Here is a 288,358-nt window from a genome sequence, read left to right as displayed (position 1 = left end):
TACTGATTGGATAACTTTAGGAAGGACTTTTTGCAGGTTTGAGTCTATGGGTTCCAGGGAAAATAAGTGGTTTGAAGCAGTTTTTGAAGGCTTTTGAACATGGAGAGGAACTTGTAGGAGATTCCTAGCCTTCACATGTTATCTGTAACACCTGTGAATTCTATGATGCAACTCATGTTTGTCTTTTATCATTATGTCTTTTTGAGAAAAGATCTCTTTTAGTACTTTAATGTGGAATTGTTGTACATGTATGCTCATTTTTAGATGAAGTACATGGTCTTGATGCGAAAGTCCTTTTCTTGTTGACTATTTCATAACTGATAGTAGGTTGTCATGCTTTTTAGAGTGAGAGTTATTTGTAGGAGATTGTTTTCTTGAAAGGGAAACTAACCACTCATTTTTCAACACATTTCATGTACCATTTTATCACTTGAATTTATGGAGCAGTCTAGTTTTGTTAGCAGGCCTGAAGATGTAGCCCAGGAGGGGTGAACTCCGTCACCAAATTCTATTCTGTCTCTCTTCTTGTCTGACTTTATGAGTTTCATAATGATATGTTTCTTATTTAAAGTCCACATGAAAAATAACTCATTATCCTTGAAGAGACCATAGAACTTGTCTTTTCACAAGACCCATTTTTACCTGCAAAGTGTCAGAGGACGACTAGTTTTTAGGAAGGAGAAGTTCTCCTCCAATTTCAAATTAATTGGTATCAGAGTTGGTTATAACTAAGTTGCATGTATGGGAAAGAAGCTTGAAGGTATCCAAGAGCTAGAGGAGATGAACTTGTCTCTTTGAATGGAGAAAGTTGAATTGAGGAGATTGCTTGAAGTTGTTGAAGAGGAGAAGAGGCATATGTGCCTTCAGTTGTAGCATGTGCTTGATGAAAAAATTGGTGAAAGTTACACTCCAGAAGAAGCAAAGAATTCCTCCAAAGTGAAACCAATTTGTGGGCATGGTCTGAACCCTATGTGGAGAATAATGCTTGTGATTTTTGTGAGCATATCAAAGATTCTTATTATATTCCTATTGGTAAAAGTGGGTGGCTTGAGTCATCTTCAAATTCATCATCAACATCAGAACTAGAAACGATGGGTGGCTAACCCAAGGAGTTGATCAACATCTCTAGTTCAAATCCTTCAATTTATGTTAATAACACATCTTTTGCAGCCTTTGAAAAATATACTAAAGGCATTCATATGAAGTTACTAACTCGGATGGGTTATGAAGGAGGAGGCCTTAGAATCAATGCCCAAGGTATTACAAATCCAATCGAGGTAAGGAAAGACCAAGATATGAAGGATTGGGTTATGGTCATAGAGAGTTTGGAAAGTGTTCTAAACTTTTTGAGGCGAAGAAATCATTAAATGATGATATGGCACACCAAGATGGTAGTGATAATGGTAATTTGTCTCCCAAGAGAGATGAATGTTACAAAAGACTTTGCATGTCATCGTCCAATCATTATCATCAAAGTTAGAACCCAAGAGATAGGTATAAATTTCATGGGAATTTTCAAAATGTTGGTAATTTTGATTATTTGTGGGACATGTATCCTTGCACTTTTTGTAATGCAACTGACCATTGTGTGGCTGATTGTGAGCAACACAAAGTGATGGTCAAAATAATGGAACAAATTATTGGCATCATGCATGAAGAACCTCCATCAAGTTTGAATACTTCCTTGTCGATGGGCAAGTGTAAGTAATTTTGTAGCCATTGTAACAAGAATGGGCATGGGAATGAAAGGCATTGGAAACTTCATCCAAAACTTTGTCCCAAGAAGGCTAAAGAGGTTATGAAAACCAATGCAAGGAAAGAAACATGTGGAAAAGAGGACACTGGCATAGTTCCTAAGGAAGGCTTCAAAGCAAAGAAGATGCAGAAAGAGAACCCATAAGCCTAGGAGAGGCAAAGATTGGGTAGTATGTTTGTATAGTTTATTGCTTTGTAAATTCTAAATACTTGTTGTTCATTACCTATTTTGGGTATTTTGTAAAGTGAACCAAGAATAATCACTATTTGGAACAAGTATGGTTTTCATTGACACGTCATGTCATGTTGACTTGTTTATGAGTCCAATTGTTTGAAGAATTTTTGGGATGAAAAATGTTTGTCGTCCAATATGTCTACAGTTATATCATGTACTTTCCGATACAGGTGTTTCAAGATGAAGCTTGTTGTGAATGAAATATTTGATAAAGATTGTACAAGAAATGAATATGTTTTTGTGGACAACGCCAAATGTGTCATTGAATTATTGTAGCCAGAGTAATTTTATGTACAAGCACAGTTTGAGGACAGTAAAGCAAAGTTTGAATCAGTGCATGGAAATCATTGAATTGCTTATGATTTCCAAGATGGAAAGTCAAGTTTGTCTTCAACAAGGGAACTTCAAGATGAAGTTGTTTGAGCCATGAAAGATGGGTTTGGATAGAATGCTTAGATTACATTCATTGATGTTTTTTTCTTGCATGGTTTTAAGAATTGTGGCTCGGTTCTTGACAGGAAGGTGAGGAATTCACACATAGGATAGGTGGAGTACCTTGATTGGAGCTTGAAGGCACCAATTGAAAAAAAAATAGTAAGGATTGAGATTTGGGAAGTTTTGAGCTTTTTCCACATTTTGTTTTCTAGGAGAAGATAAACTTTTGGAGTCAAAAAACTTGCTGTTGGGGAGGTATGATCCAGAGATCAAAATTTTGCTCAAAATTGAAAGTGCCTAATTTTTTTCAAAACTAGCATCAATTTGTAGTGTTCTTTGTTCTAAGTCTAATGACATTTGAATCACCTAAATACGATGTCATACGAAAAACTTATGATGTTCTAATCATTTGGCTCAACAACTAAAAATTTTATTGGTGTTCTGACTGGGTAGTTTGTATTGATGATGTCAGCATGACAACTGGGCATAAGGGACCAACCACAACTTACCATGTGTCTAGATTGTACAAGGTGAGTTGGTCAATTTTTTTTGGTTCTTTTTGTTTTGGTGGCACAATGGGAGGTTGCCACATGACCCAACTGGAGGCCGCCATGTTGCACCTCCACACTGGCTAAAGTTTTTGTTAAGAGTCGGATAGCCGTGGTAGGAATCGAACCGACGACTTGCCACAACATAGACCAATTCTCTACCAACTCTCCTACATGGTGTTTCTTAACTGTATAGTTCTCTGCATCTACTTAAGGTTTAAGTGATGGTGCGTTTGGGAGAGGGGTCAGGGGGTAACCCCAACCCATGGTCATGTGCATCTCAACAAACCCTAGAAAAGGTCTCCAAGTGGGCAGAGCAGGGACCAGCCCCAGCCCCCGGTCATATACGCTCTCCACATGACCATGGTAGAGGAGCAGAGGATAGAGTGCCATGGGGACCAACCCCTAGTCACAAGGTAGACCATAGGACTGAGGTGACAAGGTAAAATAGTTAATGACGAGGGTGGATTTTAAGGCCTAGCCCCAGGTTACTTATTCAGCATGTAATTATTGATGGAGATTCGATATCTAGCATGGTGGGGGAAGGCGGTTAGCCTCAACCCTCGACCACATCACCTCCATGTGACCTCAGCCTGAAGAAAAGGTGCCAAGGCTAGCAAGGGCAGATCGTTGCCCTATCCCTCAACCATATGGCACCCATGAGGCCCTATTTTTGTGCCTACGGGATTATTGGAAAAATTAGTGAAGCAATAATTTGTACCAATGGTGAGAGAATTTTTCACCTCCCAAGTGGATAAAAGGGTGAAAATGTCACTCTCTTTGTAGGTTTAGCCAATTTGGAGGACGAATAGCAGAAGAAAGTTGGGAGAGCCATAACTTGATGAGTTTTTGGTCTTTTTGAGTGTAAGAAGAACCCATATAGGGGTTTTTGGACATTCTGAATCCAATGGAAGCCTCTATTTATTAATTGGAGCACTTTTGGAGGGAATTTTTTCAGTTTTAAGTCTATGGGTGCCAGGGACAATCAGTGGTTTGAAGTAGTTTTTAAAGGCTTTTGAGCATGGAGAGGACCTTGTAGGGGTTTTATAGCCTTCATATGTTATTTTTAGCAGCTTTGAATTCTATGATGCAACTCATTTTTATCTTTTATCATTATGTATTTTTGAGGAAAACTCTCTTTTAGTACTTCAGTGTGGAAAATTTGTACATGTATGCTCATTTTCAAATGGAGTACGTGGTTTGATGTGAAAGCCTTTTTCTTGTTGATTTTTCCATGATCGACTGTAGGTTGTCATGCTTTTTAGAGTGAGATTTATTTGTTGGAGAATGTTTTCTTGAAGGGGAAACTAGCCACTCACGTATCAACACATTTCATGTACTCTTTTATCACTGAAATCTATGGAATGGTAGGGAGTTGGATCCTATCACAAAAGACCAGCCTCTTTCCCTTAGGTACACACCCTAGTGAACCTTGGGGGACCCAAGTAACAAGGAAATCAATGAGGCTTCCTTCATCGGATGGTACAAGAAAATTTTGGAGGTCTTCAAGGCTATCGAAAGGATCCTGAAGTTGTTTCTCGATGATTATTCGTCGGAAATATGTTTTTTTATTAGTCATGAGAACACATGGATAAGACTGCATTGTGTCCATTCTCACACATTCCATTTGAGACCTCAAATGTTTATGCTAACTACTGAAGCATTTCATACAGAGGTTATCTCGTTGCCAAACATTGCGAGGGAGGTTTGTGAAGGAAAGCACATATATTTATTTGAAGGGATGGTGCCCCAGCGACTACCCGGAGAGACACCTGCAGACTCAAGGAAGTGGTTGGCTGAAGAGGATTTGCAACTTGTCATCAAGAAACTCGAGAAACAAATGAACTCTCTGAAGGAAACCATTTCCAACATCGGAGTCTCACTAGGTTCGTTCCCTACTTTTGTTGAATTTCAAGGTTAAAGACAACAGGATCTGGGGGTTACTACTCCTCTAATTGTTGCACTTTTGGTTGTAGGGCCTCATTCCTAGTCTAAACCAGAAATACCAAAGCCCCGTGGTTCAAAAGCTACAAAACCTATAGTTGGGTCTAAAAAGTAGAAAACGACCCCCACTAACCAAATTTTAGATCTCACTTTTGAAGAACCCCAACCTCAAATCGCATCGCCAATTATTGAAGAAATTCCACCCTCCACCTCAATTGTGTCACCTAGTTCACACAATCCATTGTCACACACAACTTCCACATCTGCCACCATTTCAGATACCATACCCTCTAGAACATTGTTGGGAACGAAAATGGACATGGAGGTTGACTTTGTTATCCAGTCCATCACGACAGTTACTAGCGCAGAAGTCACCCCCACATCCATGTTGTCTTTATTATTGGAGTTAGGTCCACTAATGGCTGCTAAACCAATAATTACCCATCTCCTCACCACTACCATCCATCTAGTATCATTACCCCTTCACCATTTTCCTTCAATTCCACCCCTCGTTTCCATCTGCACCATTCCACCATCGGTCAAACCATCACAGCAAGACACATCACCCCATGCATTTATAGAAGTTTGTCGCAAGTGGGAAGCCCCTACAAAGTCGGTTTCTGAAACCCTCCACCATGAACCAAGATGATATCCAGGGCCAGTCCTCAACCTAGTTGTTTAATTTTACTCAACTAGTTACACACTGAGCAGAGGCATTGCATAATGATTTGATTACTGAGCACGAACAACAACAACAACATATTATTACACTTATAGAAGAATAAGATCAGTTGCACCAAGAAAAACAACACCTTTAGGGTCAGCTAGAGAAGATCACAAAAAAATTCAAGGTAATATGGCCCTTAGTCTTTGATGTTGTGTCTAATGTCTCAGAGGACTTCTTAGCATGACCACTAGTGGAATTTTGTGACCACATCCAGAAATCATGTCACAATTTAATTTATGCCAACCGTGAGCTCAAGAATACCCTTGCTACCACATAGAGTGCGTTTCCAGACCTCGCCACAACGTATACAATTTAGATTAACAAAAAAATGGTTGATGCAATCGCCCTCAAAGAATCCATCATCAATGTTACGGAAGTAGCCCACACTCTCCTATAAAAGGTTCATGATTGTTCGTGTTGCCTAGCAAAAACGAACTATCTTGTCTACCCCCTCCGCAATCAGTTCAACCAACTATTTAATGATGTCAGGAGCACCACATACAAGAACCAGTAGAAGAAGATTCTACAAGAGGTAAACACTCTCGACACCCAAATTTAGAAGATTGAAGATGACTCGACAAAAACCAAGCAAATAATTTGGGAGATTTGAATGCTAATGTAAACACATTTAGAATGATTGTAGCATTTCAGTGATGGCATAGACACCGAGTGGAATTTATTCGTTGATGGCATGATTGGCCCAACCAATGTCTGATACTACAACTTAGTTCCTCGGCTAGGCAGCTGCACTCACAGGTACTTGTCAAGAAGCGCTTAATGCATACACACAGTTCAGACATGTGACCAATACCTTTGTCCATGTGGATGCCTCTTGTATAGTTTTGGGAGTAGTATTGGCACAACTTGGTGCAGGAGAAATTGATCATCCTATAGATTTTGCAAGTTGAAAGTTATCTAAAGAAGAAAATAATTACACCACTACAGAAAGGGAAGGATTGACCATGGTGTATGCTTTGCAGAAGTTTAGAGACTATTCGTTGGGATCACACTTTAAAATGTTTATAGAACATTCTACACTGAAGTATTTGGTTAATAAGTATTTCTTAGGAGGAAATATTTGCAAATGGTTACTGTTATTCCAGAAACATGACTTTGAAATCATTGTTAAACCAAGAAGACTGAATGCAGGACCTGATCATCTATCAAGATTGGAAACATGGGAAGAACCAGGCATAGAAGATAATCTCCTTGATGTGAATTTATTTGCAATCAGAATTGCAGATGACCATTTTGTAGACATCATTTAGTTTTTGAACACAGGAATGGCTCCTTCAGAATATACTATGAAGCAGAAGAAAGAATTAGTGGTTAAGGAAAATTATTTTTCATTAATAACATGATAGTTATATAAGATGTGACCAGATGAGATACTGCACAAATATGTTCCTGAACATGAAAGACAGATGATTCTAGTAGAAGCTCATGGTGGCACAACTAGTAGACACTATGCAGGAAAAGCTATTGCACATAAGATTTTGACAGCATGACTGTTGTGGCCTACACTACATAAAGATGCGAAGGAGTACTACAGAGCATGTGATATGTGTCAAAGAATAGGAAAACCTTCAAGAAGAGATGATATGCCATTGGTACCACAAGTTACATTGCAGGCCTTTGATAAGTGGGCTATTGATTTTGTTGGACCCATCAACCCGCCTGGAAAAAGGACTGGTGCGAGGTACATAATTATAGCAATTGATTACTTGACAAGATGGATTGAAGTAAAACGAGTAAGGGATTGTAGTGCAGAGACCGCTACGAAGTTTATTATTGAGTATATGTTGTCTATATTTGGATGTCCAAAGATTTTGATGAGTGATAAAGGTTCACATTTCCTAAACAAGACTATTGAAGCATTGACTGAGGAATTCCAAGTTTATCATCAGAAAAGTACCCCTTATCATCCTTAGGAAAATGGAACAGTAGAAGAATTTAATAAGATTTTGGAAAATGCACTTACTAAGGTATGCAATGTGAATAGAGATGATTGGGACCTTAGAATTCCAACAGTTTTATGGGCTTATAGGACCACATGTAAAAATTTGATAGGTCAAACACCATTCAGGTTAGTTTATGGGAAAGAAGTTGTGATGCCCATGGAGTACATCATCCCTAGATTGAGGATTGCAATTTTTACAGATATGGCAGACCCTAACATAATGAAGGAAAGAATTTCGTAGTTGATTGTTTTGAAGGAAGACAAATTTATAGCGAGATTTCATCAGCAGGTATAGAAAGAAAGAGAAAAGGACTAGCATGACAGACATATTAAGTAGAAGAAGTTCCAAGTAGGAGACCTTGTTCTCCTCTATGACAATGAGTTTGTAAAATTTCCAGGAAAATTCAAGATGCATTGGCTGGACCCATACATTATCAAGCATATTATAAATGGAGGCACAGTTCAATTAGAAAAGTTAAATGAAGAGTTGATTAAGGGAAGAGTAAATGACAACAATTTGGATGTACAGGGACAACCTTGTCCTTGCAACCTCGCTCTATGGAAGAAAGGAGAAGATTCTTAATGCCACATGTAGTTGAAAGTGGGCACTGGACTATAAAATATGATGTAGAGAGCTTCGACGTAGGGAGTTACTTCACTATAGTATGGATTGTGTCGAAATACATAGGAGTTGCGACGTAAGAAGGGTTGTTCACTACAATATGGGATGCGTTGAAGTTCGCCGGAAAAATATGACCGTTAAAAGGGAAAAGTTAACGTTAAAACACATGAAAAATTTGCATTTATGAGGACATATTGGCAAGATCTAGGGATAGATATGAAATTAATGAACACAATCGGAACACAATATCAACTAATGATGAGGTTAGAAACTCGAAATTGCTGTAAAAAACTGCATCTCGCCAAGATTTAACACTTTGCTGAATTGAGAATTCGAGTGTTGCTATTGTTAAGAATTTGTAGAGAATTTCCGCATGAACATCCTATCAACTGAGGAATTCATTTTATATTCAATGAGAAGGGCTTAGCTAGATTTATGGAAGCAACAACTGAAGAAATAGCTAGTATGGCCATAGCATCGTCTGAGATGCCCACAACAACATCACCCGCAACAATATCGTCACAAAAACAGAAGAGATCTCCACTGAAGAAACCAACCAAGGAACAAAGAAGATATAAAAAGCAAGATAATAAACACGTCAAACCTCAAAGATAACTTGAGAACATAAGAGACAGTGAGGAAGAAGCCGAGCAAGAAGAGTAGATGGAAACGAATGGTGAAACATTTCCATCACCTCTCCCACCATACATTCCACCAAGAAAGATTAATGATAAACCAACGAAAGACTCAAAGGATGCGAAGTTTCACACTTTCACACCCCTATTACCGAAATCAATGCCATTTGTTTGAGAAATACTTGGGAAATTTCTGCAATTGAAGTTCACATACTATGACTTCAATGATATAAAGAAGTACCCACATTTCGCACTAGACCGATGTTTGAAACAAGTAAACTACCTGAAGAGTGGTGTGACAAGGCTATAGCTGCACCAGTGGGCGAATGGATTGATGTAGTCATGATTGATGAACATGTTAAATGTGCTGCACTTCGGCAAAAGTTTGGGAAGCACAGCTTGTGTGTGATAGATGCTCGTGTTGGTGCACGATGGACGCATATGAATGGGGAAGAGGATCCCTATAGACCCAATGTTGATCTGGAGAATCACGAGACTACCATATCAAGGGCGGAACCCCACAAAATAATTTTTTGGAAAATATCGGGACCACGCCATAGTCAAAAGCATGAAGAAGAAGTTTGGACTCACAAAAGAGAAGCGAGGATATGACATAAACTCAATCAGTCACCAAGAGGTTTGCTTCGCAACACACATATTGGCTGGGAAGATCATGAGAAAGTGTTGGGCTAACGGAGTCCCTGCAGCATTAGTTTCATTAGCTACGCAGTACGCCAATGGGGTTCAGTATAACTGGGTTGAATACCTTTGCAAAGAATTTATGGACGATTTCACGAGGTCTAGGAGAAAGGTACCACATTCCATTATGAATGGTTGATATTGATAATTGAAATGGTGGCATTGAGAGAGTCGGAGGATTCGCAGTTCCCTACAGTAGTTTCAAATGTTTGTGAAGCTGCATGGTATGCCTCATTGTGGTATACCACTCAACTGTCGTGAGCAATGGAAAAAAAAAATGTTTTTCATATTATATCATATGGAATTACATATGTTAGTGAACCAACATCCTCGCCTTTTTCCGAGATTATTTGAGCAGAATAGCATTGTTGTGAAGTTTAAGGACGATTTCCACAAATTATATATATAAACTCACAGGGGAACAAAGAAGAAATGGCATTCCTTACCATGGTAAAAGAATATGATCTCTTAGCGCAAGTACAACAGTGGCCTACAAAATGGATGACTGCACTAGAAACATAGGAAGAAGACAGTTCCATAGAGGAGGACACAATGCAATATGGAGAAGCGAGCGGAACAGACAAAGACAAGGATGAACATGACTAAGAGGAAGAAGAGAAACATGACAAGGGTCATCAAGATCCTCCTGAAGGAGATGAGTAGAATAAAGAGTCAGAAAAGACAGAGATAGACCCCGTTGTTGCAGAAAAGAGGAAGGCAGGCGCCGAAGCTACCTCAAGAACCAAAAAGAAGTAGAAGGCAAATAAGATGAAGGGTATAACACCAGTGGACCTCATTGAAGGGGACTTAGATAAAATCAGGGACGAGATACTGGAAGAAACACAAAAATCATGGAGTAAGTTAGAATATCGCTATGGCAGACTTCTAATAGGTGTTAAAGAGCGGATTACAGAACTAAAAATACTAGCGCAGATAGTTAGACAACCAGCGCAGGTCATGGAGAATATTGGAGAAGAGAGGCAAATAGAGTCTACACTTGTAGCACAGTTAGCATCAATAACTGTCGGAGCCCTACAGTTTGACTCCACTGAGGTTCAACAACATGCTAAAGAATGGAGGAATGTCAACATGAACATCGTAGCAGTACCATTATAAAGATTACACAAGCTACACATAGAGATAATAGAGGAGATGAAGTTGTGCGAACAACACACCTCACAGCTAAACATTCAGGTAGAAAGGGGGCTGGCTTTGCTACAATAGAATCTCGACTAGGTGATCCAGGAAAGGGATCAAGCAGTTCAACAACAACAAAATCCCAAGGAAGTAGTCAAAGCCACATGAAGAGAAGTTTCAAACCTTGATTTCTAAGAAGAGGAGCCAGTAGAAGAAAAGGTTGCGAAGATCAACCTTGTAGTGAAAGGATACAAGCAGAAGATTGCAGATGTGAAATTTAAATATGAAATAAAGATCTATGCGCTATAGATAAAGTTGCAGCGAACCACGTTGCAGGAAGTAAGAGAACATAGGGAGACCTACATAAAGACTCCAGTGGTCGGCATCTCTGTAGCAGTGGCAGACTGTGGGAAGCTTCTAGATGAGAGCCTACAGATTTGGACTTCGCTACAGGAAGATCCAAATGTGCAGAAACTGCAGGAAGAATTTCAACAAAAGCAGCAGCAGCTAGAATATATTTGAGCAACTGCGAAGATCTTATCAATCTTGCAGAAGCTTGCTAATTTCAATGGAGAAAATCCCTCTAGAAGAAGATCGAGGAACTAAAGAAGGAAGAATAGGTTTTGATAAAGAGAACTTAGCCATGGCAAGCTAAGGCTCTCCAAATTTCACAGGCAGTAGATGAGAAGCTTTAAGAGCTTTGACAAAGGGAGACAATGATGGTGTAGAAGGCTGCCAAACATGTGATGGAAGCATTATTGGAGGAAGTGCAAAACAAAAAATGTAGGTAACAAAGATTTTTCAGTAGTTTAATAAGGCCTACAACAACATCCCAGAAAAGATTAGAGGCAAAGAAGTTGAGTGACTTGGGACAAATCACATGTGAGTGTTGGGGCCTATTGGGCTCAACCCATCTTGGCCTAGTTTTTGGCAAGGACTCTGTGTTCTATGGAGCAGAGCGTGTAGTGGAGCACGCAACAAAGTGCGAAGTGGACCATGTAGTAGAGTAGTTTGAATATGTCGTGTGTATAAGGGATTTGGGATAGGGTGAAGCCCCTTATTTTTGTAATAATGTAAAAAATCAATGGGTTTTGGGACCATAATTTCTTGTATTAGGGAGTCAATGTTATTTGGACCATGGTATTGTAATGATTTACCTTTCGATGTAATAATATATATAGGGTCAAATAATAAGAAGAAAATCATCATCTTATGATCTAGATCTTTGTTATGGTCAAATTATTGTGATCTGTAGTTAGTAGAAGAGGCGGGGCTCTGCAGCTGAGTGCGCAGAGGCCTGAGTCTGCAGCTAAGTGTGTAGAGGACCTACAACTTAGTGCGTAGGTCAAGAATTGTTTGTTGTATAAAGAATCATTATATTAGCAACAGTTCTTGTGGACATAGCCCCACATTGGAGTGAACCACGGTAATTTGGTGTTTTCATGTGTATATTTACTTACTATTTGTGTTGTGTGGCAATTTATTACAATTACACTGTATTTTCAGCACAATGATGATTTATGGATTTATATGATAGTTTAAGTGGTTAATGTAATGTGGAAAAGTGATTTATGAATGTTAATAATAAAATAAACATAAAAGACCACATATCCACGTCCCTCCAGGCTACAAAAACCTGGTTCTACATCCTACCATAGTCACTTTGGTGAGACTGTGACTTGCTTGCAAGTCATTGCCGAAAAGGCTAATGATTGAGGGTTTTGTTGGTTCACAATACAGATTGAACCTAGGTCAGCGCAAATCATAACCAACATGTTACGATCAAGCTTTTGTGTGGTATGTCTTAGTATTCTTTGGTTGTTGCCTCTCTGATATGATTCCTCTTGATACTGGATTCTAATCACCATCTAACTAAGATCGTGACACGCCTTGGGTGACACTCCTCACCCTTTTGGGTAAGGTGAAAATTTTGGAGTTGTGCTAGACTACAATGGAGCTTTTGTTGGTCCCCATGCCCAAACCCGGGTCTCAACCCTGTTGCTATTTTTATGCCAATAATACCATGTTAGAAAAAAAATATCAAGAGAGAGAGAGAGAGATTACACACAACACCAAAACACACTTTGATATCTTTATTGATCACAATAGCTACACATATATAGGACATAAAACACAGATTTCGACACATTTAGATCACGGCTGCAACTCATACATAGGAATAAACAACATATAGAGTAACGCTTGAGAACTCATAATGACAAATCATAACAACACATGGAAGTATTACTTCCAATAGTTGTAACAGGGGTCTAGTCGAGCAATTTCTCAACTCCTTAATCCTTGTTGGGGGCAAGTGACCCGCAAAGCTAGAGAAACTAGACCAGGGGCTTTATTTTTACATGTCATGTCTCAATAAAATCATTTAGGCTTTTTGTTGAGAAGATCTCAAGTCTCAATTCACGTGCACTGGTCTACAAGGAGACAAAAATTGATATGGGTGCGTGCAAGAGTTTTCATCCCTCGCTTATTCCATATTTTTCTGTAGCTTATTTCGACCAGTTGAAACACATCCCTCACACTTTGTTTCAACCATAAATTATATTTGGGATGAATTATTATGTCCTGGTTGTATGTTCTTCAAGACAAATAGCATAATTTTATGATGTATAGTTGTTTCCACCAACCTTATTGAATATCAAGCTTGGTAATTCTTTCACTTGTTGAAAACTCATGCATCCATGTCTAACTTATTGGAGCCAATAGTTATGTACAAAAACGCACATTGCAAGCACAACATCCATTATAGCAACCAATGAAGCAAACAAAATTACCATGATACGTTCTTGAGGGAGAGAATAATCTGCCATTCCATATTTGAATCTCCAACATATTTTGGAAGAACGTGACCTAGTTCCTTAGAGACAAACACTACATATATTGTAATTCCCTTGTAATTTTCATTCATTGTAACCAAGTCGCTATTATCTTCATTACACTAGTTGCTTTGAAGCTAGAGTGGAGAGTTCCATTGATAGAATTGGAGTCTCACACAGACTTACGAGGTCCATTTTCAAAGAAAGAAATTGAAAAAAAAAATTTACTAGGAGATGTTATGCATGCTAGAGATTTCCTAAATGAGAAATTCAGGGCATCATCACTTTTGAGCAATTGAATGAGAGGCATTCCCTTAGTTACAACATGAGCATGAGGAACTCATGGAATGGGATTTTTGATTACGAAGTGTCTCAAAACAACAAGTAGTTACAAAGATAGCCATTTGTAGCAACAAAGATAATATTTTATTCCAAGGTTAACCATAGTTGAAGAATCTAGAAGTGTGTTATCACAATTTTAGTTGTTAATTTTTAAAAGTGCTAACAATTTCATTGTCAGTGTCGATTTGTAAATAAAACAATGTTAAAGCACTTACAACGGAAGTGTTAGCGCCGATTTTTAATAAACACGAAAATGTTGATAATGGGGTTATCAACATTTATCAGTGGTAGAAAAATGATTAACAGGAATATGCTAATAGCGAGAGTGTCAGTGTTATCAAGTATTGGCTTATATCAAGAATATCAATGCCAAAAATAAAATTTGAATTTGAATTTTTGAAATGCGCTGACACATTCCATGTTAGCAATAAAATAATCATTATTAAAATTAAAAAAGGAAAATACGCTGATAATGGGAGTAGCAATACATTTATGTAAAAATGGCCAGTTAAAACTTTGTTTTTCTTGTATAGCATAGTAGTTTTAGGCACTATTTCTAGACAAATGGGAATGAATTTTTCAAAACTGAAAGATGTTTTTGTCCATAATGGACCCATTTAGAAAAACCTCTCTTGGTTTTCTAACAACTATCATGGTTTTGGATTTTCAAAGGGACCACTGAACCATATTTTTCAGGATTTAGTGAGGAAAAAGCTCATGGACATTTGTTGACTTGGATGCCACCTCACAAAATTCAACTTCTTGATCCTTACCTCCAGTCATGACTCCAGAAACAACATGATATTTAGATGCTTATAGGATTGAAAATTTTTATAGGCATGTATTTGAGACGTACGCTGTGATTTTTAGATTTTGTAAGTAAAACTTTGCTAGAAACTGGTTTTTATTTAGTTTGTCTTTTCTATAAAGACAGGGACTCTATAATGAAGAAGGATTGGGAATACTTTGAAGATCAAACCTGGTGTATATTATTTTAATATTAATAGAACTTGTTGTAAGAAGTATTACAACATTTCAGAGATTCATGTGTTGAAGGTTTCCAGTCAATTTCTTATGGTGTTTTTCCTCTTTCCTTGTCAAAGCTTGAATCCATTGATCTTTAGAAAATTGAAAAAAAGTTATGAAATAGAATTATCTGTAAATTCTTTATTTCAGGTTATTTAGATTTCCTATATTTTTTCAACTTAAATGTCAATTGTATAATTCACATGTTTGCTCTGTCTTTTGATGTTTACTTCTACTTTCTCCCACCATATCTCATTAATGATTTATTAAGAAATCTGCAACTATCTTGCCTCTGTTAGACTGATTTATATGGCCTATAGCTAGTTTCTTTGTATTAAAGACATCATTTCCAATGTTAGTATTTTTCATGTATCTCAACCAAAATTTATTTTTTGATAAATCTGGCCAGAAAATCCAATTGCAAAACCTTCTACTACAATGACCTAGAGTAGTTGAGTTTTAGGGAGAGATCCCTCTCCAGGTTGAAGGGCCAACTTTAAAACTCAAAGAGGTAGGTTAACTTAGAGATTTTCCCGTACCCAAGTTTCCTCTAAGAGATAACAAAGTCAAAATCTCAAATCAGATCTAGAGGATTTCCCTATTTGTTTGGAACAAATTTTTCCCAGGGAACATATTATATGTCTTCCACGTGTCAATAGATTTCTCATTGGTTGTCTAACTCAATCAATCATAATTTGTAGAGAATGTCCATATTGTAATTCACTTTTGCATTTGGAATGAGCATGATTGTGTGGAATAACCTGAGTTATTGCATCATCAACTGCGACCACTTTTATTTATAGGATCAAGGAATATGTAATTAGGAATAATTTTTCCTTCGAGGAAAGCATAGCTACCATGTTCTTCACCAAGATTCAATTTCCCACAAGAATACCTCCTAATGAAGGGAGAATCAGAATAGCATAGAACCATTGGTATTGTCTCACAACTCTCTTAGAAAAGTGATACACTATTTAGTTGGAATGATGAAATAATTGAAGGTGTTGAATGTTAACTCCAAAACGCAAGGGAATTTGACATAGGAACCAATGTTTGAAGCATATTTCAGGGTCAAAATTTTGCAACAATATCCAACATCCTTTTAGCATTTTTGAAGTCCATTAGTTGTGACATACTTTCAAGTATCATAGTTGGTCCATAATTGGTTATGGATAAACCATACAAAACCCTTTTCCAAGTTTTCCATCGTCAATTCAGTTATGGGTCATCCATAAAACCATGGATATGGATTAACTACACAAAACCCTTGTATTCTTTGGCCCTTGCACATTATAATCACTTGATTACGGATCATCCACAAACCCGTGGTTATGGGTTAACCACACAAAAAACTTCTCTTCATTGGCACTTGATGCATTGTAATTGTCATGGTTATGAGTTAACCACACAAAACATTTTTCTTCATTGGCTCATATATTTTTCATCAGGACAATTCGCTCATGAGGAATTACATTTAAAAGAACATTCTAGTGAGGGAACTTGACACAATGAGGATCATTTCTTCCTAAGAATGCGGGATTGATCCGAGTGGAGAGTGGTATCCACACATGATATTGAATGATGTAACTCAAGAAGGCACTAAAATTATTATAAATAATAAGCCTTACCATTCATCCACACATGATATTGAATGATGTAACTCAAGAAGGCACTAAAATTATTATAAATAATAAGCCTTACCATTCAAAAAGACATTTAGTGTTACAGGTTGTAGATGTGATAGTGTTTTCCTTTCCATTTAACAAAGAGTTGTGTTGCAAGAAAACCATTATCCCTATGAGTTAATTCTCACGGACTGTCATCCACAGAAGATCTATCCCTTTGGCACTAGTCGGAATGTTATATCCACATGCAAAACAACCACTTTTTCCATGTAGAGTTCCCAAGTCTTGCCAAAAAAGTTTTCACTCTATGTTGCACTACAGGGATTGTAAGTCATGATGTCCAAATACCACTTTTGGTGTAGCCTCATGCACTTTCCTCCTACAAAGCACACTTCAAAACACTTCTTTGAAAGGTCTTTCATTCACCATGGATTTTGTTCAAATCCAATGCTCAAGATGGAATTTAAGAGTTTGATTCCGAAGGTAAGATCATAGCGGTCGTCTATCCTGTAACAACTCCAAATGTAATAAAACAATATCTAAGCAAGGGTGATGTGGATTACTCTCAACAATGAGTGCTATGTAGCTTTATTTAGCTTTTCACTCTCCTCAGTGTTGTAGATAATGGAGAATATGTAAATTGGGAGAGATTCGGTTCACTAGAGCCTTAGATTATGAATTAGTTCCTACTTCTTAGGCAACTGTTCTAACTTCCCTACTTGTGTGAAAACTATATATATATTTTTATTATAAGATGAAAGGTGTAGAGTGTTTTGCTAGAGGCAGTCTCTAGGTGGAGCTCCTACTCGTGAGCTACCTAGTTTATTAATAAAGTTGATTCTTCAGTTTTTAACATGGTATCAGAGCTCTAGGGCTGGTGAGTCAAAGCTATTATGCTTTCATAGCTGAGTGAGTGCCCAAGTGACAGAAGATAGACCCCTAGTGGCTGGTGTGAAGAAAGCCTCGTATGGTGAGGAGGCAGAGCAACATGATTTTTAAAAAAATTTATTCACATTCATCATTGCTTTTCTTGAAGGAAGGAGAGTGTTGTGTGTGGAGCATGATTGTTCAGAGGTCTTTGTTTCAGTCAGATGTATACCCCAAGAAGTTTTGTACACCCCTCCACGAGGGGGGGTGCGGGGGGGACTTGTCCCCCGCGGGGGTTCGGGGGCCAAAAATAAATGTAAAATTGCCTTGTAAAAGTATAGTAATTTCTAGTCAATCTGGGCCGTTCATTAGGCGGATGATCTGACGATAGAACTTATGTTTAGTTTAGGGTTTTTTGCCCTAGAAGGCAACCCCTCTCTTTGCATGAGGGCATTGTATTTGAGGCTGTGTGATAGATGTGTATTCTGTGAGCGAGAAACAGAGGGCTGAGACTGTGAGAGAAAACAGAGGATATTACAGCGGATTTGTTGTAGGTTGTATCTCTTCATTTTTTGCTGGATAATAGAAAGGAAGGACTGGCTGTTCGGGGTGGACGTAGCCCAAACTGGGTGAACCACGTATATCTGTGTCTCTCTTGTTTTGTGCATTTTCTGTGTTTATATTTCTGCAATATTTGATGTGTTCCATTGCTCCGTAATATATAATTTTCCAACAGAGAGCACTGACCATTGCGGATTTGAGAGGGAAAAGAACGATGACTGGTCATTCCCTTACAACGATTTCGACCATCGTGCCCGATAATCGCGGATCTGGGAATCAAGATCGTGCTGATCCGTTCACTGTGACTTTTCCTGCTCGAAGGGCATTGTTAGGTGTTGCTGCGTGGCCTTCATGTGTGTTGCCAACTAGATCCATGTTGCATGAATAATCAAAACAACATTGTGCTTGCGTGAATTGTGTGCTGACCGTCGCTGTGACCGCCGTGTGAGTGTGAAGGTGACCGTCCTTTTATGGATGCCACGCCGAGGTGAAGGTTGTTGGGAAGTTTCTCGTGGATTCTAGAGACTGAGCATAAATTGACCGATCTACAGCAGCATTTCTTGAGCTTGAGGACCTGCAGGTTGAGTGTCGAGATAGGTCTGATTGTATAGAAGAAGGCCACGGTCACATGCTTCCTAGTCATCGATCTGTGCAACAGAGGTCGATGAAGCAGAAGGTGTGTTGCAACGACATCCTGCATGAAGTAACATTTGAGTGAAGGCCAATGCACTGGTGCCAGAAACATGGTCCCGGGGCACAACATTTTGGCATCAAAAATAGGGTGCAGCAGTGGGGTGGCATGGTGAGGATTGGTGGTGCCTTTATTCAACTATGATACAAGTGATATCGATTCTACAAAACATGTAATATTCCTGTTACTGCATTGGCAACCAAACATTAATCAGCTTCTGGAACAAAGGACAACCAAACAACGAATCATCGTTATGGTTCTCAGGTTTTTCTTCATTCAGATTCATGTATAAATCGAAGTCTCCATCGACACAAAATCTTGGTTGCATTTGTTCCTCTTTCATATTCGGAGGAGTCCGAGGTGATCATCTGAAGGCCATAAAAAGTCAAAGGTAAGCCTTGAGTGAATTTCGAAGGCCATTTTTTATTTCTTAAGAAAAAGGGGTTCAGGGTTGTAACATTCAGTTATATCAAGTTCTTTTAAACAAAATTGGGATTATAAACAATGGGGTTAAAACATATTTTTTGAAAAATTTTGGTTTCATTTGACTAAGGTTGGAGTCATTTTTTTTAAGAGTTTTTTTTAATAATAAAAAAAAAAAAAAACAAAGGGGATCTTTTGCAAGGGAATTTTTTTTTAAGAGAGCACCCATTTCTTTTTCTAAAATTGCTCTTTGGATCTGGAGATAGGTTAATTTTTTTATTTCTTGAGGGAGACCTGTCAAGATGAACAACCAATTAGGAGAGGCTTATCTAAACGAGAGAAATAAGCTCAATGGTTCCAATTACTCCAATTGGAAATTTAAATTGCAGAATCTGTTGGAGGGGGAAAATGCATGGGCAATTGCAAATGGTGATGAGTTGAAGTCGAGCCTAACTATAGGTGGAACAACAACAACAATCTAGGATTGGGAAAAAAGGGAGAATAAGGCAAAGGTGTCGCTAAAATTGTATGTGAAAGATTGCATTATTTCTCATATTCGAGAATGTAAATCTGTAGCAGACATCTGGACAACTCTCAAAGACTTGTACAAGATCAAAAACAAAAATTGCTTATTGTTTCTAAAGAGAAAGATTCCCTCTATTAAAATGGAGGAGAATGAATCAGTAGCAACGTTTATCTCTCGTATTAAGGAGCTTAAAAATAACTTGGGCGACATTGGTGAAACAATATTAGTCACTGATTTTGTCACAATTACCATGAATGGTATGTCTAACGACTATCAGATGTTCATTACTATGCTGAATGCAAGAGAAAAATCCCCCAAGTTTGAATAATTGACACGGATCCTAATGCAGGAGGAGGAAATGTGAATCACCCTAAAACCCTAGAGCTTAGATCTTGCCCTAATGGCAAAGAAGAAGCCCTTCAGAGGAAAGGTAAATGCAACACACAAAAGCGAAGGACCCCACAAAGAAAATCGCTTCCATCTCAAGGTAAGTCTTCAAACAGAAGTGATTCAAGACCAAAATGTTTTTATTGCGGTAAAATTTGTCATATAGCTAAAAATTGACGGAAGAAGAAGTTTGATGCAAGTCAACAGAAACACAAGAAGCATGCAAGTCATTTTCTAATGAAGAACAAAATCAGAATCTCAGACTATTTGTATATGATTCTGCATTTTCTACTGAGGATGATGAAGCAAAAAATTGGTTTTTGGACTCAGAAGCTTCCACCCACATGATAGGAAACATGCATTGGTTTGAAAATTTCAAAGAGACCAACAGCGGAGCAAACATCTATCTTGGTGATGATAAAGGGCACCAAATCAAAGGATATGGTAATGTTCATGTTATTTTTCTTGATGGAAATATTAGGAATATTCAAAATGTAATGTATGTACCCAAAATAGAAAAGAATCTGATCTCTGTTTCGATGATAACGGATCAAAATCTTATGGTAGAGTTTTTTTATATCTTATTGTGTTATTAAAGATATGCTAGATCGTATGAAGTCAATTGCATGAGTTGTTCATGTGGGAGGTATGTACAAACTGAATGTGAGAAGTGCGCCACACCAAGCATTGACATAATCAACTATGACATAGAATATTTTTGGCATCAAATATTCGGCCATATTAACTTCAATGACCTACAACTACTCCAGAAACGAGGTATGGTCAATGGTCTCCCTGTTTTAAAGAATGTTCATGTTGATTTCGAAGCATGTGCTCTTGGGAAGATGCATAGAGATGAGTTTCCTATAAATGTAGATAGAAAGAAGAGAGATCTGCTAGAGTTAGTGCACACTGATTTATGTAGGCCAATGCAGATGAGGTCATTGGGAGGTGCCTATTATTTCTTATTGTTTGTTGATTACTGTACGAGATTCACTTGGGTATATTTTCTCAAAAAAAAGAGTCATACATTTGAATACTTTAAAGAATTTAGAAGCATGATTGAGAAGCAAAGAGGAAAATTCATCAAGATTCTTTGCTTGGACCAAGGGGGATAATACAAGAAGGCTAGTTGACCATGGGATACTACAATAGTTTATAGTACCCCACACTCCTCAATAGAGTAGGGTTGCAAAGAGGAAAACCAAAACACTTGTGGAGTGTGCTCACAGCATGCTAAAAGGTAAGAATCTGTCTAATGGATTTTGGGCTGAAGCAATAAATACTGCAGTGTATTTGAAGAATAGGAGTCCAATAAAAATTCTTGATTTTAAAACTCCTTTCGAAGCTTTACTAGGATTTAAGCCTGCAGTAAGTCATTTAAGAGTTTTTGGCTCCAAAGCTTTTTCTCATGTTCCAAAGGAGGATAGGAAGAAATTGGATTCAAAGGCCATTAAATGCATTTTTGTTGGGTATTGTACAAAGTTTAAGGCTTATAAATTGTTTAATCCCTCTACTCATAAAGTCTTTGCAAGTAGAGATGTAGTATTTCATGAGCAGGTTAATGATGGAAACCATGAGAGTGCCAATGAAGAGTGGCACATGCCTTTGCTGATGGAAGAAGGGAGTGATGAAACAGGAGACAACCATGAGCAACAACAAAAAAAGGAAGTGGATGGTATAGATGTAGTTGTCAAGCCAAGTCCACCAAGGGATGATCAGAACAGGTTTGAAGCCACTCCACCACTCAGGAGATCAGGTAGGCAAACTCAGTTTCCAACAAGATATAGGGAGAATGCTTTTATAACTAGTATGTTAAATGTTGTTGAACCCTCTAGTTATAAAGAAGCTAGTCAATATAATGAATGGAGGGCAGCCATGGAAGAGGAATATGAATCAATACTTAAAAACAAAACTTGGGATCTAGTTGAATTACCTGAAGGCAAACAACCCATAGGTTGTAAATGGTTATAAAAACCTAAATTTAAAGCAGATGGGAGTATAGACAAATATAAAGATAGGTTGGTTGCAAAGGGGTACTCGCAGAAATAAGGTATTGACTATGAGGAAACCTTCGCCCCTGTAGCTAAATTAAACACAATCAAAATGTTAATTGCTTTAGCTACCAAACATCATTGGATGATAAACCAGCTAGATGTGAAATTTGCATTCATAAATGGCGAATTAAAATAAGAAGTGTATTTAGTGAAACTTGAGGGGTTTGTTAAATAGGGGGAAGAACATTTAGTCTGTAGATTGGAGAAAGCATTGTATGGACTAAAACAGGCACCCAGGTCATGGTATGACAAAATTGATTCATTTTTATTACAACATAGTTATAAAAGAAGCAAAAATGACCCTAATTTGTACAACTTGTTTGACAAAAATGGGCAAATTGCTTTGATTTCTTTATATGTAGATGATCTTATCATTACAGGAAATGCACATGAACTCATTAAAGAAATCAAAGAGAAGATGTCATAGTTTTTTGAGATGAAAGACCTTGGAGAGCTAGATTATTGTTTGGATATGGAAGTTTGGAGGGATTCTAGCCCGACTTTTCTATCACACGGTAAGTATGTCAGGAGCTTACTGAAAAAGTTCAGAATTGATCAGTGCAAAGCTACAGCAGTGCCTTTACAGTAGAATACCAAACATCAAAATTATGATGGTTCTAGAGGCAAATGCAACATTGTATAGACAACTGGTTGGGAGTCTAATCTACTTGACTACAACTAAACCGGATTTGGCTTATGCAGTCAGTGTATTGAGCCAATTCATGTCAAAGCCTCTTGAGAGTCATTGGGTTGCAACAAAAGGCGTCTTAAGGTATCTACAAGGATCCTTAGACTTTGGTAGTATCTATACTAATTCATTTGATGTTAGATTGACAGGTTTTTCAGACTTTGACTAGGCCAGAATCTAGATGACTGACTATCCATAATAGGTTATGCATTCAACATTGGGTCCAGGGTCATTGCATGGTTCAACAAAAAGCAGAACACAATATCCTTGTCTTCAACATAAGCTGAGTATCAAGCGATGTGTGAGCAACTTCTGAGGCAGTTTGGTTGAAGAGACTTCTCCATGAAGCCGGAGAAGAATAGAAGGTTGCAACAGTTGTCAAATGTGACAACCAAAGCTCTATCAAACTTGCAAATAATCTAGTATTTGATAAAAACACAAAGCACATTGATACACAATTTCATTTTTTCAGGGAGAAAGTTTAGTCAAAGGAAATCCATATTGAATATTATAATACATGTGACAATGCTACTGATATTTTCACTAAGCCTCTCGGTAGAATCAACTTTGAATTGTTTAGGGAAATGTTAGGAATACTTGTGAATCCCTTTCTCCATTAAGGGGGAGTGTTGCAGACAATGGAGAATATGTAAATTAGGAAATATTCGGTTCACTAGAGCCTTAGATTAGGAATTAGTTCCTACTTCTTAGGTAGTTTTTCTAACTTCCTTGCTTGTGTGAAAACTATATATATATTTTTATTGTAAGATGAAAGGTGTAGAGCGTTCTGCTAGACGCGGTCTCTAGGTGAAGCTCCTAACTGTGAGCTACCTAGTTTATTAATAAAGTTGATTCTTCAGTTTTTAACACTCAAAACTCACATATAGCAACAGATCTTTAAGCTAAGACTTGTGGACAATACTCCCCCGACTTCTATAAATTAAATAAATTACCTTATGTGGGCTGTTGGAATTATAGCATGGTCTCTCTAATGGCCTGGAGCGAGGAAACTAACACAAGTTCGAGATACTTCCATGCAAATATAAAGGTGTTATTTGTATGTGAGAACAAGATGAAGCTTATTCCACGTTCAAATCCTCTCACAATCATAATTTAAAGGGACTACTAGCACTGAAAAATACAACCAAATAACTATACAACATCTCTCTCAACTTATGAAATATTTGGCCTTATTTGAGGCTAGGGAATGAGTGACCATGTATAGCATGAATCTTTGTCAATTAATAAGATATATTCACAATAACATAAATTTAACCCCTTGTCATATATAGAAACTTTTCTTGCTACTGATATTGTCTCCGAACTTTACTAAATTGGGGACATTCATTCATGATAGAACTTAAACTTAATCTATTATCAATTTCAGTATTCACACAAGACTGAAATTCTACTAAATTCTAGATTACCCACCAAATTAGAATTCTTCATTGACACATACACACAAATGCAATTACCAATTTGAATGAAATTTTATTTCATTCATAAAATCCTATACATACAATTATAGAAACAATCATTCTTTTTTATGGTCTGATTTCACAGTCATTTGGCCAATTTGGATGAAATTCTATTTCATTCATAAAATCCTATACATACAATTACATAAATATTCATTCTTCTTTATGGTCTGATTTCACATTCATTTGGCCAATTTGGATGAAATTCTATTTCATTCATAAAATCCTATACATATAATTACAGAAACATTCATTCATCTTTATGGTATGATTTCACATTCATTTGGCCATCAGTTTTTCCTTTGAGCTTACAATGATTAAATACAAATTTTAGGAACAAAGTAAATTTTCATAGATCCTAAAATAGCCCCATGATTTTTCCCTAAATCTCTCATTATTTTTCTGTTCATATTACAATGATTAAATACAATTTTTAGGAACAATGTAGATTTTCCTAGTTCCTAAAATCGCTCCATGATTTTAACCCTAAATATCTCATTATTTTCAAAGGATATTTGCTTTTGCCTTATGGAAAAAATCTTACCTATCCATAGCTTTTCTAAAACTATGACTCTTGGTTGTACAGCTAGTAAAATATGTCAATTTGAAAAATGCAATTTATTTACATAGAAGAATATAAATTATTCTTGAAATTCAAGACCCCTTCTTGAAACTTTGTTACGCCAAAGAATTAATGGCTTGGAAGCTCTAATGCTTCTATATCAAGTTGGATTTTCTTCATATTATCGCGTGCTTAGTTTCATGGCAGATTTTATGTTTTCTTTCCTCCTCTCTCGGCATTCAAGCCTTCTAAATCTTAGCCCTCGTTGGATTTTCATCATATTATCACGTGCTTAGTTTCATGGTAGATTTTATGTTTTCTTTCCTCCTCTCTCGGCATTCAAACCTTCTAAATATTAACCCCCGAGATCTAGATCAAAAAGATAAGGACATTGAAGATCACCAAGATGGAAATTTTAAAATTGGAGAGCCTGTCCTCATCCTTCACATTCACAAACTCTTCAATTTGACAGAGAAACGAGGCTTTCCTAAACCATAGATACAAAGCCTTATTGCACCTATTTTTAAAAGTGAGGATAAAAAAATTCCCCTACTTATATTAGCCCCATTATAGCTAAGTTGTACAGAATTATTTTGGAAAATAATATTAGTTTTTGGCTAAAAAGCCATGAAAAAAGGGCTAAAGGCCAAGTTTGGTTTGGGAGATATCATTCAACTATGGACCACTTTGTTACTCTTATAATCATTGTAGAGGAGTTCCATAATAAAATGGATACCTTATGTTGCTTTGTTGATTTTAAAAAAACTTTCAAAGTTTTTCCTAGGATAAACTTTTGGAAGAGGTTGGAAGAGTTAAAGGTTCATTTTGAGTTGAGAGTTATTGTGACAAGGTTGTATGAGAATGTTATCGCCAAGTTTTGGACCATTGATGGATGGTTAGAAAAAATTGAATGCATAACAAAGTCAAGAAAAGGAGTCCATTATCTGCTACCCTAGCATATACAAGTTAGAAGAGTGTTTGGAGGAAGCAAGTTGTATTGGCTAAACTCTCACTGGTATATTCACCACTCTTCATCTTTATGTTGATGATATTGTTCTTTTAGCAAGGAGGCCTTCCAATCTTGGCAAGCAACTATAAAATCCAGGATTTTTCCAAGTTGGGTATGAATATTCATGCTAACAAAATAAAAGTCATGATAATTAAATTAAAAATGATCACATGATTTGTATATGAAAAGAACAAATTAGAGGAATCTCCTTCCAACAAATATCTTGGAATCAATATCCGTCACAAGTTCAACTAGAATTATATTCATGGTAACAAGATAAAAATCATGATAATTAAATAAAAAAGATCACATGTGATACTTTATATATGACAACAACAACTTCGAGGAATTGTCTTTCTACAAATATCACCCTATCACAAGCTCAACTGGAATTATAGCATTGAGAAAAGTGAAGGGTGGAAAACTTATTATGGATTTGAAAACAATTGTAAAGCATAATATCTCTGGATATGGGATAAAAAAACTCTTATTTTAGATTTTCATTACTCCTATTATATTGTTACATATAATGTTTAGGGATGCAGTTGTGGAGAATGATAGAATAGATCCAAAAGAAATTTATAACATATGAAATATCAAAATTAAACGAAAAACACCCTACATTATCCTCTTCATCAAATTAAGTATTTCCCCATTGAGAGAATGGTTGTGAATTGGTATTTGATATATAAGAAGAGGTTAGACAACATGGAAGACAATAGGGTTCCTAAAATTGCATCAAAATCTATCCAAAACTAACTATGACTCAAGTGAGGATGAAATAAGGATCCTCAATCTTGGCTAAACCATTGGGAATAAAGGAAGACAACATTTTGTAGAATAAGGGTAATATTAAAATTGTTATTGCCTCAAAATTTAAGGAAAAATTGTGGTGTGATAAGGAGTTATAGGGAAAAACAAAATTGAGATATTATAAGGAGGTGATCAACCCAAACCTCTAAAAATAAAAAATAAGAATAAGAAAATCCATATATCTCGACTAGTGGAAAAAAAGAAAATAGACATTGCAAAAAATAAGCTCCATAGTGAAAGTGGGCATTGGTTGATTCCCACAACTCCTTGGAATGAAAGAGTTTGTCACATTTGTAAGATTAAGAAGGTTGAATATTAGCACTCTCTTAGATTGTCCATCATATATTTGTATTATATTATATCTAAATTGTCCATCTTAATGCTTTTCAAATATTAAAATAAACTATTGAAAAAATCCAAGTAATACTATAGTCTCTTAACATTAAAGAAACCATTTTTAATTTGAAAAAACATTAATAATCCTCATTAACATCATACTAATATAAGTAAATTTTATTGGGAAAATCCTATAAAAAAATATAATTAAATCAATAACTTAACCAAAATCTTCGATTAAAAATCACATAAAATATATATATATTTTTTATAAACCTTACATTATAGATCACAGAAACCTAGCTACATAAATTAATAACATTATTTAAACCTAATCAACAAAACTTTTCAGTTCCCCATATTCAATGATTACAAGGTAAAGTACCCTTTTACAAATTTATCAACAATATCAAGCCTGGGAGAGAGCATGAGTGTTTGATCAATATTTGCAAACAGCCTCAACTGCCAAAGACTTGATCACATGCTCATCAAAATGGCTTTCGAATACATCTTCTGAGACAGAGATTGAGCATGCCTCATTACCTACGCATGCCTGCACCCAAAATAAGTTTTCAGACCATCAGTTAAAATCACTCACCCTCCTCAGGTTGGAGGGCAACTTACTGCATAAAAGATCAGAAAATAAAAGATGAAGTACATACATTTTCTACCAAGGAAGTTGAACTCCCTGCATCGTGCGAGCCTTTGATGAAATTTCCACAATACCCAGTTGGATTTCCAAAGCTTGCAAAGCTTATGGATGATATGTGTTGCCCTGAAGAGCACTGGAGCCGTAGCTCTGGTGAGGTCGATGAGTTAACCGTTGGGTGATCTTGAGAAACATGAGCGCAGACAATGTCCACCTGTCTTTTTCGGAGTGAAATTCCGGTAGGATCACCACCGACTTCCTCGAGCAGAACGAACACGTTATTGGTTGGTTGCAGCCACGAGCGAGGAACATGGTACCTGATTGAGATGGTCATTATTATGTTTATTGTCAGTATGAAATCTGTTGAGAATCAAAAGATACAGAACTCTGGCATACGAGTCAATATTTCTATTGAATTTGCTAATTAATAATTACAATGTTTGACTGGGTTGTCCGCAGTTAGTGACACATTTGGATGCGTCATAAGGCCCTTTGTAATCGCAAACTTCAGAGCATTCATCGGCGGGAGCCTTCAGTGTTATAATATAGCGCCCAATATGATTCCCATTTACCCATGCTTGCCCTTTGCTCAGGGTGCTGAAGTCCAGAGCCACTGCATCGTTGCCTTCTGGTGCATTAAACTCAGTCTACATGATCAAAGTAATAAGTCAACAATATGATCAACTGAAGTCAAGACTGTCTACTTCTTAACCAAAATCCCAAATGATGGCACTATCCAATATTATTAGTAGAGATTCAGCTCTATGTAGGGTTTTAGACCATCTATGTGGAGTCTCAATTTAGATTTATCTAATTTGGGATAGAGATAAAATTATACAAATATTTTTTCAAAGTTTTATATTTTAAAATGAATTTTTTTTACTAATTTAAAAATATATATATATTAACTCCATATTAAATCTTACACAATCATACATAACCAGTATATTTAGAAAATACAACAATACAAAAATACACTAAACTTAAAATACACCTCTAGATACAATAATGCAAAGACAATACGAAAACAATATATTTGAAAACCTTGTTTCCATAATAAAACATGATGGTTGGTTCATGCCAAACCAAGATTCAAATGCTCCAAAGACCTACAAATATCCCAAGGAAAAAATCAGCAAATATAATCAAATACACTGATTACCTTGTACCAGGTAAGGGCAGCTTGTTTGGGAGGATCTGCTCCTGAAATCCATTCAACTTGCTTGGCTCCAGCGTCTGAATATAGTTGTAAGTATTCCCCCTTCACACCAATCTGTGATACAAGCAAAATGATAATTTTAAATGGAAATTTTGATTAATTATTATGAATTTATAATTAGAATTATTTGGGTAATTGGGTAAAATAATTGTTATTTTTTCGAAAATATTTAATATTAAAAATTTTGATTAATTATTATAAATTTATAATAATAAAATTTGGTTAATTAAATTTATTTGAGGCAATTGGTAGAATAATTCTTATCTTTCCTATTTAAATTCAAATCCTTACTCATAATAATAAAAAATATTAGTGTAATGATTCCATACCTATCAATATTAAATCTCGCTATTCTGATTTCTTTTTATATATCAATAAAACCTATAAAATCTTGACCTAGGGTCCTTGCATAACCATATGAAATTATTACTACATGAATATTAAATAAAAAAATGACAGAAAACAAATGGATAGCATGACCTTGGTTGGCAAGAAATACCTGGTAATCCCAGGTCTGGTCAGTCAGATCCAATGGCCCATTTTTGAGTCCCAGCAATTTCACAGGACCATTTAATCCCGAAGTCCATGTATCAAAAAAAGATCCGTAATTCTGCTCACAAGAAATATTAATTCCCCGTGATTTCATAGTTAGCAGAGCAGTTCATTGATATAGCTCATTAATTCAAAAGAAAATTTTGAAGTTCCTGTTTAATATTGAGGTGATAAATATCCATCGTATATATCTATTTGCTAAGTACAGACAATTTTAAGGATTAGTAAACTTTTCTGTAAATTTTATTTATTTGGAAAATGGAGATTATAGTCTATAAAATTTAGGCCAGGCATAATTTTAACCCTCAAAATGTTCCATCTTCCGAGTTATCAGATAAATACCGCCTGTCCAACTGTGACACTGAGCAAAGCTATCTGATTCTCGCCAGCCTTCAATGTAACCGGCTTCTCATACGTAAAAGAAGAATTCGAATAGTTTCCACTCTGAGTTCCTGCGAAACATTTTATGATTGGTTTTTGGTTAATGTGAGAAAAATGCAAATGTACTATAAATTATTGCGTAAAGATTTTATCAATTTAAATATTTTTTTTGAGTAAATACACTTAACTAATTTATTTCAATATCAATTTTATATTATGTATATATTATTATTATTGTAAGGTCACGGCTAAGTTAGACACCAAATCAAATTTATTATGCTATTTATATTCTATTTTTCGGATTTCAAACCTATAATCTCTTAAGAGAAAAGACATAATCTTAACCATTAGACCACTCAAACTATAAAAAAAAAGTATGAATTATATTTTCAAACATTGAACCAATTTAAACAATAAAAAATGATAAATAAAACCATCTATCTATTAAAAAAATAAAAAACTAAATCTCTCCAACTAAAAATCTTTTTTAAATTTACACTCAAAAACAATTTAGACCTCAGAAGAATTAAACTCAACCCTTTAAACACTTCATATACTAAATGTGTGATTAAGATAAAATTAATCCCTTTAAATACTTACAATACTAAACCTGTAATTAAGATAAATCCATATGAATATAAAGATAGTAAACATATAACTCACCTACAAAATTTCCATTAGCAAACACATGGAGTGCATGTCCTCGTGTTACCACTTGCAAGATTAATTGGCTTCCATTCTTTAGAAAGGGTTCATTTTCATCGATACTGACACTGCGTGCAGCATCAAAATCCCAACAAATTTGAGAACACATGATTTTTTCAAGAGATCTTGAAAATGCAGAAGTTAACTACAGGTTCCTATGGATCTGACTAGATTGAAATTGTATCTATAACTATATATAGTTAGGGGCAGCAGATAGTATACCTGATTGTATACCATAGAAAGTCACTTTTATCCAGAACAGTGTATAGCTGCTCTAGCAAGCCCTGGGCAGAGAAATGATCTTTTCCCCAGATTCCAACATCTTCTTTGTGCCATGACCAGTTTGTAGATAAGTTTCCTGTATCTACGTTTGATGCTGCAGCAGGATGAAGAGACTGAGTGCTGACTTGCTCCATTCCCATTAAGGAAGTCTGTACACTAACCTGGAACAGTTACATAAATAGATCTGATTAGAAGCCTTGTATAATCATGTAACTTCCGTCATTGCCTCGACCATTCTGATGATATTCATCAATAAAAAAATATCATTAATCACTAACCTTTGCAGTGTTAAAGACCACATTTTTGCAGTCAGGTAAGATACTGACAGACCAAGCAGGTAGCTGATAAGTGTTTCCATTGAATTGCACCGTCACTGCATGCCTAAGGCCCTTGTTGCTGAGAAAGGCAGCACATAAACTACTACCTTTAGAATATACTGTTGCCTGCATATCCACAGTATTTGATGCCTTGAAGTCAGTCAAGTCTCAACAACTTTTAGATCAGTATTCAAAACGCCCCATTTCTGGCTAGTTATGCCCAAATCCTGCTCAACAATATAGGCAAAAGTTCTGTTCTCTCTATTAAATTTTTTATATTTTAAGGATTTTGGATGAATTCAGTGAGACTGAGAACTAAAACCCCAGGAACAGAGTTCCTCCCTTCCTGGACAAAACTACGGCTACAGAGGAACTTTTTTGTCATCATAACATTAATCAAATTTAAATAATAATAATAATAAAATCCCCAAACATGAGAATAGTTTGAGTGCCACTTATCCCGAGAAATTTTTTTGTCATCATAACATTAATCAAATTTAAATAATAATAATAAGAAAATCCCCAGACATGAGAATAGTTTGAGTGCCACTTATCCCGAGTCCTCCCAGGGATGGTAATCAATAAAATTATGCTCTAATACCATAAGAGGAATATCAATATAAATAGTCATCTTACCTCAAGGTGTTTCCCAAGTGAAGTGGTATTCACGCGCCCTCGAATCAGAGCAGGTTCACTTAGTTTTATAGCTTTGTGCAACTCTTTCAGATGCCCCCACTTCGGCTGCCTTATATACCCTGTAACAATTACATTGTACCTCATTGTTTCATAATTAAAAGGAAAAACTAGAAATTTGACCTAACAATGGTTCTAAATTCTCATTGTGGAATTAAGGTAATTGAACCAGAAAACATTCAATCAATGAAAAAGATTTTAATTATATCTATATACACTTTCACTGCGAAACAGAATTTGACACTGGGAACTCTTGCATACCATATTCGTCAATTGGTGCATCATAGTCATAAGTGGTGGCAATGAATGGACCTCCAGGTGTCCGGCCAAAGTTTGTGCCTCCATGGTACTGCAACATAAAAAGCATATGGTAAATAAGATTGTTCATTTATTCTATTGAGAGAGGCCAGGTGTTTAAGGGTTGGAATGTGTTTAAGGGTTAGGGAGATGTATGTTACTTAATAAATCTTGGGTTATCATGCAAATAAAAACATAAATATAACTGCATGAGCTTAGTAGCATAAATATTAACGCATATGGCCTTGAGCTTAATACAAAAGAAGAATAAACCCCACCATGTAATAGTTCTGAAATGTTCCTCCTCTCTGGTAAAATCGGGCTACTGCAAAAGCAACATCCTCTGTAGGCCTATGAGGGATGCTCGATCCAAATGCCGTAAACCTGTAATGAAAAGGATATTTTAACAGGGTGAACAGGAAACCCGCGCATTTCTAATACTCAAGCTCTATCCAGGCAATAGATTGCAGCTTTGTTTCGAACATAATAATGTTCCAAGTATATGTAAATTCTGTGATGTAGTGAAAATCAAAATTCGGAAGAGCCTGTAAATATGCTTTATAGTTGTCATGAGGCAAAGAAAACATTACCATCCTGCCCAATTCTCAGTCCACATCTTTGGCTTTTTAGGAGAATTAGGTTTGAAACTGTCACAGTAGTAACCATTACAGGTATTGATCTATAAAAGAAATTATTCATGTCAGGACGAGCCTTGGAATATAGTAAATTGCTGAAGAGATAGAAAAGTTATGTGGGAAGCTTCAAGCAAGAACTTCCATTGTTATGAATGCAAGAAGAGAAAACATAACAAAACTGAAAACACTCTCAACTGAATCTGAAATATCTTTTTGCTGGGCACAAACCAGAAAAACAAAAAGAAAACTCACAATCTGAAATATCTTTTTGCTGGGCACAAACCAGAAAAACAAAAAGAAAACTCACAATTGGGTCTGGAGCTTCTTTTTGCTTGCACATCACCCAAGGGAGGCCTGTATTTAATGATAATGCCATTTTTGCAGCCCATTGTATATATAACTGGCCCTTCTCTCCATAAGGTTTCTCCACGTTTCCATATTCATTCTCAATCTGCATAAACTTATGGGTCAGACCAGAAAGCCATACTTCAGACTCAACAATGAAGACAAGTATCACAAGAAGACAGGGTACCTGTGTTAAAATAATGGGTCCACCTTGCCATGCGAAGAGCTTTTCTTCCTTCATCAATTCCACTATCTTTGTAGTGAAATTTTGCATCTCATTCTTAAGAAAACAAATCAAATCTGTAATTAGTAGCCGTGACCAAAAGACTAAACACAAGCATTTAACTTGAAATTGAAGCTTTATAATCATCGATTATGAATAGTATGCAAATATATTTTTTTAAATCAAATCCAAAATAAAATCACCTTAAATGGTTCGTTGTCCGTTCTAAACCTGATACCTGGAATGGCGTGCATCCAAACAGGGAAACCTCTGCAAGATCACATCATTTCAATAAGATATAAGATTTCACAATAAGCATGAATGAAATTTTACATAAGTTTTATCTTAGTTCTCCAGATCTGTTAAGTATTCATAAAATGAAAATGAAATTGAACTTCAAATCTCTATAATACTTTAATCAATTCCAAAGTTAAAATACATACTCTGTAAAATGCAACAAGCTTCCTTTTATACAACTATTAAAATTAGAGATGATTACTTCATACTCTGTAAAATAAAACAAGCTTTGCAACTAATGAAAGTAGAAATGATTTCTTCAGGGTACAAGATGGTGGGGTCAATTTTGATATATTCCTTTACCCAGCATTTTAGGTGTAACTTGAATATTGGATATATTAATCAAAGAGAGCACATAAATTTCAGTTTTAATTGTTATTTTATTAAATAAAATAAATGCAGCAATTCATAACATAAATCGCAAATCTGAACACAAAAATAATCTATATCTACATACCCATAATTCCATTCTGCACAAGCATAAGGTCCTATGCGAAGGTGAGCATAAAGGCCTGCCTGTTGAACTGTCTTCAAAAACCTCACCAAGTCGAATCTTTCCGAAAAATAATACTGCAATAAATTGTAATCCACCATAAAATCTATTAACATTGCATGGAATAAAATGCCCAGTAAAATTTATCAATGTTGCAGGGATAAAATGCCCAGTAAAATTTATCAATGTTGGATAGATAAAATGATAAAATGTTGGGTAAAATTTTCAGCATTACATATAATATTAAAATTCTCATAACCTTAACAAACTTCAATCCAAAAAAATCTATATTTATATGGATGAAAAAACAGCTAACTTAATAATAATAATAATATATTTTAAAATAAATAAATTTTTATGGAATTAGCAATATATTTTATGCATGTTTTAATTTTATAATAATTATTTATTTTTAACAAATTTAAAATCAAAATCATTACATTAAAGCTCATTATTCTCAAAAAAAAATCTTAATATCATTACATCAAAATTCTATTTTTAAAAAAATTAAAATTATTACATTAAAACTCATCATATTACTTGCTAAAATTGAATCTAATCGGGAAAAATCTATTCATTCTTCCTAATTAACTGAACTAAAAATCTAATCATTCCTTCCAATTAACTGAAATAAATCCATTTAATTACATGCCCTAGTTTAACCTGAATTATAGAGATTAAAAAATGCAACCCCAATGTGTCATAGGTTTAAATGAATATAGCGCCATATATATAATGGAATTTTTTCATGTCAGCCTATTTTTTTCAAACACATAGATCTCCCTCAGCTATAAAACACCTTGCAAAGAAAAACACCGAATTACCTGACGCGGCTGAGGTTCATGGCCGTTCCAAAAGACATAGGTCTCAATAACATCGATTCCCCCATCCTTAGACTTGGCAATAAGATCTGGCCACATCTGTTCAGTAAATGCAATTAAATTTTAGTTTATAGTTAACCATAACAGATATATAAAAGTTCTAGGGTAAGTCAAATTGGTGTGTGAAAATGAAAGTGTGAGGTGGTTTAAAGTTTAAATTTTTCATTTATTTGTGGTGGGTAAAAGAGAGAATAGGCCTATATTTAGAAGATATAGATATAATTTTAGTAGTTGGAATTGATTTATGTGTGCAGGCATATATATAGATATAGGGGTAGTAGTGAATATATTTAGAAGATATAAATATAATGGTAGTAGTTGGAATCGATTTATACACATATTTAGAGATATAAATATAATAGTAGTAGTTAGAATCGACTTATACACACTTAGAAAATATAAATATAATGGTAGAAGTTGGAATCGACTTATACACACTTAAAAAATATAAATATAATAGTAATAATCAAAATCTGCTCATTTTATTTTTATATACAACACTAACCCAATCCGGTTTTTCTTATAGTCTATGTGGATCTTCTGTCATAGAATCATCTCTTCTTTTTTGGATGGTTATCATGAACATGTTTTGATCTATGTTACGGTCTTTTGGACCTCTTTTGTATCAGCTCAAATCTTATTTATCTGCTCAGTACAACCACATCAATATGTCCCCATCTGCTATCATCATCAGCATTATCATCAGGATCAGTCGCCGAATTTATGGCCTTTTATGTAACAGCTCATTATATTTTCTTAATATAATATACATGATGATTTTCTCTCTAAAAAATACAACACTGACCCAATTGCTAATTCTAATTCCTCAATCCCAATTGCTAATTCTAATTCCTCAATTACTGATTCCTCTAGATTAAAAAAAAGATCAATAACAAATATATCACTAAAAGAAAACCCAATACATTACAAACCTCTGGTGTGCTTCGTGGATTAAAAAAAAATCAATAACAAATATATCACTAAAAGAAAACCCAATACATTACAAACCTCTGGTGTGCTTCGTGGGTAATGTATGGATCCAGATATTAAAACCCTGCGCTGTCCATTGATCAGCAAAGCTCTGCCATCATAGCTAACGTTTGTGCTTGCATCCACCTTACATTGAAATGCAAGAAATGCCGAAAAACACAGTAAGATCAGAAACGTGAAACTTCTGCAAATCTCCATTGGATTGCTCTGTACTTGAAAATTCCGCGGAGCTCGACTCTTATAACATTGCTAGTGATTGCTCTTGTATTTAAGCATTTCACGGCGCTGATTTCATTTACAGACTGGATAGATTTTTCTGCTTTGTTTTTCATTTAGTGGATAATTCTTGGATAAGAAGAAAAATCTACCTAAATCTTGGGTTGCATGCAAACTGTAGAATCGCATGCGCACGTGGAACCTTTTAAACTAAGCACCAGTGAATATCTATTAGTGAGATTTATTGTTGACTTCAAAACTTTTGATTAAAATAGATGACTCCACAAAATCATAGTCGAGAATTCAGGGATAACCTCAGTGACTGGAGGTCAACAAACCAGAGCGCCCGCGTAGGGAACGGGAGAGATTTATCTTAACTTTAGGTCCAGCCAACTTATCCGGCAACCCATAAGTTATATCTGGTTCGCGCCAACTTATCTGGCAACCCAAAAGTTATATCAAGCTCGCGCCAACTTCGGAAAGTTCAGCCCACCAGTGAGAGATTGTCTTAACCGGTGAGAGATTTTCCGGTGGATCTGGATTGGGCTGTTTTGGTTATTTAAAGTCAGTTGTTGAGTGGATAATGAATACATTTCTATGAGTTTTATCCACTGGATTGGGCTGTTTTGGTTATTTAAAGTCAGTTGTTGAGTGGATAATGAATACATTTCTATGAGTTTTATGAGTTTTATTTAATTATGACTGATAAATGGAATCTATGCTGGGATTTTTTTTAAAAGTAAAATGGTAAGAATAAAATTTAGGGAGGTAGGTTGACAGGGAATTTAAATTTTCGGGTGTTTTAATAAAATTGAAAGGGAATTTCTTAATTGAGTTTAGTTTGGGTGGAAGAGTTGTTATTCTTTTTTTTAAATTTAATTTTTTTTGTTGATGTGTTGACACGCTTTGGAATAGAGTAACTTTGTTGAGTGAGTGTATATAGAGTACTGGCTTATTAACAACAGGATCTCTCTTTGGGGCTGAGAGAGAGGTTGACTTGACTTTCTTCCACAAATTATAGCCAATATCCAAAATAAATTGTTATAAATTATTAATTTTGGGTTAAAAATGTTTTTAGTAATGTTAATAAAATGCTAATTAGTGATTTAGGGTTGGCATAGAAGTGTTTCCTTCTACTTGATTGATTATAGTTAACAGATTGACCCGTGAGAGAATGGAAGAAGTATTTTACTCTACAGTTAGTTGAAATTAAAAGGTGACAGAAAGCAATTGACAAGTTAGCAGTCCTTCATAGTTATCCTGAAAAGAGAGATCACATTGCAATTGACAAGTTGGCATTACTTCATAGTTATCGCGAAAGGAAAATTCACATTGCAATTTACAAGTTGACATTAATTCATAGTTATCTTAAAATCTTTCAGTTGAAATTAAAAGGTGACAAATTGCAATTAACAAGTGGCATTACTTCATAGTTATGGTAAAAGAAAAGATCACATTGCAATTTACAAGTTGACATTACTTTATAGTTATCCTAAAAAAATTTAAGTGATATATTATTGATTTCATATTTTGTATAGAAGAAAAAAATGAGTTTTTATTATTTAAATTGCAATTTTAAATATTTAGATGTTCCAAACTAAATTAAGATTATAATTATAGTGATTAAAATAACAATTTTACATTAATTAATAATAAAGATTAAATTTTGAATTTAATTAAAGGAAAAAAACAACATATAAACATGATTGTTGGAATATTATTTTTCTTAACTATACCATATAAAATTTGTATTTAAATTAATCTAGATTCATAACCCAAATTTAATATTCAGACAGATAAAACTGATCTAAATTAATTTATTTTAAAAAATATTATTTCATATATATAAATAATTTTTTTATTTAATTTAATTTTATAATTTCATTTACTACAATTTTTCCCATAGGTTACTTGATACCATCAATGTTATATTAATTTACAAGTGAGTAAAATCAAATACTATTAAAATCCAAAAAAATAATTATTCATCTACATAAAAGTCTAATGAATAATGTCAGTAATGGCAATGAGAAACATAGTGGAGAATATAATTTTGCATTTTAAGTTGAGCTTTAGATTGAATAATGTTTTTACAGTTTCTATTTACAAATTAATATTTTTTCCTCAATCCAGATAATTGAATTTTTTCTTCAATTCCTCTCATGATTTTACACTTTTTCTTTAATTCCTTTCATAATATTTAAATCTCTCTTATTCCCATTGTGCCGTGACCGCCGCGCTCGTGAAAACCGGAACTTCTGCACGAATATCCTCGACAAACACACCTTAACTTTCAGATCCCAAATTCTAATCCATGGCACTTTTACATAAAACTCACTGTCATAGTTTACCGAGGTCATAATTTTGGGTAGAAAATAATAGAAATTATGATAAGATTTTTAAAAAATTTGACAAATTTTTTTTTTATTACAATTATCAAACTTCAATATTTTAAGATTTTGGGTGTTCAAAAATTATCAATAGCATAAAATCCATCACTTCAAAAACAAAATAAATATAAATATAAAATTTCATATTCAAATTCTTAATTTCTTACTTTAATTATACCATCACTTAAAATGTAAAATAAATTTAAATACAAAATTTCATATTCAAATTCTTGGTTTCTTATCCTGGATGTACTAAACCACCTGAATGATCCATTCCTCGACATTATATATCAGACTGATGGTGGGGGTTGTCGGTTGCCACGCTCCCTACCAGGTTTCGATCCCGACGTTGCGCAGCAGCATATATTTGATGTAATGTGGTTGTCCCGTTGTACATATGGTCCCGTTGTACAGACGTATATGATGTAATATGATTGTAACATGTGGCTTCTTCAGCGGGGATCCTTCCCCCCTGAAAAAAAAAAAGAAGGGTTCTCTACCCATTATATACAACACTGGCACACTTTTTATTTATATATAAAGACTATTGTGAATAAGTTGTTTTAAAGAAGAAAATTAATGTAACAAAATAAGGTAATCTTTGCATTTACGGATCTGTAGTTTTTATATTATTCTATCTTTTATATGCATTATCAAATATTACAAGAGGCACTATACATGAGAATGTCAATCATATTATCTTCAATGTAAGATACACATATTTTGGAATTTTATTAGTGGTAATTATAAGGAGTTTGACCCGGATTCGGGTGATTTCAGAGTTCATTAATGGAGATATTAATGAGCGTCGGCGCTCGGCCATGCCAGCTGCTGGCCAGCGCTAATCTCCAAGACCTCACCTGGCGCATGATGGTTCACCTCAGGTGCGAGCCGATCAGTCTGCAGGTTGACATTAATGCTCACATCCGCCAAGACAACGTAAGAGTTGGCTTTATCATGGAGGTTTCAACTTTCAATTCCATTGCCTGTGACCCGTCTCATATTCGTTGCTTGCCTCCTGCTGGATTCCCCTGCAGGATTTCGTTCTCAAAGGTTCAGTGCCAATTTCTAGTTGTTCTTCATTCTAGTTCTGGGAGGTCTGGCTCCCACTCTTTGTCCTGCTCTCTGAGCATTCCTCAGATTCCTGTTGTGCAGTTCAGCCCCCGACATTCTCCTAGAAGTTTCTGCGCTTCTGTGCTCTCCCCTTGTCGCCTAACCATGGTCAGGCATAGAATGAGAAGTCGTCATGGCGGAAACAGGGGTGGTCATGCGCGGCCTCGATCAGCTCATTCTATGGATCAGCCTTCGCCCCATGTCTCTTCGCCTTCGTCCCCATCGCCTTCTCCCCCGTCCAGCCCTGCTAGAAATCCCTTCCCGCATAATGCTTTTCAATCTACCCACTTCAAATTTCAGAGTAGCTTAAATAAGCCCATTATTACTGCTAATATTACCATAATTTTCGCCGAGGAAGAAGCTTTGGTTCGGCCTCCGGAGAGTAATGTAGCAGAGCATACTCAGGGCGCTCTTAGAGGTGCGACTAGCCTTGGTTCTAGACAGACTTCTGCAGATGAAGGTAAGGTGGAGGGGCGTGGCGTTTCGTTCGGGAAGGAGGTTAATCCTAGCGCTTCCACCAGGTGGCAACCCTCATACAGTCAATGTTTCGATGGCTTTCGCTGCCAGCTCCAGTGGCACCCATACTGAGTTGGTTCCTCCAGATGGCAGCGGAGTGGGAGATGTGGAATGTGATGGTGTTTTCTGGCATGACAATGCATGCCCTGTCATCAAGGAGCCGCTGGACCAGGACATCCCTATGTGATGCCACTTGGTCTCCTTCCTATCTGCTCAGCATTCTCCTTTTGGTCGTGGGTAAGGTTCAGTCTCTTCTGTTTTTTGGATGCTCAGGCTTTGTATCGATGGTCAGGCAAACTGGTTCCATGTCTTTGTGACTCAGAAGTTTAAGATTCTGGTTCTGCTCAGGTGGTTCGACAATCTGGTTTTAAGTCTTTTTGGCTCAATATCTCATGATCTCCCGGCTGGTTTGTATAGTTTTGCTAACTACAGGCTTGGTTTTTGTAATGTTTCAAAGAGTTTATCCTACTTCTGCTCCATGGCTTACCAATCTATGTCAGGCTTCTATGGCTGGTTTAAGCATCACTGTAATGGTCTTTTCCCAAGTTTGGGATGGCCCAGTTCTCCTGAAAGCATTCATATGCTCATGTCTGAGGCCTCTGCCTCTTTGTAACTTTATTTTCATCTTCTCTTAATAGATTTAGTCTTTACTTAGAAAAAAAAAATTATAAGGAGTTTGGATTATGGTTTAGATTTATAAGATTTTAAGTGAAGTTTTCTAATAATTAGATCATATGTTTTAATCTGGTTGGATATTGGTGGCCACCCACTTATTCCACTTGGATGTTAACATTCTTTTTTTTCAATTTCCTTAATTGCAACACAATTTATTATTTTTGGCAGTTTTTCGAGCCCTGAACTTCTAGAGCCATTTTAAGGCTCTAAACAACTTTTTTTTTTGGAAAAATGACGAATTTATATGTTGTGATAGGGGTTTGCAGAGGAAAGTTGTAGTCCTCGGATAAATCTTTCTTGCAAGGTACTGTACACGTCAAACGGAGATCGTATGCCAAAGTGACGACCCCGGGAAGTTGGTGTACCAACTAACCCCAATGATGCCCACAAATTTTTGGCGCTTCATCTCCTAGGTTAGGTTTTTGGATGTTTGGGGTTTTCCCTTGTTTCTCAATAATAAAAATGTCTGCAAGCCTCATTATAACACAATTCAAAAGTCATGTAGCCACCACATCTCTTCTCAGTTATAAGTTATCAGTGCTTGAGCTAGTTTATCTCCATTTTGCATGTAAATAGTTTCAGTACTTTGTTATTAATGAATTGAAGTTATTTTTTTTATTGTATATCTGTGTTTCTGTTTATATATGTATTTCATTTCGTTCCCGCATAAATTTGGATCATGTTTGAGCACAATTTTGTGATCTTCCAAAGGCATTGATGACAACTTCATTATTACTTTAGGTGAAATAATAGTAACTCCATATAGCCGTAAGTTAATACTAAAAAGTACAAAAACCTTAGGTGGAGTGCATTAGAACTAGTAATGCATGAGGAAAGGAGAATTAACATTCATCTCCTTAGTCATGTGTATGTTGTGTTGTCTTCCTCTTTTATGTTCTTCTTTATTTCATATTAATGGTAGGAAATGAATTAGATTGTAAATATACTTGTTTGTTGATTATTAATATGCATGGTTGATCACGCGTGCCTTAAAACATGTACCACGAAGCTTAATATATTTACTATGATATCTAAAATGCAAAGAAATGGACTTATGGACTTTGAAACATATGATAGGAAGTGTATGATGAAAGCATCTATAAATACGCGTTTGTTATGCCCATGGAAGATAGACATAATTATCTTCTCCACATATAATTATGGTAGACCAAAAATGAAAATACAAATAATCTCTTATTCAAAGTATAACCTAAGATATTGATAAGAAATCTTGAACATCAAGGAATCAAAATCAACTTAGAATCAGTCTAAATGGAGTGATGACATCTATTGATACAATCGTTATAGCATGATGGTGAAAGTAATAGGATAATGGAATCATGTTGTTGACATGCATTAATTTGTGTGTGATATTATATTTTAATTGTTTCCCTTGTGCCTCATAGTATAGATTTAGAGGCATCACTATGGACATTAAGATGAGATCATCAAATATGAAGTACTATACAATCACATAATATACTAAGCTAGCCTATGTAACCTAAGGAAGTAAAGAAGACACTAGCTATTTAGGCATGATTAGGGAAAATATAATTAATCAATATGAGATAATAATGGTACAATTCCTCGATAGTACACATCAAATGAAGTGGAAAACCTATAGCCAATGCGCATATACCTTAAAGATAGTATGTAATTACACCTAGTATGATAGTTAACCCAATATTAGAATAAGAAGATAGAAATATAAGTGTAGAGAGACAAGGATTTTAAGAAATGGAAAAAGGTTTCTAAATTATTGATCTTCAAAATTAGTGAGGTATATATGATTTATTAAGAATTCCATGACGTTACTTTATGGATGAAGGGAAAATGGTGAACTAATACATTTTATAATGACAATAACTTCTTGTAATCTTCAGAGACATAACCAACTTAAAATGATGAGATAAACATAAAAAGAGTAAAGGCTACATATTTCATAGAAGATGATTGATTACAATAAGAAGGTGAGTTGAGTTGGAAGTTCCAAGAACTAATGATGAGAATAAGGAGTGAATAGGGAATAGTAGTATATCCTAGATCATGATGGAATATTTTGAAATGGTCATGGAGAATAATCATGATAATGTAGAAAGGTTAACTTATCATTGTTGAGATATTCCTTGAATGAGTGAATCTTTGGAAAGTTGATGTTGAATCACATAAATTTCATGGATAGGAAACGTGATAAGAGCCACTGTAAGGTTTAAATTGCATATAATTTTTTATAGTGAAATTAAGACAAGCACAAAGTCTTTTCCAGATAATTACTTACAATGATAATATTACTTCTTTAACACATTCAGATCATTAAGTAGTTACACTTTAGAAAATTTCAACCACAAATACAATAGGGCAATAAAGATCACAACAAAATAAAGATTCACAAGAGACACAAAGTTTACCTTGGGAAAACCCTAAACTAGGGGAAAAACCCAACAACTCTTTCTTAGGAGAAATTGTCCAATTCAAATCAATTTGTACATAAATCAAATCTGGTCAAAGAGGTTGAATTTCAGCCCTACTGCTCTTGGTCAACTGTGGTCAAAGGGGGACGAAATTCATTCCTATAGCTCCTCAGAAATTCCCCCCTTTATGTTCCCAACATGAGTGATCCCCCTTATGTTCCCACCATTTAATTGGGAGTAAAACCGACTAGGATTAATCCACGAGGACCAAGATAAAAAATAACTCATGAGTGATCCCCCTTATGTTCCCACCATTTAATTAGGAGTAAAACCTATTAGGATTAATCCACAAGGACCAAGATAAGAAATAAATTTCATGTTCAAGGATGGACATGACTAACTAACTCATCAATTACCACCAAATTTTCCTATGCCACTACTGCCCTAATTCCATCCACCTACTAGGATTCTAATCTATCCATTATATGGGTTACATTGTGTATTATAGGAAAAGAAAAAAATATCCTAGAATATACCCCACGTCTTGTGTGTGCTTAAGAAGTGGTTGGATCTAGTTCAATTTTGGAAATTTCTGGTAAACCTTTGTCAAGTTGAAGGGGTTCCTCTTCTTTGAACAACTAGTTGTGGACATCTACAATAATATCATATAGTTGATTGAAAACTTCAACTTATTATGGATCTTCAAGTTCAATCGATTCTACAACATCTTCAAATATCAATTCTATACCATTAGTTTGGATAGCTACATCTACATTCATTGCTTCTCTATATTTTTCCTTTGGCTTCATGGATACTCCTTTGCCCCAAATTTTTATGGAAAGCTTCCTTCCATAACTATCATTATTTCCGTTAGCCATGAACTATCCAACTCTCCTTGTCTTCTGAATTTCTGCAGCTCCTTCAAGCTACCCTCACTACTACCTTTGTCACTAATCTCCCTTTGCCATGTCTCAATCCTCTTTCTCATTGTTGATATCTTATTTTTCCTTCACCATTCTAAAAGGGATAACCTCTTAAGAAATCTTACATTCCATACACTAACATTTAAGTCACTCTTGTCATGTAGTCTTCTTATATTCCATAACATACCAACACCATCCCAACCCACCCCTCATGGCATAGAGAAATTACTCATCCATGTTTACAATAGTAAATGACAACAATCCCTCCTCTGCTAACAAGATATTAATCCAAAGGGGATTTGTCACACTAATCTATGCTAATCAAACTTTTTAAATATCACCTCAACTCTAGAGAAGAACTAATGATTTTGTATAGTACCCATCCACAATGTTGTATACCGAAAATTCTCTAGTGCAGATGATCTAGTGATCAACCTATTGTATCATAACAAGATTTGAAATGGTCCACTTAATAGACTTCTTGTATTTATCCTTGTACTTTGGGGCCCCTACAAACCTCTTCAGCCACTTATATAGGCTCAAAAGGAATTTGAACCAAAATACTTCACATTAATCCTTTGAGAATCCATTATATAGGATAAATCCTGTTGTAGTGGCCACAACCACCCTCCAAAATTTTGCCTTAGCTTCATTTTGGAGCCTTAATACCAACCTTTCATAGCAGCATGTCTTGCTTCGTCAAGTACAGAAGCTTCAGTGATTTTCTTGCAGAATGACAGTTTGTCCATCAAATCTTGTTGCATTCCCCTCACAGGCTATTCCTTTGGAATTGGTCCAGCTAAAGGCTGAGCAACTCCCTCAAGAAATTGCACAATTCTGGAGAGCAACCACCCTTCCCTCCAGAAATTGCGAAATCCTGTCTAGCAACCTGTTGGGCTCCATAATTGTGCAATTCTGCCAGTCAGGCTTCATCCAGAAAATTGCACAATTCCTCCCAGCAGGACTGCTCACCCCAAGAAGTGTGAAATCCTAGGCAGCAGTCAGCTTCTCTGCCTAGAAATTGCACAAATCTCTTGGGAAGCCACCCCAGCTCCCTTCCAGAAATGCACATTTTCTCCCAACAGTTAAGAAGCCTCTTGCATGTGCAGTTGAGTTAGTCAGTTCCCTCCGGGACTGAGCAAAACTAATTTTCATGTATGGGCTGCTTCTCCCAAGGTAGCATGCAAAGGCATCCCTTGATTCAGGGATCTACTTTTAGCAGCTAGAGGTTGCATGAAAGGATCATCTCGAAAACCTCCCACCAAGTGTCACTCTTCCTAGATTTGTGGCATGCATGTCACATCTTTGATTTTATCAAAACTCATGAACCGAACACTGCAGAGCTCATTCCTAACATCAACCTTGCAACTCTGACATCCCAAATCGCATCAAGGAGTCGTCGGCACATTCGACTCAGCTATTTTGGGGAAAGCATGCTTTCAATGTCTTGTGTTGCACTTCTGGCACTTTTTTTGTTTCGCTTTGTATGAATTTTGTCTGCTTGATTTCAATGAGCGCTTGTTTTCATTTTGATACATACTAGCTTGTACTAGCACCTTGTCAGTTTTCGTTAACATCTCACTGTTGTCACATGCATGAAATTGTTTTTCACGAACGGTCGCCGATTCGGTGACTCGCCTCACCCACATGCAAATTGTTCCGTTTTCTGTATTTGTCATTCATTGTTTTCATGCAAGATCATTTGCTTATGCTTACAATCAGTATCACCATGCATTCACATTCATATTCGCTTTCAGTTGCTCGTCAGCGAGTCTGTGCAGCCTTCTCTTGGACTCTGCCTCCCCAAGATAACATTGCGCAATCCTGAGAGGGAAGGCTTTGTCTTCCTCTCAGGAAATGCTCATTTCTACCCAATAACTATCCTCCAGTCTTGCATTGTGCAATTGTGAGGGACAATGACTGCTGGCCCAGAAAATTGCGCAATGTAGCCATTGATCCTGGAACCATTGCTAGCTGAGATTGCACGTTGCACAATTCCAGAAGTCAACAGCTAGACTGGATTGTACATTGCGCAATTCTAGCAGTCAGTCAGCCTCCCAAAAACCCAGACTATGCCTTGCACAGTCTTGGCAGTCAGTCTCCCGACCTCCCAGTGGAAATTGGGCAACCTTCATGATCAGTCACACATGTATGTTCCAAGTCAGTTCTCAAGTTCATTTTGGTTTTCAACTGAAAGATTTCTTTCCATGAGTGTTGCCATGTCTCCAAGTATCACAGTTATTCATCTACCTCTCAACAGTACAGGTATAATGGTTTCCAAGAAAGCAAAGTCGAAGACACCATTCAGAGCACACTTCGGGATGTAGTCGATCAAGTGTGTATGGACTTTCCTACCCATGAAGACATCAAGTTGTTTGTAGACAAGGACATTAAGATATGATGACAACAACATCACAGTGAGCAGGATCATGAACAACAGCTGAAGGAAGCGTACTAGATGTAATGAATGCAAGAGGAAGGTTGTTGACAACACAGAGGCGGAACAAAGTTGCAAGCTCAAGCAGAGCCACTGGTGATGAAAGAAACTTTGGAGACTCAGGCTATGAGGTGATGATGCGACATGAAGATCGTGCAAAGACACAGAATGGAACAAAGAAGGAATTGCATGTGCTGAAGTAGCAACTCAAGGAATAACACGAGCTGCACAGACAAGCGAATGAGTTGCAGCAAGAACAGGAATAGCAGGGGGCGCAACATGCACTCACGGATGAAACTGCGCCTGTACAAGTTATAGGTCCATCCCAACAGCTGGCACGAAGCAGACATGGTGAGAAGTGTTGTTGATCGCATATAACAGAATTCAACAGTATGCATGTCATTGTGCGCACTCATGCGATCCAACCCATTCAACACACTCACCGAGGTAAAGACAAGAAGCAATTCTGACTAGAGCTGAACATGCAGTTGACAGTGGATGTGCATGACCACCGTCACACAATGGGAGATCATCACAGACACTACGCATCAGTGTGTTGTTGGTTTGCCCACACCCAAGAAGACCATATGCATGCTAGTAGACGAGTTGGATGGAGGTGCCATACCAATGCACCCGGATGCAACAGAGGCAAGAGTTCGCTTTAGCAACATGTCACCATGGAGCACATGAACACCATCATGGGCGACCAAGCTTGGAATCAACTCACCACCTTCACCATCACAAGCATGTCAAATAGTTGGTCTCACCACAATGGACCGAGTGTCAGTGATGTCTTGCATGGCTTGCTCAAGCCATTTTGTCTCACATGGGCACATGTGCATTGTAATGTAACGTCTTGTCAAGTGGAAGTTCAAGTGTTGATAGTTGGATGTAACAATCATAGAGTAGAGGAAGAGTCATGAGGGTAGGTGAATTGTCACAAAGGGGAATGTCAAAGGTCACCCCACCCTTTGCTATAAATAGAACCTCATAACTCATTGTAGAGGCTTTTGGTTAGCCAAGCTTCTGATAAGACTATCTTAGAGAGAGCTTGGACAGTATTGTAACGAGCCTTGGCTTCTCCACTGTGCAGAGCCAGTACATCTCTTTGGAGGAGCAGGCAATTGTGGCTGTAATGTTTTTCCATTGGAACTATGGTTGGAAATGGATGTATTGTATGACTGGAACTTACACTTTTTAATATAACAAGAACCAACACATTTCATGCATATGTTGTATTGTAATCCATGCTATCTAGTTTACTCTAAATGATATATGTATTGGTTTTCTTACGCATGCATTTATAACTATCTTTGTATGTATGTATGAATCTTTCTGAAATGTGATGTTGGTTTAACCATCACTTTCGATTGCCTGCTAACTTGCCTTCCATGTTGTGATGCATCTTCGCTCATGTGTTCCCTTCTTAACTACGTGCTATCACAGGTTTCTAAGGGGCACACTCATATCAACCCCCATGGGTTAGAACCTCTCATGCACCTTCCTTGGCTCACTACAGCTATCACACCTTTGTTACCAACAGAGTTATCTTACTTTCCTCTGTACGAAATCGCGGTCAAGGCATTATCGTACGACCCACTATTGGGACTCCTACACCAAACGATCTAAGGTCTAATTGGGACTTCTTACTAGGGAGATCCCCTTACATTTTTGCAGGTCCAGCACCGTCAACATTTTGGCACTAGAAGGAGGGCCAAATGAAAAGATGAGTCCTCGCATCTGTTTTGAATCTCTACATATCTATCATGACTAAATACCAAGTTTCTCTTCTGGAATGTATGTCTTATGGAAATGATTTCATTATCTCGAAAAAGATCTCAGATAAGATCTCGGATAACTTGTCTCATAAAACATATGATGGTGGAGGTAACGTAGTCTTGGTTAGGCACGCGATCGGTGTTGTAGGCTCATGCAAAAGGCATGGAATCTTTGAAGAATACATGACTTGCGTACTTTTCATCTACACGCTTCGAGGGCACCCAATGCACTGGTGTGCCACACTACCGGAAAAATCTGTTCATTCTCTTGCTCATCTGGTTGTAGAGATAAACCATGCTTTCAATCACTTTAACTATAAAGTGCTCAACAAAGAAATTCTGGAATTATAAAAAGCACCCGATGAATCCATTGAACAATTTTACACACACTTTCGTAATCTTGCATACCGATTCCCTGAAGATGATATTGATTGGGAATTTCTTGATGGAAGATTTGAGTATCTTCTTCACATATCCAAACCCTGTTCAACACACTTTGGTGATGGAGCTACGCAATCACAAGTAGGCACAATTGTTGTCACAAGCGACTGTCCGCCTTCACCTCATCAAACAGCTCCACCACTGCATAGTGGTGTGGGAGATCATACACACATATTTTGAATTGTCACATCCTCCCACCTCACCTGCTCTTGACATCTGCGCAGATTTGGCTTGCAAGCTTGTTGGTTGTCATGTGGATTCATTCCCTTAACCTTCCTCCCCACGTTCTGTTGATCCTCCGGATTGTACTGTCTTGTTCTCTTCCATTCTGGATTCCTCACCCATTGTGAATGAGGATCAAGCTGTAGATGGAGTTGGTGTTGTGAAGCCAACCTGCACCATCATTCATGATGAGTGTGTGCAGGAATCTAAAGAAGAACCCGCGATGAAGGATGACTCCGTTCTAGCCACACCTCATCCGCTTTATCCTGACATCCCTTTTGATTCTGTCACTGCTGATTTCCCATGTGAAAAATCATTTCTAGATGTTTCTACTTCCGATCATTCACATGACACGTCGGATGTCAGTCTGTCATTACAGTTTGGCAAGGACACATATTCCTTGGCAAATCCATCCAATCTATCATCTATCTTTCCTGAAAACACATAGGGTGAACATCTTTTCTTCCCATCTACCCCTCTGCCTAATTCATCAAATCATTAGGATGTCGACAAACATACTAAATTTTCTGATCTTGGTTGTCGTGATCTATCCACTTCCTCATCCGATCACATTGTTGATTCAATCATTGTTAATATGTCCAAGACACTGGTCTACGATGATCTATTTGTCAACGATGTTGAAACCCCACAGGTTGTCGAGGCACTTCAGCCCGAGATGATGGTTATGTCAAGCCCTCGCTATCCTGAGGTTGGTTTCACTTTTGGTAAGGAAATTGTTGAAACACTCAAGGATCCTCATCACTCTTTGCTTTTCATTGAAGATCAACCAAACACCCAGATTTCGCTTCCTCCACTCGAACTAGACGACCTCGTCACTCATGCATTGGAGGAATCTTACACAGCAAGCACACATGCACAACGTAAGCAGTCTACCTCTCTCCTGTTTTCTTGCATGTCATAGTCAAAAGAATGCATACACTCAACATTTGCATGCAGTGTGGCACAACACCATGGCAGCTCCACAGAATGCATGTCATGCACTTTCACTCATTTTTGTTTTGTGGATGCTTTCAAACTCAGAGTGTGTTTGTCTTCACTGTTACATATTTCTTGTTTGTCGGTTCGCACAGATGTCTTGTTCGCAAACCATGCATTCACCAATATGTGTCAACCAATGCGCCGATGGCTGCATTGGAAGCATTACTTCACATGAGATGGCACATGCACCGTTAGCTTAGGAGTAGGAGTAGTGTTCACTTTCAGTCTGTTAGCTTGCATGCTTGTTTTCTTAATTTCTTTGTTGGTTTGTTTGTCTGCTTGCTTGTTTGTTTACTCGCTTTGCTTTCACTTTTTCTTCTGCTTCTGCTTTGCTTTGTTGTTTGTTTGCTTGTTTTGTTTGTATTTTAGTTTCACATGAAAGCATGTATGACTCTTGAAACAATTTGGGTAAAGTACAAGAGGCCTTGTAAAACTACCACTACTTGGTTATTTTTCATCTTGCCTCTGTATGAAGAACTTGTTACTTTTAGTCCATGACACGTCGATGGAAAATACATACTGTTTGAAGTGAACCTTGGTGAAAACATAACGCTTGTGTGCTAACAACTGTCATCTACTCTAGTCAGTTGTTTTTGGGTTAACCCTTGTCAGCTTAGTCAAGCAGAGTAAGGTGAGGGGGGAAACCTTAATAGGCACGTGAGAGGTATGATAATCTACTTCTTTGTAGGAACAACCGCTTTTTCTCTCAATAAGTTGGGATCCCTCTTCTGCCTCTGAAATGAATAAGTGCCATGCACAGTTAAAATAAAAAATAAAAAGTAAAAAATGAAAATGTTTGAAAAAATGAAAATGAATAAGGTGAAAGAAGAGAAAGGCTTCCTGCACATAGATGTGATGCAAGTAACTCTGCCGGGATATTGACCAGGCTCACTGGAAGCGAATCCATGCTTGTGTTCCTATGTGACTCCGCCGGGGTACTGACCAGGCTCGCTGGCAGTAGAGCTATGCTTGTGTTCCTATGTGACTCTGCCACAGAGCCATGCTTGTGTTCCTATGTGACTATGCTGAGGTACTATCCAGGCCTGCTAGTAGCGGAGAAACACTAGAGATGAAACTAAGACTCTGACAACTATACTACTTGTGCACCAATATACCCCTCAACCCCAATCGAAACAACTGTGTTGAATTGGCTTGGAATGTGTGTCAATCGACCAAGATCTTGGTAGATGGTACATCTCTTTATCAAACAAGTGTGGAGACCAAGATGAACTAAGAACTGAATAATACTTTCAGAGGTGTTAGAATTTCTTTTCATGAACAAGGTCCATTCAGAGAGCTGGAGTTCTACCAGTGTGTCGCCAAGTGTTGTAGTGGCTACAACCACCCTCCAAAATTTTTCCTTATCTTCGTATTTGAGCCTCCCTACCAACCTTTCATAGCAACATGTCTTTCTTCGTCAAGTACACAAGCTTCAGTGATTTTCTTGCAGAATGATAGTCTTTCCATCAAAGATTGTTGCATTCCCCTCACAGGTTGTTCCTCCAGACTTAGTCCAACTGCAAGCTGAGCAACTCCCTGAAGAAATTGTGTAATTCTGGAGGGCAACCAGCCTTCCCTCCAGAAATTGCAAAATTTTGTCTGACAGCCTGCTGGGCTCCAAAATTGCGCAATTATTTCAGTCAGGCTTCATCCAAAAAATTGTGCAATTCCTCCCAGTAGGGCTGCTCAACCCAGGAATTGCAATCCTGGGCAGCACTCAACTACTCTGCCTAGAAATTGTGCAAATCTCTTGGGTAGCTAGCCTAGCTCCCTTCCAGAAATGTGCATTTTCTCCCAGCAGTTGAGTAGCCTCTTGCATGTGTAGTTGAGTTGACCGATTCCCTTCGGGACTGAGAAAAATCGATTTGTATGCATGGGTTGCTTCTCCCAAGGTAGCATGCAAAGGCATCCCTTGATTCAGGGATGTACTTTTAGCAACTGGAGGTTGCATGCAAGGATCATCTCGGAAACCTCCCACTAAGTGTCACTCTTCCTAGATTTGTGGCATACATGTCACATCTTTGATTTTATCAAAAATCAAGAACCAGACGTTGCAGAGCTCATTCCTAACATCAACCTTACAGCTCTGACATCCCACATTGCATTTAGGAGTCGTCTGCACATTCGGTCAACTATTTTGGGGAAAGCCCGCTTTTAAAGTCTTGTGTTGCATTTCTGGTGCTTTTTGTGTTTCACTTCGTATGAATTTTGTCTGCTTGATTTCAGTGAGCGCTTGTTTTCGTTTTGATACATACTAGATTGTACTAGCACTGTTTCAGTTTTTGTTAACATCTCACTACTGTCGCATGCATGAAACTATTTTTCACGAATGATCGCTGATTCAGTGACTCGCCTCACCCACATGCATGTTGTTCCATTTTCTAAATCTTCCATTCACTATTTTCATGCACGATAATTCACTTATGCTTACACTTAGTATCGCCATGCATTCACATTCACATTCGCTTTCAGTTCCCTATCGGCAAGTCTGGGCAGCCTTGCCCAGACTCTGCCTCACTAGATAGCATTGTGCAATCCTGAGAGGGAAGGCTCTGTCTTGCTCTCAGGAAATGTGCATTTTTCCCAGTAACTGTCCTCCAGTCTTGCATTGCGCAATTCTGAGGGACAATGACTGCTGGCCCAAAAAATTGCGCAATGTATTCATTGAGCCCGCAACCATTCCCAACTAAGATTGTGCATTGCGCAATTCCAGTAGTCAGTAGCCAGACTGGACTGTGCATTGCGTAGTTCCAGTAGTTATTTAGCCTCCTAGCAACCCAAACTATTGCTTGTGCAGTCTTGGCAGTCAGTCTCTTGACCTCATAACAGAAATTGCGCAACCTTCATGATCAATCACACAGGTATGTTGCAAGTTAGTTCTCAAGTTCATTTTGGTTTTCGATTGACAAATTTCTTCTCATGAGTGTTATCATGTCTCCAGGTATCGCAGGTGTTCATCTGCCTCTCAACATTACATGTACAATGGTTTCTAAGAAAGCAGAGCCAAAGACACCATTTAGAGCACACTTGGGGATGTAGTCGATCAAGTGTCTATGGACTTTCCTACCCTCAAAGACATCAAGTTTTTTGTAGACAAGGACATCAAGATATGATGACAGAAACATCACAGCGAGAAACATCATGAATAACAGTTGAAGGTAGCATACCCGATGCAACAAATGCAAGAGGAAGGTTGTTGACAACACAAAGGCGGAACAAAGTTGCAAGCTCAAACAGATCCACTGTTGATGAAATCAACTTTGGAGACTCAGGCTATGAGGTGACGACACAGCATGAATATCGCGCAAAGATAGAGAATGGAACAAATAAGGAGTTGCATGTGTTGAAGCAGCAAGTCAAGGAAGAACATGAGCTGCATAGACAAGCAAATGAGTTGCAGCAAGAATAGGAATATAAGGGAGCACATCACGCACTCAGATGAAACTGCGCCTATACAAGTTATAGGTCCATCCCAGCAGCTGGCATGGAGTAGACATGGTGAGTAGTGTTGTTGATTGCATGCAATAGAATTTAGCAGTATGCATGTCATTTTGCGCACTCATGCGATCTCACCCATTCAATACACTCATCGAGGCAAAGACAAGAAGTAATTCTGACTGAAACTGAACATGCAGTTGACAGTTGATATGCATGACCACCAACACACACTAGTAGATTAGCACGAACACTATGCATCAGTGTGTTGCCAGTTCGGCTGCACCCAAGAAGACCATGTGCATGCTAGTAGGTGAGTTGGATGGAGGTTCCATACCAATGCACCTGGATGCAATGGAGGCAAGAGTTCGCTTCAGCAATATGTCACCATGGAGCACATGCACACCATAACGGACGACCAAGCTTGTTATCAGCTCACGGCCTTCACCATCACAAGCATGTCAAATATTGGGTCACACCACAACGGATCGAGTGTCAGTGATGTCTTGCAATGCTTTGCTCAAGCCATTTTGTCCCACATGGGCACATGTGCATTTTAATATAACATATTGTCAAGTGGAATTTCAAGTGTCGATAGTTGAATGTAAAAATCATAGAGTAGATGAAGAGTCATGAGGGTAGATGAACTGTCACAAAGGGGAATGTCAAAGGTCACCCCACCCTTTGTTATAAATAGAACCTCATAACTCGTTGTAAAGGTTTTTGGTCAACCAAGCTTCTGATAAGACTATCTTAGGGAGAGCTTGGACAGTATTGTAACGAGCCTTGGCTTCTCCAACATGCAAAGCTAGTACATCTCTTTGGAGGAGCAGGCGTTGTGGCTGTAACGTTCCGTTATCAGAACTAGTGGTTGGATATGGATGTATTGTATGACTAGAACTTACACTTCTTAATATAACAAGAGCCAACATGTTTCATGCATATGTTTTATTGTATTCTATGCTATCTGGTTTACTCTAAATGATATATGTATTGGTTTGCTTACACATGCATGTATATCCATCTGCATATGTATGTATGAATATTTCCCAAATGTGTTGTTGTTTATCCATCACTTTGAATTTCTTGCTAACTTGCCTTCCATGTTTTGATGCAACTTCGCTCATGTGTTCCCTTCTTAACTACGTGCTATCACAGGTTTCCAAGGGGCACACTCATCTCAACCCCCATGTGTTAGAAGCTCTCATGCACCTTCCTTGGCTCACTGCAGTTGTCACACCCTTGCTACCAACAGAGTTATCTTACTTGCCTCTGTGCGAAATTGCAGTCAAGGCATTACCATACGACCCACTTTTTGGACTCCTACACCAAACGGTCTGAGGTCTAATTGCGACTTCTTACCCCGGATATCCCCTTACATATTGGTGGGTCCAGCACCATCAACAACTCCCTACACATCCATTATCTATTTTGTGCAACTTAGTCTCATATACTACAAAATATTTGAATAGTTTCACCCATTAGTTCTCAATATCATGATTCTAAATCCTTTTATTGATCTTACTAGATTATTTTTTTTAAGAATGGGTCTTAGCAATGGAACCATTTTTTATCAATTGATCAATGCCAAGGTTCTCATGGGTTATGAAGAAAATCACCCATTATAGTCTAGATGTGTTGGCATTTTCAATCTTCCCAAAAGGGAGGAAGGTCTGAAGTAAAGTGTATCTAAGACTTTAAATGTAAGAAGACACAAAAGGATGAATGAAATAATATATTTATTATTGATATATTAATCCCATAATTTATACTTGTGGAAACAAGATTAACTAACAAGGAACAATAACCAAATTCGCAACCATAATCAAAAACATATAAACAAATTCCATTACAAAAAAAACACACTACAAATTTTCTAACCATAAGTCATAGATAACACATACATAAAAATTTAAAATAAGTGCCTAATCTTCCTTATTCATAGTTCGATCTTACAATAGAGTTGTGGAGGAAGTGTCAGAACATTCTCTACTCAGCATGAATCAATTTCAAACAACCAAAAAGAAAAGAAAAAAGATAATTAATCAAGAGAGGAGTGAGATTATGTAACTCTTTTCCTTTAGCTTTGAAGAGCTTTTATACATCCATAGCTAGCTTAAAGTGGACCATGTAAAGTTTTGTTACAAAATAGGATAAACATGTTTGTGTCAATATAGTATTTGAGTTGGCTTATTAATTATGCTCCATAAGTCTTAGCCTTTTGTAATCAACCTATTCCACATCCCTTTTTTCCTCTAGTGCATTATTTTTCCAATCCCTATGCTCCTTTATCACACAATCATGTCCATCTAGTCTTTTGCAACAACCAAAATGAAGGGGCCAACAAGGATACATATTGTTATAAGGAAATTTAGAAGGTATTAAATAGATAATAAAACCACGAGTGTCTATGGAATGGTAATGAAGAGTAAAAAATTGTGAATTTTTCATAAGAAAATAAAAGGAATTTTTAAATTGTAATAAATCCTAAGGTGAATTTATGTGAAACTAATGAAGGGTTGCCTCTCCCAAGTGATAATCTCTCTTAATGATATCAATTAAGGGATTGAGAGACATGAATAATTATTAATGGCCACGAATAATTTAAATTCAAGGTACCAAGATAGGAAATAATGAGCTAGAGCATTTGTGATTGATGAGGGATGTCAAGTTAAAGAGGGGAAAAACTGTTAGTGTTGGAGCATAAAAAATTATTACTTCTCAGTTTACAAATTTTTCAAAAAGCAACATAAATATACTGTGTGATAGGTTGAGTCTCAAAGAATAATGAGTAAACACCTAGCAAGGTGAGTTTAAGTTCCAATGAATGGTGGTGTATTTATATTAGATGATCTAATCATTATGATGGTGAACAATGATAACTAATGAGAGGGATGAATCGCTAGGCCTTAACCCACACTTAACCGTTCATTCATGTAGGTAGATTAAGCCTGACAAAAAACTTAAATAATGATGTCCTCGTTTTTATGCTACAACTATAATGGTCACTGGAATGAGTAAGAAAAAGACATGAATTGAATTAGTACCTTGGATAATAATCAAAAGATATACAACTCAAGGAAAAGAGATGGTGAATTAATGAACATCACGATAGGAAAGGAAATTAAATATTGATTATTTAAAGCATCCCAATAAGGTTAGTAATGGATTATCATCAAATTTAAGCATATTTCACTATGAAGAAAATAATACATTCCTACAAGTTGTGTCTCTAAATCATGGGGGCTTCCTTGAAAGTTTAATGGGGCACTAGGATGAGGAAATATAACATTTTATTGATGTGTCAACTATTCCTACCTCTGTAAAATATTAATCTTCTTGTTGCAGGATAAGAAAAAATAATCAAAAGACAATCAATATCTTGAAGATATCAATAGAAGGAATTTCATGATAACATTTTGTATCATTAGCCTGATTTGATAAAATCTAGGTACTAGATGGATGTTTGGATGGTCTTCCTTACATTAGATGCGACACCTTGTAATAATTTCATATATATTCATGTACACTAGTGACTTCGATTTTGTTGATGACTGAGAATGTTCATGATGTCTTAATGTTATGCATATAATGTGTGTTATTTATGATGTTATGTTGTCCTAGAAACACTTGTGGTATTTAACATGTGATTACATTCAACTTCTATTGATGTAATGCTTTTAATGGCATGTTATGATGGCATAATTGCAACTTTGATGATGATAGGATGAGGTGATATTATTTATGATTACATTTCACGATATTATGGAATGACATAATTTCATACGGTTCTTTTAGAATAAGTTTCTTTTGTGATGGCATGTATGAGTATGTGGCGCCTTCCTATTCAAGATGTTGTGATGAAAATGATGTTACATTCTCATGATGACATGTGACAATTACAACATGGATTCTTTTATATGTGGTGATGATGTTATAATTATAACTATTGCATTAGTTACATGTTGTAAGGTTGTGATTCACATAAAATCGACCAATGAGTGAGAGGGATGATTCATTCAATGATCTTATGGGAGCCCATACTTGTGAAGGATAATATCTATAAAGTAACACAGTATGGGGCATTGGGGACAAAGTTAATGAATAAATCTATGATATTGGTTCTATTGATATACATGATGCCTCATAGTATGGTATTGTCTTTAGGCTGTCTTGCTGAAGTTTTGAAGAATGATAGAGTTGTACTTTCGGTGGAGTTGTGTAGTTGAACTTTTGTAGGTTTTAACCCCGTACAGAAATTACTTGCATACGAATTCTAAAACACAGAAAATAAACAATGCGAGAGCATAACACATAAAACACATATACACAGAGATTTTCCCCTGGATCCCAAAACCGGGACTACCAGCTTGATTTTTCATTATATTCCTTTCAATGTTACAATACATATTTATACATGCCGAAGCATCCAATACCATGGACCGAAAAACCATCACGTCCAAAACCATGGACCGAAAACCATAGGTAGGTTTGTCCAACCTAATATAGGGTCCAAAAAAAAAATTTCCCTAGGGCGCTGCCCCAGACTCCGTAGAGGGGGGCTACCCACCCCCCTCAAACCCCCCAGACAGGGGGGGCTACTGCCCCCCCTATGACCCCCCCACTGCGCAATCGATGCAACGAAGGGGGGACTCCAACCCCCCTCTAACCCCCTGGTACACTACGTAGGTTAGTCGTGGAAAGAATATAACACAACCCAACATTCTCCCACTTGTTGTTTTCTTTCCACAGGGGGCCACAACAGAGCTTAGTCATTCTTCCAGCCCTAAAATGCCCATTGTTTCTCTACACCAAGAGAACTTCTCAGAGCTCACAGATTTTGTCAATGCATCTGCAGTATTCTTTAAAGTGTCCACTTTTACCAGCAACACCTTTTTTTCTTCTATCATATCCCTCATAAAGTGATATTGAACATCAATGTGCTTTGTCTTTGAATGATAAGCAGGGTTCTTTGCCAAGAAAATTTCACTTTGGCTGTCACAGTCTATCCTTATAGCTCCATGTACTAACCCCATACTTGAACAAAATATCTACAACCAAACTGCTTCCTTGCTTGCATGAGTGGCTGCCATGTATTCTGCCTCTGTAGTTGATAGTGCCACTACAATTGTTTCTTAGTCATCCAACTGACTACACCTCCAAATAGGTTAAACACATACCCACTTGTAGATCTTCTTTGATCCAAATCTCTAGCCCAGTCTACATCAACAAAGCCATGGATATCCAAAACTCTATCCAATCATGGCCTTCCTTGGTAGCACAAACCATAATCACTAGTGCCACGAAAATACTTGAAAACCCGCTTCGTTGTTGTTCAATTCTCCTTCCATGGTTTTGACATAAACCTACTCAATACTCCCAATGCATGTGCAATGTCTGGTGTAATACAGACCATTGCATACATCAGGCTACCGACTGCACTTGCATATGGAACACGGGACATATCCTCTTGCTCTTATTGTGTGTTGGGACACTCTTCAGTAGATAACTTTACACCTACAGGAATAGGAACCTTCATCGGTTTACTATCCTGCATATTAAACCTCTGCAGTATTGTCTCGACATACTTCCTCTGGTTTAACCAGAGCTTCCTCTTTGCCTGATCTCTTTTAATTTCCATGCCCAAAATATAGTTTGCAGCACCAAGATATTTCATGTCGAATTTGGAGGACAATTGGGTCTTCAAATCCCGGATAATTTCTTTGTCATTTCCAACCAGCAACATATCATCCACATACAAGACTAGATAAATAACATGGTCACCAATTAATTTAAAATACACACAGTGATTTTCTTTGCTTCTGGTGAAGCCAAGTCCCTGTATAAATGTATCAAATTTCTGATACCACATCCTTGGTGACTGTTTTAACCCATACAGAGACTTCTTTAACTTGCATACCAGTTCTTTCTTACCCTTCACCGCAAAGCCTTCAGGTTGCTTCATGTAGATCTCCTCTTCCAGATCCCTGTGAAGAAATGTTGTCTTCACATCCATCTGTTCTATCTCAAAATCAAAAGTAGCAGTAACAGATAAAAGTAATCTAATAGAAGTTACCTTGGAAACAGGAGAAAAAATATCACCAAAATCAATTCCTGGCACCTGGGAATAACCTTTTGCTACCAACCGAGCTTTGTATTTCTCCACCTTTCCTTCTGCATTTGTCTTCTTGTTGAACACCCATTTAATGCTAATGGGTTTCCTTCCAACTGACAACTCCACCAGATCCCAGGCCTCATTTTTGTGCAAAGATGCCATTTCATCAACCATGGCTTCTTTCCAAAGTTTTCCATCCTCTGAATCTACTGCTTCCTTCACAGTTCTGGGATCATCATTAGTAATAGATAAAGAAAAATTTGAACAGAAAGCAGATGGACTATACCTTTCTAGCTACCTTCTTTCTTGAGCTAATCTTCTTACACCCGGAGTTTGTGGCTCTTCATCCTCTGATTCCTCCTTTGCTGTAGAGTCTGATTCTTCCTCCTTTACCTCAAACTCTATCTTCTCAGTTTCCTTTGGTTGGACTTCATGTGTAATAACATCTTTCACCTCTCTGATCACCACATCTCGGCTATACACAACCTTCCTTGTTACTGGGTTCCAAAGCTTATAACCCTTTAAACCATCCTTATACCCAATAAAGATGCACTTTTCAGATTTACTATATAACTTGGTTCATTTCTCCTTTGGAACATGTACATATGTATCACATCCGAATACCCTCAAATGTAAAAGAGAGGGTTTCTTACTAGTCCATACCTCTTGTGGAGTCTTATTCTCCAACGTTGATGAAGGTGATCTATTGACCAGGTAACATGCTATCTCCACCGCCTCTGCCCAGAATTCCTATCCTAACCCGACACCATTGAGCATGCTTCTTTCCCTTTCCATCAACGTCTTGTTCATTCTTTCTGCAATTCCATTTTGCTGAGGTGTATATGGAGTAGTCTCCTACCATGCTATACCACACTTCTTACAGAATTCTTCAAATTACTTGCTGCAAAACTCTCCACTGTTATCTGACCTCAACACCTTTATCTTCTTCTCTGTCTGGTTTTCCACCAAAGCCTTAAATTCTTTAAACCTGTCAAAGATTTCAGATTTGTTCTTAAGGAAATATATCCATGTATTCCTTGAGAAGTCATCTATAAATAATACATAGTACATAGACTTACCCAGTGATGGAACCTTCACAGGTCCAAACACATCATTGTGCACAAGCTCTAATATTTGTTTCGCTCTCTTACCACCAGAGGGGAAACTCACCCAATTCTGCTTCCCATATACACAATTTTCATAGAAGGTATGGTAAAGGTATGGTAGCTTCCCCTGATACATTCAACAATATTGAATCTAAGACACACAATCATATTGTGCTCTTTGCCTTCCGATCCAACTTCTTCCATTCTTCATTGGACACTCCCATTGGTTTAGTACCTGAATCTACCACGATCCACTGATATTTATCCACCAGTAGATCCTCCATATTGAGTTTCCACAACTCAAAACTCTGACCATTAAATTTCTCGATCTCTATCTTTCCACTGCTCGCCATCTTCTTTCACCACCAGAATTGATCTCACAGATCTCCCACTGAACAGGGTCTACCATAGGCCCGAGCGAAACCCCTCAGCAACAAAGGAGTCCCCTTGAAGCCAAAACAACTCTGATACCAAATGTAGGTTTTAACCCTGTATAGAAATTACCTGCATACGAATTCTAAAACATAGAAAATAAACAATGCAAGAGCATAACACATAAAACACATATACACAAAGAATTTCCCCTAGATCCCAAAACCGGGACTACCAGCTTGATTTTTCATTATATTCCTTTCAATGTTACAATACATATTTATACGTGCCGAAGCACCCAATACCATGGACCGAAAAACCATCGCATCCAAAACCATGGACCAAAAACCATAGGTAGGTTTTCCCAACCTAATATAGGGTCCAAAAAAAAAAATTCCCGGGGCGCTGCCTTGGACCCCGTAGAGGGGGGCTACCTGCCCCCCTTAAGCCCCCTAGACAAGGGGTGCTACCACCCCCCCTTGTGACCCCCCCGCTGCACAATCAGCGCAACGAAGGGGGGGCTTCACCCCCCCTCTAACCCCCCGGTTCACTACGTAGGTTAGTCGTGGAAAGAATATAACACAACCCAACAACTTCTATGTTAGGGGCTGAGTACCTAGTAGCACTTGGGGAGGAATTTTCAGTCATCCTTTCAATATGCCTTGGGTATGTAAGTTAATGTACTAGACCAAATTCCTACTTGAGTAGATGAGTCCTAGGGTGTAGGGGCTCAAATAGACCAATATGATTTAAGCCCAATGTTTAAAGTCAAGAAGAGGGCTAGAGTTGCAATTTCACTTCCTTAAAGTTATGACGTGAATTTTCAATTCCTATTGTAGTCACATGGGTGGCTCTTATATTAGTTTAGAAAATTTTGTTTATGATGAAGATACTAGAAGAAAGTAGAAATATACAAGTACCACAATTAAATTGAACTTCAGAATGTTGCTCCTTAAAGTGGGGGAGTATATAATGCATCCAAGAACATTTTACTTAAGTGTCAAGAAATTGTTCTGATATAAGGGTGTGGAAAATAGTATCATGGGGGACCCAACAATGAGCCATATGCAAGAGATAAATGAGATAAAAGTTTGGATGTATTGACATGGGTATAAGACCTTTGTAGATATATAGATATGGGATAGAATATTCAATGACATGTGGATGGGGTGGAAATTTGAATAACTTCCTTCAAAATTGTCAAATGAATGGGAGTCGTTGAAGACTAATATCATAGGAATGTCACCTATCAATAAGAATGAAGTCATTATGAAGGATCAAGGTGCTATAGGAAGAGAATACATAGTTAAACTGTGTCATAGTTTCCATAAAGAAACCATGTAATTATTCAAGGGAAACATTTTGGAGCGAAATTTGGTAAAGTGAAGCCCCTCCAAAAATTAAAATATTTAGCTAGCTTATGAGTCATGGGAAAGTTCTTACCTTTTAGAATAGTAGAAAGTGAGGAGTACAAGGGCTTTCTTGACTCCATATATGTAAACAAACTGAAGAAAGCATGGTCCACATTTTTGTGGAATGTAAATTTTGAACTTTAGGATGAAAATTTTCCCTTCCAAATTTAAATATTCATGTAGAAAAGCTAAGAAATTGAACATAGATGTATCTAACCTACTATATGAAGTATCTGTCAACCTTTCAAAAAAAACCGTTATTGGGAAGAGTATGGAATTCAATTTTGTTATTTTTAAGATGGACAACTTGGTTTGCTCAAAATAAGTCCATATTCGGATGTGGAGATGTTACAACCATAAAAGTGATAGCTCAAGAATGGAGAATGCTAACAAGGCCAACACTGTGAAGGGGTTTAGAAGTCAAGATTTAATCAATTTAGAAGTGGAAGAGAGGCATTGGTTGAAGAGTCTTCTCTAAAGCTCAAAATCAAACAATATCATCTTGGGGGCCAAACTAAATTCATTCATCAATTGGCACATAAGAATTCCAGTAGACAGATTTTAGGTATAGATTGGTAGTTATAAGCACTAATCTTATTAATGAGCTACTGAATTGACATCATTTTTTCCTATTAAACCACTTATTCTTTCTCAATTTTTGGATCATTAAACATGATCTTTGTCATTTTTAATCTCAAAAGTATATATAATTATTCTCTCTATGATTTCTTGTTTAAGGCTTGAATTAAGGAATGGTTTGTAGAGTAATCAAGTCTAGGTGTTATGTATACATATGGGTGTTTCTAATTATTTTGTGTACACAATAAAATGGACTAACTATGATTCTAAAAATGTTCTTGGCCATACGTAAACAACCATTGGAAGCATGTAATCATCAAACCACAAGTATAAAGGCACAAGGGTGTTGGCAATTTTTGTGACTGGAATGAGAACCTTGTCATTTTGAAGACCGCGGGGATCATTTTTGTTTAACAATAAAAAAATAGCTCAACCAGGGCGCATGGACATACCAATACCATGTTTCAAGGGCCAACGAGCCAAATTGTGGGGTGTATATCCAACTAAACTACCACAATTAATGGTAAATGGTTGTGGAATTTATATATCATGCATGTGGTATCATCCAACACCCCGACCAAACACATATATAGGCGGAATAGGGCTCAAATTGAAGAACCTTGTATAGTTTAGCATGTAGTACTGGTGACTATGTCATAGGCTCGCATGGCAGGCATGTAGTCACAACATTTTCTACAAAGGGTATTGATTCCCATGTGTTATGAGGACAAATCCCTCTTGCAGACAAGATGATCTCCCTAGACTTCTAAGAACCCTAGTAAAAAAAAACATAGTAATTTCTACCTTTCTCTAAGTCCTAATCATTTGAAAGAAAAAAAAATGAAAGAGGCCTCTTACCAATTTAGTGAACTAATTGATGAAGTCCCTCAAATATTTTGATTATGCGCTCTTTGATGCTTAAAAATTTCTCTCGTTGCTCCCAACAACTTCTCTGCAATGTTCTGAAAAACATCTGTAAAGATAAGGACAAAACAAGATATCAAAGCATACATGATATAATCAAAGAGATAATAAACTAATTAACTAATTATACAATGCAAACTGATCAATTATGCAACCAAAACTCATGTAAGTGATCAAGGAATCCTATAAATCAAATCAATAGATATTTAATTGAGAAAGAATAATCGCTTATATTCATAAATCTAGAGAAAATCCTTACAACCATGTAGCCCTTATGTAGCAATCCCTTTCTACAATATCCAACCATGTCCCTTGCAAGACAAGCCTTCCAACCTAATCTCAATAGCATAAACCTAGTTCCAACAGTCCTCTTTCAAACCCTAGACCTGTAATGGATTTATAGGCCAAGGATGAGAAGTTATGGATCCATTCTCCAAGGGATGAGATCCATTATTAGTGGGATAAAGGTACCACAAAGGAATGGGAGTTGCACCATGATGGGAGGGATCAAAACTGAATAGGAACTCATTCAAAGATTATTAGTTGGAATAGATGCTACACAATGCTTCGAGACTTTACTTTTTATTTTTAAGTACTTCAAGTCATGGTCACAAGTCATAATGGAAGACAGTGCATACTTCTGTGTAGATAATAATGGTCTTCCTTGTGTATGCACAGGAAATGACTAGCAAATTGTGAACATAGCCAAAATCAGGGTTTTGTACCATAGGATCTAGAAATTACACCTTCTTTGGGATAATTTAGTTTCAAAATCTGCATGGTAATGCTCCAGAACACATGTTTGGATAACGAGAAATCAAAACCGATGGTCATTTGTGTAATGTAATAAAATGACGTGTAATAGATTTCCCCCTATAGCGCAAAGTCAGAAGAAATATTTTGATGACAAAAGTGCTTTATCATGTGAAGGTTTGGATTAGAGACTACAGTCAGAGACCTGAAACAATCAGACAAATGTTACAATGCAATATATAATATCATCACTAAGGTAGGCATTCCCATACTCATAACATAAATGTCTTAAATCATAGTACGCAAATACATTTGAAGATCCATGTCAAAAGACGACATAGTATGGACGCAACCATAAATAGATCTATGTTTACAATCATGAATATTTAATAACTCCATGCAACCTAGATGGATGAAACTAGATCGAAGGTCTTGATCTCCATTTCCCGATTCATAGTATGAATCTAGCCATGCAAGTGAATGTCTTGAAGTCGAACATTGTAGAAACCACTTGATTACCGGTCAATAATGTGAACCATAAACAAGCCAGAGAGAAACCACCAATAATGAAAATGGATCTCAAGGTACTTCCAATACAATCTATGAAGTGTGAATAGATTATTTGATGTCAAACACTCATAAAATCATTCAATCGAAGGTCAATGATGAGAACCTATTATCGAAGGCAAGAAACTTTCCATTAAGGCATGAAGGCCTCAAGGAACTGAAGGTTTCTAGATCAACTTCCTAGATAATGAGTTGAAGTCGATAGGAAGTGATTTATTGCAGGAGGGGCTACAACACAAAACTTGTGTCAATTTTTGAAGAATAATAGTTTATAGTAATTCAAGGCTGACTCAGGGATGGTCAATGCAACTGAAGGCGAAGACTGGCAAAGTAATTTTCACTGAGGTTGAACTTCTCTTAAACATGTTAGGGACACGACATGATGACTTGGCAGCATTTGATTCAAGAAATAAAACCCAACCTAATTAAATATTTTCAATGAGGTATCATCAACTGAGTAACAAAATGGATTTCCCAACCCAGACATGAAACTGACAGAGTGTCATGTTCAAGAGCGACATTTTTCCTTTTACGAATATAAAACAAGGATTCTTTCTCACTTTTTCTCCCACCATTACTGAAAAGTACCCCTTTATTTTTTACAAGCTTGAGGAGGATAACATATGCTTGTGTTGTAAGCTCATCCTTCAGACGAGTCCTCCAAAGTATTTTTAATGAACCCTAAGAAGGAGTGGTTCAATCTCGTCAAGATTAACGAGTCCCATACTATTTAATTTTTATGAGTCCAGTAAAGGAGTATCTCGATGTTGTTTTCACATTTAATGAGTTTGAAAATGACATGAAAAGAAATCTCATTCAATTATTTTACCATAAAATTTTAATGAGCCCAAAGAAAGTAAAGCTTGGTGTTGTTTCAGTTTTAGGGAGTCAGAAGAAAAACGTAAGTAAACTCCACTATGATATTTTTCATAAATTTAGTCCCTCAAACCTTGTTACACAATATTTTGTCGCACTTCCTATTCACTTCTTGTTGCACATCCCTAAGTGCCAAAATGTTGACAACTATGAAGTGTACTCATTATGAAACACATTCTAAAACATCCCTCAAGAATGGAAGAAAAACTTCCTTGAGTCAATTCTAGAGAAGGTTGATTGACACCTAAATTTCAGGACCAATGATCTTTGCTCCACTACTTGCTCACGCTAATGGCAGGTTGTAGTTATTTGACCTAGCACTTCCAGCACAAGTTTTGATATGAAATCTTGTGTTGAACCTCTTCTGGCAGGTTTTTCCAAAATGGAGGAGAAGCTTCACATGCTAGAAACTTCGAGAACAATGAGCTGGATGTTGTTGGGTAGAGATATGTTTGAGCTCTCTCATTTGGAGCTCTTGATCCTACCTTTAAGGGCCTTACCCTTGAGATGTGTACCTTCCTCCCTCTTTTGTGGATCCCTAACTCCCTCTCCCTTCCTATAAATTAAATCCCCTCCATCCCCAAATGGTTGGTCATTGATTGCATGCATTCCTATGTTGAGATTGTGCCCAAATTTTGCATAAATTGATAGTTATTTTTATCTCGTTTATAAATTTTAAAAATAATTTAAAATATAATAAATAAAAATTGCTTAAAATTTTGAAATTACTCCTCACAATTAAATTCCATAATATCTGAAAATTTATGATGAAATGAATTTCAACTTACATTGATAACCTGATGCAAATATCAAAGTTATCATCACTGCATAAAACTATCATCTATCATATTTTTAACATGTCAGGGATCATAGCGAAGTTGCCTTGAAGCCACTAATGGCAGAAATTTGTGATGTAACATTACAAAACCATCATGGTTGTTGTGATCCTTACAATGCTTACATTCCACAAGCCATGAAAAGAGTCTTGCCATGCGAGGGATGGTTGTCAACTTCTAATGTAGTGAATGGAGCACCCGACTCCAATCCAACTCACAATGATTCTAGTAGCTTTCTTGATATAGTGTTTTCTACGTAGTCCTCTCTCTTATTTCTATTGTGTCGCCGCTACGGTGCTCCTGAAAACCAGAAATTCTGCACGAATATCCTCGACAACATCGCTCACACCTTAACTTTCAAATCCCAAATTATAATCCATGCCACTTTTACATAAAACTTCAGTTATGGTCTAACGAGGCCATAATTTTGGGCAGAAAGAAATAGAAATTATGGTAAGATTTTAAGAAAATTTGGCAGAATTTTTTGGAAATCTTAGTTACAGTTGTCAAGTTGCAACATTTTGGGTGCCCAAAAGTTCTTGATGGTGTTGAATCCATCATTTCAAATGTAAAATAAATGTGAATACAAAACCTAATGTTCAAATCCTTGGTTTCTTACCCTAGTTGTACGAGACCACGTGAGTGGTCCATTCCTCTAGACATTATATTTCCCCAAACATTATATACAATAATGGCCCCGCTTGTTTATATATATATATATATATATATATATATATAAAGTAGTGTGAATAAGTTGTTTTAAAGAAGAAAATTAATGTAACAAAATAAGGTGATCTTTGCATTTACAGATCTCTAGTTTTCATATTATTTTATCTTCTATATGCATTATCAAATATTATAGGAGGCACTATCCATGAGAATGTCAATCATATTATCTTCAATGCAAGATACACATGTTTTGTAATACCATTAGTGGTGATTATAAGGAGTCTCGATCACGGTTTAGACTTATAAGATATTTAGTAAAGTTTTCCAATAATTAGATGTTGGCATTATGATTCAGGTGTTGTCCTTGATGGCAAACTCATTCAGGTGGTAAATCAAGAAGGACGCAGGAAATATGTTCAGCAAGTGCGTCCCCGCAGGTATACCATACAGAACCCGCGTCCAGGGACGCAGGCCAGCCGTTCAGGAGGTGCGTCCGCCCAGTGCACACATTTCAAGGCAGAGAAAAGCACGTGGGGGTTTCTTGTGTGGTATCTAGCCGACGGTTTTTGTGTTTCTATGGTGTCGGCTCGTGGTATTGTTCCACGCTTTGGGGAGAAGCTTGCCTATATAAAGCAAAGGAGTTCATTTGGATTAAGCATCATCTTGGTTGAATATCTCTTGGTGAGATCTAGTCCAAATCTATAAGGGCGAATCTTCTAATGGACTACGATCTATATGGCGCATGATCAGATCTGTGGATCTGAGTGTTTGGGTTGGTTCTGAAGTCCTCTTATCTTCTATATCTGAAGGGACGCAGATTCAGTGAAGGGAAAGTGCGCCGGGACGCAGTACAGTAAAGGCTCAGGTGCGTCTCTGAGGCAAAGGGCGCGGCGCGACTGTGGTATTGGGTGCGTCTCTGAAGCGAAAGACGCGGCGCGATAGTGTTTCTGTGTGCGTCGGTCGCAGAAAAGCAAAGAGGAACAGTGCATCTGCACGCAGAACAGCATAAGGTACACTGCGTCCAGTCGCAGGCCACAGAAAGAAAATATGCGTCCCTGTCTTAAGATGATCTGTTGACTGTATATTTCTGTTCATAAGGTGTTCTGGGTTGTTTCTGTAATTACTGATCTGATATCTGTCGTAGACTGTATCTGTTGTATACTTGTTGATCTATTGATTCTTCATGAAAAGAAGTAGGGGGTTGTAGCTCCCTTCCAGGAGAGTCTGGAAAACGAGAGAGAGTTGTAGCTCTCTGCAGGTTGCAGCCTGCGTGCTGGTAAAGGACTGCACCAGTACAAAATCATTGTAAAAAGAATTTCTTGAAAGAAGATAGAGACATATTGCAGCAGGTGGTTTTTCTCCCGCATTGGGTTTCCACCTTACATCTTGTGTTCTTTGGTGTGACTGTCTATTTTCTTTATTCATGCTCATTGTTTTATGGTACTGATATACAAGAATATTTCAAAAGAATCAAATAAGGAAGATTTGGTAAATTGCGAGATAATACTGATTCACCCCCCCTCTCAGTATTATTTCCAACAATTGGTATCAGAGCAGGTCCTTCTGAAAAGCTTGATCGCTTGAAGGTAGATCGTTCATCATGAGAAACTACGAGAGAGAAGCATCAATCAGGCCACCCGTCTTCGATGGGACAAACTTCAATTATTGGAAGGTAAGAGTTACTGCATATCTTCAATCTCTTGGTACATAAGTTTGGAACATTGTAGAATCAGGCTATGCCTTTCCTTCAGCTACTCCTACAGATCCAGCTGAGAAAAAGCAGTATGAAACAAATGCAAAAGCAGTCAGTACTCTATTAGGAAGTATATCCCAAACAGAGTTCATGAAGGTCATGCACTTCAAATCAGCAAAAGAGATATGGGACAAAATGATCACTAGCTATGAAGGAGATGAACAGGTAAAAGAAGCTAAACTTCAAACTCTCAGGATTCAATATGAGACTCTCAAGATGTATAATGATGAAAGTGTGGCTAATTATTTTCTTCGGGTAGATGAGATTGTTAATTGTATGAAAAATTTGGGTGAAGAAATAAAAGAGACTATAGTAGTTCAAAAGATTCTAAGATCTTTATCCCCCAAGTTTGAATCTAAAGTATCTGCAGTAGAGGAAAAGGAAAATCTCCGTGTTCTCACTATGTCTCAGCTACATGGAATTCTAACTGCTTATGAAATGAGAAAGGGAGGTCCATCAGACAGAAGGGAAGCTACTTTTAAAGCATCAGGCAAAGAAGATCACTATGAAGCAAGTCATGTTCCAGAAGAAGAGGAAGAAGAATCAAATTTTGTCAGAAATCTTCAAAGGGGTTCTGGAAGGTTCAGAGGTAAGCTACCTTTCAAATGCTTTGCTTGTGGAAGAGTAGGTCATTATGCTGCAAAATGCTCTTATAAGGATAAAGGAAAGGAACCAGTTAGATGGAACAAGAAACAGAGTGCAAATAAGAAAAGCTACTACACCCACGAAGATAGTGATGGCTTATCAAACAGTGATGAAGATGAACAAGGTAACAAATACAGATTGTTAATGGCATTTGAAGATGATGATTATGAGGATGCTGTAGATGTAGATAACCTTTATGATGAAATTACTAGACTCAAGAGATGTATAGAAGAAAAGAACATGATTATTGATACTCTACAATTTCAAATTGATGAAAAGGAAAAACATCTTGAAAAATTAGAAGGTGAAATTGTTGGTCTTAGAAAAGAAATTGAGAAAACAAAAACTATCAATCTCAAGTTTGTCAAAGGATCTGAAACTTTGAATGAGATTATCAGTGTGCAGCGGTCTCCACTAAATAAGACAGGTCTGGGCTATAATGGAGAAACTTCTCAAGCATCCACTTCAAAAAGCTATCTTGATGCAGCAAGAAGAAATGAGCAAGAGCACAAGGAAGATCATCAGGTAAAGCAGGGACAAACGTCAAACAGAAACTATCAGGAGCAATCCAGCTTAAGGGTGAACAAAAGCCACAACCAGCCACAGGTAAAATCTTCCCAATTTGGTTCAAGAATAGATGAAAATAGAAATTACAATCAGTTGGCTGGTAGATTCAATAATCGCAGAAGCTTCTTCAATGGACAATGCTTTTCTTGCCATAACTTTGGTCACAAAGCAGCTCAATGTGTTGCGTATAAAACAATCATGACTAGGGAAGCTCAAAAACAAAGAAGTATGACAGGGATTACAAAAAGGACCTATAACAACTTTTCAGCTCTTGAAAATGAAGTTGAATGCTCTATTTGCAATAATTTTGGACATGAAGACTTTGAATGCAGAAGCAGGTTTCCGGAAAGAAAGGTATAAGAACAAAAAAAAGAACAAGCCTCAGGCACCAAAACATGGAAAATAAAGGAACCTCAAACAGAAAGATGTGGGATAGCATTCTATGCAGAAGGACAAGAAAATCTATGGTACATTGACAGTGGATGTTCAAAGCATATGACAGGTGATAAAGAAAAACTTGAATCTTATTCTAATTTAGAAAAGGGAAAGAAAGTCTCTTTTGGAAATGATACTCCTGCAACTATAAAAGGAAAAGGTATTGCTCCTTTAAAAGAAGATGTTAAGGCTGGAAATGTTTTGTTTGTTGATGGACTAAAGCATAATCTTCTAAGTGTAAGCCAAATGTGTGATCAAAGAACCGAGGTTATATTCAGATCAAATGGATGTCTTGTTCGTGATCTTGATACAGGTAAAACAGTTCTCAAAGGAAAAAGAACTCCAAATAATCTATACATATTTGATGAAGGACAACAACAATGCTATCTAAGCAAGGATGAAGAGCACTGGTTATGGCATCGAAGGTTGGGACATCTAAGCTTCTCACAAATAAGGAAAGCTTGCAAATATCAGGCAGTTCGCGATCTTCCAGATATCAAAATTCCTGACAACACCATATGCAGATCATGTCAGTTTGGAAAACAAACCAGAACTAACTTTCCAGAGAAAGAAGGATCAGCCAGCATGCCTCTTGAGCTAGTACATACAGATGTATGTGGACCATTCAGAAAAAGAACACCTAGAGGAGAGGAATACTTGATATTATTTATTGACGATTTCTCCAGGTTTGTTTGGTTAGGACTTATGAAGCACAAAGATGAAGCCTTCGAAAAATTCAAATCCTTCAAAGCTTTGGTTGAAAATGAATCAGGTCACAAAATTAAGTGCCTCAGATCCGACAGAGGTGGAGAATTTACTTCAAATGAATTTTTCGATTTCTGTGATGAACATGGGATAAGGAGAGAATTTTCTACAGCTAGAACTCCTCAGCAAAATGGAGTAGTGGAAAGAATGAACAGAACAATTCAGCAAATGGCTCGTGCTATGCTTGATGAATCAGGAACTCCTGCAACCTTCTGGGGTGAAGCTGCACATGCGGCAGTTATTATTCTCAACAAGACAAATGTCCGAGTGAACAGCACTCAAACTCCTCATGAGCTCTGGAGTGGTAAAACTCCTTCGGTAAAGCACTTCAAAATCTTTGGGAGCAAATGCTATATCAAGAATACTGAGGAGCAGCTTGGCAAACTTGATCCTAGAGCAGATGAAGGAATTCTTCTTGGCTACTCTCCACATAGCAAAGCATACAAATGCTACAATAAAAGACTTGGCAGAATTGTTGACAGCATTGATGTAGTGGTTGATGAGAAAGGATACATTCCTAGGCAAATACATCGTGAAGACATTGAAGAAGATGAAAGCTACCCTCAAAGACAGAATGATGAAGAAGAAGAACCGCAAGAACAATCTCAAGACGGACCTCACGAAGAAGCAGAAGAAAGAACAAGAATAGAAGAAAAGACTCCATCCAGATATGTTCAAAAGAACCATCCAGAATCTCAGATCATGGGACAAAAAGAAGCAGGTATACAAACTAGAAGAACAGTTGCAGAAGCTTCAAGTTATTTGGCATTACTCTCCTCTACTGAACCACAAAATGTGAAAGAGGCTTGCAAAGATGAATGTTGGGTGAAAGCAATGGATGAAGAACTTGAGCAAATCGAAAAGAACAACACTTGGGAGCTGGTTCCTAGACCAAAGGATAAGAATGTTATCGGAACAAAATGGGTTTTCAAAAATAAATTAAATGAAAATGGAGAAGTAATTAGAAACAAAGCCAGACTTGTTTGTAAAGGGTATGCACAGCAAGAAGGAATAGACTTTGAAGAAACTTTTGCTCCTGTTGCAAGACTTGAGGCCATTCGAATGTTTCTTGCTCTCTCAAGTTGTCAGAACTTCAAAGTATTTCAAATGGATGTGAAATCAGCCTTTCTGAATGGAGACTTGGATGAAGAAGTGTACATTGAACAGCCAGATGGTTTCATTCTTGGAAACGATCCAAATCTTGTATGCCGATTAAAAAAGGCTCTCTATGGTCTCAAACAAGCTCCAAGGGCTTGGTACTACCGGTTGGACAAATATCTTCATCAACAAGGTTTTTCAAAAGGTTCAGCAGATAGCAATCTTTATATAAAAGTTGAAAATGACAAATTACTAATACTTGTTGTGTATGTAGATGACATTATTTTTGGCAGTAATGAAGAAGCTATGAGTCAAAGCTTTGCCTCGGTCATGCAGAAAGAATTTGAGATGTCCTTGCTAGGAGAACTGACATACTTCCTTGGCTTGCAAATCCAACAAAAGAAAGGAGGAATCCTTTTATCTCAAACCAAGTATCTCAAGCAGATTTTGAAGAAATATGGCATGGAAGATGCAAAACCAGTATGTACACCCATGGTCACAGGATGTAGTCTCAGTGCAAATGATGAATCTGCAGCAGTACATCAACCAACCTACAGATCTATGATTGGAAGTCTACTATATTTGACAGGTACCCGACCAGACATCATGCATGCAGTTGGAATAGTTGGAAGATTTCAGGCAAATCCAAAGGAGACTCATCTTCAAGCAGTGAAGAGAATCTTCAAATATCTTCAAGGGACTCAAAATTATGGCCTATGGTATCCTAGAGATACAGATCTCACTCTTCATGCTTATACAGATGCAGATTGGGCCGGAAGCGTGGATGACAGGAAAAGCACAAGTGGTGGTGCATTCTTTATGGGTTCCAGACTGGTATCTTGGTTCAGCAAGAAACAGAGTTCAATTGCCTTGTCTACAGCTGAAGCGGAATATGTTGCTGCCGCATCTTGTTGCACCCAACTTCTTTGGATGATGCAGACTTTGCAGGATTATCAAATCACTTGTACACCTCCTATTCCTATCTTATGTGACAACACAAGTGCAATCAGCATCTCAAAGAATCCGGTTATGCATTCAAAAACCAAGCACATACCAATCAAGTACCATTTTCTCCGGGAACAAGTACTTGAACAGAAGGTCAAGTTGGAGTATGTTCCTTCTAAGGAACAAGTTGCTGATATTTTCACCAAACCGTTGCCCAGGGACACTTTTGAATACCTCAGGCAAAAGCTGGGGGTTGTTGATGCATCATCTCACTGTTGATCATCTTCCTATTGATGGTATAGGCTCAGGGGGAGCACATAATGCATTGTTGGCATTATGGAGAAGGAGATCTTGGAAATAGCTGCAATATGTCTCTGTCTCCTTCATGATGGATTTCTGGTTACAGATCTGGAGAAGCATGAGCATAGGGGGAGCATACCCTTTGCCCTTGATGTCAAAGGGGGAGAATGATGACGCTGAAGATTATGTGGTTGCCATCAAGTCCAAAGGGGGAGTTTGTTGGCATTATGATTCAGGTGTTGTCCTTGATGGCAAACTCATTCAGGTGGTAAATCAAGAAGGACGCAGGAAATATGTTCAGCAAGTGCGTCCCCGCAGGTATACCATACAGAACCCGCGTCCAGGGACGCAGGCCAGCCGTTCAAGAGGTGCGTCCGCCCAGTGCACACATTTCAAGGCAGAGAAAAGCACGTGGGGGTTTCTTGTGTGGTATCTAGCCGACGGTTTTTGTGTTTCTATGGTGTCGGCTCGTGGTATTGTTCCACGCTTTGGGGAGAAGCTTGCCTATATAAAGCAAAGGAGTTCATTTGGATTAAGCATCATCTTGGTTGAATATCTCTTGGTGAGATCTAGTCCAAATCTATAAGGGCGAATCTTCTAATGGACTACGATCTATATGGCGCATGATCAGATCTGTGGATCTGAGTGTTTGGGTTGGTTCTGAAGTCCTCTTATCTTCTATATCTGAAGGGACGCAGATTCAGTGAAGGGAAAGTGCGCCGGGACGCAGTACAGTAAAGGCTCAGGTGCGTCTCTGAGGCAAAGGGCGCGGCGCGACTGTGGTATTGGGTGCGTCTCTGAAGCGAAAGACGCGGCGCAATAGTGTTTCTGTGTGCGTCAGTCGCAGAAAAGCAAAGAGGAACAGTGCGTCTGCACGCAGAACAGCATAAGGTACACTGCGTCCAGTCGCAGGCCACAGAAAGAAAATATGCGTCCCTGTCTTAAGATGATCTGTTGACTGTATATTTCTGTTCATAAGGTGTTCTGGGTTGTTTCTGTAATTACTGATCTGATATCTGTCGTAGACTGTATCTGTTGTATACTTGTTGATCTATTGATTCTTCATGAAAAGAAGTAGGGGGTTGTAGCTCCCTTCCAGGAGAGTCTGGAAAACGAGAGAGAGTTGTAGCTCTCTGCAGGTTGCAGCCTGCGTGCTGGTAAAGGACTGCACCAGTACAAAATCATTGTAAAAAGAATTTCTTGAAAGAAGATAGAGACATATTGCAGCAGGTGGTTTTTCTCCCGCATTGGGTTTCCACCTTACATCTTGTGTTCTTTGGTGTGACTGTCTATTTTCTTTATTCATGCTCATTGTTTTATGGTACTGATATACAAGAATATTTCAAAAGAATCAAATAAGGAAGATTTGGTAAATTGCGAGATAATACTGATTCACCCCCCCTCTCAGTATTATTTCCAACATTAGATCACATGTTTTGATCTGGGTGGATATTGGTGGCGACCCACCTATTCGAGTCTTAAACTTCTAGAGCTATTTTAAGGACCTAAACAACGTTACTTTGGAAACAGAAAAATTTATATTTTATGACAGGGGTTTGCAGTCGAAAGTTGTAGTCCTCAGATAGATATTTCTAACAAGGTCTCGTACGCGTCAAACAAATATTGTATGCCAAATTTACGACCCCAACAAGTTGGCGTACCAACTAACCCCAACGAGACCCACAAATTTTTGGTGCTTCATCTCCTAGGTAAGTTTTTGGATGTTTGGGGTTTTCCCTTGTTTCTCAATAATAAAAATGTCTGCGAGCCTCATTGTAACACAATTCAGAAGACATGTAACCACCACATCTCTTCTCAGAGATAAGCTACCATCGCTTGAGCTAGTTTATTTCCATTTTCCGTGTAAATAGTTTTCGGTACTTTTTTATTAGTGAATTGAAGTTATTTTCTCGATGTATATATGTGTTTCTATTTAAATCTGTATTGCATTTCGTTCTCACATAAATCTGGATCATGTATGAGCACAATTTTGTGAGCTACCAAAGACATTGATGACAACCTCATGATTACTTTGGGTGAAATACTAGTAACTCCATCTAGCCACAATTCAATACTAGAAAGTACAAAAACCTTAGGTGGAGTGCATTAGAACTAGTAATGCATGAGGAAAAGAGAATTGACATTTATCTCCTTAGACATGTGTATGTTATGTTGTATTCTTCTTTTCTCCTCTTTTTATTTCATATTAATGGTATGAAATGAATTAGATTGTCCATATGTTTGTATTGTTGATTATTAATATGCATGGTTGATCATGTGTGCCTTAAAACATGTACCACGAAGCTTAATATATTAACTATGATATCCAAAATGAAAAGAAATGGACTTATGGAATTTGAAACATATGATAGGAAGTGTATGATGAAAGCATCTATAAATACATGTTGGTTATGCCCATGGAAGATAGGCATAATTATATTCTCCACATCTAATTATGGTAGAACCAAAATGAGAATATAAATAATCTCTTATTCAAAGTATAACCTAAGATATTGATAGGAAATCTTGAACATTAAGGAAGCAAAATCAACTTAAAATCAGTCTAAATGGAGTGATGACATCTATTGATACAGTCCTTATAGCATGACAATGAAAGTAATAGGATAATGGAATCATGTTGTTGACATGCATTAATGTGTGTATGATATGATATTTTAAGTGTTTCCCTTATGCATCATAGTATAGATTTAGAGGCGTCACTATGGACATTAAGATGGGACCATAAAATATGAAGTACTATACAATCATAAAATAGCCTCTGTAACCTGAGGAAGTAAAGAAGACACTAGCTATCTAGGCATGATTTAGGAAAAATATAATCAATCAATGTGAGAGAATAGTGGTACAATTCGTTGATAGTACACATCAAATGAATTCAAACCTATAGGCAATGCACATATACCTTAAAGATAGTATGTAATTACACCTAGTATGATAGTTAACCCAATATTAGAATAAGAAGATGGAAATATAAGTATAGAGAGACAAGGATTTTAAGAAATGGACAAAGGTTTCTAAATTATATGATTTATTAATAATTCCATGACGTTACTTTATGGAGGAAGGGAAAATGGTGAACTAATAAATTTTATAATGACAATAACTTCTTGCAATCCTCATAGACATAACCAACTTAAAAGGATGAAATAAAAATAAAAAGAGTAAAGGCTACATATCTCATAGAAGATGATTGATTACAATAAGAAGGTGAGTTAAGTTGGAAATTCCAAGAACTAATGATGAGAATAAGGAGTGAATAGGGAATAGTAGTATATCCTAGATCATGATGGAATATTGTGAAATGGTCATGGAGAATAATCATGATAATGTAGAAAGGTTAACTTCATTGTTGAGATATTCCTTGAATGAGTGAATCTTTGGAGAGTTAATGTTGAATAACATAAATTCCATGGATATAAAACATGATAAGAATCACTATAAGGTTTAAATTGTATATAATTCTTTATAGTGAAATTAAGACAAGCACAAAGTTTCTTCCAGATAATTACTTCCAATGATAATATTACTTCTATAACACATTCAGATCATAAAGTAATTACACTTTCAAAAATTTCAACCACAAATACAATAGGGCAATAAATATCACAATGAAATAAAGATGCACAAGAGACATAAAGTTTACCTTGGGAAAACACTAAACTAGGGGAAAACCCCAACAACCATTTCTTAGGAGAAATTGTACAATTCAAATCAATTTGTACATAAATTAAATCTGGTCAAAGAGGTTGAATTTCAGCCCTACTGCTCCTGGTCAACTGTGGTCAAAGGGGGCCGAAATTCGATCCTATTTCTCCTCAGGAATTTTTGTCAAACTGCCCTAGTTTGACCTACTGACGAACTCAGTCAAAACATAAAAATTCAACATTGTGATTCAGCCTAGAAAAATGGTCAAAGTCTAGTCAAATATTCCAGACTATTTAGCCTTCTTCCTCAATCAAATATTTTGTCAAACATAAGTAAAAAAAGTCAAAGTTAACATTGGTCTAAGCATATAAGAGTCTGATCAAACTTCATTGGTCAACTTTCTCTTCCTTCTCCTTTGCACTTGTTAACAAATCTTCTTAGAAAAGGTTGAATTGCTTGTGATGGATGGATGCCAAATGAGGAGGTATTCTTATCAATTTATATGTGTCCAATCAGGTGGGTTTTGACCAAGGGTCAAACCCCTTCAAGTGGTGGGGCTAACCTACCCGTTTTGGAGCCTACATGAATAAAATCATAATAATAATTTTTATTTTGACTTGTTGACTTTAAATACCAACCACAACTACATATTTTCAACATAAATAAAGGCAATGGTAATTGGGAAGCAAATATCATTAATTAACTAGTTTAATTGATTGAGATGAGGATTATTGGCATTTGATTGAGACTAGGGTTTTCACAAGTTACAAACAAAATCTCTCATTGTAGTCTAAATGTTTGCAATTTCAATATGCCCAAACAAGAATAAGATATTAATTGAAGTGCAACCTAGACTTTAAATGGATGTGATCTTGTATTTATTGCTAATATATTAATCCCATAAGTTATACTTGCATAAACAAGAATGAACAAAAGGGAACAACAACTAGATTCACAATCATAACCTAAAGCATATAAATAGATTACGTGATAAAGTAAACACACTACAAATGTACTAACCATGATTCACAGATAAGACACATGAAAATTTAAAGTAGGGGGCCATCTTCCCTCATTATTTCATAGTCAGATCTTACAATAATGTTACACAAAAAGTGTTAGAACATTCTCTACTCAACTCAAATTAATCTCCAACGGCCAACCAAAAAAATAGTTAACAACTAAGTAACCAACATAATATTATGTGTATGTGTGTAACTATTTCCCTTTAGCTTTGAAGAGATTTATACATTCATATCTAGCTAAAATTAATTGTGTCAAGTTTCATTACAAAATAGGATAAGGTAACGATGTTGATCCAATATCTAAGTCATCCCATTAATTACACTCCACAAGTCCTAGTTGTTTGTAGTTAACCTACTCCACATCCCTTTATTCCTTTCATGTGTCGTTTTCACTAATCTCTATACTCTAGTATCACACAATCCTATCCAATCAATATTTTGCAACTCCGAAAAATGAAGGCACCAACAAGCCCTAACCATAATCGTGGACTCACCTTCAATTCAACCCTTCTACTTTTCTATCCGTCTAACAAATGGGCCAACTTAGGGATAATTTGCAAGGATTGGCCATCAAAAACATCATATTTCTCCAATTTTGCTTGCCATTTTCTTAAAAAAATAGAAAAACCAATAATAAGAGCATAGGATTTCTCAACATTGGGGGTAGTTGATTACATATAAGCCAAGGCATGTCATTCATCCTCTATGAATGAATCCACTTGCTAAAGATAGGAGAAAACTAAATAGTGGATGAAATGTTTCTTAAGACATTATTTTCTTGTATGGATGCCTCATGGAGGGGATCCAACTTTCCATACGTAACCTCTATCTCATCATATTTGTCTTGTTACTCCAAAGGATTGACAAGAGCTATGACCTTAATGTTGAGTTGATTGATGTGCTCACTTAGCTCATCCATTGGCTTATGACATTTGGCTAACAATCCCATCTAATCTTGTAAGTGTCAAAAATTTGTTTTCTTTTATTGTGTGGTGCAATTGTGACCTAGTTGTGCTGACCTCCTCCACCAAGGGTTCAACTTGACTCAATAATTATTGTTTATGCTTGTTCCCTTAATCTTAAGGGGCAACAACTTGTTCGTGTTAGGTACATGTGTTATATTCATTGCACAACTATCCCCACACGTCGTAAAATGTGGGATACACAATAGGGGCATGAAAACCCCCCAATTTTTGGGGTTTGTAGGGAGGTGGAAGCCCCCCTGTACAAGGGTTCATGACAATGGCTCCAAAAAGAAAGGCAAGCTTTTGCATCTGTTTTGTGGTTTTTGACACACACTTTTTTCTAAAAGCGGTTTGTGGTGCATGGTGGTTTTGTTCATGGTTTTATAGTTTTGGTTTAAGAAATATTGTTGTATTATAATATAGGATAAATGGATTAGTGGTTCAATGATGTTGCAGGATATATATTGTATTGTAGTATTGTACAAAAGAATATATATTGAAAAAATATTGCTAGTTTTCCTAGTTTTTGGGGTTTCCAGGATAAAATCTCTATGTTAATGTGTGTGTGTGTGTGTGTGTCTTTTGATTTGTACTTTTTTTGTTTTAATTAAGAATATGTTTGCAAAAATTAATTGTAAAGGATTAAAACCTACATTTGGTACCAGAGTATTTTTTGCTTCAGGGGATTTCTCTGTCATTAGGGATTTGGCTAAAGTCTGTGGTAGACCCTGTTATAATGGGAGATCTACAGAAGTGATTCTTGTCATGAAAGGAAATGGTGAGCAGTTCAAATATAGATATCGAGAAATTTAATGGGCAAAGTTTTGAGATGTGGAATCTCATAACGGAATATTTGTTGGTGGAAAGAGATCAATGGATCATTGTGGATCTATGTATTATACCAACAGGGATGTTGATAGAATATTAGACCAAGTTGGATCAAAAGGAAAAGAACATAATATGATTGTATGTATCAAATTTAGTGTTATTGTTGTTTTAGGGGAAGCTACATCAAAGGTTTTCACTAGTACAAAATGAGAGATTAGTGACTACACGACTAAAATAGTTAGCCACCACAACTATTTCAAGTGAATTACTACTAAATTTGAACAATTTTAAGTGACCCAACTAAAAACGACTAACTTAAATGACTAATTTAGTCTAGGGATAAAATAAACAGTTAGATAATAAGTGACACAACTAAAAACGACTAACTTAAATGACTAATTTAGTCCAAGACTAAAATAAATGACTAGATAATAAGTGAAAAAATAAAAAATGATTAAAGTAAATGGCTACTATAGTCCAAGGATAAAAATATGACCAACTAACAAGTACAAAAAGTATATGATTTAGTCATTTATGCTAGTCATTTTTAATTGTGTCACTCCAGAAATGGAACATTGCAATTTTGATATTGAAGTGTTACATTTCACTAAATTTTGACACTGCAGATGGATTCAGAGATAAAGGGGGTCTCTGAATCCATATGCAGTGTTAAAATTTAGAGACAAAGGGGTTGCTTCCCCACATTCATGGATGACATCCACAATAAACTTGTTAGTGTGGACTGACACACCTTACTCAAGAGATTTGATCTAGGCATTTGATAGTGTAAAACTAGCCAAATACCCATCAACATTGATAACAAATTGTTTAGCTAACCCTTATTTTCCCTGCGAAAATACTAAAGAGATACTTTTCCACATTTGTGAATACATGTTAAAAAGAATTATAACCAACTTAATCACAAATTAATTATAAATTTATTGTTACATGTTATTCTGCTTTGATATAAAAGTGCATGTTTAAAAATCTCTTCAATGAAATGAATGTTTAAAAATGTAATCATAAAGGGATTATGTAAATTATATTATTCACTTAAAATAAAGGTGAAAAGCTTCTAGAAAACATACAAACATTATAAATCTTAAAAATAGCTTAAAAGATGAATTAATCTATTTTTCCATTTTCTTATTTTACAAAAGAATATTTTTTCTTTCTTATTTTCCAAGAAAAATAAAAAAAATCTCCTCAAATTCACAACTTCATACCTATTTAAAAAGCTAAAGACTCTTCAATATCTTAACACAAATCAAAGTGGTGGAGGGAAAAATCAAAGAAAAGCTAAAAAAAAGAGAGGGAGAAGTGGTATCTTGCCATACAACATTTTCAAATGCCTTTTTCTCTCACTACCATACAATTCAATTATTGGAAAACAACATCGAGTTAGAAATAAACCAAAGAGAGAGAGGGGGACATTTTACATGTTAATGTAAATAATATGCCATCAAAATTCCACACTAGTTCACAAGCGTTTGGGGAGATTTGGAGCCATTTTCTCTCTGTCTTTGGTTTCTGAACTAAAATGCGATTGAATTTGTTGGGGTTTTGGGGGTTTTGTTTCATGGTTGTCCTGTGAGTTTAGTAGTAGAGTCCAGTAGCCATGACATCAACAATTTGGTGGATATTTTGCAGCAGAATGATGGATTGGCAGATTTTTCCCTATGACTTCATGAAGCTCTGGTGCAGGAGGGTTTGAAGGGCTTGGCCCAGCTTCTAGTAGAGGGCGTAAAAGAGGATTATTTGATGAAATGCAAAACAAATATGTGGTGACTGATTGGTTTACAATGGTGAGTTTCATCCAGGCTTGCACCCATTTAGGAGCTTTGCAACAAGGCATGTGGATCCATGATTACATAACTAGAAGTGGGTTTGAATTAGATGTTTTTGTTGGAACTTCACTCATCAATATGTATGCAAAGTGCAGGAGTATATATAACGTGTTTTTGTGTTTGAAAAAATGCTTGAAAGGGATGTGGTCTCTTGGAATGCCATGATTACTGGATATGTGGTCAATGGGAATGCAAATGAAGCTTTGATGTTGCTTAGACGAATGCAACTAACATACATTAAACCTGACTCTATCACCATGGTGAACGTGCTCCCAACTTGTGCCCAATTAGAAGTTGTGCAATGGGGTAAGTGGATCCATGGTTATAATATTAGAACAAGATTTGTGTCTGATATTTTAGTGGGGACTACTCTCATAGATATGTATGCCAAATGTGGAAAAATAGAACTGGCATGCCAATTTTTTGATGAGATGTCTAAATGAGACATAGTTTCATGGAATTCAATAGTTGTTGGTTATGGCATGCATGGTTATGGTGAGCATGCCGTGGAATGTTTTTCCCAAATGCAACTGATAAGCATGAAGCCTAACCATATTATGTTTGTTGGTATTTTATCTGCATGCAGTCATGCAGGCCTTATAGATAAGGGTTGGAAATACTTTCATTGTATGGATCTAGATTACTCTATCTTGCCTAGAGTAGAGAATTATGCATGCATGGTTGACCTTCTTGGTCATGCTAGATGTCTATACAAGGTAGAGAACTTCATCAAAAACATGCCATTAGAACCTAGTGCTAGTGTGTGGGGAGCCTTGCTTGGTGCTTGTAAAATTCACTGCAATATTCAATTAGGAGAATGTGTAGCTGAATTCCTCCTTAAAATAGAGCCTGAAATGTTGGATGTTATGCATTGATGTCAAACATCTATGCCATGGTTTCTAGGTGGGATGGTGTGGAAAAAGTGAGGAAAATAATGAAATACTGAGGATTGAAAAGATATCAGGATGTAGTTATGTTGAATCAAATAAAAAGTTACATTGTTTCCTTACAGGAGACAGATCACATGCTCAAACAAATGAAATCTATGAAATGCAATAGAGTTGGGCTGGGAAGATGAAGGAGGCAGGATATGTCCCTAAAAAAACCTTTATACTCCACAATGTTGAGGATGAAGTCAAGGAAAACCTTTTGTACAATCACAGTGAAAAGTTAACCATAGCTTTTTCTCTTATCAATACAAACCTTGGAAGCACTATACAGATAACAACAAAACCTTCGTGTTTGTGATGATTGTCACAATGCAATCAAGTTCATCTCGGAGATCGTGAAGCGATAAATTATTATAAGGGATGCAAACTAGTTTCATCATTTTAAAGATAGCTTGTGTTCTTGTGGGGACTAGTAGTAATGGCTATCTATATGAGCATTACGCATGGACTTGTATGATTTCAAAATTTTAACATTTGTTTCCTACAATTTCCACTAAGTGTTAGGTATTAATTTTTCATTTCTAGCACAATGCTATGTACATTATGTAATTTGTGGTCAATAAAGAGATGGAGTAGTCACTTAACGGAGTATGACATAGTGTAATAACTTAATGGAATGAGCAAACTAGACAAAAATTAGCTTAGCATAACAACATGGATCTTGACAGAATTGAGCACAAGCAATGAAGACACAAAGTAGATGGAGGCTAGTAGAGGAAACATGGTAAACACTTAGTCATCTGAATATGCTAAAAAATACTTTGTTTCTAGCTCTTTTGATTTGAACTAAATGCCTATACCTAGTCCTAAACAAGGTATTACCTGGAAAAAAACATAGCAAATGAGTTGTTGCAAATGGGGATTATCATTTCCCCCATTAATCTTCAATAGTCTCGACTAAACCAATGTATTTCTAGGTTTTTAACAACCACCTAATGGGTGTTCAGTCCATTCCTCTTCTCACTTTCTTTAATTTTTTTCATAGCTCAATCCTATTCTTGATCAGTGAGCTTTTATGTCAATGCATCCATCCTACTCTTGAAGTGTTGTATTTTCATATTGAATAATATATACAAATCATGAGTTGTCAAGAGGTTAACCCATGACCACCTGAGGAAAAATACTTGGAGCTTGTTGTTTCATGCTGACACTCTTCAAAAGCTTCTTTTACCTGTCTTTTCTTTGCTATATTCTACAAGCGCTTATTGTGGTTGAGTCTCCCAATGTTGCAGTGACTCTATTAAGTTTATGATTTGCTGATGTCACTCCAAAATTGTAATGTTTTTTATTGCACAAGTTGTTTGAGGTATTTTTACTATTGATACTGCTTTGCATCCTCCAAGTATCTATATTTCATCCATTCATCTTCCTATTTTGATTCAGCAATTTGTATTTCAACTTTCAATTTCTATTGTTACAAACAAATAGTTTGTTTGTTGGGAAATTAGTAGTGCAAGCCCACATTTTGTATTGAAATCCTTTTCATATCTACTTTCAATTGTTGAATTTGGATTTGTGCTATGACTAAAGATGTCTCAAGTGCACTTCATGATGAAGACTCTTCTAGTTGCTTCTTCAATTGTCCAATTTCCTTACCTCAATTGTTGATTTCTTCTTGTGTTTGTTCCCATTATTCAATTCTCAACTACAACAATTCTTCAATTGTTCATTTTAACTTCCCTTATGCTGCATCCTGTCTCTAACAGTGGTTCAAAAAAAGTAGGTGTACTATCCAATTGATCTTCCACATCCTCAGTTGCATCGTTCAGCTTCAAATTTTTTTTCTCTAGATTATATTTGATAGTTTCAAATTGTATTGCTTTGTTGTGCAATAAATTATATGGTCCTCCAATTTCTTAACAGTTTCTTCTCTTGCCCAAACTGCACCCCTAAGTTTTTTCTCATATTTTTCTTATGTAACTTGGGCCAATTTCTCTTACAAAATCCCTTTAAAAAATGATTCCATACAATAGGGCTATAACCCTAAGTTACTACACCCCCTACATTGGAATATATAATTGAGATCAATTAGTCAAAGGAAAAGTGTATCTAAATTTTTATACAAATAGCCTCAATCTAGTATATGATTTATGGGATTAATAATCCTGGGAAAGGAGTTTTCAAAAATAAGAACAAGAAGGAGATGACAGTCTTTACACAGACTTACTTAAGAAGCTAAGAAGTTAAAGGAATAAGGTTTGTAACTCTAAATCATCATATTTTTGTGGTCAAATTAAAATTTAAACTCAATATTCAATCTTCAGAATTTACAATACATAATTTTCGACCTACCTAATGTCAATATTATGGCCTAAATTCAACATTATGGCTTAGTCATCAAGTGGTACTGAGTCATGGACTTCCTTTTTTAGTTGTAGTGACTCATGGGCTTCTTTTCTACTGAGAGGTGAACAATTTTAGACATTCCATTTCTATTGCATAATCACATATTACGTATCAAGTTGTCCATTGCATGGACATCCCAATGAACTGGTAGACCTACAAACAAGCTAGTTTTGTAACAGATTCATTCATTTTTACCATGCAAATAAAGGAATATATGCTCCAATTAATCTACCATGCGAATGAGGTCATATAAATAAATTATCTCCATGAAGTTCAATCTCTATGCATCTCCCAGAAAGTTAGGTCTTGATAACTTTTCCCTCTCTTATCTTGTGCCAAATATTACCCAAATTCATTCCATGTAGCTCAATTCCCATGCATGCCCAACTAGTTAGGTCTCAGGTCTTTTTGGTAAGCATAAAAAAAGGAACTATGTTCTAATGAGAATGACCTAATTAAGTGGATATGGCTTCAAGAAAGATCCCATGAATCTACAATAATAGACCAGACCATCCCAGTTCTCTCTGTATCCTAATTAGGATTCAAAATATAGGATTCCACATGTAAAAAGGAGTTTAGTTTATGCCATTTGTAACCTTAATAAACCTTACAAATTGTTGGCTTGAGGGGGCCCGAACCAGGTTCAGTGTTAATTAGCCAAAGAAATCCCTACATTACTGTCCCTTTCGGCATCAGCCTGCCGAGCATGGACCGAAGTCTCACCTGAAGCAGTATGGGGGGATACTGGAACCAAGTTTCTGCACCCTGAGATGGTTGTGATGTCGTTTGATTCCCTCTATCCCTGCCTTCGCACAGGTCGCTTCGCCTTAGGGCTTGCAAATTGAGCCCTTTATTCTGTCCTTCAATACCTCTACAAAAGGGTATGATTAATCTTCGCGTAGCCCTAGCCTGCTTCTTAGGTACTTTCGTGCTGCTATGGCAGCATGCCGTGTAGATTCCCCAATTAATCTAAGTGACTTGCTTATCTTATCAAACAATTATAGTTAACACAACGTAAATAGATATTCATAAATTTGTTCACTTATTCAATGTAATTTCATTCATTCGCAAACTACATAAGCATAATAAAGGAAATTTATACATAACATATCAAGATGCATCAACAGAACAAAGACACAGGACTTGTTGAATGTTCCCCTTTATTGATATCTTCCAAGTGTTTACAAACTCTGTTTACCCTGTGCACACAGCTGCAGGGGTCCGCGCACTCAGCTGTGGACCTCTACCCTAGGCCTCTGCACACTCAGCTGTAGAGCCTCTACCTACGCTACAACCCAAGACTTAGACTTCTTACTTTAGAGCTACGACTCTCTTACATTTTGTATCTAACTACTTAGAGCTTAGCTCTTTTTATACAATCCCATGGTCTGCAGACCATGGGCAGATCTCTTACGGCTGACTTTAATTTACAAAACTAAGGGTAGACTACCCTTTATGACACCTGATACCTTCACGCTCCACGACCACAAAATGTGGAGGATTTACAATTTTATTACAAAATTTGACTCAAACATGGGCTTTTAGCCCCAAAACTGTCCTTGGGGGATCTCACTCCCAATAGGCCCCCAACACAAATATCGTGACTCGCTCTCAAGTCACTCAGTAGGTGGGAGATCTTTGCACGCGAAGACTGTCCAGCTTGTCCTGTATGACCACTACCTTGGCCGTGCACTGAGCTGCCACCTACTTCGCATCTTCCACTGTCTTCTCGGTCACTGCTCCTACGCTGTCAGCTTGAATATTTTGTTGTGTCGCTTGCAAAGTTGCAAGCTTGCCTTCAATATTTCCCGTGACTGCATAAGCTTCCTCCAGCCAGGGCTTTAGTCTCTCCTTCAACACTACTTCCTTGTGCAGCACTGCGTCCACCTATTCCTTGATATGCTTGGCCTCCTGTAGCTTGGCTAGTCTCTGTGTCAACGAGACAGTTCACACGGTGCCCTTAACCTCGTCGTAGCACTGTTGTAGCTTGCGCACTTCTGTATCCAGCCTCTGTATATTGGGGTCCTCCTGAAAGCTTGTCAGGACCTCAAATGACTGCTCAAACAACTACGTGCAGTCTGCTACTACACTCTCCACCATCACTACTGCTTCTGTGATAGCGATTGCTTGCTATTCCTTTACTTCTCACCGTGTTGAAGGCTGGGCCCTCAACTGTAGCTCGATAATTTGTAGGTTCAACTCCAAATGAACCCATGCCATCTTAGTTCAAGTGTCGTGCACCCCTGTGGCCAACTTGCGGATGCGGACCTCGACTGGATCCTCCTCCAGAATGGCCAATTCTGGTACCGTTCGGCATGCCTCCTCAACGACCTGCATAATCCTCTTGCTCTAATTAGTCACTTTGATCTTAGTGGTGATGGAAACATTTCTCTGTAGGTCCATCTATTTGTTGTTGATCCAATGTTCACTGATTATCTGGAGGGTGCGGTGCTCATGGGCCCTCAGCTTTGCAATTAATCCATCCTACACGAGGTGGAGTGCTTCGCACGGAAGCATTGCTAGGTTCAGCCCAACTTCCTTCAGGCCGCTGATAGTGGGCCTGTCAGCCTCATTTTCGGTGGTCAGTGCTCCATCCGGCAGCACTACTGCACTGGAAGCCTTCATGCACAGCATATCGGCAGCCTCTGAAGTACCGATAGCCAAGTTGATAGACACCGTACCAACCTGCGACGTGTGGGTCTACAACTCCTGCAACCTGGTCTGGATAGCCCCTAGGATGATCTGCTATTGTTGTTCAAATTGCTACAGGGCCTCCGCGGTGACATCCCTGACTGTGTCACCGATATCATGTAAGTCACCCTCTATCAATGTGATAGGGTCCAGCGAGGTCTTGATTGCCTTTGATTTCTTCCTAGGCCCTCCCTTCTCTAGCTCTCTTAGGCGCTTAATGTGGGTGGACATCTCCTAAGGGTCCACATCATGTTGTTTTGTTTCTTCCTCTTCTGTCTCAGGCGAAGGAAACCTCGCGCATTTGTCAGAGCCACACTTTGTTCCACCTGTCTGCTTTCTTTCCTGCTTTCCTACCTACTCCGCCTGGGCCTTATCAGTGGCCTCCTTTTTCCTTTTCTTGACCAACTATGCCATTTTTAGCTTGGCCTCCTCCTTCTTCTTCTGCATGGTGGACTTTCTCCCGCCCACTGCCAAGTCCGTGGTAGTGCGCCACTCCGCCAGCATTGATCAAGCACTGCATCAATGGCATCATCTATGGCTAGATACGGCAAGTTGTACCACTTTTACGTAGGATCCTTCCACGCCCTGATGGATAGTTGATGGAAGTCCTCTTTGAATTCGACGTAGCCCTACAAATGGGCATACACCGTAGGCAAACATCATGCCTTGTGATTGATGGCCATCCTGATGTTCATCTCCATCAAGATCTAGAAGATCTTGTTGTCTTAGACTTGCAGCACGTCCTTGGTCACCCATAGCGAAGCGTACTTTGCTGCTTCAAGGAGGTCTAGTGCGACCGAAGGGAACTGGCTGTCCTTTGGTAGCCCCATGCTACAAGCACAATCAATAGCAAGAACCACGTGTAGTTGAACGTCTTGCTAAGCTCTTGTGCTTCACAGTAGTTCGCCAGGAACCCTCCACAAAGGTAGTCTGTCAGTTAAAATGGACTCCTTCAGCGCACTGTTGTGCGAGTGCAACGACAGGCATTGACACCTCATCAGCGCAACACTTCCACATCACCTTCCCTATGAGGATCTGCATGGCTACCTTCACAGCAGGGTTGCAGATGCTGGAGATAGCGTACCCACACATCTTCTTCACCAGCTTGAATTTTTCTTTCATTGACTCTGCGAGAGCCTACTCACCACCCTTTCTGCCAAAGGTCATGACTTGATTCTCACCTATATACGACAAGTGTATTATGCGGTGAATCAACCTATCTGTGATGGGTATCGGCTTCTCCAGACACAAACACCCATCATGCACCAAGCACAATAGCTACTTGATGACCAAAACTATCACCGGGGTGTCGTTATAGTGCAGCACCGAGAGTAGGTTGAGCAACCCTGCCTTTTCTACTCCCTTGAGCCACCTCCGCGGTTCCAAGGCGGTCATTCCCGTATTCATGTCAATGATGTGACACATCAGCTGCTCAATCGCTAGGTGTGGGAACTTCTCGTGGTCTGCCAAGTCCCAGTCTTCAAGCTTCAGTAGGGCCACTCGTGCCAAGCGCAGACTGTCGAAAACAATTTTGTCTAGTAGCAGAGGGGTTTGCAAGGGAGTCTTACTCTCATCAATGTCCTCTGGGACCTTGGACTTAGGCTTGCGCGAAGGGACATACTTTGACAACTATGTAATAGGGTTCGCACCCTAGGCTTCAACCTCCTCCACTTCCATTCCCACATCCTCATTATCCATCGGGATGTCTTCGATATCTTCCTCCTCTAGTTCTAGGTTTATAGCCTTGCCTTTCTCTTGTGCAGTGGGCTTTTGTGGGTTTCTCCTTGGCGATGCACGCACTAGTATGGCATGATGCTTGCCCTTCTTTTCCTTCACAGTCTCCTTAGTTTGGGTTGGCTTTGGACTCGGCGTTCTCGGTGATTTAGGGACCTCTGCCAATACTTTGGCTACTTCCAGAGTAGCTATTTCTGCCTCTCTTTCCATTTCCTGTGACGTCTCCTCTACTACTTGTTCGGTATTTATAATCTTTGGGGGTGCTGACATGATTTTATGCAAGAATTCCTGTGTTTCCATCAAAAAAGTCTCAAATACCTTAGTAGCTATCAGAAGCTCATATTTCTCATGATTCATATGTGCCTGAGAGCTCAACAACTCAATTCTCAAAATGCCAAGTGTTTCTTGTTGGACAGCCGCTTGTAATTTATAGGGCATTTTGAATTCAAATCTGACCATTCCCCCAGAAATTTGGTTGATTAATGCTGGATTGGCGGCAGATTTTCAAGGATCTGAGCCATAAATTTCATCTTAAATGTTGGTCGTCTACTCCATTTGGCTTCACTTCTGTCGTCTTTTCATGAACAGTGACTATAACGGTCACTTTCCGGCTGACTTGTGCGATTTCTCCCTAGGTAGTGTAGCTCCCTCTGCGCTGCCGCGGACCCTGTGACACTTCCTTGCTTTGCACCATCCTCCAATCGCGCAACTCCCCAACCTGAGCAGTGTAGTTTATAGTCCTGCACCTCCTTTCAACTGCTTAGAGTGCTAAGACTATGCTACCTTCATTTAGTCACATGGCTGGACCACCAGTGTATGGCTTCAAGCGACTGGCATTCACCTTTCCTGGAAAGGGTTCTCCATATAATTTGACCAGTTGTACCGCTCCTCTGTCAGTAATCTCCTTAATGACATAAGGCCCTAACCAGTGCATTCTGAACTTCCCATGCCTTTTCGCGTTGCTTTTGGACCTGTTAGTGAAAACTAGCCAAAAATATCTCTTCCTCGAGTTCATCCAACTATGCGAGCCTCTCTTCTAGAGCTCCGTGATCCATCATACCTATGAGCACTGCTATGCATAGACTAGGCACAATATATTCCATAGGCTTTACCACTTCAACACCATAAACAAGCCTAAAAGGGGTTTGTCCAGTCAACTTCTTTCATATTGTTCGATACACCCATAGTACTAGAGGTATGTGTAGGTCCCAATCACTTCGCTGATCATTGCAAACCTTGGTCAACATTTTTTCAGCACCTTGTTGAATGCATCCACTGTCCCGTTAGCCTGCGGGTGATAAGGTGTGCTTTTCTAGTGGTATACCTGAAATTCTTTTGTCAACGTGCTGATCGTCTCATTCAGGAAGTGCATACTACGACCACTCATCAAGATCTTTGGACAACCAAATTGCGTCAGTACCTGCTCAAAGAGAAACTTTGCAGCAGTCGCACCTATTCAATCCTTCACAGGCTGTGCCTCTGCCCAATGAGTCAAATACTCCGTCGCAGTGATAATGTACCTTGCTTCTGTCTTTCCTTGAGGCTGACTGGATCGCACAAAATCTATCGCCCATTTCTCAAAGGGTTGCAACATAATCTGTGGATTCAAAGGCATATCATCCCTCCACGATGGCCTACCAGTCCTTGACACACATCACATGCCTTGCAATATGCTTTTGAGTCCTGATGGAGGGTTGGCCACCACAACCCTATGCATAGAATCTTCTGCGTGATTTCTCTTCCTGCATAATGTCCTTTCGTGACGCCCCCATGAGCGTCCACGAGGAGGATGCTTCTTTCAAACTCAGGTACATACCATCATAATATCTCATTAGTCCCCATCTTGTACAAATGCCCAGCAATGACAGAGAAATCTACCGCGTGCACCACTATTCCTTCTTCTACTAGATAGTGTATCCTTCCAGTGCAACACCTGTCATTAGGAAATGTATTATATCCTCAAAATTACCATCCGCGATGTGTACTGTAAATAGTTATGCGTCAGGTAATCCCTCCTCCAAATTAGTGGGCTCTTCCCCTGTTTCGATGCGCGCCAAATGGTCTGGTCCCACGTTCAGTCGTCTAGGCTTTACAATAACTTCAAAACCATATTCCTAGAACAATAAGAGCCACCTACAGATTCTGCCCCCCAACACATGCTTATTGACCAAGTATTTTAGTGCGGAGTGATCTATATACATTTTAAAATGGCCTCCCAGCAAGTAGTGCCTAAACTTCTAGAGCGCATACAACATAGCTAACCCTTCGCGCTCGGTGGTGGAATAGTTCTTCTTCGCTTTGGATAATCTTTGGCTTGCGAATGCGATATGATGGTCCAAGCCTTCTCCACCAGCTTGTGTCAGTACTACTCCTAACGCTATACATGACACATCGATATGTACATGAAACTCTTTCTTCCAATTTGGGAAGACTAAAATCGGCGCGGTGTCCATCTTTTCTCTTAATGTATCTAATCTCTTCTTACAGTCATTGTTCTAGCAGAATGTGACATCCTTCTTCAAAAATTTCTCCATATGCACGGTTATCTGGGCATAGCCTTTGATAAACTTCTTGTAATATCCCATGTGTCCCAGGGTAGCGCACGGCTGCTTCACACTCCTCAGTGCTTCCAAGTTCAATATCACCGCTATCTTTGCGGGGTCCACCATCAGTCCCTATGTGCAAACCACATGTCCCAATAGGGTCCCAAAGGGAACACAAAACAAACACTTCTTCAGATTGAGTGCTATTTGATATCTTCGACAGCTATCCAGCATGAGGCGCAAGCTTGCTACATGGAGTTTCACCAGCCCAAACATAGTCCAATCATCAAAGTATACCTTATGCGTACCCCACCATCTTTAGGGCGTAGTGCGCAGTGCCCAGTCCAATGCCTGGAAGCGCTGCTTTTCTGGTACCTCCCTTTCAAATGCATCCAAAAATATATCTATCTCATTCAGACCATCATAAGTAGGCAGATTTCTTACCTCTGAGGACACACAGCACAGCAATCAGGTCATCATATTGCAGTTTAGTGTAGTCACTTCGTGTAACCGATTATTCCAGCGTTCTAACTCTTCATCGGAGTCCAAAGTGCAAGAACTCTCGCGATCCCATGTAATTCGTCCATCCACAATGGGATTCACCCAATCTAGATCTCGTGTCATTATCTTATACATACAGTCCAAATCGTAATCACGGACTAGTTCAGTATAGCACGATCCCTCAGCAGGATCTAGGGGTACTATTACACGTAGTGATTTCTCCTCAAATATCATCTTCTGCTTCTTTAGATTGATTACCCTGTTCATATCAGTGGCCCAGTCAATTCCCAGGAGTGCAGGATAGGGATTGTTGTCATCCACTATCTCTATTACTTCAAAATCAACCAGCGCGCTTGCTCCCTCAATATCCACAGTCACCCCCCGCAGTCATCCCATGGGGATGATCTTCTGTTGATTGGCCATCCTTAGCTGATTCGAAGACCATTGTAGTGCAGGTCTCCCCATCCGTTCCCAAGTCTGCTTCAGTAGGAAGTTCGCATCTGACCCCAGGTCCAAAATAACGCGATCCATTTCATACTCTCCTATCTGCGCGGTCAGTCTCATCTCTCGTCCTGTACTTGTTTTATTCTTGCCAATATTTCATACTACGCACAGCTCACCCAGAGTGGTTCTAGCACATCTATTGATGAGCTCTTGTAAACCCTTCACAGCCTTACTATCGCGCAGTAACTTCATGCAGGTCTCCAAGAAATTTGTGAGCATAGAGGGGTCCATCTCCTAATCAAGCTTATCCTTGCTTCCTGAAGTGGAGGCCTCAGCGAAGCTCTCCTTAAATTCCATGAAGGTTTCAGGTGCATGCTCCAAATAGAACTCAGCCTCCTTCACCGAAGCTTTGCTGACCCATGTACTATCTTCTGGTTGTTTCCCCTTGTCATCTCCTATCGTGATTCCACTCCTGAGCACTATATTTATGTTTGGATCCTCTTCGCGTGGCTCAGACCTCATTATCTACAGGTTCTGAGTCGACGGAGGCAGTAGTGCCCCTTTGTCACATATCCTAGCTATCAGCGTAGGATAGTCTTCCATTTCATGATCAAACATCGTGTAATACTTGCACGATAGACGTGTTGGGTTAGTACAATCGTAGTGACCTGGTCCTCTGTAATTGTAGCAAATCAACTGCCCTCGACTTCTGCCAGGTCCTCCTCTGCCCCGGCCTCTTCCGTGCCCCTGAAATCTTGTTCGCGCCATCCCTACACTCTGGTCTAAGGGTTGCGTTTCGACTTGAACCCTGTAGGTGGGAGTTCTATCCATAATTAATTCATAACTCCTACAATTACGCTCATCATGCCCTACCGACCTACAAAATTTGTAGAACAACTGTTGCGGTGTCTGTACAAACTTCTACAGCAAATGACAGTTATTCGTGGCATGTTTTTCTACTACCTGACAAATAGCACACCATAATGCAGGCCTCGCACTAGGTCCTGCTTGAGCTTTTGGCCTCAAAGGCATCGGTCCCCCTCCTGCAATATAGTTCGCAAAAACTGGGCAATGGTCCTTGTCATGCCCTTGGCTCTTGCATTTCAAGCACCATACCTCCTCGTGCACTTCTAGTCGAACCGTCCTATCTTGCTTTAGACTTTGCATCTCAAGGCACAAATTCTTCAATTGCACATGGATCTGTTGAACCCCAAATTTGGATCCTGCGTCGGTGTTTCATGCAGCCTCATCACGATCTCCAAGGCCTCTGCCTGAGTTGTTATCTTCTGCTACGATAATTCATCCCTTAAGTGTGGCGAGAGTGAAGCAACAAATCACTCGTGATGATCTTCGTCTGTAAATTCATGTTGGCTTCATGGATTGTACACTTCAACCTCTGATCTAGTTCCCAAGGTGTCTCACCTGGTCGCATCGCGATTTCTTTGAACCCCACAATAGACTATGCTTCAGACTTAGGCCTACTGAATTCTTTATTCAGTTTTTTCTGGATGTCTGCCACTCCAGCATTCGAGTTATCATTAGCGTACTTGATATACCAGGTTAGCACGCGATCCTACAAAGCACTAACCAATGTCGCCTTCTTTATGTTATCATTTGTAACACCCTGAGCTTCCCATACAGCTTTCACAAGGAACCAGAATTGGTCCAGGTCCTCATTCCCTAGGCATTTGAACAAAGGTGGCTTCATTGAATTCCCATGCTGAACTGTGGTGGAGGTGGAGGTGGTATGGGTGAAGTCACCGGTGATGGTGGTGAAGTTGGAGGTGGTGTGGGCGGAGGTGGTATTCACGGGAATCCTTGTCTTATTAACTAAATAACACTTTGCGGAGAAACCTTCATTATTCCCTCTTCATCACCTCGCGGAGGTGAAATCAATGGACTATACTTAGGACCCTTTTTTCCTTCGTTTCTGTAAGTTTTTCTGCTTCGTGTAGCCCCAAACATCAAGGTGGCTGCATAACCCGATTTTTGCACAATAACATTTTAATCCAAGTATTCAAATATTTCATGTACTTACCTCACGGTCCTTTGAAAAAGCATCGCTCTGCTTCACTGTAGCTGAATGAGGTGTTGACAATGAACTCAGTCACAAACCCTCCTATGACATGATCGAGCCAATGATCAACGGCACAAGCGATCTTGTCCTCAGATGCTTCCAATTTCTATACTAGCTCCAAGGTCCAAACAATAGGATCGTCAAGTTTCCACCTTCCTTGGCTGTCTTCTAGCTTCATGATCCACTCGTATAGATCAATTGGGAAGGAGAATAAAAAGATCTCGTGGATCTATGTATACATGTATCTATCCAACCACTGTTCCTTTTTCATTCATGGGTTTTTGTTCCCCTGCGACTCAAATTCATGGATCTTCCTATACAACCGGTCTTTGATCTCCTTCTTAGTTGGATTCCAATGATACGACATCACACATCTCTTAAGCATATTCTGGTCCCGGAAACGGAACCAATTGTTGGCTTAAGGGGGCCTGACCTAGGTTCAACATAAATTAGCCAAACAAATCCCTACACTACTGGCCCTTTCAGCATCAGCTCGTGGAGCATGGACCGAAGTCTCACCTGAAGTAGTATGGGGGGAATGCTGGAACCAAGTTTCCACACCCTAAGATGGTTATGATGTCATTTGATTCCCTCTATCCCTGCCTTCGCACAGGTCGCTTCGCTCTATGGCTTGCAAGTTGAGCCCTTTATTCCTTCCTTCAATACATCCGCGAAAGGGTATGATCAATTTTCGCGCATCCCTAGTCTGCTGCTCAAGTACTTTCGCGCTGCTATGGCAGCGTGCTATGCAGATTCCCTAATTAATCTAAGTGACTTGCTTATCTTATCAAACAATTATAGATAACACAGCATAAACAAATATTGGTAAATGTGTTCAATTATTCAATGTGATTGCATTCATTTGCGCACCACATAAGCATAATAAAGGAAATTTATACATAACATATCAAGATGCATCAACAGAACAAAGACACAGGAATTGTCGAATATTCCTCTTTAATGATATCTTCCAAGTGTTTACAAACTCTGTCCACCCTGCACACACAGTTGCAGGGGTCTGCGCAATCAGCTGCGGACTTCTACCCTAGGCCTTTGCACACTCAGCTTCAGAGCCTCTACCTACGCTACAACCCAAGACTTAGAATTCTTACTTTAGAGCTACCACTCTCTTACATTCTATCTCTAACTACTTAGAGCTTATTCTTTTTATACAGTCCCATGGTCTGCGGAACATGGTTAGATCTCTTACAACCGACTTTACTTTACAAAACTAAGGGCAGACTACCCTTTATGACACCTGATACCTTCGCGCTCTGCGACCACAAAATGTGGAGACTTTACAATTTTATTTAAAAATTTGACTCAAACATGAGCTTTTAGCCCCAAAACTGTCCTTGGGGGATCTCGCTCCCAACACAAATCTCTCACAAGCTTTAACTCTAAACCTTCTTCCGAGTAGCAAATAGGTTCTCAATCTGTATAACTTCAAATTTAAGTATAAAAAAATCACCCACACATATGGATATTCCCATAGACTTGGAACTTTTGTTAGCCAGTTTCATGAAGTTTATAAATGGTGTCAATGGTGTTCTTGGATACATGCATTTTCACCCTGAATTTGGAATTCAAAATAATGCATTTATTATTTGAAAACTACAACCTTCTTGAGATTGATGCTTCCTTTCACAATGTTTCCATAGACAATGGCTCTCTTGGCATGTTGACTTGAAAGATAAATAAATGTGCAATTTTTAGCATCTGGATATATATAATGAAATCTAGACATTGACAACCCTAGATATAAGGAAAAATTCAAAGATGGTACCTGACTGAGAGACATGAATTCTAAAGGTGTGCACTCTTGCAGAGTCCATGAGATATCATAAGTTTCATGGTTTAAACCATCCACTTCATTTTTGGCCTCCTTTTAGGTATGAAGTTATCATCCATAGAAATTTGCATCATCAATTGGACTTGGTATACAATGTTGGTATTGAGCTACAAATCTATTTAATTTTGAAGCTTCAAGACCATTAGATCTGGAACATGATCTCCTATTCTTGTGGATGTTGCAGAATTTTAAACCATGTTGAGGGCTTTTCTCCCACCCATTCCTTCCAAATTTGCAACTGCTTCTGTCACTGGATTGCACAGATTCCTCTGTTGAATACATTGTTGAACAGAGCCACAACATTACAGATTCAACTGAGGCTCAATCAGGCATGTCTTTAATTAGATCAAAAAATATATAACAAAGAGAATTTTGTCACAATAAAAATATCCCAAATACTAGAAATCTCTTAGTTGTGTGATCTGCACTCACAATGCATTAACACAACAACAATGCAATCGAATCAAAATAGAGGAGACATTGGGTCTCTATCTGAAATCAAGTAAAATGAAATACAATAACTTAAATTATAATTTTTTTGAACCAACAGTTTATTGAATGGAAGAAGAACGATAACTTAAACTATAATTACCATGCCCAGCCTTTCAAAGTGCATACTGCTTTTTGAAATCTATCAAGATGTGAAATTATTAATATAATTCACAGTGAAATTGCGAACTTGATATCCACTTCCACACACACACACACACACACATATATATATCATCATCATCATCATCATCATTGTTAGCGCTCAAATCTGCCTCAGGCTTAGGAAGGCAAAACTCAAGGCCACATCAAACCAAGCTCAGCCTCGTAGCTAGCCCTACGAGGACAGGAGAGGGCTCTCTCCAGTCAATCTCAATAAAATGAGCAATAGGGTGTGAGATGACTTAAAATAGGAACTGATTTTAGGCTAGTAAAGAGATAGGAAAGTTTGATTTAGATTTTTTAGTTTTTTGTTGGAGAAAAGGGAAAACCAATTTTGGGTTCGGGGATAAGGCCAGATCTTTGCAGAATTCGAGTTGGGGCGAGGTAGGCAGTAGTCTTGATGCCTTTGATCAAATGTATGGATGGATCAGAATGACAAGGAGCTGAAGAGGGCAAAGGAGAACATGGATCCTCTCCAAACTGGCGAAAACATGTAAAACTAAACAAATTTAAAGGAAGAGCATTGTGAACAATGAATTCAACCTATTTACTCATTCATTTAGTTTCAGAAGCATAAGAAGAGAATGGCATACATTTAAACATGAATAAACTTACAATATACTGAGAGATAACACCATCAAGAACTCAAAGCCACAAGAATCCCAACAGGTGCTGCAAAACCTCTTATCTTTCCTTAGCCAAAATATGAAAAATATGTACAATAGTGTGCCAAAATCTTGCCAAGAGTCCAACCCTTGCCACTGACTAAAAATTTACATCATATAGACCAATCTAACCCATTCCCTAACCTCTAGGGGTCGAGATCTTCCTTCTAGGAGTAGTTTGAACCAATTCTAAACAAGGAACTGAAATCTAGGTAGTCAAACAACTAACCCCTATATGCTAGGAAACTGATTCATTACATTAAATTTTTGCTATTTTGTGAATGAATCATCTAGAATAAGGTAAATAAGTGCCAAGTTATATCATACACATCAAATTTTGTCAAGTTGGGTCAAAAATCCCATCAAGAAGTGAAATTGGTGAAAACTGGCCGAATTCCTGAGCTAGAGGATGAAAATTTGACCAAAAACCTCTATGCGTAGCGCCCTGATCTCTATGCGTAGCGCACCTTTCAGCCTATTTTTGGGGCATTTCTGGACATCCAAATTGAGCTCATGATAGATCGTTGGAAATCCCTGGATGTCTACTTTCCAACCCAAGTGAAATTTTTAAATTTGGAGCTCATTTTCCCCTCCAAAACTTCATTCTCCCATAAGTACTTCCTGCTGGTGCAAAAGGTGGCAGCAAGGTGGTTTTCATGGTGTTTTTGGGCCTTTTGATCATCCAGAACTTGATGAAATGATTTGGAAATACTTTAGCATGCATAACTTACCATGAAAAACCCAAAAATATAAATTTTTCCTCCAGCAAGTGTCCCAATCATAAGTGAGCGCGTCGACGCGCTACTCGTATAGCTGAAAAATCTGTTTTGGGACCAAAAAATTTCGAAATGACAAAAATTTCTCTGAATTTGCTCAAATTCGGAGCGAAGACCCTCCATCATGTATCATGCCAAGCTAGCAAATCCTCGGCCAAAATCCGGAATGGATCAGGTGTTTCACGGCGCTTCAATGTCGTCCTGGTGTATGCAGTTCAGTGGTGCAATCTCTGTCTTGGTTATATGATGTGTTGTTGTCCGCCTCCATGATGTTGCAAAATCTGTGTTGGCTTAAATAAGATGAAGAATGAGGATTTGGTGCTTTTGTTTCAAACACCAAATGTGGGAGGAACTGTGGGAAATAGGGTCGTGTGAATAGTGGACTGCAAGAGAGTAGGGTTTGTGTTTTTCAACATTCATACTCTTACAACCGACCTTCAAACAACTCCAAACACTGACCAAAGATAATAGCAAGATGATTTAAACTTATAGGAGGCAAAGGAGACTAAGAGAATTTGAATTTTGAAGAGCAGTGGCAAAAAAATTTGTGTTCTGGCCCAATGCGTAGCGCTCCTTATATGCGTAGCGCCAGTGTTATTTTACAAAGGCAGGGGAAGCTATATGCGTAGCGCTCCTTATATGCGTAGCGCCATTTTGCAGGAGGCTTTTGGAGGCCTTCCTGATGTCCAAATCAGATGCAGGATAGCTAGTTGGAAAGGTATTTGAGTCTAATTTCCAAAACAATTTGAATTTTTCAATTTGGAGTTCATTTGCCTTGAAAAAAATCAAATCTCCCAAGACTGGTCAAAATGTGCCAAATGAGGCTACCTCAAGGCAGAGTGTTGTTGCAGTCAACTTTTGAATGCCTTCCTCAACTCCAAATTGAGCTCATGATAGCTCATTGGAACCTATTTTTGTCTAATTATCCTTTTACTCATCAATAAAGTTATTTGGCCAACCAAGCTAGGAGAAAAATTGATTTTCCCAAGGTCACTTCAAAGGTGCATCAATTCTCCCGAGGCGATTGTATTTTTGACATTTCTCCAAAACCATTATACCTGTGTAAAAAGTGAAGGATTTTTTGCTTCCTTGGCATGTTGTGAACAAAAACCTCTCTCATTTTTCCAAAATTCATCTTTTATTTCTCTAAAACATCATTTTAGTGAAACTTATCCCGATGTGTGAAACAAGGGATTTTGTCGAAATGAAGCGAAATGAAGGGGATAAGGAGCTTCTAAATTCTTGGGGAAATTTTTGGAAGTAGGGAGGGTTGTTAGGAAGCAGAGGAAAGTAGAATCTTAGAGATCGAGTGAGGGGAAGGGGTCCAAAAGGGAAAAACACAGTCCTAGCCTATAAAATTGCCAAGTTGTGGCAAGAAACTAGGGTTTGTGGAAAAATGAGGAATTTGGGGAATCTCAGTGATGTGAAGTGTTTAATAAGGTACATTAAAGATATGGGAAGGTGTATGAACATCTAGATACAAGTTTTGCTAATGATTTGACCATTCAATAGAAATTGCCTTCAAAACCCTAGGAGAGGGAAATGAACCTTGCCTAGGCGCAACTGAAGCATGAACAAGGTGTAACCTCACCCAATGGAACCTGATATGATGATAACAACCATATGAATGATGATAGACTCAGCTGAATAGTGACATAGACTGACATTTGGGCAAATTTGAAAGGAGTGAAAGCAAACCCTAGACCTAATGCCTAGTGACCAAATTTTGCTTGAAGACTCTTTAAAATGACAAAATTGACCTTGACACCTTAAAATCACTTTGTAAGAGCATATTTGATCACTGGAGGAAGGCTACAAAGGTTGACACTAACATTGGCTCCAATGGGGATGGTAGCTCCTTGGAGGTGCCAAGAACGACAGATCTTTGGGAGAGCAGACCAGTGCCTTCATCCATTAGGCAATGGAGTAAAAAAGTCAAGCTGAAATGCATGACTGAAAACTGAGACAAACTAACTTAACAACAAGACTGAAAATTGATTCACAAATGACGATGACTCAACTAAAAACTGACGCGATACTTAAACACAACCGACAAACTGAAAATGATGCTCAAAGGGGAGCTTATTCATCACAACCTACTCTAACTGTTTCATTCATCACCTGATCAAGTGAAATGAAACAACCAGTGCAACCAAGTAAGTATTCCATCTGTTGTTCGAATTTTCCGCAAGTGCTCACTTATGAACAACAAGAGAGAACTACTGAAAGGAAACTCCCATGATAACTTAGAAACAGATCCGTTGAATGATATGAATTCTCTATCCGCCTCCAAAAACATTGCATAAGGATCTTGAAATTCAAGCAGACTGGAACTTAGCTCATCCAATGGATTACTTCTCTTTTCCTCATACCATGAATGCAAACTTTGATCTGAGCCTTGTGACGAGACCTCTGCTGAAAATGACAAAGAAACCAGCTGCCGGATCAAGTTTGTATCAATACACGTTTCAAGCTCACATATAGTCAATGGAGAGAGACTTTGACTGCAAACCTCATCCAAAACATTAGCTATTGGATCATGAAAAACTTGAAAAGACTGCTGCAAACCATTTTCTATTGGTTCCAATGTGATTACATGATTGCCTACATGCTGCTCATTCTTCACTGAAGATGTACTATGCAAATTTCCCTTCAAAAGCTGAAATGATTCAAAACAAAATGGTATGGAATCCTCTTGCATCATTTGATCATATGTGTTAGCTTCCATATCTTCATGTGCAACTTGACAATCAATGGCATTTGGGGGCTGGAAATCTGAATATGAAAAGTCTGGAACAAAGTTTTCATCGCACTCAAGATGGTCCAAATCAAAACTTGTTGACAGCTGATTTCTGATTGCATGGAAGTTGTCTCTGATGAACTGACATGAATCAAAACAAAAAGGCAAAGATCCTTCACTTACTTCAAAATTTGCTGCACTTTCCTCGTCACTGTCATAGCTGATATGTGATGGCTGAACATTGTATTCAAGCTGCTAAAAATGAACTTCTTCCTCCCACAAACTAGATGCTTGTTTGATTGCAAGATTAGCTTCTGTTTGTAGAACATAATCATCATCATACTGATCAAACTGAGGCAAATCATCGGTATAAAACATATCATCAAGCATGCAGGTCATATCAACAGTTATTTCTTCGCCAAGGTGATCTACAAAACAATCATTATCAGATCTATGACAACTAGGATAAGAAACAAAATGTTTTGGAGCGGCCATTTGTTCTTCTTCAATCAACAAGCCATGGGCTTGAACATCATAATCATTCCTTGGGGTGATCCTTTCCATCATCTCTTCTACTACACTTACCAAAATGTCAAGCTTCACCTCTAGAGATGTTGATTCGGCCGGATCTATGTTTTTCATCTCTTCTTCTTTCAACCTTGCCCGTCGGATCAGCAGATGCGCCTCTACATTTACTGCACTGTTTTGCATCTCGTGAAGTGTTTCAATATCCCTTTCTCTCAGCTAAAACTCCATCTCCGGATCAAAGGCACCCGGATAGTGCAAGAGAGCAGATCTAGGAGTAGGCCTTATCTCAACTGGCATTGAATAATAAACTTGATTAAATCTGGCCTAAAACTGTTGTACTATCTCCCCTTGTAGTCTTTTTAGCTGGTTATACTCTTCTACAATCAAGAAAAGGTTCTGCCCGATCATCCACCTGTCGAGAAAAACTTTGACGAACTACCGGAAATCTGAGATGCTCGTATCAGACAGGGCTTTGAACCAACTCTTCACTTTAGCTTGCAAAGAAAGAGCAAAAAGCCTTATACTAACATCTTCGCTATCAACTTCAAAAAGGTCTAGAAAAGACTTAAAATTCTGCACATGTTGCTCAGCGTTGACATTCTTACTTTCACCATCGAACCTCGGCAAGTATAGATCATATTTTTTGGGAAAGCATGGAGAACAGAAGGTAAAACAAGAGGTTTATACCGATCTGGAATTTTACAAGGTGTAGGGGTATGTACAACAGGTATAGAATTAGTCTTGGTCTCTTGAGATTCATCAATTTGATGATGGTCATCACAAAATTCAGAAAAAGGATTCTGATCAAGCTCAAAGGCATGCAAATCTTTGGTATTCACAATCTTCAAAGGGAAAGAATCAACTGCAGGCCGAGGATCTCTTCTCAAATACAATATACTTTGCAAATCCTTCTTGACATTCTTGGGAAAAGAGAAGAAATAATTTATGACAAAGAACAAAATGTCTTGGATGAAATTCCAACTTGAATACCTGATCTGTCCATGTTGACCTTTCATGTTTTTGTTGGTCGGGATCATCCTCCAGTGGAGTCTTTGGATCTGATCTCGAAAATGATTTAGAGTCGCCAGGTGAATGATTTCAGCCTTGCAAGTGTCTGATCATTTTCCACCATCAACAATCAGATCTGAACTTGATACATGTACTGGGGCAATTAACAAGTTAGATGTCACGATTACAAGCTAGACCAAAGATTAACTGAAGCAGCATTTATCTACTTCCGCTAATGCAAAGCAAAAGCGTTTCGAAGGCTACCTGGCATAACTTCAGGCTCCGTCTGTAGCTTATAAAACAAATGACATCAACAAGCAAACCATTTTTGTCCCCAGTATGGTCGCCACTATGTTAGCGCTCAAATCTGCCTCAGGCTGAGGAAGGCAAAACTCAAGGCCACATCAAACCAAGCTCAGCCTCATAGCTATCCCTACGAGGACAGGAGAGGGCTCTCTCCAGTCAATCTCAATAAAATGAGCAATAGGGTGCGAGATGACTTAAAATAGGAAATGATTTTAGGCTAGTAAAGAGATAGGAAAGTTTGATTTAGATTTTTGAGTTTTTTGTTGGAGAAAAGTGAAAACCAATTTTGGGTCCGGGATAAGGCCAGATCTTTGCAGAATTCGAGTTGGGGCAAGGTAGGCAGTAGTCTTGATGCCTTTGATCAGGTGTATGGATGGATCAGAATGACAAGGAGCTGAAGAGGGCAAAGGAGAACATGGATCCTCTCCAAACTGGCGAAAACATGTAAAACTAAACAAATTTAAAGGAAGAGCACTGTGAACAATGAATTCAACCTCATTTACTCATTAATTTAGTTTCAGAAGCATAAGAAGGGAATGGCATACATTTAAACATGAATAAACTTACAATAAACTGAGAGATAACACCATCAAGACCTGAAAGCCACAAGAATCCCAACAGGTGCTGCAAAACCTCTGATCTTTCCTTAGCCAAAATATGAAAAATATGTACAATAGTGTGCCAAAATCTTCCCAAGAGTCCAACCCTTACTACTGACTGAAAATTTACATCATATAGACCAAGCTAACCCATTCCCTAACCTCTAGGTGTCGAGCTCCTCCTTCTAGGAGCAATTTGAACCAATTCTAAACAAGGAATTGAAATCTAGGTAGTCAAACAACTAACCCCTATATGTTAGGAAACTGATTCATTACATTAAATTTTTGCTATTTTGCAAATGAATCATCTAGAATAAGGTAAATAAGTGCCAAGTTACATCATACACATCAAATTTTGTCAATCTGTGTCAAAAATCCCATCAAGAAGTGAAACTGGTGAAAACTGGCCGAATTCCTGAGCTAGAGGATGAAAATTTGACCAAAAACCTCTATGCGTAGCGCCCTGATCTCTATGCGTAGCGCACCTTTTAGCCTGTTTTTGGGGCACTTCCCGACATCCAAATTGAGCTCATGATAGCTCGTTAGAAATCCCTAGATGTCTACTTTCCATCCCAAGTGGAATTTTTAAATTTGGAGCTCATTTTCCCCTCCAAAACTTCATTCTCCCAGAAGTACTTCCTGCTGGTGCAAAAGGTGGCAGCAATGTGGTTTTCATGGTGTTTTTGGGCCTTTTGATCATCCAGAACTTGATGAAATGATTCGGCAATACTTGAGCATGCATAACTTACCATGGAAAATCCAAAAATATAAAGTTTTCCTCCAGCAAGTGTCCCAATAATAAGTGAGCGCGTCGACGCGCTACTCATATAGCTAAAAAATCTGTTTTGGGACCAAAAAATTTCAAAATGACAAAAATTTCTCTGAATTTGCTCAAATTCAGAGCGAAGACCCTCCATCATGTATCATGCCCTGCCAGTGAAGCCTCGGCCAAAATCCGGAATGGATCAGGTGTTTCACGGCGCTTCAGTGTTGTCCTGGTGTATACAGTTCAGTGATGCAATCTCTGTCTTGGTTGTATGATGTGTTGTTGTCTGCCTCCATGATGTTGCAAAATCTATGTTGGATTAAATGAGATGAAGAATGAGGATTTTGTGCTTTTGTTTCAAATGCCAAATGTGGGAGGAACTGTGGGAAATAGGGTCGTGTGAATAGTGGACTGCAAGAGAGTAGGGTTTGTGTTTTTCAACATTCATACTCTTACAACCGATCTTCAAACAACTCCAAACACTGACCAAAGATAATAGCAAGATGATTTAAACTTATAGGAGGCAAAGGAGACTGAGAGAATTTGAATTTTGAAGAGCAGTGGCAAAAAATTTTGTGTTCTGGCCCAATGCGTAGCGCTACTTATATGCGTAGCGCCAGTGTTATTTTACAAAGGCAGGGGAAGCTATATGCGTAGCGCTCCTTATATGCGTAGCGCCATTTTGCAAGAGGCTTTTGGAGGCCTTCCCGATGTCCAAATCGGGTGTAGGATAGCTCGTTGGAAAGGTATTTGAGTCTAATTTCCAAACCAATTGGAATTTTTCAATTTGGAGTTCATTTTCCTTGTCAAAAGTCAAATCTCCCAAGACTGGTCAAAATGTGCCAAATGAGGCTGCCTCAAGGCAGAGTGCTGTTGCAGTCAACTTTTGAATGCCTTCCTCAACTCCAAATTGAGCTCATGATAGCTCATTGGAAATATATTTTTGTCTAGTTATCCTTTGACTCATCAAGAAAGTTATTTGGCCAACCAAGCTAGGAGAAAAAATGATTTTCCCAAGGTCACTTCAGAGGTGCATCAATTCTCCCGAGGCGATTGTATTTTTGACATTTCTCCAAAACCATTATACCTGTGTAAAACGTGAAGGAGGTTTTTCTTCCTTGGCATGTTTTGAACAAAAACCTCTCTCAGTTTTCCAAAATTCATCTTTTATTGCTCTGAAACATCATTTGAGTGAAACCTATCCCGATGTGTGAAACAAGGGATTTTGTCGAAATGAAGCGAAATGAAGGGGATAAGGGGCTTCTAAATTATTGGGGAAATTTTTGGAAGTAGGGAGGGATGTTAGGAAGCAGAGGAAAGTGGAATATTAGAGATGTAGTGAGGGTAAGGGGTCCAAAAGGGCAAAACACATGCCTAGCCTAGAAAATTGCCAAGTTGTGGCAAGAAACTAGGGTTTGTGGAAAAATGAGGAATTTGGGGAATCTCAGTGATGGGAAGTGTTTAATAAGGTACATTAATGATAGGGGAAGGTGTATGAACATCTGGATACAAGTTTTTCTAATGATTTGACCATTCAAGAGAAATTGCCTTCAAAACCCTAGGAGAGGGAAATGAACCTTGCCTAGGCGCAACTGAAGCATGAACAAGGTGTAACATGACCCAATGGAACCTGATATGATGATAACAACCATATGAATGATGATAGACTCAGCTGAATAGTGACATAGACTGACATTTGGGCAACTTTGAAAGGAGTGAAAGCAAACCCTAGACCTAATGCCTAGTGACCAAATTTTGCTTGAAGACTCTTTAAAATGACAAAATTGACCTTGACACCTTAAAATCACTTTGTAAGAGCATATTTGATCACTGGAGGAAGGCTACAAAGGCTGACACTAACAATCATCATAACCTGCTATATCAATGATTTTTTGGCTCACTTATTGGTGGGCTCCAGTATTGTAGCAATAATGCTACAACTCCTGGGGCTTCCTGTCTCTTAATTTTATCAACCCGGTAGTTCGTACAAACTTGGAAGCGACGGTGTTGTATGCACAAGTACTAGCCCTTGTCGCAGCTGTCACTTGGTCAGCTGGCACAAGTCCGCTAGGGCTTAAGCCAACTTCTATAGGCTCACAGAAGAAGCTTTATCAATGATGGACGAAAGCTAACTCAAAGGAAGGCTACGCTGCTTGACAAACTGAATCAAAAGCAATTTAAAGCATGTAAATCTATGAAACCCTAATTTAACTAGTCTATCTTCTATAATGCAAAGAATGTGGATGCAACTCCTATGAATGCTGTCATTACCTCTAACAAGTGTAAATGCATGGGTCTAAGCTACTGGCATCATGAGAAATGTGTTTTTGTGTTTTTCCTTTAGGTGTGTGGAAAGAGTGTGAACTTGGCCTAATTAGGGTTTGATTGTGCAGGTGGGATGGAGAAGGAAGGAAAGTGTGGGACAGGTTGGGGAGGCTAGGAGAGGTTCCTAAGAATCCTTAGCACCCATCCACAAAGGTCCCTCACGTTCAGAAGCTCGGCAACGAAGTGAATGGCCTCCTACAGGAAGGCTGCAGGGGATCCTACAGGATACTCTGTTTTCTACAGGATGGCTGTGCACGTCTACAGGATGGTTGGCCGTGGAGGTTTTTAGGAGTTGATGGAGTGTTGGAGTGGTGTGGGAGGCTAAGGGAGATGGAGATGGACCTAATGATGTCTTAGGAAATGGCAAGTCAGACGAAGGAAGGGTGCATGCAATGGGTTGATGTTTTGGAAGGGTGGAATCAACGAGAGTGAAGGAGATGGAGCTGTACGTGAAATGAGAGAGTTGGAGGGCACGTGAGTGAGATAGAGGGTGAATAGAACTTGCAGGTGGATGAAGAAAATGACGAAGGAAATCGCTTGAGCAAAAGCAGTGTAAATAAAACAAATGACCTGTGCATGAAAACAAGGAATTCATTAACCTATTATGCCATGAAACCTATAAATCCAAAATGGAAACCAAGCAATAAAACTAATGCGTGAGAGTGCAGTATGGATCAATGTCGAGAATGTATGAATAAATCCGTAATGAAAAACGTTCATGTGGCAACTTGCGTGGAGATGAAACGACTGCTGTTCTTTTTGGTGGCTGATCATGGTCTACACCCCAATCCCAAACAGTGAGATGGCAGTGAGCCTTTACAACCTGTTTTTGTTGGAGCTCCAAGAGATTTATTCTACCAACCTATCAAACTTGAATACTGAAAGCAAAGCATCATACCAGTCCTATCTATGCTAATGAAAACAATTAAACTAACAAGCTGGAAATCCGAATTGCATAGGAAACTAAACAAACTCAAGTGCTGGACCTAATTGTAAATGCATTACAACACTGAGGAGGTCTATGGCTCTCAGGTTGGGCCCTAACCTGAGAGCTATAGCTCCTTGAGAAAACTCAGAACTAACTCAAAAGTGGCCTTCTTTATTCATAATCTGATAACATGCCAAATTGGCTTACAAAAGAGAACGAAACTTGAGCTGTGCTCCAAAATTACAATAGTAATACGAGAGTTTCAACAACCTAACCAAGGCTAAGGCCTCTATACTTATACAAAACGATGATCCAACAAGTATCCATGATTCTAGGAGCTCGGCTGCTTAATCTAGAGTTTAACTGCTGATCCTGTAGGATGGTCATAAATGCTGTTTCCTGTAGAGCAGTTTTGAACTGTTGTTCCTGTAGAACAGCTGGCCGTGTTTTAAGCTCGGAGGGAGGATGGAGTGGGGCTCGGAGTTCTTGGTGAGGATCATGAGGAATGTCCCCCAAGACCGTGGACAACCTCTCCTTACGTCAGCAATGCCAACTCGTTGTCTCCTTGCCACCTTTTCGTTGTCTTTTGTTCCCTTTTAATGCCAAAACCTGGAATCACAATGCATTAGCTACGTAGATAAAGTGCCTATCCTTTCTCCTACAAACAACATGAATAAACTAAGAAGTGTATGCATAAACAATAAAAATGAATGGTTTGAGCAAGCAAAATAGGCCAAAAATGAGCCCAAATTGTACCAAAATTGGGGCTCATCATCACCCCCAGCTGAACCATTTGCTCATCCTTGAGCAACTTAGTCAAGATCCTCATCCTTCATGGCCTTTACTGCTCCCCTTACATCCCAAGCTTCTGTGGTGATGTCTTCATGGTTGATATGAAACCCTGCTGTATTTTCCACTTTTTCCCATTGTGCCCTTTCTTCCTTTCCTGTACCTCCTTCAGCCAATCCTAGCAACAATGGAGGGCTGAGTTTGAGGCCAATCCAGCTGGCCTGAAGTCTTTGCACTGATTTCTTGTACAGGTCCACCCTTGCAAATGCTTCCCTCATTCTGGTCGGGGTATGGTATTCCCTGATTTTCAAGCTATGTGCCAAAGCATGCCATCTACGTGCACAAGCATGGCCAGCAGTTTCTCCCAAGAGTCTGTCCATGTCTTCAAAATGGGCTATTGCTTGGGCTTGCTGGTCTATAAATCTCAAGGAAGCTGCAGGATCATTGGATAACTGTTGGCGGGCTGAGGTGAGGGCAACCGGATCTTCTAGTTCTGCCCGAATATACAGTGGTTCACTCACTTCCCGGTTCATGACCGATTTCTCTTCAGTGGCTCTCTGATCCTCATGATTCAGCCATGATGCAAAAGCCATTAGTTGCATATCGCCCAAGGCGATATTGGGATCCCAAGAGACCTCATTGGGCAGAATTAGATTGTGGATATAAAATTCTGCTAGCTTAGCTTTATCCTCTGCTGAGCTAGTGTTGCATACTTCAGTAAACTGCTGTGGGTCATGAATTTGCTCAATACCTCTTTGTGCTAGGGTGTTGATCTGGAATTGTAGCCACTGATCCTTTAAGTACAGCCCATAGGACTTTGTAGGATGTCTGCACTGCAAGGCTTCCATGGCCCAACTAGCCATGCAAGCCAATTGCGTCCCCTTTTGTTGCAGCTGCTCCTTTAAGGCTTGCACCTCAATTCTTAGCTGCTGTTCTTCTTCCTGTAGAACTGTTTTTGGTCCTTCAATATTGGTGGTCAGCTCCTTCTTGCCTTCTTGTTCAGATGTGATGCCCTTGGAGGATAGTCCTGCCTTTGCCTGGAGTTCTTGCAGCTGCAACCGTAGCTTTTGGTTTTCTTCCTGTAGAAGTGCCTGCTGGCAACTAGCCACATGTTTAGCGATAGTGAACTCACTTCTGACCTCCCTGAGCTGATCTTGTAGAGGGCCTATGTCCCCCACCCCCTTTGATTTGGCAATTTGCATCCAGGTATGGGAGCGGACTCTTTCTTTCTCCAATTCGAAGAATAGGGGTACGGTGAATTTTTGTGGGATGATCTTGCCTGCCTCCAAGAAAGTGTAATATGAATTCAGATTGGGTGAAGGACTGGGTTCAGGTATATGCTCTCTTGCTGTTTCTTGAGGGGGTTCTGCCTCATCCGCCCTGGGTGATGAAGGTCCTCCTTCTTCTTTCTGTTCGGTTTCCTGTAGTCGAGCTAAGGTGTCCTGTAGGACGTTTGCAGCTTCCTGTAGCCTGGTTTTCTCGTCCAACAGGTCCACTCGGTCTTGCCATGTGCTCTTCTTCGGGCTGCCCTTTTCATAGGTAACTGTGAATTTTGAGGGAGATTTGTCTTTGGGAGAAACAGGGGTGTCCTCAATGACAATTGGGCTGCTGGACTGCTGCTGTGGTTTTCCTGTTTTTATCCGAACACTCCTCCGTGCTTTGAAGTAGAGAGGAGGGTCCCTCTTCCTTTTTCCCTTTGGCTTAGGTGGCGTACTGAGGCCAGCTAATACAGCCGCTGCCTCTCTGGCTAAAACATCCACCTTCTGCTTCTCAGATTTTGGTTGTGCATGGCTTCCTGTAGAAGCCTGTTCTTGCACCCTTGTGCTTCCTGTAGACGCTGGTGTCGGGCTTCCTGTAGAAGCCTTGGTCTTTGCTTTTGGGCTTCCTGTAGAAGCCTTGGTCTTTGCTTTTGGGCTTCCTGTAGAAGCCTGCTTTTCCTTTCCTGTAGCGGTAGGTGTCTTCCCTTTTTCTCTTTTTTCTACGGGGGTTTGATCCTTATGTTTGCTTGCGAGTGCTGGAGAGGTAATTGGGCTGACGTGGCTTTCCCCGACTCTGTCTCTTCTGCTTTTTGACCTTATTTCTCTTGCTGACAGGATGGGGGAGTCAGCTTTTTCTTTAGCCTCTTCTTCCTCAGCCACCTCTTCCTTGTCTTCAGTGCTGGAGGAGCCACTCTCTTCGATCAGCATTTTAATGTCTCCATCTCGTGTCAGATTCCTAAATGACTCCCAGGAGAGGGGAACTTTATATGAGTGCAAGGCATCTTCCACAAGCAATTTTATTAACCCATGATGGGCTATCTGATCAGGGATGCCCTGTCTTAGTTTGGTAGCACACTCCATGAGGGACTGTAGAAGATAATAAGGGATGCTTAGTTTTTGGTCTACAGGATCGTCAATTCCGTGCCTTAACTCAGTGAGGAGCCGGAAATGATATGCATATACTATACTGAACCGGCCTTCACACGTAATATACTTCATTATTTGCAAACTGACTTCATTCCACGGTGGTGTTAGGCTCGTCCTTCTTACCCCATTTTTATCCTCTGAGAATTCTTCCTCAGGTGGGAAGAAATCCTTCTTTGCTTGCTGGCTCATCTTCCGCTCTTCTTTGTCCCACGGCAGACCCATGGGCAGCTCTGTAATCCGACTGATATGCTCTGGGGTGAGTTTGAGGCTGAGACCTCTGAAGGTTACCGTGGCCAATGTCTGTGATTTAGGCTGCAGAGCCCGCAAAAATTCCTCGGCTACTTCATCATCGTAGCCCTGTAGTTTATCACAGAAAGGCATCCATTGTGCTCTAGTGAAGAGCTCAACCACTGCCGGGTTTCTCCTTAATGCATTTGAATTAGTGGGCTCTCGCCTGATAAACCCGCCAGGCATGATGAACACAGTGGTTTATACCAGAGGTGGTGGATACACAGGAAATTCGGTCTTAAAGACAGAACATGCAATGAATTTTCAGACCACAGTTTGATTATACAGCTATCCTGTAGGAGCGATAGTATAGGCACGGCAATCCAATTCTTTATGACCACACTGTGACTAATGGCCTTGCCACCTTTAAAAAACCAATTGCGGAAGGAGTTGCAGGGTTACCTCTTTTCTGCCACTTTTTTTTACGTGAAGACTTCACCTTCCTGTAGAGCCGCGTTCCTGTAGAAACTGCTTCCTGTAGGACGGCGTTCCTGTAGAAACTGTTCCTGTAGGAGCAGTGCACAGGCTTCGGGAAGAGCTTTAGTTGGCTGGCGGTCGAGAGGTACTTTACCAGCGTTCAGGTAGCCGAGAGCTCGGCGTATCAACATGCAGAGGTAAGCAGAGGATCTACTCGAGTTTTGAAGTGAGGTTGATGGAGATACACGCTTAATCGAGCCGATTATATTTTGAATCAGCGCAGCTCGTGGCACGGGGGTGAGCTGTCCCCGCCGGACCGTTGGGTGACGTCACCCATCATCCGCCTGCACATTCGTTTGTTGCCGCATTCATTCCCACAGATCTGCCGCCGCCCTTTTCGGTTAAACTTCACTTCTCGGTTGATGGGACTGATCTTCACGTGCTTGCTGCGTGTTTCTTTCGTCGTGGCTGCCACCTCGTCCTCTGACTAACCCTTTACTAACCGACGTGGCCAATCACTGGCCTTTAGGCCGCTCAACAATTCACCTTTATGCCATGCAAAACAAATCGAAGTAATAATCATGCAGTTTGATGGAGAGAAGGATTAGAACACTTACCTGCGCGCGGCTGCACATGATTTCCAGTTTTTTTTTTTGAGCGATGGATCTACCTGCCGCCTGTGGCTGCACATTCCTGTAGGCTCGTGGTTACAGGATGTTGGCGATGGAGTGAATGGTTCTGCGTTCATGCGCCCGTGTTTGATCTCAGATGGCGGTGCTGTGAACGGTCTTCACTTGAGCAGGTTGAACTGTTACAGGATCCCCACGAGGGGTCTTGTCACCGTTCTTTCTCCTCGGGTGTATGCTGCATGCTGGCGGTTCTGGCTTCTCGATCACGATCCCAGCGCTTCTGATGTATCAACGTGGATGTGGTATGGTTCTCGGTGCTTAGTTTTTCTTTGACAGATGCTTTCTCACGAGAACTGATTACTTTGTTGTGCTGCTGCAGGGATCTTGGTTGCATGGCGACGAGGATGGTGGAGGACGATAATGGCAATGTTCAGGGGTGCCATCATTGGCATGCATGCATTCAATCCACTCCCTAGTCACTAGATCTTCATTTGAAACATATTTCGGCCATCGTAACCTTCTACAGGAAGTTTCCTGTAGAACACAGAGCTTCCTGTAGAAATTTGGCATTTTCCTGTAGAAGATCCGCGTCTTCCTGTAGGAAGACTGTCTGTTCCTGTAGAAAAACTGTATCCTCCTGTAGAAGATCCAAAGCATGATAATAATTGCACATACCTTAAAAACATTGCTGTTCTTGGAGGAGGTGTTGATGACATCCTTTGCTAGCATGATGAAGGCCCCTGGCTTGGAGTGGAGAGGCTTCTTCTCCTCCATAGAACATCTGCATGCAAACCTTTTATTGTGCTGATTGCTTTTTCCTGTTTTCTTTTTTTTTTTTTTTTTTTTTCTTTTTTTTTTTTTTTTTTTTTTGAAAGACAATAGGAGCTCCTCAATGAGGTTTTCACCCCTACTGCCTGCCTTGGGCGCCTCAGAGAGGTTTTCACCCAAGGATCTTTATTTTTCTCTCTTTTCTTTTTCGAAAGACAATAGGAGCGCCTCAATGAGGTTTTCACCCCTACTGCCTGCCTTGGGTGCCTCAGAGAGGTTTTCACCCAAGGATCTTTATTTTTCTCTCTTTTTTTTTTTCTTTTTTTTTTGTGTTTTAGATCCTTCAGGGTATGCCCAAAGCGGAGGCAGAACCCTTCTCTATGACCAAAATAGATTTCTCCATAGTGCTGATAAACTCTTGTCTTGAGAGAGGTCTTCTATAGATCTTCAATCGGTGCCCATTGACAAGCATGGGAATGGATTCCTCATCAATGGTTCGAATGAGGACAGATCCATTGTCATGGCACTGTTCCACCACATATGGTCCTAGCCATCTGGTTCTCAACTTCCCCTTGAAATCTTTGAATCTGGAATCATACAACAAAGCCCAATCTCCCGGCTGAAATTGCTTGTCATGGAGATGTTGGTCATGCCACACCTTCCTCTGAAGTTGAACCACTTCTAAGTGAAGGAGGGCCTGCATGCGGTGTTCATCCAGTCCATTCAGCTGCAATAACCTTTCTTGCTGTGCATGGCTGAGATCTAGGTCCAGCTGAGCTGCCAACCTCAAAGTGTTATACTCAAACTCAATGGACAGTAAAGCTTTCTTCCCATAGACCAGCTCATAAGGTGTGAAACCGGTGGTGGTCTTCCAAGTGGTGTTGTAAGCCCATGTGGCTTCAACTAGGCGATCTGCCCAGTCTTTTCTGCTGCTGTTCACCACTTTGGTCAAGATCCCTTCTAGAGCTCTATTGGTGACTTCCACCTGCCCATTTGCTTGAGGATGATAGGGGGTGGAAGTCCTATGCTTGATCTTGTGATGAGCTAATAGATCTTCAACCAAGTTGGAGGTGAACTGGCTCCCTTGATCGGTCACCAGCTCTCTTGGGTGGCCAAACTTGTAGAAGATGTTCTCTCTTAAGAACTCGACCACCTTTTCTTCTGTTGCTGCTTTGATTGCTTTAGTCTCTGCCCACTTTGTCAAGTAGTCAGTACACACAATGATGTAGGATCTCTGCCTCGAAGAGGGATTGATTGGGCCCACAAAGTCCATGCCCCACTTCTCAAATGGCTCGAGAGTCACTTGAGGTTGGAGAGGCATCTCATCCCTTTGGGTCGGTTTCCCCATTCTTTGGCATTGGTCACACTGGCTAACATATCTTCTGACATCTTGATGAAGTGTGGGCCAATAGTAGCCTGCCTGCAGGATCTTGAAGGCAGTTCTCTTTGATGCAAAATGTCCTCCACAAGGCCCATCATGACAGGTGAGGAGAATGTCAAAGACTTCCTCCTCCCTTACACAACGCCTTAAGATCTGATCGGGGCCAAGCTTGAACAGGTTGCCCCCAATCCATGTAAATGAGGCACTCTTTCTGATGATTTTGCTCTTCTCTTTTGAAGAGAGGTGCGGAGGGAACTGAGCTGAAACAAGGTAGTTTGCTATATCAGCAAACCATGGAGAGAGTACTGAGATAGCAAACAGATGCTCATCAGGCATCTGGTCATCCACCGTCCCATCTTCATCTGCAGACAAATCCAATCTAGACAAGAAGTCAGCAACAACATTTTCTTTTCCTGGTTTATCAACAATGGTTAGATCAAACTGCTGCAATAAAAGTAACCATCTAATAATACGAGCATTCACATCTAGTTTATTCATCAAGTATCTAATAGCAGCATGGTCAGTATGTACAAAAGTCTGGTAACCAGTAATGTAATGTCGGAACTTGTTCAGTGCATGAACCACAGCTAAGAATTCCTTCTCGGTTACAGTGTAATTCAGCTCTGCTTTGGACAAGTTTTTGCTAACGAAGTAAATGGCATATGGAAGTTTTTGCTCAACTTGTCCTAAGGCTGCACCTATGGCTTTGTTCGAGGCATCAGTGTGGATGTGGAAAGGTAGGGCCCAGTTTGGACCCCTTAGGATTGGAGCTGACACTAACTTGTCTTTTAATTCATTCAAACTCTTCTGACAATCGTCAGTCCAATTAAACTCCACATCTTTTGCCAACAAACCAAACAATGGTGAGGCTAACTTGCTGAAGTCTTTAATGAACCTCCGGTAGTATCCTGCTAATCCCAAGAAACTCCGGACATCCCTTACTTTTTGAGGAGGTGGAACCCTCTTTATGAGAGCAATTTTGTTAGGATCCACCTGCAATCCTTGAGAAGAAATGGTATGGCCTAGCACTGTCCCTTCAGTCATTAGGAATTCACATTTCTCAGGGCTAAGGGACAAGTTCATCTCGATGCACTTGGTTAGGACCTTTCCCAAGTTGGGCAATGCTTCCTGGAAGTTGGCCCCATAAGGGGTAAAGTCATCCATGTAGATTTCCACTGCATCATGGACCAACTCCGAGAAGATGCTCAAGACAGCTCTCTGAAAAGTAGCAGGAGCATTGCATAGCCCAAAGGGAAGGACTCGGTAGGCAAAGGTACCCCAAGGACAAGTGAAGGTGGTCTTATCTTGGTCTTCCGGGCTGATTTGGATTTGATTGTACCCGCTGAACCCATCCAGGAAAGAGAAGAACTTCTTTCCTGCCAATCCATCCAACACTTGATCTATGAAAGGTAGAGGGAAATGGTCCTTCTTGGTAGCTTTGTTCAGCTCCCAGTAATCTACACAGATCCTCCACTTCCCATTCTTCTTGGGAACCAACACTAGAGGGGACACCCATTCACTATCTGAGATGGGGTAAATGAATCCGGCATCCAACAGTTTTTGCAATTCTTCCTTGACAATGTCCTTAAGGGCTGGATTCATTCTCCTCTGGGGTTGCCTAACTGGTTTACAATCCTCTTTGATGTATATATGATGGGTACAGACCGAGGGGTGGACTCCTTTCATCTCCTTATAGCTCCAAGCAAAAGCATCTAAGTGGCTGGCCAATAGGCTACACAACTCCTTCTCCTGGGAAGGAGATAGAGAGGAGCTGATCTTTAACGCTCTCTCAGGGCCGAACTCCACACTTTTGAGTCTGGGAGTGACAGGGCTGGTTGTACAAAGGTCCACTAAGGTGCTAGCTTGGGCATCCTCCACCAACTTCTCTAAAGATAGTGCACTGGAAGGTGGATTCTGGATCAGGGTCTCAATTAAATCATCCTCGGTAGGAGAATTTCTTCTAGCGGTATCTAGGGTGCACAGAGGTGCAGAGTACACCTCATCTTCCTCTCCGTCCTCCAACCAGAGTGGTAAATCATGCTCTAAAGAGGGTTGGGCAGGAGGGTATAGGACTAGCTGCTTGGACATGGGACCATTCTTGATGGTCATGTTTCCTGCCCGACAACTTATGTAAGCATCTGCAGTAGCTAACCAAGGCCTTCCCAAGATGAGAGGATATCCAGTAAGCTTGGCCTTTGGTTGCAGGACCAGGAAATCTGCAGGGTATTCCCAAGAATCAATTGAGACCAAGACATCCTCCACAATCCCTTCGGGAGTCACGGTGGAGCGATCTGCTAACTGCAGTACTGTCGAGGTCTTTCTCAAGGAACCATGAAGATTGAGTTTAAGCATGGTATCCCTGGTCATCACATTGATGGCTGCCCCCAGATCAATCAAGGTGTGGGGGATAATGGTGCCATTGATGTGTACATCTACTACAGGACTTCCAGGATCTAGGTACTTTGGGCAGATGACTTGTCCTAGCATAAGGTCAGACAGTTGTCCTATGACATTGATAGTTGAGGCATCTTTCTTTCGTCTGCCTGGGTGTTTGAAACACTTCTCCTTAATCAGCTTGTTATATATTGGCACATCCTTGATGGCTTGGAGAAGTGGGATTTTTACACACAACTGTTTGAGCTCACCCAAAATCTCATCTTCTTCTGGGTTCGGTTGTGTGGTGGCTGTTAGTCTCTCAGGAAAGGGTGGAGTAGGCTTTGGTTCACTCTCCTGATGGGTTTCCTCATCCTCTGGGGGAGGAGGTTGGCGATCTGGAAGAGTCTTTCCAGATCTAAGATTGATCTCCTGGATCTCCACAGCATAGGTAGGGCATGAGGTCTCCCCAGTATATACCTGCTGAGCCTGTCTATTGTTGGGGTTCGGGTTCGGTTGAGCAGGCATCTGAGGTTGCCTTGGAGGAGCAGGAGGTAAAGGCTGAGGTTGAACTGGTGGTGGAGGCAAAATGGCAGGAGGAGTGTTGTATTGGGGCCTCCACCCCGACTGAGGAGCACTCCATTGAGGCTGCGACTGGGTATGTGAGTGATATGGGTGAGAAGTAGGTTGAGTAGGGTACTGAGGTGGATAAGACCATGGAGGAGGCATGGACCAGGAAGGATGAGCAGGGGGACCCTAGGAAGGCATGGGAGTCAAGTGGTTGGGGTTGTAATAAGCTTGAGATGCCCCTTGCATCCCCTGCTGATAAGGTCTAGATCCTTGAGGCCTCCTTTGGTTGATGAAGTAGAGAGGTTCAGTGGGGGCTTCAGTTCCTTGGTACATGGCTTTAAACCCAGGCAAGGTTGGACACTGATTTGTTGGGTGGTCCTCCTCACAAACGAAACACACTTCGACCGAATGCAATGGACATTCGTTCTTAGGGTGTCTTCTGGTGCACCTAGGACAGAAGACAGCCAAGGCTCTCTCAGCTTCCTCTTTCTTTTGCTGGATCCTGAATGTGTCCAGCTGCATGGCAATGGTATTTCTCACCTCACTCTTAAGATCTTCTAATTGGTTTGTAAGCTCATGTTTGGAGAAAGGGACACCGGTGGAGAGGAGGTTTCCTCTACCTCGTTTTCTAGCTGCCCTGGAATGATTTCGAAACACAGTCTTGATGTCCTCATAAGGCAGTTGGTAAATGTCCCCCCCAGCTAACATGTGAAGGGTGTCTAGGAGATCTTCAGGGACTCCTCGAAGTAGAACCAACTTGAGGGATTCAGGGTCAAGTGTGCATCTGGCCCGTTTATAGCTAAGTTGGAACCTCTCCTCATAGTCCTCTAAAGACTCATCATTCCCCATGGTCATTCGAAAGATCTCTCCCTTGGTTTCCTTGGACCTACAATAATCCCTATACTTGGTATTGAAGGCTTGCTGCATCTGAGCCCAAGTGGTGATGCTATTCCCAGGTAATCCCATGAACCAGCGTAGTGCTGCATCCTTAAGAGTGGAAGGGAAAAGCTTCAACTTTTGCTCATCCTCAGTATAGTCATAGGTTCGACAAAGGACAACAAACTCAAACAAGAAGGTATCAGGATCCTCAGTGGTCAGTCCATGGAAGTGAGGCAAGGCAGAGGGGCTAATGTTTTTCATTTTCATATCCCCATTGGTCTCTCGGATGGGGAAAGCTCCTTCTATTCTCTCATCTTCTCTCCTGTTATCAGCCATGGCTTCAGATGGAGTGGTTTCTAACTCTTCTTCTTCTATAGGGTCTTGGTATATCTCGGGATGTTCACCTATAGGTTCCTCTGGATCACTGTCACCAAAGAAGAGAGAAGGGTGACTTAGTGATGTGGTGGGGGTGTTTGGTAGGAATTTGCCTGATCTATCTCGGTTCCTACGAGGCATGAAAGGGAAAGGACTCTTCTCTGTTTTTAGTGCTTTTGTTTTTTCCTTGTACCTGCAAAACTGAAACAAAGTGATCTACAACTAACTAGATTACTCAAATGAAATTTGCGGAATTGGAAATATTAATCTAGGAAAGCAGGAAATACTAATCTAAGAAAGCAGGAAAGATTAATCTAGGAAAGCAGGAAATACTAATCTAAGAAAGCAGGAAAGATTAGTCTAGGAAAGCAGGAAAGTCTATGCTACTTTTGCAGAATGGAAATGAAGCAAACTACTTAGTAGAAGGTAAGAGTAGGAAAGTAGAGGAAAAGCAACAGGTGCTAATACTCTGACGCTTCCCCGGCAACGGCGCCAAAAAGAATGGTGAGCTCCAGTATTGTAGCAATAATGCTACAACTCCTGGGGCTTCCTGTCTCTTAATTTTATCAACCCGGTAGTTCGTACAAACTTGGAAGCGACGGTGTTGTATGCACAAGTACTAGCCCTTGTCGCAGCTGTCACTTGGTCAGCTGGCACAAGTCCGCTAGGGCTTAAGCCAACTTCTATAGGCTCACAGAAGAAGCTTTATCAATGATGGACGAAAGCTAACTCAAAGGAAGGCTACGCTGCTTGACAAACTGAATCAAAAGCAATTTAAAGCATGTAAATCTATGAAACCCTAATTTAACTAGTCTATCTTCTATAATGCAAAGAATGTGGATGCAACTCCTATGAATGCTGTCATTACCTCTAACAAGTGTAAATGCATGGGTCTAAGCTACTTGCATCATGAGAAATGTGTTTTTGTGTTTTTCCTTTAGGTGTGTGGAATGAGTGTGAACTTGGCCTAATTAGGGTTTGATTGTGCAGGTGGGATGGAGAAGGAAGGAAAGTGTGGGACAGGTTGGGGAGGCTAGGAGAGGTTCCTAAGGATCCTTAGCACCCATCCACAGAGGTCCCTCACGTTCAGAAGCTCGGCAACGAAGTGAATGGCCTCCTACAGGAAGGCTGCAGGGGATCCTACAGGATACTCTGTTTTCTACAGGATGGTTGTGCACGTCTACAGGATGGTTGGCCGTGGAGGTTTTTAGGAGTTGATGGAGTGTTGGAGTGGTGTGGGAGGCTAAGGGAGATGGAGATGGACCTAATGATGTCTTAGGAAATGGCAAGTCAGACGAAGGAAGGGTGCATGCAATGGGTTGATGTTTTGGAAGGGTGGAATCAACGAGAGTGAAGGAGATGGAGCTGTACGTGAAATGAGAGAGTTGGAGGGCACGTGAGTGAGATAGAGGGTGAATAGAACTTGCAGGTGGATGAAGAAAACGACGAAGGAAATCGCTTGAGCAAAAGCAGTGTAAATAAAACAAATGACCTGTGCATGAAAACAAGGAATTCATTAACCTATTATGCCATGAAACCTATAAATCCAAAATGGAAACCAAGCAATAAAACTAATGCGTGAGAGTGCAGTATGGATCAATGTCGAGAATGTATGAATAAATCCTTAATGAAAAACGTTCATGTGGCAACTTGCGTGGAGATGAAACGACTGCTGTTCTTTTTGGTGGCTGATCATGGTCTACACCCCAATCCCAAACAGTGAGATGGCAGTGAGCCTTTACAACCTGTTTTTGTTGGAGCTCCAAGAGATTTATTCTACCAACCTATCAAACTTGAATACTGAAAGCAAAGCATCATACCAGTCCTATCTATGCTAATGAAAACAATTAAACTAACAAGATGGAAATCCGAATTGCATAGGAAACTAAACAAACTCAAGTGCTGGACCTAATTGTAAATGCATTACAACACTGAGGAGGTCTATGGCTCTCAGGTTGGGCCCTAACCTGAGAGCTATAGCTCCTTGAGAAAACTCAGAACTAACTCAAAAGTGGCCTTCTTTATTCATAATCTGATAACATGCCAAATTGGCTTACAAAAGAGAACGAAACTTGAGCTGTGCTCCAAAATTACAATAGTAATACGAGAGTTTCAACAACCTAACCAAGGCTAAGGCCTCTATACTTATACAAAACGATGATCCAACAAGTATCCATGATTCTAGGAGCTTGGCTGCTTAATCTAGAGTTTAACTGCTGATCCTGTAGGATGGTCATAAATGTTGTTTCCTGTAGAGCAGTTTTGAACTGTTGTTCCTGTAGAACAGCTGGCCGTGTATTAAGCTCGGAGGGAGGATGGAGTGGGGCTCGGAGTTCTTGGTGAGGATCACGAGGAATGTCCCCCAAGACCGTGGACAACCTCTCCTTACGTCAGCAATGCCAACTCGTTGTCTCCTTGCCACCTTTTCGTTGTCTTTTGCTCCCTTTTAATGCCAAAACCTGGAATCACAATGCATTAGCTACGTAGATAAAGTGCCTATCCTTTCTCCTACAAACAACATGAATAAACTAAGAAGTGTATGCATAAACAATAAAAATGAATGGTTTGAGCAAGCAAAATAGGCCAAAAATGAGCCCAAATTGTACCAAAATTGGGGCTCATCACTTATCCTTATAGTTCTTTGTTTCTAATAGCTACAAATTCTTCGTGGATTCTTTCATTGGAAGGTTGAAGGACTTGTCTAGTATTTTTGCACCTTGTGCTGAACCTCCTTATTCTATAACACTTCTCCTTCTCTGTCCATATTGACCCTTTTTTTAGTGCAATCATCTTCTGCATACCTCAGTGTATCCTTATTTCCACATTTAACTTCTACATTCAATTCTTTGTTATATTCTTCGTTATTCGATGTTGCAGGCTCAACTGTCCTTTGGAATGCATCTTCACTATGGCCCTCTAAATCTATGAGATAAATCAATTATGGGTTTTCTTTTGGCAAGTTACCCTTTCATGCACTTGTAAGAGTGAGACAAGCTTTTTTAGCTATTTGTGCCTTGATGGTAGTTTATGTTGTTACTGCTCTTACAATTTCAAGGTCAATCACTTTGGGATGTTTTTCCTCTATCCACCTATGAATTTCTTCATCATCACCATGAATAAATTTTGCTTCCAAATGGAGTGGCATATATTGATAGGTTCTTTCCAAGCCTTGCTGATGATCCTTCAATATGGGTATTATGATCCAAACTTTCTATATTGACAGATGTTTTTTTCATCTACAGTTGAACCATCTACTTGTATAACATTTTTGGACCGTTATACAACCTGCTAGTAAATTTCTTCACTATTTTAGTTGTTTCTTTACATTTTACCTATTGCTAGAAGATTTACAAAGTATTGCTACCCAGAGGGAAAATTCAGGCTCAACTAATCTCACATCAATAAATATGGTTGTTATATCATCTGTGGCCTTCCCTAGAGTTGTTTTAATGCTTTATTTTCAGCTATCTCTCTTATATTTTATATACTTACCATTTTGAGATAATCCATGTTGTATAAGCCATAGGATAATCCAGAGGTTATTTTCATGGTTGAAATCACTTAAGATTTCAACCTTTCTTCCATATATACCTCCATGAAATGTATATTTTTTCTACTATAATAAGTACAGGGAAAAATATTATGCCATGCTTGAATTGATCATATGATGGATATATTTATCAACATGCATGGCAAGTCCCAATGTAACATGTGCTACCTCATTTATGGATAGCTAAGAAAGTGGCATGATAGATGGCCTCTTGATCGGATCATACTTGGAGATAAATGTAGTTCAACTGACACATAACAAATTTAAAACTATTGTTGGATCAACTTCCAAGATATTAGATTGTGACCAAATGGTCTTAGAAAGTGCAACCTTTAAGCAAAGGCCCATGATAAAAAAAACTTCCCTCATCTCCATATCTAAACCAGTTAACCTTGTGAATAGTTTGGGGTCGAGACAATGAATGAGATTAACATGAAAACAAATGGTCAGACTGATATATACATAATTATGAAGCTTAATGGCACTTATCCAAGGTCCATCACATGATGCTTTGTGCTCATGAACCAACAAACCCTTTAACGAGTTTAGAGTTTCATTTATGTAATACAATACCATGTATATCAGATTGGTATTCACACAAAATCTTAGTATAAGAAGACAAACATCAAATATAGAATGCCATTGATACCATAAAAAGTATTAAATCCCAAAGGATGGTGGCAAATATATACCTATTTTCTTTGTTTCAAATGGTCGATTTCATCTATAGGACCTCAACACCCAACTTGATGCAACTGTTGATTACATGTAACTGCCAGGTGTGGATGAAATGACCTAAATTCTTGAAAATTTATTAACCATGCATATTTTTTGATACTCACGCAAGAATGTTAGGAGCAGGGAGCAAGAGAAAAACGTGCAATTTTCAAAAAATTTCCAGGAGCAAATACTTTTAGAAGCACTTTTATATAATACATATTTGAATATATTTTAATACATATATATTCAAAATAAACATGCAGAATGTCAAATCGACCGCAAAGAACATGACAATATCAATGTAGCTACTGCATTAATGATGATTATAAAAGTATCAAACATTTAGTACAACACATAAGATCAATCATCTTATGTACCTATTGTTGAATTTTCTAGCTATGGTCAATATTCATAATTAAATGTTTTAGCCCTTCAAATATATGTAAGACAGTTGAACCGTCTACTTGTATAACATTATTGTTGTTGCTATTATTGTTGATGGTTCTCAAATACAAGTTCTATGAACCCTTGTGAACATATATGAAAATATAATATCCATGTCATTCTACTCATGATCTATCATGGGGAAATCCATTCCAAAAATAGCTATCATTGGCTACTTTCTTAGGGTGGTTGGTTCCATGTACACTTTTGATTTATGTGTTCCTTAGTATTTTGGCATTTGTTAATAATTATATCCTACACTGTGGTTCTACCTATATTTTTCAAGACTGCGAAAGCCTGGTATCTGTGGTTTATTCTTACAAAAATCATGCCCAACTTCTCTGAATTATTCTAGCATTCCTAATCTACCCAATTTAGATTCTTCATGTACAGGGGCATCACTGGAGATGATTACCAAAATAATATGAGCATTTAGGTGGCCTATGAATTGTGCCCTTTTGGCAGTGAAATCATATTGAAGCCAATAGAAAATGCTCAAAACGTCTTACAGCCTTTGAAACACATATTTTTTTTCCATTTAAATCATATAGACAGAGATTGCAATAGAAACTACAAGGAGGGGAAGATTCCAAACAATAAGTGGAGACATTGCTGCTATTTTGAGTTCGTATATTGTACTTCAATTGGTGAATTGTGGAAGTATTTCCCTCTAAGCATTTGTACTTTGGACTAAAACTCGTTTATTAACTAGTTAAATTTAAGACATGCCCCACTGAATAATTTTAGCATGCAAAAATAGGGGTGTTATCTAGGCAATTCAACAATGGCATGAAATCTGAAGTTGTCCATTCACCATGCCCTCTTTGTCTATGAATAGTGTACTTCATTAGGTGAAATTGGACTTCCTTTATACTGCAAAGATACGGTGCTTCAATGTTTTTATATACTTTAGTTTAGTTGGTGATATTTGGAAGTATTTTCCTCTTGCACAAAAAGCGATATTGCATGTTGTGCACAAATAAATTAGATCAGTTCCACAGTCCTCGTAATCTTCTCTAAAGATATAAAGATAGGATATGTAATCATATGTAGGTTGTGTGGATGTCTTGTCTAGTACAAATCTATGTTATCAATTTTCTATGAGTGCTTATTTTCTTTGAGTTTGGTTGTGAGCTACACTTAGGACCTTTTTCATCTTGAAGTGAACTGTAATTTGTACTCAAGGAGCTATTTGTTTTGTCCCCTTCTGAGTTTTGAATGTGAGCCAACTTGTTGGAAATATTTTCCTTTTCTGACTTGTACTACACTTAACATCTATTCATAGTTTTAGATGAAATGTTGATCAAAACATTTATCTGATTAAATTTTTGGTTGCTTCTGAGCTAGCTTTTGCTACCTAGTACCTACTATTGATATCTTTCAGTTTTCTGTCAGAACTAGATTGAATTCTCATCACTTATTTTCCAAGCTAAGACTGGGTCATAATAATTTTCATGCAAGGGGGCTCTCCATGTGCTCCATTCTCACCTGTCTCTATCTTACAACAAAAGATGAACTCATCCATAAAAGGAGTGTGAACTACTAAAAATCCTCCTTAAATCCAAATGCAGCAGAATTTATTCCCTCAACACTTAGAGATGCACCTTGCAGTGCAAACAACATAAATGTATTAAAGTTAGAAGTTGTCTTAAATAGAATTGAGTCAACAACCTCTAGCACCTCTGATGATGAGACAAGGAAATACTGGTGTTTCAGGCTTCCTGATGACATTACACCATATTTTGGACAAGATGCTTTGTAAGAGTCTAAGGGTTTTTTATCAGGATGTTTGACTAGTCATGATTATCCACGTGCTTCCAAGTCTGAGGGTGTAATGGAAAGTGTGCAACTAGATTTTGACAAGATGTGTCAAAGCGTTGATGTCAGTTTTCCCAATAGCAAGTCTAAATTTGCGTTTCCTTGGCATGCAAAAGGAGGAACCGGTAGTGGAATGACACCTCTATCTTCTTCTAGTGGATGGGAGCAACATATTATGGGTCATGATCAGCAGTTGGTGAAAAACAGAGATGGATATTTCAGTGTTGATGAGTGTGATGTTGGGTTTTTGAATGAATTGGTAGGAGAACAAGCACTTTGAGACAATAGGGATATCAATCCCATGGAGCTTCTTGCTACAAAATTTCAGCCATGTGAATTGACTGAGCTAAAGGTTGGCACACATGTCTTTGTTGTTTATGGTCAGAAACTTTATATTTGTTGAAATGCAATACTCCATTTTGAGTTGATTTCCACTTTTTCACTTGTGTATTAAGAATAAATATGGAACAAAAATTAGGGGAGTTTTAATATCTACCTATTAAAAATAATTGTTCCCTAACTATTAATACATGTAAAGCTCAAACAATTTGGTTGTAATTTTATATTAGTTTATGTACTTTTTTCCTTTTCAAGGTGATAACTTCTTTAAAATTGCAAGTTATACAATAGAAGTTGTTTGTGTTGGACCCTTTCTTGCAGCATCAAAGAAAATCCGTGAGGAGGCCCAAATTTTGACTAAATGTATTGAGCTTTCCAAGTTTGAAGTTGAATATAGGGAGGTGAGTATTTACATTTGGATGTGAGGGGGAAAGTTTGTTTCATAACTAATCATTGCACCTAAGGAATATTTACTAAGTAAATTTGTTGCATGGTTTACTTCTGACAGGTTTTGGCTCAGTTTACAGAAATGACTGCTAGATATTATGAAGAAATGCAAGTTGTGAGTTCATCTACAGAGCTTTCACATTCAAGTGATTCTTGTCACATACTAGTTTCTCATGTTAATATGAACTGTGGTGCAGATGTTGATTATTGTATTCATGGAACTGTTCTTTGATTATTATAAAAAAAAATCTGTATATTTTGATAATTATTATATATGAGTTCTGCTTATGGATGCATCCTTAACGAGTCCCGTGACTTATCTTCTTGCTTGGCATCGATCAGGGCTTAAAATAGATTGAAGTCAACTACACAAGGCCTCTGGACTGTCCTTTTTATAGGAGTCCAATAATATCTTGACATATGCTTCTGGTTTCCTGACCACCATGCCTTTGCCAAAAATATGGTTTTAGGATGTGGTTTCTCTAAAGCTTGAGCTTGTTGACTTTTGGAATATTGTGCATAAACAAGCAAGTTGTCCATACTCGAAATAGTTTCTAGACTCCATACACTTGAATGGAATGTTCTTGTTGTCTAGATATTGTACCCAGGAATAATCTAGAATCTGTAGTATGGTCATAGTTTATGTTTGTGATTTATGTTGCATCTTCCCAGGCCATAAGAAAGGTTCACATGGTATTCTTCACTTGTTCAATATTTAAGTGTGCCAGAATTGGGAATGCAAAGCTTGAAGTATTACCCATTCCAAATCTGAAGGAGAGCCTTTGAGAGGGGTTGAACCATACTATCTAGTGCTTCATAGATAGTCTGGCTCTTTCCATATTCAAGGACCCCCTTTAAAGACCCCACACCTCTCTCTGGGGTCCAAAAAACACCAAGAAGCAATTGTGTGGCAATTGTTTGATAACCCACCATTCTGAACTTTCATGTTTTTCTTTATCCATTTCACTATTTTTTTTGTTGAATTCCATATATCCATGAAACGACATATTAAATATTTTTTGTGCAAAGTCCTTAACATGTTCTAATAACATATGATGATTGGAATTTGAGAATGAGATTCACTATTTCTTAAATCTAAAGACTCCAATTTCTTTACACATGGGAAGTTTTGACCCTCATTTAAATAGTTAAGGAAAAATCTTGATGGAAAATGTTGAGGGTTAAACTTGGTGAGCACCAGTATTGCAGCAATAATGCTGCAACTCCTGGGCTGCATACTTTACTCTTATCAACCCGGTAGTTCGTAACAAACTTGGAAGCGTCGGTGCTGTATGCACAAGTACTAGTTCTTACTGCAGGTTTTCACTTGGTTAGCCGGCACAAGATCATTAGGAGCTCATCCAACTTCTATGGATTCCAAAAGAAGCTCTATATGTGATGAAAGGAGAGAAAGATTACTCTACAGATGCTACTCTAATTGCAGAAAGGAGAAATACTTAAATGTAAAGGAAACCTAGTAAACCCTAATTAACCAACTAATCCATTACCTACTCAAGGAATTAAACAACATCTAACTAAGCTATTTCTGGAAGTAAATAAGCAAAAAACATCTTTTTGGATTTTTATGTATTTTTATGTGAATTTGACATGCATGTAATTTATTGTGTGTGAATGTGGCAGCGAATAGGTGGCGTTGGAGGGTGGCTTTGGGACTTGAGAGGATGTAGGATGGTGTGGATGGGTCCTAGGAGGTCTCAAGTGGCCTTCTGGAGGCTTTTCCCACACTCGGCCTTCAAAAGAAAGCCTACAGGAAAATCTACAGGAGGACACAAGAAATCTATAGGAGGAAAACAGGGCCACTACAAGAGGAGGCCGAGAGTAGTTTTCACTGTTTTGAGGGTGTGAGAGTGGGTGGAAAAGGTGTATGAAGGTTGGAATGAGGTGTTAGGTGCCTAGGGTCTACCAAGAATCATTGGGAGAGAGGAAGATGATTGGGTTTGCTCAAGGAGAGAAGAAGAAGTTCTATGGAAAATGCAGGAAACTAAGGCAAAATTGAGGTGAGGTTTGGGCAACCTATAGGGCCTGGATCAAATGGAGGATGTGATGGATGATAAGCTGGCCTGCTGCAAGAAGAGATCTGCTACAAAGGAACTGGCAGTCAACCAATAAAATCAAACAAGCAATGAAATGAGTGCTTCTAGAAATACAGAGTTTTACATCAAACTAGTCTAAACTATGATCTATGAAAGGAAATGCTGAGAAATGCTGCAAGAAAGGAAAGCATGAAAGAAGAATATTGCAAATAAAGAAGTGAGCATGATGAACAATATCTGAAGCAAATCAAAACTGGACTATTAACCTACTAAAAAGCTGCAAACACTAGAAATCCTATGAATGAGGAAAATCTGTGTTTTTGGGGCAGCAAGAGGGTCTTTGCCTCAAATCATGGTCCCAAAGGGAGGAAGAGAGGCCAAGGAACTGTTTCTAGCCTTTTGAATCTTCTCTTTATCACTGCTTAACCTGCTATAGAAAGCACAAATGGAAGCAAACTACTAAATCATCAAAAGCAACCTATTCTTAACCATAAAAGAAATACATCTAACAGCAACCTAATCTACAAACTGAAATAAAACATACAAATACAAGTAAAGAGGAGCTTGGCTACTTGGATTGGACTCTAACCCAAGAGATTTAGCCCTCTGAGGTAACTCAGTGCTAACTCAAAAAGGATTCCATCTTTATTTCCAAAATAATAGCAAGATTACATGAAACTGTCACAAAAAAATAAGCTCGAAGTTGAGCAGAGTTTACATAATCAAAAATCCAACAAAAATACAATCCTAGTGAGGCCCTAGGCATCTCTACTTATACAAATGAAGCTACCAATAGCTTCCTTAAAATCAAGGAAGCTTGGCTCCCAAAACTCGAGATAATCATCAGTCGTCCTCCACTTGCTCGGCTGCCTTCTAGTGCATGATTCGGTTGCTTGTACTCCAAGCTGAATGAAGGAGAATTCAAAGTGAGGAGTAATAAATGAGGGGGATTCCCTCCTATAAGTCCTCTCCTTTGTCCACTTCGAGTTATTGCTGCCATTTGTCCATTGGATCCTTGACTTTGACCTCGAAACTCATCAATAATCTGCATTAAATACATGTTAGACCACATGGCACAATAACTAACTCAACTCACTCTATAAGCATAAATATAATCAGAAAATCATGTAATAAGCTAAGAGAATGGTTGGTTTGACTAGGTTAGGAGGTAAAATGAGCCCATATAATTACCCATTTATGAGGCTCATCATCACCCCCTACTGAAAGTGTTGCTCATCCTCTGAGCAACTTAGTCAATTTCCTCATCTTTTATGGCTCTAGTGGCCTCCCTAGCATCCCAGGCTTTTAATGTGGTCTATTCTTCTTTTCCATAGAATCCTGCCTTCCTGTCTATCTCCTTCCACTGCTCTTCCTCTTCTTCTTCCCTTCTGCCTTCCAACATGCCTAACAGTAGTGGGGGACTCAGTTTGAGGCCAATCCAGTTGACCTTCTACCTCTACATGGAGTGCTTGTACATTGGCACTCTTTTCAATGCCTCCTTCAGCCTCATGGGGGAATGATATTCCCTGATATGCAAACTGTGTGGTAAGGTGTTCCATCTCCTCATGCATGCATGCACACAGTCATCCCCAAGTAGCCTTTGCATATCCTCAAAATGTGCAATGGCTTGTGCCTGATTGGTGAGATATCTAGGGACAATCTGAGGGTCATTAGCAAGCAGGTTGTGTGTGCTAATGAGTTCCATAGGATCTGATGGCTCAGCTCTTATCATTAGTGGCTCGTTCTACTCCTTTACCATCAATCTTTTTATTTCTGTTGCCCTCAATTCTTCATGGTTCATCCATGAGGCCATGGCCATTAATTTTAGGTCCCCTAGCTTGGCATTGGGGTCCCACACATTCATGTCTGTGAGGGCCATGTTATGTAGGTAGAATTATGCCATCTTTGCTTTATCCTCTGAGGTGCTTTGGTCACACAAATCCATACTGCCTGTAATCTTGGAAAGGCATTGTGCCTCTTTGTGCCAATGTCTTTTTTTGGAATTGAAGCCATTAGTCCTTTAGATAGAGGTCATAGGATTTGGCTGGTGTTCTACATTGCAATGCCTTCATGGATAAGATGGCCATGCATGCCAGCTGAGTCTCTTTCACTTGCAGCTGCCTCCTTAGCGATTCATTTTTCAGTTTCAAGGTGGCTTCTTGTAATGGCTTCTTTGTCTCTGAGAGCACTCAACTCTCTGCCCATTTCCCTAAGTTTGTTTTCCATATGACCAACATCCTCAATGACAGTGGCATGAGTTCTTGTGTGAGGGACCAGAGAGAGAGTAACTCTTGGGCAATTTCCTCATCAAACCCTTGAAATTTCTCAAATAAATTCATCCAATTTTCCCTTGTGAATATGTCCACCACTTGAGGATGTGCATGGAGCCTAGTGGAGTTAGTGGGCTCCTTTCTCATAAACCATCCTGTCATACTCTCTATGCTCTTTTGAAAAAACCAAATATGGAGATGGAGACAGAGAATTTTGAGAAAAACAGAGAAACAGAGGAGACTGTGTTTTTCTTTTCTTTTTTCAAATAAGCAATTTTTTTTTTCTCTCCTAAAACTTTATTTCCTCCTCAAATTGAACCCACTTATTTCATATATTGATATTCAATAGGGGGCATGCATGAACCCTACCTCTTCAAACCGAAAATCGTGCAAAAAATTGAGTTTTCTCCGTTCAAAGCGACTCACTGCCCCTCCTGTAGAAGCCTGTTGTCCCTCTTGTAGATTTCCTGTAGGTGCTCCTGTATAAAATGCTGAGAGCAAGAATATGGGAGAGATCGATGGAGGACGATGGCTACGAGGCTGTGGGAGCACAAGGAGACTACTGTAGCTGAGTTACGAGGAGAGAATGAAGGAAAAGGTCGTGAGAATGCTCGGGGAGGAGTACTTATTACCCTTGATGGATATTTTCGGTGCTGAGTGCTAGGCTGGCAAGGTATATGTTGGCCATATTTGGACCATTGGTCCCCACCTAATTGGTCATCATGGCCTCTCCTCGTAATCATCTCTCATTATTGCATCGGAGTTCACACCTCCTCCACTACCTATCCTTGGCATCTTGTGCTGGAGTTGACTGTGCGCATGTGTGGGTGACATCTCGGATGAGTGGAGTCAACTAGATGAAGGCGGTCAAGTTAATTGGCCACCTTTCCCTCATTCAACCTCAACCATCTCATTTCTTTTGCATTACTTCTAATTACACAAATACAAATAGAGGAGCGATTTAGTTACTTATGTGTGATCTGAATGTATTTGTTGTGAGGTGTTGTGGCTCTCTCTGCTACATGCCTTTATTTTCCTTCATGCATGTTGTCTCTGCTTGCTGATGTGTTGTTGTGTGTTGTTGCGGGTTCTTCTTTTGCTGGAGCTGAGCTGCATGTGTTGTCCCTTGCTGCTGGTGTTGGACTTCTACGTGATCAGCTGCTACAGGAATTCCTACAGGAGCTCTTGTTTTGTCCATATCTCCCAAACGATAGACTGGATTGACCTAAAACTCTCTAAGCATGTTTCCATCATCATTATGCACCTCCCCATGGAAAAATTTTGGTCAATGGATGCACAGATCTCGAGAAAAACTAAAAATGGCTGAAGGTGATGGAGGTCGATTTCTTGGAAACCATGCACTGGAATTTTGCTGAAATTGTTTGGGCATGTTACCATCATCCATATGCATCTCCCCATGAAACAGTTTTTTAAATGGATGCACGAATATTGAGAAAATGCAAAAATGGCTGAAGGTGATGGAGGCCAATTTCTTGGTAACCATGCACTAGAATTTGCTGAAATTTCTTGAGCATGTTACCATCATCCATATGCATCTCCCCATGAAACAGTTTTTTAAATGGATGCACGGTTTTCAAGTTAGGGAAAAAACAAATTTCTGCTTTATGTATTTTTGTATCCTATAGTAAAACAAAGCATCCTGTAGTTTTTTTTTTTAGGACAACAAGGAAAATGAGTGGTATAAGCTCGAGAATGATGGGTGGATGGTGAAAATAGATGACGGTGATGGATTGGCATGGCCTTGGCCTTGTTGGAGCATTTGAGCGAAGTAGGAGAAAGTCAAAATTTGACTTCTTTTGACTAGGCTTGACCAATTTTCCTTTTGGTACCAACTTGTTCTTGTTGCTTGCAGATGTTGGAGAGTACATGCATGCATGGAACAAGGATTTTTATTTTTTTTCTTTTTTCTAGGCCTACTAGTCATCTCAATGAGATTTTCAACTAGTAGGTCTGCCTAGGCGCCTCAAAGGAGGTTTTCACCTAGTATCCTTTTTCTCTCTTTTTTCTTCTTTCCAACCCATTGACCGCCTCATGGAGGTTTTCAATCAATGAGCCAATCTGAGGCGCCTCCAAGGAGGTTTTCACTTTAGTTTTTTATTTTTTCTTTTATTTTTCATGTTTTTTTTTTTCCTACCCTACCCTACTTGTAAAACAAAATCACTTTCAAGTATAAGAATACTTCCAATGGAACCATGTGCACATCAAGACGATAGAAAAAATGATGTGGAGGCTTGAAATGTATGCTTTGACATGTACCTGGATTTTAGAGACCAAATGATTTGACTTTGAAAGGATCAAGCATAGTTGAGGAAGAGAGTGATGCTGCAACTTAGTGATTATCTGGAACCATATTTCAATCTAGTTGTGATGTCCTTGGTCCTTTTACTGATCTGGATCATTCTTCATGTCTTCTTCTACCATGACCTTCACATATTCCTCTTTTTGCTGATTTTTCTCTTGAATACATGGAGGATTTGATGGTAACCATGAGGGAGCTTTCTCGATCTCTGATTTTTATGTCTTCTCTTCATCAAGTGCAGCCCATGGTTCTTTGATCTTCTCTTTTGAATATTCTTCTTCTGGATGTGGTCCTTCAATGATATCAAGATAATCTCTTTTTCGCAATACTCTTCCTGAGCTATGGTGAATACCATGGAGCTCAAGAGGAGTTTTTTGGAAGTGTTGTACCTTAGCATTGTAAATGGGTTGAGCTACTTCAATGTGTGGGTTTGGAAATGGTGGTACAGGTAGTCAAGTGGGAGTGTATATTTGAGATGGATGTGGATGGGGTTGTGGTTGGTAGGTGGTGGAGGTAGAAGAGCAGGAAGAGAGATGTATTGGGGCCTCCACTCCTGATGAGATGCATTCCACTGAGGTTGTGGCTGAGCATAGGGTTGAAATGAATGGGTGGCTGTTTGGGCATGATATGGAGATGTGAAGGACCAAGGAGGAGGTGTGGACCAGGAAGGATGAGCAAGGGGGCCCCAAGAAGGTATGGATGTGACTTGGTTGGGGTTGTAGTATCCCTGAGATGTCCCTTGCATCCCCTGTTGATATGGTCTAGGTCCATGCGGCCTCCTTTGGTTTATGTAATAGATTTTTTCAGTGGCTCCCTCAACCCCTTGATGTACAACTTTAAGTTCAGGAAAGGAAGGGCACTTCTCTGTAGAATGATTTTCTTCACAGATTGAACAAACCTCTATAGAGTTCAATGGGCATTCATTCCTAGGATGCCTCCTAGTGCATCTAGGGAAAAAAATGGCCAAAGCCCTCTCTGCTTCCTCTTGTTTTCTTTTGATATGTAAGGTATCCATTTGCATGGCAAGAATCTACAACATCTCACTCTTGAAGTCTTCCAGCATGTTTCCAATTTCACCTTTAATGGATGAGTTGGAAGTAAAGGTATTGCCCCTAGCATTTTCGTTTTCAGCCATTGGCTCCAGAGGAATGTTTTCTTCTTTTTCTTCCCCTATAGGTTCTTCAAATATGTCTGGATGTTCACCTAAGGGTTCTTCTTGATTGCAGCCACCGAAGAAGAGAGAAGGTTGGCTGTGTGAAGCAGTGGGGGTGTTGGGAAAAAAATTTCCTGAGTTATCTCTATTCCTACGAGGCATGAAATGAAATATTTTTTGTTGGTTTTTGTTTCTTTTTCCCCACACTGATAGTACCTACAGAAACTGAAATTGATTGAAAAAAACAAATTGCAACTAACTGAAATGAACTTGCTGAAATGAAATTTACAAAATTGAAGAGGAAAGCAAGGAAATGCAGAACTAAAGGAAAATGAATGACTAATCTACTTTTGCTGAAATGAAATTTGCAGAATTGAAAAGGAAAACAAGGAAATGCAGAACTTGAAAGAAAAGAAATGACTAGTCTACTTTTGCTGAAATAAACTATTAGCAGAATGTTGCAACAGGAAATAGAAGAAAGCAGTAATCACATAATACTCTAACGCAAACTGGTGAGCACCAGTATTGTAGCAATAATGCTGCAACTCCTGGGCTGCCTACTTTACTCTTACCAACCCGGTAGTTCATAACAAACTTGAAAGCGTCGGTGTTGTATGCACAAGTACTAGTTCTTACTGCAAGTTGTCACTTGGTCAAGCAGCGCAAGATCATTAGGAGCTCAAGCCAACTTCTATGGATTCCAGAAGAAGCTCTATATGTGATTAAAGGAGAGAAATATTACTTTATAGATGCTACTCTAACTGCAGAAAGGAGAAAGACTGAAATGTAAAGCAAACCTAGTACACCCTAATTAACCAACTAATCCTACTTTTGCAGAAAGCACTATGGAAACCATGAAAGGAATGCCATTACCTACTCAAGGAAGTAAACAACATCTAACTAAGCTATTTCTGGAAGTAAATAAGAAAAAAACATCTTTTTTTATTTTTATGTATTTTTATGTGAATTTGACATGCATGTAATTTATTGTGCGTGAATGTGGCATCAAATAGGTGGCATTGGAGGGTGGCTTTGGGACTTGATAGGATCTAGGATGGTGTGGATGGGTCCTAGGAGGTCTCAAGTGGCCTTCTGGAGGCTTTTCCCACACTCGGCCTTCAAAAGAAAGCCTACAGGGAAATCTACATGAGGACACAGGAAATCTACAGGAGGAAAACAGGGCCACTACAAGAGGCCTATAGGAGGAGGTCGAGAGCAGTTTTCACTATTTTGAGGGTGTGAGAGTGGGTGGAAAATGTGGATGAAAGTTGGAATGAGGTGTTAGGGCACCTAGGGTCTACCAAGAATCATCGAGAGAGAGGAATATGATTGCGTTTTCTCAAGGAGAGAGGAAGAAGTTCTATGGAAAATGCAGGAAACTAAGGCAGAATTGAGGTGAGGTTTGGGTGACCTGTAGGGCATGGATCAGATGGAGGATGTGATGGCTAATAAGCTAGCCTACTGCAAGAAGAGATCTGCTGCAAAGGAACTGACAGTCAACCAATAAGATCAAACAAGCAATGAAATGAGTGCTTGTAGAAAAACAGAGTTTTGCATCAAACTAGTCTAAACTATGATCTATGAAAGGAAATGCTGAGAAATGCTACAAGAAAGGAAAGCATGAAAGAAGAATATTGCAAATAAAGAAGTGAGCATGATGAAGAATATCTGAAGCAAAGAAAAACTGGACTATTAACCTACTAAAAAGCTGCAAACATAGAAATCCTATGAACGAGGAAAATATGTGTTTTTGGGGCAGCAAGAGGGTCTTTGCCTCAAATCATGGTCCCAAAGGGAGTAAGAGAGGCCAAGGCACTATTGCTAGTCTTTTTAATATTCTCTTTATCACTACTTAACCTGCTATCGAAAACACAAATGGAAGCAAACTACTGAATCATCAAAAGAAACCTATTCTTAACCATAAAAAAAATACATCGAACAGCAACCTAATCTACAAACTGAAATAGAACATACAAATACAAGTAAAGATGAGCTTGTCTACTTGGATTGGGCCCTAACCCAATAGCTTCATCCCTCTGAGGTAATTCAGTGCTAACTCAAAAAGGATTCCATCTTTATTTCCAAAACAATAGCAAGATTACATGAAACTGCCACAAAATAAGCTCGAAGTTGAGCAGAGTTTACATAATAAAAAATCCAACAAAAATCCGACCCTAGTGAGGCCCTAGGCCTCTCTACTTATACAAATGAAGCTACCAACAACTTCCTTAAAATCAGGGAGGCTTGGCTCCCAAAACTCGAGATAATCATCAGTCATCCTCCACTTGCTCTGCTTCCTTCTAGTGCATGATTCAGTTGCTTGTACTCTGAGCTGAATGAAGGGGAATGTTATGAAACCAGCTCAAGAAAAGATAGAAAAGATAGATCAACACCTTAGAATTCAGCCTCTTCGAGGGGGCAACCTCCTTTACATTACATAAATGAACAATTCTTGGATGATTCAAATGACAAAACCTCCTTTCTATATATAGGAGTCTATGGAGTCACAATATAATCCAGCCGACCTAACAATAATAATATAAAGCCACAAAAATAACAATAGAGGGATTCTATGGGCACATTAATAACAATATGGGGGCAATGGGGGCACAATAATATAAATAAGGGGTATAACTACAATAGTAATGGGGTAATTACTAGTATTATAGGGACCCAACATGCCCCTCTCCTTCAAAAATGTGTTGTCCTCAACGCTTGAGTAGTTCTGGATACTTCAGTATAAAATTCTCATCCTCCCATGTGGAATCTTCAACGGATAAGTTCTTCCACTTGATAAGGTACTCTGAAATTGATCGATTTCGTAGCTGTCGAGTTCTTGTTTCTATAACTGCTTCTGGTTCCAATATAATTTTTCCTTCCTCGTCAAGTTCTGGCAATATTGTTTGAACTAGGAGCTTGTCGCCTATAACCTTCTTTAAGCATGAAACATGGAAAACTGGGTGCAATCGAGAAGCTACAGGAAGCTCCAATTTGTATGCCATAGTACCAATCTTTTGCAACACCTTGTACGGACCATAATACTTTGGTGATAATTTATTATCCTTCTTAGCTTGCTTGAGGGACATTTGCTTATATGGTTGTAGCCGTAGGAATACCCAATCACCTACATCAAAACTTCTTTCACTGCGATGTTGATCTGCCTGTTGTTTCATTCTATTCTGTGCCAACACGAGGTTATCCTTTAAGAGTTGGAGGACTTGTTGTTGATGTTCAATGTGATGTTCCACTGCCTGAACCTTAGAATTTTCTCTTAAATATGATGTGATGGATGGTGGTTGATACCCATAAAGTGCCATAAATGGGGTCATTTTTGTTGCTGTATGAAAGGAAGTGTTATACCACCATTCAGCCAGATGCAACCATTTGACCCATTGTGTCTGTTTATCAGATACAAAGCAACGAAGATATCCTTCCAAACATTTGTTTACTATCTCAGTTGCCCATCAGATTGAGGATGATAAGATGAGCTATGAGCTAACTGAGTACCAAGACAAGAAAATAATTGTGTCCAAAAATTTCCAGTGAAAATGGGATCTCTGTCACTTACAATAATCTTTGGGTTTCCATGTAGCTTTTGAATTGTTTCCATAAATGCAGTAGAAACTGTACTGGCTTTAAATGGATGTGATAATGCACAAAAGTGTGCATACTTGGTAAGTCTGTCAACTACCACCATGATGACACTCTTTCCCTCAGACTTGGGTAAACCTGTGATAAAATCCATTGGTACCTCCTCCCAACGTTGGCTTGGAATGGATAAAGGTTGTAATAGACCCGGTGTCTTAATTGTTTCAACTTTATTTTGTTGGCAAACCAAACATTCTGCCACAAACTTTTGAATATCTGATTTAAGGCCGTCCCAAAAAAATTCCTTCTTAACCCTGTGGTAAGTTTTTAAAAATCCTGAGTGCCCTCATAAGGGAGAAGTGTGCAATTCCATAAGAATCTTTTGTTTTAGCTGGGAATTCTTACAGAGGTATAAGCGATCTTTGTACCATAACGAATCATTTTTCCAGCTAAATGTATCAGACGTACTGGAATCTTGTTGTAGCTTTCGAATAAGTGCCCACACTTCTTCGTCATTCTTCCATTCCTCCCTTGCTTCATTTATCCAATCTGGTTGGATGATAGAAATAGCGCACAACAATGCTTCCACATCCTCATCCTTCCTTGAGAGTGCATCTGCCACCACATTTTTCTTCCCTTTTTTGTAGATGATTTCAAAGTCATAACCCAACATCTTTGTGACCCACTTTTGTTGCTCTTCAGAGGATAATCTTTGTTCTAAAAAGTATTTAAGGCTATCATGATCCGTTTTTACCTTGAAGTGTCTTCCCATTAGGTAGGGTCGCCATTTATTAAGTGCATGGAGTATTGCCAACATTTCCTTCTCATAAATAGCTTTGCTTAGAAACTTTCCCTTGATTGGACGACTTTCAAAAGCAATGGGTCTTTCATCTTGCACTAGAACAACACCAATTCCATTTCATGAAGCATCACATTGCACAATAAAGGTTTTTGTGAAGTCTGGTGTAGCTAAGACCGGTGCTTGGCACATTGCCTCTTTAAGATGTTCAAAGGCCTTTGTTGCTTCGGGAGTCCATGAAAATGCATCTTTCTTCAATAATTTTGTTAGAGGTGCTGATATTCTCCCATAATTCTTAACAAACTTGCGATAATACCCTGTCAACCCAAGAAATCCACGCAAATTCTTTATGGATGTGGGGATTTTCCATTCCTTAATGGCTTTAATTTTGGTAGGGTCTACCTTAACTCCTTCATGAGATACAATATGACCCAAATATTCCACCTCCTGGACTCCAAAGAAACATTTGGATCTTTTGGCATATAATTGTTTCTCCTCCAATAGTTGTAGCACCCTGTCAACATGTTCAACATGATCCTTCCAAGACTTGCTGTAGATAAGTATATCATCAAAAAATACTAACACAAATTTTCTAAGGAATGGTTTGAAAATTGAATTCATCAAACCTTGAAATGTTGAAGGTGCATTGGTAAGGCCAAAAGGCATGACCAAAATTTCATAATGACCCTCATGAGTTCTAAATGCCGTTTTCGGAATGTCTTCAATCTTCATTCTGATTTGATGATATCCTGAACGAAGATCCAACTTGGTGAAGTAAATTGATCCATGCAATTCATCCAGTAATTCATCAATGACAGGAATGGGGAACTTATCTTTAATAGTGAGCTTGTTGAGCTCCCTATAATCTGGACACATGCGCCATGATCCATCCTTCTTGCGCACCAATACTACTGGAGCAGAGAAAGAACTTTGACTCGGTTGAATTATACCAGCCTCTAGCATTTCTGCAACCATACGTTCAATTTCACTTTTTTGGACATAGGGATATCTGTACAGCCTGATGTTTGGAGGAACACTTCTTGGAATTAGATGAATAGCATGATCATGATCACGCATAGGTGGGAGACCTTTGGGAGTCTCAAATACCTTGGAATGATTGTCCAGGACTTTTTGGAGATCTGGAGAAATAGATGATTCTAATGTGGAAACATCTAGCGAACATAATTGTGCAATTACACCCCTTTGCTCCTTTTTTAGAAGCTTTGTCATACCATTAGAGCTGATTATCTTTCCTGGTTTCCCTGCAATACCCCTTAATTCAACTTCCTTTCCTTCCATAGAAAATTTGATGAAAAGTTCTTGAAAATTAAAAGCTATTGTACCCAAGGATTGTAGCCATTAGACTCCTAGTACAACATCAGCACCTCCCATTGGAATGGAAAGTATTGGGCTAGTCAATACATATTCTCCCATGGATAGCTTGATATTATGGCACTTTCCAGAGCAATTTATTGTTCCTCCATTTGCAATCATCACTTGACACTCTGGTGCTGGATATAGGAAGCAATTCAATTCTTTTGCTACCCTACAATGAATAAAATTGTGGGTGCTTCCTGAATCAATCAACACTATCACCTTTTTCTTCTTGATTTGTCCTTCTATCTTGATGGTTTGAGGAGTGGTAATTCCCGCCAATGCATTACAAGATATGGTCAGATTTATTTGTTCTTCATCTAGGCTTTGTTCCTGGATCATATCCTGTTCTTTTGACCTTTCTTGCTCCTTTTCTTCTTCCTCTTCACAATCTATGTAGAATAATTTCTTCTCAGCACACTTATGACCTTTAGTGTATTTGCTATCACAACTATAACAAAGCCCTTTTGCTCTTTTTTCTTCCAATTGTTGTGGTGTCGACCTTATAGGTTGTGGAAGACTAGGGGCAACTGCACTTCCGTCTTTATAGTTGTGAGTGGTATGCTTCCTGGTTGCCATAATTTTGCTTTCCATTTTTCTTGCTAACCTAAATGCCTTCTCTAATGAATCAGGTTCCCAAAGTCGAACATCATGTTGGATATTATCCTTTAAAGACCCTATGAACACATCAATCCTATGCTGCTCTGGAATATCTTTTACCCTTATGTTCAATTTTTGGAACTCCTTAATGTGCTCCATTATTGAACCCTTTTGTTTGAGACTTATCAATTGGCTAAAAAAAGTGTTGCTTTTTGTATCCTCATAATGTGCTATCAATTCTTCCGTAAAAATTGCCCAAGTGATAAACTGTTTACGAGAACAAAGCCATTGATACCATACAAATTGATTTGGTTCCAAATATAAAGTTGCCATACGTACCTTTTGTGTGTTTTGCACATTATTGAGATCGAAGAACTGCTCCATCTGTAATATCCATGTGGAGGGATCCTTGCCATCAAACTTCCTCATATCGATTTTTGGAATATGGTGGGTCTTCGATCCAACATTAGAGTCTATGGAATCATGATTAACATTTCTTTTTTTCACATCATGAGTTTCCTTTACAACCTTTTCACCATTAGTAAGTATTTCTTGTAGAAAATTTGTCAAATCTGTCTTCAAATCTGCCATGTCTGTCTTCAAATATGTCCTCAAATCTATCTTCAGATCATCCATCTTAGCTTCGATGCCCTTTATCTTAGATTCCACGCCATTTATCTTAGCATCTGTTAGCTTTTGTGAGCGTGACATTTGTTGCACTTGTTCTTGTAATTTTGATATATCATGTAGCATTTCTTCCTCTTCTTCATGAGTCATGCTAGAGCTTTCAGGTTCCTTACTTTTCTTTCCTCGGGGCATCAGTTACTGATAATAATGCTTTACTATGCCCTTTGAATTCCTTCAAACCAAGCTTATGCAAAAATAAAAAATAAAAACTACACACCTTTTTTTTTACTTTGTAGAAGCCTGATATTGAATCTGATGTATCTCTGTAATTTCGAATCATCCAGTTCTGACATTGTGACCTGTAGTAGCCTTCTATGTCCTCTTTCCAATGCCACTAGTCTGATCCAAATTGGATTCTCCAAGAAAGAGTTATGCACAATCTCCCGCAGTGACCTGGTTATAGACTAGTTCAGTAGAGCGAACTTGTATGAAGTGCCACGTGTCACCGTTTCAACCTTTGAATCTGAAACACACACACAAGAAACTACAGTCCGTCCTCTTTCTGTACCTTCTTACAAAATTTCAATCCGATGCTCAGAAAGAAAGTTATGACGATTTTCCTTAGGTCACCTGTTTTGAGTGTAATTCAGGAGTCTGTAAAAAGACCAACTTCCTGAGATCATATCGCGCGAAAAGCTCTGAAATTCGGACCCAAGGTTCAGCGTGATTTCTTCTCAAATGGGTTTTTTTTTCCACTTCTGAAACGTCACAGAAAAAAAGTTATAGCGAAAATTCCACGATGACCTGTTTGGAGCAGCGAAACCCTAGAATCCAAAGCTCTGATACCAAATGTTATGAAACCAGCTCAAGAAAAGATAGAAAAGATAGATCAACGCCTTATAATTCAGCCTCTTCGAGGGGGCAACCTCCTTTACATTACATAAATGAACAATTCTTGGATGATTCAAATGACAAAACCTCATTTCTATATATAGGAGTCTATGGAGTCACAATATAATCCAGACGACCTAACAATAATAATATAAAGCCACAAAAATAACAATAGAGGGATTCTATGGGCACATTAATAACAATATAGGGGCAATGGGAGCACAATAATATAAATAAGGGGTATAACTACAATAGTAATGGGGTAATTACTAGTATTATAGGGACCCAACAGGGAATTCGAAGTGAGGAGTAATAAATGAGGGGGATTCCCTCCTATAAGTCCTCTCCTTTTTCCACTTCGAGTTATTGCTGCCATTTTTCCATTGGATCCTTGACTTTGACCTCAAAACTCATCAATAATCTGCATTAAATACATGTTAGACCACATGGCACAATAACTAACTCAACTCACTCTATAAGCATAAATATAATCAAAAAAATCATGTAATAAGCTAAGAGAATGGTTGGTTTGACTAGGTTAGGAGGTAAAATGAGCCCATATAACTACCCATTTATGAGGCTCATCAAAACTTCATCTTTCTTTCCTCTCAAGGCTTGATGGATTTTGTTGGCTCTACTACCCACCAAAATAAAGAGAAAGTGAATGCCCCTATGAGAAGATACCTTTTGGCGAAACTTTTTGGGATCATGGAGAAAAATTAGGTTGCAACACATGTTCCACCATAGAGGATGCCCACTAAATACCACCACATGTGCACAAAACTTACAATAGTAAAATGCAGATGAAATAGCTAGATCCATGGCTTCTCAGATCCAAAAACATACCTGCCACAAGCATGGATATTAATCATAAAAAATTATGCCTTCTAGATTATGAATTTCATGAGGTCCCTCCCTTTCATGTAGATGATATTTTTCCTTCTCCCCAGAAGGACTTGGACTCAGGTTTCAAATACCTTGGTTTCATTCTATTGTTACAAGTTTGCACATTTGGTATATTAAATTATGTTGCCTATAACTTTCAAAAAAAGGTTTGGAAATTCCCTTTGTCCTTGACTTCCTAGATTTTGCAAGTAGAATTTGAAGATTATATGGTTTCATTGTTGTTTTTGGTTGAAGCATCTTTTTGTTAATCTTGATTTTATGTTGTACCCTGTTAAAATATAGCATAGACAATCTCTAAGACACAAAATTATGAAGGATTTGTAAAATAAGCTAAACATAGAAATAACAATAGAGTAAAAATGTGTTTTTATGTATTCAATTGTGTCAACATTTAAATAAAAATAATATGCATTTGTTGTACATAAGGAAATCATACTCCATAGCTTGTAAAAGTAAATTGAGTTTCTAGCTACAAGTTGTAAGATGCATGCTTGTATCAGGTGTGTATGTGCATTTCAAAATCTTTGGTTTAGTTATCTCTGTCTAATTATTGCTTCAAATATGACCATGCAGTGGACATTTGACCGTTTTATTTCTCATGGCAAGAATTCTACACAATACTTTTATGGTGCAGAGTTTGGCATTTTTGGTGGTAAGTTCTCTCATTTATTTCTTTTTATTTTCTTTCATTTTCCTCATGTCAAAGAGGAACTTATTTACTTGTTTTAAATACTCTGATTGAATGTTTCACTGAAATATCAGTATTTGTATAAAAGTTGTTATGAAGTGTATGAAGTCCTACCTCAAGTATGAGTTTGCAAATCCCAACATTTTCTACCTTTTGTTGTGGAGAATTATTGGAAGAATTTTTTAAGTGGGGCCATTGTATTTAGTGTTTTTGTGAACTTTTCCATGTGTTGTAAAGGAAGTTCTATAGTCTCATTACATTGCAAATATTGATAAGAGTTTTAATATATATTTTAATGAAAAATGTAGATGATATCACATTATTAGTATTTAAATGAATATCTATTGGTTGCAGATCGAAGACCTTGGATTCATCTTCTAGCCCTGGACTATCCAAAGAATGGAGCTTCTAGTCTTTAGCATGACTCTCGATTGGTGGATGCTATTGGTTACACAATTTTAGAGGCAAACTATCGAATGATTTGAAAGGTGGAAATACATGGGCAATGCATTGGAAGCATAGTGGGAATGTTTTGAAGTGATTAAACAATATTTCAAGTGTAAATTGTAGCCCAAGCAATATTTAGTTAGAAACTCATATTGTAATACTTGGCTTTTCATATAATAAAAATTGCGATTCAAATTATTTATGATTGCATTTGATACTTTTTTGTGTTGTTATAAACTTATGAGACTGCATGATTCACGTGTTTTCATATTAGATGAACATGAATATTATATGGTATTTTTTTAATATAGTTGCAAAATCATACTAATTCATTTGTGTTGATTAAAAATGAACACAAATAAAATGAATATAAAACTACTAAATTAGTAGTTTATATTAATTAATAATGAACACAAATAAAATGAATATACAACCACTAAATTAGTTGTTTATAATGATTATTAATGAAAGTAAATGAAATGAATATAAACTACTAAATCAATCATTTATATAATGAATATGAAACTACCAAAACAAGATAAATGACTACTACAAATGATAAATTTGTGATTACAAATGATGACTAAATTTTTCATATATACGACTATTAGTAGCTAATTTATAGTATCTTATAACACGACCAAAATTTAGTCATATTTCTGTGGTCATTAATTGGTTTTAAATGATAACTAAAATTTGCATATATATGACTATTAGTAGCTAATTTACATTATCTTATAACACGATCAACATTTTTGTCATATTTCTTTGGTCATTAATTGGTTTTCTCAGGTGATCATATAGTAATATATTTTTTTGTATATTTGGTCATTAAATGTGGTAATTAATGACTAAATCAATGACTAAATTTATGACCAAATTTATTACTAAATATACTACTAGAAAATAAAATTGAGACAACCAATTAATGACTAAGCTAAAAACGACTAAAGTTGGTCGTGTTATAAGACACTGTAAATTAGCTACTATTGGTCACAGACTGAAAAATGGTTGTTTATATGCAAATTTTAGTCATTTTTTTAGTAACTAATTAACCATTTTGTACTAGTGTTTGTGGGACAAGTTAAAGTATTTGTATCAGTATCAGTACTTGGTGAATAAACTATTCATGTGAAATAATCCATATAAATTGAAGATGAAGGATGGAGACTCAATGACATAGATTTTGAATGCCTTCAATGTTATGGCAAGTCAATTATTATATGTTGATATTAATATTTCAGATGAAGATAACTACATTAATTTGTTATTTTCTCTACCAGACTCATGTGATAGTCTAGTTGTTACTAAGGGAGTAATGCCACTACTTTAAAGTTCGATGAAATAGTCTTGTCCTTATTATTAAATGAGAAAAGACAAAAACACATGGAAAGTCGGAAGAGAGATGTCTCGTCTATAAGAGGACACCCCCAAAACATAAATCAAAATAAGTCCTCCAGTGGGAGATATAAATCTAGAGGAAGATTTAAATGTCCATGAAAATTTGTAAAAGTATGTTAGAGATGTGAAAAAGAAGGGCACTATAAGAATGGTCACAGATCTAAAATTGTTGAGAAAGGGAAGGGATCCGAAGATACTCCTTCTGTAGAAGAAAAAACCTCCTTAGATGAATGAGGATGTGTGTACCTGATGTTTACTTCGATTCTTCAAGTACACATGTAGATCATGAGGCATGGTTGGCAATTCAGGTGCATCCTTTCATATGACTCATCACAAGGAATGGTTTTGCGAATATGAAAGATTCAATGGTAGTGTTGTTTTCTCATGAGATGACTGGCAACTAGAATCATAGGAATAGGAAGATTTAACTTGCAGATCATGGGTGGAAGGATTAGAACACTCCCTATTTTTCTGCACATCCAAGGATTAGAAAAAACAAATATTTATGTAAGCAAGATGAGTGATCTAGGTGTAAAAATAGTGTTTGAAAAGGATACCTACGGGATGGTTGAAGGAGAAATAGTATTGATAAAAGGAGTTTGAATTGGAACTTTGTATAAGTTGTTGGGAAGAAATGTCAGTGATGGGTGCAACAATTTCGTTGTTCCATAGAGTGGAACAAAAGAAGAAAGCAATCTTGCAGCTTCTAGAAAAAATGATATGTTGTGGAATTAAAGGTCGAGACATATCAAAAAGAAGGGCTTTTGAATACTACGCAGTAATGGTATGGTAAAAAGTATGTCTAATTTCTCTCTGGAATTCGATTTCTATGAACATTGTTTATATGGAAAGTAGAATTAGGTAAGATTATCCTCTAGTTCTACAATGCCAAAGGGAATATTACAGTTGGTGTACAATGATGTGTTTGGACCTATGTCGGTACCATCAATAGGTAAATCTATGTACTATGTATCATATATAGATGAATTCTTGAGGAATACATGGATATATTTACTCAAGAATAAATCTTAGCTCTTTAACAAGTTCAAAGAGTTTAAGGCTCTTTTGGAAAATCAAACAAAGAAAAAAATTAAGGTGTTGAGTACAAACAATGGTGGAGAAATATGTGGTAAAGAATTAGAATAATTATGTACAAGTGTGATGTAGCGAGGTAGAGTAATACTCCTTACACACCTCAGAAAAATGGAGTTGCAAAAGGTATGAATAGGATGTTGGTGGAGAAAGAAAGCAACATGATCAATGGTGTTGAGTGAGGACAAGAATTATGGGTAGAGGTCATGGACACTACATGTTATTTGGTAAATACATCACCCTCATTAGCGTTGGATGAAAAGACTCTACATGAGGTATGGGATGTAAGAAACCTTCTCTTAAACATCTTAGTGTATTGGTTGCAATGCTTATGTACATGTTCTAAAGGATAATAGGAGTAAGTTGGACAAGAAATTTGAAAAGTGTGTCTTTATTGGAGATAAGGATGGTCTGAAATGTTATAAAATTTGGAACCAAAAAACTAAGAATGTTGCATATAATGAAGATGGGGGATTTAGAGAATTCAAAGATGTTGTCAAACAAGAATTCCTACCAAGGGAGAAAAAATCAAAAAATAAAGAGTTCGAAATGAAAGATGATGAACCAATCTCTACAAAAAAAAGGGAGTCAGAAAAATAAGAACCACATACTCTAGTATTAAGGAAATAGGTTTGGGAAATAAGGCAACTATAAAGGTATACTCCACCTTATTTATGTTCAAAATTTGCCTTGTTTATTACTAATGATGATCCCATAACTATTATGGAGGCAATAGATTTAAATGACGGAAAACTCTGGAAAAAGGCCATAGTTGAAGAAATGGAAACCTTAGACAAGAATGAGGCTTGGGATATAGTAGATTTTCCAGCTAGAAGAAATACCATTGGTAGAAATTGGGTGTTTAAAAAGAAGTTAAATGTAGAGGGAATAATGGGGAAATAAAAAACTTGATTAGTAGCAAAGGGTTATTCCCGGGTAGAGGGAATTGACTTTGGTGATATATTGTCTCTTATTTCCAAGTTAACTTCTATTAGATTTATTTTATCTGATATTTTTGCTTTCGGTTTTGAAGTAGAATAGATGGAGTGAAGAAAACATTCCTACATAGGGATATGGAAAAATAAATCTACATGAAGCAGCAAGAAGGTGTTGCTATCAAAATAAAAAAAGAGTTATTATGTAGGCTGAGAAAGTCTCTATGTGGGTTAAAGAAATCACTGAGGATGTGGTATCAAAATACTAGGAATTTGATTCACTTTTATTCAAATTAGCAGTTGTGTTATTTATTTTGTCTTTTATGTGGATGATATGTTGCTAATTGTAAATGATAGAGATATCATCAAAGAAGTGAAAACTTAATTGTCCTCCAAATTTGACATGAAGGATATCGATGCTGCAATTTTTTTCTTAGGCGTCGAAATTAGAAGAGATCAAGCAAACGTGAAACTCTAGTTAAGTCAAAAGAAGTATGTCCAGACAAAGTTGCAAAGTTTTAATATGTAGGAATGTAAACTAGTAAAGGTACCTATTCTTGTAGGTGTAAATTTATTTGCATATAAAAGTCCCAAGACATAGGAAGAGGACCAGGACATGTCCCGTGTTCCGTTGGCTAGTGAAATGGGAAGCTTGATGTATGCAATGATCTATATTATACTAAAAATTGCACATGCAGTGGGAGTATTGAGTAGGTATATGTCAAACTGGGGGAGGCAACATTGGACAACAATATAGTGTTATCAAGAATTTGCATGGCACTACTAGATATGGATTGTGTTATCGAGGAAGACCAGGATCAGATAGAGTGTTGGACATACATGGCTTTGTTAATGTAGACTGAGCTAGAGATATGGAGAGAAGAAAATCTACTGGTGGGTATGTGCTTAACCTATTTGGAGGAGCAATCAGTTGGATGAGTAAAAGACAATATGTAGTGCCCTCTTAACTATAGAAGTTGAATATATGGCAGCCACTCATGCAAGAAAGGAAGAAATATCATTACAAAGATTGTGTTTAGGTATTAGGTTTGTACAACAAGTTGGAAGGATAGATTGTGATATTCATAGTGCAATCTTCCTAGAAAAGAACCCAACTTATCATTCAATGTCAAAGCATATTGATGTTTGGTATCACTTCGTGAGAGATATGATAGAAGACCAAAATGTGTTGCTAGAAAAAGAGGATACTTTGAAGAATGTTGTAGATTCGTTAAAAAAATTGAGTACTGAGAATTTCTCTTAATGTAGAAAAATCGTGGGCATTATTTCCCTAGATTGTTGATCATGTACTCATGTGACCCCCTATGTGCAAAAAAAACAACAAGTGGGAGAATATTGCCAATTAGGGGAGTTTTGAGGTCCAAAATGGGCCTCCTAAGGAAATTATAAAACAATAGTAGAAATAATAAAATAATATTAGATTACATCAACAAATTTTAGAGGGAAAAAAGAAAAAATATTTTCAACTCATATTTTCAACTTATCTCCCTATGGGTTTACTCAAATTTCTATTGGAAACACTTGTTGGATGCAGAATTTGATTCCTCGTCCAAGGAGTACTCATGTTGCATACTTTCGATGGACCCTACTACACTAAAAATGAGAAATACATGAAAAGTGTGATTGCAATCACATTTTTTCATGTATTTCTCATTTTTCGTGTAGTAGGGTCCATCAAAACTATGAAACATGGGTACTACTTGGATGAGGAATTAAATTTTTCATTCAATGAATACTTCCGCTTGAAATTTGAGCAAAACCTTAGGGATATAAGTTGAAAATATGAGTTGAAAAAGTAGTTTTATTATTTTATTATTTTTTATCTTTTTACTTTTTTACTCCAAAAATGGTGAATCATCACCCATGGTTGACATCATCATCTTGAATCCTATTGGTTCTTATAAATTTTATTTTGGTTGTACAATTTTCTTAGGAGGCCCATTTTAGACCTCAAAATTCCCCTAATCAGCTATGTGTTATATTCTTTACACAATTATCCCCGTGAGCTATAAAAATGCACAGCAGGGGGGTAAAGAGGGGGTGGCATCACCCTATTTGGGGGTTTGCAAGAGGATGGGGGTTCAAGGCTAGTGCCCCCCCACCCCCCAAAAAAAGGGCAGCTTTTTGTGTTTGTTTTTTGCAATTTTTGACACATAATTTTTGCTAAGATTGGTTTTGTGGTGCATGGTGGGTTTTCCCATGGTTTTATAGTTTTATTTAAGGAACTATAGTTGTATTCTAATATAGGGTAAATGGAAAGGTGATTCATGGATACCACAAGATATAGATTGTATTATAATATTATACAAAATAATATATATTGAAAAAAATCTTGCTAGTTTCCCTGGTATTTTGGATTTCGAAGATAAAATATTTGTGTTAATGTGTTTGTTTTCCATTGCATATTTTTTGTTTTAAGTAAGAATGTGGAAATTAATTATACATGGTTAAAACTTATAGTTCCTATGACTCTTTTTCTCATCAGTTTAGATGCGTCAAAGAGGTATAGAAAATATTGATTTATTCCATAGGTCAATAAATTAGAACTTCTTCTAATAGGCTCATATCATTCTAGCACAACTCTAGTCACATTCCTTAGATCTGCATTCAAACAACTTCAATTTTAGCTTCAATAGATATCTGATTACTACATATCCATCACTTTAAGTTTTCAATCTCAAATCAATAGCTCTATTGCATAAAATAGATGACAAAATGCATTAATTTGATCAATTTCTCCTCTTTGAGAACCATATCCTCCTCTACCTCATGTTCCTCCCTTACTTATATTCCACTCCCCTTCATTCATTAATCTCCTATCATATTTTCCTCATTTATAATTGTAGCCTCCCTTTCTTCCTCCTCTACCAACTTTATTTATACCCACCCTTCTTATTTCTTCACTCTGTAACCCTCATGATATGAACTATTTGATAAAATATTAGTCATCACAACTAGGTTAGAATCCTAGACCCTTTGCTTCTATCTGTTATCAAGACAAGATGGATACAAGCTTACAATCCTAAGTGGTTCTTTTTAATTGATTAATAACTCTTTGGGGTAACCAGAGCATGCACTCTTCTATCATTTTTTGAGACTCCTCTGGTAAATGTTGATTTTGGAGATTATATCACCACAATCTCCTCTCTTGTACCATATTAGACATATAGGCTATGTTCAATCTGTGAGCACTTATGCTTGCCACTACCTTGAAATGTCTCTAATGCACCTTCTCCCAAAATAGAGAGGTTTGTTAGTGCATAGATATCATAGATGTGAATCAATGTCTCTCCAGCAAAATGGAATTACCATGCACTGTGTTGATAAAAAAAACTATACATCTGGAAACCTCCTCCTTGGTGTCAAATATAGACAAGTCCAACAAATTCAACAAGGTTGAATCCTATAGGAGCTTAAAGTTGAGCTTATATACGAAAGAAATGTCTCGAGATTATAACAAAAAATAATCCAAGTACACCTTGTTCTTCCTAATCCTATTAGAACATTATAGTGTTTTTCATCCATTTTGATTCTTTCAGAGTGGAAAAAGTGGAGGAATCAACTCACATGACCATTTTTTACCAGTGGGACTCTATTTGGGAAATTGGGATCTGAAACCTTCCAAGAGCAATTTGAGGCATCAAATGGTATTTTGTTGGGGATAAAACTTTTCCACTTTTGTTTGATACCTTTTTTTCTTATTCTACACATAGATACATTTCCAATAGTGCAATAATCGCCTCAATTAGAGTATATATGAAAACATTACGCCACTCAAGATTTGACATTCCTATTTTACCCACCATAACTTGAAGGATGCCATGCCACCCCCTAGTATTCATGGAAAAGGGGTTATCCACGTGATCATAATGAAGAAGATGTTAGAAGAGTCCATATTGTAATTCTAGTTAATATTTGAGGAATTCAAACGTAACCACTAGTATGATATTGGGTTGTGTTATAACTGAGCCACTAGGAGGAAAATGTGTTCAATTATTTTCCAGGGGATTTTGTTCCATAGATGAGAAAAGTAGCTAATAGGAATGCGGAGAGAGTGCACAAATAGAATTTTTGCATTGTAGTAGCCCATGGGCCACATGCCTTACTTCTTTGTATTTGCAGCCATTTTCTATTTAGAGAAAGAGAGTGGAGCCGCCTCACCTTCCAGTTGGGTTTTCCCCCAAAAGGGTTTCCCATGATATATCTTTTTTCAATTGTGTTTTGTGAGTTTTTGTTTCATTGTTCTCTATTTTCTCCATAATTATATTTTGCATTCATACATAGTAGACAATAATTTACAGATCCAGAAATCTAAAGAGAAGTAAGCCCTCATATTGTAGATTTTAGATTTTAAGTATAATTTTAACAAATATGTTGTGATGAACTGTCCAATGGAATATCCATGGTATTTTACAGATCACTTGATGTCAAGAAAAATATGTCCTATTTAAGAATTTACTATCAACCAATCTAGTGTGAAAAAATTTAATTTCCAACCTCTAGTGCACTATTCAACATGAATAAAAAAATGTCTTCTACTGTTAGACAAATCCATGGTTCAAATGATTTTATTATTACCTAAATAAATGTATGAAAAATTGAATTCAATGGGGGAAAAAACCCATGCTTTATGGCTATCGACGTGCTAGAGCAAGGATTCTCTATTTTTCTACAATTGTTTTCTTCATATTGCTTAGAAATTCCTCAAAATTATAGATCCCATCATATACACGGGGGTTGCACAACTTTGCTCTAATCTAATGAATAAATGTGATTAGGGCACATCTTCAGGAGGATATCTTGTAGCTCTTATTTTTCCATTATTGTAAAGCTTCTTCTAAATCACTCTCAAAAGGATGGATACTCCTCCAACTTAATAAGACATATATTATAGGATTATTATAATACCTTCTCTTACTAGAAGAAATATGATAAATCTGATCCAATACATCCTTTTCCATCAAGTCATATATAGGTTTAGAATACCTTGTGTTGAGAAATGGCAACAATAAATTCTAGTTTAATTTGTCCTTGAATTAAACTGTGAATTAAATTCGAATTTTATTCTCATAGCAACTTAAAATAGTTAAATTAAGTTTATTAAACTTACTTAACTTAGGAAATTTGAGTTGGAAATCATTTTGTCGTCATGTGTATGTTCTCCCTACTTTGTAGGAGTCTAGTGTGAGTTAATTGTGATTTTTAAAATAGAAGACTCAGTTTCATGAGTCAATTCAATTAAATTAGTTCTCAAACTGATTGAGAGAACTAATAGTGAGTTAACAGTTAGTGGTGACACTAATGAACTCCACCAGTGCTACTCTAGTTAACTGAATATTTACTCATCAGAAACTCATGCATGTCGATTCTGAGAAAGACCCAGTTTAGACTAGAGTGCAGAGACAATGTACTATGTGTTTTATATTTTTCTAAGCTGCACTAATAGTGCATGAAATCAGGAACTGATCCTTGAGGGATTGCGCTATTTTTAGAGGCCTTATTTCCCTTTAGATACAAGTTATCCTTCATAGGAATTACACATTGGAATAGAGACTTGGAGAACTTGTGAAAAAGCTAAGCTTTGGTCTTGATATTTCTTATGAGTTGGAGATTGAATTTTCTAAGTGCTGGGATTCTTCTAGAGAGAACAAGCATCGTAATTTCATCTTGATTTTCCGGGTTAATACAAAACAAATAGTGGGGTTTTGAGTTGTGTATTTCCCTCGATATCTATTGTTTTATGTGCCATTGGTTATCTTCCTCTTGTCGATTATTGTTTTCTCGATGTTTATGGGCTTCCGCTATAAATAATAGAAGTAGATTCTTGTCTCTTGCTTTAGAAAATTGAATTAACTTGTGAATCTACACGATTTTCTACACCTTGGTCCTTAATAGGGGCCCAAAGGCTAGATAACCTTAGCACCATCAGCTCCAAATATCATCATTTCTTTTTTCAATCTAGTGATGGCATAATAATCAAAATTCCAATCAATTCCTAATATGGCTAGATATGATTCCTTCTCATTTAGAAACTCAAATACCTCAATATCAACAATGTCATATACACCAACTAAATCCAATTATACATTCTTTAGTTGACTAATAGGGAAGATTCTGTCAGACCAGGAAGTAACTCCTCAAAATGTAATTGATTTAATCATTCAGTTTGTTCATTATTATATACAAGAGGGAGTGACTGTTCAGTTCATCTCCCGATGACTCTCCATTTCTTCTATTATTTATTTACACTAATTACAGTTGTTCACCCAATCCTATGATTAGGTGTCAAAATTGCCCCCCTTAATCTGAAGGGATGTTGGTGAGTCCAAGCATCGTTATGAATCTTTCAAGCTTTTCTCTTCCAAGCGCTTTCGTGAAGATGTCTGCAATCTGTTCATTAGTGGAACAATGACGAAGATGGATTGTTTTGGCCTCAACATGATGTCGAATCAGATGATATTTTGTATTGATGTGCTTTGTTCGATCATGGAACTTTGGGTTGTTGGCCAACTTTATTGCTGAGGTATTGTCAATCATGATTGGAGTCGATTGTACTTGTTTTACCTGCAAATCTTCAAGAATTTTCCTGAGCCACACAATTTCTTTTGTTGCCTCAGCTGATGCCACATATTTTGGCTCTATTGTGGAATCTACTGGAACTAATTGTTTGCGTGATCTCTAGGAGACAGCTCCTGATCCAAGACTCATAGCATAACCTGAAGTAGATACCCCAGTTTCTTTATCTCCATCAAAGTCTAAATCATAGTATCCAATCAGGCTGAAGTCGCCCACCTGTGTGTACTTGATTCCAAAGTCTTTAGTTCCCTTCAAGTAATTTAGAACTCTTTTTGCAGCAAACCAATGTCCCTCACAAGGATTTTGCATAAACCTGGAGAGGATTCCAACAACAAATGAAATGTCTGGTCTGGTAGTAGTTAGGTAGTTGAGACTTCCTACAAGATTCATATACTTTGTTGCATCCTCAAATTTTTTTCCTTCAATGGGTGTGAGCTTTAAGTTTTGTTCCATTGGAGTAGTAAGAGGATTGCATTCAGTCATGCCAAACCTATTCAACAGATCTCCAATGTACCTTCTTTTGAGAAAGGAATATGGACTTCGGATGTTGAGTTAATTCAATACCAAGATAGTAATGAACATAGCCCAAATCAGTCATTTCAAAACCTTTCCTCAATTCCTTCTTTATGGATGTAATGTAGCTCTCATTGTTCCCTCTCATCAAAATATCATCTACATATACCACAATATATACAACTGTATTTCCAACCTTCTTGATGAACAAAGTTGCATCATCAAGATCATAATGTTTGAAATTGAGTTTCAGAAGATGCTCAGTTAGTTTTTCATACTAGGCTTGCAGTGCTTGTTTGAGGCCATATAAGGATTTCATAATTTTTCATACTTTATGTTCATGTCCTTTCATAGCAAATCCTTCAGGCTGGGACATAAAAACATTCTCTTTTAGATCTCCATTCAAGAAGGCAATTTTTACATCCATTTGATGGACTTTCCAACCGTTCTGAGCTGCTAGGGCAAAGAGTGTCTGGATGGTAGCCCATTTTGTTGTGGGGGAAAAAGTATCCTCATAATCGACCCCTTCCTTTTGTGCAAAGCCTTTTTCCACAAGCCTAGCTTTGTGCTTGTCATGTGAGCCATCATCTTTATACTTGTTCTTGTAGACCCACTTGCAGCCAATTGGTTTGGTTCCCAATGGAGGATCAACCAGCTTCCAAGTGCCATTCTTTATCAGGGCATCATACTCCTTTTGCATGGAAGAAATGTGAATTTTTCTAATTTTTAATTTGGGGTAACTCTATCTACCCATAAATCATTATGAAGAGCTTTATGTTAGTTTTTATGGTTTTCATCAACAATTTTCTAATTATTCAAATTATATTTTTGTTTGTTGTCTATACTAGACCGTTACCTTGTGGGTAATATTTGGGAGAGAATTTTTATTTTGATTCCTTTCTAAATAATGAACTCAATTAATTTAAAGAAAGAAAAATAATAAGCATTGTAAAAAAACAAATGAATTGGGAATTTCAAACCCATTAATGATATTTTTCTCAAGTAAAGAGATACCTGATTTTAATTTACAGTCTTTAACGAGACAACATATGTCCATTTGGTGAAATAATATGTAGCAATGAAGATGTACTCATGTTGTTAAGATGACTTTGGTGTGATTTTTCCAATAATTTTAAGTCTTCATTATTCAAATGGACTATCTACTATGACTAGTTGGAAAGGAAATGCATGTTTCTTTTCTTGTTGAGTAGATGTTTGACATATTTTACACTTCTTGAGATAGTGTGAACATCTTTAAATAGTTTTGTCTAGTAAAAAGAATTTTTGGATATGATATAATATTGTCCAAGTGAATATATATCAGTATAAAAGTTTATTAACTACTGTAGTTATTGTATATATTATTCTAATTAATTTAATATCTAACTTGTGTGTGTGTGTGTGTGTGTGGAGAGAGAGAGAGAGAGAGAGAGAATTACTTATTGAATTATAGGAAATAATTCATAAAATCTAACAAATAATTTTTTAACTTGAAAAAGTATTTGTATTATATAACTTGGTTCCTAGTTCACAACAAATACATCTGGCTTTACAAAGCTAATTCATCAAAATTGTCCAATTGTTTTCTCCTTTCCAATAGGAATACATAATGTTCCTGAGGAGAATAAATATATGCATCAAAAAGAGGGGTTTTGTAGGTGAATACCTTATTACAACACATAACGTTATTAGGGAATTTTTTTAATAGAATTCATCTGCCATTAGGGAATAATAGAAGGCCTGATTTGGCCATTAATATCACCTATCTTCAACTTAGACCACTCATTAGCATACTTGTTTACTTCTCTGTTGAAGTCTCTTAGGACATGGATATATGCTTTAGATGGGATATCTTTTGTAATTTTCTTGATTATTTTCATATTTTTTCCATAAGTTTCTCCTTTAGGAGAGAGCCTTTGACCAAATGGCACAAGATTAGGAGAGAATCCCCCATAACCATAAGTGTGTCCACTTAACAATATTTGGATAACAAAAGCCCCTAGTAGATACCATATATATCTACTTGATTATTTTTCATATGACCAAGGCCTTATGAGTACCTAAACACTTTCTCCTCCTCAGAGCCATAGAGTACCCCTCTCCCTCCTACCACCCCCGAATCCAATAAATATTAAAACATAAGAATGTATCTTTATATTTTTTGAGTAAATAGTTATTCAAAAAATAATACTATTCATACTCCCAGATCTAATAATAATAATAAACTATTGAAGAAATTGTTGAAACAAGAAAATAATTTTCATGCATGAAAGTAAAAGACGGAAGTGAACAAACTTACATAAATGTGATTTGAACAATTGTTATTTCTTATAATCAACCTCTACATTAAAAATGTGGTTTTCAATTTTTTTTTATTTTCCCTGGTAAAAATACAAATCTTTCTAGCCCCTTCTTCATTGAAACAACTTGTTTTTTATACAAAATTATCAGTGACTTTTGTCAATTAAAATCCTTGAGACTATTTTGATATAATAGCATTGATAATTTAGTAAATATCATTTGGAAAATATTTTTATTATTCCTTTTGATCAATAGTATCGATATCAATATTTTCCTTTTCTTACTAAAGGAATTTTTTTGTTATATAATAAATTAGATTTTTTTATACACGTGATTGTGTTCATTTTATGAGGTTGAACAAGTATTATTCTTTATTGGTCCATGCACAAATGCCTTCATCTTGTTTTGTTCAATCCTTCCATTATTATCTCACTCTGCTTGTACTCCTTATCCTCAAGATTTTTTCTCCTACCTATAAATATGCAAATTTAAACATACGAAGTAGTTATTAGACTTTGTTAGAAATAAAAAAAAATTGTTTGTCAAGTTTTTTGAATTCTCCAAATATACTTCAGGCTTGACTTGTGGCTTGAGAAATCGTGACTCAGGGGCATCCAAGCCATTAAAATCACCTAGGGGTTGCACCCAGCCTAGGCCACTCCAACCCTTAACATGGCTAAATTTCCGACCACAGAGTTTCGAACTAGTGACCTTCACATCACATAGTGACTTAACAGTGCACCCCATCACCGTCTCTTCTATACCCCATGGGCTATCGATAATAATTTTAAAACATACTACTCAAATAATTTTATTTACAGTTAAAATGTTTTTAATCAATTTGTTTCTATGATTTATTCTATGAAAAATATGTTTGACTTAGTTTAATATCTAGAAAAAAAATAAGATATGTGCTTTGCATAAAAATCATGTTATTAGCCCCCAGGGTTAGTTCAATTGGTTGAGTACCCATCATTAAATCATCTTGGTCGTTGAGAGGTCACAGGTTCAATTCTCTCAATACTCACGAGGTTAGGATTTGTGGTTGAGCCAGTAGGAAGTGATTTCTTCAAGTGGATATGTGTGGTTCAAATATCTCGTGCAGACGTAGCAGTCACCAATCTTCGAGGTCCATGAACCACATGGAGAAAAAAATAAAATAAATAAATAAAAATTACATGTTCTTAATCTCAACATGTGGGTTATCTTTCAATGTTGGTGTTAGGTTCCTCTACCAATAGGTTTCATTTTTAATGATTGACTGTGGAAGGGCCAAATATGTTCATCCTTTCATGCTGCAAAGGTTCCATATTTTGTAGACAGATAAAGAAAATTAAAAAATGTAAAGAGGGTATGCCCTAAAAAGAAAAATCAAAGGGCAAGAAGACTGAATTGGTCGACAAAAGAAAAAGAAAATGAACCCCAAACCAAAAGACCAGGAAAGTGGCCAGTCAAAATGCCACTGCTATCTTATTTGCAAGTTCACAATGTGCAAATATTGTTGCTTATCACACTTGATGGATGGCCCAACAGTTCAATATGGACCACTCCATATTTAAATTCGTTGTTGTAGAATATAGAATGAATATATGTCCAAACAGTTCAAGCTTGGCAGATGAGTAGATAGGTAGAGAAATTAAGGAGCCCAACTGCTTAATCTGGGCCCTTGGAAGAGATAAGGGTAGATTTAGATAGGAGGGCAGTCAAAAGAAAAGAGGAACTTCAGGGTTTGCTAGTTCAAGTGCACCCAATCAAAAGGAAGAAAATATGTTAGGTGTATTAGGCTGGGTAGGCAGTTTGAGGTTGCAGAAACAAGTTTATGATCACTTTTGTCTTATCAAGGAAGACTCATCTCATATATGTTACAAAAGCCATGGAAAAGTGACTGCAGGAAAGTGGAAGCATGACTAACTCCCCCTCTTATTCCCCCAGAAATCATTTACTGACATCCCCTCAAGGACCTTGGGATCTGCCCAATGGCCCTACTTCACTTCATTTTATGAGAAATGCTAAGTTAAACTCTGAGTTTACTTAGTTGAAAGAAGCCACATTTCTTGTGTAAAAATCATCATTCCATACTCCTTTCATTTCCCTATGCCTAAGTTTTCACTCTATAAACTTAGAATTTATTCATGCAATTTCATACCATAAAGTCATATTAACATTTAACTTTATTATTTAGATCCCTCAATCATTTTCCCCACCCCTATTTTACAAAAACTATATAAAAACCCAAAAAATCTAAATATCCCTACCCATTGGCAATTATAGCCATACAATACAGTTTTCGGGGAATATTAAGTCCATCTGGGACTTTATATTAACCCTTCCGCATTCATTAAACCGTCGGGGTTTATTTAAACATCAGGTTAAATAAATAACCGCAGTGCAAACCCCCCACCACATTAACCATATGTTGACTCTCGCGCCCATATATATATCCGATTTCATTAAACCTTTGGTTAAATGAATGAATGTTCCACCGTAACCAAAGTTCTTTCGCCCCCGAAACATTATTTAACGTTTATATAATATGTGGGGCCCCTACCATAACCACCTGCCATCTGTATTACCTTATGACCGTCCGATCCCGCGCCGTAGATCTGACGACCGGCGGCGATATCGGGAGCCCTTATCCGTCGAAGGTTAGCGTCCGGGGGATGGGTGGTATTCCTGCCGTACCCCCGCCACACGTCAATCTCTCGGTGTGATCGGAGCCCCCCCTGCAAAACCACCCTGGGCCAAAGGCGATGCGGGGAAAACCGCTTACCGCCCGCCACCTGCCCCTTGACGTCATGCCCACGTCACCGATGACGTCGCGTCCACGTCAGGCCCCCACTCCTCTGCAGTACTGCCACATCATCCGCTGACATCACCGCCCTGCCACTGTGTCATGCGCCACGTCACCATACACATCAGCTGCCACGTCATCTTCCGTACCCGCTACGCGCCAAAATTACGTCAGGATGATGTCATCACTAAAAAGCGCCAAAAGCGCTAAAATGTCCAAAATTCATTAAAAAGTCGTGAAAACGACTATTTTGTTTATTTTCTATTGTTGCGCCTGCGAAGAACGTGCATGTGATTTTACGACCAATCTGCCTCCTGAAGTTGCACAGTCCATCAACTTGCAAATACGCTTTGTAGCTCAGCTCCATAGCTCGAGTCACCCCTGCTAACTATCCTCTGCGCCATAAAAACAGGTATTTACCCATTTTTTGCCCGAAAACCCTGTTTTTTCCAAAATTCGCTTTTGAAATTACCTAAAGATCTATAATTCAAATCCAAAGGTGCTTCTGCCTACCAATCACCACCTTGTATTCACAGTGTGAGCTATTGATTCAAAGCAAATCGGCAAGCGGTGCCCTCCTTTGCAAACTATCCATTAAAACGGACTTTGAGCCCATTTCCGCCGACAGATTCTCCAAATTGCCCATGCATTGAGTCCCTTTGTCAAAATCCTCTGCAAAATTTTGCTCGTTTGGCTAAAAATCATTCCCATTCCCTCTGCAGTTTGCTCACAGTGCCTATGAATCCAGCGAATTCATTCAAAAAACCTGTCTAAATTCTGCAAAATTTGCTTTTTTTACCATTAACTTTACACAGTGAGGCCATATCTATATCAAAGTCTAGTCTGCCAGCTCCCTGACAAAGCTTCAGAGGCAATTTTCACTGTTCAATTGTTACACAACTCCAAATTCCAGATTACAGACACAGAGCATTCAAGATGGCCACTCCAGCAGCCTTGAATATTACTCCTCTCAATGCACCTCACAAGGAACTTGAAGCATTACCTTTGGTTGGTGACAGAAACCACCTGCAGACCTTCTGTCAGCTGAGGAACAGTTATTTGAACAACAGTGACATTTATGGCATATGGGAATCAAATTTGCCCATATACTTCCTTCCTTCTGTCAATGTTTTCCCTGAAATAATTCGCCTCTGCTGTGAAAACTATGACCCAACACAAAGGGTAGTCAAGTCTCCATCTGGGAGCACTCTCTTCCATATAACTCCTGACTCAATCAACCAAATGCTAAACTTCAAGCAAACTCAGCTTCTGGTCCCTTTTTCTATGAAATTCCTGCTTGATGAAGGTCCCAAACTCTCCAGCTCAGAGATAGCCCGAATTGCTAAAGTATTCATGAGAGCAGACCGCCAGCCTACAGGGCCACCTCCTTTCCTCTATGTGCATTTCAATGAAGTGGGCAAATTACTAGTAGATATGATATCTTATGTGCTGGATTTCAAAACAAGTGAACATATTGATCATACTATATTGGTCTTGCTATCTTCATTTACCCCAGGACAGCCCCCTGTTGTCAAATACAACTATGCCAAATTTATTGCTAATAAGATACATGACCAACTGTTGAAACTGGATAGGGAGGGAGTCTTCAAATACTCATCTTATATCTATCATCTGTTCATGTATTATCAGCAAGACTGCTTCCAATGCCCCATCAAAAGATTGGACTCTAAAGGAGAAAAGAGGTCTGTGATTTTTTGGACCTCAGTCTTTCATGAAGTCCACAACTCCCCCTACTCTTACTGTGAGTTTATTGACCTATTTGTCTATCCAGTCTCTTGTCTCCTGATGAGAACTCCTCCTGCTAGGCTATCCTATGACATGCAGAAAATATTGCAGCTTTCAAAGAACTACAAAATAGGTGACTGGTACTTTTACCAGAATCACACTGTCATTAGGATATATCGCTGTGAGCTCTATCCCTACAGGCTACCAAGATATGTGCCAATGAGACTGTTTGCCTTGGAACATTACAAGCAACTGATCAATTCAGATTTAACTCATTTTCATAGTGCCAAGAAAAAGGCTCGCTTGAAATTCAAAGACCAACTAGGCCCCTTTGTTATGAACAAAAAAGAAGGGTAGCAAGATGCTGACCAAATATTGGGGGAGAAACTCAAGTTAAAGAGGAGTTTTTGGTGGGTCCCTTATGACCCAGATGGCTTTATCAATGCCAGAAAAATAAAATATAGGCTCTCAGCCTATGAACATTGCAAAATCCCACAGATTGAACAATTTGCTAACCAAGATGAGTGGGTGCAAGGCACACTAGTTGAAGAGTTCACTCAGGAAGAAATAATGGAGCAAAATGTCAAAGATTTGGAAAAAACTCTTGACTTGGATTCTTTTGAGTAGGTAACATTCAAACTGCCACAACAAGTTGGAGAAGGCACATCAACTGCTGCAGCTTCACAAGCTGCCCAAGAAAGGTCTACACCAGCAACAGGTACAGCAAAAGGAAAGGAGGTAATGGATGCAGAGCAAGAAACAGTGACAGAACAACCTACTACCTCAAAGGAGCAGAGTCAAGGGCAAGCCCCTCCACAACAGACTGAGGCACCACAGATTCCAGCATTACAAACTCCTCTCAATGAGGAAAGAGGCAAGAAGTGGGACAGGGAAGAGACCACACCTCCAAGTGGGTCAACACAGCAACCAGAAGCCAAAAGACAGAGAGTTGATCCTCAAGTTGAGGAGGAAATTAGTGAAGAAGTCATAGAGAGTCTGAGGAGGGGGAGAGAAACTAGCCAGCAAACACCTACTAGCTCATTCCAGCAAGAGCAAGAGAGGCAGCATGGTATGGAGGTGTCCTCCTCGAGGCAGCAAAGCAAGCAACTGCCTGGTATTAAAGGAACTTTCATGGAAATCAAGGCCCAAAATGAGTTGTTAAGAGTACAGCTGTATGATCAATTTCTCAAGACAACACCCTCCAAACAGCAGAGATTAATGGCAGCTTATGACTTTAAGGAGGAAAAGATGATTCTAAGTCATTTCAAGCCTAAGATACCACAGCCACAGACAGCTGCAGATTATATAAAGACAAACTTAGAGGTCCTCTCCAAGGACATACACCCGATGGACCAAATTGAGCTGCACAAGCAGACAGGTGAGATGGTCTATGCTACTCTAGCAGACAAGGCAATGTTGGCCCATCAACTGAAGGAATCATTGAAAAATACAAACACTAAATTGGATTTGGAGAGAATGTCTTCCTCGGCCAAAGATAACAGAATAAAGACATTAGAGGAAATCATTATGGAACTAGGGCATGATCCTAAGAAGGATGCCAAAGGCATCCAGGCCCTCATAAAGAAAAAAGAAGAAGATATTGCTGCACTCAGAAAACAATTGAGGTTACCTGCAACCATGCACCCTCAAACTGCAGAACTTGTGCAAGAGAAAGAAGGTGAAGATACAATGGATTTGCTCATGAGGATGAATCAAAGGATAATTCAAATGGAGCAAGATTTGGAGAAAGCATTGCAAGGCAAGCAGGGAGAGTCGACCTCTCAGCCACCTATAACAACTCCAACAGTCCCCACTTCCCTTCCCACACAAGCAGCAGCAATTCCTCCCGTCATTGCAGCATCAGCAATAGCTACATCAACTACAGATGCTACAGCAGCAGCAGCAACTACAGCACTAGAATCTAGCATGAGTATGGAAGAAATGATGAAAGTAGTCAAAGAGCTAGAAGTTCAGGTCACAGAGGTGAAAGAGGCCAAAGAAAAGTTGGCCAAGTTAGAGCCAAGCTATGACAAGTCCAAGATGACAGTGGCTGAGAAACAAAGGGAAATAAAAGCCTTGGACAACAAAATAAAATCCTTAGAGAAGGAGCTTACTCTAGATAAAACTCTAGCTGAAATCAAGAAATATTTGTGGGCCAAAATTGGCCAGTCAATCACTGACCAATGGCAATCAATTCAGACCATACATGAACAAATAGAATTGATAGGCTTAGCTCAATTTGAGACACAAAGGGCTAGAGCATCATTGGGAAATATGCCTGAGCAGGCCAATAGAATGATTCAATTCCTGAACACTCATACCAAAGAGCAGCTGGCAGCTCTAGATATCAGTAGCAGGACAGATACTATTCTGACAGTGAAAAAGGTGTTGACCCTGAGAAATTTTGTGCAGACTCTAGAAAGAAAGTGCCAGGAAATGCAAGCAGAAATAAATGACTTCAAACTAAAGGTTGCAGCATTACAGAGCAGAGGGTTACCCAGCCTATTGACCAGTAGTGGCAGACTGCTGACCCGTGAACAGTATACTACCAGGATAAACAACTATGTTTCCAATCAGATTACAGCATCCTCAAGTACCTCAGAAGAAACAAGGCCTCCCTCTGGACAGAGTCTTTATGACAAGTTAGAAAATCTGTTCTACATTGAACATGAGATAAATCACCTGTTTGAGGTTCAGCCCAACTTTTATAGATATACTGAAGCTGATGAAACACTGATTAAAATACAAAGACATTAGCTGCCTACAGAGGATTGGTGGTAGGCAATGCTGGAGATTCTACCCAGGTAATTTGATTTTTGTCCCATTTTGAGTCAGCTATAGGTCAGCATCTCCACATACGCAGGCCACTTGTTAGAGTGTAAAAACAGCAGAAAGAGGAAGTCATATTGAAACTACAGCTTATTAAAGACAAGACCGAGCACCGAGGACAGCAAAACAGCAAGACAGCAAACATAGGAACGCAGAATAAAGACGCAGCTCCAGCCATCTCACTCAGTCTAAAAAGTCAAAAATCTCTGATAGACTAAACTGCCAGCACACCAACATTTACTGTGCCCTTTATTTCTCTCATTTACTTCTTATGAAAAGTTGGTGATGAAAGTTATTGCAAGAAGACTTATCTACAAGATATTTTGTATCTCATTTTTGTATAAATACCTCCCCATAGAATGTATTTGGGGTTGGTGATTTTCTATCTGGACTGCGCTGTAAATTCTGAGACTATTTTAATACAAAAGTTGTTGAAGTTCACTGTTGTTGACTGTCTGGATGTGGATTTGATGTTCTGAGACCTGCTACAGAATTCCTGTGTCATTCTATGGAACAATAAGTTATTCTAAAGTGTGTTTTATGTTTTCTGTGTTTGCAAATTTCATATATGTTCCATAATCTTGGTAACAGAGAAGAAGAATAGCCCAGGATTCGTTTAAATGCACCCTGTGTTCAATCTCTGCTATTAATTATGTTTTCTTTAGAATTAGTCATAAATATGAATTCTTAGTTGCTCATGTTTGCACTGATTCTTTCACTTTGAATATTACCTAGGAATTCTTTATTGCTCCTTGATAATATTCATGCACTTTCCCTCTGCCGGCATAATGAAAGATTCTTGATTGCCTTTCATTCCCTGACTTCATTCCATCAATTTTAGATTTGAAGGTTGTTCCAAAACTGCCTATCTTTCTCTATAGCATTACCATTTACCCAAGAAACACTTTCAACAGTACACCATCATTGACTCCATCTCCCAATAGTATAGACTGTTTTGGACTTGCATCACAGCTCTGCCTGAAATCACCATCCAACAAACTTAAAACAAAACCCTGTACATCATAAATAGCCTAAAATATTTCAAAACAAAGCTAAATTACAAAGAGAGAGCCCTCTCTGGTTGGAGATTGGCTAGAATCTACAGCTAAAAGACTGGTTAGTGGTTACCTCTGCCGTATTCCCTTCAGGAGGCAGGGAACAACCTGAGTGATAACAGTTGGCATAACCATGGACGTTTATATCACATTAATCAGGTAAAATTGATAACTAGGGGTTTATAATACTTTATCAACATAACATATTTGGTGTGTGATATAGGATATTGTATAATTGATAGAAAAACTATTAAAAATTTTGACTTCAATTGTACATCAAATATGCATGTGAAAAACCCTTGCCTTTGGATTCCACATCAACATGCACACCTCAACCTTGACACCTAGGATAGATATAATCCCACATAAATATAGCATAATTGATTTGAAGTTTATGTAGCATATGATTGGAAATTGACACAGGCGAGCATATACATTTATTATAAAGCTCTAAATATCTAGGTATTTGGATACAAATCAATTGTGAACAAGATATCTAGAACCTAGAACATACGAGGGGTAACAATATTGTACCTAGGAAATCATTTTAGATCTAGATAGAATTTATAATGCATGATATCTGATATTTGAGTCATTCAAAATATTTATGATAAGTTGTCTTGTATCCAGATACATGTTTCTTGTGGTTAAGTTATCTTGCATTTACAAATTTTAAATGAGTTACAATAAACCACACTGGTTGGTTTGAAACGCGTCGACAAATGTCTCTCTTTATGTGATTTACGCCGAAGTTCTACTTATAACTATTATGGATCACAGAAGCCTCAATTCAACAATAAACAAGCTTTTGGGATCTGGATGCATGTCCATTGAAATTAAGTTATCTGATAGCCCACATATAGAGAGAATAAAAATGCCAAAGGTTAAGTTGATTCCAGATCCAGATATAAAATCCCAAGCAAAAAGGCAAGCCACCAATCCACATCAACAGTCACATCATCATAACTGACCAGTTGCATGTTACATAGAATGATGTGGTGTGAGCTAAGAAATCTTATTCTGTTGATAGACATGTGTTGATGAGAAATAATAAAAATGTAAGGAATAAGTTTCAAAAATAACATATGGTATGAGTATCTAGTAAGTTCGAATGGTGTTACAATAATTTCTTGTAGATCTAATTACAAGATGTCCATGTCTAGTATCCAAGTGACTATAATGGTAATTGTTAAGGCTTGTTCCAGATTCATACTACCTTGCTATGATGTATGAGGTATCTATACCAATTAATTCAACAAATTTCCAATCAGGTTTGGATACGAATTAAAAATCTATTTTGTTATGAATTTGATCATTCTACACAAATGAATCCAAAAATCAAATTAGATTAATTAAATAAGGGAAAAGAATCAAAACAAACTATGAAAATATATGAAAACCTTAAACAACTATCACACATGATTAAAGAAAACTTTAACCAACAAATTCAAAATAAAACTAAATATTTACAAATAGATCAAATCTGGTTTAAATGAGTAAACTTAGAAAACAAAGAAAATTTTAGAAGGGGGGGGGTGGGTTGTTGTTGTGCACACCACAATAACTAGTAATATAAAAAAATAAGAGAACAAGGCATTATAAGTAGAACTAGGTAACTCAAAGCCATAAACACTGAAACACATGACCTAAATAGGGATTATGGACAATAGAGGTGAATAATTAAGGGACTTACTAGCTTGAATTTCACCAAAGGAAACATATCAATTTGAAAACATTCCACGTAACCAAACAATAACCCATGCAAATAACAATTTGAAGCTACTTGAGAAGCGTGCAAAGGCCAATGAGCAACTTCACAATATCCTCCAAAACTACTTCAAATCAAATACTAAGACCAAATACTAGTGCTCTTAAAGCGAATGTATATATATATATATATATATATATATATATATATATATATATATATATATATATATATATAAATAAGCTAGAAATGGTTTTAGGAGGGTGAGAAATTTGGATTCCAATAAAAACCTCGATTCCCAAAACTAGTGGAATGGAAAGAAACAAATGATTAAGTGAATATAAGCCACATGTGGTAAAGTAGGTAATGGAAAGGCAGGTTGTGATAACAACCATCATATGTACATTGATTAATAAGAGCCAAAGAGAATAAATATTGCATCAACCACATTAAATACAAAGTGGAGGTGAGGTGTGAGGCAACTTGTTGTTCATAGTGGTGTACAAATCCTAAAGCATGGTACAGAGTGATGATGGTAGATCACCATGTTAATACAAATTCATTTTAATTTTTGAGTGCACATGTGGTAGGGCATGATTATACCGCATGCAAACCTTAATTTGATCCACAACCATATATTAAACATCATGCAACATCAAGCACCAAAACATAGTGAACAAAAATTGTTGAATATCAATACCATTACAACAAAATCTAGAACCCAAAAAAGTGTAAATTTCGAAGCACCAAGGTGATAGCTTTGCGTAACTAAGGAAGGATACTCCCTATCACCTCAATTCCTATCAAGCTATGGGCAAATGAATTCATGAAATATTGCATAAATGAAATAAGTAGTTTCCACAATCAACTACTTTGAGGTAGGTTATAAGGTAGAAAGGTTTAATTTGCCACATTTAACCATCCAATGGATGAAAGAACTAGTCAATACATTTATCATTTAGGTGTAAGGTAAAAAGAAATAATTTGATATAATTTAACCTTGAGTGTTTGCAGGAAATTAATGTGTGAAAACTTAATATTTGAGAGCTAAGGGTGCCACTCATAAGGAAAAATGAAGGTGTTATTATATATAGTTGAATTATAATTTCATCTTAGCAACTATTTTGTTTGATGAAGGGAAATAAAACATAGTTATAACATCAAGGAAATCAAGAAGGAGAACCTACTCACATTGCTTTACTCCTAAATGAAAAAATATTTCATTAATATGCCTTCAAATTAGAATGATAGCAAGAGGTTTCCCAAACATAATTAAAAAACAATTGAAGAGGATAAACATAATACAACAACAAAGTAGATAAAAAAAAAACCTCACTTATTTATTAATCTTCAAGGGTTTAATATACAAGGGAGCTCTATCAACCTTAAAATCCAAGCTCATACAATCTCATATCACTTCTCTCATTCAAAATCCACAATCACCCAATTACAAAATTAAGAGAGAAAGCTCTTTATATATATATAGACACACACACACTCTTTTTCACATGGAAAATACCTTTATATTCTATATGAGGAATATACATGTGCCGACCCTTGAGGGACTATTCATTCTCAACAATAAGGCTTGAAGCAATTACATCAAAATTTATCATGTCACTTGCAGGAAATGAAACTAAGTGGGGAGGATCCCATTCATTTCTCCTAACCACCCAAGATAAAACATAATATTTTCTAGATAACTTCGTGACAATTCAAACAATAAAAAAACATCAAAGGACTTAGATCTTATCCCTATAATGGGTGGCTTGTCAACTATCTATTTTCTCTCTTCTCCAATAGAGGTCAAGCAATGAAAAAACCATTGCAATAGGAAATTGAACTAAGATTAACTCGCATACACATCAAACAACCAATTTTCACAATGATCATATATGTTGAACCATTTCAACTAGTATTGATAACAATCAATACCATTAAAAAATCAAAAAAGTAATTGATATATAGTGATACCTATTCTTTTTGTTAGCAATTGGTGACTTCAACAGTTACATAAGACAAAATACTCAGAAAAGAAAAATTCTAACATAGTGCGTGCATTTGGAACAAATGAAAGAATTAATAACAAATTTTGCCCACAATCAAAGACTGCAATCAATCATATCTAGATAAACCTATATATTTAACAACGCAAAATCAAGTTGGATGGTGAAGGATGCATTGTTAAGGCACTCCATGCCATAGGTCGTCAATTCCAATCCCCCGTAGGTGTTGATTTACAAAAAAAAAACACAACGCAAAATCAACATGTTGAATGCATATTGTTCTAAATAGTTTATACTTTACTACATTTCCCCTCTAATTGAAATGAAGGAAACAACTAAAACCTCTGCATGTATATATTATTTTTAACAATCCAAATGCAAATGAAAATCCATTTGCTACTACATTCTTCTTTCTTTCACAAAAAGAGGCAACTGCAAATTTATTTTGCAATTTGAAATGTGTTTTGTGTTTGAATTTTCCATACGCACACAATGTTTATTGATTTTCACTTGCATTTTGAAATGGATTTTTGATTGATATGTGATTTTTTATACACTTGCAACATAATTGTATTTCCCCTTTTTAGGTGACACAAAATGAAAAGAGCTAATGAAGGAGAGCAAGGAGAATTAAAAAAAAAAAAAAAATCAATGAAAAAAGGTAAACATCAAGTAGCATAAACTGGTATTATTATCTGAAGGAGATCGGCGCCATGGCTAGGGTTCTTGTTGCGATTACTGTTGCCGACACTCTGCAAATCAAGAAGGGGAGCTCCCCAGGATTAGATCGAAGCCCTCACGCAATCGGGTGAATAGATCTCAGGCTATGGGCAGTGCTATGGTCTAGACCTGAAGCAAGACCTGTCTTATCTGTCGCGGATCTTTCTCTCCACAGATCAGACGTAGCTAGGTTATTCAAGTCATGGCCAATCCACAGTCTCGTTTATTTGATCAAGACTGAGATAGGCCGTATTAGAATAGGGTATGAGGGAGAGCTTTGGACGGCCATGAGCAAGTGCCCAGCGACAGTCAAGGGGGCGGCGGCAAACCTCGATAATTCATTAATTCCCACACCCTGGTGGAAGGAAGCCTGGTGCAGAGGCCAGGTCTTTCTCCACAGATCTGATATAGTTTTGTTTTGCCCGGATCTGGAAAATGGGAAAGACATGGATTTCATTGAGAAGACTATTCTCAGAATCGAAAGGACCAACAAAGCAGATCAGGAGAAGCCAGCCAGGGTTTTGACAGATGGACGGGAGCGTCTCTAGCTGGTTGAGCTCTCAAAGATGGCAGAATGTGTATCCGGGAAGCAGAGGTTGCCGAATGCAAAGATCATTCTCGATCTTTGTAAGGCCATTGGGGCAGAAGCAATCGAAGCCACTTTAGTGGGAAGGGAAGACTTCCAGACTGGATCCCAACCCCAGATCGCCAGTCCTAGCTTCGCCAGAACAGTACCCAATCGCTTTCAAATCTTCATCAGAACGCCCACGGGGAATACAACCTTGATCTGGACTTCTGCAACAGATAGTGTAATAGATCTGAAAAACAACATAGCCAATCAGATTGGTTACCCGGCTGGCAAGCAACACCTAATAACAGGGGGCAGATCGCTACAGGACTACAGAACCTTGAAGGATTACAACATCAAGCCAGGATCCACAATCATTCTCAATATGAGACTACGTGGAGGTGCAGCAACCAACAAATCAACAGAAGGAGGCAGTGGGTACAAATCAAATCACAACCCAGATCAGCACCAACAATACAGAAGCGAAGGAACATCTTACAAGCATATTTTACAAAGTGGAAAAGCTCCTCCGACAGCTCCAAAGTAGGTCGGAATAGAACCAAGTCCATACATAGTGGAGCAACTGCAGCATACACCAGAATTAACAATCGATACAGCAGAAGCAGAGAAGGTATGTGACAGCTATGAAAAGCAAGCCATCATTTTCCATTTTAATGGTTTTTGGCCCAAACCCTTGGATCTGTTTCATTGGATACTCACAAAATGGTCTCTAGACTGTGAGATCCATCTCTGCTCCAAAGGGTTTTTTATAGTTAAATTTCAGTCACCAGAAGTCAGAGAGCTCATGATTCAGGAAGGACCGTGGTTCTAGGGATCTTCAGGTCTTTTTATCACTCCATGGTTCCCAGAGTTTGATGCAAACACTTTCGTTGTTTCTAGGATGCCTGTATGGGTACGTCTTCATAATCTCCCTATCCATTTCTGGGACCAAAAGATACTTGCATGCATAGGTAACTCCATAGGCAGATTCATCAAAATGGATACACAAAGAATCGATGAAATAATTTTTACTTTCGCACGCATATGTGTGGAAGTAGACCTCAGTAAAGGATTACCGGAAAGCATAAAACTGAAACACAAAGATCGCAGCTAGTTGCAGTCATTAGACTATGAAAATACAGCTTTCAGGTGCAGAATATGTCAGCAAACTAGACACCTACAAAATGCATGTCCAGAATACAAAAAGAACAGCTACAGAAAGAAGAAAATAGGCAACCATCAAAAGGGATGGAACTTCTCCCATCCAGATCCGGAAGAGGAGGAAGATAGTGAGGAGGAAGAACCCGTCCCAAATGAAAGCAACCAAACAGAAACCCAGAAGACATCTCCACAAGAGCCTATGGAATCACAATCGGGGAAGAATTCAAATTCAATGGAAATCAGTGGAACCAAAAGGCAGCACTCATCAGACACCTTTGATTCAGACAAGGAAAATCCTTGACCTGGCGAAGAAAATCCACTTCAACTTGTTCCCATAATTCCGTCCCAAGGAGAATGGCGAAAAGTTGAGAAGAAAAAGGGGAGGAAGTCATGATCCTCCCAAATATTAGCTCTTTTGTTTCCCGTTATGGTCTTTTTCTCATAAATTTTTGTTTTCTATTTTTTGAGCTCACCAATATGAGTTGTTACAAGACTCCCTGCGTGGAGAACAACTGATAACTTTTTGACTTTTTCTAAACTCGATAGGCAACACTGCCTCCATATGCATATGCTCTAGCATCTACAAAATGTAATTTCTTTTTATTAATAAAAATTACGACTTTTTTCTAGGGAAAAAAAAAAATCAAGTAGCATAAACTTAGGACATATTTTATGATTTTGATTATTCATTCAAACACATTAAATGTTGACTAATAGTTAAAAACACATTGAATGCAAACCGATAAAAATTTAGGATTTAAAGAGCTTGAAGACTCCAAAAAACTTCCATGGAAATGTAATCAGGTTATACAGAACAAGTATTGGCAAAGCAAATAATATATACCAGCTACATGTTGACTTGATTGATAAAAAGAATAATTTACAATTACATTAAACACATTAAACAATCTTATGGCACAACATGAACAAAAACTTGTTGAATGTTAAAGAGTATATCTTACAAATTTAGAATTACCCCTAAATCTACTTATGATCATAGCGACTGTAACTGCATATTATTCTGCATGAATCAAACATCATATAGAAAGTATTACATGCTTGCAAAGAGTGTAGACTTGTACCAACATCAACAATAAAACAATTTTTGACAAGAAAAACTACATTTGCAAAGAAAGCATGATCACACGATACCTTGGAAATCACATATGGTAATCTAGAAGAGGACAAGGAAATAATGAATTGAAAGTATTTTATTGTTTCATATCATTATAAAACATTATTTGCACTTAATTTGGTTTTCTCATATATAAAATGCTTTTATTCTTGAATGATATTGAACTATTTTCAGCATTTAATTATTGGTTCACTTTAATCGATCAATGAATCTCTAATAAAAAGACTCGAAAGCTTTTATTTAGAAATATAGTTAAAGGACTATAAGGGAAGAGTAAAAGATTGGTCACTTGCAAGTCATCAGGTAAAGTATCAAAGTTATCTCAAAATGATCTCAACAAATTTATCCTTGAACGTCAAAGGTAAAGTATCAAAGTTGTGCCAATTCATAGAAAATATATTTTGTGATGACATTATATTTAACGACACTGTATATTAATATGGAACATGCAGTAGACATGTTGAAAATAGTGAATATTCATTGAGACCCATTTGACCCCATTTTCAAAATATGCAACTCTATGTTCAATTGTCAAAGCGTTTGGAGCGATAAAGGGAGAAACACTTCAATGTTCAAAAATGTTGACTTCCAATGTCTTGTACATGATCCCCTTAGATGTAGTGCATCATATAAACTACAACAAATATCACAAAAGCATGCATTTTGAGAAACAATATCATAAATCCATTTTTCCCTTGTTTAAGGGAAAACATTTCATAGTTCTTATTTCAATAAATAATGAAAATCACATTATTTAGTTCACGTACTAAAAACAAATGATATTGGAAAATCCCTCCTCATCTTTGTAAAAGAGTTAAAAAATAATATGCATATCGAAATGGTGTTTTACATCCTATAGACTTCCAAGGGAACATTATCAACATAAATACACATGGTAGAAAGAAGTATATGAGGATCCTTAGATGTTGAAAAATAGACTTTAGTAGGCAATGAATTGATGTTCTTGACTATGACAAAACACCATTATTAGAATATTCTAGAATAGTCCATAATTAGATTTCTTTTTAAAGGGCATATACTAATGAGTTGTTTTCATGAAATATATAAGAGAAGGTGATTTGTTCAAAATTGGAAATGCTCTCCTCTAGCTACCTATATAGATCTTATAGAAGGACATGATGTATCTACAACTCACCATTATGTTTAAGTTTTAAGTAGAGTAGGTCTTCATAATGTAAATTTATCATTTATTATATTTATGTTTGTTATATTTTTGTCAAAGCATGTTATTCATGCTTAGAGATTCACAAATAATTTATTATGAGTAAAAAGAAAATGTATTTGAGCCATGTCCCATTTGCACATTTGTAAGAAAAAGGAATTTGAATTTTATGTTGAGTCACTAGTCCACAATATGACCAATTCGGTCTAGTCCTCCAAAATGACTCCCATTCGACCCTCCTAGATAGCTATATATAAAATACGATTTAACCTACTTGGAGGACAATCATTCATCAACATCACATAGTATCTTTTGCACCTAACAAAGAAGAAAAAGGTTGAAGTCAAAGGAAAAAAGAAAAGGAATTCAAAGCGTAGAAGAATATTCTTTATTGACCGAATTTCATAATTACTATAGCTCACATGTATGAAGAAGCCAATTTTTTCTAAGCAACTGTAGGCCAAAATTCGGCCCCCCTGTTGTAGGACCAAAAACGTCAAAAGTTTGACAAGATTGGAACAGGTTTGACCAATGTTGACTTTGCCTCTTGGACATGATTTGGAGGAGGGTTTGACTTGGCATCTTGGTGGCAGTTTGGTCTTCGTCTTGGTCATAGATATCTCTCATTTTGATCTTATTCTATAAGATAAGGATTGTTGGGTTTTCCCTTTGTGGGTTTTTCCCTAACTACTAACCTAATTTTGGTGTCTCTTGTCTCTTTGTGATCTCTCCATTTTCTTGAAAGATTGAACATTTGTATAATTACTTGATGAAGAAGACATAAGAAGTAATAAAGAAGACAAATAATATTCACTAGTAATTATAAAGAAGAGAAATTAGGTGTTAGACTTCATCACTTTTGGTTTCTCAACATGGTACCAGAGCTATGGTGAAGATAGGAAAACTATTAAAGAAGCTCTAAGTAGACCTAAGTCTAAAATAAAAATCATATGGAACAAAAGTCTTGTGTGCAAGAAGACCTAAAAGGCCAATATCATAAATGTTGTTAAGATCAAGGAATACTCCTTGCAATAGAAAGTATCAATTATATCTCTATGGAATTCCAAGCCTCCTCATATCTAAGGACTGAACTAATTCAAGCATCCATGTGGATTGAAGGTAACAAGTCTAAAGTTTTAATATATTTGTGATAGATCCAAGGCATTTATGATGACACCAAGAAACACTAATCCATGTCCAAACTCTATAATTACTATATAAGAAAGTTTATCCTTGTCGAACCATGTGGATAGGTCTGAGTTACCTCAAAACAAAGTGATCTTCAAGGTCTAAACTATCCAAGGCATCCTGATTTTTTTATTTTTAAGCAGACAAATTTGAGACAAGTCTTGGAGATTAGTATGAATTATGGGTTTGAGGCTTATGAATAAGACCATGCCTCAAAGACTGAACACATGTATGACATTTGAATTCGTCTTCGTGACAAAACAAAAAAAACAAAAAAAAAAAACAAGCCTCTATGGGACAATGACATGATTGTGTCTCCACTTGAATCAAATCCAAAGTATACATGATTATGATCCCTATGTATAAATTCAAGTACCTATGATAGATTGAAGGTACAACCTCTCTCATCCTATAAAATAGTCATGTCCGAGAAATCCAAATTATGACAAAGTATTTCTTCTCACAAAAATAAATGCACCAGATCTGAATTGTGAAGTCTGTATCTCTGGAGAAAATATCACTTATTTATGTGAAGGAATTTACCCGTGGATCATGTGAAGGATTGTGAAACTTATGCTACTCTTTATGAATAATACAAAGGTTTATGGTACCTTCTACTATGATAAATCTAAAGACAAAAATGAAGTCAATGTTCAAACCTCTTGGAGACCATGCAAATACCTAGTTGCAAAACTCTTATGGACAGAATTAAAAGGAATTCTTGTGGACATAATTGGAGAATTGAATTAAGCTACCATGATGAGAAGTATGGGTTTGTTGTGAACATATCTCTTTGAAGCATCCAAATCAAGTTATAATAGAGTATCATACTCGAAGGCCAAAATGAAAAACAAGGAATGTTGAAATAATACTTCTCAAGAGGTACGTATAATCTTATGTACTTATAGATCTAAATTATAACTTAATTTCAAATTTTTCTTGAAACTAATGACTCCTAATTTCATCAAAAGGATGATATCCAAGATCTGTAATCTTAGAAGGCGTTAGCATCAGGTTTTCACCTTCAGTTCAAGGCAATATTTATCAATTCATTTTTACAAAGTCATGGTTATGTAAAGGAGCTATTAATTTTTTTGTGAAATTTGCTATATAAGCCTAGGGAAATGTTTAACCAAATATTTTCACATAACCCTAGGCTTATTCTAAGTTTTTTGTAGCACAATTAACCTATCGCAAAAATACAGTTGGTGCTACAAAATATTTTTGTAGCACGGCACTACCAAATATTTATGTAACCTGACCCAAAAATTTTGAAAACTTGGTTTTTGAGCTGCCAACGCCATTATTTCGAGTGACCACGTGTTTCTTCATAAAGCCTTATTCCTTGTCATCCATGATTTGATAACTATATGTATTTTTAAGCCCAAGAGAGATGTTAAAAATCACACCCTAATTTGCTTTTTTTACCCTAAAACAACATTTTCCAACAAACACATATTTTTAATTTCAGTGCGCAGGAAACTTTCTAAGCATTTTGCAGTGTTTTCCTAGGCTATTTCAAGGTTGGGAAAGGTGTTTTCAACATCAGATATTTTACAATGTGGGTCGATCTGGTCATGTGAAGAGGTTTGAACCTAATGGTATTTATTTCGAGGTTTATCGAGAGATGTTAGTTCTTTTCAGAAACACAAGACAGGATCCAGTGTTCCAACGCTTCAGTGGACATAACCTCAATTGGTGCCATGATTTCATCTATTCCTTAATTGGAAGCACTACAAGAATCAGGACCCTGCAATTCCTTTTCACAGAGGAATTCCCTGAAGGACCAAGTTTTCCAATTGAGGATGAGAGGTGGTTTAAAAAATAGAGGTTGCAGAATGTAGACTTGAAATTTTTTCTGAAGGACGACTGTTAAAATAAATTGGAATGTATGGGTCCTATAAAATATGTTGAAGCATGAATGGTCTACTTCCCTTAGAATTGTACAACTCTTCTTCACCTATGAGGGTAGGTATTACAAATTCTACTTATATCATATGAGGTTTCTTTTTCATTTGACTGGTTTTAGCAGGATGAAATTACCATATTTTCTTCACCAAATTTTGCTAAGGATGTGCACCAAAGAAAGAACAAGACTTGAGCTACAACCCCATGATATTTGTCATCATGGCCTAATTAAAATATTATACAGTCATAAGTTAAATAAGAAGGTGGAGCAGTTGAGGCAATTGAGATAGAGAAACCTAAGAAACCATGCACCTACAAGATCAAGGAGAGACCAAACCAAAGTTTCTATCCAAACCCTAGCTCAGGAAACCAAGGAAGAATCTAGTCACATCCTTGTTGAAAAACATAATGAAAACACTATGAAAGAACCAGAGGTTAAGGTTTATGAAAGGAGGACTATGTTAACACCCAGGTTGTTCCCTATGACTCCCAAGGGAATACGGCCGGGGTAACCACTAACCAATCTTTGGATCACTGTTTCTAGCCAAACTGTGATCAGAGAGGGCTCTCTCTTTATGATTTGTAACTGTTTATGATAGGGTTTTAGGCTAGCTATTATGCACAGGTTTTGTTTATGCTTTGGTTGAAGAGTTTCTTTTAGGTCTTATGATGTAATATTCAAAGAGTCAAATATCATTGGGCAATGGAGTCTATGGCTGTATAGGTGTCTAGAAACCTTGAGGTGAACTGGTGAAACTTACAGGGCCATTTGGATACTTCATAGAACAAAATTTTTGATTTATAACACAAACAGGTGAAAAAACCAGTGAAAGCAATTAAGAATTTTCACTAAAGTATTCGAGTATTTCCACCAAACTAGGTATGAGAAACAGATAGATGCCTCAGGAGCAAAACTTGAATCCTGGGGATGTCTATCACTGTAAAAGATATAGTTTTAAAGTGCAGCAATTAAGAATTACACTTCATTCACTGTATCTGAAGAAAACATGGATAATAGCTCAGATTGAGTTCAGGGTAATCAGTGATTAAATCCTGTAACTATTCTTCTACTTTGCTATTAAGTGTAAAACATTTAAACAACAAAAGAGAACAAAAGACTCGAAAACATGTAATACAGAGATTTAAGAAAACTTATTGTTTTATGAAACACTCTGGAATCCTGCAACATTCATCATTCATCACAACGCATCACATACACCAAGCTTTTGGAAATTCCATTCTCCCTTTGTATTACTTCTCTCAGAATCTTACAGCAAGTGAGACTTCTAAAAGGAAAATAACAACAACCCCTTCAGCTTCTGCGAGGGGTGAATATATACTTGCGATTGTTTACAAAATATCTGAGTTCTAAGTTATCTCAGACTTTAATATTCTCACCAACTTTTGAGATATTATTATCAGAAATTTATTACCGCATTGAATACAAGATAAAGGCGTCTTAATGTTCTGTCAGAAGATATTTTGGCCTTTGGGATCTGCTGAGTCGGTTGAGATACTTTGATTAAATGCTGGGGAACCCGACTTTATGGCTTGTACGCTGTATTCTGGGTTTGTCACCTGTGATTGTGACTGCTGCTGTGGTGAGTAAATAGCTCTGCTGAGTTGGCTCAGCATCTGTCTCTTCCTTGTAGATTTTATCTATCAAAATTCTGCCTGTGCATGACTGCTCATATACTGGAAAAAATTAGCGCTACAGGTTCTGGCCTGATAAAATTATCTGTGTCAAATTCCTCCACTCTTCCTGTGTGGGCAATTGGTGTCTTATGATTGCCCCCAAAGTTTCATCTGCCTCTGTATACTTAAAGAAATTTGGTGGGGTATCAAACAGGTGATCAATTTCATTCATAATAAAGAACAGGTTATCCACCCTATCATACAAATTCTGCCCTGTTGCTGGCCCTGTTTCAGCTGAGGTACTGGGTTGTTTTGCTATTTGTGCTGCAGCCTGCGCATCAACCCTTTTGATGTAATTTTCCAGAGTAAGTAGCCTTCCTACACTGCTTAATATGCTGGGGAGGCCTCTGTTTTGTAATGCCACAAATCTGTCCAGGAATTTGTTGATCTCGGTCTGCATATCCTGTGTTCTCCTCTCCAACGTTCCAATTAGGCTTCTTAGTGTCAAGACTCTTTTAACTACTGAAATTGTTTCAGTCCTGTTAGTAATTCCCATGGTGGCTAGTTGAGAGCTAGTTTTGTTATTCAAAATATTGATCATTCTGCTGGCAGCATCTGGCATGTGGCCAAGGCTTGCTCTTGCTCTCTGTACCTCCCTGTTTGCCTTCGTGATGAGTGCTATTTGCTCATCCATAGTCTCAATATACTGCCACTGATTGGTGATGGATTGACCAATGTTGCCCCAGAGGACTGCTTTCAATTCTGCTGTTACTTTTTCTAGTGCAAGCTCTTTTTCTAGTTCAGCTATTCTCTTTTTTAGAACTTTCACCTCTCTTTCCTTTGCTGCCTCATTCTGCTTGCTTTTGTCAAATTTTTCATTCACCTTGGTCAAAGACCTTTTGACTTCATCAAGCTCTTTCATTTGGGATTCAAGAACTTGGATTTCAGCTTGCAGCTTCTGCATATCCAGAGTAGGAGTTGGCTCTGTTGTTGGTGTAGTTGTTGCTGTAGATGGTGCTGTAAGCCCTGTCTGTTGAGGAGGAGGAGTAGTTGTTGGCTGGACTTCCTCAAGGTTGATTATCACAGGAGGAGGCTGGGAGGGTTGGCCCTCTTCTTTTTGTTTCATAGCTGTCTGTAATGCTGCCTTTGCAGCTTCTGATTGTCCTAGCTGGTCTTGAGTCCGAACCAGCTCCTTGTACAGGGATATCAGTAGGTCTGTAGCATCCTTTTCCTGCCTTTGCTGGGCAACTTCATCTGTTTGAGGATGGATGGTAGCTGGAAGCTTGATTTTCTTTCTTAAGGCCGCCAAGTCTGCATCCCTTAGCTTCAAGAGTTCTTGGATACCCTTAACATCTTTAGGATCATGTCCTATTTCTATAATTACCTCTTCCAAGGACTTGATCCTGTTGTCCTTGGCTTGTGATGATGCTCTCTCCAATTCCAGCTGAGATGCTGTGTTATCAAGGCTGCTCTTCAATTTGTAGTTCTCCAACGTTTCATCTGCCAAGGAGGCATACACCATTTCACCAGTTTGTTTATGTAATTCAATCTTATCCATAGGGTGTATGTCTTTGGCCAGAACCTCCATGTTGATTCTTAGGTAATCCGAGGTAGATTGAGGATGCAGCGTTGTGGGCATGAAGTGACTCATGATCATCTTGCCTTCACTTACATCAAAGGCAGACATGAGTCTTTGCTGATTGGTAGGAGCCAGGTTCAGCAAATGATTGTACAGCTGTACTTTAATAGGATCACTCCTCCTCTTAATGTCAATAAATTGTTGTTTGATGCTTGACTGTCCTTCTCTATGCTGGCTGGAGGAGCTGACCTCTCCTCCCACGGCTCTATCATGTTCATGCTGAAATGAACTGGCTGAAACTTCTCCACTGGGTGGGCCCATGCCCATTGCTTGCCTCACTACTATGTCATCCTCTTGAGAGTCATTTAGTCTTTGTCTTTTCTCTCCCCGATTGATGGATGAAGTCAGGGGAGTCTCTCTATCCCTTTTCCTGGTTAAGTCCTCCTTTTGTGGGGTTTGGAGGACTGAGGTATCAACAGTAGTTTCTGCCCTAGGAGGCACTATTGTCTGAGCCTGTTGCTCAGTGGAGCTTGGAGCATTAATCACTTTTTCTTGCTGCAAGGGCTGCTGTTCACTAAATTGTTCCTCTTCCTGTTGATGCCCGAGTTCCTGCTGCTCCATCTCTTCTTGCTGCTGTAGCAATGTATCCACTTGTTCTTCTGTCAATGGAGGTGGCTGTTCCACCTGCTTCCCTTTATCCTTGCTTGCTGTCTGTGGTGCTTTCTCGGCAGTTTGCTGCTGTGCTGTTGATGATGTAGCAGCTGCTCCAAGTTGCTTTTTGTAGGAGAGGGGCACCTGTCCACAAGTTTCCAAGTCAGCTTCCTTTTGCATATTTCTAGCCTCTCTCTCAAGTAACTCTTCATTAGTAATTTCCTCCTCTAGGGTACCCTCTTCCCAATTTGATGCATTGGCATACTGTTCAATCTCGGGTTGTCTCTTGTGTGCATAGCTACCCAATTTGTATCTAATCCTCCTGAGGGAGATAGAATGATTGGGGTCATAGGGTATCCATTCAAAGCTGGTTTGCAGTCTGAGGCCCTCCAGGATACTGTCTGCCTCCTTCCACCCTTCCTCTTTTCTGTTATATAGGAAAGGACCCAGCTGGCTCCTCACCTTTAGCTGTGACTTCTTGTTCTTGCTCTGAAAATGCAGGTAGTCTGAGTTCCCAAACTGTCTGAAATATTCTAAGGCAAAAAGCCTCATGGGGACATACCTTGGCAACCTAAAAGGGGTCAACTCACAGCCATATATCCTGATGACTGTGTTGTTTTGGTAGAAGTACCAATTACCAATGCTGTAGGACTTATTCAAATGGAGAATTCTTCTCATGTCATCAGTTAGTCTAGGAGGAGGAGTACCATGCAATACTGTCATGACTGGATAAATGAATAAGTCAATAAACTCAGTGTATGTGTAAGGTGATACAGAGGTATGATGAAAAACAGAAGTCCAGAACACAACTGATCTTGGATTTCCCTGGGCATTGAGTTGCTTCAAAGGAAAAGAGAAGGTGGCTGGCTGATAGAACAAGAATAGATGGTATATATATGAAGTATACCTGAGTAGTCTTTCCCTCTTCAAGTTCATAAACTGCTCATGGATTCTATCTGCAATGTAGGTTGCATAGTCATAATGTACAGCTGGGGGCTTACCAGGAGAGAATATAGACAGCATTGCCATTAGGCTATCATCCACGTCCTCCATCCCCCTGAATCCTAGGACATAACTGATTAAATCCACTAACATCCTGCCCAAATCATTCAAGTAGTGATACCCAATAGGAGGGGTTCTGACTGTTTCAGAGCCTGGTCTTACAAACAACTGATTGATTTTAATGATTTGGTCATTTGACAGCTTGGTCCCTTTGTTTATCAAATTCTGCATAAAGATGGGGGTCAATTGCTTGGCAGTTTGGAAGTGCAGCATTCCATTTATACTCTCTGGGGTAATCTGGAACAGGATTGAGCCTGTGGGGCTGATGACAGCTCTTTGGTTTGGGTCATAGCATTCCTGGCAGCTGTAGATCAGTTCTGGCATAGGATTTACTTGGGGAAGGTTGTAGATGGGCAAATTTGAGTCCCAAATTCCCAAGATATCTGCCCCACTCAGGTGCTGGGCTTTTAACTCATTCATCATCCGGATATTGTATTTGGGAACCAGTCCAGCATTTGGTAATCCATGTCTCCCAGAGCTTTCCATGCTAATTCCTGGTGAGGAGCATTGAGGGGCTTGATATTTAGAGCAATAGGAGTCTCCATGATTCTTTGAAGTTCAACAATTGTAATAAAGTGGCTTGTAAAAGCACCAGCACAAAACAGAAGTGCTTTTTGTAAGAATAGTCTTGAAATTTAAGTATCAGAGGAGGACTTTATACAGCAGCAATTGAAATACTGCTTATACTAGGAGTCAAGGCTACTATGGGTGTCACTATGCCCTCTTTCAGCGGGTGATTTGAGGTCAACAAGGAATTTGCCGGGAATACGCAGTGAACGCTGTTTTTGAGTGAAATTACGGGCATTATGGCTTGGCTGGTGTTTTTAGACTTCACAGTTACAATTGTGGACGTACAGAGGGAAATGGGCGGTGCAAATATAGTTTGTAAGGTGTCCTTAGCCTTCTGAGCAACTTAAATTTCAATAACAGTCGTATGGAGGGCAGAACAACGGTAAATACCTGTTAGTTGACGAACAGAGGTTGCGCAGGCGTGCACGGTTGCTGCTGGGGAGGTTGCCCGGGTTAACTCAGCAGGTTGGCGGAAATTTGAACGTAAACGGTCATGCAGAGAGAACAGTGGCGACAGGAGTGAAAAGTGAGAAAAACACGGCTTTTTTGGGTTAATATGGACTTTTTACCATTTTGGCGCTTTTTAGTGATGACGTCAGCATGACGTCATTGGCGGGTCAAGGTGAGGTGACGTCAGCTGACGTCATCGGGTGACGTGGCGGTAGACTATTGGTCCAAGGGGGCGATGAGGTGGCAGCCATGTCAGCGGCCAGGTGGACGAATAGCAGGGGCGAGTACAAGCGAACGTGACGTGGCGATGCGTTGGCGGAAAACAGTTGGCGGTTAGGACCGTAGCGGTTACGGTTAGGGCTAGCCGCTACGGTCTCTCGGGGCGGTTTAGGTACGGTCTCAGAACTGTCAGACCCGGCTCCGAGAGTCCTTAACGTTTGACGCGTGGAGAAGCCCTGACGTGACGCAACGTCACCTTCTCGGGCGGTAAAGGACGGCTACAGGGGCAGCTCCGATATCGCTGTGGATCGTCGGATCTCAGAGACTTGATCCGACGGTGGGCGGAGCGGCAACTTGCTTAGGTTATATGCGCGGCGGAAACTTTGGGTTTATGGGTTTTTCATTGGTTTTTCATAAAATCAAACTACGCGCTAACCCTTTGGAAATGCGCCAGAGGCGGGTTTTTGACTTTGGGTAATTTTTGCAGAGGTTTTTAGGGGTAAAAGAGGGTTTGTAAGGGTTTTTTCAATACAAATGGTGGTTTGATGAGCGAGTTGCCTGTAGCAAGGGGGATTGGGGTGTGATAGGTTCACCAAGGTGACCAGAGGTCACTTTGGTTCCTTTTGAAGAACGTATGGCTATAATGCCAAGGGGAGGGAGTATTTATAAGATTTAGGGCTTTATACACCATAGTGTTAGTATTATTAGGGGAAGGGGTAAGATAAGGGAGCTATGTAGTAGAATTAGAGGTTAATATGAGTGAGGGGAGCAAATGAAGGGGATTTTACTGAGTTTATGTAAAGTTGATTTAGTTTTGAGAGTAGATCAAAATGAAAAGATCTTAGACCAGGAATGTGGCTTCTAAAAGAACAAGAACCATCATAAAACCATGATCTCTCTTCATAAATCTCAGCTAAAGAAAGGGAGTGTTAGTAATGGAATAGAGGGGAAGAGGGAGGTTAGTTATGCTCCTTGCTGTAATTTGATGGATTTAACCACTTTGTCCATTGACAGATTTTTGCCTTGGCAAAACACCTCTTGACATATGTGTAATGGTGAAAATACCTTTTCTGCAACCACAACTGCTTACCCAGCTATTTTCCTAGCATTTTTTTTTTGTTTCTCCATTGGAGGGTGCATTTAGGCTTGCAAACCCTCACTTGCCTTTTCTTTTCTTTGGCTTTTTCTTTATTCTTTTCTATCTACTTCTACCCTTATCTCTTCCAAGGTCCCAGATTAAGCTGTTGGGAACCTTTGCTTCTCTACCTAAACTACTTGTCTGCCAAGATTAAACAGTTTGGACAGACTTCTTTCTCTATTCTATAACTCAAAATTGAAACATGGCATGATCCAGCTTAAACTGTTGAATCATCCACAAAATTTAAATAAAGGTCTTCAATATTTGAAACAGATTACACACCTCTTGTTCTCTAGGAAATATGGGATCTTTGTAATACCAAAGCAGAGCATATTTGGACTTTCCTTGGCCAATCATGAAATATGAAACCTATTAGTATAGGTATCCAACAGTGGCTCCACATGGGGATGGTTTTTCTTCTGAAAGACCAAGAACAGCAGGTCAGATTGCCTTGTTCTTTGACTGCCCATCCCAGTCTTTGAAATTTGCTGCAAAAATGTGTCAAAATTGTGTGCTTTTTTCTTGGAAGACCTCTGATTCTCCTTGCCTCTAGCTGCTTGGTGAATCACTTGGGAAAAACTGCTTTTTACAATCTAAAACAGAAAACAATATGTACATCTGCATATATACAATGAATCCTTGGATTCCACTCATAGTGAACAGTCAAAGTAGTGCTTCAGCATCCTGCCATTGACAGGACCTTCATCCAAGTCAGTTTCAGTCAAACTTTTGAGGAAGTAGGTGTTATTACCTTGCACTGCTTGGACAGCAAATGGTCCTTTCCATAAAGAGTCAAACTTTCCATGTTTCCCTTTCTCTTCTCTTCTTGCATCCCACTTTAAAACTTTGTCCCCTATATTGAAATCTTCTGCTTTGGTTCTTCTATCAAAGGCCTTTTTCAGTTTCTCTTGTAGTATCTGTACTCTGCTGAAAACTTGTTCTCTGGTCTGTTGTAAACAAATTATCTGGTTAATCCTTCTTTGCATGTCATTTGGCTCTGCTTGGCTTTCTTGCAGAAGTTTCATAACCGGCACTCCTAGTGATGACGGAAATCTGGCCTCTAATCCATAGACTAACTCATATGGGCTGGTCCCAATTGATCTTTTAGTTGTTAGTCTGTCTGCCCATAAAGCATTTACTAGTTTCTTATGCCAGTTCTTTTTGTTCTCTTCCAGCACTTTCTTTATGATATTTATCAAACTTTTGTTTGATGATTCAGCAAGGCCATTTCCTTGAGGATAGTAAGCTGTAGAATGGCCCAAAGTAATGTGAAATTTATGGCAGAAGTTCACCATTTTCTTGGATCTGAAAGCAGCAGCATTGTCTGTTATTATCTTGTCTGGACAGCCAAATCTAGCCAGTATATTGTTTTCCAAAAACTGAATGATTACTGAATCATTTGCTTGTCTGCATGGGGCGGCTTCAATCCACTTGGTGAAGTAATCTGTTGCTGTCAGAATCCATCTGTGTTGCCCTGAAGATGAGGGATGAATTTCCCCAATGAAATCCAAGCCCCATTGTTGAAAAGGTCTCTCTGTTGCAATGGGCTTCAAAGGAAGTGGCAGCAACTGTCTTTTGCCTTCAAACAGTTGGCATTTGTGGCATGAGGCCGTAAATTTCTTAACCTCAGAGAACATAATGGGCCAGTAGTACCCAGCCCTCAATATCTTGTCCACAGTGGACTTCCAGTACAAATGTCCACCGCAATCTCCAGCATGGAAATCTTGCATGATTTTGTTAGTTTCATTCTCTATTAGACAGTGCAGCAAGATACCTTCATGGTTTTTCCAAAGTAAATTTCCGTCCATCACACAAAATCTAGATGTTTTCATTTTTAGGAACCTACACTTAGTTCTGGACAGTCCTGGGGGAGCACACAGGTTTTGTAACACATAACAGATATCAGAGTACCAAGGAGATTGTTCAAAGGCTACATTGATCTTTGGAGTCGCCAGCTCTGTTTCACTGTCCAGTTGATTGATATCTAAGGCTTGGAAATTTGCTTCTGTCATTAATTTGGCCAAACCTTGCCCTTTTATCAGCTTTGTAGGTTTTATTTCAATGTCAAATTCTAGTATATTGGCAATCCATTTTCCTCTTCTGCCCTCTAAGTTTTCTTGGGTGAGAATGTCTTTGACAATAGGACTTGGTACATAAGCCACAACATGAGAGTAAAGGATGTAAATCCTAAAGTCTTTAATAGCTTTGATCAAAGCATAGGCTTGTTTCTCCATAATTTGGTACTTTAGGGGGGCATCTCTAAGAGCTCTGCTGAAAAAGGCAATAGGTTTCTCACTCCCGTGGTCATCTTTCTGTAATAAAACAGCAGCAATAGTATGTTGGGAGGCAAAGGAGAAAATGATAAAGTCTCTGTCAAACTGTGGATTAGTTAACACTGGGGTTTGAGTCAAGGCCAATTTTATGCTTTCAAAGGCTTGTTTTGCTTCAACAGTCCATTTGACCTTTGAATCTTTCTTTAGCATATTGTTTAGTAATCTGATTAATTCTGCTAAATTCGGGATAAACCTTCTTAAAAAGTTGATTTTCCCTAAGAATCCTTGCAATTCCTTGACATTCCTTGGATGAGGCATTTGTAGGATAGCTTGTATCCTATCTGGATCAATTCTTATGCCATCTTTTGAAATAATGTGTCCTAAGAGTTTCCCTTCTTCCAAGCCAAATAATGACTTCTTGGGGTTTAAGGAAATGCCATATTTCCTGCATGTTATGAAAATCTGTCTCAAATGTTTCAAGTGTTCGTGGTCAGATTTTGAAAAAGGTGTGAGGTCATCCAAATAAATGACAAGGAAATCATGAATTTCCTTAGCGAAAGCAATATCCATTGCTCTTTGAAATGTTGCCCCTGCATTTTTCAATCCAAAGGGCATTTTCACATACTTGAAAGTTCCCCATGGGGTTGTAAATGCAGTTTTGTCTTGATCATCAGGGTGTACTAGGATTTGGTTAAAGCCTGAGAATCCATCAAGCAATGATATCCTTGAAGCCCCTACTACTCTTTGAAGAATATGATCCATTTTGGGTAGAGGGTAGTTATCTTTGAGTGATACTTGATTCAAATTCCTTAAGTCTACACAAAGTCTAATCTCACCAGTTTTCTTTCTTGTAGGGACCAAATTTGAAATCCATTCAGAGAATCTGATTGGTGCTATGATACCAGCTTTGAACATTTTCTGTAATTCTTTTTCAATGGAAGGAAGGAGCACAGGATTGATTCTTCTCAATTTCTGTTTGAATGGTTTTTTATTAGGCTTGAGGGGAATGGTATGCTGGATAACAGAGGTATCATAGGACTTTAGATCCTCATAACCCCAAGCAAAAACATCTTGAAACTCTTTAAAGAGGTCAATATATTTGGGTTTTTGATCAGGGGGCAAAGCAGCAGATAGTTTTATTATTTTAGGCTTGTCAGTGGTACCAATGTTGCATTCTTCAATTGCTGCATCTAATGGCTGCATCTTTGGTTTCCTGGGGACATCATTTGAGTCAAAAATGTCCTCTAGTGGGGTAAGGCCTGCTGGAAGGAAATTGTCTTTGAGTTGTATGATTTCATCTTCAGCGTTGCTCACCTCTTCACAGTCAATTTGGTGAATTTGCTGCATGTTTTCATTGTCGAAAATGGTTGGACTCAGTAATTGTTTTGCTGTTCTAGGTGACATTGGGTGAGCAGACTGTTGAAACTGTATTTGTGATGGACTTGCTTCCTCAAGATCAATATTTAGTCCTATGAACTCTTGTTGCAAGGTCAAGAAATTGTTTATTTGCATGTCATCCTCAAATACTTGCCATTCTTTGACATTGTTTGGAATAGAGGGTCTGTATTTGACCTCGGCTGTGAAACAATTATTGGGTTCTAATGGGAATTTGAAGGTGCTGGCAAACATTGCCAAGATGTGTGCATGGAGATTGTGGCCCCTTGAAATTTTTGTGATAACAAACTCAGAGAAGGTTTCTAATATTTCAATTACAGCAGATCTGTAGGACCTCAATCTTTTGTCATTGGTGACAAAATGTCCTTTCACTTGTTGAATTACTAGATCAGAGTCTCCCATAATGGAGAGTTTAGGAGCTTGTAGTGATTTTGCTAGCTTTAGGCCCAGCAAGAGAGCTTCATATTCTGCCATGTTGTTAGTGCACCTAAAATTCAATCTGTAAGCCCTGCCTTCTGCATAGCCTTTCTCTTTGTTATATATCCACACTCCAGCTCCTGCCCCTAACTTGTTGACTGACCCATCAAATTCTAGGACCCACAGGATATCTTGCTGAACAGAAGATTTAAAGTTCTGTTCATGAGATGGCAATGTGAGCAGGAGTTGGGGTTTCTTCCCCCATTTGTTTTCTAGGACAGCTTTATCACTTGTTTGACAATCTTTAACAACTAGAGGAGGGTTAATGTGTATTGTTGGGCTGATTGATGTTTGGCAGGTGCTACTTGTCTGATCAATGTTTGGTTCTTGTATGAGTGTTTCGGTCCTAATCTCATTGTTTGAAAGGTCTGCGCTATCATTGAAAAGGATGAAGGAGTCTATGTCCGAATGGACAGCATATATTGGAAAATTTTGGGGCTTTTCTTCACTGCTGACCATATACTTCATGAGTGTTTCCCTATAAAGTCTTTTTGGTTGCCCAAAGACAGAAATAGTTGCATATGACATGTCTAATTGCAGGGATCCTTGGAGCTTGGCTCCCCATGATCTTGATAACAGCATCCCATATTTGGGTGGGATATCAGCGACTACAACATCCATTAGAATAGTCTTGTTGGGATATTGAACCAGAGACACACACAAATCTTTTATTAGGCCTAAACATTTGACTTGGCTGGAATCAAAAGAAAACAGGTCTTTGTATGGTCTTGTTATATCCAAGTTCAGTCTTTCCATGACTGCTTTTGGCATAAGGTTGTGAGAGGCACCTGAGTCAAACATTGCATTGTGCAGTATTTTATCATGAACATGCAAGCTGATATAAAAAGGTAAAACCCCTGTGACTACTGTTTTTCCATCTACCTCTGGGCCAAACAGTAATTCTGGAGTGTCATCTAGCACATTTACATCATCTTTGCTATTAGTGAGTTGAAGGGAGTTCTTTATCTGCTGCTTGTATATGTCATGCTTGGCTAGCTCTGAGAGGGGGATTGCTATCTTTAACTTGCCAATCTCTGTACCTAGGTCAAACGGTTTGTCAACTTGGGTTTTAGAGTCACGGATAGCAGTCTTTTCTTTGTTCCCTAAATCTTCTTGTTGGATTTCATCTTGATTTCGAAACCTGCCCCTCATACTCATGTCTTGAGGGGTAATGTTCGGATTTGGGTGGGAGGACGAGGTTGCCGTGGGCTGTTGTAGTGGGGACAGTAGTTCAGTAACCTCCTCAACCACTACTTCTTTTGTAGGCATGTTTGTGTTGTGATTAGGTTCTGTGCCCATGGTTTCTTTGGACTGTTGTTTCTCCTTTATCCTTTCGGGCTGATTTACATTTATAGTCCTACTCCTTAGTTTGTATTGTTTATGGACTTCATAGACAGCAGTGTCATACCCTTGTTTAAAGTCAAAGGATTCTCCTGATTTAGTTTGGAATGTTTTGCTTTCATCCTCCTCATGGTCTTCCTGTGTTAAGAAAACATGGCTTTTACCATCCAGACCCATTAAGTTAATTTCAGGATCTTCATTGAGCTGATTGGCTGTGGAGGTTTCTGCATAGTTTTCTTGAAAAGGGGGTCTAATGTCTTGGTCAGCACTTGTTTTTCCTATGTTTGGGTTCTGATTTCTCCTAAAGTTTGGGTTTCTAGGAGGGTTGCTTTGTGATGTCTCCCATGATGATTTTCTTTCAACTGATTCCACTCTTTCACCCAATCTCTTCATGTTGTTTAGTATTGCATCCAGCTTTTGATCAAAACCCGAGGGCTCTTCTCTGAAGCCAGCCTTCTTTTCCAGCTTTGCCCTGTTTCTCTTGGCAATTAGGTTGGCCTCTACAGTGACTGCAACTCTTTGAGCTTCTGCAAGGGTTGGAGGATCTCTTTCTTTCAGCTGATAGGCCATATCAGAGTCAAAACCGCCAGGGAAGTTATACAGGGCCAAATCAGGAGGGGGCCTTAAGTTCTGGGGGATAGCATTATATACATTGTTAAACCTAGCACAATATTCCAAAACTGTTTCTTGGGGCCTCTTTTAATAGTGTTATATTCACCGAGTATGTGGAGTGGATCTTTCTTTTTCTCCCATCTGTTGGTAAACTCTTGGTACAGGACCTCAGGGGTTGCAATGGAATTTGCATTCAGGGATCTAAACCAAGTTCTGACATCCCCAGTTAAGCTTTGAACAAAAATTCTCATCCTGACACTGTCATCATCTATTTCATAGGTCTCAAAGTGGTCTTGCATCTTCTTAGCATGCTGGACAACTGTCAAAGGGCCATGGGAGTCAAAAAATGAGATTTTGGTTTGGTAGTCTTGGGGTAGAGCTGGAGCATTGGCTGGTATCTGCAGAGGTGCATATCTGTTAGCCATGTTTATGGGGTTTATGGGGTTAATAGGAACAAATGGGACAGCTGGGATTACAGGTGTAACAGGGTTAATAGGATGGGTAACCAGCGGGGGGCTGGTTAAAAGAGTATGTACAGATGGTGAAGATGGAAGAGGAGGGCTTTGAGGGGTTGATGATGAACTAGGGGAATTAGGTGTGGAACGGAAAAGGACTTTGCAAGGAGTTGGAATGAGGATAGGTTGGTCTGAACTTATATCTGAATCAGCAGGCTTCTCCTGCTTTTGTTGTCTCCTTATGTTCTTTGGAATGATATTTGGATTATCAACAATGATGGGTTGATTAGGGTCAGGGTTTGCCCTAGTGTGCCTTGGGTTTCTTTTGGGAGCCAGCTTCTAATTATTCCTTTTGAATTTGTACAAGAAGTTTATATATATGCAAGGACTGGATGAAAATTTTGGAATGGCTATATATTTTCCAAAGCTAGGATTAAGATTCCCTAATCAGCTCTTCCTTAAAGCTGTTCCTGTGGCACAGAAACAGTCCTAAGGCCTCTTGGCTAATTTCAGGCTTGATGGCAGCTTTGGGAGATAGATAGTAATTGAAAAATTTTAGGATCCCCAGTAGAGTCGCCAATTATGTTAACACCCAGGTTGTTCCCTATGACTCCCAAGGGAATACGGCCGGGGTAACCACTAACCAATCTTTGGATCACTGTTTCTAGCCAAACTATGATCAGAGAGGGCTCTCTCTTTATGATTTGTAACTGTTTATGATAGGGTTTTAGGCTAGCTATTATGCACAGGTTTTGTTTATGCTTTGGTTGAAGAGTTTCTTTTAGGTCTTATGATGTAATATTCAAAGAGTCAAATATCATTGGGCAATGGAGTCTATGGCTGTATAGGTGTCTAGAAACCTTGAGGTGAACTGGTGAAACTTACAGGGCCATTTGGATACTTCATAGAACAAAATTTTTTATTTATAACACAAACAGGTGAAAAAACCAGTGAAAGCAATTAAGAATTTTCACTAAAGTATTCGAGTATTTCCACCAAACTAGGTATGAGAAACAGATAGATGCCTCAGGAGCAAAACTTGAATCCTGGGGATGTCTATCACTGTAAAAGATATAGTTTTAAAGTGCAGCAATTAAGAATTACACTTCATTCACTGTATCTGAAGAAAACATGGATAATAGCTCAGATTGAGTTCAGGGTAATCAGTGATTAAATCCTGTAACTATTCTTCTACTTTGCTATTAAGTGTAAAACATTTAAACAACAAAAGAGAACAAAAGACTCGAAAACATGTAATACAGAGATTTAAGAAAACTTATTGTTTTATGAAACACTCTGGAATCCTGCAACATTCACCATTCATCACAACGCATCACATACACCAAGCTTTTGGAAATTCCATTCTCCCTTTGTATTACTTCTCTCAGAATCTTACAGCAAGTGAGACTTCTAAAAGGAAAATAACAACAACCCCTTCAGCTTCTGCGAGGGGTGAATATATACTTGCGATTGTTTACAAAATATCTGAGTTCTAAGTTATCTCAGACTTTAATGTTCTCACCAACTTTTGAGATATTATTATCAGAAATTTATTACCGCATTGAATACAAGATAAAGGCGTCTTAATGTTCTGTCAGAAGATATTTTGGCCTTTGGGATCTGCTGAGTCGGTTGAGATACTTTGATTAAATGCTGGGGAACCCGACTTTATGGCTTGTACGCTGTATTCTGGGTTTGTCACCTGTGATTGTGACTGCTACTGTGGTGAGTAAATAGCTCTGCTGAGTTGGCTCAGCATCTGTCTCTTCCTTGTAGATTTTATCTATCAAAATTCTGCCTGTGCATGACTGCTCATATACTGGAAAAAATTAGCGCTACAGGTTCTGGCCTGATAAAATTATCTGTGTCAAATTCCTCCACTCTTCTTGTGTGGGCAATTGGTGTCTTATGATTGCCCCCAAAGTTTCATCTGCCTCTGTATACTTAAAGAAATTTGGTGGGGTATCAAACAGGTGATCAATTTCATTCATAATAAAGAACAGGTTATCCACCCTATCATACAAATTCTGCCCTGTTGCTGGCCCTGTTTCAGCTGAGGTACTGGGTTGTTTTGCTATTTGTGCTGCAGCCTGCGCATCAACCCTTTTGATGTAATTTTCCAGAGTAAGTAGCCTTCCTACACTGCTTAATATGCTGGGGAGGCCTCTGTTTTGTAATGCCACAAATCTGTCCAGGAATTTGTTGATCTCGGTCTGCATATCCTGTGTTCTCCTCTCCAGCGTTCCAATTAGGCTTCTTAGTGTCAAGACTCTTTTAACTACTGAAAGTGTTTCAGTCCTGTTAGTAATTCCCATGGTGGCTAGTTGAGAGCTAGTTTTGTTATTCAAAATATTGATCATTCTACTGGCAGCATCTGGCATGTGGCCAAGGCTTGCTCTTGCTCTCTGTACCTCCCTGTTTGCCTTCGTGATGAGTGCTATTTGCTCATCCATAGTCTCAATATACTGCCACTGATTGGTGATGGATCGACCAATGTTGCCCCAGAGGACTGCTTTCAATTCTGCTGTTACTTTTTCTAGTGCAAGCTCTTTTTCTAGTTCAGCTATTCTCTTTTTTAGAACTTTCACCTCTCTTTCCTTTGCTGCCTCATTCTGCTTGCTTTTGTCAAATTTTTCATTCACCTTGGTCAAAGACCTTTTGACTTCATCAAGCTCTTTCATTTGGGATTCAAGAACTTGGATTTCAGCTTGCAGCTTCTGCATATCCAGAGTAGGAGTTGGCTCTGTTGTTGGTGTAGTTGTTGCTGTAGATGGTGCTGTAAGCCCTGTCTGTTGAGGAGGAGGAGTAGTTGTTGGCTGGACTTCCTCAAGGTTGATTATCACAGGAGGAGGCTGGGAGGGTTGGCCCTCTTCTTTTTGTTTCATAGCTGTCTGTAATGCTGCCTTTGCAGCTTCTGATTGTCCTAGCTGGTCTTGAGTCCGAACCAGCTCCTTGTACAGGGATATCAGTAGGTCTGTAGCATCCTTTTCCTGCCTTTGCTGGGCAACTTCATCTGTTTGAGGATGGATGGTAGCTGGAAGCTTGATTTTCTTTCTTAAGGCCGCCAAGTCTGCATCCCTTAGCTTCAAGAGTTCTTGGATACCCTTAACATCTTTAGGATCATGTCCTATTTCTATAATTACCTCTTCCAAGGACTTGATCCTGTTGTCCTTGGCTTGTGATGATGCTCTCTCCAATTCCAGCTGAGATGCTGTGTTATCAAGGCTGCTCTTCAATTTGTAGTTCTCCAACGTTTCATCTGCCAAGGAGGCATACACCATTTCACCAGTTTGTTTATGTAATTCAATCTTATCCATAGGGTGTATGTCTTTGGCCAGAACCTCCATGTTGATTCTTAGGTAATCCGAGGTAGATTGAGGATGCAGCGTTGTGGGCATGAAGTGACTCATGATCATCTTGCCTTCACTTACATCAAAGGCAGACATGAGTCTTTGCTGATTGGTAGGAGCCAGGTTCAGCAAATGATTGTACAGCTGTACTTTAATAGGATCACTCCTCCTCTTAATGTCAATAAATTGCTGTTTGATGCTTGACTGTCCTTCTCTATGCTGGCTGGAGGAGCTGACCTCTCCTCCCACGGCTCTATCATGTTCATGCTGAAATGAACTGGCTGAAACTTCTCCACTGGGTGGGCCCATGCCCATTGCTTGCCTCACTGCTATGTCATCCTCTTGAGAGTCATTTAGTCTTTGTCTTTTCTCTCCCCGATTGATGGATGAAGTCAGGGGAGTCTCTCTATCCCTTTTCCTGGTTAAGTCCTCCTTTTGTGGGGTTTGGAGGACTGAGGTATCAACAGTAGTTTCTGCCCTAGGAGGCACTATTGTCTGAGCCTGTTGCTCAGTGGAGCTTGGAGCATTAATCACTTTTTCTTGCTGCAAGGGCTGCTGTTCACTAAATTGTTCCTCTTCCTGTTGATGCCCGAGTTCCTGCTGCTCCATCTCTTCTTGCTGCTGTAGCAATGTATCCACTTGTTCTTCTGTCAATGGAGGTGGCTGTTCCACCTGCTTCCCTTTATCCTTGCTTGCTGTCTGTGGTGCTTTCTCGGCAGTTTGCTGCTGTGCTGTTGATGATGTAGCAGCTGCTCCAAGTTGCTTTTTGTAGGAGAGGGGCACCTGTCCACAAGTTTCCAAGTCAGCTTCCTTTTGCATATTTCTAGCCTCTCTCTCAAGTAACTCTTCATTAGTAATTTCCTCCTCTAGGGTACCCTCTTCCCAATTTGATGCATTGGCATACTGTTCAATCTCGGGTTGTCTCTTGTGTGCATAGCTACCCAATTTGTATCTAATCCTCCTGAGGGAGATAGAATGATTGGGGTCATAGGGTATCCATTCAAAGCTGGTTTGCAGTCTGAGGCCCTCCAGGATACTGTCTGCCTCCTTCCACCCTTCCTCTTTTCTGTTATATAGGAAAGGACCCAGCTGGCTCCTCACCTTTAGCTGTGACTTCTTGTTCTTGCTCTGAAAATGCAGGTAGTCTGAGTTCCCAAACTGTCTGAAATATTCTAAGGCAAAAAGCCTCATGGGGACATACCTTGGCAACCTAAAAGGGGTCAACTCACAGCCATATATCCTGATGACTGTGTTGTTTTGGTAGAAGTACCAATTACCAATGCTGTAGGACTTATTCAAATGGAGAATTCTTCTCATGTCATCAGTTAGTCTAGGAGGAGGAGTACCATGCAATACTGTCATGACTGGATAAATGAATAAGTCAATAAACTCAGTGTATGTGTAAGGTGATACAGAGGTATGATGAAAAACAGAAGTCCAGAACACAACTGATCTTGGATTTCCCTGGGCATTGAGTTGCTTCAAAGGAAAAGAGAAGGTGGCTGGCTGATAGAACAAGAATAGATGGTATATATATGAAGTATACCTGAGTAGTCTTTCCCTCTTCAAGTTCATAAACTGCTCATGGATTCTATCTGCAATGTAGGTTGCATAGTCATAATGTACAGCTGGGGGCTTACCAGGAGAGAATATAGACAGCATTGCCATTAGGCTATCATCCACGTCCTCCATCCCCCTGAATCCTAGGACATAACTGATTAAATCCACTAACATCCTGCCCAAATCATTCAAGTAGTGATACCCAATAGGAGGGGTTCTGACTGTTTCAGAGCCTGGTCTTACAAACAACTGATTGATTTTAATGATTTGGTCATTTGACAGCTTGGTCCCTTTGTTTATCAAATTCTGCATAAAGATGGGGGTCAATTGCTTGGCAGTTTGGAAGTGCAGCATTCCATTTATACTCTCTGGGGTAATCTGGAACAGGATTGAGCCTGTGGGGCTGATGACAGCTCTTTGGTTTGGGTCATAGCATTCCTGGCAGCTGTAGATCAGTTCTGGCATAGGATTTACTTGGGGAAGGTTGTAGATGGGCAAATTTGAGTCCCAAATTCCCAAGATATCTGCCCCACTCAGGTGCTGGGCTTTTAACTCATTCATCATCTGGATATTGTATTTGGTTCCCATAGGGAACCAGTCCAGCATTTGGTAATCCATGTCTCCCAGAGCTTTCCATGCTAATTCCTGGTGAGGAGCATTGAGGGGCTTGATATTTAGAGCAATAGGAGTCTCCATGATTCTTTGAAGTTCAACAATTGTAATAAAGTGGCTTGTAAAAGCACCAACACAGAACAGAAGTGCTTTTTGTAAGAATAGTCTTGAAATTTAAGTATCAGAGGAGGAGTTTATACAGCAGCAATTGAAATACTGCTTATACTAGGAGTCAAGGCTACTGTGGGTGTCACTATGCCCTCTTTCAGCGGGTGATTTGAGGTCAACAAGGAATTTGCCGGGAATACGCAGTGAACGCTGTTTTTGAGTGAAATTACGGGTATTATGGCTTGGCTGGTGTTTTTAGACTTCACAGTTACAATTGTGGACGTACAAAGGGAAATGGGCGGTGCAAATATAGTTTGTAAGGTGTCCTTAGCCTTCTGAGCAACTTAAATTTCAATAACAGTCGTATGGAGGGCAGAACAACGGTAAATACCTGTTAGTTGACGAACAGAGGTTGCGCAGGCGTGCACGGTTGCTGCTGGGGAGGTCGCCCGGGTTAACTCAGCAGGTTGGCGGAAATTTGAACGTAAACGGTCATGCAGAGAGAACAGTGGCGACAGGAGTGAAAAGTGAGAAAAACACAGCTTTTTTGGGTTAATATGGACTTTTTACCATTTTGGCGCTTTTTAGTGATGACGTCAGCATGACGTCATTGGCGGGTCAAGGTGAGGTGACGTCAGCTGACGTCATCGGGTGACGTGGCGGTAGACTATTGGTCCAAGGGGGCGATGAGGTGGCAGCCATGTCAGCGGCCAGGTGGACGAATAGCAGGGGCGAGTACAAGCGAACGTGACGTGGCGATGCGTTGGCGGAAAACAGTTGGCGGTTAGGACCGTAGCGGTTACGGTTAGGGCTAGCCGCTACGGTCTCTCGGGGCGGTTTAGGTACGGTCTCAGAACTGTCAGACCCGGCTCCGAGAGTCCTTAACGTCTGACGCGTGGAGAGGCCCTGACGTGACGCAACGTCACCTTCTCGGGCGGTAAAGGACGGCTACAGGGGCAGCTCCGATATCGCTGTGGATCGTCGGATCTCAGAGACTTGATCCGACGGTGGGCGGAGCGGCAACTTGCTTAGGTTATATGCGCGGCGGAAACTTCGGGTTTATGGGTTTTTCATTGGTTTTTCATAAAATCAAACTACGCGCTAACCCTTTGGAAATGCGCCAGAGGCGGGTTTTTGACTTTGGGTAATTTTTGCAGAGGTTTTTAGGGGTAAAAGAGGGTTTGTAAGGGTTTTTTCAATACAAATGGTGGTTTGATGAGCGAGTTGCCTGTAGCAAGGGGGATTGGGGTGTGATAGGTTCACCAAGGTGACCAGAGGTCACTTTGGTTCCTTTTGAAGAACGTATGGCTATAATGCCAAGGGGAGGGAGTATTTATAAGATTTAGGGCTTTATACACCATAGTGTTAGTATTATTAGGGGAAGGGGTAAGATAAGGGAGCTATGTAGTAGAATTAGAGGTTAATATGAGTGAGGGGAGCAAATGAAGGGGATTTTACTGATTTTATGTAAAGTTGATTTAGTTTTGAGAGTAGATCAAAATGAAAAGATCTTAGACCAGGAATGTGGCTTCTAAAAGAACAAGAACCATCATAAAACCATGATCTCTCTTCATAAATCTCAGCTAAAGAAAGGGAGTGTTAGTAATGGAATAGAGGGGAAGAGGGAGGTTAGTTATGCTCCTTGCTGTAATTTGATGGATTTAACCACTTTGTCCATTGACAGATTTTTGCCTTGGCAAAACACCTCTTGACATATGTGTAATGGTGAAAATACCTTTTCTGCAACCACAACTGCTTACCCAGCTATTTTCCTAGCATTTTTTTTTTGTTTCTCCATTGGAGGGTGCATTTAGGCTTGCAAACCCTCACTTGCCTTTTCTTTTCTTTGGCTTTTTCTTTATTCTTTTCTATCTACTTCTACCCTTATCTCTTCCAAGGTCCCAGATTAAGCTGTTGGGAACCTTTGCTTCTCTACCTAAACTACTTGTCTGCCAAGATTAAACAGTTTGGACAGACTTCTTTCTCTATTCTATAACTCAAAATTGAAACATGGCATGATCCAGCTTAAACTGTTGAATCATCCACAAAATTTAAATAAAGGTCTTCAATATTTGAAACAGATTACACACCTCTTGTTCTCTAGGAAATATGGGATCTTTGTAATACCAAAGCAGAGCATATTTGGACTTTCCTTGGCCAATCATGAAATATGAAACCTATTAGTATAGGTATCCAACAGACTAGAAGCCAACAAAAACTAATGGTAGAAGAAGAGGAAGCAAAACATAGAGTAGCACAAAGCAAAAAAGGAAAACACAAGATACAAAAAGAGGATGAAGAAGTTGAGATAGAACCTAGGGTTTATGGTAAATAGCATCACACTTTGCATACTAACAAGTTGAGACTAAATTTTAAAGCTAAAATGAAACATAGGATGTTATAAATAGTGATTATTGATTCAGAGGAAGAAATTGTGCAAACTTCAAAGAGCAAAAAGAGACAGAGGAAAACAGAGCATGTTGAAAGAAAGAAGGAAAAAACCCTAAAGGCTGCCAAAATCACACAGAAACCTACTAGAAGGGTGAAAGGAGTTAGATCAAACTAGACATCCTTTCTCATGTTGTAGAATCCATGGAGTAATGATCAATTTACTTCATGGGGTAGATAAATACACAAACCCTAGTTTTGTTGCACAAACCCTAATGGTCCCTTGACATTTTGACCTACTCAGTTTAATATTTTTTACAGTAAATTATTTTTGATATGTTGTGGTAATATATTATAGGTTTTTGTGGTTGAGGGAGTATGAGTCAACATGAGGAAAGAAATCCTTAAAAGGAGCAAGCAGTTACAAAGGCAGTTACACAGTTTCGACATAATTTACAGGTTCATGCACCAATTTTCTACAAGGAGGGAAGACAAGTTTCAATTCAATATATCAAGCCTACAAACAAGTGAATAGATCTAGATCCTATAATGCAGCAACGACCTCATCCTTGTTTTAGGATACTAGCAGGAGATATGCACAGTAGTTTTTCAAATCTGTTTTGACTAATGATATGTGCTAGATAGAGATATGAGTAGCTAAGATGATAGGATTATGATTATTTTTGCTAATTAAACTTTGTACATATCTTGTAATTATTTCTACCAAACTTTGAGGAGATTATCTTTATTATATTTTTTCTTATATATTACATGATAAATATGGAAAAAAGGTTGGCCTTTTAAAGAAGAATAGCCATTGTTTGTGTGTTGAAATCATTATCAGTGTACAAGTTTCCGAGATCAATAGATTTTGACAAGCGATATAAAGATTCATGTTATAGTATGTCTTAGTACGTATTTGATGTATGTTTCAATATTTCCTTATTTGTAATCTCATTTGAATGTACGGTCTTCTGGGTATTTGAATTAGATTAATTGATTCAGAATTCATCCATGGTTTGATGCTCTAAGCTAATGTTTTTAGGTATGCACATATCTATACTCTAAGTCTACTCTAGGATTCATTTTATATGTTCTGTTGTAGTGGACTATTCTCCTATTCTCTCCCTCCATCTATAACGATGACAAAGGTCTATGATGTGTTATTTACCTTGCCTTTATCAATCCTTATCAGACAACCAGTTATCTTCATAAATTGACATAAATCTTAGCTACTTGACTCCATTTCACAATGGACTATCTCCCTCGAGCCCAACGAAACCCTACATCTACATAATACAACTGAAGATCTGGCCACTGTGTAAAAGTACATTCAGTTGTTGATTCAGTAATTAGACAATGAGAGAGAGCCCTCTCTGGATTGAAGGGGCTAGCCTTCAATATATAAGTTGGATTGCAAAAGTTACCTTAGAGACTCCTCTCCTACAGCCAAGAGGAAATTTCTAAGTGATAAAATCTTGGCGAGTTCACTGGGGATGCGAAAGGTTGATCCTCCCCAAAACTGCTTTGAAAATCAAATCTACTTTTTGAGGGAAAACAAAAGGTTATATAGCAACATTGGCTGTTATTTTTGCTCTAGCGAATCCACGGCGTAAATTTTGAGGTTATTTCATTGGAAATTTTGGCATATAGACAAATTCATGCAAGGATCCATCCAGATCCTAGTCCATTAGAAGTCTTGACAATCCCAAAAAAACTCTTCAAGAAATAAAGTCTCCAAAAGAAACAAGTACATTTCTTTTAGAAAAGTATTTTTCTCTACCTAAAGAGATCAAATTTGTTGAAGACATTCAATTTGATCTAAAATTTGAGGATAGTCTATTCAGATCAAAATCAAAGTCTCGTTTTTCAGACACAGTTCTTTATGAAACAGAGCTTCAACCTTGTATTCCTAAAACTATTGTTTCAGAAGAGGATAAATATATTCGGTTACAGTTTTATAAATTAGAACATCTGGTTCATCAACTGCAAACCACTATTTCTAAATCTCCCACATTTAAATGTCTTCTTCCACCATTTTTTGCTCCAACAGTTTCATTTCCATTATTCATCCCACACAGTTCTATTTCAACTACTCGTGTTGGATCTACTATACCCACTTCATCAACTATTATAATAACAGTTTCACTTCCTATGTCATATGCATTTCATATCCCTATTATTGGTTCAACCTCACCTCATACAACCATGGCTGCTAGATATGCCCATCTCAATCTCCCATCTCCCCTACATGATCTTCCTTCGAACTATTGTCAACATTTACTTCAATTTGATGGTACAGGACCCTTTACAGCTCAACAACATGTAGATAAACTAAATGATTTCATTGATATAGAAGAGGTAGACCATGAAGATGTTAAACTAAGACTTTTTTCACAAAGTCTCTCAGGGGAGGTTAAGAAATAGTTTAGATCATTTCTAGCAGCAAGCACTGCCGATTTTCAACTATTTGAACAACTCCTCCTTGTTAGGTAAGAAGTGAAGAAAACCCTCTACAAATATTGGATGAATATGAGAGTATGAAGAGAAACCCAAGGGAAATAGTTCAAGAATTTTCAACTAGGTTCAATAGCGTTAATAATTCAACCCCTGCTTATGTTAAACCCCCATGGTTTATCATTGCTTCACTATCCTGATGGTTTTGATGTTGAGCTAGCTTATCAACTCAAAGAAAGAAATATTTCTACATTAGAAGATATGCAAAATAATACTATAGGGGTGGAAGAAAACTTGTTGGCTAAAAAGGCTTAGAGAAGAGTAGTATTTAATAAGGAACCATCATCTTCATCAAACACAAAATTTGATGTGATGTTAAAGACCATGGAGAAATTGGTCAACAAGTTAACCCATCCTAGAAGTGAGCCTCAACCTCAAGTGAGAAATCCTAATTTTAGAATGCCACCTAGACCTCGACCTCACCAGAAGAATCCAGATGATCAACAAACAATCAGAGCTCCATTTCCTAAAAACTTTGTTGATGAGGAAGATAATGAAGAGACTGAATAACAACAAATACATTGTTTTGATGATGAGGAAACACAGGTATTTTTAACAAAAGAGGAGCATGACAGTTTTACTGAATGTTCAAGAGAAAGGGATAGTAATTATCTGATGTTTGATTCATAAATATATTAGCAGGGGTATAATAACGTTTTTGTTGATTTCCAGAGACAATATAACCTCTGAGTTATGAAAGGAGGTTTTTGCTAAACCTCCTTCACGAAAAACTGAAATTGATCATAAACAAGTTGAGCCCAAGAAACCAGAGGAACCTAAGAGAACATAATTAAAGAAAGATGCCTCTAAGAAGGGTGATGAAATCAGACAGGAAGGAAATGTCAAGGATTTGGAGAAAGTTCAGTCTTATTTCAGTCTAGAGAATGAGATAAGGAAGGTTAAGATATATATTCCATTTTTTTAATTAAATAAGAATATGTAGTACAAAGAACAAATTATCAAGATGATAAAGAGCTCACCAATTGATCAAACAGTGGATATAAATAATCAAGATTCTCTGAATATCCAATATGATTCATCTACTTTCTTATTTAGTCCACGTACTATTGAGATAAATGAATATTATCCCCCCTTTTATGTAAGCTTTAATATCCATGATATGGTTATGCATAATGAAATTCTTTATTCAGGGGCTTCACACAATTTGATGCCCAATATTGTTATGTATAATCTAGGGTTGGATATCACTAAACTCTACAAGGACTTGTTTTCATTTGATTCTAGAAAAGTACAGTGTCTAGGGTTGATTAAAGACCTAGTTGTGAACCTGACTCAAATCCCAACAAAGAGTATAGTAATGGATGTTGTGGTAGTTGATATACCACCAAGGTATGGAATGTTACTTTCTCGCGCTTAGGCATCTAACATAGGTGGTACTCTATAGATGGACATGTCATATGTCTCCATCCTTGTTTTTGGAGAAACAAGGAGACTATACAGGGAGGTTCAAATGAAATATGTGGTAAGCAGTAAGGCAAGACCAGAAAACCATCCAATTTATGTTGTAGACATTGATTTGAGGTCATTAATTTTATTTATTGATTTGAATTTGGAGGAAGAAAATCAGCAGCAAGTGGAAGAGCAAATTCAGACAAAAAATGAGCAAGTGGCTGACATAGATGAGACATGGAGAATGCGTTTTGATGGGTTCGTTTGCAAAGAAGGATTAGGAGTTGGTATATGGATAATTTCACCAGATGGAGGTAGTAAAGTTTATTCTTTTAAGTTATATTTTGAGTGTTCTAATAATGTAGTTGAATGTGAGGCTTTAGTCATTGGTTTGAACATACTTAGAAAGAAAAGAGCTAAAAGGATTCATAGTTTCTAAGACTTAGAGCTCATTATAAATCAGGTTGAAGGGTTATATCAAACAAAGCATCCAAGGATGAGAGCTTACATAAATGAGGTTTGGGATTTATTTGATAATTTCTTTGTTGAGACCAAAATTTTAGTAGTTTCTAGACAAGAAAATTGCATTGTTGATTCGTTGGCTAGTACAACAAGTATGTTCAAAATTCCTATTTACCCAAATAAGAGGTGTCAAGTAGAGATGAGACACATACCTTCCATTCCAAACAACATAAAGCACTAGAAGGTCTTCGAAGATGATCAGTAGATAAAGATATTTTTGGAAATGACTGGTGAATTTGTCAACAATCCTATTGATGAAGATAGAGGTTTAGAAAATTAGGCTAATGCAGATGACTTTGTAAATGGTATAGGAGTTCTAAAAATAATCCAACTAAGCAATAATTTTTTGCCTAGTGGGTCAGTGCCTCTGGTGAAGTTATTTGAAAGCAATGGTGTGGCTATCAAACCAAAAATGAAGCCTAGCAATAATGAATTACAAGACTGTAATTTAGGTATAGAAAACGAATCAAGGGTTATCAAATTTTCAAATTATTTAAATGAGGAGAAGAAGGAGAAATACATTTCTTTATTGAATAATGTCCTGGTGTATTTGCATGGAAGTATGAAGATAAGGTCTATGACAGAAGTATAATTCAACATTCTATACCCTTAAAGGAGAATGAAAATCCCTTCAAGAAAAAACTAAGGATAATAAATCTTAATTTCTTTCCATTAATAGAGAAAGAGGTGAAAAAGTTGTTAAGTGCTAAGATTATAATTTCCTTGAGGTTTTCAAAATGGGTTGCTAAGTACTAGTAAGTAAAAATAACAGGGAGATTTGACTATGAAGATTTCAAAATCTAAACAAAGTATCATTAAAGGATAATTACCCATTTACTAATATGGAACACATGTTGCAAAAGTGTTGTTGGATAAAAAAGGATTTCAATGCTAGATAGTTTCTCAAGGTACAATTAGATATTGGTGCATCTTGAAGAACAAGCAAAAACAATCTTTACTACACCATGGGGAACATTGATATATTCCAAAATGCCTTTTGGATTAATGAATACGGGAGCTACATTTCAGAGGGCCATGGACATAGCCTTTGCAGGAGAGAAGAAAAAATTGTGGTGGTCTATTTGGATGACAACACAGTATATTCAGTATCTGATTCAAAGCACTTAAAGCATATCAGGCAAGTATTTTTAAGATGGAAAAAATTTGGTATTTCATTTAATTCCAAGAAATCGCATTTTGTTGTGAAACAGGGTAAGATTTTGGGACATATAGTATCTAAGGATGGCATACAAATTGATCCAGGAAGAGTTGAAGCAAGACATAAATTTAGTTACCCAGAAGTAAAAAGGAGATCCATTCATTCTTGGGTAGAGTAAATTTTGTGCAGAGATTCATTCCAAACTTTGTTGAAATCTTAACGGTAATTAACAGCATGTTGAAGAAGAATAGTGAAGTTAAGTGGACACTTATAGCCAAGCAGTCTTTTGAAGAAATCAAATCAGAAATAACTAAAGCTCTTGTGCTTATCAGCCCAAACTTCTCAAAGGATTTCCTAGTCTTTCCATTTGCTTCATAACATACTATCTCATGGGTCTTATTGCAGAAAAATTAGGAAAATCAAGAGAAACCCATCTCATTTTTTAGCATAAATTTGAGATATGTTGAGCTGAAACACAATATTATGGAAAAACAAACCCCTGCATTGGTAAAAGCGCTAAAATATTTCATATTTTATGCTCTCCACTCTCATGTGACAACATTTGTTCCTAATTCTGTTGTAAAAGACATCTTGATTCAGCCTGACAATGATGGTCTAAGAGGTAAGTGGATTGCAATATTATTGGAGTATGACCTATATATTAAACCAACAAAGTTAATCAAAAGTCAATTTCTAGCTCAACTAATGACTGAAACAAATTGTGACACTTGGGCATAAATATTTTCTCGATTTTTTCCAATCATTCAGAAGAAAGGTTAGTTCTTGAAGTATCTCATGAACTTAGAAATTATCCCTATTATAGTGACATAATCTATGTTTTGCAAAATATAGAAGCCAAATAAGGATGGATAAAACTAGATCACGGTTTTTAAAGCTGAAAAGTGCAAAATTATGTTGTATTGATGTTTACATGTTTTGGAAAGATCCATCAAGGATCCATTTGAATTGTCTCATTGAAGTTAAAGCAAAATAGGAAGTAAAAGAATGTCATCAAGGAGTGTGTGGAGGGCATCACTACTAGAAATACACAGCTAATAAAATCCTTAGGGCAGGCTACTATTGGCCAACTCTTTTTGTAGATGTACACAAAGAAGTAGCAGTCTACTTTAAGTGCCAAATTTTTAAGGAAAAACAAATTTTCTATCATTACCTCTGAAACCAATCTCAGTTGAAACCCCATTTCAACAGTGGGGGTTGGACTTTATTGGAGAAATTCATCCACACTCTTCAGGACAACATAAATGGATATTAACTTCCACAGACTACTTTACAAAATGGATTGAAACTATACCTACAAGATAGGCTATTGATAATGCAGTGGTTCAGTTTTTAGAAAGTATTTTTTTAAGATCTGGTTGTCCTAGAAAAATCATAACAAATAATGCTTAGTATTTCAAATCTTAGAAAATTGTCAAATTTTGTGAGAGTTATCATGTTACATTAGGTCATTCCACCACCTATTACCCCCAAGGTAATGGACTAGCTAAGTCATCTAACAAAATTTTAGTCAGAATTATCAAGAAATTGTTATAAGAGAACAAGAAGGCTTGATATACCAAGTTAAAGTTTGCACTATGGGCAAATAGGATCAGCATCAAAAAGTCCATTGGTACATCACCATTCCACTTAGTCTATGTCACATAGATGTTTTTCCCAATTTCCTTGAGTTTACCAGTGATGAGATTATTGTGGAGCCTGATGATTTTCAAAGAAGGACTAATCAACTTATTGAAGTACAGGAGTTAAGAGACAAAGTATATCAAAAATATCAGATGTTTCAGGACAAAATCAAACAAATCCGTGATAAGAAGGTCAAGGAGGATGACTTTAAGATTCAAGATTTATTCCTGAATTGGGATGCCATATTTGAGGAAAAAGGGAAACATGGAAAGTTTTATCATTAATGGAAAGTACCTAATAGAATGGTTGCTTTCAGAGGTAAGAATTCTTTCATTTTGGAAGATCTAAATGGAGTGTTGTTTAGTGGAGGTCCAGTAAATGGACGCCTCTTAAAACATTTCCTGGTTTGAGAGATATCAGCTGTCACAGTTCATTGTACATATTCATGTTTAGAGAAGTTCACAGGATTGGACAACAAATTTGAAGGATTTGAAGTATGAGGTGAAGGCCATAAGATTATGATGAGGGTTGTCACACTTTACAGAAATTTAATTTCAGAGTGTTTATTTTTCAAAATAAAATAGAGTGGAATTTTCAAGTTTCTTAATAGGAAATTTTCAAATTTTATAGGCCAATGTGTTATTACTGCCTCCTAAGGAGACAATATCCCAATTGGATCCAGTTGTTAGCATCAAGTTTGCACCTTCAGTTCAAGGCAATATTTATCAGTTCATTTTTTCAAAGTCGTGATTATGTAAAGGGGCTATTATTTTTTTTGTGAAATTTGCTATCTAAGCCTAGCAACTTGTTTAACCAAATATTTTCTCATAACCCTAAGCTTATTCAATTTTTTTTGTAGTTAAATTAACCTATCACAAGCCTACAACTGGAACGACAAAATATTTTCATAGTGCAACGCTACTAAATATTTTTGTAACGCTAAAAAAAAATTGAAAACTTGGTTTCCGAGCTGCCAACGCCATTATTTCAAGTGCCCAAGTGTTTGTTCATAAAACTTTATCCCTTTTCATCCATGATTTGACAATGAGTTGTATTTTCAAGCCCAAGAGAGACGTTGAAAATCAAACACTAATCTGCCTTGTTTACCCTAAAACAACATTTTCCAGCGAACCCAAATTTTTAATTTCAATGCACAGGAAACTTTCTTAGCATTTTGCTGTGTTTGGCTAGGGTATTTCAAGGTTGGGAAAGGTGTTTGAAGCATCAGAGATTTTATAATATGGGTTTATCTAGTCATGTGAATAGGTTTGAACCTAATGGTATGTATTTCTAGGACTATCCATATATGTTAGTTCTTTTCATAAATGCAGGATGGAAGCTCGTGTTCCTGCGCTTCAATGAACATAATCTCATATAAAGCCATGATTTTATCTATTCATTTGATGGAAGCACTACAATAATCAAGACCCTGCAATTCCCTATCACAAAGGAATCCATTCCTGAAGCAATAGGTTTTCAAACTCATGGTGCGATGTGGTTTAAAAAACAGAGGTTGTAGAATGTAGACTTGATTTTTTTCTTGAAGGAGGACTGTTAGAATCAATATTGGAATGTAGGGGTCCTCCAAAATATGTTGAAGCCTAAACGGTATACAGTCCTTAGAATTGTACAACTCGTGTTCACCTGTGAAGGCAAGTATTTAAATCCTACTTGTATCATATCAGGTTTATTTGTCATTTGGCATGTTTTAGCAAGATGAATTTACCATATTTTCTTCACCAAAGTTTGCTAAAGATGTGCAACAAAGAAAGAACAAGATGTGAGCTACAACCCCATTATATTTTTCATCGCGATCTAACTAAAAGTATACACTCATGAGTTAAATAAGTACGTGGAGTAGTTGAGGCAATTGAGACAGAGAAACCTATGAAAACCTACACCTAGAAGAATAAGGAGAGGCCAAACCAGAGTTTCTACCCAAACACTAGTTCACGAAACCAAGGGGGAATCTAGTCATATCCTTGTTGAAAAACATGATGAAACCCCTGTGAAAGAACCATAGGTTATGGTTTATGAAAGGAGGACTAGAAGCCAACAGAGACTAATGGTAGAAGAAGAGGAAGCAAAATAGAGAGCAACACAAAGCAAAAAAGGAAAATAGAAGATTGAAAGACAGGATGAAGAAGTTGAGATAGAACCTAGGGTTTACAGAAAAAGACATCACACTCGCCCTACTAACAAGATAATACTAAATTTCAAAGCTAAAATAAATGCCAGGTTGAAAGAAACAATGATTATTGATGTAGAGGAGTAAATTGTGCAAACTTCAAAGAGCAGAAAGAGACATAGGAAAATAGAGCATGTTGATGGAGAGAAGGAAAAGACACTAAAGGTTGCCAAAATCACATAGAAACCTACTAGAAGGGTGGCAAGGATTAAGAACAAGCTATACATCCCTTATTGGGTTGCAAAAGCCATGGACCAATGATTAGTTTACTTCATGGGGCAGAGAAATACACAAACCCTAGTTTTGTTACACAAACCCTAATGGTCCCTCGACATTTTGACCTTCTCAGTTTAATATTTTTTTACAGTAAATTATTTTTGATATGGTGTGGTAATATATTAGAGGTTTTTGTGGTTAAGGGTGTACGAGGCAACATGAGGAAAGAAATCTTTGAAAGGAGCAAGGAGTTACAGAGGTAGTTACACAGTTTCGGCATAATTTATAGGTTCATGCACCAATTTGCTACAAGGAGTGAAGATGAGTTTCAGTTCTTATCAAGCCTACAAAAAAGTGAACAACTCGAGATCCTATAATGCAACAATGACCCAATCCTTCCTTCAGGATACTGGAAAGAGATATGCACATCAGTTCTACAAATTTGTTTTGACCAATGATATGTTCTAGATAGAGATCCGAGTAGCTAAGATGATAGGATTATGATTATTTTTGTTAATTAAACTTTTAGATTATGTATATATCTTGTAATTATTGCTACCAAAATTTGAGGAGCTTATCTCTATTGTATTTTTTCTATATATTAAATGAGAAATATGGAAAAAAGTTTGGTTTTTAAAAGAATAATAGCCATTGTCTGTGTGTTGAAAGCTTTATCAGTATACAGTTTGCCAAGGTCAGTATATTTTGACCAATGATATGAAGATTCATGTGATAGTATTTCTTAGTATGTATTTTTTGTATGTTTCAGCGTTTCCTTCTTTGTAATCTCATTTGAACATATGGTCTTCTGAGTATTTGAATAAATATTATTTGATTCAGAATCCATCAATGGTTTGATGCTCTGAGTTAATATTTTTGGGTATTCCCATCTATATCCTCTAAAGCTACTCTAGGATTCATTTATATGCCCTACTATAGTGTATTGTTCTCCTCTTTCCTCCCTGCAGCTATAATGATGATAAAGGTGTAGGATGTGCTATCTACCTTGCTTTTATCAACCATGATTAGACAAGTAGTTATCTTGGTAAATTGACATAAACCCTAGCTGCTTGACTCCTTTTCCCAATGGAATATCTCCCTCGGGCCCAACCAAACCCTACATCTACACAACACAACTGAGGATCTAGCCACCATGTAAAAGTACAATCAATTTTTAATTCAGTAATTAGACAATCAAAGAGAGCCCTCTTTGGATTGAAGGGGATAACCTTCAATCTATAAGTTGGATTGCAAAGGTTACCTTTGAGTTTCCTCTCCTACAGTCAAGAGGACATTTCTAATTGATAACAAAAGGATATCATATTGCATGAAATGTTAAATCTCTAGGGCATGAATGATCAGAATTTGGATTAGGGGCAAAAAGTTTCTCAAACATCAAAGTGCTCAGAATCACTCAAAAACTAAACGACCACATTTGTCTCGGTGATATGATCCCAACGCAACTTGTTTCACTCAAAACGGAGTTCGTATGAGAAAGATAGAGCCTTTTTTTTGCTTTTTCAAACAGGAAAAATTTTGGGTACAGGGCTGACTAGGATGCTGACTAGGCATCCGTACAACCCAGTCAGCAAAAATAATATTCCAAGGAATATTCCTAGAATATTCTAACATATGGCTCAATCGGATTTTGACAATTTTTGGCATTTTATTGGTCAACGACATTGAGGTGGACCAATGAGAGGCTGACACGTGGCAAGCCCAGAAGCTGCCATCTGCCCTCTCAAAGGTCATTTAAAATTTTAGGTTATTTAAAATGTTTTGGTGGGCCGAGGATTTGAACTTTCGACCTCGCCCACACAAACCCAAATACTTATCACTATGTCGAGCCAATGTGACTTAACATGCACTGCAGGTGCATGTAATCATAGAATTGACCATTAATCCAAAGAGGGCCTATCCATTGAAGCAAGTCCAAGGAGATGTATCCCAAGAGGGGTGAACTCCTTTATCAACTTTGTGTTATGAGTTGTTGTGTTTTAATTCTCCACAATTTACTTTTTGTATATGTGTTTTAAACAACTAATTAACCTCATAAATTTCTCATAAAAGGCACTCAACACTTGACACATAATTCCTCACATTTTGGTTAATTTGAGACAATCCTAAACACAACTTTTTTAATGCTAATGAGGGAGCTTGCATAGCATTAACAAGTTTGCCTAACATTCAAATCAAGTTGGTATCAAAGCATTGTTAGCTCATTTTAACCCTGATATGGTTTGCTAAGGTTAGCTAGAAAATTAGCTATTGGTTTTGTATTTTTGCAAGGTGAATTTAACTGTGTGCAAGTTTATGTGTGAAAGTTGAAGATGGTCTGAGATGCTTCTTCATTGAGAAACTTTTTGAATCTTTGTGAATATTTTTATGCATTACAAGTGTGATGGCAGCTTCAACAAGTGATGTTTCTAATCCATCTTCCTTAGCAAGACTCTTTGATTTCGAGATGTTGTAAGAGCTTAACATCATGAGAGATATGGTGCAAGAGATGAATGAATATAGGAAGGAGAACACTATACTTCAAGAGGATTTGATGGCCATGAAGGAGGAGAAGAAAGAGCTTCTTGAAAAGATGCATAAGATGGATATTCAACTCCATGATGCAAAGGAAACCCTAGCCAAGTATGTGCATGAAAATGAGGTATGAAATTCAAGTTTATCTTCAATTTCCTCTCATAATGATGTTTTGGTGCTTTTGAAAGACACACTAGAGGAATAGGGTCCAAATTATTGATGAAGATGGGTTATGAAGGTAAAGGGTTAGGCAAACATGCACAAGGAATAGTTGAGCCAATTTTTGTTGAGGAAAGGCCTAGGTAATTGGGTCTTGGTTATGGACAACGTGATGGAGAATGCTCCAAAGCCAAGGAGGAACATGAAGGTGTTCCAAGAAGGACTTTCACTACATGTTTATTACCTCAAGCTTGTGAAGTTTGTGTCCAACAAAAGTTTTATACCCACTTTGAAAGAAGATGCTCATAAGCATGCAACTAGTGGAAATAACAAACAAGAGGATGTCGAAAGCTCTAAGGTCATTGAAACCATTGTGGGTATTTCGAAGAGATCCACTACCTCATCAAATTCACCTCTTCAAGAAGGTGATAAAGGTGAATGTGTAAGGTATAAATCTGCCTTTAATCAAGTTTTTTTTATTATGATAAACATGGTAAATCTTCACAGAATATTTGGAGAAAATTTACATTTTCTTTTCATAGTTCGAATAACCATATTTTTTCAAGGTGTTGGAAGAGGATAGCCATACATAGGAAACTTTCAAAACAAAAGAGACAGAAAGCCAAAGGTCCATTGGATAATGGAAACCATGTTGAAAAGAAGATGCAATTATTTTGCACTCATTCCCATAAGCAGGGTCATCTTGTAGTAAAGTGTTGGACTTTGCATCCAACAAGTCATCCACGAAATTTGAAGAAGGTGGAGACAGATTTTGGCAAGAATGGAAAAGAGGATCCCATAATTTATGTGGGTCAGGATGATACACATGATGAAGTGCAGCTGAAAGAAGCACCATTGAAATAGTTTGGAAAGAGACGATTAGATTTCTTAACCAATTAAGGCCTTGCATTTATTTTGATAATTGATGCAAATCTTTCTTTATTGATGCATTTCCTTGTTATTTGGATGCATTTATTTTCTCCTGAAATTATGTTGCATATTGCATGAAGCAAGATGTTGGAAAAGTAGAGTTATGTTGACTCACTTAGATGCAGCAAATATGGCAATTTGCAACTACAAATCTGCATGCATGTTGCATTCTTGAACTTGCATGTTTACGCCAGGAAGGTGTTCAAAAGTGGAGTATGTTGACTCACAATATTGCAGCAAATTTGGTCATTTCAGCTCTTTAAGTAATCGTACATACCAATGGGGTTCTTGTACTTTTGATTGTACTTGAGAGAGAGTTGAGAATTGTTATACATGCATGAAAGTTTGTGTGTGAAGAGTGGAATTTTTTATCGTTCCATTGTCCTTGAACATGCATGAGTGATTGACTTGTGTTAGTCGATTTCTTTGTTAACATGTATGTTGTCAACTTGAGAATGTTGATCATTTGCACATGCATGAGTGTCGGCTTGTGTGGTCAATTGATTGTTACATGTATGTTATATCGACTTGGAAGAGCTGATTTTGTCTCCAAATATGAAAGGGAGATGTGACGAATTGTTTCATGAGAATGTGGAATTCTTGTTTTAAATCGTCAAGTTGTTGTACATGCTTTTGCTTGACTTTAAAGTCAATTGTTTGAAGAAGCATGTTTTTTCGACTTGTGTTTAGTCAATGGTTTATACACCAAGATGTAAGAGTACATGGTGATATTCACATGATGTGACATTTGTTGCTTAAAAGAAGCAAAAGGAAGAGGTCGTCAAGTTATATTCTTTCATGAGTATTTTTCAAGGTTAATGGAGTTTCTTGTGACAAGATGTCGTAGGATTTTGGAAGGTCCTCGCTTGAGCAAGAGGCTCATGATTAGACTTCATTCTCAAATCATGACATGAGAAGCATGTTAATACTGGAGGATGATGGAATCAAGAAGCGGAAGTGGAAAAAAAATGCCAAAAAAGCTACAGCCATTGTAGACCATTTGATGTGTTGACGCCAAGAAGCGAAAGAGATGGTGAATGCATTCTTCCAGATGTGGAATTTGGAACTGTGAAGGTAAAAGAATTTTCATTTATTTACTTGTTATTACTGATATTGGAATTCATTGACATAGTTCACTCAGATGGGCTTAACTTGGAAAAGTGGTTTCAAAGGAGATGCTTGCATCGAATGCATGTGTTGCAAAGGAGGAACATGATTTTCAGTGGGAAGGCCATCAGTCAAATTTCCAAGCACCGAGGGATCGCTTTGGTATAGCAGGGTGTTTAATCAATAAGAAGCCAGCAAGTTTTGGATTGGGTCAGCAGAAAAAGGAGAACATTGGTTGAAGTGTCAAGACAAATAGGCAAGGCATGTCAGTGAACCCAATTGGTTGTCATAGAGATTTTTCCAAGTAGAATCAATTGATAGAACTTAAAAAGGAGAATATTATTCAGCTCTCATCAAACAACCAGCTTTTGTGGGTCCAAAAGCCTATTAGTGGGAAGGAGTGATCGGAATATGGATTAGGCGCAAAAATTTGCTCAAAACCCAAAGTGCTCAGAATCGCTCAAAAATTGAATGAACGTGTCTATCTTGGTGATATGATCCCAAAGCAACTTGTTTCACTTAAAACGGAGTTCGTATGAGAAAGATAGAGCCTTTTGTCCACTTTGTCGAATAGGCAAAATTTTGGATACAGGGCTGACTGGGATGCTGACTAGGCATCCGTACAGCCCAATCAGCAAAAATAATATTCCAAGGAATATTCCTTGAATATTTCGACATATGGCTCAATGGGATTTTGAAAATTGTTGGCATTTTATTGGTCAATAGCATTGAGGTGGACCAATGGGAGGCTGACATGTGGCAAGCCCCAGAGGTTGCCATGTGCCCTCTCAAAGGTCATTTAAGATGTTTTGGCAGGCCGGGGAATCGAACTCGCAACCTCACCCACACAAACCCAAAGACTTACCACTATTCCACGCCAATGTGACTTAACATATGATGGGCGAACTTTCTATTCAATGTGATAGCAAGTGGCGGATTGGGAGGTAATCGCTAACCTTAACCTCCTTGTATGACCAAAACTATAACCAAGAGCCAGCATTTATGCTAACCACGCGCTTAATGCGCTAAATGGATTTTAATGGTAATTAAACATGATTAACCCCTAATTAATTTTGGATTAACTTGGTGGAAGTTTGGAAGATTCGACAAATCCGCATTGCGCCAATTTTGGTGGGGTTAACTGGAGTTTCTCCAGATTTCGTGGAGTTTTCCTAGGTAAAACTGAAGAGACCGTAACTTCTTTAATTTTCAGCCAATTTTGGCTCAGAAAGAGTCATTCCTAGATTATTTGGATGCTATTAACACAATGGAACAGGTTCCAAAGGTAGAAAGGCACTTCTATACGTGATTTTGCTAAGTTGAAGTTTAAGGAAGCCTAGGGCCACCGGGAGAGGAGGTCAAACCTAGATCAACTAAAGTCTTATTGCAGAGCTTGAATAGTCATTTTTGGGGGTTTTGGGTGTTTTGAATCCAATGGGGTAGGTTGCAAAGCCATTGGAGGAATTCAGGTACATGTAATCAGATAATTGACCATTAATCCAAAGAGGGTCTAGCCATTTGTTGTGGGGAAAAATGCCTATGCAGGACGATCCTATCCACCTAAGGTGTGACAGTGCCTTAGCAACAAACAGAGACAGTTATTCTGGTTTCTTCCTTTATGAAATGTGAAAGAAGAGATATCAATAGACTTACCAGTGTCTTCCGTTTGTCCCTCGATCCAGATCCTCTTCTCTTTGGGTGTTCACAGCTACTTGCCTCCTCGCTCGCCCAGCTTCAACAGATTCCTGCGAGATCACAAGAGAACAGCTACTTGCGACAAGAGAATAGCTACTTGCGACAAGAGAAGAACACAACACAAAGACAGATATTCGTATTCATAAATGATTCAGGATTAGAAATAAATCAAATACACTAATGCAATCATACATCAAAGATACATCAGTATATAGGAGAAAACCAAGATAGCTTTATTGATAAATAACAAGGTTCAGGAAGAGATACAACCCAGAGGGCTCCAATCCAGCATCTCCTTCCCAGCAGAATGGAATTCCTATCTTCACCTCCCTTCAAAGCATTAAGCACCCAATGATTCCAGTCTCAAACCAACAGCAATTCTTTGCAATAACAAAATTCCAGCCTCCAGATCTCATGGAGGAGAGATCCATATATAGATGTTTTGGAGAGAGGATGAGTCAGCTTGAGATCTGACTAGTGTCCTCTCCCTCTGTCAGTTCTTGATTCCACTTGGAGGTTCTTGCTTCCACTTGGAGATTTGGAACCTCTTACTCATCACCAGTCGAATTCCCTGAGGCAAGTGTCATTTTGGAAGCTTCCTGGGCTCTGACACCTTGAGGAATGAGCCTGCCACATGTCCTCTCCCGCTCAGCGCAGGTAGACAGTGTTGGCTTTGACATTCAGCATAGGTAGCCAGTGGAGCAGTTGACATTCAGCGCAGATAGCCAGTGGAGCAGTTGACATGATCCTGAATTGACTTGTTTTTGAGCAGTTTCTGGTGGAGAACTTCTGTGAATTGCTGTGGTTTGTTAGCCTTGTTCCTCTAGGGGTAGGAACAACATGTTTAGGGACTTTGGATCCCTTAGATTATGGACATTTCATGCTCAATGCTGTAAGGCACAAAAATGTCTATAACAGTTGCCCCCTAAAGTATGAGGCCGTTTATCGGGTGAAATGCTTTATCCAGGAGGGTCCGAAGTTCATCCATTTGCTGGGAGGAAACCTGTAATAAGATACAATACAATACATTATTTTTCATACTGCTTTCATGATCTGGCTGAGGCGGGCATTCCCATGCTCAGCTTTATAAATTCATTTTTGTACATAGAACAGACAATCGTCTGATGGTAGACTGATAATTTTGGTGAAATTATCATCCTTTGAGTAGGATGATCATCTGCTGCAATGATGTACATGTCAAATGTCTTTATATTTCCTAAATATATATCGCAGCCCAGATGGATGAAACTAGATCCGGGGTCTTCAAACTCATTCGATCTTCACTCTAAGTACAAGTCGATCCATGTGAGAATTGTTTTGAAGTCGAACATGGAAAGACTTCGCTTGATTACCGGTCAATGATGTAAACCGTTAACAAGCGCGATAGGAATCACCGATAATGATAATGACCCTCAAGGTACTGCAGTACAATTCACGTGGTGTGAATAAAGGACTTGGCGTCGAACACCACGCGAAATCTTCTGGTCGAAGGTCATTGATGTATACCTGTCGCCGGAAGTGAGAAACTTGCCATTGAGGCATGCAAGCTTCAAAGTACTGAAGGGGTTGTTCCTAGATCAACTTCTTGGATAATGAGCTGATGTCAACAAGAAGCGATCCGTCAAAGGAGGGCCTTAATGAATCCCACATCAATGACACGGAACGGAGCTAATGATTTTAATGGAGGTGAAAAACGATCTGTGACATATGATTCAGGGTGGCGGTCATGAACGGATGAAGGATAATGTATGGCAGTGGATGGGACACGATTGACTCTTTCTGAACGACTTCTCTTGAACATATGGCGACACTGATGCGATGGATCGGTAGCATTACCCCAAATATGGATGGTATGGCGAGACCATGGTGATGTGACCGGTGAATGAAACAACCCAACCCGATTGTGGTACGGAGGAAAAGTGTCATGTTCAAGAGCGACTTGCTACCATCAAAGTTTTCTTTAGTTTCTCCCAATTTTTCCCCAGTCATTGCTGACCAGTACCTCTTTATTTTTTTCAAGCTTGAGGAGGATAACATATGCTTGTTCTATAACCTGCCCTTCGGGCAAGCCCATCGCTATGTTTTTACGAGCCTAGCTGTTATAGACAAATTTGTGCCTTACAGCAACAAGCATGAATTGTCAATAATCCAAGGGATCCAAAGTTCCCTAAACATGATGTTCCTACCCCTAGAGGAACAAGGTCAGCAAACCAACAGCTCTCAGATCAGTTCTCCACCTGAAAACACTCAAAAACAAGCAATCCTGAAATCAAAGCAGGTGCTCCACTAGGTTTCTGCGCTGAAACTCAGTTGCTCCATGGTGTACCTGCGTTGCAAAGCAAGTGGAACAAAGGCCACCTGCGCTGAGCGAGATGAGACAAGTGGCACACTGAGTCATTGCTCTGGAATCTTCCAAAAATGACACTTGGATCAGGTATTTCGCCTTGTGATGAGTCAGAGGCTCTGTTTCTCCAAGTGGAAGCAAGGTTCTCCAAGTGGACTCAAGAACTGAAGATCAACTAAAGATTAACTGAAGAGAGAGAGGACACAAGGCAGCTACACATCAGTTGCAAGCTGACTCATCCTTTCTCAATTCATCTATATATTGAGCTCTCTCCTATGAGCTCAAGAGGCTGGAATTTTGTGCAAAGTAATGATATGTTGTTGGTTTCACTATAGAACTATTGGGTGATTGTTTGAGAGAGGTGAAGAGGAGAAATTCTTTCTGCTGGGAGATGTTGCTGGGTTGGAGCCTTCAATGGTTGTAATACTCTCAGAACCTTTACTTCTTCATTAATAAAATTTGTTGAGGTTCTTCTATGTGCTCTTGTTTCAATGATATATTGTGATGATTGCATGTTTGGTTTACACTAATCCATGAACCAGTTATGATTGCATGCCTCTTGTAGTTTCATTCTTTGTTATTTTGCAGGATCTCATTGTAGCTGGGCAAGCAAAAGAACAAGGAGCTAGGAGCAAGCGGCCAAAGAGAAGAGTTTGGATTCGACATTAAGCGCAAGGCAACGGTTAGTGCATTTCTCCATTCTCTTTTGCTTTCATAAAGAAGTAAACCTTAAGTAGTTTGTTTTACAGTTGTTGCTAAGGAACTATCACCCTTAGAGTGGGATAGGGTCATCCGAGTCGGATACTTTTCCCTACAACAAACTGGCGACTCCGCTGGGGATCGTATCCGTTTGATTGTGTTTGTAGTATCTTGCTATTCATTTCCTGAACAAAAGAGTACCAAATCGAAAAGCTTTTGACTATATCAAAAGCGAAGTAGAGGGCAGCTACTCTAGCTCATTTCTGAGCAAGTTCATGATTTGAAGAGCTGATCTACAAGGATCCTTGTAAGCTCTTAGTGATAGCTTTTCACCTTCCTAATCATCCCTTTGAGTGTGCTTGACTGATTGCTTCTGATTTGAGCAAAAACTGTGTATTTTTGAGAAAATTATGACCCGGAAACTGTGAAAACGCAACTTTCGTTTTCCAAAGCAGGTAGTACACAGGCTACCTGCTTTGCAACGCAGGTCCCGAAGGGGCTACCTGCGCTGAGAGCCAGACTGGCTGTGCAGCACCTGCGTTGGCCCAATTTTGCCTAGTGCTGTTGGGGTTTCCTCCTTTTCTCTTGCCTGTTTTCACTATTGATTTGGCTGCCAGTTACCAGTCTTGCACCTGTTCTGAAACCAATATTACTTGCCATCATTCCGCCTCTGTTATATAACGAAATTGTACTTGTTCTTTTGTATTTCTTACTCATTTACAATTTCCCATAACGAAAAGTAAACTAGTCTTGCTTTTGGCCTCTTAGATCTGAACCTGTGTTAGGCATTTTGCTGGTCTGAAGAGTTAGCTTGTTTGCTGTCCATAGCTGATTAGTCATTTACTTTCGTCATTATGGTTTGATTTCATATATTTCCAGTGATTAAGCAAGTGAATCTTAAGGTGTCTTTTGATTTTGGACAACTTGTTTGTTTTCGCTCTAAATTGAAGTCAAAGTTATATAACCACTTTCTTTTTGTAATCCATCAACATTAAGAAAGGGAAAAGAAAATACATGCATTGTGCATTTTGCATTTGAAAAAGTTTGCATGATGATTTAGGAGAAAGTGCATTAGTTTGTGCTGTATGAACTGTGTGAAAAGAATTTTCCTTTCTTCTCTCTCAGTAGTTAAGATTTTCATCAGTCAAAAAGATTTGAAAAAGCTTGCTTCTCATCTTAGGCTGCATTTAGGAATTTGTCATATACATCTCGTGGTGAACCTTGAAAGGCAAACTATAAAAAGATCAACTTAAAATATACTGAATGAACCTAACAACGCATTGTAACATAACGCAAACATCTAGAGGTCTAGGTAGAGACGTGTTCCGACGTCGTTAAACATAGTGACTGTCGATCTCTACGAAGGTGGGTGATTCCTCCTGAGAGTCGGTGGCACTAATACGGACTTGTGCTCCCACGTACCGTCGCGTATATATTGGGAGACCCCTATAGGCAATTATCCTTTATCCATAGGAAGCCGTGTCGGCCGCCCTACTGATCGCGATGCAGTGAACACAGCATTCACGAAGATCGACCACCCGTACCGTAAAACGTATTCTGTGGTTTCGCGAAAGGTTTGGCACACCCTCTGCCTAGATCTCCAGAGCAGTTTCTTTTGGCCCTTTTTCAAACTCTATAACTGAAAAGGTCCAACCGAGCATTTGTCACTTCGGGCTCGTTAATACATCGAAGGAGACTAGAGTCATCTTTAGCTTTTTCTCAACTCTTAAAACATGAAAAAGCAAAGTTATGTTTAAAAGCGTCTAATAAAATTCATTCAAATCGGAAACACAAATTTCCCCCTTTATATTTTAGTTGATCGAGTAATCCGCAATCGTGGAAGAAAGTCAATTGAATATCCGTCGTTCTCGGAGGCTTGCGAGTCAACCATCTTTGTCTCCGGAATCGAAAACAATCCGGACAAAGCGAGCTCGTCGAACCAGTTCAAAATCTCCTTTAAAAGTTAGAACAAGTGTTCCGACAACATCTGAGATTCTGGTTACTCCAAACATTTCCGGAAATCCTGCCTCTATAGAAGAAGTTCAACCGCCACAGAAGGACAGTAATACTGATCCTAGTCTGGGGGCAAATACTTGTATAACTGAACCAGTTCCATCTGTAACTGGTCCAGAGAGTTTTGTTCCTCAAACATCTGTCGCTGTTGATACAACCCCTTCTTCGGCACCGGAAATCTTTTACGGACCTGACGGTCTTCCTCTTCCACCTGGTCTGATTGCGATAGAGGAAATTATAGAGGAACCGCAAGTATCCACTCCAATTCATTTTGGAGTAGAGGTCACTCTATTTCCTACTACAACAGAAGTTTGTCCATCACCAGTGGAAGTTCCTGTAGAATCACTAGGCAATCAATTGGATAGACTCAAAATGTCTGAACAACCGTCGACATCTAGGACTGTGTCAAATGACACGGCGACAGCAGAATTACCTGCTGCAAATCCAACAATGTTCGCCGGCATACCATCTGTCCCAACTAGCTCTCAATCGCTAGAAGGAGTCCACCAAGGGACTATCTCAACAGTATGGTTTGTTCCTGTCTGTTCCGGAGTAATGTCTGGTAACTCTTATGGTGAGACTCATCAAATTGACCCTTTTGGGAATCAATTTAGGCCATCCAGTCCTCCAGGAAAATCAATTGCCTTGAGTTCTGGATTACCACCGTATGGGGGGCAGTATGCCTTTTCATTACCCCCTCCGGGAGGGTACCCATACGGGAGTTCTCAACCTTACTCAAGTTATGGTGGAATTGCAACGAGTAGTTGGGTACCTATGCTATCCCAGCCACCAAGAGTTGTATATTCTATGCAACAGTGTGTACCTGTGACGAACATCCCAACTACACCGGCTATTGTAACCGTGTCGCAAGTTCAAACGATGCCTGTTGTATGTCAACCTCAGATTTCTCAGGTTCTCATGCAACAGCCCCTTGACCCTGCGACCCAACCACAATCGCCTACTGGTGGGGCAACACAAGTACAATCGGGTACAAGTACCCCACATCTTGGTCCAATGGTTAGTGTAGCACAACAACCCATGGTATCGCAACCATGGATAGTTCAATACCAACAGCCACAATTCCAGCAAGTGTACCAAGGTTCTGAACAACAAATCTTTGCGAATACTGGACAACCATATATCCAAAATGGTCAAAATCAACCACTTTATAGTGGTCAAGTCCATCAACCGTATCAGTCATACCAACATCAACTCCATTATGCTGGTATGCAAAGACCAACTGTTCAGGCGATTCCATCGTACCCTGGTTACGCTTCACCTAACTTGAATCAACAGTTACCATTCGTGGCGACTTTAGAGTTGCCTGATTTACATCGGTTAACCAATGATCCAATTGCTTACGCCCCATGGTGGCCAGTGATCCCACACAAACTTCCATCCGACATTCCTAAATTCAATGGAAATCCAGGTGAAGACCCGTCGAATCATGTGATGACATTTCATCTGTGGTGTTCGTCGAACACTCTAAATGATGATTCGATAAGGCTTCGCCTCTTTCAGAGGACATTGACAGGTCCAGCGGCAAAATGGTATATAGAATTGCCAAGAGCTTCATTCGACAATTTTAGCTCCCTTGCCACGACATTCTTAACCCACTTTCAATTACCAATAAGGTATGAAACGGGAACAGAAATATTGACTAACTTCAAACAGACAACCGCAACTCATATATCAGATCATATACATGAGTGGCGACGTCGACGAAGAATGGTTAAAACATACGTTCCTGATCAGCTTTTAGCTGAGTGGTTTATAAAGTCGTTGCTTCCGGCCATAACGGAAGATGTGGCGAAGGGGGGAGTCGTAACAGAAGAGCAGGTTATTGCTCGTGCACAATATTTGGACTTAGTATATACTCAGTCCGGCACGCTCTATGACAAAATACCAGACGCCCCTAGACCAGAGTTTTCAATCCCTCCTCCTCCTAAATCAAATAGTGACTCCCATGCCGGCGACGGCGTGATTGGCACGGCAAACACGAATCCGAAAAGGACCCATCAAAAGAAGGCCCGTAAGGATTCGAACCAAAATGCGCATGAAGAAGTTCTTGCTTCGGAAGTAAATGCCATATCGACAGATAAGGGCAAAGAAACCAATCAACCAGGAAGCAAGAAGAAACAAAACAAAGGGAAGAAGAATAAACAAGGTGAGTCATCCCCTAAGAAAAATTCTTCGAACCCTCCTGGAAATAGGAAACCGAGTCCATGTCAAATATGCGATGACAAAGATCACAACACTAGGAATTGCCCATTCAAAGCTGAGCTAAAGAGGTTCTTTAAGAGTCCTCATACCTCAACCGTGTCAAGTGATCCATTTCCTAACCCAGGTCAAAATCTGGTTGATAGTGGAAACGCTTCCCCATCTCAAGTGCTTATGTTGTCGGTTTCAAAACAGCAAAATGATGCTTTGATTTCGACAAGAAACAAAGATTACGAGAATCCACAGGTGTCGAACGATAAAGGTAAAGATCAACCTAGCAGTTCGACAACAACCTCGGCAGAAGTTGTACCCCCCATCACGCATGAATTAACGATAAAACCGCCAAAGGGAGTAGTGCACAAGTCGACCTTTAATCCTCGTGCCAGAGCAGCACAGCATTATAACATAGTGGAAGATTTGGCGCAATCGCCATCTGCTATGTCGACTCTTGAGGTACTACAGCATTGCCCATCCCAAAGGCAGGCATTGTTATCAGCAATTGGTGGGGTGGATCCTAAAGATTCCAATCTAGTGTCCTTTGATCACAAAGGGTATGATCCTCAGTTACCAGCTCAACTAGCTTTCCTCGTCCAAGTGAAAGCCCTCAACAAAACAGTTCATAGAACGATTATTGATGAGGGGGCATCAACATGTATTATGTCGATGAGTTGCTGGAAAACTTTAGGATCTCCAACATTGTCGCGATCATCGACAACATTAAAAGCATTCGATGGAAGGATATATACCCCTTACGGTATCCTTAGTAACCTGAAAGTTGAACTAGGGGGAAAAACAGTAGAAATAGATGTTGAAGTCATCGATGGCAATCTTGACTATAACATCCTACTGGGAAGACCATGGATTTATGCCATGCAAGCTGTTGTGTCGACTTATTTTAGGAAGATCGCATTCCCCTTTGAAGGAGGGATTACGGTCGTCGATCAACAAAACTTCCTCCCTAATGGTTCACAAGTTACAGGAAGCGTTCCCATGATCCATGGCAGCGACCGGTCGATTCAAGATATTGGAGTAGGTCTGTTGAAAGATCCCACTATGATGGGAACATTCGCGCTACCACCTCCTATTTGCATAGGAAATGTACCATTTGTAGCAACATACAATATGGTATCCACCTTGAAGGAAACAGAAGGCAAGGTCGCTATGGATCATGCAATGGTTTTGCCACCAAGCCCCATTGAAATATTGTAGCAATCAATGTTTCAGGCCTGGGAGGCGAACCCCAATCAGCGCTCATCGAGCGTTTGGGTAGATAGATCTAGAGAATATGGTACCCCATTAGATCCTTGGTCAAAAGTACATGGGACTGACGAAGGAATCTTACAATCAATGATGATTGAGGGGGCACCATGGAATGACCACCACCATCGTTCCCTTCTTCCGGAATACGAAGAAGATACTCAAAAAGATCTTTACCACCCTTCAGTCTTTGAATTCCTAACAAATACTGTAAACACGGTGGATTCCGAGCGAAACTTATCCAATATTGAAGAGACTATAGCCATAAATATCTCGACCAAAACAGGTGTTGTAGAGAATATTCATGTTGGCAAAGGTTGTTCCCCTTCAGAACTGGAAATATATAACGCTCTTTTTCGCGAATTTAGAGATGTCTTTGCTTGGTCATATGATGAAATGCCAGGCATCGACTCGAGTATCGTTGAACATGAAATTAAAATGTATCCTGATGTCAAACCAGTAAGGCAACGGCTTCGACAGGTTCACCCTAAGAAAGCCGCTGCCATCAAGGCAGAAGTTGAGAAACTTCTCCATGCTGGATTCATCTACCCGGTTCCGCTAACTGATTGGGTATCGAATATTGTACCTGTTATGAAAAAACAAGGAACAATACGAGTGTGCGTCGATTATAGGGATGTAAATCAAGCTTGTCCAAAGGACAACTACCCTACGCCCTTCATCGACCAGATAATTGATGAATGCGCCGGATGTGAAATCTTTTCCTTTATGGATGGATTCTCCGGGTACAATCAAATTAATATCCGCCCACAGGACCAGTCAAAGACTGCTTTTATATGTCCGTGGGGCACATTCGCTTATCGAAAGTTACCCTTTGGTTTAAAGAATGCAGGGGCGACATTTCAGAGGGCTATGAATTATGCCTTCCATGACATCAAGAGCATTGTTCAACCATATCTCGACGATCTTCCGGCTCATTCGCGAAAGCGGACTGATCATCCGCAGCATCTAAGAGCAATATTTCTACGTTGCCGACACTACAAGATAAGACTCAATCCACACAAATGTGTATTTTGCGTCGGTTCTGGTCGTTTACTTGGCTTTGTAGTCTCCAAAGATGGGATTCGTCTCGACCCCTGTAAGGTTCAGGCAATCATCAACTTGCCTCCACCTTCTAATTTGCTTCAGATTCAGAAACTCCAAGGGAAAGCAAACTTTCTGAGGAGGTTCATTCCTAATTACGCAGAACTTGCTAAAGGTTACACACGTCTTTTGAAAAAAGACGTACCCTTCCACTGGGACCAGGTTGCGCAAGCTTCCTTTGACGCTTTGAAAGAGTCTCTAGTAAAAGCATCATTAATGTACGCCCCGGATTATCTTAGGGATTTCAACCTGTATCTAGCTACAGCGGATACAACCATTGCGATGGTTTTAGTTCAAGAAATCGATGGAGTTGAACATCCTGTATATTATTTAAGTAAAAACTTAAATGATACAGAAAGTAAATATTCTTACGTTGAAAAGCTAGCGCTTGCTGCTGTTCAAGCGGTACAGAGATTTCGACATTATATCCTCTTTAGGAAAACTACCATTCTGTCAGATTGCAACCCCATGACTTATATACTGTCGCGAAAATTACTGGGGGGCAAGTATTCCAAATGGATAGCGATCCTTCAAGAGTTTGATCTGGAATTTGTGAAATCCAAGTCAAAGAAAGCTCTGGTATTTGCAGAATTATTATGCGATCTCCCATCGTCGTCCAACGATGAAACTTCCAAGGAATCAATCGTGGACGAGACTTTATTTTTGATATCTGCGAGCGATGAATGGTATGGAGATATAATTATCTATCTCCAAACCCAAAAATTTCGGCCAGACACCTCACACTCCGAACAGAAACGTATACGATACCAAGCAAAAGACTACGTGATCGTCGGTGATACCCTTTACCGTCGTGGTATCGATACAGTTCTGAGAAGGTGTCTCACCCATGAAGAAGCCGAAAAAGCCCTGAATGAGTGTCATTCAGGCGCGTGTGGAGGGCATCAATCCGGTTTCGCTACAGCCCAAAGGATATTAAGAGCAGGATATTTTTGGCCAACCATGTTTAAAGATTGCATAATCGCAGTCCGAAGTTGTCATTCCTGCCAAATCTTTGATAGCAAAACCAGAAGACCACCCGCACCACTGCAACCAATAGTTGCAGTTGGGCCTTTCGCCAAATGGGGCATCGATTTCATGCAATGTAACCCCACCTCGACCGGGGGGCATGGGTATATTATAGTCGCAGTTGACTATTTTACCAAATGGGTCGAGGCGATGCCTACATTGGACAATACTGGTGAAACAGCTGCCCTATTCTTTTTCAATCATGTAGTCGCCAGGTTCGGCGTACCCCAGGCTATAGTTACAGATCATGGATCGCATTTCCGCAATCACATGATGGTCGAATTAGCTGCCAAACTAGGGCTATCTCACGACAGCTCTACTCCGTATTATCCACAAGCCAACGGACAAGTTGAAGCAATCAACAAGGTCCTGAAGCGTATGTTGCAGAGGATGATCGGAGTTCATAAAAGGAGATGGCACCTAATCCTGTATGCAGCCTTGTGGGCCTACCGAACCTCGGTAAGAAATGCAACCGGATTCACACCTTTCCAATTGGTGTACGGGCTAGAAGCAGTCTTACCGATCCAGTGTGAAATTTCGTCGCTTAAACTCGCAATTGATCTCCTCCCCGGAACTTCAGAAGAAGAGGCTCGTTTCTTGGAATTAATCCACTTGGATGAAACCCGTCGTGATGCCGCTTTGGCTAACGAAGCCCATAAGAAACGAGTCAAGGCTCAGTTCGACAAAAATGTCAAACCCCGTGTCTTCTCAGAAGGTGATTTGGTCTTGCTTTATGACCAAGAATCCGATAAATTAGGAGCAGGTAAATTCAATTCCTTATGGATGGGCCCCTATATTGTTAAAAGAGTGTTAGCAAAAGGAGCCTACGAGTTAATAGATTACGACGGAATTCCACTGGCGCAGCCCCGGAACGGGCTGTACCTCAAGCGTTACTATGCTTAAATAGTAACCTGCATGCTTTTGTTGTATTTTGTTTTCGCCAAAGTTCTTGTTCTGGTTGAGTGATTCCCTTTTTCCGTTGCAGATGTCAAACCTTATGGAGACATGTGTTGGATATGCCGACGGAGCGAGTCGTAGTTCGCGGAACCTCTCCTCCGCAGCCTGGGCCATTTTTGATCCAAGCGGCGAGTTAGTAAGTTTCAGAGGTGTATGTATTGGGCAATCAACGAATAACATCGCTGAGTATAGCGCGTTGATAGAACTACTCTCTGATGCCATCAGACATGGTATATGCCGACTAATTGTCAGGCTAGACTCACAGCTCGTAATACGGCAACTCAATGGTATATATTCTGTTCGCAATCCAGCTATTTATCGCATGTTCCTAAGAGTAAAGATCTTGGAAAGACGATTTGATTCAATTCAATATCAACATATTTCAAGAAATCTAAACACATTAACTGACTCATTGGCAAATTATGTGTTAAATAGACATTTGCAACATTTATAAAAGGACGCATCATAAAAAGTGTACATATGAATCATCCAAATCAACCAAAATGAAAATCGAAAATCAAAATATATGTAAGCTGTTCATAAAGTTCATACATAATGTTCTGTAACCGAGACAAAATTGGTCATATGACCTAAAAACTCCAAAAGTGCTAGGGGGCACCCTAGCCTAGTGATGCTCCTGATAGTAAGCCACAGTCTGTGCTATCATGCGCAGAAGACGGGTCCATCGTCTAGGTACACCGATAGTATGCTGCTGCATCGGTAAAGGTAACTCGTCGATCTGTACATCCGGAAGACCACGGGTAAGGTTCTCAACCTGCCCCTGCACAGCTGTAAGGGTCTCAGTATCGCTAAGATCACGGATAATAACTCTCCGAGCAGGTTCCTCTGCCGGAGCAGCAACAGGTGGTCTCAGACGAACCGCAGGACGAACAGGACCAACATCTGCAAGCACACATGAGTTCAAATTAAAGTCTTGATAGAATAAAGCACAAGAACATTATAAATGAAAACAATGAACAGTAATATGGTTGAAGTTCTTACCAGTAGCATCCCACTGAGCACCGTCTGGCAGTACCATATCCGGATCACCCCGGAAATCCATACCAACATATGGATACTCGGAAAAAGCCATCTCCTGGCGATCGAACCACCTGAAGAAAGCAGCATTGAAAGAAATCTGGGATTGACCTGCATGTCTGGACATGTGATCGACCCATCGCTGCATACGTGGCTCGGTAGGAGAAGGCACTCCGAGATCAATATACTGAGGTTGCATCAAAGGGATCTTCTCCAAGGCAAAGGCAGTCAGAATCGAACCAAAACCAAAGTTCTTCAGCTTCCCGTCCTTCACCTTGTTCAGTTGATTTTTCATCTGAGTAAACACTGCATCACTCCAGTTGAAAATTTTCGGTTGGAGACACTCCAAGGCGTGCTGCATATGAGACCTGTTGGCAACATGTAAAGATGCGCTACCGGCCATCCTACCAAGAGTATACAGAATAGACCTGAGAGGCCTGCTGGTAACATCACGGATGATTACCTTGCCGTCTCTGCTCGGCTGGGACCCCTCCCTGCAATACTGGCGGACATAGTCTCTCACGGAATCATTCCCCCGAACTGTACCAGATAAAGAAATGGGAGCACCCCGCCTTGACAAACCAGTCAAGAAGTAAATGTCTGTCACGGTCAATGGAATAGGTTTGTTCCTGATCTGGAATACTTGGTTAACAGGATCCCAAGCATCAAGCATATACTGCAGTAGTGAAATCTGTGCTCTCATGCTTGAGATACGGAAAAACTTCAGCATACCATAGTCTCGTAGCGCGCCCACCGTAACAGGATCATGAAGGGCAATCATATCTTCTTCTTCATGTTCTCGTTCTCGCCATGTGAGGGCCATCTTGATCAAGAATCCCTGCAAAACAAACAAGAGAATGAGTCAGCTCCTGAAATTGATGAAAAACTGGCGAAAATTTCATCAAAATCTGTGAAAAAGTGTTGTTTTTATGCCCCAACGCAGGTGTCCAGTGTACTATCTGCGTTGGGGGACAAGCTGCCTTCAAACAGCTTGAATCCCAACGCAGTTTTCGAATGGGGAACCTGCGCTGATCAGAGGGCACCCTGGCAAAACCCCAGAGGCTCAATAGAACAGCAAAACAGGCATAAAACAGGAAAATGAAACCATGAAAATGAAGAGCTAAGGTTTAGCTCCTACCTGGTCCAAACGGCGCCGAAAATCGTCCGCAGAATCTCCCGGAATCAGCTGGTGAAAAATCAAGGGGAAAGAGGCTCCTCCAAAGCTCCAACAAGCAAAATGCAAATGAAATGGTAAAGTGAGAGGTAAAAACCCTTTTTATTTGCTTTTTACGTAGTTCAAGGTAAATATTAATGTGTTAATCTCATTTTCAAGTAAATATTACTCATTTCTAACTAGTTTGTTGCAGCAATTTGAAAATGCAGTGCTATCAGTGAAAAAGAGAAGCTAGTTATGGTAAAAATCAAAAGTAAACCATATATTCGAGCAGTTTTAGCACACAGTTCATGCTCGTTAAAAAATAAACGCAAGATCCGAGCAGTTTTAGCACATAGTTCATGCTCGTTAAAAAATAAACATAAGTTGTGAGCAATCTTCCCCTAGAGTTCAAGCTCACCCAGAAAAAATGAACCGGTAAATAACCTTGGTAAATGTAACCTTTGACAGCCATATTAAAGCCCTTGGTCGTGTTCTTGCAGTCTCACCTCCATCCGTTCATTTGGCCAATCGTTCATCTCCATATGTTTGTTTACCCGTTTTGAGGAACAGCTGCGAAGAGTGATTTCACTAAGCCATCCTTGTGACACTGCCGTGATCGGAATATTCCAACCTGTACCTGGAATCTGCTGCTGCCCTGTTAATCACTCGTTCCTCGAAAGACGAGTCGTCTTTAAGCTCTTTTCACTGACTCGTAAAATATGAAAAGATTGCCGAGTTTTGGCCTTCCAGCTCGTTAAAGCGACCGGAAAGCTATCCCTCCTCTAGATTTTAATCTTTTTTGGACCTGAGGGATTATTGCACAAAAAGATCGAGCGCTTGTTTTGTTCGGCTCGTTAAAGCAATCGAAAATTCATCCCTTCTGTATTGTTTTATACTTTTTCGGACTTAAGGGATTAGAAGACGAAAAAGGAATTTTGGAGTTAACTTTCCGTACCTTTTCAGACTCTCTAAAAATGAAAAGGACCGAGTTTTCCTTGTCGTTAGACTCGTTAAAATGATTAAATAGCGACAAACTTGTCTTTAGACGAGAACGAGTTTCCCTATCGCTAGGCTCGTTAAAACATAGCGATGGGCTTGCCCGAAGGGCAGGTTATAGAACAAGCATATGTTATCCTCCTCAAGCTTGACAAAAATAAAGAGGTACTGGTCAGCAATGACTGGGGAAAAATTGGGAGAACCTCACAGCTTTAATGGTAGCAAGTCGCTCTTGAACATGACACTTTGTCCTCCGTATCACATCGGGTTGGGTTGTTTCATTCACCGGTCTCATCACCATGGTCCTCGCCACACCATCCACATTTGGGGTAATGCTACCGATCCATCACATCAGTGTCGTTATATGTTCAAGAGATGTTGTTCTGCAAAGAGTCAACCGTGTCCCATCCACTGCCATACATTATCCTTCATCCGCTTCATGACCGCCACCCTGAATCATACATCACAGTTTGTTTTCACCTCATCACAATCACTAGCTCCGTTCCGTGTCACTGATGTGGGATTCATTAAGGCCCTCCTTTGACGGATCACTCCTTGTCGACATCAGCTCATTATCCAAGGAGTTGATCTAGGAACAACCCCTTCAGTACTTTGAAGCTTGCATGCCTCAATGGCAAGTTTCTCACTTCCGGCGACAGGTATACATCAATGACCTTCGACCAGAGGATTTTGCATGGTGGTCGACGCCAAGTCCTTTATTCCCACCATGTGAATTGTACTGTTGTACCTTGAGGGTCATCATCCTTATCGGTGATTCCTCTCGCGCTTGTTAACGGTTTACATCATTGGCCGGTAATCAAGCGATGTCTTTCCATGTTCGACTTCAAGAAATTCTCACATGGATCGACTTGTACATCGAGTGAAGATCGGAAGAGATTGAAGACCCCGGATCTAGTTTCATCCATCCGGGCTGCGATATATATTCAGGATATAAAGACATTTGATATGTACATCATTACAGCAGATGATCATCCTTCTCAAAGGATGATAATTTCAGCAGAGAATTATCAGTCTACAATCAGACGATCGTCTGTTCTATGTACCAAAATGTATTTATAAAGCTGAGCATGGGAATGCCCGCCTCAGCTAGATCATGAAAATGTATGAAAAATAATGTATCGTATTGTATCTTATTACAGGACACTTCTCAGCAGATTGAATGAACTTCGGATCCTCTCAATAAAGCATTTCACCAGATAAACGACCTCATACTTTAGGGGGCATCTGTTATAGACAAATTTGTGCCTTACAGCAACAAGCATGAATTGTCAATAATCCAAGGGATCCAAAGTTCCCTAAACATGATGTTCCTACCCCTAGAGGAACAAGGTCAGCAAACCAACAGCTCTCAGATCAGTTCTCCACCTGAAAACACTCAAAAACAAGCAATCCTGAAATCAAAGCAGGTGCTCCACTAGGTTTCTGCGCTGAAACTCAGTTGCTCCATGGTGTACCTGCGTTGCAAAGCAAGTGGAACAAAGGCCACCTGCGCTGAGCGAGATGAGACAAGTGGCACACTGAGTCATTGCTCTGGAATCTTCCAAAAATGACACTTGGATCAGGTATTTCGCCTTGTGATGAGTCAGAGGCTCTGTTTCTCCAAGTGGAAGCAAGGTTCTCCAAGTGGACTCAAGAACTGAAGATCAACTAAAGATTAACTGAAGAGAGAGAGGACACAAGGCAGCTACACATCAGTTGCAAGCTGACTCATCCTTTCTCAATTCATCTATATATTGAGCTCTCTCCTATGAGCTCAAGAGGCTGGAATTTTGTGCAAAGTAATGATATGTTGTTGGTTTCACTATAGAACTATTGGGTGATTGTTTGAGAGAGGTGAAGAGGAGAAATTCTTTCTGCTGGGAGATGTTGCTGGGTTGGAGCCTTCAATGGTTGTAATACTCTCAGAACCTTTACTTCTTCATTAATAAAAGCTGTTGAGGTTCTTCTATGTGCTCTTGTTTCAATGATATATTGTGATGATTGCATGTTTGGTTTACACTAATCCATGAACCAGTTATGATTGCATGCCTCTTGTAGTTTCGTTCTTTGTTATTTTGCAGGATCTCATTGTAGCTGGGCAAGCAAAAGAACAAGGAGCTAGGAGCAAGCAGCCAAAGAGAAGAGTTTGGATTCGACATTAAGCGCAAGGCAACGGTTAGTGCATTTCTCCATTCTCTTTTGCTTTCATAAAGAAGTAAACCTTAAGTAGTTTGTTTTACAGTTGTTGCTAAGGAACTATCACCCTTAGAGTGGGATAGGGTCATCCGAGTCGGATACTTTTCCCTACAACACTAGCGATAGTGAAACTCGTTCTCGTCTAAAGACAAGTTTGTCGCTATTTAAGGATTTTAACAAGTCTAACGACAAAGATAACTCGGTCCTTTTCATTTTTAGAGAGTCTGAAAAGGTACATAAAGTTAACTCCGAAAGTTCCTTTTTCGTCATCTAATCCCTTAAGTCCGAAAAAGTATAAAACAATATAGAAGGGATGAGTTTTCGATAGTTTTAATGAGCCGAACAAAACAAGCGCTCGATCTTTTTGTGCAATAATCCCTCAGGTCCAAAAAGATTAAAATCTAGAGGAAGGATAGCACTTCCGGTCGCTTTAACGAGCTGGAAGGCCAAAACTCGGCAATCTTTTCATATTTTACGAGTCAGTTGAAAAGAGCTTAAAGAAGACTCGTCTTTTGAGGAACGAGTGATAAACAGGGTTAGCAGCTGATTCCAGGTACAGGTTGGAATTTTCCAATCACGGTAGTGTCACAAGGATGGCTAGGTGAAATCACTCTTCGCAGCTGTTCCTCAAAATGGGTAAACAATCATATGGAGGTGAACGATCAGCCAAATGAAAAGTGGAGGTGACGGTGCAAACACGACCAAGGCTTTAATGGCTGATAAGGTTTACATTCACAGTGGTTATTTACCAGGTAGTGGTTCATTTTTTATTTTAAAATGAGCTTAAACGCTGGTGGAAACATTTGCTCATTGCTTATGTTTATTTTTTAACGAGCATGAAGTCCGCGTTAAAACTGCTCGGATCTTGCGTTTATTTTTTTAACGAGCATGAACTGTGTGCTAAAACTGCTCGATGATAAGTTTGCATGCCCCCAGCATAATAACGCTTGCATGCCCCCAGCAAATCGAGGTGCATGCCCCCCAAGCTTCATTGCATTCAACTCGGTGGTTGGAATGAAGGTTTACCTTTGAGATTTGGAAAGGGGGGTTGTTTCATTTTTTAATGAGGTTGATACAATAAAAGAACTATCCTCATGACTCCTTGTTTCATTTTTTAACGAGGTTGACACGAGATAAGAACCGTCCTCGGAGTCCAAATCCATTAGATGTAGAAGGTTTCATATTCCACTGTGGCCACTTCCGCCAGATTACTTGGAGGCGGTAGGGCAAAAGTACCCATTAAAGCAGGGTCTTTTATGAGATTTACTCCGATATTTTGGAGCGAATGATTGCTTCCATGGATCATTGGAATGCTTCCCGTAACTTGTGAACTATTGGGGAGAAAAGTTTGTTGGTCGACGATTGTAATTCCTCCTTGGAAGGGAAATGCAATCGTCCTGAAGTAGGTCGACACAACTGCGGCCATGGCATAGATCCACGGTCTTCCTAGTAGGATGTTGTAATCAAGATTCCCATCGATGACTTCAACATCTATTTCTACTGTTTTCCCTCCTAGTTCAACTTTCAAGTTACTTAGGATACCATATGGGGTATATGTCCTTCCGTCGAATGCTTTTAATGTCGTCGAAGATTGCGACAAGGTTGGAGATCCTAAAGTTTTCCAGCAACTCATCGACATAATGCATGTAGATTCCCCCCTCATCAATAATTGTTCGATGAACAGTTTTGTTGAGGGCTTTCACTTGAATAAGGAAAGCTAGTTGAGCCGGTAACTGAGGGTCATATCCTTTATGATCAAAGGCCACAAGATTGGAATCCATTTGGTCAATTCCACCTATTGCTGATAATAAAGCTTGCTCTTGGGAGAGGCAATTTTGCGGTACCTCAAGTGCCGACATAGCGGATGGCGATCGGGCCAGGTCCTCTATTATATTATAATTATGTGCTATTTTTGCACGAGGATTAAATGTCGATTTGTGCACTACTCCCTTTTGCGACTTTATCATTGGCTCAAGAATGATGGGTGGCACAACTTCGGTCAAAGTTGTTGTCGAACTACTAGGTTGTTCATTAGCCTTGTTATTCGACAGATTTGGATTCCCATAATCTTTATTCCTCGTCAAAGCATCATTTTGCTGCTTTGATATAGACAATATAAGCACTTGGGATCGGGAAGCATTTTGATTAGCAACCAGTTTGGTTCTCGGGCTTGGAAACGGATCAGTCAACACAGCTGAGGTTTTCGAACTCTTAAAGAATCTTTTAAGCTCAGCTTTGTATGGACAATCTGCTGTCCAATGATCCTCATCACATATATGACACCCCGCAGGGGGTTTCCTTTTTCTCCCTTTCTTTTTCTTCTTGCCCCCTGGTTGCTTCAGTTGCTTGCCCTTGTCGTCCGACACGGCATTTACTTCCGAGGCAAGAAGTTCCTCATTTGCATTTTGACCGGAAATTTTACGGGCCTTTTTAGATATAGCCTTTGTCGATTTCATGTCTGTTGCGCCAATCACGCCATCGCCGGCATGAGAGTCATTGTTTGATTTAGGAGGAGGAGGAATTGAGAATTCCGGTCTAGGGGCGTTAGGTATTTTGTCGTAGAGTGTGCCAGACTAAGTATAGACCAAGTCCAGATATTGCGCACGAGCGATAACTTGCTCTTCCGTTATGACTCCCCCCTTTGCCACATCTTCCGTGATGGCAGGAAGTAATGACTTGATAAACCATTCAGCTAATAGCTGATCGGGAACGTACGTGTTTACCATCCTACGACGACGTCGCCACTCATGTATATGATCAGATATGTGAGTGGCCATTGTCTATTTGAAGTTGGTAAGAAGTTCGGTTCCCGTTTCATACCTTATCAGTAATTGAAAATGGGTTAAGACAGTCGTGGCTAGGGAGCTGAAATTGTCGAACGAGGCTCTAGGTAATTCAATATACCATTTTGCCGCTGGACCCGTTAACGTCCTCTGAAAAAGGCGAAGCCTTATCGAATCATCGTTTAGGGTGTTTGATGAACACCACAGATGAAATGTCATCACGTGATACGATGGGTCTTCACCTGGATTTCCATTAAATTTAGGAATATCTGACGGAAGTTTATGCGGAATCGCTGGCCACCAAGGGGCATAAGCAATTGGATCATTCGTAAGCCGGTTTAGATCTGGTAATTCTAGAGTTGCTACAAATGGCAACTGTTGATTCAGGTTAGGCGAAGCATACCCAGGATAAGATGGAATCGCCTGAGCAGTGGGTCTTTGCATACCAGCATAATGTATTTGATGCTGGCAACTTTGACAAGGTTGATGGGCATAACCATTATAATATGGTTGTTGGTAACCATTTTGTAAATGCGATTGCCCATTACTTAGAAAGACTTGTTGCTCAGGTCCTCGATATGATTGCTGGAATGGGGGTTGATGAGTTTGAACCAGTTCTGGTTGTTGGACCATTTGTTGTTGTCCAATACTGGATGATTGACCAAGATGAGGAGTCATAGTACTTGTTTGAGCCTGAGTCGCTCCAGATAAGGAGGCACTAACCGGAGGTTGTGATTGAGTTTTCGAGACAAGAGGTTGTTGTATGGCAACCTGAGAAACTTGGGGTTGACATACAACAGGTAGCGCTTGTACTTGCGACACAATCAACATACCAGGTATAGTGGCAACATTCGACACAGGGTGGACTGGTTGCATTGAATATGCAACCCTTGGTTGCTGAGGCAGTATCGGTACCCATCCGCTGGATGTAATTCCAGTTTGACCTGAACTTTGTTGTAAACTCCCGTATGGTTGTTCTCCGGGGGGGAACAATGAAAAGGCATACTTCTCTCCATATGGTGGCAATCTAGTACTTAAAGGGTAGATTGGCCTTTGAAGACACATTGGATCAATTTGTTGAGTTTCAACATAAGAAATACCGGATGATAATCCGGATGAAGAAATAGGAACTAACCATGTCGTCGAAATAGTCTCTGATTGGACTCCAGCTTGTTGTTGACAATTTGCCGGGACAGATGGTATACCAGCGAACATCGTTGGAGTAGCAGCAAGAGGCTCTGCCGCTGCTGTGTCGGATGACACAGTCCTGGATGTCGACGGTTGTTCAGACATATTTAGTATATCCAAAAGATTTCCTAGCGATTCTACAAGAACTTTGTGATGAAGGTAGACTAACTTCGAAGATCAACGAGGGAAAGGTGATGATTATTTCGTTTAAAATAAATTTTAACGACGCTTGGACACAACTTGCTTTTTCAATTTTAAAGAGTCGAGAAAAAGCAAAAGATGACTCTAGTCTCCTTCGATGTTTTAACGAGCCCGAAGTGACAAATGCTCGGATGGACTTTTTCTGTTATAGAGTCTGAAAAAGGCCAAAAGAAACTGCTCTGGAGTTCTAGGCAGAGGGTGTGCCAAACTTTTCGCAAAACCGCAGAATACTTTTTAGGGTACGGGCGGTCGATCTTCCTGAATGTTGTGTTCAGTGCATTGCGATCAGTAGGGCGGCCGACACGGCTTCCTAGGGATAAAGGTTTTATGCCTATATGGGTCTCCCAATATATACACGACGGTACGTGGGAGCACAATCCGTACTGGCGCTATCGTCTCAGGAGGAATCACCCACCTTCAACGAGATCGACAGTCACCAGGCTTTACGACGCCGGAACACGTCTCTAGCCTAGACCTCTATGTTGTGCGTTATGTTGCAAAGCGTTGTTAAGTTCATTTGATTTATTTTAAGTTGATCTTTTTTAGAAGTTTGCCTTTCTGGATCACCACGAGATGTATGATACAATTCCTAAATGCAGTCTAAAGATGATAAGTAAGCTTTATATCTTTTCAACTTTGAAAATCCTAGCTACTAAGGGAAAAGAAAGACACCATCTTTTCTCAAAGAGCAATCAGCACACTCTAATGCACTTTTCCTAAATCAAGCATGCAAACTATCAAAATGCAAATGCACAATGCAGGTGTTTGTTTTCCGCTTTCTTAGTATTGATGCCTACAAAGAAATCTTTTTGTACAACTTTGAATTTTCTTTTAAATGACAAATACAAACAAGTTTACTTTCTCGAAATCAGAAAGGGTAGAAGAGAATACAACACTTTACGACTTTCTAAATGAACACTTGTTTCGACACTTAAAAGAGACAAACTCAAACCAATAAGCAAAAGCAAATGTATAATCAACTGTAAACAGCCAATGAACTCTCTCCTAAGATCACAATCAACAGATCTGAATCAAGGGCTACAGGATGATTATTTCACTCATGCAAAGGAAAACTGTAAATGACGCCACAAACACATAAAAACACTCACAGTCTTCTTGTACAAAAGGAGGCGGAATTTAAGCAGAGAAAAGGAGTTATCAGACTGGTACCTATGCTGGTTACAGGCTACAAAAATCAGAGATCAAAACAGGGCAAAACAGAGCAGAGAACCCCAGTTGCACAAGGCCAAACTGGATCAGTGCAACCTCAACACTGGGGTTTTGACATTCAGCGCAGGTAGCCTTCACGGGACCTGCGTTGAAATGCAGAACCTCTTCACAGGGGTCGCGCTGAAGGAGAAACTCTCGTTTCTCACTGGGTTCTGGGTCACAGATTGCTGATTAATCAACGGTTTCAGGCCAAATCAAAACCACAAGCAAGATACAATCAAAGGGATGCTTTGAGGGGGTACTAAGATCTATCACAAAGGATGACTAAATAGATCTCCCCAGCGGAGTCGCCAATTTGTTGTGGGGAAAAATGCCTATGCAGGACGATCCTATCCACCTAAGGTGTGACAGTGCCTTAGCAACAAACAGAGACAGCTATTCTGGTTTCTTCCTTTATGAAATGCGAAAGAAGAGAGATCAATAGACTTACCGGTGTCTTTCATTTGTCCCTCGATCCAGATCCTCTTCTCTTTGGGTGTTCACAGCTACTTGCCTCCTCGCTCGCCCAGCTTCAACAGATTCCTGCGAGATCATAAGAGAACAACTACTTGCGACAAGAGAACAGCTACTTGCGACAAGATAAGAACACAACACAAAGACAGATATTCGTATTCATAAATGATTCAGGATTAGAAATAAATCAAATACACTAATGCAATCATACATCAAAGATACATAAGTATATAGGAGAAAACCAAGATAGCTTTATTGATAAATAACAAGGTTCAGGAAGAGATACAACCCAGAGGGCTCCAATCCAGCATCTCCTTCCCAGCAGAATGGAATTCCTATCTTCACCTCCCTTCAAAGCATTAAGCACCCAATGATTCCAGTCTCAAACCAACAGCAATTCTTTGCAATAACAAAATTCCAGCCTTCGTACAGTGATGTGTGGTTTGACGGTAAGTCACATGGGCGAAGCCCGGGAGGACCGAAGTTCAAATCTCATTGAGTACAGTGACCTGCTGTGGTGGCGGCTAGAGGGGCGGACCCCCCTCCCGTGGGTGTGCTCTTGCTAAAATCATAGGATCTTAGTATACCTGACTTGCAGGTGGTTGGTTATGCTCTTGGTGTTATAGTGGCAGCCATGAGGTTTGATCCTGGGTCTCCCGTGGATTAAACTTGATAGTTACCGATTCACCATGTGTTAAAAAAAAAACAAAATTCCAGCCTCCAGATCTCATGGAGGAGAGATCCATATATAGATGTTTTGGAGAGAGGATGAGTCAGCTTGAGATCTGACTAGTGTCCTCTCCCTCTGTCAGTTCTTGATTCCACTTGGAGGTTCTTGCTTCCACTTGGAGATTTGGAACCTCTTACTCATCACCAGTCGAATTCCCTGAGGCAAGTGTCATTTTGGAAGCTTCCTGGGCTCTAACACCTTGAGGAATGAGCCTGCCACATGTCCTCTCCCGCTCAACGCAGGTAGCCAGTGTTGGCTTTGACATTTAGTGCAGGTAGCCAGTGGAGCAGTTGACATTCAGCGCAGATAGCTAGTGGAGCAGTTGACATGATCCTGAATTGACTTGTTTTTGAGCAGTTTCTGGTGGAGAACTTCTGTGAATTGTTGTGGTTTGTTAGCCTTGTTCCTCTAGGGGTAGGAACAACATGTTTAGGGACTTTGGATCCCTTAGATTATGGACATTTCATGCTCAATGCTGTAAGGCACAAAAATGTCTAAAACACCATTGAAGTAGGTTAAAGGAGATGTAGCCCTGGAGGGGTGAACTTCTTTATCATCTTTGTGTTATGAGTTGTTGTGTTTTACTTCTATGTAATTTACTTGTTGTATATGTGTTTTAAACAGCTAATTAACCTCATAAAAGACACTCAACACTTGACACATAATTCCTCACATTTTGGTTAATTTGAAGAGTAAGATAACTATATTATGCTCATTTGAAAGATAGTGGCATATTATAAAAGGGTTTATATAGATATATTAGAGATAGTGACATAATCTATATGTTATCACTCAGATCCTTCCTTTCATATGAAGACTAGGTTTTTGTAATCAAGGAACGAAACATTTATGAACTACATCTCATGAATAGAAGCCTTGTTGATAACATTTCTAGGGTTTACATCTAACACATTAGTATACTTGTAGAATTTGCAATTTTTAAATAATGGCAAGACTTGAAGACTTTGGATGTTGAAGCATCTAGGGTTTGTAACTTTTAGCAAAGGTTTGAATTAGAAAACCCTATAACTAATCGTTTCCATTGTAAGAAGAATTCCTAGCACTTGAGAATCAAAGAAATGGTATCATGCTAATGTGAGGAAAATGTTGGTGAAAATTACAAAAGGTCCAAAATTAAGAGGGAGTTGACTTTCCTCAAAAAGATAAGTACTCTACATCTCCTTTCTTTGATCACCATTATTGCTATTGATAGTCTTTTGTCCATGAACTTTCCTTAATGATATTTTTTCTTTCATAGCTTCCTAATAAAGTTTGCACGTCAATGATACGAGATTAATAAACACTGATAAGTAGATGGAACAATTGGAAGGACAAAGCAAAGCATATTCTACAGGAGGAGAAAGCAATTTCAAGTAGGCATTAAAGAAGTAAATACTTAGCATTAGATGACAACATGGAAGTAAGACTTGAGAAGGTACTCCCAATAAAAAGAAGAAGTTCAATTGCCTCAATTGGAAAGGTTACTCATGATTCTTGAAAGACATGAAAAAGGAGTCTCATGATTAAATAAGACCTCATACTTTGGAATTGAATTGAATTATTCAAGGAGAACTCACGAGTATCTTTAGAGGGAGTTGAAAGTGGAATTTGACACATCTTATATGGATACACTATTACTTAAGGTTTGGTCAAAAAACTAAGAGGAGATTGTGATCAAGATCCTCCAGAAGGACACATCGATTGGGTTGGAAATGTTGATGATGAATACAGATACTACTAATGGTTGGTTCCGCTTGAGATCTGGTATGGTTTCTTGGTAGAGCATGAAGTAAGGATTTTGTTGGATTGCAAAGGAAGAAGATATGGAATTTTGTACAATTAGCTATGAAGCAGTTTGGTTCTAGAAAATGTTTCATCGACTATTTGATGACATGTTGGATTAGACCATGATACTTTGTATTCATCAAATCTATATGAAGATTGTCAGAGATCCCGGAAAGTCGAAGCCCATTATGATTCGTGACAAGATGCAGGATGGAGTCGTGAAGCTACAATATATCTCCATTAACGAACATGTAGTCGATGTTTTGATGAATTCCCTTCCTAAAGGGAAAGCATGAGTATTTTTTTGATACAAGTGTGGGCTTGTGGATATCTCCTCCTTGTTTGAGAGGGTGTGAGGATGGACATCTTTATTCTCCATGTGTCATGTACTATGGCCAGGACTAAAAACCGTAAGTTAAGTACATGAACACAAATATGGAAGATGGTGGATTGGATAAGAATCATGGACCAACATTCTTGAGACATGTATTGTTACCAAGACTAATAGTTGTAAGTCAAGTACATTGAGTCTGATATAATAATGATCCAGAAAACCGAAATTTCCTTGTGTCCAAGTATTATGACAACGTGTTAGGAAATGGTGTTGTGAGGACATACTTTGGTGAACCAAGGTGGAGTATGTGCCTCAGAAAGGCGGTTGTGGTGTATTATTGAATGCGTCCCAACATTGTGCTTTGATCTAGTGGAGAGATAGAGCTTACTGGTCAATGCCTTTGTAGTTTGACAATGCTAGTCATGATGATGTTTATAATGATGCTTATCAATACGAATCATTTCTTATATGAATATTTCAACTTGAGATTATCATGTTGAGTCATTATGAATACCTCCCTATTTAAGAGGGAGTGTTGAAGTTGTAACTAGAGTCGGTCTTCATAATGTAAATTTATCATTTGTTATATTTATATTTGTTATATTTTTCAAAGCATGTTCTTCATGGTTAAAGAGTCAAAAATATTCAAAACGAATTTATTGTGAGTCAAGATAAAATATTTTTTAGTCATGTCCCATTCAGACATTAGTAAGAAAAAGGAATTTGAATTTTATGTTGAGTCATTAGTCCATGAGATGACCAAGTCATCCCTCCTTGGACAAGTTAGCTTGACCGTCTAGAGTGACACCCACTCGACCCTCCTGGAAAGTTACATATAAAATACATTTTGACCTACTTGGAGGACATTCATTCATCGTCATCACATAATATCTTCCATGCCTAATAAAGAATAAAAAGGTCGAAGTCAAAGGAAAGAGAAAAGGAAGTCAAAGCCAAGAAGAATATTCTTTGTTGACGTAATTTCAAACTTACTGCAACCCAAACGTGTGAAGAGGCTAGAGTTTTTTTAGCTAATGAAGGCTGAAATTTGGCCGCCTTATTGTAGGACCAAAAATTTTAGAAGTTTGACTGAATTGGAACAAGTTTGACTAGTGTTGAATTTGACTCTTGGAGGTGATATGGAGGAGGGTTGGACTTGGACTCTTTGTGGCAATTTGGCCTTGGTCTTGGCCTTGGTCTTTGTCTTGGTATTGGTCTTGGTCATGTTCTTGGTCTTGTTCTTGGTCTTGGTCTTGGTCTTAGTCTTAGTCTTGGTCTTGGTCTTATATATTTCTCATTTTGATTTGATTCTATTAGAGAAGTATTTTGGGTTTTGCCCTACCTATTGGCCTAATTTTGGTGTCTCTTGGCTCTTTACGATCTCTACATTTTCCTTAAAGATTAAACATTTGTATAATTGCTTTATGAAGAATACATAACAAGTAATAAAGAAAACAACTAATATCCAAGAAGAGAAATTAGGTGTTATACTTCATCACACTTGGTTTCTCAACACTTTCATCCACTTGATTATGAATGAAGAGTCTCAAAAAACCTAAAAATTCAATAAAATTTTATCTATTGTAATTTTTTATTCAATGTCAAAGAGTCATTAATTCTTAACAGTTATTAGTCTCGCAACCTATTTCTACTTTGAACTTTATGTGATGGTCATCAAAGATGAAAAGTAAACCAACAACACTACTAGAATTATTTTGAACTTGCTTAGCTCCATGAAATAATTCCTAAAGATGGATTTATCAATATATAACTTCCTTAGATGCCGCATTGATTTTGTTTTTAAGTTTGTTCTACATTTCATTTAAAATACCATAATGTTGGCTATACACTTGAAAGGTGGTGATTTATTTACCTTCAAAAATCTGGGCATTGTGGGATAACTAGATGCCCTACCAGATGAGACATGACACTACTTTGAATACTTAAAAAAAATACATGTATTTTGGTATTAAAATAAGGATGTGGTTGAACCATCCAACATAATAATATGAAATGAGGAGAGAAGCTCATCTTTTAGATCTTTCCTCCTCCTCACAGGGACTTTGGGAGAAGAAGAATATGTTCTTTTTCTCATAAAAGTACTTTCTTTTAGAAAATTGTGAACTAAAGTAAATTCTTACATGTTATTTTGAAAGTAAGATGCAAAAGTGGTAAATATTAAAAAATATTAAGATCATGACTCCTTGTCACCCTTAATTGCATGGTAGGAGTAGAATTATTCTTCCTTTTTACTATTGTCCATGGTTCCTTCAAGTTTGATATTATTGTGGTTAAAGCTACCAAAATTTAGATGTCATTTTCAAAGCAATATGTAAAATTAGTACATATTCAAAAAACATTATGGTGTTGACTTCTTTTAACCCTTGGTTGCATAGTTGGAGTGTATTTCTTCTTTGTCCATGCTTCCTTCAAGTTTGATGTGGTTTCACTAAACCTACTGTAACATCCCCCCACCCCCTCCTAATACCTACAAAACACAAGTTAAGGGAGGGATGTGTTACTATGTGTTGGGCCTCAAATATGCCCATGTTTTCATCATTCAATACCACCATTCATAACCTATATTCATGTATTATTACACTCATTTCACACCATAATTCCATCACTTATCGCCAATTCATGTCTTACGCCTCATGGTTGATTATCATTAGTTTTCTTATATTTTCTATGATTAAATATGATTTTTTCATTATTTACTAATGACAGTTTTTCTAAGTTCATTTGTCACAGGGTTCCATCGCCAAAATTCTTCACAAGTCAGTTGAACTAGTTGGTACAAGTAGAGTACGGGAATATCCAATTAGGGGTTTTGACATTTCGGCATGCTTCTAGGGAAAACCGAGGAATTTTATTGTCCAAAATAATGTTTTAATACATTTCCATGTGTTGGATTGTAATCAGGTGGCACATGTGGGTCCCTAGGAGCTAATTAACAAATCTACTCAAAATGTGCACAGTTTCCAAACTACCAAGTTTGACCTCGATTTCCGTGCATCTGGAGGTGAATCTGGAAAATCTGAGCAAATGAGTTTGTTAACCATATAACCAATTATCTATATCCAAAAAAAAATCTCCATATTCGAATTTTTTTAAAATTTATAAGTGTGTCTTGGAGGCAGTTTTATAAAAAATAATTGCTTTTCCAGAGTTCTAGAATCTTGCAAAAAGAGCCAGACAGCCAACTTTGGACACGATTTCCGAGGATATGGATTTGAATGAGACAAATCCAAGAGATTTTTTTGTTGAAAATATAACAATTTAGGTTCCCTCCAAACAATTTTCCAAAATTCGCCATGGTTAGGAAGATATGCCAATATCTTTGGGGTTAGTTTGTTAAAATTGTTCAATTTTCCATAATTGAGGAAAATGACTAATTCACCTTGTAAATCTTATAAATGGCTCAACCATGGTTTGTATTGTAAGATTTTGAATTTTGTAAAAGGAAGAGAAGTAGGGAAGGAATAAAGGATGGATTGAAGCTCTTTTGTAATAATAATTGCATCTTAATTGAATTTTGCTTCATCTCTAAATCCTTTGTAAGTATTATGACTATGTTTTGAATTTTATTTCCATTGAGTTAATCTAACTTGCTCCAGGAGTGGAAAGGGCCCACCACCACCTGGAAGCAAGTTCTGTAGTTCATTCCAATCATAGGGATTATATTTGCAGAGTGATTTTCATTAACGAATGTTTTCATGAGTTCAATCTGAATCTTATAGTTCAACATTTCGATTTCGATTAGAGTAATTTTGTTTTCCATTAGATGCAATCTAAATCTTATAGTTCAGCATTTTGATTTCGATTTGAATGATTTTGTTTTCCATTAGATGCAATATGAATCTTATAGTTAAATTATTTCGATTTCAATTAGGAGTAGTCTAGGTTTGAATTGGCATTGCAATTGAAGTAATTTAGTCTTGAAATGGTCATTGCAGTAATTTAGTCTTTTGATGATTAAGTAGTAGAGCTTTGTGTGATCCTGGGAATTAGATTAGTCACAGTATTGTTTGGATTGTTTATTTCTTTAGCTTAAACCATTTGGATTATAATGAGTTTTGTTTGAATTGAAATTATCATAACCTTGATGCCTTTTTGAGTTAGTCTCGATTGATTTAAGATTCGTGCATTTAGATTAAATAGACCTTAGTGTTTGATTTAAGATTTCCATTACTTAGATTAAGATTGAAATCATTCGAATGATAATTTGTATTGCTTGGTTTATAATTAATTAGAGTTAGTTTCGTTTTCACATTAATTATAATTTCGTATTCGTATTGTTTGAGCGTGTTTTCCTTAATTGATTAGTTTCAATTAGAAATAGCAAATATGTATTTAAACAGTAAATTGATTTCATTTCTAGTTTAGATTAGACGCTATGATCCTATGTTACCTACGCTTATGCCTCGACGCTTACGAGTCCTGGATTGATAATTTAATGTTGGAATTATAACACATATAATTTCCCCAACATTTTTGGTGTCGTTGTTGGGGAGGTGATAAGGGGATTAGAGCTTAGTTTCTTTTACAATTTTTTTGGTGTGATCTTAGTTGCAGGGAAATTAGAGGGTAGAGAAGATGATAAGACGTGAGTGAAGAGCCACACATCCACTTTTGTTTGGGTCTCTCTAAAGTCTGGTTGTCCAAGTAAGCAAGGAGTTCAAGTTTGGTGAGTTTTATTACAATTAGCATTTTTTATTTAGATTAAAAATATCAAGGTCTTAAATGATAAAACATTTTTGGGGTGTTGTAAGAACCCCTATGTACTAATTCATGTTGCGAGAGAGAATCATCAACTAACATGAGAAATTCAAGAATGATTGAGAGCTTGAAGAATGTCTCTCAAAGCACTTTCTCAAATCCTAGCAGTAGTTAGGGTATCTTCCTCTTAGGAAGAGTTCATACTGACCACATTCAGGAAGTTATCTATTTCTCCACATCTGAAAAGGGATTTTAAAGTCTCCCTTGATTCCTCTTGCCTATCTACCAAGGAGATTGAGCAATCATGTACCAAATATGATAAGGAGCATCTAGATGAATCTGAGATCGAAGAACTTTCACCATGCCCAGCAGCAAGCCTTGTATGTATTCCAGAGAATAATTATCCAAGTTTGCCTGGCATGAACAAGGAGGAATTTCAGAGTGGTCCAAATGAGGAAATGAGCCAATACCACCAGGATTACATCGAGCACTGGTTCCATATCACAATCTAGTCAAATTACCACTCTCATCTTCAAATACTCTTTGTATCACATCTTTTAAAGTTGCTTATTTTTCATGCTCATGTACATTCTAGAGTTTATATGTTAAATCTAAGCATGAATGAATCTTTGTACCTGATCCGCACATGGCTTCACTGGAACTTCTCTTTCACTTGAGGGAGGACATATTTTTTTCAGTGTAGTAGGAAAGTTAATATTATAAATAAATAAATGAAAATAGTAAAGAGAAAAATAAGTCCTTTTGTGAAAACCAGCTTGTCTGGCACAACTGGGCAGTGATTTTGCTTGAAAACCGGGTAGTTGGCAGGCAAGGTTCCCAATAAATTTTGTAAATTTGTATGAGTTATTCACATCATGTATCTTCCAAATCATTATGTTTGTACTCGAGTTGGTTGATGTGGGATTCCGTAAGGCCCACCTGCCGACAAGCCTTGTCCCATCAACATCAGCACATTATCTGGGATTAGGGTTAGGGTTAGATAAGGTACCTAGGAGCTTGCATGCCTTAATGGAAGGTATCCTTGTCATCTACTAAGGAAATACATCAATTTTTCTTAGTGGATGAATTCTACAGTTCATTCGACTTTGAAAAATCCATTCATGGCTAGTAGAATGTACCTAGTGCCTTGATTCCCATTAACATCAAAGGTGGGATATCTCACATTGGTTAATGATCTCATCAATGGTTGGTAATCCAATGATTCTAGATTATGTTCGACATCGACATGATTTTCACATATGAAAGATTGCACACAGGTGTGTAGCGGTTGAAGGCTATATGGTTTTGAGATCTCAACACAGATTTGCAGCAGTTTGGATTTTTGTATTAGCATTCCATATTCATTTGCAGCAACAGTCACCTTTCCTTAGTTGTTTGGGGACATACAAATCCTTAGGAATGAGGGAGATGGGGACCTTCATCTTCTTTTTCAGCCTTCAGTTCATCCTTCAGCAAATCTGAATCAACATCCATTGTAGCTCTAGCGCTTCCTCTCATATCCATATCAGTACACTTCATCTTTCGCAGCATCTTGTAGCATCAACACATCAAAGTAAAGGTAAACCTGAGGTAAATTGGTTTAAGATTCTTTAGTTCATTAAGAATTCAAGGAAACATGATGGTTAACCACTTTCCACTTCATATATTCCATCTTTCATCGCCACTATCATCCACCTCCATTTGAAATCTATTTTCATAATAAAATGCATAAGTGCTCTAAATTAGGCCATATGAATGAAAAGTAGATCATAGTGGTCCACTAATACAAAGCAACAAACATATTGCCTTCTCTTCCTACATCATAAGCATTCATAACATGTGGGAATGTTGTTTTCGTTCTTTTGTTAGCATTTCAAGGCATGAACTTTGCTCCTGTAGGTTGGTTACGACAGTGGAATTATACCATTTGTATCACAAGTCTGCAATATTATCACATAACGAAATGCTATATGTTGTGACAAAGTTTACATCAAAAGATGAAGTCATTTTTGCCCAAATCAAGAAGAACCACATATAAACCTTGGTCTTAGAGTATGAAATCATTTGTATCCACCATTCCCATTATCACTTCATGATTCACGAGATCCCTCATCTCTTCCTTATCCACTTAGTGTTTGTCTTAAATTAGATCTATCCCCACTATATGGCAGTCAAATAAGAATGGTGTTGCTCCACAAGGACCAACACCCTCAAATCTTCACGTAGTGTTGCTCCATAAGAACCATCTCTGCCCACAGCCACGATGCCATAAAATCTATAAATAAGCAAAGTACTTGTTTGCATGAGGACATGCAAATCCTCAGGCATGGGGGGAATGTTGGGCCTCAAATATTCCCATGTTTTCATCATTCAATACCACCATTCATAACCTATATTCATGTACCATTACAGTCATTTCACACCATAATACCATCACATATCGCAAATTCACGTCTTAAGCCTCATGGTTGATTATCATTAGTTTTCTTATATTTTCTATGATTAAAGATGATTTTGTCATGATTTACTAATGACGGTTTTGCTAAGTTCATTTTTCACAGGGTTCCATCGCTGAAATTCTTCACAAGTCAATTGAACTAGTTGGTACAAGTAGAGTACGGGAATATCCAATTTGGGGTTTTGACATTTCGGCACGCTTCCGGGAAAAACCGAGGGAGGTTATTGTCCAAAATAATGTTTTAATACATTTCCATGTGTTGGATTGCAACCAGGTTGCACATGTGGGTCCCTAGGAGCTAATTAACAAATCTTCTCAAAATGTGCACAATTTCCAAACTGCCAAGTTTGACCTCGATTTTCGTGCAGCTAGGCGTGAATCCAGAAAATCTGAGAAAATGGGTTTGTTAACCATATAACCAATTATCTATATCCAAAACATTTTCTCCACATTCGAATTTTTCTAAAAGTTATAATGATGCAGGAGCATCCAGGCACCCTTAATCAAAAGTCAAAGTTAGAGCTATGGAGAAGGAGACGTGGACAATCATGTAAACCAGGAGCAAATTTCTGTTAAAAACGAGCTAATTTGATGGAATTGATAAGTCTCAAGAAGACTTAATTTAATTTAATTATCTGCCATGTATGCGAATAGAGAGATTTAGGCGATTTCTGAGACGAAATCGTGGATCTGGGATGATCCATGCTTATGTATTTTCCTATATAAAGAGAGTTTGTATTGTGAGATAGATAGAGCATAGACAGAGAGATAGGATACAATGTAGTTGAAGGAGAATTTGTGACTAAGGATGAAATTCCTTAGACTGTAACCAATTATGTATATAATTAAAATATACGTGTTATGTGGATTTCTGTGTGTCTGTGTACAATTTACATATATATTCTTTACTGTGAGTTAAATTTCGTGTTACAATATTGTTGATCGACCATCGATCACTATAAGGATCGATGGTGATCCAGCGTTAATATGATATACGTGTGTGAGGGCTTAAACAGAGAGTGGCAGAGTTAATTTGTGTTGTAAGGTAAATCCCATCATAAGCGAACAAGCACAAAGGAAGTCGTCGGATCGTTTAGATCGACGGATGTTAATGGCGGAAGAGGAATCCAGAGGAGCCATCACAGCCATTCGATGGGCGGAGATCTATGGTCATCGCGTGGCATAGAAGCGTGAGCGTTAATGCACGAGAAAAGTAGTTTCGTAGACGGAAATGGGTTATCGGGTGAAGAAAAAGCGGTATGTGGTAATTCGGGGTGGTCACCCGATTCCATTTATCAGTTGACACGTAGCACTCGGGTGGAGAGAGAAAACTGCTTTATCGGGCGAGTAATCCTCGTGCAAGTAGCTCACCCGATATCGTTGTTAACCGTTGGATCAAGTGCACTTTGACCAACGGTGGAGGATCACCGATTAGTTATGTTGATCAAGGAAGCCAACAACCGTCGGATTGGGTAGAAGATCAACGGTGGAGATTGAAGCTGACAAGGCTTGGGCCTGAGCGAACCCAAGAAGATTATCAACGCGAGTTAAGTGATTTGAGTTTCGGCGGGTGAATGGGTTTAAGTTGTGATACGACACGACAGTCGTTGATCTGATGGAGTGAAATCAACAATGGAGGATTGAACCCGATAAAGGTAGAGCATCAATAAATGTGCCAAGGTCATGGAATGGTGGAAAGGTAAGGTTTAAAGCAGTTTATGTAATATTTCTATTATAATAGAGTTATAATAGAAATAGTGGAGTCAAACTAGGCAGTTAGGCAGTGTTCCCATCATCAAGTGGTATGAGAGCCAGGTTAAGGTTTCCTGCGAGAAGAAAGAAGATTTTGTTGGCAAAAGAAGGAGGTACAGTTATGTTGAAGATTGGAGAGTTATGATCTTTGTACTATCGATAGCGGCAGTAGAAGGTGAGAAAACTTGCAGCAGCCTAGAGCATGGAGTGCTCAAATGGTTCACAGAAGAGAGAACCAGAGAGATGCCGAAAGACTAAGCTAGAGGAGAGAAGCTTGGTGAGGTATCGTGTAGCAGAGAAGACTGTTACTGCAGAGGTTTTGTTGCAGCTCACAGAAAGATCATGAAGGCAGTTCCACTGAGGAAGTGGGTAGAATTTCTATGGGATTAAGGAGAAGCATATGACCAGGAGGTCATAAATTTTTGTGCCTCGGGAGTCTAATGCAGGAGCATCCGGGCACCCTTAATCAAAAGTCAAAGTTGGAGCTATGTAGAAGAAGACGTGGACAATCATGTAAACCGGGAGAAAATTTCTATTAAAAATGAGCAATTTGATGGAATTAATAAGTCTCGAGAAGACTTAATTTAATATAATTATTACCATGTATGCAAATAGAGATATTTAGGAGATTTGTGAGAGGAAACCGTGGATCTGAGATGATCCACGCTTATGTAATTTCCTATATAAAGAGAGTATGTATTGTGAGATAGATAGAGCATAAACAGAGAGATAGGATACAATGTAGTTGAAGGAGAATTTGTGACTAAGGCTGAAATGCCTTAGACTATAACCGATTCTGTATATAATTAAAATATACGTGTTATGTGGATTTTTGTGTGTCTGTGTACAATTTACATATATATTCTTTACTGTGAGTTAAATTCCATGTTATGAGATTATTGATCGACCATCAATCAGTATAAGGATCGATGGTGATCTAGGGTTAATACGATATACGTGTATGAGGGCTTAAACAGAGAGTGGCAGAGTTAATTTGTGTTGTAAGGTAAATCCCATCATAAGTGAACAAGCGTAGAGGAAGCTGTCAGATCGTTTAGATCGACATATGTTAATGGCAGAAGAGGAATCCAGAGGATTCGTTGCAGCCGTCCGATGGGCGGAGACCTATGGTCATCGCATGGCATAGAAGCGTGAGCGTTAATGCACGAGAAAAGAAGTTTTGTAGACGGAAATGGGTTATCGGGTGAAGAAAAAGTGGTAAGTGGTAATTCTGGGTGGTCATCCGATTCCATTTATCAGTCGAAACGTAGCACTCGGGTGGAGAGAGAAAATCACTTTATCAAGTGGGTAATCCTCGTGCAAGTGGCTCACCCGATATCGCTATTAACCGTTGGATCAAGTGCGCTTTGATCAACAGTGGAGGATCACCGATTAGTTATGTTGATCAGGGAAGCCAACAACCGTCGAATTGGGTAGAAGATCAATGGTGGAGATTGAAGCCGATAAGGCTTGGCCTGAGCAGACCCAAGAAGTTTATGGACACGGGTTTATTTATTTGGGGTTTGGTCTTGTACGTTTGAAGTGGGACCGGTGTTCATTGTCGGGTTTCATTGTATTCCATTGTTTGGTGATTGGTCGGGTTTTTGTTTAAACCCACCAACGTAAAGGCTTCCGATTTGTATAGGTGGGCCATAACCCACAGGTCCACGTATTAATTTTATAAAGATGGAGGTAAACTGCCTTTAGGCAGTTTTCCCATCATATAAGCGGGTCTTGGAGGAAGTTTTATAAAGAATGACTGTTCTTCCAAAGTTCTAGAATCTTGCGAAAAGAGCCAGACAACTAGATTTGGGCACGATTTATGAGGATCTGGTTTGAATGAGACAAATCCAAGAGAAGTTTGTGTTGACAATATAATAATTTAGGTTCCCTCCAAACAGTTTTCCAAAATTCGCCATGGTTAGGAAGATATGCCAATATCTTTAGGGTTAGTTTGTTAAAATTGTTAAATTTTCCATAGTTGAGGAAAATGACTAATTCGCCTTGTAAATCGTATAAATGACTCAGCCATGGTTTGTATTGTAATATTTTGAAGTTTTTAAAAGGAAGTGAAGTGGCGAAGGAATAAAGGATGGATTGAAGCTCATTTGTAATAATAATTGCATCATAATTGAATTTTGCTTCATCTCTAAATCCTTTGTAGGTATTATGACTATGTTTTAAATTTTATTTCCATTGAATTAATCTAACTTGATCCAAGAGTGGAAAGGGCCCACCACCACTTGGAAGCAAGTTCTGTAGTTCATTCCAATCATAGGGATTAGATTTGCAGAGTGATTTTCATTAACGAATGTTTTCATGAGTTCAATCTGAATCTTATAGTTCAACATTTCAATTTCGATTAGAGTAATTTTGTTTTCCATTAGATGCAATATGAATCTTATAGTTCAACATTTTGATTTCGATTTGAATGATTTTTTTTTCCATTAGATGCAATCTGAATCTTGTAGTTAAAGTATTTCGATTTCAATTAGGAGTAGTCTAGGTTTGAATTGGCATTGCAATTGAAGTAATTTAGTCTTGAAATGGTCATTGCAGTAATTTAGTCTTTTGATGATTAAGTAAAGTAGTAGATCTTTGTGTGATCCTGGGAATTAGATTAGTCGCAGTATTGTTTGGATTGTTTATTTCCTTAGCTTAAATCGTTTGGATTATAATTAGTTTTGTTTGAATTGAAATTAGCATAAACTTAATGCATTTTTGAGTTAGTCTCGATTGATTTAAGATTTGTGCATTTAGATTAAATAGATCTTAGTGTTTGATTTAAGATTTCCATTACTTAAATTAAAATTGAAATCGTTCGAATGATAATTTGTATTGCTTGGTTTATGATTAATTAGAGTTAGTTTCGTTTTCACATTAATTAGAATTTCTTATTCGTATTGTTTGAGTGTGTTTTCCTTAATTGATTAGTTTCAATTAGAAATAGAAAATATGTACTTAAATAGTAAATTGATTTCATTTCTAGTTTAGATTAGATGCTCTGATCCTGCGTTACCTGCGCTTGCGCCTCAAAGCTTATGAGTCTCGGGTTGATAATTTAATGTTGGAATTATAACACATATAATTTCCCCAACACTATGTTGACCCAAGATCCAAGGTAGCATTATGGAAATGGGGTCTAAAATTTTCATCTATTTCAACTTCCTCAATCTTCAAACAAATGAATTCACTTCATTTGTTTCATCGAGACAACTCGAGTGATATAAATTTTATCTCAATCTGACCTTTTGGATCGAGAGATATGGCCATTTGAAAATGAGTCAATCAAACAACGCCACATCACCACTATGCCATATGTGGCCCATGTGGCTATCCTAGCCAACCTCCCCATGTCACCATTATGCCAGATGTGGCCCATGCGGCTATCCTAGCCAACCTCCCAACATCACTTGGCTTGGATGCATTAGTTGTCGACTAGTTCATGGCGGGGGTCCTCACATCTAATGCACACACACACACACACACAGATATATATATATATATATATATATATATATATATATATATATATATATATATATATATATATATATGCAAATCGACGAACCATAATTTGGCAACAATATCCCCATTCCTCAAGCTCTATTACATAGCCCTTTTCATTATTTGCTTCCTTGAATTTCCCTTGGGACGACCTTCTTAGATGACCTATATAGTGGGTCCATACTACACTAATAAAAGGATAGCCAAGATCACACGTATGCCACCGCACCCTGGAATTACGTCACCTCGCACCCTTTCGAGATGTGACTTGCCTTCAAACTACTAAAGACCAACCCAAGCTTGCATGTCCCAGTCAGGTCTCATCCTCTGCACTATCAACACCTTTGATTGGTCCAAAACTCCCACTCTTGTGTCATAGCCCTTCGGCCCCACTCCTACCATAGTACCACAGTGTTGAGTCATCCCAACTCGCCCTTAAGCACTACGCAAGGCTACCTCCAGGAGACAAACTCCTAGAAGGGAAATTTTCCCACTATCTACTGAAACGATCCCCCATCTATGTAGGTCCTGCCTCAAGCCTTATAACGGCATGTTATGCCTTTCGCATGGGTAATGTGTTTTATTTTCATCCAATGCATAGACTCCAACTCACCCTGACCTTCTCTGTGTCGCCGATCCTACCATGTTATCCCGGTACTCACCATTTTGAGCTTCCTTTAGTGTATTTTGTTAGGAACTCCCAGGGACATTACCTCTGGGACACGTACCCCTGGGTTCCTTCCAAGTTGTTGATCTCTCTTACTTTAGTCATTTTTTATGCTAGCTTCCAAACTTGGTTATATGTTATAGTCGTATGGTTTACAATCTGGTCATCAAGTTAACCTCCATGCGACCCAATAAATCCCCCCACAATCATGGGATAAGGTTATGAGGCTAAGGGTTGAGATCTAATGTTTTCTTCCTATCTGTTTATTATGAGCATTTGTTAGAGAACTCGACCATGGCTTGGCTACAGTGGTTTTGTAATTGTTTGGACTTCACCAAAACTTGACCGTCACCATTAAGCTTGCATGACACGCACCTGATGCAATCCTTCCTGAGCTTATGACACAGTTACCCTTCCTAGGTCACCATTAAGCTTGCATGACACGCACCTGATGCTATCCTTCCTGATCTTATGACACAGTTACCCTTCCTAGGTTCTTGATGGCAACTTTATATGACACACACAGGGGATTTTCCATTTAAACTATTAGAAATTTGTAGTCCCTCTTGTTTCTTAATGGTTTACATGAATAATTCAATATCATTCTAGATATCCATAGGTTTTCTTGAGGAACAAATAAGCACAACAAAGCTTATAAAAACAACCAGAAAACATACAGTGCCCAAAAGGATATAAGAAGATCAATATTCCATAGATAAATAGGAAGTATCCTTCCCAATCAATTACAAGCTCACTACTACAAATATGTGACCACTCAATGCATTTATCACTATATAGATAGAAGTATCCCTGCATTCACAAGGGCAAATCAACAGAGCCTCTTTCTCTTCATTCACAAGCAAACCATGCATCGTTCAAACATTCAATGTAAGCTTAACTCTCTAACCTGAACATACATACATATGTGTGTGTCTATGTTATGGCGCAGGTTACGTGTACATAAACCTATCTTGCATTGACACTAGAGTTGGGTAACTAAGTCTGGGAAAACAACTCTCCACGCAACCATAGACAAGTTGCAGCCAATTCTCATTTCCATTTGTCACCTCCAAGCCAAATTCCAAAGAATGAGATGGTTTGTTGAAGGGATTGAATACCAACTATTAATTGAAACAGGGACTCCAAAGACTCTCCCACCTTCACCCACCAACCAAATAGCATTCAACAAACTCCATAGGGAATCAAGAGGCTTGCTACCTCCACCTTTAAGTTTTTAACAACAAATAAACTACAAGGACTCCAGAGGCTTCACCTGCACCCTGCAACACGAAACATAGTGGTTCCACCCACTAAAGGGAATCTAGAACCCACTATAAAGCCAACATAGCAAGAAAGGCTCGAGAAGTCCTCCTTCAAGGATTCCAAGGAACAATCCCTTCACCCCAGCGTTCAAGGGACTCTAGAGAAATACATCTCCACCCTATAGCTAATGTGGACTCAAGGGCCATTTTCCTCACTAGAGATAACTTCTAATACTAATATTTCCAAATGAAAACAATTAATCCAAGTCCTTCTTCTTGGTTGACAGCGTTCTGATACTACTTTACTACTGATGTGTTAAAAAACTCCTCACACGTTTTTTCTCTACTCTCCTGTGTGCTTCATTTTTTTCATGTTTGAATATATGTTGCTTTCTTCCCCTTATCATTATCATTGAATCCCCACTTCTCCAGCTTCCTACACAGCCCCCAAGCTCTATTAATTTTTTTGTCCTTTTTGCTAGCCGAGTCCCTTAAGGCAAGTATCGGTTGCATATTTCTCTTACACTTCCATAGATTTTGAACTCCATTCATAAAAACACACAACAACCAGCCTTCAATGGTTGTCCAAACAATTTAGATTTTCCTATAGTAAGGAAAATTACACCATCCCAACCAAGAAACATCCCCAATCTCTGGAATCCTTGTACCTTACTCATGTAAATATTTGACAAAGTTTGGGTTGAGTAAGGGACAATGATTCCAAAGATTGGGGAGGTTGCTTGCTTGGGATGGTGTAAGTTTCCCTATTGCAGGAAAATCTAAATTGTTTGGATAACCATTGAAGGTTGGTTGTTATCTGTTTTGATGAAAAAAGTTCAGAATTTATGGGATTGTAAGAGAAGTACGCAGTCGATGCTTGCCTTGAGGGACTTGGCCAACAAAAAGGACAAAAATATTAATATAGCTTGGGGGGTTGTGCAAGGAGTTGGAGAAGCGAGGGGTCAATGATAAGGACAAGGGGAAGAAACCAACATAGATTCAAATAGGAAAAAAAGGAAGCGTGCAAGAGATTAGAGAGAAACTCCAGGAGAAGGAGTCTTTTAACATATCAGTAGTAGAGTAGCATCCGGAGGTTGTCAACCAAGAAGAAGAACCTGGATTAACTATTTTTGTTTGGAAAGATTGATAGAAGAAGTTCTCTCTGGTGAGGGCAATGGCCTCTTGATTCCCCATTAGCCACATGGTGGAGATGGCTTTCTCTATAGTCCCTTGAAGGTTGGGGTGGAGGGATTGTTCCTTGGAATCCTTGAAGGAGGACTTCTAGAGCCTTTTTTTCTATGTTTGCTTTATAGTGGGTTATGCATTCCCTCTAGTGGGTGGAACCACTGTGTTCCGCGTTGCAGGGTGTAGGTGAAGCCTCTGGAGTCCCTGTCATTGATTTGTTGTTAAACAGCTAAAGGGTGGAGGTAGCAGGCCTCTTGATTCTTTGTGGAGTTTGTTGACTGCTATTTGGTTGGTGGGTGGAGGTGGGAGAGACTTTTTGAAAATTCAATAAGAAAATCCTAATTTAATTTTGTCCTTGAATTAAATTAGGAATAAAACTGTAATTATATATCATAATACAACTTGTACGAGTTAACTAAGTTAATTTACTTAATTGGCTCAGTTAATTCGAGTTGAGGGTCTAAGTAGAGTCATGTAGAGTATCTCCTAAATTAGAGGAGCACTGGTTGAGTTTATTTTGAGTTGTAATTGGTTAATTCAGTTTAACTGAGTTAAATTCAGTTAAACTAGTTCCAACTAATGAAGGAACTAGTAGGAGGTCAGACAGCGGGTTGTTGCTTCATGTGTTCAACCAGTTAACTTATGATTCACTCATAAGTAACTCATACATGTCAGATCTAAGAGTTGCCCAGTTGATATTGGATTCAAGGGCAGTTTACTATCAGTTGTATAATCATCTGAATTGTAAAGGTGGTGCATGCAGTCAGAGGAAGGCCTATGAGGATTGCGCAATTCATATTGAGTAATTTCCCTAATTAATTGGGGGTTAATTCTCAAGGAAACAACACAAGGAAATAGGGACTTGGGAAAGCCAAAATTTGATTAAGGTTGGCCTAGGCTTGTCTAGGAAGTTGTGAGACAGATAGGGATAGTGCATAGGTTGCTCGGGCTTGAGAAAAGCATTGTAATCTTCTCATATTTACTGACTAATGCAATACATAGATAACAAGGGTTTATAGCTGTGGCTTTCCCTAGGAAATCATTGTGTAATGTGTTGATTGAATTCTTTCTCTTGTATGCTTCATGATTTCACAATTGTTTAATTGTTTCCTCTTATGAGTAGAGTATATTCAAGTATATTGTTTTAGTAAATTACAATTAACAGTTTGAATATACAAGGAATTTCTACAAGACTTTAGAGTCCCTATTTAAATTTGTAGTTGGTATTCAATCCCTTCAGCAAACCATCTCAGTCTTTGGAATCTGGCTTGGATTGACAATTGCAAATGAAAATTGGCTGCAACATGTATATGGTTGTGTGGAGAGTTGTTTTCCCATACTCAATTACCCAACTCTAGTGTCAAACCAAGATTGGTTTATGTACACGTAACCTACACCATCACACACACACACATGTATGTATGTTCAAGCTAGAGAGTTAATCTTATCTTGAATGTTTGAACGATGCATAGTTCGCTTGTGAATGAAGACAAAGAGGATCTATTGATTTTCCCTTATGACTGTGACTTGAACTAACACTCTGTATGCATGGATACTTTTATCTATATAGTGATAAATGCATTGAGTGGTCACATTTGTGTATTATTGAGCTTGTAATTTGATTGGGAAGGAGACTTTTTATTTATCTGTGGAATATTGATCTCCTTATATCCTTTTGGGAATTGTAGGTTTTTTGGTTGTTTTTATAAGCTTTGTTGTGATTATTTTTTCCTCAAGAAAACCTATAGATATTTGGAATGAGATATAATTATTCATGTAAATCATTAATAATCAAGAGGGACTACAAACTTCTGAGAGTCTAAATGGGAAAGCCCCTATTTGTGTCGTATAAAGTTGCCATCAAGAACCCAGGAAGGGTAACCCTATTGTAATCTCAGGAAGGATAGCACCAGGTGTGTGTCATACAACCTTAATGGTGATGGTCAAGTTTTGGCACAAATACAAACAATTACAAAACCATTGTAGCGGAGACATGGTCAGGTTCTCTGGAAAATGGCTCAGAATTTAAATACTTGCGCAAAGCATTAGATCTCAACCCTTAGCCTCATAACCTTATCCCATGATTTTGGCGGGATTTATTGGCCCACATGGAGGTTAACTTGGTGACCAAATCATTAACCCATACGACCATACCATATAACAAAGAGTGTGTTATGTGGACGTATTCCTCTTGTGACCAAGAGTGGTCTCCCTAGACCTCAGAGAAATATAGTAACAAACAACTAGGAACTGCTACCCTTCCCTAGACTATGATTGACTGAAACAAATACTATGATAGGGGACCCTTACTGTTTAATCGAAATGATTGATGAAGTCCCCTTCAGAGCTCTCGATCATACACTCCTCCTCAATGCTTTAGAGATCTTCCCATTGCTTCCCATAGCTTCTGCATGTTGTCCTAAAGGAGATCTGTATAGACAAAAACATACACAAGATCAAAGCATCCAGTATATGGTATAATAGGTAAAACTAATTAATCCAAACATGTATCATAAATTGATCAATATGCAATCACAATCTATGTAGGTGATAAAGGAATCCTACAAACTATATCAACAAAGATATAATTGAGAAAGAGCAGTTGCAATTGTATTAATAAAATGGAGAATAGCCTTACAACCATGAAGCATTGATGTTGCAAGTCCCTTCCCAAAATCTCCAACCCTCTCCTTGAATGAATAGCCTTCGAACCTTATTCCTGGAGCATAAGCCTACTTCCAACAATCCTTCTTGATCCTCAGACCTAGGTTATCTTTATAGGCCAAGGAGGGGAAGTTTCGGATCCATTTCCCAAGGGATGAGATCCACTAATAGTGGGATAGGGGTTCCACAAAGAGAGGGAGTATCTCAATGATGGGATGGATCAGGGCTAAATAGACATCCTTTCAAATCTTGTCAGTTGGGATAGATACGACTAACAATGCTTCTAAATTTTTTTTATTATTTTTACATGCGTTAAGTCATGTGCGCAGATCACAGTGTAAGACATTGCATACTTATGCGCAATTTCCTATGGATTCTTCTGCATATGCGCAGAGATTGACTAGGGAATTGCATAGGAATCCAAAAATAGGGTTTTGAACCATGGGATTAAGGAATTACACTTTATTTGGGATAATTTGGATTCTGCTTTGTAGGGGAATGCTTCAGGACCCATTTGTGGATAGCGAAGGATCCAAACCGATGGTCATATACCTAATGCGGAAAAATGACGTGTAACAAAGCGGAAGCTATCATAACAAATGACTAAGGTTGAGAGAGAGAGATCAATGAATTGGAAGGAACCCAGAGTGATTTGTCCCAGAAGTAATTTACCTGGGAGTTCCTAACAAAATGCCCTAAAGGAAGCTGAAAATGACAAGGACTGAGATAGCATGGCAAGGTCGACGATGAAGAGAAGGTTGGGGTGAGTTGGATCCTGTGCATTGAAATACAGGAAAACACATTACCTATGTGAAAGTCATAACGTGTCATTATAAGGCTTGAGGCAGGACCTATATAGATGGGGGATCGATTCGGAAAATAGTGGGAAACTTTCCCTTCCAGGATTTTGTCTCCTGGAGGTGGCCTTGCACAGTTCTTAAGGGTGAGCCGAGATGACTGAACACCATGGTTCCATGGTAGGATTGGGGTTGAGGGGATATTACACAAAAGTGGGAGATGTGGAACAATCAGAGGTGTTGATAGTGTGGAGGATGAGACCCACTAGGACACGTAAGCCTGGGGTTGGTCCTTGGTAGTTTGAAGGCAAGTCACATCTCAAAAGGGCGCAGGATGACATAATGCCATGGTGTTGTGGCATACATGTGATCTTAGCTATCCTTTTATTAGTGCAAGACGAACCCACCTTACAGGTCAGCTCAGAAGGTCATCCCCGAGCAATTCAAGGAAACAAATAATGAAAAGGGCTAGGTAATAGAGCCTAAGGAATGGGAATATTGTTGCCAATTGATGGTCTATCGATTTGCATATGAAAGGGCTACGTAATAGAGCCTGAGGAATGGGAATATTGTTTCCAATTGATGGTCTATCGATTTGCATATATATATATATATATATATATAGAGAGAGAGAGAGAGAGAGAGAGAGTATGATCCTGATGTGAAGTTGAGGCTTCAAATATATGTGTGTGCATTATATGTGTGCGTGTGTGTGTATTTTCTTCAACCAACAAAAAAAAATGGATATGACGCTTGCATTATATTATCCATTTCCCAAGTGGCTTCTTTGAACCCAAAGTGCCTCCACTGCACCTTGACTTTCTCTATTTCTCAGTTCCAGATCGTGAGACTCCTCGAATCTATAATGCATAGTGGTTCGCACTAGAACTCTCCATCTAGTTCCACTTGTGGCACAAACTAGTCAATCACATGATTATATTCTTGTACATTTATTTTAAGCAAAGAAACATGGAAAACATCGTGGACTCTAACTCATGGAGGTAAGGCCATCCTATAGGCCATTGGCCCTATCCTTTCAAGTATCTGAAAATTCCCACAAAACTATAGTGCTAACTTGGCACATGACCTGATCTTCAAAGAAATTTTGTCAGGCCCAACTCTCAAGTAAACATGTTCCCCAACATGGAACTCCTTATGTACCCTATGTTGATCCGCACAAATTTTATGCTTGTCCTGTGCTACCTTCAAATTACGCTTAATGATTTGTGTTTTTTGCTCCATCTCTGTTAGAATATAAGGTCCAATAATGGCATTGTTCACTCGATCACTCATATTGATAGAAGTATTCCAACTCCTTCCATAAAGTGCCTTGAATCGGCTCATATTTATGGATTCCTGGTACCCATTGTTGTACACAAACTCAATAAGTCGAAGATACTCTTCCAACTTCTTTCTTTAGTGCATCACATAAATCCTCAACATTCTATTCGTCCTCTCTATTTTCCCATCCATTTGTGGATGATAATTTATACTGAATGCCAATTTAGTCCCCATTCCTGCAAATAGTTCCTTCCAAAACTTAGAAGTGAACTTAGCATATTTGTCTGAAATTATCTTCTTGGGAACTCCATGCAACCTCAAAATCTCCAATAATAATATTTGAGCCACCTCATTGGTTGAATTGGTGAACTTGACTGCTACAAAATAAACCACTTTGCTTAGTTTGTCAATGACCACCATGATAGCATCATGTTGCTTGGATGTTCTTAGCAACCCAATAATAAATTCCATGGAGATCACCTCCCACTTCCATTCTGGAATGGGAATAGGTTACTATAACCTTTTTGAGTGCTTACATTCAATCTTCACTTGTTGACATTCAATGCATTTAGCCATGAAACCAACTACTTCTCTTTTCAAATTAGGCTAGTAATAAAACTTTTCGATGGTTGTGAGGGTCTTTTGGTAACCTAAGTGGCCAAAATATGGCTTACATGAAACTCTCTTATTATGAGTCTCTTCAAATCAACATTTTTCGACACATATATTCTATTCTTGAATTTGACTAGCCCATCATTCATGAGATGATATTCTTCATTTGTTCCACCCCTACCACCTTGTTGTAGCCTTTCTTTTATTTATTGATACTTCTCATCATGCTGCCCAACGTTCATGATCTTTTCCTCAAGATCAATCCCATAAGAACTTATGAGTGCTACATGATTCATTTGAATCCTTCTATTAAGTGCATCGACAACCCTTTTTTCCTTTCCCTTGATGTACTTGATCTCAACTCGAACACACTAAGCATAACCAAACACCTAGATTATCTTGCATTCAATTTAGGTTTCTCAAACAAATACTTGAGTCCTCCATGGTCTGTCATGAATGTGAACCTCCTGTCGAGGAAGTAATTCCTCCACATATTTAGTGCATGAATAATGGAAACTAACTCCAAATCAGGAGTCACATAGTTCTCCTTGTGTTCATTTAATTAGGTGACTCATAGAAAACTATATGTCCCTCTTGCATCAAGACTCCACTGAGTCTCTCCTTGCAAGAATTTGTAAAGATCACAAAATACTTATCTAGATATACAATTCTTAACACTAGTACATTAATGAGAAACTCTTTTAACGGCTCAAAGTTTGTTGCACATTCAACTGTCCACTCAAATTTCCTTCCTTTCCTCTACAAGGAAGTGATAAGATTGCCTATCTTGGATAAATTTATGAGGAACCTCTTATATTAGCTTTCCAACCCCATGGATGATCTAATCTCATTCACATTCTTTAGTGTTGGGTACTCCATGATGGCCTTGATCTTTTCTGGATCAACTGATATCCCATCCTTGGAGACAGTGTACCCCAAATAATGTATCTGGGACTATAAGAATTCACATTTGATAAGCTTTGCATAAAGCATGTGATACCTTAACAATTGTAGCACTAAAACCATATGTTTTTCATTTTCTTCTTCAATCCTTGAATATACAATCCTTATCCATATCTGCAATTCTTAACATTGGTGCATTAGTGAGAAACTCTTTTAATTGCTCAAAGCTTGTTTCATACTCAACTATCCTCTCAAATTTCCTTCCTTTCCTCTGCAAGGAAGTGATATGATGGCATATCTTAGAGAAATCTCTAATGAACCTCTTGTAGTAGTCTACCAACCCCATGAATGATATGATCTCATTCACATTCTTCGGAATGGAAGAATTCACATTTGCTAAGTTGTGCATAAAGCTTGTGCTCCCTTAACAATTGTAGCACTGAATCAGATGCTTTTTATGTTCTTCTCAAATCCTTGAATATACCAGTATGTCATCCATAAATACTATCACAAATTTGTCCAAATAAGGATGCATCACACTATTCATTAAACACATGAAAGTGGCAAGCGCATCAGTAAGCCCAAAGTGCACCACCACAAACTCGTAATGTATGTATCTAGTTCGAAAAGTTGTCTTATGGATATCCTCTTCCTTGATGCGTGCACTTGATGATATCCTGACCTCAAATCGATCTTGGATATGATCCTTGCTCCTCTCAACTGGTCAAATAAATCATCGATTCACAACAATGGGTATCTATTCTTGATGGTCACTTTGTTTAGTTACTTATAGTCAATATAGATTCTGATAGTACCATCCTTTGTGTTCAAAAACAAAACCGGTGCTCCCCATGGAGACACACTTGGCCTTATATATCCTTTATTGAACATTTCTTTAAGCTGTAATTTCAACTCAGTTAATTCAAAAGTACTCATCATGTATGGTGCCTTGGATTTTGGTGCTACTCCAGGTATTAACTTAATTAAGAAGTCTACATCTCTATGAGGAGGCAATCCATTAACATCCGTTGAAAATACATCTTTGTACTGCTACAACAGTATATCTTTTTAGTATCTCGCTGTCCTCTTCCTCGCTGCTATTATTGACTTTATCATTGCTGGAAATTTTCATTGCATATAAAATACATCCCTTTCTACTACTATGTTTGGCCTGTATATATGTGATCAGCCTCACTGAATTAGGATTTCACTCACCCTGTAGTACCCTTATTTCTCCATGCTCGTCTCGTGAGCATATAATAATTCCATACAACCAATCCATGTTCAACAATGCATTGTATGTACCCAATGGAAACAAATTCAAATGTGTTGTTCTTGGCATGTTATTGAGCTCAAACACACATGATCTCACCCAGTAATTAACTTTTCTTTTCCTCCTTGCTATTGGACCAACTAGGGCTCTACATGCACTTTCTTCGCCAACTATCATTTTTCCATGAGTTAAAGGTTGACATACCTGTAATTAGAACCAGGGTCAATTAAAATAGAAATAATTTGATGCCACATATTACCTTCCATCTCAATGAAGGATTCTTAGTGGTCTACCTGACAATTATCCACCAATGCATGTATCCTATGTATGCTCTATGCCACATCTCCCAATGTATGAGCCTCCTGGGTGCTATAAATTTCTGGTCCTGCGCCTTTATGATGTGGGAAATCCATTTTTCAGTGGTTTTCTCCACATGTCTAGCAATGTAGTGGTTCTTTAGCCTCAACCCCACACTGCTTTCTCACAGGCTAGTGCACATGACCTTTATCAACTGAACAAAATTTCTATTATGGACAACTTGCATTAACTGTGCCACCGCCTTCTTTCTTGTCTTCAATTTTATTAGGCCATTTATTTTTATCCTTGTCATTGCTCCTTACCTTCCAATCACCTTTGAATTTTGGCCTTACTTTGGACTACTCATAAGAGTGCTTCAACTTTTCAATAGCATCGCTTAAAGTTTGAGGTTCATGCATCTCAATTGGATCTCTAAATGATAAAGGTGACCCACTAGTGAATCTATGTACCTTTGCATTCTCATGCTTCATATATGGCACATATCTCAGCAATTCCAAAAAAATGGTGGTGTATTCTTTGTCTATCATTTGTCCCAACTTTAACTCATAAAATTATTTATCCTTTTTTGCATAATAGCTATATTATAGATATTTATTCCTTAATAGGCCTTCAAATTTACTCCAGGTTAACCACTCTTTAGTTATGCCATTGACATTCTTCAAATCTTCCCACCATATGCATGTTTTTCCCTTTAGACTGTAGGTGTCTACCTTGGCTTTCATGTTCTCAGAATAGTCATGAATCCTAAAGAACGTCTTCATTCCAAGCAACCAAGATTTTTCTTCTTCAAATTTCTTCATCTCCCCATCAAATTTGGGTGGTTTTACCTTCTTGAGTTCCTCTGGAACATATTCCCTTTCTCTCTTTCTCTGATGATGATGATCATCATGATAGCGACAATGATGCCCCCTGGAAGTGGCACTAGTAGGTCTAATACAATGATGTCCATAAGTGTTAGTTTCTCTCTTATGGGCACCCAATGGTGCATTCCCTCTCATAGTGTCTTCACTTTCCGTTACATGCCTCTTCCTAGACCTGCTACCATCTGCCCCATTTGTTCTATCTTCTAATGCCAAAGGACTCAGCCTATCTATGACTAGCCCCCAACTCATACTGTCTCTGCCTTTGCAAGTCTAATAGCTTTGCAGTATGACTACATTTACCTCATCTTGCCTTTCATGAGCCCTTACCAGCCTTTCATTATCTTCTTTACAACTTCTAATCTCAACCTTTATTCTCCTCAAGGTATCCATTAAACCAGGAGAGTATGCCCCTCCCCCTTGGCCAACTGATTTTTCTTCTTTCCCATGTTGTGTATGGTCATAACTATATTCTACCATCTTTTTGTTCACATCTTGGTTGTCAGGATTTATGGCATACCATCCTTCGCTATTCTTGGTGATCTTGATGTGTTTTCATGCACACACAACGTTAAGGGAAGGACATGTTACTATGTTGACCCGAAGTCCAAGGTAGCATTATGGAAATGGGGTCTAAATTTTTTTATCTCTTTCAACTTCCTCAATCTTAAAATTAATGAATTCACTTCAATCTTTTCATTGAACCAGCTTCAATGATATAAATTTTATCTCAATTTGACCTCTAGATCAAGAGATATGGCCCTTTAAAAATGAGTGAATCAAATAGCGCCATGTCATCGATCTACCACGTGGCACCCATATGGCTATCCTAGCCTGCCTCCTGATTCCACTTGGCTTGGATGCATTAGTTGCCAAACGGTTCATCACGTGGCTCCTCACATATAATGCACACATACATATATTTGAAACCCTGACTTATTCACACCGGGAACGTACAAATACATATATAAACACACACAGACACAATTATATGCAAATTGACAGACTGTTAGTTGGCGACAATATCCCCATTCAACCAGTTATGTTAGTTAGCCCTTTTCATTATTTCGTTCCTTGAATTGCTCCAGGTATGTTCTTCTGAGATTACATGTATGGTGGATCCACCCAACACCAATAAAAGGATAGTCAAGATCACGTGTATGCCACCACATCTCGGTGTTACATCACCCCACACCCTTTTGAGATGTGCCTTGCTTTCAAACTACTAGGGACCAAACCCCAGGTTTACATGTCTCAGTGGGTCTTTTCCTCCGCACTATCAACACCTTCACTTGGTCCATGCCCCTCACTCTTGCATAATAGCCCCTCGGCCCTGCTCCTGCCATGACACCTCAGTGATGAGTCATATCAACTCGTCCCTAAGTACTACGCAAGGCAGCCTCCAGGAGATAGACTCTGGGAAGGTAAATTTTCCTATTATCTGTCACACCAATCCCTCGTCTATGTAAGCCCTGCCTCAAGCCTTATAACGACGTGTTATGCCTTCTACATGGGTAATGCTTTTTCCCGCTAGCTAATGTGTGGGCTCCAACTCCCCTCGACCTTCTCCATGATGCTGAACCTACCATGGTATCCCTATCCTTATCATTTTGAGCTTCCTTTAATGCATTTTGATAGGAACTCCCAACAATGTTACCTTTGAGACATGTCACCTCAGGTTCCTTCCAAATTGTCGATATCTCTTGCTCAACCTTAGTTGTTCATTATGTTAACTTCCACTCTTGGTTATGCATTACGAACATATGTTTAATGATCTGGTCATCATGCTAACTTCCATGCGGCCCAAAAATCTTACCACAATCATGAGATAAGGTTATGAGGCTGAGGGTTGAGATCTAAGGTTTTCCACTCATCTTTACATTATGAGCCATTTTCCAAAGAACTAGACCATGGCTTAGCTATGTTGGTTCTGTAATTATTTTGACTTGCACCGAAACTTGATCATCGCCATTAAGGTTGTATGAGGCACACATCAGTGCTATCCTTCCTAAGCTTACAACTGGGTTACCCTTGCTGGGTTCTTAATGGCAACTTTATACGACGTGGTACAAGGGATTTCCCATTAAAGCTCTCAAAAGTTTGTAGTCCCTATTGATTCTAAATGGTTTATAGGAGCAATTCAATCTCATTCCAGAGATCTACAAGTTTTCTTGAGGAACAAATAAGCACAATAAAGCTTATAAAAACAACTAAAAAACCTACAGTGCCAAAAAGGATATAAGAAGATTAGTGTTCCACAGATAAATAGGAAGTCTCCTTCCTAGCTGAATTACAAAATCACTACTACACAAATAATACCATTCAATGCATTTATCGCTATATAGATAGAAGTCTCCCTGCATACAGAGTGTTAGTTCAAGTCACAATCACAAGGGAAAATCTACAAAGCCTTTTTCTCTTCATTAACAAGTGAACCATGCATCATTGATACATTCAACACAAGCTTAACTCAATAACCTAAACATATATAATGTCACATGTTACATGTATAGAAACTTATCTTGAATTGATACTAGAGTATGGAAACTGAGTCTAGAATAGCAACACTCCACCCAACCATAGACAGACTGCAACTAGTTCTAACTTGCAACTGTCAACCCCAAGCTAGATTCCATAGACTGAGATGATTTGATGAAGGGATTGAATACCAACTGTTGATTGAAATAGGTACTCTAGAGGCTCTCCCACCTCCACCCACCAACCAAATAACAATCAAAAAATTCCACAAGGAATCGAGAGGCCTGCTACCTCCACCCTTCAGTTGTTTAACAACAAATCAAATCAAGGGACTCCAGAGGATTCACCTCCACCCTTCAACACAAAGCACAATGGTTCTTCTCATTGATGGGAATCTAGAACCCATTGTAAATAAAACACAAAAATAAATTCTCCAGAAGTCCTCCTTCCAGGATTCTAAGGAACAATCCCTCCACCACAACCTTCAAGGGACTATAGAGAAATCCATATCCACCCTCTAGCTAACAAGGAATCGAGAGGCCATTTTCCTCACCTGAGAAAACTTCTCTTGCCAATATTGCCAACCGTAACAATTAATCATGGTGCTTCTTCTTAGTTGACAACCTCCATATACTACTCTACTATTGATCTATTCAAAGACTCCTTCTCCCACAGTTTCTCTGTTCTCTCCTACATGCTTCCTTTTTTTACCTATTTGAATATATGTCCCTTTCTTCCCCTTCTCTTGGTCGTTAACCCCTTGTTTCTCCAACTACTTTCATAACCCCCAACCTCTATTACTTTTTTTTCATCCTTTTTGTTGGCCAAGTCCCCCAAGGCAAGCATGGGATACATACTTCTCTTGCAATCCCATAAATTCTGAACTTAGTTCATGAAAATAGACAACAAACAACTTTCAATGGTTGTCTAAACAATTTAGATTTTCCTAAAGTATGGAAACTTACACCATCCCAAGCAAGCAACCTCCCCAATCTTTGGAATCCATGTCCCTTACTTAGCCCAAAGTTTGTCAAATAATTACATGAAATATTTACATTATGTTCATGAATGGAAATTAATCAGGGTTGTCATACCTACTAAATCCTGATGGACTTTCTCTAGGGTTTCTAAATGAAACTTTTCTTCCCTAGGTTTTAATTTAGATGCATCTAGAAGATTTACCTAGATCTACTAATCCTTGAGATAGGGATATATAACAGAAGCTAGGAAAACCTTAGATAAGGTGAAGTGGAATCTTCTTTGATGGATGGGTGATCAAGATTGAGCAATGAATATTTTTCATCTAAGAGAAGACTCACTATATTTTTCCAATATTTAATAAGAGGGATCATTGTATTTTCCCTTGGGAGAGTAATCTTTAGACAAATCCTAGTCAAGTGGCTCTTCCTTGATGATAAATCGGCGCTCCTTCTTTACATCAATCTATGAGGTGGCCTTGCACCAATATCTCCTAGATCTTCTATTTTACAAAGCTTTCAGTAAATGATTTGCTAAGTTCTTTGTTTCAAGGAAATATCTACAATAAAATAGGACCTACACATCCAACCTTTGAGTCTAAAAATAATACTTATGAGTTAAGTTTATTTTTGTTGGAAACCCTTTACTAAAATTCATTTTCATTCAAACTTGTGCATAAGTTGTGGTTGAGAATTTATGTGTTTTGAGACTTTTGATAAGGAATTTTCTAATTCATTTCCAACAGCTCGAATAGAATATAGGCCCCAAAAATGCAGGGGATAGATTGGAATCCTAACCCAAATAGGTGCTAGGAAAGTGAGTCACAGAAAGGTGAAAATATAGGGTCCAAGGTTTCATATAGAGACATGAGTTACCCCAAAACTAAGCACTAAAGCTTAAGATCAGATCTTTGTCTTCAACAAATTCAAAGTGCACAACAAAGAATCCCTTTACACAAAGAAAAATGAAGACATTGACATACGTCTAAATTGGAACCTTTTCTACACGTATTCACCACCTTTTGAATATCCTTTTTCCCATCTTCATACAATCCCATAATTAATTTTGCTCAATATGATGCATTTTTTACCAAGGTACAATATTTTGTCTAATTATGTGATTTTTAATGTTCATACTTGTGCATTAAGGAAAGAATTTGCCTTTTTATGCTAACTAATAAGAAATTATGAGAAATATTCTAGATAAGCTCATATTGGAACTTTTGGAGATGTCCACAAAGGAATACTCGAAGGGGATAAGTTGCTACAACATCTTGATGTTGTTGCAACACCTCCAATGCATTGTTGCTACAAAAACCTTGGTATAGTGACTGTTGATGGTAACTACTACAACTCCTTATCCACGATACTGCAATTATGCAAATAGTTGCAACAATACGAAAATACTACAACACGGGTCAACCACCAAATGCGCAATTATCACTATCATTTGCCCATCAAAAGGATCGACCACTTACTACCCAGCAAAGGAAGCGAAAAACATGGTTGGCCTAAGTTTTCGAACATGGAGGATTTGGTTGCACCCATGTTTACCCAACCTCCTAACTTTCGTGATGGCTAAGTGATTTTGCACTATTTGACCATTCTATCTTTTGGAAATGTTGTTGTAATAAAAGGAGACAACTTGAGAATCTGATATCCTCATTGCTGTCGTCTAACTCCATGGTTAATTTTGGAGAATCACACCAGCAAAATAAATACTAGAGAAAAAATGAATTAATTACAATGCACACAAGCTCAAACAATTTTCATTATCAATTATATATATTTATACATGAGGAGAGGTCTGCCATCTCCTATAATATTTCAATAATTCCTATAATCTATAAGAAAAAAAATCGCTCCATAAATCTCTCATCAATCATTTCATTAATCTCTCCACAAATCTCTCACTAAAAATAATAACTTTAATAATTTCAAATGAATCATTATTCCAACATTTCTCCTCCATAATGATCATTTGGAAATATTCCAAGATCATCTCTGAATTTGCAAAACTTTTCCTTAGATAGTGTTTTAGTTAATATATCAACTACTTGTTCATCTATCTTGCAATATTCAATCTCAACCACTCCTTATTGAACCAAATCTCGAACAAAATGATATTGAATATCAATATGCTTGATCTTCTTATGAAAAATTGGATTCTCGACCATTTGAATAGCACTTTGATTATCACATATCAACTGAGTTGGCTGCTCTTGCTACTCATGTAGATCCTCTATAATTCTTCTTAACCAAATTGCTTCACATGTTGTTGTCGTTGTTTCTTTATACTTTGCTTCTGTTGTGGAGAGAGAAATTGTAGGTTGCTTGTTAGTACTCCAAACAACCACTATCGAACCATTTTGAATGAATACCCTGGAGTTGATTTCCTATCATGCATGCAACCAACCCAATTTGAATCTATATAACCAATCAACCTAAAATATTTTGTAGATCTGTATAGCAAACCATAACCATATTTTCCACGCATATATATCAAAATCCTCTTATCTAATTTCCAACATAATTCCTTGGGTTTTGCCATAAATATTTATACCATAATGACTGCAAAGGAAATATCTGGTCAAGTTGTAGTTAAGTAGATAAAACTTCTAACTGATTGACCATATAAAGTAACATCAACTAAATTAGAGTCATCATGTCCGTATAACTTCATCCCAACTTCCAAAGGAGTTGTCATTGGCTTGCAACTCAATACTCTGAACTTCTTCAAAATGTCCCAAGTATACTTGGCTTGTGACATGAAAATACCATCTTCCTTCTACCAAAATTCAATACGCAAGAAATAATGCAACTCACCAAGGTCTGTCATATCAAACTCAACAATCATGTGTGACTTGAATCTTTGAAATAGTTCAATATTGTTCCCTATGTAGATCAAATCATTAACATATAAAACAACTATAAGAATGTCTTGTCCTGACAAAAAGATATAGAGATTTGGCTTAGATAAACTTTTAACTAAGCCATGATCTTGAAAATACTTATCAATTCTTCAATACCATGCCCTTGGCGCTTGCTTTAGATCATACAAGGCCTTCTTCAACTTATAAATATAATCTTATTTTCCTAGCACTTCAAAACCCTCAGGTTGCTTCACATAAAAAAATTCATCCACATAACCATTCAAAAAAGTTGATTTAACATCCATCTGAAAAAAAGCCATTTGTACTGAGAAACTAATGCAAGAACCATCATGATTGTATCCAAATTTTCCGCTAGGGCAAACGTCTCAGTATAATCAATGCCTTCTTTCTACGCATATCCATTTGCAACTAAATAAGCCTTGTACTTATCAATTGTGTCATATGATTTATACTTGGTTTTTTAAATCCACTTATCGCCAATTACATATTTTCCTTCTAGTAATTTGAGCAAGTCCCATGTATCATTTTTCACCAAGGCATTCAATTATTCTTCTATAGCTTCATTCTGTTCTTTCTTTCTTGATGCTTCTTCATAATTTTGTGGTTCATCCATTTTCATTACTTGTCCCATAAATGCATAATTCACTAGACAACTTTGAGATGTAGTAACTCTTCTTTCAAAATTTCTATCCAACATAATGCTTTCTGAATGATCCCCTTCAAGCCACTTTGGATTCTTTTTAACTTCATCTATCTTTACTAACTTGGAATTTAATTCATCACCAATATTAATTGCATCTTTCCTCAATTCAAACTATATATGTTTTGGCTAACACATTTTGTTCTCATCAAACACAACATCTCTGCTTATTATCACCTTCTTTTGTTGAGGATCAAACAACATGTAACTTCTTGTTTCAGTACTATATCCAATAAAGATACACTTCACAATCTTATCATCCAATTTCTTCCTCTTTTCCTTAGGAACATGTGCATATGCAGTACAATCAAAAACTTTCATGTGCAACACTTGGTTTGTATCCTGACCATGCTTCTTCTGGAGTCAAATTTAACACTACCTTTGTACAACATCTATTAAGAGTATATATTGATATGTGTATTGCTTCAGCCCAAAACTCATTTCCAATAGACTTAATTTTTAGCATGCTCCTAGCCATTTCAACTATGGTCATGTTTTTCCTTCCTACTGTTATCATTCAGGTTGTTCCCAAAAGTTGTAAGAGAGGGAATACAGTCGAGGTAACCACAGACCAAACTTTTAGATACAGATTCTAGCCAATCTACATCCAGAGAGGGCTCTCTCTTTATGATTTAGCTATGTTTGAAGTATATTAGGCTAGTTATGAAGTGCAAGGGTTTTTTTTAGAGTTTGGTTGGAAGGATGGGGACTCAATAGAACAGTGAGGTAAAACTGAAACATTTCAGTCCATTGGGCATGATGGAGTCAAAGAAAGATGGCTTCCTGGGTTAGGTTTCTTATCAAAGGATTTATCACAGAGAAAGGTACTCAAATATGGAACAATTTATAGGCTGGAATCAGATGGAATGGAGTCAATGGGTGAAGGGCAATTAAGAATCCTTCATCATGTTGACAGAGGGAAAATGGATGATTACTGCTAAGGAGCAATTAAGAATTCCTTAGCTAATATTCAAGATGAAAGAACCAGGGGAAACAGGAGCAATTAAGAATTCACTGTTTATGCTAATTCTGAAGAAAACATTAATAATAATAAAGACTGAACACAGAGTGCAAACAAGCAAATTCTGAGTTATTATTTTTCTCTATTATTTAGATCATGAAACATAGATGATATAATAAACACAGAAACTGTAAAACACAAGTTAGAAGAGACTTATTGATCCATAAAACGATTCAAGAATTCTGTAACATGGTCCTTAGCATCAATTCTTCATCCAGTGAGCTTAACAAAAATGGTTCCAACAGCGTTCTTATTTCCAAAACTGTTCAGTATTACAGTCAAAACTATGAACATGCACCACCAACCAACCCCAAATACTTCGTCTGGGGGGGTATTTATACAAAAATGTCAAGATATTATACAAAATATCTGATAGAAATAAATATCTGCTAATAATTAATGTTTCTTTTACATAGATAGAGATAGACAGTCTCGAAAACAGGGAGATAATAAATAGATGCAATAAATTCGTGCTGTGCTGGTTGATCCGTCTTTATGAGAGGTACTAGAGGTAGGTGCTGCAAGTCGGTTCCCAGCTATCTTCTACTGATCCTCTATGATTTTTCTGCTTTAGCCGGACCTTCTTTAATTCTTATGTGATAAGCTTTGACCCGCAGGACCGTGATTTATTGCTGTCCTTCATATTATAGCAGATGGTGCACAATTTTGATTTGACCAAAGATAAGTTTACAGGATCTCTAGCATGCTCTGCCACCATTCTGGTCCTGGTATTTTATGTCTCTGCATCTTCCTTAACTCTCGTCAGTCTCTGTGTACCTGAAGAAGTTAGGAGGGATGGTGAACAGATGCTTCACCTCATGCTCTATATAGAATAGATTTTCCAGGCTGTCATAAAGGGACCGGCCAGATGGAAGTGCCTTTTCTCCTAAAGTACTTGAAGATGCATTAGCTTGATTGACAGCATATGTATTTAATTTATGTACATAGTCCTTGTGCTTCATCAGACGATCATTATCTCCCAAAGGACTTGGAAAACCTTTTTGATGCAGGACTGTAAATTTTTCTGTGAAAGAATCAATCTCTACTTGCATGTCCTGACATCTTCTGTCCAAGTTTTGCATTAGAGTTCTCATGGTTATAACTCTCTTGATGTCCAAAATGGTACCTGTTCTGTCTCTAATATCTAGTGCTTCCAGTTCTTCACTGGTCTTGGTATTCAAAAATGTATTAGCCTGTTAGCTTGCTCAGGCATCTGTCCCAATAAGGCTCTTGTTTTCTGAATTTCCACTTGGGCTACTCTTATCAAGTCAATCTGTTCATAAATGGTCTGAATAGACCTCCATACATCACTAAGGGATTGAGTGATGTTGATCCACAAAATTCCTCTGATTTCTGCCAGAGGCTTATGCAGAGAGAGATCATTTTCTAAGGCTCTTACCTTGTTCTCCAATGCTTTGACCTCCCTTGTTTTCTCTACCACATTCATCTTAGATTTATCATAACTTTGCTCAATTTTTGCCAATTTTTCTTTGACTTGCTTCAATTCGAATACTTGGAGTTTCAACTCCTCCATGGCTTTTATTAATTGCTTTGTGGTCATAGTTGTGTTGTTGCCTGGTGTTGTTGCTGCTGAGGTAACTATGGTAATTTCTGTTGTAGGTGCCGAGACAGTGGGAGGACTACTGTTATAACTGTGGGAGGGGTAGTTGAGATTGTTGGAGCTACTTCAGGTGGCTGGGAGGTCAACTCTCCCTGCTTTTCTTGTAGTGCTTTCTCCAATGCCTGCTCTATCTCACTTAATCTCTCGTTCAACCTCATGAGTAGGTCCATCATGTCCTCTTCGGATTTTTGTTGTACCACATCTACTGTTTGTGGATGCATAGAAGGAGGCATTTTGAGTTGTTTTCTGAGGGCAGCAATGTCCTCTTCCTTTTTCCTCATTAGTGATTTTATGCCTTTGGCATCTTTGGGATCATGTCCCAGTTCAATGATAAAGGATTTAATCCTGTTGTCTTTTGCTAGAGAAGAAGATTTCTCTAAGTCTAGCTGAGCAAAGGTGTTCTCCAATGAGTTTTGAATTTATGAGCCAACATTGCTTTATCAGCTAGTGGGGAATCCAGTCTGTTTGTGTAGCTCAATCTGGTCTATTGGATGAATGTCCTTGGCGAAGACCTCCAGATTTGTTCTGATATAATCAGCTGCTGATTGTGGTTGCTGCGCTTTGGGCTTGAAATAGCTCATGATCATTTTCCCTTCTTTAATGTCATATATTGACATTAATCTTTGTTGTTTTGTGGGGGCCATATTAAGATATTGGCTATAAATTTGCAGCCTCAATGGATCATTTCTAGCCTTTATCTTTGTGAATGTTCTTTTGATATCAGAGGTCTGCTTACTTGGTGGCCTAGTGGATGAAACTTCCACACTATGCTGCCTTTCTAGCTCCTGCCTGTGTGAGCTGGTTGATGTGTCTATCACTGGGGAGGTCTGTGGGTTGGTTTCCCTCTCACCTCTTAGGCTTTCTATTGTTTCTTCAATGATTTCCTCTTCAGATAGAGGATTCAGTCTTTGCCTTTTTGCACCTGGCTATTCTGCAGGTCCACTGATGGGTGTGGCCTCTTCTCTATCTCTTTTCTTGCCCTTTTCCTCATTTAGAGGAGTCTGTAATGCTGGTATCTCTCGTGCTTTAGTTTGTACTGGAGGAATTTTCTCTTGTTGGTCAGTCATTGCTTGCTGCTCTGTGCCTGCTACTTCCTTTCCCTTTGAAGACCCTGAAACTGGTGTTTTGGTTTCTTGTACAGGTTGTTGTGAAGTTCTAGCAGAAGATGTGCCCACTCCGGTTTGTTGAGGCAGCTTGAAAGATTCTTGCCCAAAAGAATCCAGGTCAAGGGTCTTTTCTAAATATTTCATAGCTTGCTCCATCTTTTCTTGACGAGTAAGTTCTTCTACTAATGTACCCTCTACCCACTCATCCTGATTAGCATATTGTTCTACTTCAAGGATCCTATGATGTGTGTAATTTGATAGTTGGTTTCTTACTTTTCTGTCACTTATAAAGCTATTTGGGTCATATGGCACCCACCAGAAGCTTTTCTTCAATTTAAGGTCTTCCCCTAATATTTTATCAGCATCTTCCCATGCTTCCCTCTTGTTAATGATAAAAGGGCCTAACTGGTTTCTTATTCTCAGCTGAGCCTTTTTCTTTACATTGCAAAAGTGAGTTAAATCTACATTGATAAGTTGCCTGAAATACTCCAGTGCAAATAGTCTCATGGGCACATACTTGGGCAGCTTATAAGGGCATAGTTCACAGCCATATATCTTGATTTCAGTGTGATCCTGGTAGAAGTACCAGTCACCTATCCTGTAGTTTTTGGAGAGCTGTAAAATATTCTTTATGTCGCTAGAGAGCCTAAGAGGAGGAGCTCCTATCAATAGAGTGGAGGCTGGATGTATAAACAAGTCAATGAATTCACAGTAGGTATAAGGGGATTCACCAATTTTGTGGAAGACAGAGGTCCAAAAGATCACAGACCTCCTCTCTCCTTTGGAATCCAATTTCCTGATGGGAAATATAAAACTGTCTGGGTGATAATACAACAGCAGATGGTATATGAAAGTTGTGTATTTAAACACTCCTTCTCTTTCCAAATTCATAAATTGAGCATGGATTTTGTCAGCAATGAAAGAGGCATAGTCATACTTAATAGCAGGGGGTTGTCCTGGAGTAAAGGTGGATAATAGAACCAGGACCATCTCATCCACATATTCACTGGACCTAAATCCCAAGATCATTGATATCATGTCAAGAATAATTCTTCTAGTCTCATTGAACCAGACATATAAATAAGGAGGTGGGCCTTGGGGCTGGCACTCTGGTTTCATGAATAACTTAGCAATCTGGGTTATTTCTGCAGTGGACAATTGAGAGCCTTGCTCAAGCAAAAATCCCATGGAAAGAGGAGCAAGAGGTTGAACTGGATGGAAAAGAGAACAATCTGTGATGGAGTCATAACTGCTTTACTGACAGGGTCATAATTTGCACAGTAGTGGCGAATAATATCTGGGAACACATTGACTAAGGGAAGGTAATACCTGGTGTTACACAGTAATTTGTCACTGCCTTCATCCCAGTCTTCCTACTGTGTCATGAGTCCAAATAATTCATGCTCATGCTCTCTGATGTTGCCAAATGACCCACTTTGCCAAAGTTTCTGCATCATCGCGACTGTTGTCAAAATAAACGCGCTGATGAGCGCTCCAAAACAGACCATACGCGTTGCCATCGCGGAAGTACACGTGATATCTGCGATGGTCGGATTTCATGAGACAGCACGACTGTTGCTTATATTTGATCGCGATGACATGACCTTCTCCATTATGCAGTAGCGATGTCAGCGCTCTAGTACAGTTATGTACCCGCGATGATCCAGTCTGGGCGAGTTTGTTCTAACAGTCGGCCTTCCAGATGACTCCAGACCTGGTTGTTGGCCTTGTATATGTCGCCCTCCCTTCTCTGGCATGTCTGTTTCATCATTTGAGCCACCTTCCTTGGAGATAAGCTCATCTTCCCACCATTCATGGAGACTCCTTCTCCTATTTAAGCCTCCACCATTGCTATGAGCTGCTAGTTTGGAATTCTTAGTGTTTGGAGTGTTGCTGATAGTGTTGTGAGCTTGATAGGTAGCTGGTGTGACAAGTGTGGGATTGTTAGAGAGCTTAAGGAAGGTTGTGAAGTGTTTTGATCTTGTGTAAACTTGTGAGTGAGAGAGTTTTGTCTTGGGAGATCTATCTTCAAGGGTGAATGCTTGAGGAACTTGCTGGCTGGACCCTCTTGAGAAGGATTTGACGTCAGAACTATGGTTGTATTCTTCTTTGTTTATCAATAATAGACGACTATCATTATGGTTCCACTCTTATTGTCTTTATAATGGTGATTGAGTTATATCCTTTCTGGCTGATATATAGTTGCATCTATTGGATTTTATGCTTGTGTTTGTATCGTTCTTTGCATGTGCAGGTGTCTGTTCACGAGGATCGTGGGGATTGTGACCAGCCAGAGCAAAGGAACGGGAGCGACTACTCTTCTACAAGTACTAGCATTGGAATCCAGGTAGGCCTTCATAATCGGTCTTTAATTTGCAATTAGGAACCTGCGTGTTAGCATTGTTTAATTGTTGCTAGACCCTATTTGGGCTAGTAGGGATCGCCTCTGTCCGCAGAGGAGATTTACCTCCACAACAATTTGGCGACTCCATTGGGGATTTTACCTTGTTGTTTGATTTGTAAACTTTAGACGGAGCCTAAAGCACGGAGAGATAGCCTTCGAAACGTTATTGCTCTGCATTAGCGAAGTAGATCAACGCCACTTCAGTCAATCTCCGGTTTGGTTTACGGACTAAACAGCTTGGAGCTGGCCTTTGTCCCTTTTGTTCATTCTTCCCTTGAGTTTTTGTTTTGGTCTCTTTTCAAAATTTGGGGATTAGTTCTCTATTTCTTGGTTTCCTAGTTTGGTCTGGGAGATGCCTTGTTTGTTTAAAAATTGACTGTCTTGGTTTGGGAGTTTTTGGCTCGATTGTGGCTGTCTTTGAACATCATCGCGCTTTATAATTAAACAGTCATGCTGTCATCGCATACCCCTTTCTGTGATCTCCTGTTCATCACGTTAATACACCTAACAGACGCGACAGTTCTGTAAATCGGACCATCGCGGGTAAGGCGTGTACTTCCGCGCTGACATCGCATTGTTGCTACGCGTAGTTCTTTATCAACGCATTGTTGCTGTGTACCACCCGCGCTGATTCCTGTAGAATTGAATTTCTTCAATTCTGCCTCCTTAACCTGTTAGTCTTGCTATCCCCTGTTGTTCTCACTTGTTTTATGACTTTTTTTTCACTGTCTGGAGGTTGAAGCACTCTTGTGAGTTTTGTTGAGCGAATCTTGCCTTTTTGCTTTGTGACCTAGTTTTATTATTCCAAGTTTGTTGGATCAGCTTTGCTTGGTTACTGGTTTGAAAAGGTTCATTTACTGCTTGCTATTGGTTTGATTGAGCCTTCCTCTTTGCTTGCTTTTGGTTGATTGTTTAAGTGATCGTTGTTGAACCAATCTTGACATTGTTTCGATTTCTTTTCACTACCCGGACATAGATCACAATTGTTTGGGGTCAACCGGTTTTCCACATTTGTTTGTTATCGTTTCTCAAAGTTTGTTTAATGCACTTTGCCATCAACAAAAAGAAAAATCTCTTTTGCTTTGTATTAGTTAATGAGAATTAGAAGCTTTTCATTTTGATTAGTGATTAGTGATCTTGAAGAAAAGTTTGTTAATTTCCATTAGCTGCATTAGGGAAGTTATTTGTTGTTTTGTGATCATTTCGTTTACGTGAAAGCCCTCAAACCCTCTCGTAATTAGCATTCATCGAATGAAATGACATATTTTGGCATATAGTTTGCATTTATGGAATTTTGAGAGATTACATACGGTAAGGCCTGAAAACTGAAACCTAATAGAAGATCAACTTTAAAATGAACTGAATGAACCTAACAATGCATTGGAACATAACGCACATTGTTTAGAGGTCTAGGCTAGAGACGTGCTCCGGCGTCGTTAAACCTAGTCACTTTTGTTTCACTCAAGGTTGGGTGATTCCTCCTTTTGTGACTCAATAGTGGTCTAGCACGGATTTGAGCTCCCACGTACCGTCGAGTATATGGGGAGACCCCACTAGGTTATCATCCTTTATCCATAGGAAGCCGTGTCTGCTGCCTCACAAGCCGTAACACACCGAACACAACATTCGGGAAGATTGACTGTCGTACGGAAAGTCCTTGGTTTTCATATGACTGCCAAGGTGTATATGCAGTTTTACGGATTTGTTTGGTAAACCCTTTTGCCTAGTTTCTCCAGAGTAGTCACTTTCGTTCCTTTTCGGACTCCCTAAAAGAAAAGGTCCACCTGAGCATTTGTCACTTCGGGCTCATTAAACACTCGAAGGTGACTAGAGTCATCTTTTTGTCCTTTTCTCGACTCTTAAAAAATGAAAAGGTCAAGTTATGTCCTTGCGTCTTAAAATTTATTCGACTATGTTCACATCTACCCGGTTATATCTTGTTTGTGTTAGTTTGAGTAGGGTTCTTTCTCGTTTGTGATGGAAACTTTTCCGGAGTTTACCAACCCAGGCATCCCCTCTGATGGGAATCCTGGTCATTTCCCTCCTTTTGGAAATGTTGGTGCTCCTTAAATGGCAACATTGTCCCTTCCTGGGTTAACTATTGGGTTGCCTGTTTGGTTGTTCTCAACCTCTCTGGTCCCTACCGTCTCAACTACTGGTCAATCAGTTCCTCCACCCGAACAACATCATGTTGATTCTAAGGTGGACCTCTCCCCTTCTTCGCCTGTTTCTGTGTCCTCATCTTCTACTTCGCCTGGTGAAAGTCTAGATTCAAGTAACCAGGTGGCTAAGAAGAAGAAGAAGAAGACAAAGAAGAAGAAGTCTCCTAAGCGAGAGGCTAAAAGTGCAGTTACTGCTCCAAGTCCATCCCAGGTCGAAACACCCTCCGCCCCCCTGCGGAAGGTTAAGTTTCCTTGTAAATTATGCAAGGGTGACCATCTTCTTCGTGATTGTCCTGGCATTCCTAGGATCCTAGAAGTATGGTCTCGCGATCTGGCTCATCCCTCATCGTCCTTTAAAGCTCAAGGTGATGCCATCCTATCAACTGACAACATTCAGAAGAAAGAGAAGATTCGAATCCCCTGTAGGCTATGTGAAGGCAACCATCCCCTTCACCTTTGTCCGCTCATGGATAAAGCTTCCGCTATTTTGGAAAGTCTTATAGCTTCTTCACCCCAACTTCCTGTTGGTTATCAGAAGCTCTCTTCTGAATCCCTCCTTGTAGACAAAGAGATCGACTTAGATTCTTCTCTTGTTTGTCCTCCTCCTTTCGAACCTGGCTGTGCCAAGCCTGCTCCAGACCAACCATTGGTCGGAGAGAGTGTTGACTTGGGTTCACCACCTATTGATTACTCTGTTCCGGAGGAGCATCATGATTCTACTGCTCATGTTCTTCTCGTCTCGTCAGATTCTTCTTAGTCTCAGAATGACCCTCCTATCCTCGCTGATCAAGGGGGTCCTCCTTCGGCTCCTATAGAGCATGGGGGCAATCATACGATTCCCCCACCAAGTAGTTTGGTTGTCACCTTCGACTGGAGTCATTTGACCGCCTTCCGCCTTCCATCCCATGTGCCTTTCCAGATTACAGTACATGCCTATGCTAAGGAAGTACCTGGCACTGTCTTGGATGAGGGTGCATTTGTCAGTCTTATGCCTTCCACTACTTGGCAAGCTTTGGGCTCCCCACAACTTGTGCCGGTCGCACAGAATCTGTTAGCGTTTGACGGAGGAACCAGTCAACCATTAGGGATCCTTCCGAAGTTCCCTATTACTTTAGGAGGCAAAACCGTCTATATAGACGTACTGGTTACCCAAGGTGCTTTAGATTTCAGTCTTCTCCTTGGTCGTGACTATGTTTATGCCATGGGCGCCCTTGTCTCTTCACTTTTCCGTGTGGTTTGCTTTCCACACGATAGAAGAATCGTGACTATAGATCAATTATCGTTCTTTAGTCCCCGGTGCCTCCTGCGCAGTTGTCATCCCCTCCTGGTTTTTATCCACCGGTTGTATCTGCCCCACCGCAGGTCAACTACGTGGCTACTTATCCCATGCCTGTATCCCATGATGATGTCGTTGTGCATAGTGTCCTGGGGGCATTGGGTCGTGACTTCCAAGATGTTGCCCTTCCACCGAGTGTGGCACTCTTGGAAACAACAACTTCCTGTTCATTATGATGAAGTTTGTGCGGAGCATAGTTCGCTTTACTATGTCAAGCTCCTTAAAAAATGAAACTGGATCTGGTCGAGCATATTTCCTGATCTTGTGTCAATCTCGTTAAAAAAAAATGAAACAAGGGTTATGAGGATAGTTCTTTTACTGTGTCAACCTCATTAAAAAATGAAACAACTCCCTTTCCCGATCAAGTCTTTCGATTAAGATCTCGTAAAATACCAGTCGAGTATTTCCAAGATCTCGAGAGTGAACCTTCATTCAATCCACTTTGTTGAATGCAATGAAGCTTGGGGGGCATGTACCTCGTTTTGCATCATTATGCTGGGGGCATGCGAACTTATAACAGGCATAGTTTTTCGTTTCAGGCTTGTGTAAACATGAAACCGAATCCAAGCAGAGTTCTCTATGGTTCAAGCTTGTGTAAAAATGAACCCATAGCCGATTTACATGTCGTGATTGCCATTTATCCGCTAAATTCTGCTAGATGAGCCTTGGTTGTTTCATTCCATCGCCACCATCTCTTTGGCAAATCATATGCTTTCACTTGGTTGTTTTCCCTTTCCTGAGGAACCGCAGCGATGAGTGGTTTTATTAGCCAGCCTCTTGACCATTACATGTTTTGAGCAGTTCCACCATTGCTGGAACCATTTGCTACCCTTTATACCACTCGTTCCTCCAGGACAAGTCTCCTTTAAGCTCTTTTCTAACTCATAAAAGATGAAAAGATTGCTGAGTATTTTCCCTTTTTGACTCGTTAAAGAGAATAAAAATGGAGGTCTGCTTTCAGCTCTTTTCCGACCGTTTAAAGATGAAAAGATTGCCGAGTTTTCCCTTTTAACTCGTAAAATGGAACAAAAGGCGGTCTACTTTTAGCTCTTTTCTGACCGTATAAACATGAAAAGATTGTCGAGTTATTCCTCTTGACTCGTTAAACGTAAATAAGAGGCGATTGTCTTTAAACTCTTTTCTGACCGTGTAAAGACGAAAAGATTGTCGGGCCCTTGTCGTTTCAGGCTCGTTAGCGGTTATGCAACAACGTGATTTCGGTCACTTTTTAACTTTTTCAAGTCGAAGTCACTAATCATGAAAAGTACTCCTCGATTGTAATGATCGGGCGGTTCTTTTGAGCATTGTTTTATACTTTTTTGGGCTCAAGAGACACAACTTTACGAAAAAGGACCCCCCTGGAGTTTCCTTTTCTGTTGTCTTTTCAGACTCTCTAAACAGGAAAAGACGCTGAGTTCTTCCTTTGTCAGACTCGTTAAAACTTAATGACATCGGATTCTGTCGGAATGACGCCTTTCAAGCATATGCTATCCCCGTCAAGCTTTTCATCAAAAAATAACCGGGGTACTCGCCAGCAATGGTGGGGAGAATGGAACCACAATCATTGTCATGTCGGCAGTATGTCGCTCTTGAACATGGCACTTGTCTGCATTCGTGTCTGGGTGGGGACATCTCATCTTGTTTTACACTTGCCTCCGTGGGTTTGGGTTATCCTGTTTGACCTCTCATATGCTCATTGCCTTGTCACCATGACCCCTGATCATTTAATGTCAAATACTGCCAAGTCCACTGTCGTGCCGTCGATATGTTCAAGAGAAGTTGACCTTTGCAGAATACTCAACCTCCCTCTGATACCTCACACAAAACATCTTATCCTTCTCTGTCTCGTGTCGATGATGTGGGAAACATTATGGCCCACCTTCGATCAAGGTCACTTCCTATCGACTTCAGCTCATTATCCAGGAAGTTGACCTAGAAACTCCCTTCAGGTGCCTTGGAGCCTGCATGCCTCAATGGCAGGTTCTTCGTGTTTGACGTGAGGTTTTCATCATTGGCCTTCGATCGAATGATTCTATGGGTGTTCAACGCCGGCTCACTGATTCGCACGCCGTAGATTGTACCTATAGTACCTTGAGGACCATTGTCATTATTGGTGGTACCTCTCGCGTCTGTTAACAGTTTTCATCATTGACTGGTAATCAGACGATGTTCTTGCATGTTCGACTTCGACTCCCATATTTGCATGCTTGAACTTGTACTTTGTTCGGGTCGAGATGGCGCGCAAGACCCTAGATTTTGTCTGTTGAGATCCAGGTTGCGATTTTGTGGATTATTATGATCATTACATGACTCGTTGATGGATGGCTGCGACCATACCTGAGTCTTCATGGATGGCTGAGACCATACCTTTATTATCATCATGGTCTCATTAGCTGGGTGGCTGTGTCCATACCACAGACCCATTTCGTATGTATTTTGGATGGCTGCGCCTATGCCTAGACTACATGTAATTCAGAGATATCAATTGTACTTGCGTGCAGGTTCTTCCCGATGGTGTTCCAGTTCAGTCAGTTTCATAAAGCATTTCACCCCTCCCACTCTCTTGGGCTTCATACTTTAGGGGGCATCTGTTACACAGTAATTTGTCACTGCCTTCATCCTAGTCTTCCTACTGTGTCATGAGTCCAAATCATTCATGCTCATGCTCTCTGATGTTGCCAAATGACCCACTTTGCCAAATTTTCTGCATCATCACGACTGTTGTCAAAATAAACGCGCTGATGAGCACTCCAAAACAGACCATACGTGCTGCCATCGCGGAAGTACACATGATTCCCGCGATGGTCGGATTTCATGAGACAACGCGACTGTTGCTTATATTTGATCGCGATGACATGACCTTCTCCGTTATGTAATAGCGATGTCAGCGCTCCAGTACAGTTATGTACCCGCGATGATCCATTCTGGGCGAGTTTGTTCTAACAACCGGCCTTCCAGATGACTCCAGACCTGGTTGTTGGCCTTGTATATGTCGCCCTCCCTTCTCTGGCATGTCTGTTTCGTCATTTGAGCCACCTTCCTTGGAGATAAGCTCATCTTCCCACCATTCATGGAGACTCCTTCTCCTATTTAAGCCTCCACCATTGCTATGAGTTGCTAGTTTGGAATTCTTAGTGTTTGGAGTGTTGCTAATAGTGTTGTGAGCTTGATAGGTAGCTGGTGTGACAAGTGTGGGATTGTTAGAGAGCTTAAGGAAGGTTGTGAAGTGTTTTGATCTTGTGTAAACTTGTGAGTGAGAGATTTTTGTCTTGGGAGATCTATCTTCAAGGGTGAATGCTTGAGGAACTTGCTGGCTGGACCCTCTTGAGAAGGATTTGATGTTAGAACTATGGTTGTATTCTTCTTTGTTTATCAATAATAGACGACTATCATTATGGTTCCACTCTTATTGTCTTTATAATGGTGATTGAGTTATATCCTTTCTGACTGATATATAGTTGCATCTATTGGATTTTATGCTTGTGTTTGTATCGTTCTTTGCATGTGCAGGTGTCTATTCACGAGGATCGTGGGGATTGTGACCAGCCGGAGCAAAGGAACGGGAGCGACGACTCTTCTACAAGTACTAGCGTTGGAATCCAGGTAGGCCTTCATAATCGGTCTTTAATTTGCAATTAGGAACTTGCATGTTAACGTTGTTTGATTGTTGCTAGACCCTATTTGGGCTAGTAGGGATCGCCTCTGTCCACAGAGGGGATTTACCTCCACAACACCTGGGGAGATTTGATTCCCATATTCCATAGATATCAGAGTTGTTTAGATGACTATTTCTGATTAGGCAAAAAGTATGTAGATGATTTTGGCAACCAGACGGGTCTTTTATTTGGAAATCTCTATCGGCCAAGGGTAGATGATTTTGGTCCATATGAGGTGCATTGAGGGGCATTACACTGAGGGCCACAGGGGCTTCCATGTTTATTTCTCTATGTTTTTAACTGGAGGTCAAGTTTATGTGGGAAAAACGGACAAAAGAGCAGTTTCTGGATGGGTTGGTATGGCAATGATGGACTGCTTCAGCTTGAATTTGGCTCTTATAGGTATAATTTACAAAGGAAAACCAAAAATACAGGTTCGGGAGGTGGGACGGGGTAAATACATGTATTCTGGAGACGAACCAGTGTAATTTGCAGGTTGACCGATGAGGTGCAGAGCAAGATGCTGGACTTTGTTGGTTGGGGTGGCAGACTAGAACTTATGCAGTTGCTTGGACGTATTTTGCATGCAATAGTCTTACGAAAACAACAAATAAAAATGGGTGAAAATGACATTTTCACGAGTTTTTTAACAAAAATTGGCTTAGCGGGGCTTTTCGGCGCTTTTTGGTCGAATGACGTCATCGAGATGTGACGTTTTGTCGTGACGCGGGAGTACGGATGTTGATGTGGAGGTGACGTGGTGATGACGTCAGCGGGCGGGGTCAGCGGGAGGGCGGTAAGCGGTATCGGCCCGCACCACTTATGAGCCAAGGCGGTTTCGGGTGGAGGGGTCGCGAGCATAGCGGGAGGGCGCTGCGTGTCCCATGTACGACGGCAATACCGCCAGCTCCCCGGGCGGTAAACATCCTTGGCTGAGGGCCTCGCGATATGATCGTGAGCTGTTCGATCAGCGGGCCCGGATCCAACAGTTGGCAGTCAACAGAGCTGGTGGAGGGTTATAGCGTGGGGCCCGTGTAATATAAACAATGATTTAAATATATCTGGGGCAGTTTGATTGGCTGTCGGGGTGTTTAAACAGTTAGTTAACCAGATGTTAATTAATCTTTGAATATTTGCACATGGGGAGGGTTATTATATGGTTCCTTATGAACCTATAATCCCTGTTTAAACGGAAATATGGCCGTAATCGACCGGGGATGGGATTACTACACATTGAGGGTTTTAATGTAAACGGGGGAAAGGGAATTTGTAACGGATTTATATAATAGTGTTAGCAGTTTATATGGGTTTATAAAAAAAACGCTAAGTTATAAAGTTTGATAACTTAGGTTGAGGGAACAAAAGGATTTTTACGCCAGAAGTGTGAATTCTTTGCCTAAAGCAAGAATGTTATTTTACTCAGGCTTTTTTACGAAATGAGGTGGAGTGATTTGGGAGTATTTGAGCAGATTTCAATCTCCTTGGGGGGAGGTTAGTGAGTGTTTTAGGAAGAAGTGTGAAGGGAAGTTAGTCATGCATCACTTGATTTGTAACCAAACAGTTGCCATTGTACTTATGATATCAATAAGATGAACATATTTAAGAGACAAAATTAATCATAAGCCTGCTTCTGCAACACCAAAACTGCTTACCTCGCCTATTATACCTAACATTTTTCTTCTTCTTACATGGGTGCACTTGGACTAGCAAACCCTTACAAATTTTCTTTTCTTTTCATGGGAATCCTATCTAAGTCTGCCCTTATTTCTTCCAAGGGCTCAGATTTAACTGTTGAGCTCCTTTGCTTCTCTACCTATCTACTTATCTGCCAAGATTGAACTGTTTGGACAAATTTTATTCTCTATCTCTAAAACAAGAAATTCAAACAGGAACTGGCCAAGATTAAGTTGTTTGGCCATCCATCAACTGTGGCAAGAGTCAACCAACTGCACACAATGAGATTCTTTGCAAAAATAGACTAGTAGTGGCATTTTGGACTAGCACACTTTCATGGTCCTTTTCTTTGGGGTTCATTTCTTTCTTTTTTGACCATTTCATTCTTTTTACCCTTTGATCTTTCTTTTAGGGCATACCCTCTTTTCATTTTTTAATTTTTTGATCTTTTCAAAATATGGAAAACCTTTGCAGCATGGAAAGGATGAACATATTTGGGATTTTACCAGTCAATCATGAAATATGACACCTATTGGTATAGGAGCATAACACTAGCTCCACTTGGGGATGGCTTTTCCTGATGAAAAGTCAAGAACAGCAGGTCAGATGGCCTTATGTACAATTCTTGCTGTAATTCTGCAATTTTCCTTTGCTGTAAGTGAACAAATTGTACCGAGGATGATGTAAAATATACACATCTCTTATGAGCTGATCCAAACCATTGTACCTCTGTTTTGGATGGTTTGTCTGAA

The 288,358-nt window shown here is 38.6% G+C and overlaps 1 protein-coding gene across 1 annotated transcript; it reads right to left on the bottom strand.

Annotated features, from left to right (window-relative positions):
- Window positions 1-27,267: 27,267 nt before the first annotated feature.
- LOC149176545 (beta-galactosidase 8-like) lies at window positions 27,268-36,287 on the bottom strand. The gene is made up of 19 exons (XM_089423143.1): window positions 35,900-36,287; window positions 34,835-34,930; window positions 33,975-34,087; window positions 33,424-33,490; window positions 33,185-33,277; window positions 32,960-33,103; window positions 32,608-32,696; window positions 32,296-32,401; window positions 31,982-32,069; window positions 31,664-31,782; window positions 30,989-31,153; window positions 30,651-30,871; window positions 30,387-30,496; window positions 29,685-29,794; window positions 29,290-29,400; window positions 28,734-28,844; window positions 28,007-28,218; window positions 27,585-27,888; window positions 27,268-27,475 (listed from the first exon to the last, which is right to left on the bottom strand). Exons 1-19 carry the CDS (start codon window positions 36,077-36,079, stop codon window positions 27,362-27,364), a joined length of 2,553 nt encoding a protein of 850 aa, XP_089279269.1. The 5' UTR covers window positions 36,080-36,287; the 3' UTR covers window positions 27,268-27,361.
- Window positions 36,288-288,358: the final 252,071 nt, after the last annotated feature.

This window comes from Pinus tabuliformis, chromosome 4_1, assembly GCF_031772625.1.
Source record: "Pinus tabuliformis cultivar Carrire ecotype Pingquan chromosome 4_1, CPIR1, whole genome shotgun sequence".
NCBI classification, from domain to species: Eukaryota; Viridiplantae; Streptophyta; class Pinopsida; order Pinales; family Pinaceae; genus Pinus; species Pinus tabuliformis.
Note: the sequence above shows the minus strand (reverse complement) of the source record. Positions and strands in the feature narration are given on the sequence as shown.

What these genes read in the sequence shown, in the direction of transcription:
- LOC149176545 (XM_089423143.1), bottom strand. Translation starts at nt 36,079, where the DNA reads ATGGAGATTTGCAGAAGTTTCACGTTTCTGATCTTACTGTGTTTTTCG. An exon ending in ACTGAGAATTGGGCAGGATG is followed by an intron (nt 32,402 to 32,607) that starts GTAATGTTTTCT and finishes TTTTCATTACAG; the next exon opens with GTTTACGGCATTTGGATCGA. An exon ending in CACTTGGGAAACACCTTGAG is followed by an intron (nt 31,154 to 31,663) that starts GTAAGATGACTA and finishes GTGGATATGCAG; the next exon opens with GCAACAGTATATTCTAAAGG.